The sequence below is a fragment of the Anoplolepis gracilipes genome, chromosome 15 (genome assembly GCF_047496725.1).
Source record: "Anoplolepis gracilipes chromosome 15, ASM4749672v1, whole genome shotgun sequence".
NCBI classification, from domain to species: Eukaryota; Metazoa; Arthropoda; class Insecta; order Hymenoptera; family Formicidae; genus Anoplolepis; species Anoplolepis gracilipes.
Window position 1 is genome coordinate 6751946 of NC_132984.1, and position 280563 is coordinate 7032508.

A 280563-nucleotide genomic window follows, 5' to 3' on the forward strand; every position below is an offset into this window, starting at 1 on the left:
AAATTTGCAGTTAAACCTAAATAGCAAAATACCAATAGCATCGGCAATATGACAGCAGATCCAATTGTGACTTTATAGTAGATTTCACTGCAATTATTATATTTACTTTGTACTCATATAAGTTAACAGTGTCAAAGCAAAAATGTAACAAAAATATAACAAAAAAAGAGCTTTATCACAATGTGGCAACAAATATCAAACAGACTCTGATCTAAAAAAAAAGCAAAAATCAAGCCTGATTTGCTATCATTTTGTAATAATAAAAACGCTACAAAAATACAGCATACAATCTATCATAAACTAAATATTATACCTGTATATAAACTAAATATTATGGCATAAATGTTACCAATAAGTCGCCAATTACTTGTAATTTTTCAGTCATGAATGTAATATGCAACATATATATCGTAATTATATTCTATATAATATAAATGATTGGTACTGTTAAATAATAAAAATAAAAATAATAAAATAATTAAATTTTAATCGTTTTAATATTCTAAATTCTCTGTTGAAATTGCATTAGAAATTAAGTTGATAAAAATAAATACTATAAAAATATAGATTGCATTTCCTTCCTTAATTGCTTTCGACAATCAAACTTTTATGAACAACTTCCAATTTTTTTAGCTTACTGTATACACATACATTTTGGAATGTTTAAGGTTCCTAGTCCCGGAGTCGAGAACTCTGAGTTGACGGTGGCGACATAGCTGCGGCAGGAATAAGAACCCTGTCATTATGCTCTCTTTTTTTCTCTCGCAATGTCTCTTCTTCATGATTCAACAAGCTAAAGGCCACAGCACATACTTTTACATAACGCATAATGCATATACATAAGGAATTCGATTGGTTGAATTCCTTATGCATGTGTTTATAGACCAATCAGTTTCCTTATGTATGTGCATTATGCGTTATGTAAAAGTGTGTGCGGCTGCCTTAACAATAAGTCAGCTCGACGATTTTCAGTTGTCGAATCGATCAGGGGCGTCGATACATCTACGATGACCATGGTACTGACTTCATTGCAATATAAGTATAGAATTCCATACTTCTCTTTTTAAATCTATATATAAAATAAATTTTTCAGTAAAAAAATTAAAAAAAAAATGTTTAACTTGACTTTTACAAAAAGTGACAAATTGGCATTGACAAATGTGGAATTCTTCGTCCCTCTTCTCTGTTACTGACTGATGACCAAGACTCGGGAAAAACGAAATGACGCCCTTGGAATCGATCACACTTTATGATTTGCAATATTTATGTACAATGTTAAATATATATACAGGGTGTTCCATAATTCGCGAACCACCCGTCAGGTGCAGGTAGAATAGGTTAAACTGGGTAAAAAAATTATTTACCATTTTGCAATTTTTGCAATAGTTAATGAGATATTAATTATAAGAGATCAGCCAATCGGCGCCTGGCAAGAGCGCGCGGCACAAAGAAGCCTCCCATTGTTACTTGATACTAGGCGCGCCGACGAAGCGGTGGGAGGAACCCTCTGCATTGACAACCTGAAGTGTCACACACATATCGGCGCGCCTAGTATCAAGTAACAGTGGGAGGCTTCTTCGTGCCGCGCGCTCCTGCCGAGCGCCGATTGGCTGATCTCTTATAATTAATATCTCATTAACTATTGCGAAAATTGCAAAATGATACATAACTTTTTTACCCAGTTTAACCTACTCTACCTGCACCTGACAGGTGGTTCGCGAATTATGGGACACCCTGTATATTTATATAGATGTCTTGAAATATTAAGTAATAAAAATGCATACTATCTTTATTCCATAACATCGTTTTAGAAATATAAATATTTAAAGCTGACCAATATTACAGGCTGTTTAAATACCCAGGTAGCAAGCACATGTCATTTTGACATCGAAAACTGGTCATTTCTGGTTCAATGACCAAATAATGTCTAATTTAAAACGTCTTTTTTGTGACGTCTTAATGATGTTGTAAAAGAACATATAATATCATGATTCTTAAGTCATTATTATAAATTGCCTAAGTATTAGTATATTTTAACTAAAAACTCATTTAATTTTTTATATCTTAAATTATTCAAACAATTTTGTGTATAATTTTGATATTTACAATTCTCTATACTTCAGGGCCCTAACATGAATTTCCTCTATAACTTGGGACTTGATCATGACATTTGATCATGAATCTTTTCCTCTAACATAAACTCATCAAAAAATTAAGTTTTATTAACAAATTCAATATTTGTGAATGAATTTTTCACTTTTCACGAGTTCACGCTAAAGGAAAAGATTCATGATTAAATATGTCATTAAAACATCACTAATAATCTAAAAACTAATAGTCTAAAATGGTCATAAAGTCACATCTTTTTAGCGTCTTGAAATGTCATCGGTCTGTGACATTAGTCCGTCATTTTTCAGTCATTTTTACGTCATTACGTCATATTTGGTTCGAATTGACCATATTTTGACGTCAAAATGTCGTGTGCTTGCTACCTGGGTAATTGTCTGTACCTGAGTCACGTGTGTGCTAGTACTAATAACGTAGATATAATTCACTTACAGGAGACTGTCCAAATGTAGCTTGTGATTGACCAGTTTTAAATTCTTATATCTCAAATATGGTTGCTTGAAATAAAAAAATATCACAACTTTTAGTATTTAATTTTTAACGAACTTTTATGCTGCGATTTTATTATTCTTGAATTTCGGGACAACTTGTATATTATACAGGGTGTCCGGTAATAATCGTCCAACTTTTCATGGGCAGATAGAGCAGGTCAAGCCGAATAGAAAAGTCCTCTACCATTTTGCAATCTTCGTAATAATTACCAAGAAATTAATTAACAAAGATTGACAAATCCAAGCGAGTACAAACGCACGGCGAGATGGCCCATCCTACTGCTACACGATTAGTAGGTGCGCTACTCGTACGCAGCCATTGCCAGTCGTAGACTGCCCCTCTTATCATTCAATGAGCGCCTAGTAACCGCGTAGCAGTAGTATGGTCTTTCTCGCCGCACGCTTGTACTCGCCTGGATTTGTCAATCTTTGTTAATTAATTTCTTGGTAATTATTACAAAGATTGCAAAACAAGAGAGAACTTTTCTATTCGGTTTGACCTGCTCTATCTGCCCATGAAAGGTTGGGCGATTATTACCGGACACCCTGTATGTATGATTATGGCTGCAATCACAACTGCGCTCCGAATACGAAACATCATTTTATCTTTGTTCTATAAAAATAAATATTCTATGAAAATAAAGATAAACTGATGTTTCGAACCATTCGTAACATAGTCTTAACTGCAGCCTGATTATATGGATAATTTTTTAAAAAATCATCTTTATAAAAAAAATAAAAAGTGCCAAGTCTATGCGCTCGTTCAAAAAGTTATTATGTAAAAAAGTGCTGTTTTAAAAATACATATATTTTATTATTTATCTGTAATCTGTTTTATCAAAAATAATATAAAAAAATTGCATCAAATAATAAGCATAAATGTTATATGCAGTATAAAAATTAATTATTTAATTTATATAGGGTATCCCATTTTAAGTGTCCACCCCAAATATCTCTTATTTTTTATTTTAAAGAAAAATGGTTCAGACATGTGTTGTATGGTTTCGAGGGGGTCAAAAGATAGTACCATTGGTTTGACCTTGAAGAGTCATTTGAAGGTCACGTGAAGGTCACCTCAATTTTTTTTAATGGAACACCCTATATATTATTGCATATTCTTGTAGCTTATCTCGAGAGCTTCCCAAAACACTATAATCAAATGTTTTTTCATTAAACACTTTTCGAGTTATAAGGATTCAAAGTTGCAGTATTTTGACTTAAAATACAAGATATCTTGTAAAATATTCATTTTTCGATTATCGTACCTTAATACTTTTATGCACAGAATAATGAGACAAATCAATTGACATAATTCAAACATAATTATGTTAAAGTAAAAATGTGTAACTGCTAGTTGCAAATTCAGATTTTTTCTTAAAGATAATTATGTGTTTTCTTTATACCAATTGATTCGTCTCATTATTCTGTGCATAAAAGTATTAGGGTAAGATAATAAAAAAATGAATATTTTACGAGATATCTTGTATTTTATGTCAAAATATTGCAACTTTGAAGCCTTATAACTCGAAAAGTATTTAATGAAAAAATATTTTATTATAGTGTTTTGGAAAGCTCTTAAGATAAGCTACTAGAATATGTAATTTGTCTAAAACATTTTTTTCTAATACCCCATTCCTTCGAGATATTGTACTATCTCGGTACTTTTTTACACTCTATATATAAACATTCTCGTAACTACCAATTGAGATATTTGCTCAGACATTTATCAGACAAACATCCTACTATGTATATATTTTCTTTGTAGTATTTTTCTCCATAAATTACAATAAAAATATACATATATATAATATATATCAAATAAAATACATATATTAAAATATATATATATTAAAATATATATATTAAATATAAAAAATATATCACAGTTTATTAAAGATAATAATTTTATCACTAAAACATATATATTGTATTTATATACCTAATAAAAATGAAAAATAATTAAATTGAACAAGAATATAAATAGGTCTCACTTAAATAAGAATATTGTCAATGGCTTTAGAGAGGGAGACAAAAACAAAAGCGAATCATATGATAAGGAATCAGAACATATAATTTAGACAATCAGTATATTTTGAACAATAATTATACAAATGAAAAATATATAAAAAATATACAAAAAAATAAGTGACTTGAAAGTTAAAACTGATTAATAATTAAATTAAGAAATTAATTTTTATAATGTGCAAAAATATTACCCTTATTATTTGGCATAATTATTTAATATTATTTTTTTAAGAAAACAAAGTTTAAACAATAAAATAGATATTGAAGCAACTTCTTTGTATAATTTTTTAAACAGGAGCATAAATTTGGCATCATTAAAAAAAAAATCTTATTAAAATAATCGACGCAACAAATTGTTTTCAAAAGACTGAAAGTTAAAAATATATATATTGTACGTGTGTGTGTGTGTGTGTGTGCGCGCGTGTGTGTGCGTGCGTGTGCGCGTGTGTGTGTGTGTGTGTGTGCGTGTGCGTGTGTGTGTGTGTGTGTGTGTGTGTGTGTGTACACAGGGTGTCTCATAACTAACGAGCCAACGCTCATGAACGGATAGAGTACAGTGAACTGAACAAAAAAGTATTAAGTTATTTTGCGATTTTCCCAATAATTATTAAAATATTAATTAACAACGCTTAGCAAACAATACTATACACATGTACAAGATGTCCGGTAATAATCGCTCCACCTCTCTAGGGCTGATAGAGCAGGTCAAACTGAACATAAAAATCCTGTATCATTTTCCGATTTTCGCAATAATTATTAAAATATTAATTAAAAACGCTCAGCGTATGAGCGCGCGCCGCATATAGCGTTCAGCATATCCTGAGCATTTTTAATTAATAGTTTAATAATTATTGTGCTAATCGCAAAATAATACAGGACTTTTATGTTCAATTTGACCTGCTCTATCTGCCCTAGAGAGTTGCAGCAATTATTACCGGACATCTTGTAGATATGTATAATGTTCGCTAAGCGTTTTTAATTAATATTTTAATAATTATTCCGAAAATCAAAATGACTTAATACTTTTTTGTTCAGTTCACTGTCCTCTACCCACTCACGAGCGTTGGCTCATTAGTTATGAGACATCCTGTATATGTAAAAATAGATTTTTCTAGTTGTAACCACAAATTTCTCAAAATTGCATAATCATATATGCAATATATAAAAAACCTGAAACTGCTGAAATTAATTACTTTTTCTTCCTCTTTTTTCGTTTTTTTAAATTTTATGTAATCATTATTCGTGATGCTAATGCATTGAATGTATCAATAATATAATACAGTGGGACCTCTTATCCTACGACATTTTCGGTCCGGCATCTTCCCCTTAAACCTCTGATCCTACGACAAAAATTTGAGAGTGCGGGTATAATTCCCCTTTCGCGGTCATAGCATAAGAGGATTTTTTGTCGTAAGATAAGAGGTTTCGTAGCATAAGAGGGTCGTAGGATAAGAGGTCCGACTGTAGTAATGTCTTTATGTGAAAAATTATTATATCTTTGATAACACAGGTTGCATAACAATACACTGCAAGAGTAGCTGATCTCGCGAAAATTGAAATTTTTTGTCTAAGTAAATTAGGCTGGCTCGAATAAATTTTTTTTCCTATCACTACTACTGTTACTCGTTCATGAATTGCCAAATATAAAATATGTGTCTACTGTAATCTATCATAATTCACATGTGATTGAGTCACATGTTTTTTTCAATGTGATCAATCAAAATGAATATATCGTTCTATAAATCAGTCAATTCTTTTTTTAAATCAGGCAATGATTTATCGCGCGATATGAAAAATCTGATATCGCGTCCCAGATGTGCTAAGAAACCAGCAGCAGACTCGTAATATTTTTCTTGTTAATCATGTAAATGAATTATGATCTGCAAATGAATCTATAAATGAATTAGCATCTCTATCCCTTCTGTCTACTTTTCCCCTACTCCCCTTTTCCTTTGCCCTAACTTTTTCGCAAACCCGTTTTGAACGAACCATCACGGATCACTCGATTATCGGAGCGCACCGGATCGGAACGACCGCATCATACCGCACCGCACCGCACCGCACCGCACCGCACCGCACCGCACCGCACCAACACCGCTCTCTCTTTCTCGCTACTGCAAACTGCTTACAGCCCCCTGCTACTCGGCTTACTGCTTACTCTCAGCTACCCCATCATCGGCTACACCCGCGCCACGCCACTCCTTTCCACCGCCTGTGGCACCATAAAATAACAACTTAGTTATCATGAAATATATACGTCGCATCCGTGTATGAGAGTGGTGGTAGTTTCGTATTTATAGGATTGTAAGGAAACAAGTGAGAATAAACAGGTAGGAATATGAGGGACATATTACAATCAAAATATCGAATCCATAGGTGAAATATATGTAAATTTGATTGTAGTGTAACACACAATTATAAACTAACTTTACTTTCAAGATTCTATGTCTCAAGATCATAGTATGGAATATATCAGCATCATCGCTTGTGTGTATGTACGTGATCTCATTCTATTTAATCTTAATACTATTTTTGACGCAAAAAAGTCCATATAAATTATATTTTTATATTAAATATATAAATTTTCTATATTTTTTATATTTAAAAACGTATTTCAACATAATTGTTAGATGTTTAATATTATCATATATATATATAGTTATTTTATATAAAATTATATACCATAAAATAGTTAATTGTACACACACACACATACACACACACATCTTGACTATGATAGTTATACAAAATACACGCGATTAAGTCTTTCGCGAAATGCTAATTCAATACCTCATAGCAAACCACCCTTGAATCCAAAAATCTATAAGCTTCCTGTTTCCTAGATTTCCAAAAAATTCCAAGACCTAGCCAATCGCTAGCAAATAGGTAAGCAAATAGATATTTTTAACATAATATATATATAAATATATATATATATATATATATATATATATATATAATCTCTACATATATGTATTGTATATACACGCACACACGCTCGCACACGTATACATACATGTGTGTGTATACATTGAGGAAAAGATATCTCTTTGAGTGGCCTTAAAAAAAAAATTATTTTTTGCTTACATCCTGTTCGTACAAAAAATGTAAAATTATTGTACATACTAAATGAAAAGAAAAATATTTTTTATTTATATATCAGCTAAAAAATTTATATAAAAAAATAAATTGTATTATTTTTTTGTTTCAGCTAAACATATTTGGCAATTAACACAAACCTAAAATAAGAACTTTGAACGTTTTAAAAATCTTTCCCATTATTATTTATTAGCTGAATGAATAATAAATATAATTTGAAAATATTTAGGAAAAATTTCTAGTAAAAACTATTTCGTGATACACATTGATTTATATATTATAAATACAAAGTTTTTTTTTTTTTTAATGAATAATAACCTCTAGAATAACCCTTGGAGTAAGAATATGACATTAAAATTCATAAAGGAAAAACAAGAAATACGTAGACAGTTCCGTTTTCTGCAATCCATTGCGCTTTATTACAAATGAATCTATGATATGCAGATTTACATGAACGATTACCTATCAATCAACGCAAAACTTATTTAAAAGAGTGTACCAAGCTTTACCATTATAACTATAATAGAAAATATTTAATATTTAGAAAATAAAATAATTTCACAGTGAAAAAGGTTCTATTTCCATTTTGCAATATTAATCTCCGTCAATGAAAAATATCATGAACGCTACAAATAGTTTTTTTTTTGCGAGTTTCAGAACAAATGCATAAATCTATATTATATTTGTTAAATTACGGAATATGAATCAAAATTAAATTACGCGCGCGTGACCATAATTAATTAATTTATTAATTAATATCAACGTAAATTACGATAGTTGCATGACTCGTAACACGAATAAAAGGAAAGCATGTGAAAAAAATATACATGTTATAAGGCAAAAACTAATCACGTCTCCACAAAATCAAGGAAATAGGCAGTATTAATTGAAATATATATATATGTATATAACATGTATGTATTTAAATGATAGAAGAACATGAAGAAGCGTGCGAGTGTTGCTATAGTAGGTGATGGAATACCTTTTGCAATCTTCAACATAGATTATTCGGCACTCATTGGATGCGCGCACACTCATTGTTATCCTCTTGTACGCTCGAACAAGCACTTCCAGCTCAGTCCCTAGAAATAAAAAAAAAAAATTGATCGATCATAACGAATAAATCCAATACTTTATTGCTGTTCAAAAACTTGAATCATTTTAGCGATAATATTAATCGATTATAGTTGTAAAAAATATTTATAAATTTTTAATTCTCACCTAGATTTGGAACGACTGTCCTTTTGCCTGTCCTGAGACTTGCTGCGTGAGCGTGATTTGCCGCGCGAACTTTTGCTGTCAGAACGAGAGCGGCTGCGACTGCGGCTATAGGAGCGCCTGCGATCTCTATCGCGGCTACGCGATCTACTGCGGGATCGAGATCGAGAACGTCTACGATCTCTACTTCTACTACGTGATCTATATAAGCGCATTCAAATATTAGAATTTGTCCATATATTAATTATATTAATTATATTAACATTAATTATAATAATGTTAATAAAATGGCAAAGCGATTAGAACATTATAAAGCATATTTTAATCTTTATAAATTATTACAATGTATTAAAAAAATTGTGTTTATTTATCCACCTTTTAGCTTGTATATCTTCTTATCCATCAACAATATTAATTTTTTATGCATAAGATAAAAATTTTATAAATTAAGATAATAAATATTATTATATTTTGAAACTAATTATCAGTATTTTCTGTTATCTAGAGAATTATTTAGATGAAATAATTGCTGTATCTTATCTTTATTTAGATAATAATAGTATATGTTTAGATGCTTTAGCTAGATAAACTTTAAATAAATCATCTTATCTGATTGTGAGATTAAATATTATGTATTATCTTGTCTGTATCTAAATAATTTCAATGTTATCTACATGAAACATTGCTGATTATTCAATAAAACAAGATGGTAATTTAATCAATATTAATTTATATATCTAATATAGAATCTTTTTTAACGCAAAAATTGATATGTATGTAATACAGTTTAATTTACCATTTTTTCTAAACTTCAAATCTCTCTTAAAGTTTCGTTTATGAAAAGTTACAGAATGTTATCTAATATGACTATAATTTACCTTCCGCGACGACGACTTCCACGGCTTCGATGAGGCGACGTCGGACGTCCATATCGAGCCATTTGAACACGCAGTTCCCTTCCATCCAACAACCTTCCGTCCATAGCGTCTAATGCATCTTCTGCATCACGCTTATCATAGAATCTATCAAAAGATATATTCAAAGTGTTTAATTTTTATGTTTTTGTAACATTTTTAGAATTTCTTCCTCTAATGTAACTAAAGGAGGAGGGTCAATAAGGCCCGATTTTGGGCCCCTCAGGATTTCGTTGTAACTCACCAGAATTACTTCTTAATACAAAAGAAACTAAATTTAGCTAATTTTAGCCTAAACAGACATGTTCAACGTACCCGTTAGCCTATTTAAACAAAAATTCGTATTTATAGATATTTTGTCTAATATTACACAACTTGCCTGAAAATTTTAAATATTGTATTGGACATGATTAATATCATAATTTAAAATCATTCTTATATGTAAAATTGATGTCAATGAAATACATTAGAGAGTACATACATATCTGGTCGCAAAACCCTGAAAAATGAGTATTTTTCATTGAATCTATGAGGTGTAAAAAAATCTGACTTGGATGATCTAGCAGATTATGTATTATAATTAAATCAGAAAATCATCTGAAAATACATTTTTTATTCAACTACTCTCAAGTGTCCAATTAATGAAAGTTTAGAATCAAAATGGAAAAGAGGAATAAACTAGATGAAGCAAGGCGGGAAGGGAGGCGAAAGAAAGGAAAGAAAGGCTATATTTTTTTTTATTCTTGGAGCCTGATTTAATTATAATACATAATCTGTTAAATTATTAAAGTCACATTTTTTTGCACCTTATAGATTCAATACAATAAAAAATACTTATTTTTCATGGTTTTGCAACCAAGTGTGTATGTGTGCACTATCTGACATATTTCACTGACATCATTAATTTTACATATAAAAATGATTTTAAATTATGATGTCCACTATAATATTTAAGATTTTCAGGCGAGTTGTGTAATATTAGACAAAATATCCATAAATACAAATTTTTGTTTAAACAGGATAACAAGTATGTTAAACATGTCTGTTTAGGCTAAAATTAGCTAAATTTAGTTTCTTATGTATTAAGAAGTAATTTTGATGAGTTACAACAAAATCCTCTTACAACTGACCCTCCTCTTTCATTGATAAAAATAATTTTACAATTTCTCTAAAAAATTAAAATTTTCAACAGTAATTCCTATAAATTTGTGAAAAGTGTAGAAATTTATGAGTTGTAGAAAATATTTATAAATTCTTACTTTTTAATAGTAAACATTTTAATGAGCGATGTAGTAAGATGTATAGAAAAGTTGTAGATAATAACTACACTATATAATATAGTTGTAAAAAATCAGAACTTTTTATATAAATTTATGAAGAACTACAAACATAGCTCAAATTGCATAGTTTGACATAGAAATTATGTAGAAATAATATATCTACATAAAAAGCTGCAATTATATCATAAAAAATTGTAATTTTCGTGTAAAATTATTTTTACCGAAGTTATCTTTAATTTTAGAAAATTTTATATTTTAACCATGTCAATGTAAAGAAAAAAAATTTATATATATATATATATATATATATCGGAGCGATTAAATTCTAAAGTCACACAATATAATGGAACTGGTCAGGCTCTCGTGTCATGACGTCAGCATCATTATCAGTCGCGTCTGCATTTAAGAGCTTGACGGCTGTATAAAATATATACTTTACTTTCGACATACGACATCTCACGCCGCGTCACCAACCGCTATCACATATCTAAACTCACCTGACAAACGCAAAGCCGCGACTTTCGCGCGTGAAACGATCGCGGGGGATATAAATATCGCCGACTTCACCGCAACGCTCAAACACGCGCCTAAGATCCTCCGGCGTTGTCCTGTACGTAAGATTGTCGACTTTCAAGGAGACCATCCCGTCAATACGGGGCGGCGGTCTACCATAACTCATCTTTCCTTCACAAATTTACTCCTCGTAATTTGATAAGCAAGATTTTTGAAAGACGAATCTTTCACGAGTCAACTGTTCTATCTAAGCGACGGGACTAACGAAGACCAGCAATAAGATGGCGAATATCTCCAATCACTCTCTTCGAATGGTGGAAGAGAGAAGAGACTCACTACGTATAGAAATACTAGATTATGAAACTACAGCCACAATACAGTATATACAGTAGCGCAACTCTCCCGATTTTTTATTGGCCAAAATGGAGTGCGCATGCGCGAAATAAGCGAGTAACGCCATCTGATCTTCTCTTTCACTTTAATAACTCAAAATAATATATGTTAATAAATAATATATAGAGAAATAAATTGTTAATAATAATTATTAATAATAATTGTAATATTTTTAAAATAAAATAACATTTAAATTTAAATGTTATTTTACTTTAAAAATATTACAATTTTAAAGTAATTCTTTTTACCTTTAACAGAAACTTTCAGTTTTCACCTTTCTTGTTGCATAAAAGTAAAAGTAAAAATTATAAAAAAGTTCTTTTATTAATAACAAAGATGTAAAAATGTGCATTGCGCATGCGCGAAAAGACAAAGAAAAGCTGTACGCTTCCTGTTATGTCTCACTCCCATTATTCGCAGGCGTCAGCTTCAGTGACGTCACACTCCGTCTATTCATATATGGCCTTGTTTACACCGACATACTTTGATACGCGTACTAAATACTACTGACCAATCATAGCCATTCCATTCTTTAAAAGACTGGCCATGATTGACTAGTATAGTACTGAGTACGCGTATTAAGTGATACCCGTCTGGCCAATCACAGCCACTCCGTTCGTTAGAAACATAACTTTGATTGGCTAGTACAGTACTTAGTACGCATCAAATGCTCGGTGTAAACTAAACTTATATCAAATCGGAATTGCATATTGCATTCCCCAAATATTCTAAAATAATCCGAGAAGTTGATAAGTTATGGAACTTATTTGTTGCATAAAGTGACATTTTTACTAAATACTTAGAAAATTAATTATGGAGAATCAACCCTTAAATGCACACGAAAAGCCGCCGCCGTATTCCATCGCAACGGCTCCGACAGGTATGTCTTAATTTTTTAGGTTAGATTGCTTAGATATTCAAAGATACTTTCCTCTCTATTGCGTTAAAAAAATCACAATTTTTCTAAATAATGTGTAAATAATTATTGATTTTATTTTATTAACATTTTTTTCTTTGAAATATTTTTAGAACTATTAATTGAAAATACTATATAATATAAATAAATAATTGGCTCTAACTATATAAATAGGTCAAAAGTTTATTACAGATATTTACGTTAATTATTTTTGAAATAAAAAAAAAGGTAATATTTATTTAACGGAAAGAAAGGAAAGCGATAGCAAGTTATGTAAAGCATTGTTTATTTCACATTATAAATTCTTATTGTTAGTGAATATACCATGTCAACCGCCTCCTGGATACTATCCTAATACTGATACTGGCCATCAAGGAAACTACGTTCCATCATATGGTTCTGTACATTCTACAGCAATCATTGTTCCAGAAATTATTCTAGTTGGTGGTTGTCCTGCATGTAGAGTATGCATTAGTTTTTTTATGATTTGAATATATTTGTCACATGCTACAAAGCCAAAAAATTTATATTTAATTCACGTATAACAGGTAGGTGTGATGGAAGACGATTATACATGTTTTGGTCTACTGTGTGCGATTCTCTTTTTTCCCATTGGAATTATTTGCTGCATGCTGCTAAAAACAAGGCGCTGCTCGAATTGTGGAGCTTATTTTGGTTGACGGAGAATAAAAAAATGTATATATACTTGTATATAAAGAACAATTCATATCAAACATATCTATATTTAAAGGAGATGTTAAAAAAACAATTATGTGATAAGGATTTACTCGAGGGGTTGGTCATTGAGGTAATTTTTGTACAAGGGCTAGGTAATTCTGCGGCAATCCCAGCAAAATTTTGGATAATCCAAGGTTATTTTTGGTAAATCTAAATAATCTTTAGCGTTAAAATAATTTAAAGTAAAATTTCTTTTTCAAAATTTATTTTTAATTTGAGATACTATTAGGTAATCTTAAGTAATTCGAGGTATAATTTAAGGGTAATCCGTATTAAAGGGTAATTTTTGTACATTATAACTGTTAGTGACCAACCCCTCGGATTTACTGTTATAAGTGAGAATATATTTTTGTAAAGTAATTATAATATATGTATGTGAAAGTTATTTTAAATGAATAGAAAATAATTCAAATTCATAAACATTAATGATTATATAAAATTAGAAAACAGCGATTTTCAAATATTTTTTTGTTATAAATGTAATTTTTATATGACAAAATTTTGAATATATATCTTATTACATACGTTTCTTATTATGTACTCACTGTAATTATTTTTACTAATTATTAATATTTGTTCTATGACAATATACTTTCTTATTAAATTGAAAAAACTGAATTAGCACAATATAGTCATCTGTATGCATGTAGATATATTTTATAAATAGAGTAAGTTTCAATAATGTTAAATAAATAGCTTTATAAAATTAATATTTATATATAATTTTACAAACACATATACATGTTAACTTGTAGTTTTTAATTAATTATTAATTATACTTCCCTTAATAAAAATATTTTATGAAAATCATGATAAAATTATATTGAAATAGTACTGGAATCACATACAGAAATTTTAAACCTTTTTTATTGCAATTTTATTAAAATTTCAATAAAAATTCAGAAAAATTTAATAAAAATTTTATTCAGATTAAAATTGCATTTATTTTATATATTTCGTGAAAATCCATATACACAGCATAAAAAGATTGCAGACACATTGCAGAATAATTTCATTGAATAATTGCAATATCAGTTTGTTTATGACTCATTTGTACATTTGTTTCTCCTGAAATCTATTTATGTGATGTGTGTGACAAGTGCTGAAGTTGACAGCTGGCAGTATAATTTAAGTTTAAGCCTTACTTTTTGTTCAACCGGAGCTATTTATAAAGTGAAGAAACAGAAAAAGAAAAGAAAGGTAAATATATAGAGTATCTTCTTTAAAAGCTAGATAAATCTAAAAAATACCATTTACATATATGTTATTCATTTATTATTAGTGCCTGTTACTGAATCACAACAATAAATAGAACGGGATTGATCGCGAAGAAGGGAAATATAGAATTTCCAAATTTTCTGACTTTTAGATAATAGCAGAGATTAATCTCTCTATAGTATAATATTGGGCGAGTTTCTTAATTCGTCGATTGATCAATCTCAAGAAGTGTAAATACAGTATATATACTGCATTTGCATATCATGCGATTGATCAATTGATAAATTAATTAAAAAACTCGCCTATTCTCTCTCTTTACCATTATATATATATATAGTGCCGGTTTTAGCATGACTGGCGCCCCGAGCAAAAATGATCATGGCGCCCAACTTAAGGGGGGCGCCATGATCACTAAAACCGGCACTTCAATATAATTTTATCATGATTCCACTAGGAATATCAATTAGTAATTTCGAGTAATTATCATGATCGCACATATGAGAATTCGGGGGCACAGGCGACGCCCCTAAAAATTTGGCGCCCCAGGCGATCGCCCGACTGCATTCTATCCAAACGCCGGCACTATATATATATATATATATATATATATATATATATATATAGAGAGAGAGAGAGAGAGAGAATATTATAATATTATAGAGACATTGGGCGTTTTCCAGCAAACGACAGTGTAACACAGTGTCCATTAGTGTAAGTGAGACACAACGAATGTTCTCCCTCACACTAATGGACACTGTGTCGCCTGTATTACTTGCTGAAAAACACCCATTAATCTCTTCTATATCTAAAAGTCAGAAAATTTCGAAATATTGCATTTTTCCTTTTCGCGATCGATTGATCTCATGGTATTTATTATTATATATATATATGTATATATATATGTCACAAGTTTTATATATATACAGAATGTCCTAAAATTCTCGGACACGGAATGCACAACATGATTGTCTATGTCAAAACAAGCAACTTTTTCCTCAGCGAAAATGTCGAGAAAAGTTATAATTTTGCTAGTTTCCAAATTTTGCTATTGTAAGAGTGACGTCTTATGACGCGTATCACGATACGCGCGTATTAAGCGTATCGAACTCTGCAACCAATCACAGAAGTTCCGCTGTTTTCAACACGCTGGAGTTATATACTGTCCCATGGAGCGAATTACGCGGAAGCGGAACCAGCGGATGGCTAATCACAGCACTGTTTTGACATAATTTTTGAAAAAGTTCTATCAGAACGATCCCGTGATTGGCGATCCGTTGATTTTGCTTCCGCATAATCCGCTTCATGGGACAATATAGGATCAAAACTTTGACGTATATTAAACACAAACACGTACTTTTTGAAATGTATTTAAAAAAAAAATGGATTCAGAAACTGTGCTACTAGCCACTTTCTGTTTAATTAAAAAATTAAAACAAAGTAGTATTTTTTGTAAAGAAGAATTGCGACGCAAAATATTCCAAATGTATGCATTATGTACACTTGTAGTAAGCGAAGAAGCTAGAAAGAAAGCGACAATTTTGGGTGTGGCCTATATTTAGTGTACATCAACGATTATTACAAGGAGCAAGTGATAATCTTGTTAAAGAAATGGAAACTGAAGATAAAATAAAATTTGTGAATTATTTTCGAATGAATCCAATTATATTTCAAGAACTACTCAAATTAATTGGTCCATCTATTATTAAACAACATGTGATTTGAGATCCAATTCCTCCTGAAACACGTTTGTATATTACACTTCGTTATTTAGCATCACGAGATAGCATGACATCGCTTTCATAAAGTACACTTACACTTTGGGTACGTTCGGGGCGACACTATTCGTGCAATTTAGTACTATTGACTGTTCACAGAGATAGGTAGTAGTGCTACCAAACGCAATCGTGCCGTCATTAGTGATGGTGTGTGACGTCATAATTCTACGCTACCAATGCTATTCCTTCCAAGGCAGAGTGGCGACAACTGGGTGCCACTTTCTGATTGGTCCGTCATTTTCCAACCATTGCCGCCAGGTTTTCAAACTTATCTAAATTTTGTATTAATAAGTAAACAGTGTTTAAATTAAAAATTAAAATAGGAAATAAATAAATATAAAAAGAAATAAATAAATAGGAAATAAATAAATATATATAAAAAATTATATATCACATGTTATTTTTTCACATTGTTAAAAAATAGATGTTTATATTATATAAAAATAGATAAACTCATTTGAAACAAAAAAATAGATAAACTCAAATCACATTTGAAACTAAAAATACATAAACAAAACTTATTTAAAACTGAAAAAAAGATAAACTAAACTCATTTAAAAGAATAATGCATCGCCATAGATTTACTGTCATAATATTTTCGATTACTTAATATAATTTTACGCTTATTTTTAAATTTTAAACGTACCGTTGCAAATTTGGAAAATAACTTAAAACGCAAATTTATGACAGTCTGGAATGTATTGTGTGGAAACATAATTAAATTTCTCAACTAAAAAATTATGTAAATTTACATTACGCATTTTTTGAAAATAAGGACTGTAATGTCTAAAAATATTTTCTAATTGTAAAAAAACTTGAAATATTGGCTTATTAACAAAATAAAGACTATTTGCATTATAACATTTAATTCTTACAAGTTCAGAAAATTTAAAATTTAATGGCGTTTTAGAACCAACAGATTGCATGCAAACAGAGCATGTAATACATGTTTTTTTAATAGATGCCAAACAATATCCTGCAACATTATATAAGCAATTCATCTCTATATTATTATATTCTTTTATTGCACTATTATCAAACAAAGGAATTTGATCTATGATTGTAGGAGATTGTAAGGATCCATTAGATGTAGGTGAAGGATTAGGTACATTATCTTTTTTGGATTTTAAATATTCTAAAAAACCAGAAAGATGTTCACTATCATCAATTTCATAATTTCCCGTTAATATTGGTTTTGTAAACATACTTATGGCAATAAGTTTTAAATTATTTTTAAATTGTAAAGGATCTAAAATTACATTTTTATGGCGCAAAAGTGAGAACAGATTTTCTATGCAGTCTTGCGTAAGACGACCAGTCAAAACAAATTCAAAATTGCATTCGTTTAAAAGATATTGTACCAAATTAACAATTGATGTTGTAGAAAGTATGATTCCTCTTTGTACAGGTTTAAATATTCCTTTTTCACCTATTTTTATTTTTTTAAAGAGATCAATTATTTCATGAAGAAAAGAGATACTATTATCATATATTTTTTTGTTCTTAATACCTAATGCTGTACAGCATGATCTAGAAGTCATTAATGAGAACCATTTAGATATTTGTTTAACAAACCATGCAGTAGTGCGAAATTCCGGCTTATAATTTTCATTTGATAAAAATTGTAAGGAACTATTGACATGGGTTGAGAAAACATTTTTTGCTTTGTTTACACGCATTTTATTGTAATTATTAGTACAATTAACATTATTATATTGTAATCTAGGTGTAAGGAGAAATTCCAGGTCTTTTTGAGACTCAATTAATTCATTAAAATGTGTAATCTCTACTCTATTAGATGGTAAGTTATATTTTTGAACAAATTCATCTGGCAAGATGAAAAACCCATTGGAAACTAAGGCTTCTTTCAAATTTTTTAGAAGATGTGGTATATCTGCGATAAAATATAAAAATCTATCTAAAGCGTAGGGATGTGACATACAATTTCTAACATCAGAATGCCGTCCCACATTGATTCCACAACATTTCCATATTTTACCATTTCCAAGACCCATGTCAGAAGTTATATAATTTACATGAAGACCAATTTCTTCAGCTTTTTGAATTATCTGAAATATAATATTTTTAACAGTTTCTCCATTAAATGAATCACCTGTATAAAAATAACCTACAACATGCTTCCATCGCTTAGCTATGCCCGTTAGCATAAACGTTAGAGCATGTGTTGCTATACCTTCTTCATGTGGAAGAGTTATATTTCCAAGTAATGTTTTTGTTGAAGAATCATAAACATACTTTGGACTTATACTCATCTCATCAAGAACAAGTTCACATTCTTTATTGATATCTTGAAAAGAATTCACCTTCAATTTTAAAAAATCAAACATTTCGTTTGAAATACCACTCTCAAACTTCAAATTTTCTACTCTTCGTTGTAAGGTGCGCAAACTTGGAAGTGGTATTTTTTGTCAAAGAAGTTCTTCGTAACCACTAGTACCACAAGTTAATCTAAATCTAAGCGCATTTTTAATGGTCTCATTGGACCAATATTTTGTTCTTTGTGTTCTTTTTAATAAAGCATTGATTTGATCATCTTTAAAAATTTCTTTTAAAACTTTTCTATACTTATCATTCTTCATTTGTTCTTCAAGTCTTCTTAATCTTAAACTTATCATCTTATATCTTTTATTTACACGATATAAATTAAATTGTAGTTTCTTAATTATCTCTTCTGAATTATTTTTTTCCTTTACCTTGATTTTATCATGCATTATCTAAAAAAAATATATATATATAATATTTAAATATATACTTTTTTTTATTTTGTGTACATATTCTATCATATTTTACTTTACCTGTTTATCATTTATTATAATTTGATTTTCTTCATTAACAAGTTCTTGCTCAATAATGTCAAGATTAAGCTTCTCAGTAACAGATTCTTGCTCAATAATATCAAGATTAGATTTCTCATTGTTAATATAAAAATGTAGTTTTTCTTTTTGAAAATATTCAAATATAGTTGGCACTGCGTTTGGTTTTAATTTTTTTTTTCCATCGATTCTCCTCTTTTCCCACATTTCAGGTTCAAAATGTACCTATCAATACAATAATTAATTAAACAATATGTTATAACATAAATATTCATTAACAAGTAATTTTACCTCGCATAAATATGAATTTTTGCTTGGTGTCCAGTTTGGGTATTTATTATTAATATTATTAATCCATTGATTTCGGCGTTGTATATTTGTTGGTAACATTTTCATGTTATATCCCTTCTGTGCGGAATTATTACAAAAAGGAATTGTATAGCTAACCATTTTGTAAAAATTTTGTAATTTAGATTTAGACAATCAATATATTATTAACAGAAAATCTTAACCTCACTGACAGATGACAGACAGAGTTACAGACAAAGACTGCATATGTCTCTTTCGCACATTTCTTTCTCTTTTTTGCATATTTCTTTCTCCCTCGCACAATTTCGCTGGAAAATGGCGGACCTCTCCTGATGTCGCCACTCTATAGGCTCTCTAGTCTACAATAGCCGTAGAACGTAAGGTTGCAAGCAAATTGATCAATGACAGTCAAGCATTTTTGAAAATGCTAAATCGTTAGGTGGTCACAAATAAATTCTTTACAACGTTTTGGTGGTCCATAGTTTATCCAAAAAATGAAAAAAATTATGTGCGATAAAATGACGACAATGACTGTAAAATTAGCCGGATCAATACATTATTTATTAAGCAATTTTGTCCAAATTGGTCTTATATGATAGAAAATCGTTTAGTGGTGATTGGTAGTTCAATTAAAACGTTTGGATTTTATTGAAAATTTTTTTAGTAATAGATTTTGGTTCGAAACGAACGAATTTGGCAGAAAAAATCGTCGCTCTGCCACGCGAAGCGAGAATATAAATATTTTATATTCGAATATAATATAAATTTTTTAAGATGATCACTTTTGAGGCTATGAAACACAGACTTCTATACTATAACTAGACCGCTAACTTCCTTATATATATATTAGACCTAAAAAGTGACCCTGAAAAATATGTACAACATTAGTAGGATAGAGAAAAGGAGGGGATAGATATATAATATGGCTACTATAAAAAACTCGTGTGTGAGTGACATTCACAGACTTCTGTATTATATAGAAGTCTGTGGTGACATTGCTTTAAATTTAACCAATCAGCGTGACTGTCATCCTACTAATGATGACGCATGCGCATAAGTTTTGTACATACTTTTCGGTGTTATGTACTTTGCCGGAGTTAGCAGTCTAGTTGTATATAGAAGTCTGTGGTTATGTCTGTTGTCGTGCAGTGCTGTACTAAATAACTAACTCCCTAGGAACCATGTTTAATGATTTTGTTTTCTGCGCATCCAAGCCACATACATAATCGCCATGCGTGAAAAGTTTCACGTAAAATTTGGATAAGTAAAAAATGAAAAAGTAAAAAATTTCACGTGAAATTACATGATCGCTGCCCAGAATAAACCGCTGTTAGTAGCAATCGAACACTAAAGATACATACTGGCTGTGTTCCAAAATTCACTGCCAGTACTGACAGCATGTTATCATCTTTGTCTAGTACTAGTGAACAACAAGGATGACAATATGCTGGCAGTACTGGCAGTAAATTTTGGACAGCCTAACTTTTCGGAGGTTTGCATTTGACGTCACAGCATCGCACATGCGTGCGAATAAATCGGCCTATCTGCCTTCCACAATATTTTCCATGAGATTCGCCATCTTTGTATTACATGATACACGACAATGTGTCTACTGTGCCGCTGACAATGAACCGCAGCGGTGACTGTGATAAGTGATCCGCGTAAACCCATTCTCAGATCGCTCGACGCTCGAGTATACATAGTGGCAGTGGAGAAAGATAGGTAGCACATCGACCGCTGAACTAGAAGGAGCATATCCCTTGATGACTCGCGTTTCACGTGAGCCTCAGGCAAGCCGGAGTAGCTCGCAATTATGTTCGATGTACCGCAGAAGTTCTACGAGCTGTGTCGCCTTTGTTTATCCGCGGACGGTGTTAAATCGTCCATATTCGAGGAGGAGGGCATTCAGCGAAAGATATTAGCGTGCCTGTCAATCACGGTAAGTGTCATAATATTGACAATTGTCTTCAATTTTTATCGGGAAGGGGGAGGGAGAGTCGTCTCGTCGTCATTTGTGATGCGTCTCTCTCTCTCTCTCTCTGCGTCGTTTCCGTCGTGCTCGCTCTCTCTCTCCCCCTCTCTCTCTCTCTTTCTCTTTCTCTCTCTCTCTCTCTCTTCACACATACACTCGCACGTTTCTCCTTTCTATTTCTCTTTAGCTCGCACGTCTTCGCGTTCGCGTCCCACTCACACCTGATCACGTCAATGCGGATATATGTATGTGTATGTATGCATGTGCGTTGTGTGTGTGTGCGTGCGTGTGTATATGTATGTATGTATGTCTGTATGCACGTACATGCGTGCCACGGGAGAAAGTTTGGCAAGAGATGTATTCGCGAGATAAGCCGACGAGCAGAGAGAGCAACGGTATTTAAAATGGCAGTGATAAGCCCTGCGCGCGAACTCGAAGAGTGGAACTCGAGTCGGAGTAGCCGTTGACTGAGAGGGGGAGCAGCGGCTCCTTATTTGGGTGTCCTGTTATCATGTTTCACACACGAATTTCGTTGTCACATTACTGTATGTTGTATGTTATCCGCGCACCACTCGTCTCTAACATTTCTCTAATTTATTATCAATCCACATTCTCTAATTTATTGTCAATTTGAAGCAAATTAATAGAAATAGCTAGCACAAAAGTCTTTTATATTATATATGTTTATGGAAATAATTTTTTTTTAAATTTTATGCAATTATTACTGAATTTTAGCTATCAAACTTTTAGATAAAGATTAATTAAGTTAAGAGGCATTTTTTATGTGAAACTATTATTTTTATATTTTATTTATATATTTTATATATATATATGCACAATATTTTTATATTGTTTATATTTTTATAAAACACCTTTCAAAAAGCCAAAATATTAGAAATAAATATTGCTCTCAATATTTATATATATTATATATTGTATAAATATTTTATGTGTGTGTGTGTTGTGTGTGTGTTTTGTGTATGTATTGTGTGTGTGTATGTTTGTTTTGTGTATGTGTTGTGTATGTGTGTGTTTGTTTTGTGTGTTTGAGTATGTGTGTGTGTGTATGTATGTATGAAAAAGATACAAAATTTCTTATAAATAAAAACTAAAGATCCATTCTGTATTAAAAATATACTTTCTATTCGATATTTTGTTTAATATAATATATTATTCAAAGATTTGTACAGCAATTCAGTTAAATTAGTTTATCATATTTTATAATTGTCATTCAAAAAATTTTGTACATTCATAGATTTTTACTAAAATAAAAAAAAATAATTAAAAATAGTTTTATTGTAAGAAAAATTTCATTTTATTACAGAAATTAATTTGACTGCACGTTACAATTAATACATTTTTTTCAAATATAAAGAAAAATTCGACTTTTTCACATATTGATTAGTTTAATATATATTTCTGTTGATAAGGTAAAAGATGGCGATACCTTACCGTCAATTATCTGCCATCGGTGTGTATATAAATTGGACTTACTGCACAACTTTCGAGAAGTGTCACAAAAGTCTGATATTATACTTAAACAGTACCTGGATTATGCCAAGCAATTGTCATCCCCTGATGAGCAGGTATTTGAAACTAAATAACAAATTATATTTTAATAAACCGAATCTATATTAGAATCTATATATATATATTAGAAAAACATAAAAAGGAAAAGAATAGAAGCTAATGTTCACATCTTATTTTGTTTTGTCCAGAAAGAGACTCTCTCCACTGCCAAAGTAGTAGGCGAAAACCCACTACAATCGTTCCTCGAGTTGAATAGGACATTATTCGATGAAGAGTCTAACTCCGAGCCGGCCAGCATTAATCAAAACATAATACCTCAAACTCTAAAGCATCATCTACAGTTGCAAAACAGTGATATGCCAGAACATGATAATATTAAGTGCGAACCAGAAGATGACACATGTTCTAATAGCTCCGATCCTGAACGGCTAGAAATTGAGGATCGTGACGAGCAGGAAATCGAAAGTGAAGAAAATGGTTACGACATGACTGTTAACAAGAGAATTAAACTTGAAGACAATTATGATGGCTCTGAATCCAACACTGCAAATTGTAGTCCAGTTAATAGAATGGATACCCCAGAGAGCAATTGTTCCGATAGTAACATTGATCATGAAACAACGAAGCTGTGGCAAGCTTTAGCTAGGTAAGTAAATCAAATTTGTTTGTTTAATAAATATTTCCTTGATAACCGTTTGCAGTTACCTGAATTCTACGATTACATGTAACTAGAAATAGAATATTTTTTATCTATACTTTAATCTTTAAAATTTTAATAATAAAATTGTTATGAATTATATTGTTAATATACAGTCAAAGTTCCTTATTATAGGGGTTGTATAGGGGATGCATTAGGTATAGAGTTAAATATAGGGATTGCTTTTTAAGAAAATTAAAAATTAAAAAAATGTTATTAAAAAAGGTGATTTTATTTGAAATTAATAATCAAACATAATACTTAATATTATTATACAATATTTTCTGAGATTTATGTTAATAAATTACAACAAATTATTTAAATATTATTAGATAGTTTATCAGAAATTGATTTTAAAAAAATTGGTAATTTTTTTTGTTTTGCTACACTTTGCAGACTCCTGAACTTTTAAAAATCAGACTTTTCTTCATTGACGTGATTGACGATTCAAAAGAATTTATTTATTAATATAGATATAATAGATATAATTATATATATATATATATATATATATAGGTATAATAGAATTATAATATATGTAATAGAAAATAGCATTCTAATAGAATACAATTGAAATTGACTACAAATTACGGAGTTTTCTAATCACGAACAAAAAGATTACAAATATTCACTCCGCGAATATTGAAAACGCGAATAAAGAGCTTGGACTGTACTGCATTATGTATGTCACAATTTCATATTCTTATATTTTATTATGTGCGAAATAATGAATTAAATTTAAATTTTAAACTAGGGAAATATTTAATTTTAGCAGTTTTTTTATCAAAATAAATTCTTTTGTATGACTACAATTTTTTATGTTAATGAATTTTGCTTTTATTTATTTTAATTTATAGATAATTCTATTTATAGATAATTATAAATTTTTATATTGATCTAATCATTCAGACTTTTAATCTAATTTTTATTTGATTACAAAATTCAAATTTAAAAAGTTATAAAAAATTATTAAATTATAATAATGAGTTATAAAATTATATATATATATATATATATATATATATATATATACATATAAGCATTTGCTCGAGCTTTTGCTATTTTATTAATTTTAATTGGAAATCATAAATCAAGTTAATAAGAGATGTTGTAACTTATGTAATGAGTAAAATTACACAATTATACGTTTATCTATTTGTATTTGTTAACGCAGTAATAGAAGTTTGGAAATTACACGAACAAATGGTGATAAGTTAAACAATGGATTTACCGGCGAAGCCACAAATTTGCTGCGCTCTTTGATTAATAACAGTCAGATTGGCATTACCGCCATTGACTCGGATAAAATATCTCCGCAAATCAAATTCTATAGGGATACCCAGGGGACAACTATCGAACGTACGCTAACCGATTTTCCTGTGCTTGGTAATCGTACGAATATAGCAACTTTAGAAAATAAGGTAAGCGAATGATTTGGTCTTAAAAACTTTTTAAAAAATTTTCTAAGGACAAAACAATAAGGAAGTTCCTTCGCAAATTTCTGGACTCGTTTGTACTTATTTTTTCTTCTGAATGAACAAAACTTTTTTCTTCCGATATATACATACCTCGCGAACATCTGTCCGTCTAGTAAATAGAGAGAAAAAATCCGCAGGTACGAGACGGGTGACCTTAGGCTATTGAGTGGACCATTGATCGATCGAGAATATCTTTTAGGATCTTTTATTCAAAACACATTCACTTCCAGGTAGAATTCCGTGAAGATAATAGATAAACCGGGCATTTCTTTAGGACTCTTTTTTTCTCTACTAAATACAATATATATAGGAAAGATATAACATAAGATAAATATATGTTATATATTTATATTTAAATATTTTATTTGCTTTTAATGTTTTTTCAAATTTTAAAAAAATAATTTTATTGGATATGTATAAAATAACGAGCTTTTTCAAAAATTAAACGTACAAAAAATATTTTTAAATATTATATTGTATATTAGTATTATTAGAAATAAAAATATATAGAAATATAAATATTCTTTATTAATTTATAAATTAAATTGTAATATTAAATTATAAATAAATTTTGATATTTTAACAATATAATTTTGAAATGTTTTGCAAAATATGTTCTTATTTTGAAATGAATCTGCAATGGAAATTATTAACTGTTGTGTACTTTTTTAGTTTATCTCTTTCTTGGTAACAGGTGAAATGTAAACATGAGAACCATATTTGTCTCTTTAAAAAAAAATAACAGTGTTTGAGCAAGGACAATATCCTCAATTCATCATTTACTAAAGTGTTTGCTTTTTTTTAAATGTTTATAAAATTTTAGAAACAGTTATTTTTGGCCTAAATTTTACTAATAATGCCTTAAGACTATTTTAATTGAATATTTCTTGATTTTTACATTTTTGCAGATTTTTATTAATACATTATTCAAGAACTTGAGAAACTTCATTTTTGGTCATTATTATATGTAAAATTTTAAATAATTAATTAAATCAAAATATCAACTCTTTGAAAAAAACATGAAATAATTCCTAACCTGAAATTATAGTGATTTATTTTGTACTTGTTCTCTAAAATTCAGGGAATTCTCATGAAATTCAGGAAACTAAAAAAAATCTTTTTTTAACAATTTTGTTCTTATATTGTTAGCAGTAAGCCAAATGAATTAGGTGTTTAAAATATATATCTATCTCTGTTTATATTCAGTGTCTTAACAAAATATTAGATATGCATTCTTTATTGTAATTTTTAATAATATAAAAATGAAAATATTATACAAGTGAAAAATGTTTGATAACTATTATAAAGATTACTCATCACAATGTTTAAAAAACACATTTTGAAAAAATTTGAAAATAAAAAAAAACATAAATGACATCCAGTCTCTTTTACAGAGTGCCTCGATAGATAGTAATCCATCTAGCCCTGCCAGCATTGGTCGTAAGGAAATAACGACGAAAGGTCGCAGAAAACAAAGCTATCCCAGTAAGGCTCCAGCAAGTCCGGACGTTGTCGCGAATTACCAACATGAATCCAATAATGAAGAGCAAGCTCAGGACTTTACTACATGGTCGAACAAGTTGAAAGGAAAGGTATATATATATATATATTTTCGTGCAGAAAAAAATCTGCTGTTTGTAAAATAACGTAAATAAATTGCGTATGATAAAATGTTGCTGTAATTAAATTTTTTTTTTCTTTTTTTTAGCTGGACGATCAGAAACAATTCGATCAGCAAAGTGGCAACATTGCAAAAAAGGTCGACATGTCTTGCACAAATTGCGGTACTATGACAACAACCATCTGGAGAAGAAATATGAAGGGCGAGATGGTGTGCAATGCTTGCGGACTGTATTACAAACTTCATGGTGTTAATCGCCCGGTTACTATGCGAAGAGATACTATACATACTCGCAGACGTAGACCCAAAGGTGAAAAGCCAACGAGACACAGAAGTAAGAGGCTTAATTATTTATTCTTTTTTCTATTCTATTTATTTTATTTATTACCAAGGTGCCTTCTCGTGATGAGAGTGATAACAAACAATCCTCTATATTTATTGAAATGTGTCTTGTTGCAATAAATTTGAAAATTACACTTGAGCTGGTCAAGTCAATGCCAAGAAATATAAACATTGATTGCAAATAGTTTTATAACGTTTAAATATTCATTCGATATAAAAAAATTAGATCCTAATAATTTCCTCAAAATATATTGATCTCTTTAATTACATTACAATATAGAATGAAAATTTATCCTAGAAAGATTAATAACCTTGTCAGAAAAAGGGGACGCGGTCTTAGCATCTCAATCAACAACGGAACCAATGGATCCCGAGAGCGCGGACATGCTGGCGGCTCTTCGACGACAAATTCAGCCTCACCTGATGATGGCAGCGTTAACGCCCACACGAATAGCTAGTGGCCATCCGCCTCCGCCTAACCCTTACTCAATACCTTTGTCTAGTTACATGATTCACGTAAGCTATCCTTTGTCTCTTATACTGGAGTAGACAAATAAAAGATTTTTTGCATTTATATTTGAAACGCTTTAGAGAGAAAGATTTATTAAAATCAAACTGTAAAACATTTTACTCGAGTTTCAGTTCCATAATTTATCTTTTTTTGCGAATTGTTATCAAATACAATTTACTATAATATTTATTAGTAATATAATTTACTATAATACTATTTACCATAATTGTAGCCACATGCGAAAACCGAGGAGCGTGTACAGCGGCATCTGTCGATGGATACTGAAGAAACGGATGAAGGCGACGAGGAGAACGTTTCCGATGTTCCTTTGAATTTGGTGGCGACTTCACTTTCAGATGAGACGCACTAAGAAAGAGCTTGGGTTATCCATCTAGGTATGCTAACATGTATGAAAACTTTTTACCGCCGTTTCGGTGACCGTACATTCGCTTCGAATGAACGTCCATATCTTGGCAAACTTTTCCCAGTACTTTTCCCTGAAGAATTATTTATACTGGGGACTGTGACAACGTTCCACGAAGGAGAGTCGTCAAACTCACACCGCGACGCATAATGCGTGCATAATGGAACGAGATGATATTAATTACGCAGTATTAATTATTCAAGATGTACATATATATACACACACACACACACACACACACACACATACACAGAGAAAGAAAGAGAGAGAGACATACACAAGTATATAAGCACGGATAACGCTAAAAATACTACACCTCCCTCCTCACACATATATACATACACACACGCACACATACGCACACACACAACAAGAAAATATTTTTATACAAAATTTTATATGCTCATAAACTCGTATATATACATATACACACACACACACACACACACACACACACACACATATATATATATATATATATATATGTATATGTGCTGCGAATTCAACCGTGCCCGTTCGGAAGTGCTCGTCGTTGTCGTCGTCGTCGTCGTCGTTTTGTTTCATATTGTACCTTTTTCGATTGGTGGATTTGTGCAGTGATGCCGACGGCAACGTCGGTATTTTCTCTTACGGCGTACCTGCAACATTGTTATGGCTTTCGACATGTTACTTCAAATTAAAAAAAAAAATTCTTTTGACTTTAAATGTTGTGCGCAATATAATAATGTTGAATCTTTTTTTTAATTTTATTTTAACAGGATTAACAAGTCAAAATACTATTTACGTAGCGTGTATGTTACATACTACGAATAGTACAAGTGTGTTTCTGTATGTTTATGCGTGCATACATTATATATATATGCACACATACACACACACACACACACACACACACACACACACACACACACACACACACACACACACACACACACACACACACACACACACACACACACACACACACACACACACACACACACATACACATCATATAGTTTTCGAGTAATCAATTTAGCAAACACATAATTTTTCATATCATAAGACTCCTGTTTGCCCTCTTCTCCTCCTTCATTGTAATTATATCGAATTGTGAGATTAAAAGTTAAGAATGCACATTTTTTTTACACTAAATGTCGAAATTAATTTTTTTTATATGTCATCACCAGTATTTAAAAAGAGACGAATAAAATTCCACAACTATTTCTTTATTATCTATATCAATAAATGCACATGCATTGATTTTGCATGACAAGTGTAATTAAATCTAATATGTTTTGTATTTTTAGTAAAAATAAAACTTATATAATAGTTAATCAAAATTTATAATTGTACTTTTTAATTTACAAATTGAAAAAGAATTTTTTATATATAGTATTTTACTAATCTGTATTATTGAAAGTGAGTGATGACATGTGAAAAAAATTTATTTATTTTGATGTAAAGTGTAATATATAGAAAAAAATTAAAATGCTTTCCTGCTTTTGATATTACCATTTAGTTTAATTGCAATAAGGAAATAGGGCATATTGAAGAAACATTTATATTTTCTTTAACGCATGTAATTTTTTAATAATAATTAATATTCAAACTTAAGGGGATCTAAAATTACCGACAGAACAACAGAATTATAGATTTTGAAAATCTCTTTTTTGACTACAAGGACTGATAAATCCTTCTCAACAATTAAAGTACTTATAAAACAACACGTGGGGGCTAATAATTTCATATAAAAATGATAAAAAATTAAAAAATAACAGTTAGTCGTAATAATATTTATTTAATTATAAAAAGTTCTACGGTATGTTCGTGCAAGAGATATAGCGTCCGCGTTTGGAGTAACATAACAGAATATTAGTAAACTTTTGGAAATGACTTTAGAAGCCTAGTAAAAAATATTTTCAAAATCTGTAAAAAATTACTCTCGTGCATCTGTGAGTATGAGAGATTGAAACACAAACTCACGTCAGACGCCATTTCTAAAAGTTCACAGATATTTCTTCATGCAATTCCTAGCAGAAATCTATTTTACTTTGTGTGTATAAATTGCAAAATTTTTATATTAAGTAAATATATTGTTATGTTAGGTTAAATTTTGGTCGATAATATAGAATAGCTTTTGGATCCCCTTAATCACATTAATTTCAAAAACATTTTAACGAGAGTCAAAAACAGAATTATCCTTAATTCCGTAGACAAATTTTATTAATTAAAATTGAGATTATTACAATTAATGGACTTTTATTAATGAGTCATATATGCAAATATATATATATATATATATATACACACGTTAGGTGGCTATAAAATAACTGGAAAGCTGTAAAACCAAACAATAAATTAATTTATTTTTAATAAAGAGATTAATAAGTCTCTATGTGAAAACACAAATTTGATTTAATTTAGTTTATTTCAAATATGTCTCTCTTTGTCATCGACAAACTTGTGTAAAAATATTGCGTGTTCGTTTTCAGATGCCTCGATTGCTTATTGTCTTCCACTTCTTTGTAACCAAATCCCCAAATCTTCCAAATCACTTGACGATTATTTTATAGCCGTATTAGAAAAACATTTTTTTGCTAGAAAGAAAAACAGATATATGTGCTCCAGAAAAAATTATAAAGAAAAAAAAGAAAGTATTTTGTGACTCATTGATACACGAGTTTAGTTAATTGTAATAGAACTTATTGATTAGAAAAATCAAAATAAGTTAAGTTTTAATATATGTGCGCGCACCTCATCTTACATGCCGCATTTTCTACATTTCATATATATAAAAATTTGAGTAGCCTGATTTTAGATAACACAATATATATAACAAACAAATGATTAACAAAGTTAATTATTAATTGAATTTTACTTTAATTAGAGATATAAACCGAAATATAAGTTGCATTGGTCACACTGTAACTTTCCTTTCGATACAAATTTTCATGTAATATTTTTATTTTACGACGAGAAATGCGATAGAAGATTAGAAAAAAATCTTTCCGTGAAAGATCTTGCATTTCATACACAATACATATATTTTAACAGGTTCGTCTAATGACGAAAAAATTAAGCCATTGACAATAAAAATGATAAAAATGTTTGACGCAGAGAACACTTCGGGGCCTGAAATGAAAAGAGAAAAATATTGTATTAAAAAAAAAAAAAAAAAAAAAAAACTATGCCACAAAGACGTGCCTCCTCTCATCTCATCGTTGTTGAGAGCATGCACTCGTGAAGCCTTAAATTAGAGACCTGTAGATGCGATCGAATTTTACTGAGACTGCTGGGACTGTGCGAGAGAGGAAATTAATATATTTCTAAATTTCTACTCTCTGTCGAAAAAAGCACCGTTGTACTTAATCTCGGACTGTACTTGCACGTAATTAAAAATCTTAAACTTAAGATTTCCGGAAGCAATAATTCTTCGTCATATTAATTATGGATACTCAGTTACACGCTCTCTCTTCTTCCTTCTTTCTACCTATCTATCTCAATGATAAATGAGAAAACTTAAGAAAGTAATACTTATTTAACGATTACTCAGTTAAAGGAACGAATTTATGATATAATATTTTATAACTCCACTGCTGCTGCGTAGTCAGTTTGGAATCAGAAATGGAAAAGCTTTTTGCTCTACAAATACAGTAAATAGAAACTGTAAGATCTTACATCTACCTCCTGTATACATATTTACAAATCATTTATAAATAAGTATAAATTTATTTTTCGATATTAATAAATAAATGTGGAATAAAATTCGATTTAGTCTTTAATTATCAAAATACGTGAAATAAAAATAATTGCACAATATTGTAGAGGCTATGGTTTAAAGAAAATTAACTTATCGTTATAGATACGTCTCATATTTACATATATTTTCCGTCATGTAGATTTTATTTCTCTTTTGACAATTCGAGTCCGTGCTGCATAGTGAAATATGAATGAAAGCATACTGTGTGTCTCGGCCGGGGTCTCCGCCATTATTACTCCAGAATTGTACAGGATTGTAATGTGTCAAAGAACAGATATTAAGCAAGATCTTACATAGCGCATAATACTATGGCCAGTGAATCTACTTACGGTATATCGTAATATTTAACGTATGTATACCTAAACAACATTGCCAAAAATAGATTTAGTCTACATAGGATATAGTTAAATACGTACACAAAAATTTAGCAATCCTTTTTTTATTCTACTTTTCTTCTCTCTCCCCCTCCCCCATTTTTCTTATTATTCTTTTTCCCCTCCTGTTTATTTGTCTCCGTTCTTCTGTGTTTCTCGATCTTTCTTTTTCGTTTTCCAAAGTTATAGGAACCATATTATATACGTTTATTATTTATTTTCTCTCGATTTTTTCGCTCTCTTATTTTTTGCGGAGACCCTCGGAACGATTATCTCGTAAGTGATTTCGAAAACAGCTCGCAGCAGCCCGCGGAGTACTTTAGCTTAGCATTAGTCCTTATCAACGGAGCCTTAAACAAATATATATTTCTTTTCATTAGTTAATACAACGCCGCTCTTTTTGGCTAGAAACTTTAAATGCGAACTTCTCCATTCTTTTGAATCGATTTTTGTTTAACGAAAATAGTTAATAACTTAAGATTTATGAGCGAGCAAAAAACATTTTATATGCCTGACTCGCAAAAATATTTAATACAAAGATTGCAAAAATATGTTTGGAAATGTTATTAGAAATCTCTATTAAAATATCTAATCTTAAGACTTTTGATCTCTTCCTCTGCAATCATATTGAATAATGATATTAAAGAGCAGAAATTAAGATGAATTTTTGTGCATTGTAAATTGCAAAATAAATTAGGTTTATTACATGTTAATAATATAAGTTAGTAAAATATTGGGGGAAGAGGAATCTCTTTATCAAGTATATTTTTATTACTATAGGTGTGATATATTGAAAGCAAGTAATGGCTTATAAATATTAATTATCAGACATAGCCCCTTCCAATTTCGTCGTATCTAACGTATATTGTAATCCTATTTTCTCATCGTAAGATAATACGATCCAACTCCCAAGTATTTGCAAGAAAATGCATTTAAAAATTTATGTGCTTTATATTTTAAGTTGTCAAAAGAAAGCACAGATAATTATTAAATATTTTCATAAGATTACAGATTCAAATGACTTACTGCTTAATCTTAATATTGATGTTAACCTTTGAGGACAAGATAATTGATTTTTTTATTGTTCATTTACCAATTAAAAAGATACAAAATAATAAAATTTTAAATTTTTGTTGCAATATATTCACTTCTTTGTAGCTTAAATAATTTAAATATTGACAATGAAAAAACTTGTCTTCAATGACCATGACCATGATTATTTGAATATTTTAAAAACATTTATCAAAATATTTTATAAATATCTTTGTAATCTTGAACACATCATAAAGATTTATCATATTCCAGGATATATTTGAGAAATATTTAAAAAATATTACTACCAATGTTTATTTTTTTACTTACCATAAATATAATATAAAATATTTAATTTATATTTTAAGTTCTACATGTATCTATTATTATAATCTTAATACATCTAAATCATAAATATATATATATATATATATATATATATATATATATTTATGATTTAGATGTATTAAGATTATAATAATAGATACATGTAGAACTTAAAATATAAATTAAATATTTTATATTATATGATTTAGATGTATTAAGATTATAATAATAGATATATGTAGAACCTTTTTTTCATTGATCATTATTTGTTATTCTCTTTAAAGAATGATCAATGGTTAAAAATTATTGCATCGTCATCATAATTTGAATAATATATGTTATGGTTAAAGTCATTGAAGTTATTGTCAATATTTATCATTTTGTTTATTAACTCGGCGAAAAAAGAGGCTTATAATTGTACAATTCCAAATATAAATTTTATACAACTTTCCATATAAAGTCCGATTCACGTATAAATGCCTTCTTTGCAGTAAAAGAGAAGAAACCAAGAGCCTTAAGAATAATTTTCATTTAAAAGAACGGCGTTATAATATCGATAATTATCGATAATATCTAAAAATCCTTTAGAGAAAAAAAGCGTGTGTGCACACACATGCACATGTACACACGCACGCACACACACACACACACACATATACATATGTATATATGTATTATGTATATATATATATATATATATATATATATATATATATAATTTAGAGAGAAAAAGAGAGAATATAAAGCTTGAATTTTTTTTCTAATATTTTATGAATAATATAATAAATTCATATTTCACACATCAAATTTGCTTTTGACACATTGAGTGTTTCTGTATATGGAATGCTTCTATAATGTTCACTTATAACATACTCTGAATGTTAGTCATTATATAATGATCACAACTGGCGAAAATATTCACAAAAATGAAAAATTTAAGATAGAGGAGTGTCTACTTAAATCTTGTAAAAAAATTGCCTGAAAATTCCCTAATCTTAGTGCAGGTCTTTTTGTTCAAAATTTTAGGTATAAGAGAATATTTTAAAGATTTTTTTCTGGTACAATTTTTTTAAATAAGTTTTTTTAATTGTACGCGTTTTCTAAATGTTTTCCACTCATACGAAGCAAAAACCATTTAAAATTCCAAATGCTAGATTTACAAATATACTGAAAAGACTAAATAACTTTTATTCAGATAAAATTTTTTAACTTTCATAGCATTTTTATTTTTTATTTCACTAAAAATTAAAATAAAGAATATGTACTGCACATTTATAATTTACAATATAAAAGCAACAATATTAAGAATTTTTTTCAAAAATTTCCTGAATCCCAATAAATAAAATTCCATGAAAATTTTCCAGGTACAAAACAATTTTCTAAGAATTCTAGGTTTTTTCAAAAAATATGCACCTGAATGAATAAAAATCTATATTTTGCAAGTATTTTATTATATGTATGCTTATATTTTACATATATTATTTATTTAAAATAATAAGTAAAAAATTAAAAGGTGTGTTCGAGATTTTTCGTATGAAACTAATTAATAACAAATTTCTAAAATCTTTTTTTTTCTTTTTTGTTGAATTTTCGATTTTATCCAGCTATGCACTATTACTATAAATTTTTGAAGTTATGTAGATAAGAAATCTTAATATTAATATATCAAAATTAATATATATTTTTAAGTATTGCATACACTTTAAATTATTTTTAAAAAATTTTTAAAGTTTACTAATAATCAGATTAAGTCGAAGTCTTACTCGCGAAGTAATGATATTTTCATATACTCAATCTTATTTTTTTAATATTACATTTTTTTTACCTTTTTAACTTAATTTTATTTACACACGAATAATTAATCTATTGAATATTGTAATAATAATGTAATAACAACGTAAAAATTTTTTATAAATAATATTTGTTATTTTTTAATATTTGACACAAGAAATCACACATTTTTGGAAAGTTAAAAACATCACAAATCTTGTTTCTTTAATAAATATTTTTAGAGATAATTCGGATTGTTTTTTAATATAGTAGATGTACGAAAAATTACAGGATGATTAAATATCTCGTAAACAAAGCATTTTTGAAAAAGAATGTTTTTTAAAATGTTGTAAGATATCAAACGTTGAATTCAGTGGTGATATTAGTTTTATCTTGGACGCATGTGACAAGATCATGAGTGAAATAATTATTTTGAATATTTTCAAAAATATTTATCTAAGATAAAAATATTTTAGATAGAAGTTGTTTATTTTTTTTGCTCTTTCCAAAAAGAACTCATTTCTATTTAAACATTTTTTTATTCTTATTCTAATATTATTACATCATTAATTTTTCTTGTACATTAATTGTACATATTTGTTTTTACAGTAATTAGTAATTTTTTATAGTAACATTATTGGAGTATTTCTGAGAATTATATAAAAAATGAACATAAAAAACTGAAAGAAGAAGCTTTATTACTCTATAACTTAAAAGGGAATATTAATTTAACAGCCGAATATAAATTTTTTCCAAATTGAAAAAAGCATTCTTTGAACATTAACTTTAAAAAGATACATAAATATTATTATTAATACTTTTCTACAAAATTACAATATCCCTTAAACCATTGGATTTTTGCATAAACACTCTAATACTTTTTTAGAAAATAAAAAATTGTATGTCAAATAATGTTTCAGAAAAGATGTTTCTGTTTAAGAAAAAAATACAATCTTGCACTTTGCAACTGCATGCATGCACATAATGACAAAACACACTGCAAAAATGCACAATAGTGAAGTGCTAAGTTGGAGTCTCTATAATATTATAAATATTTTCTTATATCTTATTTTTACATTATGGTTTTGCGGAAATACACCCTGTATACGAAATAATCTTGTAAAAATTAACAAAAGTGTATAATGAGTAATTGAAAAAATTATTCTTTAATATTTGCATTTAATATAACAATTTTGAAAAAGATTTTAAAATGTTTTATATTTTATAAATATATATATATATATATATGTATATATATACAGGGTGGACCATTTTAATCCATCCAGTCGAATATCTCGAAAACCAAGCCCGAGAGAGAAAAATGTTTCAGACAAAAGTTGTATGGTTTCGAGGGGGCCATAAGATGGTACCATTGGTTTGACTTTGAAAAGTCATTTGAAGGTCACGTGAAGGTCACTTCAAGTTTTTTAAATGGAACACCCTGTATATTTTTACATATTCTTGTAGCTCATCTCGAGAGCTTTCCAAAACACTTATGACAAAGTATTTTTCATTAAGTATTTTTTGAGTTATAAGGCTTCAAAGTTGCAATATTTTGACATAAAATACAAGATATCTCGTAAAATATTCATTTTTTGATTATCTTACTCTAATACTTTTATGCACAGAATAATGAGACGAATCAATTGGTGTAAAGAAAACACATAATTATGTTAAAGTAAAAATGTATAACTGTTAGTTGCAAATTCAGATTTTTACTTTAACATAATTATGTGTTTTAATTATACCAATTGATTCGTCTCGTTATTCTGTGCATAAAAGTATTAGAGTAAGATAATCAAAAAATGAATATTTTACGAGATATCTTGTATTTTATGTCAAAATATTGCAACTTTGAAGCCTTATAACTCAAAAAATACTTAATGAAAAATACTTTGTCATAAGTGTTTTGGAAAGCTCTCGAGATGAGCTACAAGAATATGTAAAAATATATAGGATGTTCCATTTAAAAAACTTGAAGTGACCTTCACGTGACCTTCAAATGACTTTTCAAAGTCAAACCAATGGTACCATCTTATGGCCCCCTCGAAACCATACAACTTTTGTCTGAAACATTTTTCTCTCTCGGGCTTGGTTTTCGAGATATTCGACTGGATGGATTAAAATGGTCCACCCTGTGTATATATATATATATATATATATATATATATATATAAGATCAAACTTAAAAATATAAATTATCTCAAATAATTTTAAAAAAATTTTTGATAAATTTAATTTAAAAAAAAACAGCATCATAGCAATAAATAAGAAAGCTGAAAATTTTATAAAACAAACTTCAATATGTATATATAGAATAAAATTTTCGAAAACCATCTATGTCATATAATAAATAAATAAATAAATAAATAAATAAATAAATAAATATATGTATATATATATATATATATATATATATATATATATATATATATATATATATATATATTAGTTTATTCTTAAGAACATATTAATACAACAAGGATGATTTTGAAAAGTTTATTCTATGATATTTTATTATATTGTAATGTAAATATGTACTATTATACGTAATGTCTCAGAATGTACATTCATATTTTTTCAATGACCTTATCATAATATCTTTATATACAGAATACAATGAGATAATTTAATTAATGTAAAAATAAAAATATACATAATTATTTTCTTCTTCTTCTTCTTCTACATAATTATATTTTTTTAAAATATGTAACTGCAAGTGCAATACTGTATTTATAAAGATAGGATCATCAATCGATTTTACTCATTATTCTTTGAAAAAAATTTAATAAATACCTATTTTAATGAAAGGATGAGTTTTTTTGTAAAATATATTTCATATTTTATGATACCATATGCTAAAATACATATATTTTGAAATATCTTGTAAGCTGAGTTTTTCAGCTATATTCGTAAATTATTAATTGACTAAAAGAATCTATATATATCCAGTAAGCAAAATGCGCTCAACACATGTCAGCAGATTGGCAACGAATTTATTCAAAAATTACTAGAAAAGACAACACAGTTATATTAATGTTACATAAGTGTGGTAAAACTGAATATGAAATGTGATTAAATTTCAATAAATAATTGATTAATTATAATTTTCTTCTCATAAATTTAACATGTAATGTAACATCGTAGTTACATCTCACAAACGATTGGTTCGACTTAATTAACGAGGCGAAGCCCCGTCCCCCATGCTCTCTCACATAAATAAAAATAACAAATATCTTGAAGGAAAACTTATGGAAACTACCAAAGCTGACAATACTACGTGGAAATTTTAATGTAAATTATATTTCTATTACTATCAGTACAAAAATGTACTGATAGTGACGGAGCGAGAAAATGTAAACAAAAGAAATATAAACATACAAGTAGGATATAACAAAAAGATAACAAAATAAATATGAAAATTATGATATTTTATTTCAAATATATCTCAGGAATCAAGAGAGAGAGCCATAAAATTTAAAGTACATATTACTCATGTACACTCTATCTTTATAGGAAATAAAGACGAAAATGATTCGTGAGATGTAAGTTAATCTAAACATTTATATAAAAATCTATTACCTGGTGATATTTATTTGAGTTTTGGATAACCTTGAAAAATCCGTCAAGGTCAACATAAAAATCTTCAACGAAAATCCTTTTTTTTCATTGCACATTAGCTGAAGTCAAGATGTTTTCAAAACATTATTGACAAACCTTTTTTTCGTTGAAAATTTTTATGTTGACCTTGACAGAGCTTTTCAAGATCATCCAAAACGCAAATGAACATCACCAGCTAATATATTTTTTTATACCCTGCTATTTTTGTTTCAAACATTTTTCCAACAAACTAATACTTTCTGAGATAATTGACCGTTTTCCAGTCCGAGTTTTCTGTATTTGATTGGTTGTAGGTCAATAACTGTCCATGTTATTTAGCTTTATGCCCATTGGCATCTTTCGTTCAGTAAGTCATAAGCTACAACATATAAAAAAACCAGCTGATTTATCGAGATAGATTTCTCATATAATTAGTGCGGGATTTTTTTTATTTCTTTTATCCTGATTAGCCAATCTACTCAACGTTATTCTATTCGAAGGAGTAAATTTTGGAATGCAAGCCCGCTTAGTGGTATTCTTAAGCATTATTAGTAGTGTTAGGTATATATGACGATTTTTCGTGACTAGAAAAATAAAAGATCCTTCAAGATCCTTTATTGAAGAGCAATGTGTTTATGTTAAATTCTGTTTCAAATTGGAAACAATTTTTCCTCTCCGTACACTTGTTGCAACATTTTAAGAATTTCAATAAGTCTTCTCCACAGACTTCTTTGTATCATACCTAAATCGCTAACAAATGTTAGGTTACAAGCAAAGTCAGGCCAGCCATTTACAATTGGGCAGAATATTAATCGATACACTTGTTTATAACGTGATCAATACTTCTATATAAAAATAACTTATATTTTAACTGTAATATATATACAAGCCTGTGGTTTTTTCTAATTTGATACACTTTCTCTTTAAAATTTTTATTAGAAATGAACATAAGTGGGTATATAATTGATGGCGAATTCGCGTTTCTTATTCACCTTTAGTCGCGTTTTTTATCGATTGTCTTTTACGTGAAGTGTCACAATTGTCATAGAAGTTATGTTTCGTTGACCTCATCTTTGACATGCAGTGGTTAACTAGATTAGATTATCTTTTTCACGATGATCTTTCATATTATGTGATCTGTTTATCTCTATTTACATTGCATTTTAACTTAGCGATGCCTGTGTTACTTTTGTCCATGCTACTTGATTCTGTCTGACATCCCTTTTAACTCTTTTCACTTAGATTCTTCACTGCATTTGTTTGTTCGCAGATTTTCCCAGAAAAGTATTTTCACTTCACTCTCAGAGTTTTTACATTTATCTGGTATTTATTCTGTCTTACCAGTTGATTTATATGATATATGATTCTGAAATTCCTACTTTTTCGAAAACTCACCATTATTTTCATCGAGTTTGGTCATTTTTACGAACAAAATACAACATTTTTTTCTCATCCTGGTGGACCTGTCACGTGCCATCACTATAGGGTGTCATTCAAGTCAATTTTTTTATAATTATTTATCACGTAGGCATCAGGAAAAAATATGTAAGCGAGTAGGGAGAGTATGGACGTTGTGTAGTTTAGTTAGCAGCATAGTGTTTGCCTGTTGTGATATAACTCTTAAGACTGAGTCTGTGTAGTGCGCCGATATTTTTCTCTTGCCCTAAGTCTTTTAGAGAAAGACTTCAAAAGTGAAATAAATCAACGTGCCCTATTCTGAGTTGCAGGGTTGTGGGTGAATCGAGAGAAAGGTGTAATAGTTCTAAAAGGGGAACTGAAATGTTGTGACATTCAAGGAATGTTTGTTTTATTGCACTTATATTTTATAATATTAATATAACTGTGTTTACTAGGATCAAATCAAATATTAAAGTTTCTAATCCTGTATTGATGCCGTATTGAATTGTGATGTCAGACACGAGAAATCAAATTAATTTTTCTCTTACGGAATAAATAAATTTTTTTTAATGTTTGTGTCTGATTAGATGAATTAGTAAACCCGAAAATTCTCAATCAAGATATTATATGCACGGTTTGGCATGTGAAATGCATCTTTAAAATTTCACAGGCCATTAAAAATTAAACGCTGGATGGTAGTGCATAGAAATAAAATTTTTCCATGAAATCCATTACTTGTGTACATACGAAAATTTTTTAATTTTTATATCAGATAAATATAAATCTCTATACTTGAGATTTTTAATAAAATTTCGTTTTTAAACACTGCTTCTTGCAAGCAAGCGGTAATTCGACAATTGGGCAAGTTGAAAATTATATATATTTAAAATATGTAGTTCACACTCAGTTTATATACATATTTAATCTTAACAAAATACTGAATATGCAAGATATAATATTCTTTACTAGTAATATTAAGTGATAAATTAATGAAAATGTTATGCAAGTGAAAAATGCTTATCTCATGGAAGTCCTATAGATTGTTTAGCACATTTTCAAATTTAACATATATTAAGTTTAAATTTCTCTTCATTTTTCTTTTATCTGAGTAAAACGTATTAAAAATGCAGTAATAAAAAAATCATGTTTTACAAATTTCATCTAAAAATTTTCTAATTTTATCTGGCAAAAAAAAAATACGTATGTAATCATATGAAAATTTATACGTTCTCATATTATCATAATGTTATTGATTTAATTACTGCCAATTTCCTCAAAATTAGATCTAAACCCTTGAATATATTATTATGAACAAAAACTAGTTGTACAGAAACACTCATCGTTATAATCGAATGAATTAATTTCAAGCTCCGTTATTGCCTTCCTATAAATAAATAAATAAATAAATAAATAAATAAATAAATAGATATATATATATATAATATATATATTTATTTATTTATGTGTGTGTGTGTGTGTGTGTGTGTATGTGTATGTGTATGTGTATGTGTATGTGTATATATATCACATGTGTGCTATGTATAATATACATATGTATATATCCGTATGCAAGTATGAAATGTATATTCTATATTATTATATTATTCAACATCAGTACGACAGTAGTACTATTGAATCGTCGCGTTGCAATGAATTCAGGGCTGACATAGTGAGGCATATAAAATAAGTACGACGATATATAACATCTCTTCTACACCTTGAATGAACATCTTTCCATTTTTATACGTATTATTCAATATCCTTTTTCTTCCTGGAACGAAATGCAACTCGTCGATGCCGCACAGTGAATCAAAATAAGTCGAAAAAATTGTTTGAATTTTATAAAATTGTTTATATATTATATAAATATTACGAAAATCGATACCTTGTAATTAAGCCGGAATATGTCACGTTAGATCATTGAAAATAAAGTGATATATTCTTATTAAAAGTGGCATAATATCCAGTAAATTGAAAAAAAAACAAAGCAAATAGTAGAGCGAAAAAAATATTTTAAAAAATGTTTTAATTAATTTCCTTTATTAATAAATAAAGTACCGAGGTCATTGTGCATTGCAAAGTAAATTCAGTATTTATCAGACATTCGCGAACACGACGCGATTTAGTATATTATGTTTTAGTATTATTTTACCGGAATCTCTTGCTGATCCCAATTTCGTCGAATTTTAAAATTCTGGATGGACAAACGAGTTTATTTCGTTTTAAAGGTGAACATGATGTTAACAAATTAATTCGATTCTTGAACGTGTTAATAGAGATCTACATTGTAGAATATCATTTTGTATAGTAAAATGATAAACTAAGCCATTCGTGAGTAATAAAAACAGTTAGTTTGTTTTTCTCAATCGTAATTGGCATATATTGTAGATTTTTAATTATTCTTACACACATACACACGCATCATACATATAAACATACACGCACATACCTAGATATTATTATTATTATTATTATATTATTATTATTATTATTATTATTATACTATTATACTTTTATTATTAATTAAACAATTACATCATTACTAAAGCATAGATTAGGTTTGAGCTCTCTGTAGGATATTAATTATTAATTAAAGGATATTTTTTTATAATAATGACAATTTAAGTATTGCTATTATTATTATTAAGAATTATTAATTATTATTATTATCAGCGACTCTTCTCTCTTATTTCGTCTTCTGTTTTTATCATAACTTTTTCGTAAGATTTTTTTTTTGCATATAGTTATTTTGCGAGTAAGCGCCATCAGTTTGTTTCTTGACAATGATAAGGCCGAGGCTTTTTATATACATGTTTTTTTTATGTATCAGTATTCTATACGTTTGAATTTTAGTCGATAAGCGGTTGTTTAACCAACGCTACTTAAAACGCTCGATAGGCGAGATTTACACACTACTTAATTAAATTATTAACTTTATTTCCCTTTTTCTCTTGCCCGCTCTCTCTTTCCCCTTATTTTTGTATATCTATCAGTCTTCTTCCTGCATATATTTTCTTTGAAATATTATTTAAACTCTAATTTATTGTATTTTACACACGTACATATTATACGTACATATACACACGCATATATACATATATATTTTACGTTCGAATTTTGGCGACTGGCTTAAATAATTTATTAATATTACAATACGAACTCGAGATATACGTCCACATATAATACGAATACAGACTTTTTTTTCTGTAGGCTTTTGTGCCTATAACCTTTTCTTTCCTACGGTACGATTTACATACTATGTTTGTAAGATCCAACACGATAATTTTAAAAGGAATGAAAAGGTTAAAAAGTTAATTTATAATTATGAGACATCCATTATATATATGGTTTTCATGCTCGTTTGTTCGTATCTATTTGGTTGTATTCGCCCTTGATTCACGAAAAGCACTTGTTGTCAGCGCTTTGGGTGCCTTTGCCCGCCTTTGTGAATACACGCCATGTCGAATGATATTTCGACAAAAGTGTAAACCTCATTGTCGACATTGTATAATACGAAACTTTTGCAAGTGACAATTGTATACGTAGAAAGGAAAAGCTTATGTGAACAAACACACGGGTGGATCGACCCGAATTAAGTGGAAGATAGTTCGATTTATCGATAGATTTTTTATCCCTGATAAAATCAATAAGAATACGGTAGACTGCCTGTAATGTGATGTATTGTAATCTTGTACTCTAAATATCTTGACAAGTATTTTAATTACTTTGATATGATTATAACGAAAATTTAAATTATTGAAACAATCTTTGATCAATTAATTTGATGCCCATTAATGCGTTGAGCGTGAAACTAAAAGAACACACATCGCATTATTTATGATAGTCTTAAGCAATAATTATTTATATAAAAATAGTAGAAAGAGAATAGACTTCTAAAATATAAAAAAAATAATTTAAAATTACACACAAAAATAGACAGTAATTAGTTGTCGATAATTACAATAGTTAATCCGCATAATAGTAACTATCATCCACTCTTCTAACTCGGTTTAGCTTCGATATCTATATTATACTCACGTAACACGTAGCTACTTATCTTCGGGGATATCCACTAAAAGCTTTTCCTTCCCATTAATGACGAGTATGGTTAAAATCCGAATCCATTGACTGAATATTATTTTTTTATTGCGAATATAATACGATAAGACGATATGATAGATGGCAATAAAATTGCAACAAGAATCGCGCGAATGTATATTTTGCGCAAGATGCGGCGACGAATTGTAAGGCTTTGCTAAACCGAAAATTAATAATTCTATTGTAAACTATTCTAATTCTATATCGCGATATTCTTGCGTATCCCTATATTTGTTAAGATGAAACAAATAAATATTGTATGTAACTAAAATACATTGGATAAATTCAAATAATATGCCAGAAGAATGAAAAAAAATTTATATAAATACACTATAAATATACTCCAAAAATTAAGAGATATACATATTTGATTTATTCTTTTAATACATTCCATTGTAAAATCAACTTGATATGTCAAACAAGAATGTAAAACAAATTTTACTTGTATTCTAGTAAAATTGAATTCCTATATTGTTTTGTTGCTATATATTTCGGAATGTTTTTGCTGTAAACTTTGTTCACAAACGTGAAGGCAAATAATTCTACATAAAAAAATAGAACACAAAAATATAAAACAAAATATTTTGAGAAAGAAATTTAATAATTGAAAAATTACAAATATTCTCCTTTTTATTTTAACATACATAACTTTTTAATGATACCATTACATAATTTATTTTGATAGCGGCTTTTTTTCTCTTTTTCCTGCTCTCTTATTCTCTATCTTAATAGAGATGAAGATAGAGAAAGAACCTGCAAAGATGGGAATATATTATATTTAAAAAAAATAAATATTTTTTATACTTTACAAATATATTTCTTTTAGCATCTTAAATATTTTTAATACTTAAACAAATATATAATATCTTGAATCTTTTACTTATATTTTAATAGCATTAAACATTTACATTAATATAAATCAAATAAGCTTTAAATAACAAAAAATTAAATTTTCCGTTTGTTTTCGAAAACAAAATTTCGTAAAAGTTTTATTGTCTTTTTTGACTTACTTTTTCATGTAGAATTATCCTTATCATTTGTTTGCAAATTCCTATAGAGATGTCTGTTTGACATGTGACGTTTAATCCGTATATTTTAGTTACATTATGTTAATAAGAAAAAACATCAATGACATTTTCTGCGGCGATGATCAAAAGAATAACTAAATAAATAGGATACGCGAGAATTTCGCAGCACCGATTAAGAATCAATCAAGAGCGTTTATATAAATGAACGTGTGCGAAACATATAGCAATAGCGAGAAATTACTTTTGTATTTATAATGTATGCATAAGTTAGTTCGGCTAAAAGCCAGCAGCTGTTGAGATTATTCAAGGTTGTGTGTATCATAAGTATTTTGAATTGTTGAATAGTAATAATATAAATGAACATTATAGACGTTGCACGATGCAGCCGAGAAGGACGAAGCTCTTGCGAAAATGTTTTTGTTGCTGTTAGCGCGACTATTTTGTCTCTTGAATCAAATTTGGATCAAATTCCTTTCCCCCATTATGATATTTATCTTCTTGTACAATTGACTCTTATTTTACTTGCTCTCTATTTTAACGAATATGCACTTGCAACGCGAGATATATAGAATATGTCCCATAAAAAATGCGTATCAACAATTAATCGAAAGGGTTTTATATTGGTACACATCTTTTAACACTATTCTGCCAGCATGCTATTATATTATTATAGTTTTATATTATTGTAGTTCAATTTTTTAATTTAATTGAAGAGATATGATCTTAAAAAGACTATTTTCACGCATCCTTTTATCATTTCCTTTTTAAATTTCAAAAACTTATCTTTTTATTATATCTTTCATCAGAATTCTTTTTATATAAAAATATATATTTTGTGTATAAGATATTTTTGTCTCTTTGATGATTTCAGTATAATAAAGAATGATAAAGATTATGTGTGAGAGATATATGTAATTTAAAGAATTATGAAAACATATATAGAGCAAAGATCTGAATTTTCTTTAATAAACTTTCAAGAGTATTTACAGAACTGAAAAGGAAAAAAAGTAGAAGGTATGACCTTACAATAGTCGATGAGATAAATCAAATATGATTTATATATAATTTTTGAAATTGCAAATTTGTATTCCATTTCTTGAATAGTGATAGAAGAATGTAAGTAATATTACGATTTTAAAACAGAATAGAGATACGAAATATATACAAAGATTTAAAAGTTTCATATACCTGAAAGATCTGTAATTTATAGAAATAAGCAGAAAGCTCTAATAATATATATTTATTTAAAAACCAAACTTTCACTTTATTAAAAAATGGAAAAATTTCGTATTTGTACCGTCCATACGATTTGATATAATTCTACATTACACGGAAAAAATTACAATAATGAATAATAAATGATCACTGTTATCTATGCAATTGTAAATAAATGTTTTTATTTATTTGGGCTATATTATTAACAATATCTTTTATATTACATAAAAATAATCTGAGAAATAGATTCTTAAATTAATACATTTACAACTTTCACACTCAAGTTTAAGTTTTAGCTTTATTCTGTACACAGATATATATTTATCAATATATATTGTAGACACTCGTTTTTTTTTTTTTTTTTTTTTTTTTAATTTATGAATATCGATAGCGATCTCTCTTCCATTTGACAAGTGTACCTAATTATTTACTTACGGGTGTAACTTACGGAATCATTAAATCATCATTACTTCTTTCTTTTCTTACTTTTTAAGCTAGCTCAATCTAGAGCGCATAATAAATATTTTTTCCACTTCTGTTTCTTTCTCTTTCTTTCCTTCCTTTTTTTTTCTCCCGAAATTTTGTATATCGTAATGATAAGCGATTAGACATTTTAAGTATATTTATTGGGCTGCTATCTGAATTTGTTGGAAATTATTTTGAGAAAACTTTTTTAATGCGAAGAGCGAAAGTGCCCGGAAGTGCAGCTGCAATGTCGGCGATCTTAGAATAATCCAATGCGATGTGGTACGATTGAGTGCTACGTTTGTTGTGTACGCATTTGTATTTAATTTAACTATATTTTGTGAGATTAGATTTGTACAAGAAGAGTGTGTTTGACAACAAACGGGAGCGATGGGCAAAGGACCAAAATATATAATTTGCATTCGTCAATCTAAACTTTCTTATGATTGGCGTATTCACATCCATTTTTATATGCGCGACGCATTATAAGAGAGTCTCTTTTATCCGCAAAAAAAAAAAAAAAAAAAAAAATGAATGGACTCTCTCGAGGCATTTTGTACTTGCAAGGGCATTGTTTTGATACCACAGATGCAGCTTCATTGAAAATGAATAAAAAAAAATAATACGTTAACCGATATGTATTTTTATTTCTTCTTCATCGCTTCAAGAATGGGAACTAACAATAAGAAGAAAGATTAAGAGTAAGAAAGGTATTATTTGACATGAATACAGATGTTTGATTGTGTTAAAAATAAAACGATTTCCAGTATATGTATGACAGCAAGTAATTATAGTACAGTATGATTCAAAATCTTTGAAAATGGTATTTCGCTAAATTGTGGAAATATAAAATTTTTATATTATCCATTTTATTCTTAATTATTTGTTTTTTTACACTCTTTTACTTTTTATTTTTACATTTTCTTCCTATATACATAGAAACGTCCTTATGTGTATGATTATTCTAAATTTATATTAATAACGCACTCAACCCTGCACATGAAAATGTTTTTATGTATACATAAATAATAATTTATTTTATTTTTATACAAGTGTATGTAACTAATTATAAGTGCTTTAAACAAACATACAGCATAATTTTTGTAAGTAGAAACATTGGATAAAATATTAAGAATAGAGAAGCGTAATTAAAATATAAATATACTTACAATAGAAAAGAAAAGAAATTGTTATAATTTTTTTACATGTTTTATCATTCATTTTACTCTAGCTTCAGTTCGTCAATAACCGTCATATAAAGAATTAATTCTTTTATATCTATAAAAAGAAATAAATCAATTATAATCGATTACCTATATTGTAAAATTCGTGAACATATTTATGAAATTTTCTTTCATTTTTAAACGCTACATTTTGTTTACTACTATTTCTAAAGTTATTTACTACGTTATCTAGTTCCGTTAATGCTGTTTGTACATTGTGAATGTTTAAACTGCTAATCTTTAGAAATCCCCAAGACTTTTTTAAAAATACAAAAATTTTGTTTTAAAAATATAATTAGTATATGTTTAAGGCTCCCGAGTAATCAACGCGGCCATATTGAAATTGTGACGTCATAAGCGAGAAATAGCGAGAAATGATACCCTGATATATGTTGCGACTAACATGTAAATAAAAACATATTTCAACGAAATAATACTACCAATATCTTCAGCACACCTGTAAAAATGTACGGCTGATAATCCTTTCTCCTGACAATTGATAAATAACTGTAAATTGAGTCCGAAATGAACCCTTGCAAATGCGGAAAAACACGCGATTTGACAGCTGTCGAAAGGAGAGGAAAATGTTACTTTACACAGTTTATTCCTTACACAGCTTGGCAGCTGTACATTTTCACAAGATTCATAAATACGTTGCACATCACAACACTAGCAAAAAGCAAATAATTACGACGTAGGTCGCAACATAAATTGGGCTGTCATTTCTCGCTTCTGACATATTTCCCAAAAGAGAGAAAGAGACCGAACTATATGTCGCCACCGTCGACATCGAAGTTTCGCGGCGAAGTTACTCGGGAGCCTTAATATACAACTTGATAAAAAAACACTAACTTAAACTAGAATTTCGCAATTTTGTACAGATATAAATTTTTTAACTAATAATGTCAAAGAGAAAGGTAACATGAGCCAGAGCAGAGTGTAAATAAAACTCAAGTCTTTTTAATAATAAAAAAAAAATATTTAATTGAACGTTTCAAATCATCTGCGAACCATCTTTAGCAATACAATATGTATAATCATATGACACACTAAAGCACTTAAAAGTGCAGACACATAAAATGTAATAAGTTTCTTACTGGCTCCAAATTTTATAAACAAAAGTACCGAATGCATGCTCTAAAGCACTTCTCACCAATCGAACTCAATGAACTTATTATTTAAAATAATCATAACATAAAAAAAAATCAATCTGCTTACCCTTTCCTTCGTCGTAAACTGTAATCTTTGATGATACGCATTTAAACCGATTTACATCGATCTTTTATTTGTACCCTTATATCCTGCGTTGACTCATTTGACTTTCTCTTTGATGTTATTAGTTTTATTTAAGAGCCTTATAAATTATCATTTTTTAATTTTTTAACTTTTGTCAAATTATAAATCAATATATAGATTTTACATTACAATACATTTAGGGTTATCGATTGCGAATCTAAAGCCAAAATCACAGCATTAAAAAATAACATTTTTTAAAGTGGACCTTCGTCTGGTCTATGATATATCACATTGTAATACATATTATATTACGTATGTCATTTACAAGAGTAATGTTTTTTTACAGATAAGATTTTTTTTACAAGTATGATGTTTTTTTACAGAATTCATTATTTATCAGACGAAGGACCAGCTATGTCAGCAGCATCCACAGCACATTGTAAAATATTTTTGTCTTTTTTAGCAGTATATAATTTATCGGACGACATAAGAGACATATGATTTTCATCAATTGTCATATTTATAGCTGTTTCTTTTCTCGTCTCTAATGCTGACTTAAGAACACAAATGGCATTAACAGAAGCCGGCGAAAATTTGTTACGTTTTTTTGTCTTTATATTATTTAAAAGAGAAAACATTCTTTCCGGATCAGTATTTGAATTTGGAAGTGTTCTAATAATATTCAGAACATTTATTAAATTTGGATATTTAACACTATTATCACTGTATCGACGTTGTAAAATTTCTTTCCACATATTATCGAAATTTAATTTAGAGAAATTTTGTTTTTCTTCCATTGTAAAATCTGATGATAATGCAATCCATTCTTGTTTTAAAGCGTCTTCATCAAAATCACCGATAGTTAGTTTAACTATGAGAGATACATCTTTAAATGATGTTTCTCTATCGTTATCGAATAAACTTACATATGGTTGAAAAACTTGTAATTTTGGTAAAAATATATCATTTATAGGTAATCTTTTATGAATTTCCTCTGCCGCAGTCACGTAAAATAATAAACAATTTTTTCGAACAGTTGTAACTATGTTTATGTGACCTTTTATTGTTAATTCATTAAGATATTCTTCGCATTCTGATCCTAAAATTATTTCATTAATAGCTTTTTGATTTTCCTTTAGAGAAAATACAATATTTGTAGATAATAGTTTTAAATATTCTTCTTTTAAAAAGTTTCGACAGATTTGGAAAAGAAAGTGTGTAGATTTTGGTTGTAACAAATGAATCCTCGTTTCTAACGCTTGAAAAAAAACGATAAATGTGTTAAAGAAATTTAATGTATACTTCAAAAAAAGAAAATAAGCTTTTACTTCTGCATTGTCCATCATAGACAATAGATATTCTGTAGTCTTTGTTTTCTCGCTCACAACCACTTCAATGAGAAAATATTTAATTTTATCCCAAAACTCAAGAAGTTTTTCGACACAGAAATAGTGAGAAAGCCAGCGTGTATCACATAACTTTAATATTTTGCGATTTTTTTCTTGAAAACACTCACAAAATTCGTGAAAAATACCCGAACCTTGTGGACTGCTATTAAGATAATTGGCGATCTTTTTTATAAATTCTTCACAAAATTTGGGCAATTTAGTACATGCAGCATGCGCTGCTAAAGCGGCGGAATGACAAGGACATGAAAACGTTAATAAATGTGGACATACATCTTCTAATTGGGTTTTAAATGATAAATGTTTTCCTGTCATGATAGATGTATTGTCACATGATAGAGCAATAATATTTAAAAATGGTATCTCTAATTGCTCCATTTCACATTGAAATACATGAAACAACTTTCCTGCGCTTAACTCTTTGGCATCAATATTAATTAGTTTAACTAATTGTGAGTGAACATCTAATGTTTCTGGATCAACGTATCGGACAAGAAAAATCATCCAGTTATCATTAGTTACAGTAGACGTTTTAATACAAACTGAAAATATTGTGTTCTGAATTTTATTAACAACACGATCCGTCTCAATCGGACACAAAACGTTTGTAATAATGTCTGTACACTTTGTTCGACCCATTCTCATGCTTCTCAACACATTAGGATCTTTTCCTACATCTTGAAAGAAACTAAGCATCTCTTTTGCAGTTTGATGGGGAATATTTTTGTCAGCAATTAATGCGGCATATCTCATTTCCGCTGATTTTCTATGCTTATTAAACAACAAAAGTGATTCATTAATTTGGATATGTGAATCTTCATTCGAACTGTTTACTTCAATACAATTGCTTTCACATTTACTTACATGTGCTTTGGATTCTGCGTGACGAGAGATTTGCGATAAACCGCCAGCTATAGATTTATCGCAAACCGAACAAAAAAATAAACTTGTGTCATGTGGCACTTCGCGTAACCAACCTTTAAATTGATCAATGTATAACCATTTTCGTAGAAATACTTTTTTACGCCATTTTTTTTTTGGTAAATCATTATTAACATCAGATAATGTATTTACTTTCATATTCTTCTTGTGACAAGCAGAATTTACATGTTTTGAAACGTGTGTTGAATTGCACGAAAAATTTTTCTTGCATATACTACAATGATAAAGACTATGATCGGATGGTACTTCGCGTAGCCAAGATTTATATCGATCATCATTAAGCCAACTTTCTGTAAAACTTCGTTTACGTTTTTTCGTCAATTCATCACACACTTCCATGATAATTATAAAATTGAAAAGAAAAGAGAAAAATAAAAAGAAGATGCTAGAATATATATACAAGTATGTGTTTATGTGTATAAATCACAGATAGAGATCAGATTTCCGTGGTTTTTCACTCTTATAGTATTTAATATGACTTTAAATCCTCTCTAACTTCTGTGCGTATATGCATGTATGTACAAATGAAATTGCAACTTACTTGCATAAATCTCAGGAATATTATTCTGCAGGAGTTCAATCACAAGCCGGCAATCACAAGCACATCAACAAGATGACAAGATGTTTCATGAAACGAGAAATGTGTATTATGTATGAAATGAATGTGTCACACAACCACAGGAATGTCTTAATACATTGAATTTATGCACTTATCATAGTATATATATATATATATATATATATATATATATATATATATATATATTTATATATACAGGTTGTCTCGAAAAGACCGGTAAATATTCTAATGGCAGGTTCTTTGGAACATTTTAAAACGAAAAGTTTAATACAAAAATGTCGAGGTTATAATAGTTTTCAAATTAGAAAGATTTAAAGATTACGAATGACAGGACTAGAATTTCGCGCGCTCAGGTATGGCAAAATAACAAGTGATAAAAGTGCTTCTATAAATTTATCTAATTTATCTAATTCTTTTATCACTTGTTATTTTGCCGTATCTGAGCGCGCGAAATTCTAGTCCTGTCATTCGTAATCTTTAAATCTTTCTAATTTGAAAACTATTGTAGCCTCGACATTTTTGTATTAAATTTTTCGCCTTAAAATGTTCTAAAGAACCTGCCATTAAAATATTTACCAGCATTTTCGGGACACCCTGTGTATATATATATCTGTCCAGAAAAAAAGAGACTGATTTTCTATACGTCGTACAATGATGCTATTCATCTGACTACTATGGAATCTTGTAGTATCACCTTTCAGAAACTCGTCTATTCCTTTTTCAATCATTAGTAGCCGGTTTGAAATTGATTAGTATGTAGTTAAGGAGATTCTACAATATGCGTTACCAATGTCCAGTTGCCAGTTGCTAAGAACAGCAACTTTAGTTGTAAAATACTATTTCCGGTTAAAATAAGTAGTTGCAGTTGTTAAAGAAAAGTTGCCCCACTTTTAACTTTTCTTTAGCAACCGCTACTGGTTGTTTCAACCAGAAACAGTATTTTGTAACTAGAGTTTACCATCTTTAGCAACTGGCAGCTAGACAACATTGGCAACGCATTGTAGAACTCCCTTTAAAATTTGCTTTTACTTTTTCTATCATGTCAATGAGACAACGAGCAGTATAAATTAAGTTTCCCGCCAAACTTCTATGGATAAAACCGCGGTACAGAAACATTTATTTAAAATTACGGTGACTCAAGTCGTGTTCAAGTCACACAAAGATATATAAATGATTTCGTGAAGGCCGAGAATCGCTCAGAGGCAAGAAGAGATCAGAGCACTCCGCCACAATATAAATGACGCAAACATCGCGTACGCGAAAAAATTCAGATATTAATATCGTGTACTATCGTTTTACTAATGTAAGTCTCATCTGTAGTCATTTTGCACGAAACGCGACGATTAGTAGGAAAAGGTTTCAACGTTCACATTGTTCAAATTTCTAGCGTCCCGGTCGCTTGTCGTTACCGAGCGACTTTAATCGATTAAACGGTTGAAAAAATAAGCATGCTTCTGAAAGGTGATACTACAAAATATCACAGTAGCCAGACAAATAACGCCATTTGTACTACAGAAAATCAGTCTCCTTTTTTTCAGACAGACAATGTATACAGTGTACAAAACAGTTTTTTTTTAAATTGTTATAATAAAAAAAGTTGTGCAAAATAGTTAACTTAGGCCGGTATTTATAGTCCGTTTTTATATATAAGATCATCTTAAGACATATTTTTAGTCGACTTAAGACTACGTTCAGCCAATCAGATGCCCAAATCGAATTTTAAGACCTTACTTAAGACGAGCTTGAATATAAGAACGGACTATGAATACCGGCCTTAATTTTTTAGTTTCAAAAATGATATAAAAATTGATAACTAAGTAAAAATTTTAATAAAACATTTTAATTAAAAAACTATAATTGTTTTTTTCCTACAAAAATAATAATGTTAAAAATAAAAATTTATCTAAAAATTAAAAACTAAATATTAATACAAAATAAAAGTTTTAAAAATTATAATTAAAATAATTTAGTGTGGCTAAACTAAACAATATGTTAATGAAATTTTAAAGTATTCTTTATGACTATTGGACGTAACTAAATTAAAGAACGACTGCAAAAATCGTCTATTTTTGGTTTCGATTTTGGAATTGATTTGTGTGTAAAATGATACTTTATGATGAGACATCAATCATAAGAAGTTTGTATTATTTGGTACAAAGTTCTACAATCGTGGAATTAAAAATAGACGAAAAACATACTTTTGTAATTGCTCTTTTAGTTCTAAGGATCGATTATGTATTTTTGAAAGAGTGAAAATGCGAAAAGTAATTGATTGGTGTATATTGTTAGATTTAAAAGTATGCACCAATTAGCGATCACACAAGTTGCTCACTTTTCGCATTTTCATTCCTTCAGAAATACACAAACAACTCCCTAAACTATTATTTGTTGGTCTAATATTTTAAAATTATAATATTTTGAAATTTAGTAGTTTTTAGTTAATTAAATTTTTTTATTTTGTATTAATTTTCAATTTTTAATTTTAATTATTATTTTTGTTAAAAAATTATATTATTTTTTATAATATAATTTTTTACAAAAATTTTTTCAATTAAAATGTTTTTATTTAAAATTCCATAAGTTTTTATTATTAGTTCGCGTTTGTTTTTATATAATTATTTTGGTAAAAAATTAAAATATCTATTTTGCACAACTTTTCTCAATGTGACAGTTTTTTAACTAAAATAATATTATATAAATTACAATAAGACTATTTTGTAATACACTTTTTTACAATACATACAACAATAATACAATATGTACATACAATAATTTTTCAGAACTGTATTTTGTACCTTTTATTAAAAAGGTAAAATTTTTAGAGCTGTATCATTCTTTTTTTTAACATCTTTAAGCAAATTATTTTAAATATAAAAAATTTATATGTTATGATTTATAAGTTATATCTTTTTTAAAATGTCAAATATATAAATATTTAACATAAATATATTTTGCAAGAGGCAAGTATGCAGTTTAAAATTATGTTTATAAATGTATGTAGACAATTTAAAATTACTAAGTTAATATAAATATTACTGGAAGTTTACTCAAAAGAAGTAAAGCTATATATTCTGTATTTTTGAATAGCTGAATCAGATAATCACTTTACAATAATTTTTATTAAAATATTATTTTAAATAATCAGTGTATATGCTCTTGTGCAAGATATTTCATGTATGCTCTTACGTGTGTAAGATAACTTTTGTAATAGATGTAATTTCATTAAGCCACTTAATCCATTGAGGAACAGCAACAACTGTATGTAGGATATATATTTGTAAAACATTGTTTAGAAGCTAATTTGGTTAGATCACTCTTTTTATCCTACCTATATCTTTATTTTAAGAAAATTAATCTATTTTATATTATTTCATAAACAAATATATAATTCTTGTCGTTTCTAAACAAAATATTTTATAAATATACATACATATTTTGCTTCTCAATGGACCAAGATATTTCATAAAATTACATATTATATAAGTTGTCTTGCATGTAAAAGCATATGTACTGATGATTTATTTATAATAAATAAATACTATTTAAATATGTATAAAAAGTAATATAAAGTGATTACATGATTGAACTATCTGGAAATACTATCCAAAAGAAGTGTACAACTATATTTTCTACACAATTAAATTAGATAAATAATTTTGAACTCTATCTTAGATACGCTTATTAAAACTGAACATATGTATTCCATAAATATATTATATATATAGTTGTTGCTGTTTTTTTTTATTTAAATTATTTGGCAAAGTTGTATGTATTGTATGAGTTAGCTTGCATATGTAAGAATACATATGCATTTAATGATTTATTTATAATAAATAACTATTATTTAAATGCGATGTGTAAGAAGTAATATAAAATAATTACCTGATTAAACTATCTAAAATGCTATCTAAAATGCTATCCAGAAGAAAAGTGCAACCACACTTTTTTATAAGCAAATTTCCTGCAATATTTAAATTAAATTAAATTAATAATTTTGAACCTATCTGCATACATTTATTAAAATAATACACTGCAAGTACTTATTAAAATATATACTTATATTAAATATTATTTTACGTTTTTAATATAAATAACTTACTTTCCTGAATTTAACCTATATTTGTCAGAAGATACTAATATCGAAAATTTAAACGTGCATGCCGTTATCTGTTTATCGTAAATCGCTGCTAGCGCAATCTTTTGTTGAAAGTAATAGCAGAGAGAAGCCTGAGAGGAACTATGCTAGTAAAGATAGCCAACCAAAGTTAATTTTTTGAACTTTCAGTAATTGTAATAAATTGTTGGTTGTTTGTTGGTTACTGTTAGTCTGATTTTGACGTGTGTTGGTTATTGCTAGCCTGATTTTGACGTTTGTTGTTATTAGTTCAATTGTTATTAACAAAATAAATATTAATGTGAAGTTAGCCCATAGACCTTAGGACCGAGCCATCTATCGGTGAAAGTGATCGAAAAAAAGAGAAAGAAAGCACACAAAAACGGCGAGAGCGTCCGAAATGGCCACGTTCGGATTGGATACCACCAATCATATCAACCAATGCTTAAGGTCACCAGCAACGATTAGCCAATCAGAGAGTCCTATTTTGAATTGGCCAATCAAATACGTGGTCATTTTATACTCATTCAAAAACGGCCACTCTCTATCTCTTTCTATTCAATGCCGTAACACCACAGTTTAACGTGGTAACACTAGGAGAACCAATCACAATCTTAGAAAGAGAGAGAAATATGGCCGTCTTCACGCTTGCTCTCTCTCTTTTTTTCCAACCATTTTTGAAACACATTTAAATGGGGATTGCTCGGTTTAGGTCTCAAGGTCTATGAGTTAGCCTACCTAATAAAAATTTTAATTATTTTTTAATTAATTATATGTCAAATCGATTGTTAATTTCAATTATGCCTCTAAAGCCCGTATCAGACTACGCATTAAAAATTGAGATTAAAGATTAAAGATTGAAATTGGACCAATCAAGACAAAGCAATTTTAATTCCTTTTGTTCTGATTAGTCAAATTCTAATCTTTAATCTTCAATCTTCAATTTTCAATTCGTAGTCTAATACAAGCTTAAGGGTCGACAGAAAGCACTGTGAAGATTCTTATCGGCCGGCTGCGAACTATGCATTTGTTTTTGTCGTATTACAGCTAAAATTTAGAGAAAATTGCAATAAAATTATGATATTTTTAATCAGCAACATTGTCCGCAGGTTCGTAAAGAGCAATTTTTTGGAAAAAAGGTCGAAATAAAATTTCCAAAAATGTGCTGCTGACCGCGGATCAGGTGTAGCTGCTCTTTGAATGCGAATTCAATTTATTATAAATTTTTAAGAGTCAAATTGCAAAATCCGACTCTTTACAAACTTTTTAATTTTTATAAAGAATATATTAAAAAATATTCATAAAAAAATATAACTTTTTCGAAGCTGAAAACGAAAAATTAGAATATGACTATCTGTACTTAAAATACAGCTAACGAATCGATGTTGGTAGCACCGCTTGCTAAGGAGAGACAATGAAAGACAATAACGTCGTCTTTGTCTCTCTTGAAATGTAATGATGTTTGTACGTATACAGATATACACCAATACATTGAATAAGAATTCATTTCTCAATGTTGGTGACAGTGACGCTGGAATTTTCTCGCCGGTCTTGTCAGCTCCGTAAAGTTAGCCAAACCACTTTGATTTTTTTATAATTAAAATTAACTAATCGTTTAGAAATCGTGTGGAGATGATCAGAAGTCTAATTAAAACGTTTTGAGGTTCATCGCTTTTTTTAAATTAAATAATTAAAATTTCGATGTAAAGTTTGCCAAACATTTTTATTTTTCGTCCAATCGAGTTAAACAAGAGTTTATTCGATGCAGAATCGTTAGGTGGTCACGAATAAATTCTTTACAACGTTTGGAGGTCCATAGTTTATCCGAAAAATGAAAAAAATCATGTGCGGTAAAATTCCAAATTCTTTTAAGGCTCATTCACACTTTGGCAGAAAAACAGAAAGCAAACAGCGGCTGGAGTTCCGAAAAGCTCAAACCCCTGATTTTGCTGTCATCACGTATATTTACGTATTTTGATGCGCTGATTACGAAAATAATAATGAAAGTTACCGACAATTTAATTTTCATGGTAAAAACCATAAAAAATCGTTAAAAAATGACGTCTTTTGGTTTTATTTTATCAAATACTGAAAATTAAAAAAAATGTTTTAAACAAAAGTTGTAGATCTTTCCGAAATATGCATTTTAGGTTTTATTCATTTTTACCATACAAGTGATAGTTTTCTAGAAAATCAAACTTAAAAATATATCTCATCACACTACGATCCTCGTTTTGCGTAAAAAATTGAAAACAATTGAACACTGCACGATTGGACACTGCACGATTAGACATTGCATGATTAGAAGCGAGGCTCCGTCCCGCTCCCATAAAAAAAATAACAAAATTTGAGTGCAGGTTAACAGTACTGCGTAGAAGTTTCAATGTAAAATTTTGTAGAAAACCCATGTAGAATCGTACATTATAGTCCTCGTTTTGCGTAAAAAATTAAAAACTCATGTGGAATCGTACAATTTTGAATCAAATGATGTCCAATCGTGTGATGTCCAATAGTTCAGTGTCCAATTATGCTGTGTCCAATCGTGCAGTATCCAATCTGAACGTGTCCAAACGGGATGCACCCCATATTGTAGTGTGATGAGATATATCTTTAAGTTTGATTTTCTAGAAAATTATCACTTGTATGGTAAAAATGAATAGAACATAAAATTGTATTTCGGAGAGATATACAACTTTTGTTTAAAACATTTTTCTAAATTTTCAGTATTTGATAAAATAAAACCAAAAGACGTCATTTTTTAACGATTTTTTATGGTTTTCACCATGAAAATTAAATTGTCGGTAACTTTCATTATTATTTTCGTAATCAGCGCATCAAAATACGTAAATATACGTGATGACAGCAAAATCAGGGGTTTGAGCTTTTCGGAACTCCATTCATCATATTATCATATAAAAATATTAGAAATTCTTTAACAGTCAATTGCCAACGCGAGTTTTGATTGGCTTTTGCTGTCTGCTTTCTGTTTTTCTGCCAAAGTGTGAATGAGCCTTAAAAGAATTTGGAATTTTACCGCACATGATTTTTTTCATTTTTCGAATAAACTATGGACCTCCAAACGTTGTGAAGAATTTCGTGACCACCTAACGATTCTACATCGAATAAACTCTTGTTTAACTCCATTAAACGAAAAATAAAAATGTTCGGCAAACTATACATCGAAATTTTAGTTATTTAATTAAAAAAAGCGATGAACCTCCAAACGTTTTAATTAGACTTCTGATCATCTCCATACGATTTCCAAACGATTAGTTAATTTTAATTATAAAAAAATCAAAGTGATTCGGCTAACTTTACGGAGCTGGTCCTGTCGACCCTTAATAAAATTGTGATATTCGTAATCAGTAGGATATTTCGCAGGTCGCTACAGAGCGATTTTTTGAGAAAAAGATCGAAATAAAATTTTCAAAAATGTGCTGCTGATCGCGAGAGTTACCGCCGGTCGGGAGCGTCCCGTTTCACCACGTTACGATTGACCACAGCCACTTATATCGACCGATGCCTAGGGTCATCAGCAACGATTAACCAATCAGAGAGCCTCGTTTTAAACTGGCCTATTGGCGACGTGGTCAATAGACTCCCACCCACCGCGGTCAGGTGTAGCTGCGCCTTGAATTCGAAATCAATTTATTTTAAATTTTTTAGAGTCAAAAATGCAAAATCTGGCTCTGTAGCGATCTGTGTTATTATATAAAGAATATATAAAAAAAAGTTACGAAGAAATATAACTTCCTTATGAGTTAAATATTGTCGAAGCGGATATCGCTATCTGCACCTAAGGTACAGCTAACGAATCGATGTTGTCAGCACCGCTTGCTAAGGAGAGACAATAAAAGACAATAACGATGTTTTTGTCTCTTTTGAAATGCAATGATGTTTGTACGTATACAGATATACACCAATACATTAAATAAGAATTCATTTCTCAATGTTGGTGACAGTGGCGCTGGAATTTTCTCGCCGGTTCTGAGTTCCGTAAAGTTAGCCGAACTACTTTGATTTTTTTATAATTAAAATTAACTAATCGTTTGGTCATCGTTTGTTCATGATTGGTCATCTAATTAAAACGTTTGGTCATTTATCGTTTTTTTTAAATTAAATAATTAAAATTTTGAACTAAAATTAGCCGAACATTTTTATTTTTCGTCCAATCGAGTTAAACAAGAGCTTATTCGATGCAGAATCGTTAGGTCATCACGAATAAATTCTTTACAACGTTTGGTCATCCATAGTTTATCCGAAAAATGAAAAAAATCATGTGCGGTAAAATGACGACGGGCGACGTATAGTGACATAGACGTGCGCTGCGGTCACGCGCGCATGCGTTTTAGTAACTTATACAAAATTTTAAATAAATCTTTTTTAATTTTAAATAAATCCTTTTTAATAATGTAGCTATGCAAGTTGCAAACCCATGTGGAGTCGTATATGCATTGCAAAGTACATGCTTAGATGGGAATGCATCGGGGGACGGGGCGAGCCCCGTCCCCATAAAAAAATATAACAAAACTTGAGAGCGTAGAAACTACCAAGGCTGACAGTACCGTCTGGAAGTTTCAATGTAAAATTTTAATTCAACCTATGTCCGAACTCTTACACTATATTTATAATTTTTTATTCATAATCTTACAAAATAAATACTGAATGCATGGACGCACGATTCATTGAGCCATTTGCCTAACAGCGCTTCAGTCAAATAGCATTTGCTTAGGAAAATAGCATTGAAACTTCCACACAGTACTGTCAGCCTTGGTAGTTTCTACGCTCTCAAGTTTTGTTATATTTTTTATGGGGACGAGGCTTCGCCCCATCCTATGCATTCCCATCTAAGCATGTACTTTGCAATACATATACGATTCCACATGGGTTTGCAACTTGTATAGCAACATAAAAAGTATTTATTAAAATTAAAAAGGATTTATTTAAAATTTTGTGTAAGTTACTAAAACGCATGCGCGCGTGACCGTAGCGCACGTCCATGTCACTATACGTCGCCCGTCGTCATTTTACCGCACATGATTTTTTTCATTTTTCGGATAAACTATGGATGACCAAACGTTGTAAAGAATTTATTTGTGATGACCTAATGATTCTGCATCGAATAAGCTCTTGTTTAACTCGATTGGACGAAAAATAAAAATGTTCGGCTAACTTTAGTTCGAAATTTTAATTATTTAATTAAAAAAAAACGATAAATGACCAAACGTTTTAATTGGATGACCAATTATGAACAAACGATGACCAAACGATTAGTTAATTTTAATTATAAAAAAATCAAAGTGGTTCGGCTAATTTTACGGAGCTGCCTAACGCTTCGTCTATAAAAGTCTATGATTTGGCTAGCCCCCACCACCGATACATTCCCTCCTGTTTCTTTTTACTCTTTCTAAACAGAGAGAACCCTGAGAGGGATCATGCCGCCGTTTTTCAGGGAATGCTTTTTCTCCGCCGTACAGTGGCGCTAACTGGATCCATTTTACGGCCTGCGGAACTACGTGGCTGGATCCACTTTCCAGTGCCACGGTAAAATGACCGATTGGTTCGAGTCCGTGCTAGATCCACAAATTGTGGTTCGTGTCTGTGCTAGATCCATAATTGTAGATCTCAAAAGTATGAAACATATAATAAATTTATTAATATATTTTATTATATATTATTAGTTGTGTGTGATCTTTTTCCACTTTAACATATATTATGAAGTAATATATACGTATATATAGAATTAAAATGCATATATTTTATTTTACATAAAATTTATTGTTTTAATAATTTCAAGAAAAAAGTATTTTAATAAATATATATGTGTATATTACTTCAATAAATATTACCAAAATGAAAGAGAAGATCATACGCAATAATGTTTTGTACTTTATTAAGTGATGTATATGTGTATCAATAAACTGACATATATATATATATATATATAACATTTTATAATAGGAAATAAAATCAAATAACTCTTTTATTTCATATTTTATTAGTTTAAAAGTAATTATTAGATTAATAAGATATTTTTGCGATTAAAATGACACTCTGATATACATATAAGACATAAGCATAACATAAATCAGATAATTTTGAATTAGATTAACCATACATATTAATTAAATATAATCTGATTTATGTCATGTTTAGTGTCCTTTTAATCGCAAAAATCTCATTAACCCATTAAAATTATTTTCAAGTCAATAAAATGCGAAATGGAAGTTTTAGTTTTTATTTTATTCGATGTTTACATTTTATAGATAAGCGAGCTCTTTAAAAACCTTCGATGCTGGAGATTTGAGAAAGAGAGAGAGAGAGAGAGGGAGAGGGAAAGAGGGAGAGAGAGGGGGAGAGGAAGAGAAAGAGAGATGAGGGAGAGGGAGAGAGAGAGGGGGAAAAGGGAGGGAGAGAGGAAAAGGAAGGGAGAGAGGGATAGGGGGAAAAAGAGGGGGAGAGGGGGGAGGGAGAGGGAGAGGGAGAGAGAGAAAGGGGGAAAGAGGGAGGGAAGGAGGGAAGGAGGGAGAGAGGGAGAGAGGGTGGGAGGGAGGGAGGGAGGGAGGGAGAGAGGGAGGGAAAGAGGGAAGGAGGGAGAGAGGGAGAGAGGGAGGGAGTGAGAGAGGGAGAGAGGGAGAGAGAGGGAGAGAAAGAAAGAGAGGGGGAGAGAGAGAGAGAGAGAGAGAGAGAGGGGGGGGAGAGAGGGAGAAAAAGGAGGCAAGATGGCCCACACGAAAAAGACTTTCGAAGTCTCGTCGCGGATCTCTTTTTATCTCCAATCTTTCGTATTTCATCTTGCTATAGAAAATAAAATTTTTACATTTCGCATTTTATTGGTCCGAAAATAATTGTAATGGATTAATGAGATTTTTGCGATTAAAATGACATCAAACACGACATAAATCGGATAATTTTTAATTACATAAAAAAATCAAAATATATTAATTTTTTATCAATTTATCAATTATAAACCTATTTCTGTTACTTTCAACCTCAATCTCCCTTATGTGATACAAAAAAATGGGAAGCAGGGAGAGAGCAGGTGAAGGATAGGATGAAGAGGGGTAGGGATGGGACCAATTGAAATTGGACGCGACATATGATACTGTACGGACAAGTATCAATATACGTCAGTATCTGTGTAGTGTTACAGCAATTTCAATAAAATTCTTTCATTTTACCATATAACAGATCCAGTTGAAGAGTTTAAAAAAATTTTGTGAAAACTCTTCTCTTACTGTAAATAGATATACCGGCAAAAATAAAAAACTACACCTCATCTATAAGGCTAATTTGCTTTGTCCAAATAAAATAAAATATATTATAGATCTTTTTATAATTAAAATTGAAAATGTATTTATTAATTAGATGTTTTTAATTAAAAAAAGTAATTAATTTTCTATTTAATACAATATTTATTCTCAAAAATCATATATTTAAGAGTGACAAAATAAAAAAGTCATTTAATATACATATTATTTCAATTTAAAGATAACGATATTATTTTAATTAATAAACTATATAACCTCCTTTAGTCTTAATAATTTTTTCAAGTTTTCTTGATATACTATCAATTAAATTTTTCAAATGTTGTAAGTGCAGATTCCTCCATGCAGATTGTAGCGCTTCAAAATAGGAATTCTTATTAGTTATTCCCCATTTGTTTACTTTATTATTCAGAATCGCCCATAAATATTCAATCTTATTTATTTAACGTTGCGTATTGCATAGATTGTCAGCACCGTGAGCAGATTTTGGAACGCAGTCAATCTATCATTTTACGTCATACGCTCATGTTCATCGAACACAGTGTCATTTCATAAAGCTTAATTTGCACTGAGGAGAATCTCAGCGGAGATTGAAACGTACAAATGCGCATTGGAAATTTATATCAATCGGACTTATATCACTTACGTTAAGTTTTTCTTCGCCCATGTACTCAATATTAGTTATTAAGAAATATAGTTATCACATTTTGGTATAATTTACTTTAATAAAACTGTTTTTTTTTTATGCTTCAACCGCCAATTATTCGTGTTATTTATATTTCATACTTTTGTATAATTTCCGTCTTGGTTAGGTTAGGTTATCATTATTAAAGTATGTGTTGTTTATTGTTTACAAGTGCGAGTCCGAAAGTAATAACCGAACGGTTACGTCGCGCGGGTTGCATTATATATCGATCCAGCGGACGTAACAATATTACAAATTATTATAAATTAATCATTAGCAGTTTCAGGGGAGACTGGGACTCGTTGAAACCAGGGGAAAATTGGCGTTGCGTTCCTTTTATATATTTATACAAAAGAAACTTCTATGCAAATTATTTCAAAATAGGGGAACGTGGGGTAGAACGGCCAACGTAAGCATTGAGCAAGTTTTCAACATATTAAAAAAAAATAAATCGATCTTTTTTTTACTAAAAATATTCTTTGGAATATCCACTACAAGAAAAAACACAAGTTTATTATAAAATAATAGTTTAAATAGACGAGATTATTGATTTAGTAAAAGCCTAGATTTTCGTGATATGCTTTTTATGCGGGGTATAATGGACTACCTCCAAAACTTGTTTATTTCATTAACATTGATGTCTAAAACTTAAAAGTTCTATATTATAATATGATATATAGAACATAAGAATATAGATTTGTATTTTTAAATGATAACTATAAATTAATACATAAGAACAATTCTCTTGTTATAATAAATATTTTTCTCTTTAAAACATGGAAAAATATCTTTTAATGTAATAATTTTTGGTATTAATTTTGAAAAACAGCATCTATGTATACTCTCTTTCTTTCTCTAGTATAAAAATAAAAAGTACAACATTTCGTGGGCTAATATTTCATTAAGCCTCAAAACGTATTTATTTACTTTTGATCATATAAAAAATTATAATTAATCAATATTTACATAGATACAGTATGAAATTAATAAGAAAAGATCATTTTAAAACATAAATGTATTTACGGTAATAAAAAATAGAATTTTATCATTGTTTACCTTATGTAAATATATTGAAGAATTACAACTCAGTCGCGGAGAGCACAGCAAGTGCATTAAATAATTTATAACAACTTGCAACTAAAAATATTGCGACTACTAATAACAGCACGCAGAAAGAGACACCTAATAGCAATAATTGCAACATATTTCATGACATGGTAGCATCTCTTTAAAAAGATATCGACTCTGCACCATTATACCCCGCGGTGCTGTTCTATCCCACGTTCCCCTAACTCTTTTATAACATAGGTACTGTTACAAAAATTTTAATTAAATCAATCAAAGGAGAGAAATTGGACCAGTCCCTCCCCGTAGATCACTCCTCTTCCCCCCAGTCATCCAACCGGGGCTGTGAACACGGGGGGTCCTTGGACCTCCCTCTCTCCAACCCGGCCGAAGGATCCACGGCCAATTAAAGGGAGGTGAGAAATTCATTTCAATCGATAATTGAAATAAATGCGTAAAAGAACAATTTAATGATAATTTTATCATATTTTAATTTATAATTTATGTATATATAAAATTACTTAATAAAAAATTAATATTAAAATTAATATAAAAATTTTTTTTTAAATTTTCCATTTCTCTCTCATTGTGAACGTAACCATAAAGTTCCTAGAATATATTCTACTCAGGGTTGGGCATGTATTATACATGAGGTATTAAACATTGTATTATACATGGTATTTTATAGTATAATACATTACTTACAATTAGTTTTATACACTGGGCTCTATAACATATTGGAGCGAGCCTTCCCTGTTTTAAACAAAGAACATGGAACGAGAGCCTTTCGCTAAACTCGAAACGGTACGATAACGGCATAGTATAACTAGTAGGGGCACTCTTTGTCGGTACTTTGATCTTTTTGTCTTTGATCACGTGGTATTTCGCCATGTTTTTGGACGAATATTCAGTGGCGTATCAATCGTTTAAAGAATCTGCGTTACATTTATGCCGTGAAAGGAATGTATAAAAATTTTATAAATTTTAAAAAATTAAGAAAAAGTTACAAAATTATGTAAAAAATAAAAGAAATAAAAATAATTTATAGTTTTATATTCACAAATATATAATATTGTTACCTCTGTGATACACTCTCACAGATTTCGCACTACTACATAACAATAATTGTCTGATTGGTTCCTCCCAAAAACATGGCGGATGCGCAGGACGGATCGACGCAAACCCCGAAAAAGCTCGGAGTGCCCCTACTAGTTATACTATGGTAACGGCGCGGTGGCCTGTACACGTGGTCGGAATCTTTGATTTTCTGTTAATTACGAGCTATTTAGAACGATAATCGCGACAGCTACTTGAACGCAGTAATCGCGACAGAGCAACGCCCGTCCGATTTTATTGTATATTTATATTGTTACGTCCGCGGAACGATATCGATATTATTTCCGAACGCGCGCGATGCAACTATTCGACTTTACTATACACACTCGCAATAAAGCGCACACGCAATAAAGAAGATTTCTTGAAATACACAACGATCTTTATAAAAATAGTAATTATATAGATTATAATTAAAATTCTCATTAATAATCTCTTTTGAACAAAATCCTGAACGAGCCTTTGCTTTTTCTAAATTCTAAAATTCTAAATAATAATCTCCGTGCGATGCCCCTACGAGTGTTTTCGACGACTTCAGACCGATCGATATATTGATTTTCCGGCTCAGCTGAGAGAGTCAATCAGTATTTCTTCAAAAACGGACGACACAGACATCATGGACACAACAATATTTATATATTTTATCAAATATTGTATATTTATACTTGTATTATATTATTATGTTTTTATTATATTTTTACTTTTTTAATTATATCTTTATTATATTTTTTACTATATTTTATTATATTTTTTCTTATTTTTAAATTATATTTTTTTATAATAAGTGGATATTTTATCTGCTCACGACAATGCAAATCATTTTGTTTAAAAGTTTTATACGTCGTCTACAATGGCAGCAAGCAGTACAGAGTACAGAGTAAGTAGTAAGCAGTACGAAATGGGATTCGTTCATTTCATCGGGAGTAACGAAATGAACAAATCCCATTCTTTTTCTTCTGTCCTCTCCATATCTTCTTTTCTCTATTCCCCAGTATCGATCAGACAACATGCCTGCCCTAATACCGTCCCCTCCCCTCACCTCTTCATCCTACCCTTCACCTGCCCTCCCTGGTTCCCATTTTTTTGTATCATATACTTCGAATACTTATATTGCTTAACTTCCTCCACCTCTTTCCTTTGTCATCTCCAATTTACTTTCTTCAACCTCCCTCCTTCCCTATATCTCATTATTTTTTGAATAATGATTTTCAAAATGATACAAAAGAGCAGGAATCTAAAAGTAACAGTTACAATTCAAATATTAAAATAGAATAAAATAAAATAAAACATATATGCATCTGTTCTTTTCTATTATCCGAAGCTAACAGAATCTCTGAGCACACACGTATGCGGTTCGCGCTTGTGTACATCATTCTTTCTATCGTATCCCCTTTATTTGGCATATTGCGTGTCTTGAATCTGGGTTCTCTGCTATCCCCCAGCCCCCAATATCGATCGGGCACCATGACGGTCATGGTCATGGCATGACCTGCCCTAATACCGCCTCCCTCCCCACTTCGTCCTATCTTTCGCCTGCCTTTCCTGCTTCCCATTTTTTTTGTATTACATACTCCGGATACTTATATTCCTTAACTTCCTCCACCTCTTTCCCTTGCCATCACCAATTTACTTTTCTCAACCTCCCCCTCCCTTCCTACATTTCATTATTTTTTAAATCATGATTTTCAAAATGATACAAAAGAGCAGGAATCTAAAAGGTAGCGGTTACAATTCAAATATTAAAATAAAATAAAATAAAACATATATATTACAATATTTGAAATATAGATAAAATTTGTAAGGTAAAAATAAAAAATTAATTAATGCGAACGTGTCGGGTGTTACACAAATTTGAAGGTCATCGGTCAAAAAATGCGGGAGAAATTCTAACATTAAATCTTAGGTTCTGACCGATCATCACAATGTATAATTAATATAGTAACAAGAAATTAAAATAATATCAAAATATAAGCGACTAAATGTAAAAGTGTATATTGATGATGGTCAGAAATGTATTCGCCGCTCGCATGTGTGTTAAATTAAAATTAAGAGTTTGAAATTTATGAGATAACTAAAACATGCATCTGAATAAAAATTAAATATAAAAAAAATATAATATTCACCAAGCCTGAGACACAAAATTTATTTGTTTATTGATAAATTTATAATCGAATTCTAATTATTTTATTATTCCACTACAAAGGAATAGTACCAATGTCGCTAGACAATATGGCGACCTCTTCCTCCCCTAAAATCTTCACTCCCCGCGCCTGAAGGCTCTGCCCAGATATTTATACATCAATGCTCCTAAGAGAGACAGTTTTTTTCGGGCTTTTTTTCCTGTCGCAGTTATGCGTCGTGACGTATCGATCGTCTCATTGTGCGTAGCTACGTCAAGATAAACACTCTCGGCTAGAGTTTTGCGCTTCATTGAGATTTGTTGTAACATGGAATAGTTGATTTCTGATATGTAAACTAAACAGATATTTGAACTAAACAGATAATAACAAGAAAATATTGACAAAATATATAATAATGAAATTAAATTCTAATAAAAATATCAATTGAAAACTATATTATTTTATTGTAAATAAGACATTAATTTTTTGTGGGTACATTTTTATCCGCATTTCTCCAAACATTTGCAATGTACATACGCAGCACGTGGAAACTGCTTTTTTAATTCTGCTTTGCATATCGACAAAGTATAAGCATTTATATTTTTCGTTTTTACTTTAAAAACATTATTAGCATCTTTGAATGTATACGTTTTTGAAAGAATAGCAAATCGAGCTTCATTAACCTGATTTATTTTTTTTAAACCATATAAACGGCAAACAAATGCTTCTATTTTTTTAAAAACGTCTATGAAATTATTATCATGTAAGTTGCTTATATTTATAAAAGCTTCTTGAAATTCGATGGATTTTTTAAGTAAATTGAAAGGCCTATTTTTCCCCTTTCTGAAAAATATAGGATTATAGTTGCAACTTGTTGCATGAAAACCTGGGAGGGAAACACACAAAGAATTTCCTAAGCTTTTATGTAACTCAGTTACATATTAATAATTCATTGGTTATTTCCAACACCGACTTCTATCCAAAATTTTCATATTTTGATATTTCTTACCAGCATTTATAATACCAATATTTATAATAATATATTCACGATTTATATAGCAACATCATATTATTAGAAACTAAGATGTTGGAATAGTCCTATAGAAAATGTTAAATTACTTCGACAAAAAATTTAAAAAAACCTGCCATTGTTTAATTATCTCCGACATTATTTCTCACTTAACTCTGATTCGGGCTTTGCTGGCGATTGTACGCGCAAAACTTTTTTTTCTACAAAAAAAGAGAAGTTAGGGGATTAGCTAATCGACCACACGTGTAGCCAGGAAAACATTCGAGCCTCGTGCGTAACGTAGAAACGAATTTCGCTCTGAATAATGGAGTAATCGATATACGGCGCGGCGGAATCTCAACAAAAATTTTTATACCACAATTTCACATACTTTCAAATAATCATAACTCCACGAAAAATTGTCGTATTTGGAATTTTTTTGTAGCTTAAAGCTTCTACTTTAAAAAGCATTTATCAGATTTTGAATTTTTCCTTCCCTCTTACTACCATATTCTCAAAACTAAGGTGTTTTGTCTCCAAGAAATTGCATAGTTTGACACACTCCACCGAGTGGAATGCAACCTTTTCGTGTTGTACATACATCGCTAATACTGGCAATAATAAAAATGTATAGATAACTTTGATACGTCATAACTCCGAGAAAAAAATCATACAGACCTCAATTTTTTTTTTTAATTTGTAAAGGAAAGTCCAATTTTTACGATGATTATCATATTTGTGAAAAAAATTCATTTAGTCGCTTAATTATCTATATGTTTATAATAATTAAAGTTCAACAAATATCACAGAGTCTTTAAGATTCTAAAAAATGTATCAAATTATAAAAACGAAATATAAAATTGGACGCGATTAAAAGATTTTCTTACAAATTTTTTAAAATTGATATTTTTTTAAAAATAAAATTATCAACAAAATTAAATAAAGATTCCGAATATTACAAATTAAGATAAATATTATAAAACTAGATTAAGAAGAGCTGCGCGCGAGATAAATAGCACAAAAATAAATCTCCTCTTTAAATGATTGTAATATACAAATGATTGTAATATATAAATTTGCCCAATAATCATTAAGAGTTATTACGAGGCAAATTTCTCCCACATCGAGTGGCACGACATTGCGGCACAAGGACATATTACGGGACATAGGGGACATAACTATATAAATTTAATAATGGTTATTAGGCAAATTTATATATTGTTATGTCCCCGTATTCCACAATAATATTTACATAAACAACATTCAAAAAAAAGGGCATAAAGAACGATTTTCTTAATTTATTACCTTATGTTCCATATATCTCAGAGAAATTCAAACCTCTGATAAAAAGAGATGAATTCATAAAGAAATTAATAGACGTGTCATATGTAGGGCAGATAAAACGTACGTTGAAAACACGTGTCGGGCAGCATAAAAGATATGTAAATTTAAACATCACTCAAAAATCAATGATAACGGAACATAGATTTGATAAGAGACATGAATTTGACTAGAATAATATTCAAATCCTTGATAGGGAATCCTGCTATAAAAAAAGATTGACTTCTGAAATGTTGCACATGAAAAGACAGAAGGCAGGTTTGAATTTACAGAGCGACACGGAAAATTTACATTCTTCCTATCTCTCTATAATTGAAACTCTCAAAAAAATTTAAACTTTGTAATTACCGTACTGATGTTCTTTAATTTTTATAAAAACAACACATGATATGAAATAACAAGATCGTCAATCTAGATATATATATATATATATATATATATATATATACAGCGTGTCCCATCTGGAAGTGGTCATCCCCTTTTATCTTTTAAATTAAAAGAGATAAACCATAACAAGTATATACAAAATTAAATGATTTGAACTGAATTTTAATGTGAGTATAGTGATTGATTACAAAATTTATCTGTATTGAAGAACGGTATGCATAATTTTTTTTTATGATAATGTAAATATTTTGGTATAATAAAAGTTGTAGCACTGTTGTATATATATATATATGTATATAAATATATATATATATATATATATACAGGGTGTCCGTCCCGTAACTCTCAATTAATACTTTAGGGGATGAAAGAAGGTGGAATTTTGAGTAAAAAGTTTCTTTTCCGATTTTGGCTCAGACCATTATTTACCGAGTTATTAACAATTAAAGTTGACTAATCAGACGGCGCGCGACCGGAGTACTTAGGAGCGTAATATGCCATGGGACTCTTCGTGCTTACCGTACATTTTCTTCATTAAAATTTTATTGTAAATTTTCTTGTTAAATAATGAATAAATAAATAAATCAATAAATTGTTAGATAAATAAATTAAGTTTTAAAAATTTCTCAAGAAATTGAAGTTTAAGTAAAAACTGAGAGCACCATCGTTTCTATGAAAAAAATTACGTATATGTATATGACGCATGTAAAGACAATTTTTTAAGAAATTGTTTAAACAATTTATTTATTATGATAATGTTTTTTTTGTCAGTAATCTTCCTAAATACTCATGGCGAACGTCCCGTAGTTATTCCCATAACTGCTTGATTAGCCGTGAGAATTTATGCGTTAAATAATTGAATAAATGTATAAATAAATAATACATAATTAAATAAACAAAATAATAAGAAATAATAAATAAAAATAAAAAGCAATCAGAAATTTGTAAACATTTCTAACTGTATTTATTCTTCTTTATTTATTTATTTATTTATTTATTTATCTATCAATTTATTGATTTATTTATTTATTCATTATTTAACAAGAAAATTTACAATAAAATTTTAATGAAGAAAATGTACGGTAAGCACGAAGGGTCCCATGACATGCTACGCTCCTAAGTACTCTGGCCGCGCACCGTCTGATTAGTCAACTTTAATTGTTAATAACTCGGTAAATAATGGTCTGAGCCAAAATCGGAAAAGGAACTTTTTACTCAAAATTCCACCTTCTTTCACCCCCTAAAATATTAATTGAGAGTTACGGGACACCCTGTATATACATATATACATATACAGAAAACTGTCTATTTATATATATATATATATATATATATATATATATATATATTTGTCAAACGTTATATAATGTGAATTCGCAATATAAACACAATATATGTATATATATTGTGTTTATATTGAGAATTCACATTATATAACGTTTGACACAGTCACCGACACATTATGTCAATTCGTTTTTCGAGGGCAAAATAGACAGTTTCAAATAAGTGGTTCATTAACAACATTTACATACGTATTATTACCACAACATGTAACAAAAGAATACAATAAATATGCATAAGTACTACCCCAAAGAAAATTCAAATTTTTTTATTGTAATCAACAAAACTAGTGCAAAGATAGTACGTACAAGTGTTTTTACGAAGGCGCAAGTCTTTTTATAAGTTTTAAATGAAAAAATTACATAAATAAATTTATTCATCATCATTCATAAGATCTTCAAAAAAAGTTGATAGAAAGAAAGAAAAAACATGTATATTAGTTAGTTTCATACATGCATGCGCGCGCGCACGCACACACACACGGGGTGGGTGCAAGGGGGGCCTTCGGCCCCCCTCCCGCATCCGCCCCGTCCACCTTGTTTCACATGTACATTGCAAGCAAAGGCAAAGTTTATATGGGTTTGCAACTTTTTACGCGAAGCGAGGTGCACGGAGTGGATGCGGGAAAGGGGCCGAAGGCCCCCCTTGTACCCCCCCCCCCGTGTATGTGTGTGTGTGTGTGTGTGTGTGTATGTTATGAAAATATTCCCTCGTTTATATTTATATTATTCTATGCAAATAAAAATCAAATTTATTAGTACTTGAAATTCGCATATCTCGAAATTGAATATTAGTATTCTTCATCGTCATAACTTCTTCAGAAAGACTTGCATCTTCATAAAAACACTTGTACATATTATCTTTGCACTAGTTTTGTTGATTACAATAAAAGAAATTTGAGTTTTCTTTAGGGTAGTACTTATGCATATTTACCAAGAATACATATAGAAATTACTGTTAGTCAATAATGTCTATGGGGATGACGGGATGACGGACCACAGGATTCCATAAAAAATCTATGTGGACAAATCAGGTCATCCTTCAAGTTGACTGCTTCACGAAATTCGAATATATATTATTTTATATTATTTTGTTTTACTATTATAATCATAAAAGCAAAAAATTTTTAAAGTTAAAATTTTCTATCTTATATTATTCTTCAAAATAGTTTGCGTTATATAAACTATGGTACATATTATTAGAGAAAAATAGGTTATTATTATTATTATTTTTAAATGTTATATTTGCATATAAATTGAATATTCAAGTAATAAAAAAGAAATAAAGTATTTAAATTTATTATTTCATTATTCAACATTTCACGAGATACTTATTTTATTATAGATTTTTGCGAAATGTAGAATTAAATCTGTAATTATGTACACATTTTCACTTATCACGAAATAATAAATACAAGTTATCCTGTGTATTTTATATGATATAGACTGGGGTCTATATAATCCGCTTACATGCGTTTGCGGGGCTGAAAATCTATATTTAACGTTGCGTGTATTATAGATTGTCAGCACCGTGAGCAGATTTCGGACCGCAGTCAATCTGTCACATTTTACGTCATATGCTCATGTTTATCAAACACTGCGTCATTTATTCGTACAAGTTTAATTTGCACTGAGGAGAATCTCAGCGAAGATTAAAACGTACGAATGCGCACTGGACATTTGTATCAATCGGACGGATATCACTTACGTTAAGTTTTTCTTCGCCCATGTACTCAATATTAGTTATTAAAAATATAGTTATTACATTTCGATATAATTTATTTACTTTAATAAAACTATTTTCTTTATGCTCCAACCGCCAAGTATTCGTGTTATTTATATTTCATACTTTTGTATAATTTCCATGTTGGTAGGTTATCATTATTAAAGTGTGTGTTGTTTATTATTTACGAGTGTGAGTCCGAAAGTAATAGCCGAACGGTTACGTCGCGCGGGTTGCATTATATATCGATCCAGCGGACGCGTAACAATATTACAAATTATTATAAATTAACCATTAGAAGTTTTAGGGGAGACCGGGACTCGTTGAAACCAGGGGCAAATTGGCGTTGCGTTCCTTTTATATATTTATATATTTTATATTTATGCAAAAGAAACTTCCATGAAAATTATTTCAAAATAATTCTTTTATAACATAGGTATTGTTCCAAAAGTTTTAATTAAATCAATCAAAGGAGAGAAATTGGGCAATAGGAGCTACGCTTTGTAATTGTTGAGCAATTATTTATTTGTACATGCTTAAAATTGTACATGATTAAGTTAAATCAATGATTTAATTAAATCAATCAAGTGTGTAACGAGACATCCCCCGTTATTATATCCCGACCAACCATTCGGCGAACACCAGCCGGGCAAAAGCGGAGGCGCGATGCGCCCTTTTTTAATTTTCCAACTATTTGCGGCCGTTCCGACAAACAGATCTCGGCGAGCGAGAGACTAACAAGAGAAGTGTCACAACTGTCCGACATCGATTTAATTCTCTTTAAAATATGTTGTTAAACACAAAAATCTAAGAGACACCTATTTTTTATACGTTTTATAATTCATATTTAGGAGATGAAACACCCCTTTGAAAAAAAGCGGTATTTTCTTTCAAAGTCGAATATCGTCGAAACAATAAGAGATAGAAAAAAAATTGTTAAATGAAAATTTAACGGTTTGAAGAGTACTTTAAAGTTATGAGAAAAAATTTTTTATTTTTATTTTTTTTTTCAAAAAACCCCCACCATCCATATTTTTTCAAAAATTGTTAATTTTTTTTTCACCAAATTAAAGCTTATTTTTTCCGCATTCAATCATATATAATAAAGTTATTTTACGAAATATCATTTTCAAAAATTAATTTAAACACTTCTGTATATATAATATATACGCTATTCGTGATCATCCATGCTATGTGACTAAATGAGTATTGTTGAAACAATGAGACACATAAAAAATGTTTTAAGTAATATTTATATAGTTTTCTGTGTACTTTATAATTATATATATAAGTATAAACTAAAAACAATAAATTATAATAGGCAATAGAGAGCAAAAAATATGTCATAACGTACGGGATAGGTAATAATTAACGAATAATATAATAAATCAATAATAAAGTGTATTATATATAGTAACAAAAAATAAAGCGTACTCATATATGTCGCAACCAGCTTAGATAAAAAATTATTATTATTGGAATTATTTATCGCAAATACATAAAGTTAACGTAAAATCGATGTTATTCCGAAAAAAACGACAATGTTAAGCGAATTAAATATAATTTCAATAAATGCGGACGTTACGACATATTTTTTGCTCTCTATTGCCTATTATAATTTATTGTTTTTAGTTTATATTTAAGAGAGTCCTGATATTATCTATTTATATAAGTATATATACAATATTTTTTTTCATAATAAAAATTATAATTTTTAAAAATTATTTTTAAAAATTAAATTCTCGCAATTATGTCATTATAAATGGTATATTTTATGATATTTATAATTTCTACTATGAATAAAAATTAAAGACAATTTTATTCAAAATTTATTCATTTATAATAAAATTATTTTATTGAATCTTTGAGAAATAAACGAAAAAATCACTATATGTATACATATATGGAATCCACTTACAATAATAATGTCGTTTTCGTTTATTCAAATTTTTACATTAAACATTAAAAATTTTTAAACATTATTTTACATTAATGTAATCAAAATGAAATAATTGTGATAGTGCTATTTATATAAAGAGTGTAATAATTTTGGTAATAATAAATTATTTTAAATAAGACAAACTTTTAAAAAAAAAGTGTGAACAAGCTTTCTTAAACTCTTTTAGATTCTGTAAATGTAAATAAAATAATTTTTTTATTGTTATAGTTTACTTTCAACAGATTTGTAAATATTGTCAAAATCGCTTTCTTCACGTCTCTTCAATTTCTTTTTTATTTTTTAAATTCTAACACAATACAATAATTTTCATAATATCGAATTCTTGACTAATCATTGAATTATCTGTCTACTTAAATGTTTTTTTTACAAAATAGAAAGATACTAGGAAGAGATTCCAGCAGTTTCTATGTGATACTGCATTTCAATACTTTTATCAATCCCTAAGTTCCATTTTACGGATATGTGCAGATGTATCTATATGTATATGTTACATGTACTATATAAAATGCGCGCATATGCATGAAACGAAAAATATCTATGTTTCTTTATTTGAAAATTATATTCGAAAAAAAGTATAATATATTCAAGTATATTTGAAAAAAATCCCAGACAACACAGAAAGGCCAAAAGATCACCTTTAATTTGAAATTATATCATCTTAAAGATATTTAAAAGATAATAAGATGTCTTTAAGTTGTCTTTTAAGCATCTTTTAAAGACATGTGCTGTCTGGAAAGTAACGATAAAAGTAGCTGTTAATTTCGTTACTCGCTATCGAAAAATGTAATAAAGTTACTTTTTTCGTTACAAACAAAATTTGTAACACCGTTACCGTTAGAGTTACTGAAAAAAAGTACCTGTAACGGTAACGATGTTACAAGTAACGTGTTATTTCCCAACTTTGCGTACATCACGGACCAGGACAAGCCCTTTTCTCCGAATGAATTACAAGTATCGATTGCCTCCAGTGCGCTCTTGGCGATGCCGATAGAGCTGGCATGAATTTCTAAAGTTCTATCGTTATATCGACTTCGATGTTCCCACATGCCATAATCCGGGGTACGATAAGCTCTCTCAACATGTATACTAGATTTTGCACAAAGGCTACTTCGTTTTGCGTATATATAATTTGTAGATCGGAAGAAATCATTTGCACCAAGAATATCAAGTAAAGGGATACAATGTCAATCTAAACACACGCATAGAATAGAATATAATATTCAACAAAGTAAAAATCTGAAACAGCAAATACATATTTTTTGATAGATATATATATATATTTTTTTGTATATGTGCGCATGCTTGGCGCCACATATACACGGCTTGCGCTTGTGTGTGCGTTATACAGAGCGTGAGCCGCGTCAGGCATCACTGCGCGCAGTCGAGTTCTAGACGTTCGTAGTTCCACACGTGCTCCAACAACCCTCGTCATCATCGTACGAGCAAGAGAACGTCGAACACCATAAGGACACTTCACATATTGCGAGTGCTATATGGTATGGCGATATTTCCGGTACTAAGCTGCTACAAATTCTACATGCCAGGTATTCTAATATACTGAAAAAAAGTATGCAATCCAAAAAAAAATAACTTGTTTTAAATAAATAATTTAGTTAAATAGTACCAATGACCAATTATTTGGAATTAAATAAAAATATTGTATAGAATGAGAGACTGTCTGCTAAAAAGTAATAAATTATTTATTATATTCAAAATAAATAAAGTAAAATGTAAAAAATATTTATTTATATAACTATTTTATTTACTATTTTTTAATGTTGTGTTACTAAAATTGAATAATTATTAACTAGATTTCAATAAACAATTGTTCAGTTTAAGCAATATACAAATTAAATTTTAATAAACGCTTCTTTAAGTTAATAAAAAATTAACTTAAATTTAATTAAATGTTTCGTGAAAAACTTTTTCATACACTTAAAATGAACTAAATATTTGTTTAAAATTTAGCGTCTGATTGTCAAAATAATAAAGCATTATCTCCTTTCAAATTAATGTAGATTTTGTTTAATTTTAAATATTTAATAATTACACGAAGTGTTATCGCGTTAATAAAATTATTTATTAAGGATCTATAAAAGAATTACAAATGAAAGAGGATAATGTTTCTCACGCACGTCTTTCTCGTTTCGCGTCTACCGTTCGACTTCGACCTTTTTCTCTTCGTTTTCGATTTTTCGATTCGCTTTGTCTTTCGAGTTTGTCCTTATTATTATGTATTAGGAAATCGCGTACATAAACATCGTCATCGAAAACATATGTTCGACGGTCGGAAGTTTTGAATATAACGGTTAATATGACAATACGACATAAAAATACAAAATTAAATATATATTTTTTACAAAATATTTTTTACGCAAAAATATCCCCATATTCGGCCGTCCTGACTGAACAGTCACTTTGAATGTTCATCCGTTTCATCTCTAGAATCGTCTCCGAATGTATCTTCACTGCTGTTTATCCAAGGTTTCATAAAATCTGCGACCGATGAAGTCTGGAAGGGTCCTTCATGCTTTCCAACCCTATGCATCAAATACCGATTATTGTGTAGAACCTTGGTAATCTCATACGGTCCGAAATACTTATTAGACAATTTGAGCCTAAGGCCTTGCTGCGTTCATTTAATTGCGACGAGATCACCTTCTCGATAACAAACTGCTTCCTTTTTTCTCTTATCGTATTGCTTTTTATTTTTGAGTTGAACTTTAATAATATTCTCTTTTGCGTAATTTCGCAATTCGTTTCGGTCATCCTAGAACGATTCAATCTGCTCACTCTGTAAAAGACTTCTTATGTCAGGATCATCACGAAGATGTGGATAGACATCAAATAGAAGGCGAAAAGGCGTCATTCCAATGCTTCTGTGCGGTGTAGTATTCAGACACTGTTGCGCTGTATTCAAATATTTGTATCATTCTCCGGGCTTGATGGCAGACATCGTCGTCAGTAACGGAATCAATGTTCTATTTAATCTTTCGACTTGGCTATTTCCTCGCGGTATTCCTGTTGTAATTAACGAATGTTTGATACTTTCTGCTCGACAGTATTCTCCAAACTCCTTCGAGGTAAATGCGGTGCTTCTATCCGAAACAATTCTTCTAGGATTCCCAAAAATAATAGATTGTTTTTTCAATCGATCTATGATTTCCGTAGTACCCATCGACTTAGTCGCATACAACCAAGTAAACTTGGAAAAAGCATCTATCTACGGCGAAAATATAAGTGTAGCTCTTCTTCGTTGATGGCAATGGACCCAGATGATCGATATGGAAGGTATCTAATAAAACGCTGCCTTTCTCGATCGGGTTAAGCATACCTTCTTGCTTTCCTTGTTTTCGCTCAGCCAGAATGTACGCAACACAGTTGTGTACAACCGCTTCAACCTTAGGTCGTAATTTCGGAATCTAGTAGTCTTTTTTTACTAGCGTTTCCGTCTTGCCGGCCGCAAAGTGACTTCGTTCGTGTGCTCTTCAAATTATTTGCATCTGCATCGACTTAGGAACAACAAGTCGTATGTCATCGTCAATTTCCTTATATAACAGTCCGCCTCGTAAAATGTAATCGCTTAGCTGCCCTTGCTTCAACGCATCTAAAATCTTCTTCACATCATCGTCATGATTTTGTGCTCTTTTCAATCGAGCGGTCAATTCTTCTTCGCATTCATCGATGGTCAAACAAGGTGGAAGTGGGTTTCGACTTAAAGCATCCACATGAAACATACTTCTTCCCGGTCGATGCTCTATAGTATAACAAAACTCTTCTAACAACAACGCCCATCGAGCTACGCGCACGCAGAGATCTTTTTTATTCATCGTGAGTGCAAACGCACGGCAGTCCGTCACGATCTTAAAGGGTATTCCGATCAAATACACGCGGAATCGCTTAAGCGCCTTAATTGCAAGAACCTCTAATTAATAACTCGAATATTTCTCTTTTGCGGGTGTCGTTTTTCCGCTTGCATAATAAACTGGATGTAATAGTCGGTCTTCGCTGTTCCGCTGTAAAAGAATCGCCCCGTAACCGTATGTTGACGCGTCCGTATGTAATTCCATATCGACACCTATACGGTATAAACTTAATATAGGTCTATCGCTTAAAAGAATTTTTAATTGTATGAACGCATCTCTCTCGGCCGCTCCAAAACAGAACTTAACATTAGCCCGCAATAAATCAGATAACGCGATAGTAGCATATTTCAGAATAAATTTCCGGAAGTATCCAGTCAAACCCAGAAATGCTTGTACCTGTCGTATAATTCTAGGTTCAGGAAAATGTTTCACCGCCTCAGTTTTACGCTCAGATGGTCGAACAAGACTGTTGTCTATCGTGTGTCCAAGAAATTCGACTGCTCTCTTTAAAAAACAACACTTATTCCAATTTATCAAACTGGCTTGACTTGCAGTGTTAAATACGCGTTTTAAATTTCTTAAACCGCCCTCACTATCGTCAGAAAGTACAATTAAGCCATATAAACTAACATTATTTCGTCTCGTATTAAATCTTTAAAAATTGCATTAATGTATTTCTGAAAAACGGAAGGTGAGTTATAAAGTCCGAACGGTATTCGTAAGAATTCGTATTGACCATCAAGTACAATAAACGCAGTGTATTTTATACTCGATTCGTCAACTCTAACATGAAGAAAACTATTCTTTAAATCGATCGTACTGAAGACTTTTGTTCCCTGCAACATATCTAACTGATCTTCGATGAGAGGTAAAGGATAACGATCTTTTATTATCTTTTTGTTTAACAATCTGTAATCGACGTGAGCCGTCCCTTTCTTTTTACTAAAACAATCGGACTAGCGTTATCGGAAGTAGAAGGGCGAACAATCCCTTGCTTCTCCCACTCTACAATCTCGCTATTAACAATGGTTTTCTCGTATGGCGATAAGCGCCTCGCTCGCTGATATACAGGTTCGTCATCTTTTAAAACGATAGTCATCCTTATGTTGAGTTTTATTTGCGCATTTTATTTGGCTTATAATTTTCAATCAGCGTCGTAATGGTACGTTTATGCTCGGCATCCTGAATATGAAATATCCGTTTTACCAGCTTCGTGTGCGCCTTCTACATCGATCTGAAATATGTCCCCTACATTATAATCTTCGGTTGCCTCCCTGCAAATCGGACTAATTATTATCGCACCCTGCCTAACATTAACTTCTACTGTGTCTAAGAAGTCAGTGCCAATAATCAATTTCTGTCGAGATATTATATCCGAAACGACTCGTATAAGGGTCGGATAAGAATGTTCATCGACTGTAAGTTTTGCTCGAAATTCTCCTAGCGCGGCTATTTCGTCAGATCCCACGCCCGAGAAACGAATTTCAGTTTTTTGAAATCGAGGTGAACCTAGCTTTATATACTCGTCCGCACGCATCAAAGAAATATCACTATCCGTGTCTACTAGCGCTTCGATTTTTATGCCGTCTACTAGAACATTTTTAGTATATTTTTTACGCGAAGGTTGTGCTACAACGCAAGAATTTTTGAGTGCATCTTTCTTTTTTAAACATTTCGACGCGATATGCCCGAATTCTCCACACTCAAAACATTTAATTCCTAAACTTTTCGACGGACAATTCGCACTAATATGATCGCGCACGTAGTTAAAACACCTTTTGACGTTTGACACCGTTTTTTTCTTCTCGCCGCTGTCGACGTTACTCTTCCCTTCGTTTCGGCCGCTCCCGCCATCTCGCCCGCTCACCGCAGTTCCGCCGCCACGTCCATCCGATCGACTCAATCCTGCACAATAATCTCGCAATGTTACTGCTTCAAACGCTGCCAATAATGATTCCGTTTCTTGGAAGCGTTGTATGCGCATCTGATTACGTAACACATTTTCGGGGATACCGTCTATAATGTAGTCCATCATTTCCGCAGCCTCAATCGGTACACGATTGCCCATAATGATCTTCTTATGTACATATTTGCGGAATGTCTCATCCTTCCTCCAGACACGCGCTTCAAATGTCCTCCTGGTCGTCACTCTGTTTTGCTTATGACGGAACATCAATTTTAATTCGTCAATAACAGCGTCAAAACTCATACTGATAAACTCAGGCTTTGAATGGAACTACTCGAGAGCTTTCTTTTTTTAGTCTCATTCCGACTAAAATTCTTGCCGGGTCGCTCTCTAATTGATACGTCGTCTTTAAAAGTTTTATTTGCCTCTCCCATGTGTCAAAATCATTGGAAGTACCGTCAAAATTCGCCAACAAATCCGTGATCGCTGTCAAATTCAGTCGTGTATTTGAAGATGCTCTTCTTACGTCATTGTCATTACCCACGTCCACCTCCTCTTCTCGCTGTCCACGATTCATAAAATTCATATTCTGACACTCACGCAGTAAAGCAATTTCACGTCTAGCAAGCTCTAGTTCGCGTTTAGCAATATCTTTCTCGCGTCTGTAAACCTCGATCTCTCGCCGATATGATCTTCGTAATGATCACTGCCGCCAGCATCGTCCTCGTCTCGCTCAATCATCCATCCGTCCGAAGGATCCGCTTCCATCAATCGAGAGACAAGTTTGGCCTTTGTTCCCGTCGTAGACAGTTCACGATCCCTCAAAAAGTCTTTAAGCTGAGCTACGTTAAAAGCATTTGGATCTGACATGTCGTCACAAAATATTCGCCGTCAGCACACACTATGTAGTTTTCGTATTCGTTTGTCTTTAACTCGTGATTTGCAGCTTCCCGTCTATTTGCCACACACACACACACGATTTTGTCGTTTTTTCAACACCGCAATCAACGTTCTGTTCAGGTATTCACGCACCTGGTGATTCTTCGTCGTTAACCCACAGCACATACGGCTCGAGAAAATCGTCTCTCATCAATCGTCGTCTTTGTTCTTTTTGAAAAAAAAGAAAAAAAATAAAACAAATCTCCCCTCACTTTGATCCTTGATCCCGGAAAGGCCCCCCAAAAATTTGTAGATTTTGTTTAATTTCAAATATTTAATAATTACACAAGGTGTTATCACGTTAATAAAATTATTTATTAAGGATCTATAAAAGAATTACAAATGAAAGACGATAATGTTTCTCACGCATGTCTTTCTCGTTTCGCGTTTACCGTTCGACTTCAACCTTTTTCTCTTCGTTTTCGATTTTTCGATTCGCTTTGTCTTTCGAGCTTGTCCTTATTATTGTGTATTAGGAAGTCGCGTACAAAACATCGTCATCGAAAACATATGTTCGACGGTCGGAAATTTTGAATATAACGGTTAATATGACAATACGACATAAAAATACAAAATTAAATATATATTCTTTATAAAACATCTTTTACACAAAAATAATTCCCCACATTAATGTTTGTTTTATTAGATATAAAAATAAGATTGTTTTCAGTAAATATTCCATGAATTTATTAGAAATTTATTGTAAGATAACAGATCGTTTATTCAAAATAATTAAAACTAACTTCAAATTTATTTTACATTGATTTCATCTTATATATTAAACTTCAAGTTGAATAAATGTTGTTACACGGAGGAAATTTTATATTAAAAATTACTATAATGTGTAATAGGTGCGGATCATCATAGGGCCATTTTAAAATAAAGTCTTATGTAAAACTGTAAAAATTGCGTAAATTGTCGTAATATTTACAGTTTTACATAGCACTTTAACATGGTCCTGTGATGGTCCGCAATTACTATAGACATCATAATAATTTTTAATTTGAAGTCAATTTTCTGTGCATATAGATAAGTATAATGCAAGTTGTCATTAAGAAACGAAACTTTAATATAAGAAAATCAGTCAGTTATTCAATAATCATTTAGTAAAAAAATTACAGTTTGAAATAAATTATAGCATTTATTTTCTATAATTATTATACTTATTAATATTTTTTAAGTACATATATATTTATACATATAAGGTAACATTTTTATTTTGAATTCAATTTCGAAAGGTATTTGCTTTATTATGGTTATAGCGTAGTAAGCTTACACTACGAAAAAAATGTGCATGGAATATAATTTTTTTCATTAGATGAGAAATGTTTTTTATAAACCTTATAATCTACGAGCATATTTTGCTGTATTATAATCCAATTGTTACTTTGTTTTACTTCAAATGATTGAAAATGATTGCAATAACAAACATTTGAATATGTTTGACATAGAAAATAAATTTCTTTTAAAGAATTTACTAGTATAGCTTAATTTTTGCAAATGAAAAATGAAAGTTATTACTCATATTTATAATATTATTGATTGCGTAAAATGTACCATTGACTTTAACCTATGAAACTGAATCATAATCATAAAATGACTCGGAAGGTAGAATCTGCTTAATATTATCAAAATTTTCAACTAAAAATATTTTTAATTATATCGCTCCTTTAATCACTTGTAATGAAAAACCTTCATCATTAATGAATCTATTACAAAGATATAATTGATGCCTAACACTAAAAGTAAAAGGTAGATTCTTGTATGATGTAACCACTTTACTATATTATTCTTAAACATTTTATGCTTGCCTTCAAAACGAATAGAAGACATATACTTTAATGGATCAAATTTACGAATAAGTTGACCATAATGTAGTAAATTATGATGTTTTAGTCTGAGTTTACTCTCAAAAAGCTTCAAGTAAAACTTCAAGTATTGCGAACAGTGGATGAAAAAAAAATCTATTATTTTATCAGAAATAATATCGAATAAAACAATTTAGTGATTCGACGCAACATGAGATACAGTTTCCATATCGGATTTTCTATAGGGACTAAATCGGCAACAAAAATAACCAAATTATCAACAAGATAATGCATTTCCGAAGCAGAAAGAATAATTTTTGTATTTTTTATAGCTTCATGTTTTAAAACAGGACGTTACGTTTTTATCACAACTTGAACTGATAGTACAAATTCTTTCGTTTAATATTTCTATAGTAAAAAACTTATGTTTATTAATGAGATTGCTCAAAATTTTAGCCATATCATAGCGACAAATGCCTTCAAGTATATCGTGCATGGGATTGACAGACGCGTTACTTATCACGTGATACCCAGGGATATCGTTGACAATGCATTTTTCTATTACACCAAAAGAATGTTCGGAAGCATGTTCTAAATAATTATCAACTGTCCTTAAAATTTTGCAATTTTCTACTGTCATATATTGTATCTGTTTTTTAGTAGCATAACATATTTAACAACAATACGACTGATTAAAACTTTTACTGAACCCAAGAATAGTATTTAAACCTACACCCACAGAAAAGATTTCCTGATTTAATGTTATTACTCTTCAATCTATCATAAACTAGGATCGATATAGCGATAATCATATTTATTATTGAAGAAACAATATTTTAATCTTGAATGGAAAATTCTTAAATCTAGAATAAAATAAGCTTGGTGTTATCCCGTTAATTTTTAGAAGCAATCTCATAATATTTTAGATTTAAGAATATACTAGTCTGAAAGAATTCTTATTCTATTCTTGCGATAAAAGAATATGTAGAATACCAGGAATCTTATGTTATTCTTGATCTAAGATCTTTTTTCGTGATACAATAAAGTAAAGGTTCATATAATGTAATAAATAAATTTATATTATTTGATATAATGTTTTATCATATTAATACATATTTAATAATTATATAATATAATGATATATATTATATGTATAACATAATATATAATACAGATTATTGCTCGCGCGCGCGCGCACACGCACACGCACACGCACACGCACACGCACACGCACACGCACACGCACACGCACACGCACACGCACGCGCGCACGCACGCACACATATTTTTTTTCTTTTTACAATACAAATCAATTACAAAATCATAAAAATTATAAAAAATGCAGTATTTAATAGAAAAATTAATTAAATTAATGAAAAATAAAACAAGACGGAACCAATCTTAGATTATTAGCAGTAACTTGGATGTTGGCTGCTAAATGGATAGTTAAATCTTGAAATTTTAAGTAATACCATTGATCAGTAAAATTAATTTCATTAGCATGGAAGTGAGTATTGAAATTTACTGTAGTAAGTTTTTTAAGTAAAAAATGTACAATATTATTTCCAGATACAGATATTGTATAAATACAACCAAATTGAGGATTTTTATTTCTTTCCCATTTTATAACAATCAACATGCTATTTTCATAATGAGAATTATTAATTTTAATCCATTTAACAACATTCCATTTTGCGAAACAAATATCTTCAGAATATATGAAGAAAACTCTTTAATTACGTTAATAGTCTGAAGGAATGAAAAAGATATTTTCAAGGCTAAACCTGTCCCAGCCAGTATCGACAGCAAAAAAAAGTTATGATAGACTATTAAAAATACTTAACAATTATTCCAACAACATACTAATCTTTTCTGAGTAATTTCGTTTGAATGAAAGAATCGTATATGACTAAGAACAGCATCTGCTGCATTATAGTTTCTATTACAAGCAAAACTTAAACATATTTTTTTTAATTAAGTAATCTAAAGACATATATAATCTGAAAATATTAGTATCTAGTGAAAAAAGTTTGACATAGATACTTGTAATAATTCGTTAAAAAGTTTGACATAGATACATTAATAATTAATTAAATATTTAATTAATATTGATTGAGATGATAATATTGAGTGAAAAAAAGAAAAGATGTAAATAATTAGTAAATAAAAAAAATAATATCCGTGAATAATTCTTTCTTAGGAAGATAGTATGAATTAGAGTGTCATATGATTTAATCGACAAATCAGTGTAGTTACATTTGTAACTGAGCGTTTCATCTAATAAGTAAATGTCATACAAAAAGCTCTCTGAATAAATAACCATAAATGATATGCTTCAACTGGATATTCAGCATCAAGAACGAAAAATGATTTAAAACATACGTCAACAGCTTGTAAAACACTTCCTACTTTTCATAGATTGCTATTGATGCAGACATAAGAAGCAGTGATTGAATCTTCCACATTTCCGACAACAATTATGTAAGGCTGAACAGCAGCACTGATAGATACATAATATTCATTCCGTCGTTTCATAGCATTCAATACATCACCACCAATCTAATAACCAAAAAAAATTATCGATTTTATAATAAAAAATAAGACTAACAAAATAATAGAATTTTAAAATAGAAATTTCAAAAATTGTATAGTATTTACAGGTACTTTCTGAATAAATTCTTCTCTTGTTTTTTCCACTGATGGCTTAAAGACTTTCTTTCCAAGTTTTACTCTGCCTGTTGGCTTACATATAATAGATAAGATATTTAAGATAACGTAATCTTTAATATCTACAAAGAAAATAATAAAAAACAAGATAAATAAAATTTTTATAAAAAGAATAGTTTCTCTATATACTATTTCTTTGCGACCAATTATACCATTTAAAAAATGATTATTTAAGGCTCCTGAGTACTCGCCGCGAAACTTCGATGTCGACGGTGGCGACATATAGTTCTGTCTCTTTCCTTCTTTTGGGAAATATGTTAGAAGCGAGAAATGACAACCCAATTTATGTTGCAACCTACGTCGTAATTATTTGCTTTTTACTAGTGTTGTGATGTGCAACGTATTTATAAAACTTGTGAAAATGTACGGCTGCCAAGCTGTGTAAGGAATAAACTGTGTAAAGTAACATTTTCCTCACCTTTCGGCAGCTCTCAAATCGCGTGTTTTTCCGCATTTCAAGGGTTCATTTCGGACTCAATTTACAGTTATTTATCAATTGTCAGGAGAAAGGATTACCAGCCGTACATTTTTACAGGTGTGCTGAAGAGATTGGTAGTATTATTTCGTTAAAATATGTTTTTATTTACATGTCAGTTGCAATATAAATCAGGGTGTCATTTCTCGCTATTTCTCGCTTGTGACGTCACGATTTCAATATGGCCGCGATGACTACGTAGGAGCCTTAAATTCTCCATTATTACACACACCATTCAATAAATCAGTATTCTGCAAATAAGGTATGAAATCCTTTACATCATTATAATGTATAATATCATCCTGTAATATTACAAGCTGTTCCAATTTCTGTCTGATTGAAGGCCATTTCACCAAAATAATGTTCTGCTTGCCTTCTAGACAAGCATACTTGGTAATGAAAGAATACAAAGAATTAAAGTCATTCAAAATCTGAAAATAATAAAAAATATTATTCGACTACTAATATCATATCTTTTAAACTGAATTATCACTGGTTTATTCAAAAATTTATAAGTAAAACATACTAGTTTATAAGCTTGTGGTTGTTGTAAGATATTTAACCATTGTTCAATATACTGTTGGATTGAAATTTTTTTATTAGCTATAAAATTTTTGAGACGAACTTTTTGACATATTTTCCAATTTCATTTTTGCGCAGCTTTTATTTCATCCGGTAAAATATCCAAAAAGTTCCCGTATTAAAATATGATTTAAAAATTTTAATTACTTAAGAAGCGTAAAATTTACCATTAATAAGAGGAACCAAATCTTCATTTTGTATTTTTTCCTTTTTTCTTGAAGATGAAATCGCTCCTTTTTTTACGCAGCCAGGATTTAGCGTTTTTCACTTTTGTGGGCAATTTACCTTTAGCTAATAATTGCTTTTCTCTTTCTGTTTTTGGAGGTATATAATAAATTGATGTCTAGAAAATAATATAAATTGTCTAGAAAAATATAAATTTTGAAAATTTTGTCAGGAAAGCAATCATAAATAGAATTTTAAATAACATTTAGCAGTATTTGTTATGCAGTATGCTAATTTTTTAAAATTATTACTTTTTCTGTAGGAAATTGCTCACAAATTTTATTAGCAATTATTTCATAATGCCGATGTTGTAGACTAAAAAAATAAAATTTAAACTAATAAATATTAAATTATTAAATTATATTAATTTAGAAATAAGTGAATAAACATACAACTCAGTTATCTGGAGCAGCCATTTGATAACAGTTTCTACTATAATTTTTCGATCATTTTCATTCAGTGTGCCTAATTTTAAGTATCCAGTAAGCATCCATTAGCCTTGGTCAGAGGCGTAGCCAGGGGAGGGGGGGCAGTGAGGCAAAGCCTGCTCTTGTAACTTTTCTGCCTGCTCTTGAAAAATTTAGCTGAGATAATTTTATTTATTTTTTATTAAAGTATTCGCAAATTATTTATATTTTATTTAATTATTTATAAATTTATTATAATACAAATTATGCGCAAATTATTTATAATATTTTATTATTTAGAATAATATTATTTCATAATTATCACTCATTATTATTTTTTTATCATCAGACCGTGACGCGCTTTGTTGAACTGATTGTGAGTGAGTCTTCTGCCTTCATCTATTACCTTTCTTTTCAGTGTTTTGTTCGCTTCAGTCTTTCTTTGTTTTACGTAGCCAGTAGCCAGACGTGACCCACTTTGACGGCTTTTCTATCCCTGCTTATATGTGTCACAGTAACTGTGCCCTCTTAATATGAGATTAGGATTTAAAATATAATTATTTTATTTTTGCGTAAATTAATATATGTGAAGAAGCATTTGTAACACACAGATTCTCCGAAAAACAAGTTCGTATTTTATTTAGAGGTAAGTTATTACTTTATTAAAAATTAAATATGTTTATAAAAGCAATCACGAAATTACAAGAAATTTTTGACCCTATATTTACTAAAAAACAAAATGTTTTTTCCATTGTTATTTTTTTAATGATATGAATTAATATGTTATCTCTTTAAAGCTTTAAAAATATTATATTTTGCACGTATTGTAATAAAATCACTGTCGAATAAACAAGATAATAGATAGGAAAAAATAATGAAAAATTTATGTGTTAAAAAATATTAAAGTTTATAATAAACATTTTTTTGTAGATAAGGGGGTCAGAAAATTCCCGTCATGATTTCAACTAAAATTAGATAAGAATATTTTCCATTTTTAATTATGGATATTCGTAAATTTTTTTCTGAAAAAAAAACTGATCAGAAGATATAGTCCAGATAAGTTCAGAATCATCTACGAGTACATCATTATTAAATGAGTTAGACGAGGTAGACAATATTAATGAAGAAAACATACAAAACTTTTTAATATTCCCAGGAGATTTACCTCAAAAAGGAAAGTCAATAAAGCAAATACGTCTACATAATTATCCCAAACGAAATTCTCGTTCATTTCGAGTTGAACGATTCTCCAAATTTAAGTGAGTATAAAATGGCCACGTATCTGATTGGCCAATTCAAAATAGGACTCTTTGCTTGGCTAATCGTTGCTGGTGACCTTAACATCGGTCGATATGATTGGTGATGTCCAATCCGAACGTGGCCATTTCGGACGCTCCCTTCAAATTTCAATGGTTGTAATACTCACGTGAGAGAGATGCAGCATTTTGCTTAGACCATATAGAAATGGACCGCGCGTTAGTGGTGGGGACTGCTGGCGAGTTGATAGACAAGGACAGCAATATGAGTATATATAATAAAATATATATAATAAAATATACCTCATTCGCGCTAACTTGTGTTGTAACAATAGTCAACACAATATGACAGGTTATGAAGAGTTTTACGCGCGAGGTTATGAATAGAATTTTTTTAATTTCTTCAAAAAATTACTTCTTATTTCGTAAATTATAAAAACTTAAAAATATTTATACTTATTGTATTTAATTAAGTTATATCGTAAAATATAAAAACTTAAAAGTATTAAATAATAAAAATATTGCACTAATAAAAAATATTGTGTAGCTCAAGCAATTATATATTATTGATGTTTGAATAAAGTTTCCTTTAATTTCTGCTTGCGGATGCGTTTGATAGGTTGACTTGCTTCTGTAGTTGCGTGATGTATCCTGACATTAAAATACGTTAATAATATTAATTTTATAAGTTCATATCTGTGATCGGATAATGGTTCTTGCTCCTTTATGTGATCATCTAATATAGCAAATACATTTATATTCAATCGGCGTATTGTTACAATAATTAAATGTTTTATGAGCATTTTCTCTTTGTTGTAGAGAACAGTTGTGCCACGAAAAACTTGCTCTGCTATTTGACAGATGTCAACAATATCTGCCAAGGGCTTACAAAGATTGCCACGGTTTTTGCGTTTCAGCAGCATTGATGTGCTTTCATCAGATATATCCAAAGTTAGAATTTCACTGCATTGCTTGCAATGAATCAATTTTTTTACTTTACGAATCACAAATTCAGTAATATAAGCGACTATATCATTGATTGCAGCATTATCACAATACAACAGTACATTGGAGTAATCATGATTAATGATTTCATTAAATTGGATCTCTTCAGTAGTAATGCCTGATGATTTTGTGATACTTTTAGAGCTATTAACATGTAAAATCCTGGTTGAATCCATCGCTACACAGTTAGCATATTTTGATCCAGTAATTTCATGGTGCACCAAGAGTCTTTTATACGAAGCTTGGAATTGGAAGGCCGATGGATTGTTGTTATATTCACCTTAATTTCTGATTGCACTGAAAAAAGTTTCAATGTGATCCTGCGACAGTTTATAAGTTAATAAGTAATCCATGCCCAATTCTTGTTTCTCCAATTGCTCATATATTCTAAGAATACTACGCAATGACAATATCATGCCTACAAAACCAATGCGTCTTCCACTTGATGTGATTGGTACACGATTGGATCTTAGTTTTTGGATCTTCAATTTTAAGATCACATATATATTCTACATACTTTATAACATTCTGCTTTATTTCATCGATGTTATGTTTTGATATTGGGGCTTTTAAAGGATCTTTGACGAACCGATTTCGACTATTTAGAAGTCGATTTAGTAGTTCAAACAATCATTTTACAAAAAGCAGCAGTTGAAGAGGCTCCTTTAAACTTTGGCTCTTTAATATCAAATTCCAATCAGTTTAAAGCATCAGCTACACTGTTATTAAACATTTGAGCAGCTAAACGTACATTCATTTTTTCGCTGTCCCAATTTAAATGTCGCCGTCGCAATTTGTTTGCAGCATGTAATTTACAATATTCCACTAATAATTCTAAATAATGATAATCGATGATCTCATTATTATAATAGAAGATCTTTAATGTTCCAAAGGCATTTCTCCAAAGCTTAAGCATATGACATGCATCGAGTAATATAAATACAGGCTCATCTGAGACTGGATGAGGAAAATCTGATTTCAATAATGCAACTTCGGATGTTATACATGCACCTAATTGATTAGCCATTACCAGATTTGATGCTGCCCCGTCGAAAGTTAGAGAAACCACTTTTATATTTATTTCATGTAGCATTTGGAGACACTGTGCAACTAAATTGGCACGTTCTGAACCACTCAAACCGGCAATCAAAAAGTAACCAAGTGGAATTTTCCAGTGAGCATTTATTGCATTAAGAAGAAATATCAAAGCTTCTTTTGCTTCTGGAAGAAAGTCACTCGTTTTCATTTCAGTACCAAAGTTAACATAGCCATGTATCATTTTTCATCCCAATGTAAATGCTTGCGTATGGCCATTTCGTCTACCATCAGAGCACATACCGTTTTTTTGTTAATCTTTTTGTTTTCGGACACTGTTACTTTTAAAATTTCAAACGCTTCTTTCGTAAAACCAGGACCATCTATATGCTGATACCATCTTCTCAAAGTGGACGGATGGGGTAGGCCATTATTAAGAGTTTTCCGCACATAATCATAAGTTTTGGATGAATAAAATTGTAATGTTAAGGCAAAATTTCTTAGTTCAGGAGAAAATTTATTTTGGGATTTAGATTGTAAGTTATTTGAAATAATTTTCTTCTGCAGTAAGGACATTGAAATCTATAAATAAAACACCAAAAATTTTTTTATACTATATATTATACACAAAATATTGATGTCTTCCAGTATCTTTATTATATAGTATTGTTGATACATAATAAAACCGATGTTACATTTATACAAAGTCGATGCATTAAACTGATAATATACAACATTTATATCATAAAATAATTTCTAATAGTAATAAAATATTCTAAGGATTATTTTAAAAATTATGAGAGTAAAACTGTTACTAACACATATATGTCTAAAAAGCACGTATAAAAAATATTGGAATTATTTATAAAAAATTTGTATAAAAAACTTGCATAAAAAACTTGTATAAAAACTTGTATAAAAAATTAATAAATAAATATAGAAATATTTCTATAAAATGTTATTGTATAAAAAAAGTTATCAAATCGAATATATTTTTTGCGCATGAACTTTGAATAAAAAAGTATATGTAGACTGTTCCGAAATTTACTACTAGCATTGAAAATCTATAATATACACAAAATATGGTACGTATTCAGAACGCGCTTACAAAGATGTTAGCGCATTGTTATCCAATAAAAGAATCTGTTTTTTTATAATATAGATTCTTCTATTGGATAATAATACGCTAATATCTTTGTAAGCATGTTCTAAATACGGATTAATATAAACTATATAGATTTTCAGTATTAGCAGTGAATTTTGAAATACAGTTAAAATATATTTACCGTTAATGTATCTAGTGCATTTTTTGACAATAATCCCTTCTATATTCTCTAGATGAACCATCATAGATTTAAAGTTTTTAATTCGTTTAACTAATCGTCGATTATGTTCTTGTAAAAGTTTAACTTTTTTTCGAAGCATTGTTATTTCCTGTATTGCTTTCAACCAATATTTAATTCGATTTGAAGATGATGATAAATGCTCAGGTATGACTTGTGTTACATGCTTTGGTTGCCATTTGATTGCCTTTTTTGATTGAGAGTCAATACTTATTCGTTTGGGTAATAATGGCTGTATATTGTGAACATTATCTGGATGCGATTTATTAATATTATCTTCCACATTTTCCAATTGCATAGGTGGTAGAGGAGTGGACTCTGCAGCACTTGCTGTTTGATCTTGAAAGAAATAAAAAAGTTAGTAAAGTAATTTAATTAAAATGATATAGATTATTCAAAAATTATAATAATAATCTATTTAAACATAAACGTAATCGCTAACTTGCTGAATCATTTTGGCCGTTCCTCCAGTATATTTTTAAATTGTGATGGAATAATATCATGTCATTTTAATTTGGCCTTTTTTGTTGTGCGATCAAAATCTGTTGGCCTAAATTGTTTGGAACTGCTGTTTTCCCTGGTTTATCCAAGCGATCTGTCGCTTTAATCCAGAGTTCTCGTTCATAGAAGATTTTAGGAAATCTATAAAAATATTAATCAAAAACCAAATTAACCTTTAAATTTTTTTCAATAATACTATGAAGATACATACAAGTGGAATGATATTGTTTTATTTTTGTCAGTTTTCTTACAATTGGGAGTCCAACAATATTTCATTTTCAGTTTTTACTTTTATTTTTTTTAAATACAAAAATGTTATATTATTAGCTAGATGTGAGCACAACATAACCACCAAAGTTACTTCAGAGTATATTCAAAACGTGGCAACACAGCAATTGGAATAATTGGCAACGTTGACTCCCTTAAGGAATTAGTTTTTCCTTGTCACACACGTTAGTCAAATATCTCTTTCTCTTTCCCCCCAACTCGGCAGCAGCTCAAACAAAGGCATGCGCGGTCCATATATATATGGTCTAAGGCATTTTGTTATGCTTGTATGCAATTTGAGACATCTGGTAATAAGGAGAAAGTATTTACAGTCGGACCTCTTATCCTACGATCCTCTTATGTTACAAAACCTCTTATCCTATAACAAAAAATCCTCTCATGCTACGACCGCGAAAGGGGAATTATACCCCCACTCTCAAATTTTTGTCGTAGGATCAGAAGTTTAAGGGGAAGATTCCGGACCGAAAATGTCGTAGGATAAGAGGTCAGACTGTACTAAATCAGGATTTCGATCATGGAAACATGCCTTAGATGCAAGAGGTTTTCCAAGACATAAATAAAGTTTACACTATTCACAAGCAATGGCATTATGGCAAGAAAAGATGCACAGAACTGACACTTCTCAATCCATTTCAACGCTTATTAGTTTAAATGTCCTTGAAAAAAATTGTTATTATATTAAATCTATTGCAGAAATTATTCAATTTTTAGTGGTAAATGAACTTGCCTTGCAGGGACATTTTAATATTGAAGACTATGAAGAACGAGGCCTTTTCAAAAATTTGTTTGAATATACTTTAAAAAAAGACAAATATCTTTTATAATGTCAATTACAAATTCCAAAAAATGCAACTTATACATCTCCAGCAATACAAACTGAAATTATAACTGTAATTACAGAAATTGTGCGAGAAAATATTGTTCAAGAAATAAACAGCGCTGACGTAAATTGGTTTACTTTATTAGAAGATGGAACGCGCGATAAAAACAACAGAGAAAATATATCAATTGCTATTAGATATGTAAAAAAAGGCAAAGTTAAGGAATCTCTTCTTATCTTAACAACTACTAAAAAATTAGACGTGGAGACATTTACACAAGAAACTTTGAAAGTTTTAAAAGAGAATAACTTAAATACAGACTATCTTCTAAGTCAATGTTATGACGGGGCAAATGTGATAAGTGGTAAAGTAGGAGGAATTTCGACACGTATTCAGAAAGCAGTTAAAAGGATTGTGCCCTATGTACATTGCTTTAACCACAGATTGCATTTAATCATTATAAGAACAATTTCCGAAATCACAATTCTAAGGCATTTTTTCGACCAGTGTGTCACATTGCATGAGTTTTTTCACCATGCTAAGGTAGCCCAATTATATGAAGGGAAAAATATAGTGCGACTTTTAGAGCAGCGATGATCGGGTCACTTGACAGCGACTAAAGTAATTCTTTCTAATTATAATGAAATACTTAAAACACTGAAAGAAATTCCAAAAGAAAAATTCAGTTGTGACGACGTAGCAAAAAGTAGGGCTGCTTAATGTTATGAAAAAACTTGACTTTCGTTTTGCTATGGCTCTAGCAAATAAAATATTATTGATGCTGGAATCAGCCAATGCTTCAAAGCAGAAGTATTTATTACATTAAGCTGTTGAAATAACGAAATCTGCTGCAAATCTGGCTGAAATAAGAACTAACGAAGATTTCATGATTCTCATGAATGCGGCTATAAGTTTATTACCTAACTATGAAGATATAGAAGAAAATAAAAGGCGAAAAAAACCAAAAATTTTTAAAGATTTCATCGAAATGGAGACTTTACCAAGCACTAGTAGGAGTTTTGATGAAGTTGACAGTATTAAAGACAGTTGCAAAATGTTATATTTCGAAACATTAGATATATTGCTATCTGAATTAATGCAAAGATTTGATAATAACGATAAATTGATAGAGGTAAATATCTGGTATAAATAAATTTGATCTAGATAAACTAATATTTGTCCGAATTAGGTAAGTTTTTCGTTTCAAGGCTATGTTCAGATAATATAATTTTCACATATTTTTTTTAAGGAATTAATATGCCTTCAAAAGAAGAATTAATGGTGATAAAGGAGTATTTGCAAAGAAAATCTGGTGAAGACATATTTAAAACGTTATATAATCAAAGAGATGCATTAAAAAAAACTTATGAATTATATGCGACAGTAGCAGTTTTTGGATGTTCGACGCCCGTAAATGAATCATCATTTTCTACTTTAACAAAAATAAATAGGCCACAAAGATATTCAATGTCGCACCAAAGAATGGCAGATTTGATATTTTTAACATTTGAAAAAGAAAAAACCAAAAATATAGATTTAGAAATTTTTCTTAAAAAAGTTTTACCAAAAAAAAAGGAAGCTACAATTGTTTTATTGACAATCATTCTCATGCAATTGTTACGTCCAGGCCCGTAGAAAGGATGGGTCAGAGGAAAGGCGTAACAGGAACTGTTCCGATGTCAAAAGTCTTATCGATGAGTGACTCGGTCGAGCGAGCTGCAGGTTAGCAAACAGGTAAACGACGGGTGTCGTTATTACTCTGTTATACGAACGCTCTCTCGGTGGTCCCTTTTTGGTAAGAGAATCGAATCTCTTTTACGCGGGACGGAACCAAGTGTGATCTTTCGCGTGGAGAGAGTGAGTGAGTTAAATAATCATTTAATATTTAATTTAACATTTATTCAATTAATTCCTAACGTTATACATATAATCTTATTGATATCGGCCTTAAAATTATTTGTATGAGTGTGTGTATGGTTGTGTGTGTGGATCGCGGGTGTTACATAAGTACGGAGGTCATCAACCAGAAAAGAAGGGGAACGAGTGCGATTTTAAAGATTTTATTCTGGTTGGTATTCGTTACAATAGTTTATAATAAAATAAAAATAATAAGGATTTGCGAAAAATGTAATGTGTGTTACGGCGCAATTTCGACGTCCTCGAAGACGCTATCTATAAGGTTGAAGAGAGCGGAATCGGACATAGATGCAAGCTTCAATTCTAAAGAGGGGAGCGTGAAGATGTCAAGATCTGCTGGAGAGTACTCGAAAGAGGAGTCCGGTAATTCTATCGTGTGGTTCGACGAATTATCCGAGAGGATCACGGACGAGGAATCAGAAAAGGTTGGGGGAGACGACGGCGGTGAGTCATCGGATATATCGATGACCGAAGGTGAAAGGGGTACGGGGAATATGATGGGGAAGGACAATCTATTTCAGGGTAACTATGGGTAGATGGGAAAAGCGTCTTCAATGGGGTGGAACAGCGCGGGTACTGTGGGGAAGAAGGGGGAGAATCAAAACTGTTGGTTTCGGTCGTGTCGTCCGATCTATGATCTCGGTTAGCTCGTGAGAACCGGCGGGTCGGCGCGATTTTAGGCACTTTAAATAAAGAACAGGGTTGAATAAAGGGAAAAGAAAAGACGGTAAAAGAGAGAAGAAAAATAGACTTACTACTTAGGCAGATTCGTTGCGTTTAGCTGTTGATCAGGTTGTGGCCCAGTTGTGGCTCTTGCTCGGCTGGTGGTCGTTGTTGGGCACTAACTTTAATAGTTTTCAAGATTTAATCAGAACTCCCGATATGTGAAACGAATTCCTTGGGTCAGCGAACGACCGAAATAAGAATAAGCGAGAGTAACTGTGCCGAACGAATCTAACGTTGTACTATCGACTGATTAAAATTTTTGTTTTTTTGTGTGTCTGTAATGCGCGAGTCTTTTTTTTTATATTAAATCTTGAGGGCGTGTTAACAATTTAGGGCGGGAGTATTTTTTGAGATTTCGATGTGTAAAAAGCTGTCGCTTGATGAGGTCCTTCCCTCCTTATTTTTGATTATTGCTGATTGGTGAGCTCTGTACGCCCTCTTGGGAGATTTGGAGGTTTTTCATTTGTTTATCTCTTGAGATTATGCAGCTGTGTTTGTTGTTTATTCATTTAGGAAATCTCGCTATCGATTTTTTCAGGTATCATGTTTAATGACGGTCCTTTTTATTGCGCGACCCTTCTTTTTATGACTGATCGGACGATTATTGTTTCGTTTTCGTGGGAGGAAAAATGTGAAGTGTAACAGTACTGTATAGAGTAGCTTATCGCTATTTAGAAATTTATTATAAACAGTTGTCACTTTAGATGGTCCGTCAGGCAAGCTCTCTTATCGAATGCTTCTTAAGTTTTTGTCGCTGTTTCGAATTTATGCTTGCAGTTTTAAATAACTGCTTCTAGTTACGGTGAATCTGTTTTATTTAAAATTTTTTTAGAGCAGTTCAAGTGTTTATACTTTATTCGATTTTCTAAGACTTCTTTGGTTGTTTTATTTAGAGTTGGTCTCGCCTTACGGAGGAAAAAATTTTATTGTCCACGTAACGTAAGATTCGTGGAGTGTGACTAAAGTGACAGTTCTCATGGTTTGATATTTTGCCGTAGAGCGTTCTAGGAATCATTATCTCTAAATGTTTATCCATTTCGAAAAGAAAGAATATAGTGAAGTCTACAGGACGTAACACAATTAATGAAATTTAAATTATCTTTTTTGTTTTTTTATTTTTTTCTGATAATTATAATATCTAGTAGGTACTACCTATCTATGAAATGGTTTTTGTATGTTCCTAAATATTGTGATATTTTTATAATTATATTTATTTTAAAGATATTAATTTTATTTTAAAAATATAGTTGATTTAATTAAACCATTTTCTCTCGTTTAATTATTTAATATTGATTTAATATTTATTTAATATTTACTTAAACTAAGAAGTTTTATTTTTTGTTTTGCAAATTATAGAGAGTTTAAAGTTTAAATATTAGAACTACATTTAAAAACGTAAATTTTACACTTATTAAAGTAATCCAATCCACTGCAATCCTATATAATTAAATAAATTTAAGAGTATTTTTAAATCAAAATCTATATTTCAAAATTTGTTGTTATTGTTAATAATATTTATTCAAAAATTTATTATTTAAGAACTTTAAAATAGACACCATTTTTATATATTCAATAAACAAGTATGTATTTAGAATTTGTGTACTTTTTTGTCTTTGTGTATTACTTTTCAGTTGTTTTTAATCCAAAAAATAATTTTAAATTATAAGTTAGACATTAAAGAAGCTAGTATTTAATTATAAACAACGGGTTAATTTTTTTTATTAAGAAATTTAACTCCACGATTAACCTACAAAGAGATACTGAAAATTTAAATAATATTTATGACAAAATTATAAAGGTCGTTTAAACTGTTTTTCTTTTTAACCATTGACAGTTTCGTTTAAAAACTCATGACATGACGTGTCTCGTTGTTTGTGTTCATCTCAAAATTAATAACCATTGTTTTTAACTAAGTGACATATTTAATTATTCCATCATTAAGTTCTACCTTTAAACATGTCCCATTGGATTCTTTCTTCTCTTTCTTAATTTACGTGTGAGTAGACTAGTTTTTTAACGACATTATATTGTATTGTTTGTCTTTAATCCGGTAAAAATTGAATCCATATATTAATGTTTGATCCGTTATTTATTTTCTTTATAGTTACACTTGAAAAGGACCACAACCATATGGTCGAAACGTCGTGTAAATAAATTGAATAATTTTGGCTAGTCAGGTCGTTTTTAATTAACCCGTTGTTTATAAATAATTTTAACTTAAATATTAAATTCCAAAAATTTATATAGCTCTATTAATTCTTTTCCTGCACTGTCAATTTTCTCACCTGCTCTAGCATTTCAATCTGGCTACGCCCCTGGCTTTGGTGTCTAATTTTAATAATTCATGCAGATCTTTGAAAACAAAATATAATATACTTAAAATTTAAAATCATACTCAAAGTTATGTCACAACTAACAGTGAATTTTTATTTAATTACTTACGATTTCTTCTACTTCAACTAAAGCCTTTATATTATTTCGCCGTTTACTTCCTATTTTGGATGCATCAATTAATGGTTTATGAATGTTTTGTTCAAGATTAGATATCGATGGAGATCGAGTTTTATCAATAGAATTTGAAGATGTTTCAGTATTTTGTACTGATAATAAAGACTTTTCTAATTTGTCTTTTATTCTATGTGTAGATGACTGAGATGTATCTGATATATCCAAATATGTGTCTGATACATCTGTATAAAGCTTTAAAAGAAAAAAGTAAACATATATATATGCATTTGTAGTATGTGTATATTCTTCTTTTTATAATCGTAGGTATAGTACTACAAATTAAATGAAATAAATTTTAAGAACAAAACTTAAAAAATAAAAAAAAGAAAAGAGCAAAAACGAGAAAAAAAATAATAATAGAAAAACAAAAGAAAAATAAAAGTAGAAAAGAAAAGAGATATGAACATAAATGTAATTTAATTGACCGAAATGTATGAAATAGAATTAAACCTCATTAATAATAGATGAACTTAGAGAAGCCCTAACAGTGGTCGGTAATGACAAGAATAAAGATGTTAATGATGGTGATTTAGGAAATGATTCTAAAAATGAATTAATATCCTTGTAACTCCCCCCCCCCCGCGTATTAATGTCTGACAGATAGTTCGCCGGGATCAGGGTTCGTGCTGGGGGGAAAGAGACGAGCGAGGGTGATACTGAAATGTAGTGTTGGTTTATTGTTTTACTAACAGACTACATACAATGTGTGTGTGTGTGTGTGTGTGTGTGTGTGTGCGTGTGCGTGTGCGTGTGCGTGTGCGTGTGCGTGTGCGTGTGCGTGTGCGTGTGCGTGTGCGTGTGCGTGCGCGTGCGTGCGTGCGTGTGTGTGTGTGTGTGTGTGTGTGTGTGTGTGTGTGTGTGTGTGTGTGTGTGTGTGTGTGTGTGTGTGTGTGTGTGTGTGTGTGTCGGCGTGTATATGACAGTAGTGATATAATGGGGGTTCAAACTCAGGTGCTCGAGGGGGGTGCGGGGGCGGGGGGACCGCGGGCGCGGGGGTGACGTCACGCAGGTACGCGACGCGGTTTGTAGACGCGGGGTACGCGAGGAGGGGGAGAGGTCCGCGACACAGCCGCAGGCCGCGACATGGTTTGTAGACGCGGGGAGGGGGGTGAGGTCCGCGACACAGCTGTAGGTCCGCGACGCGGTTTGCAGACGAGGGGACAGTGGAGAGAAGAGAAAAGTCCGCGGCGCGGTCGGTAGGCGAGGGGACAGCGGAGAGGAGAGAGAGGTCCACGGTCGGTAAGCGAGGGCACTGCGGAGAGGAGAGAGAGGTTCGCGGCGTAACCGATGGGTCCACGAGTAGGCAGATGGATAGAGAGAGACGGCGCGATAGGCGTTCGCAACGCGGTAGAGAGACGGAGCGATAGGCGTTCGCAACGCGGTAGACGGAGACGCGCGGTATAGGATAAGGAGAGCGCTATGCGCATTGTACATAGCGTAGAACAATGAGAGCATATGTGATGGGAAAAGAAGAAGATTACAATAGGAAGATAGCGTGAGAGAGAAAGAATGAGGATGAGGGGAAAGGATAGCGGGAGCGCGATAAGACGGAGGCTAAGGCGTACGCGAGAACGCAGATTAAAATATTTTATATTATTATATTATTATATTATTATATATATTATATATATTATTATTATTATTACATCTAATTATATATATTAAATATAATCTAATTAATACTAAGTGAAGGAAGAAGGATGGGATAGATAATGAAGGCGCAAAACACAATACATATATTTTATCATTAACAAAATTTTTTAATCATAAAAATGTGTATTTTTATACATATAGTGCGTGCGTGCGTGCGTGTGTGTGTGTGTTCTAAAATTAAAAATATAAAATATTGTATAAAATTATAAATTTGGGAAAAAAGAAGACAATCGCAACGAGTCAGCCGCAGTTGGTGAAACGCAATTTTTAATCCATATTCATTCAAACAACAAAATTAAATTAAATTTAAATTGGTTTGACATAAGATGAGACATACGTTTCGGCCTTCTTTTTAGGCCATCTTCAGCGCAAAATTAATCGAAATACAATCAGTATAATAAATCTAAATACAATCGTATAAAAGACAGATATAAGTATAGAACGGAAAGTTACAATAATAAGAACGCAATTCAGTCACTTACATAAATATTGTAACGTTGACACATTGTTGGAAATAGAATATGGGTCCAAAACGCAAAGTAGCAAACTCTCGACCAAAGTAATTGTCTTATCGTTTGTTAGTGGAGATAAGTTTATAACTATTGTCTAAACATCACTGGTTGGGAGGCTGATAAAGTTAAATGATAAAAATAAAGAATTTTTAATTGAGAAAGAAACCAAAGTAGTTAGTCAAACGAATAAAATTGTTAATAATAATGTTGATAAAGTTATGTAGTAAAAAATGAAAATTTAAATTAAGAAGAAACCAAAGGCAGTTAGTCAAACAAATAAAAATATTTAATAATATAATATAAAATATAAAAATACGAAATATAAAATATAATATAATATGAAATAGAATATAATTTGTGCCTTCCATGTACGGCAATGCTGAGAATTCATTGCGGATAATCTGCAGGAAAAAACAAATCTTATTAGTATATACATTTCATCATTTTTAAAAGATACTTACAATATTAACTTCAAATATCATTCACATTGTCAAAGTCGAAATTACAGACTTCATGTTGACTTCGATATCAGGTGGCGACGACTGCGGTGGTGGTGGTAGTGACAACATATATTTATTTGGATATGTATATTTATCCAAACGTGTACAGTCAAGAGTCTTTCCACAAGTACATAAATATCCAAAACGTATAACAAACGTTCATGTTGATTATCTACAAACAATTTCTTAAATTTATCAGTCTCAATATTATGATAAAAAAAACCATCAAAAATATAAATTCTAAACACTTATTGTTTATACTTGTTGGGATACATATATACACACACGGCAGATATGTACAAGCGCGGATACATTCAGCTACCCAACCATAATTGAATTCTGTACACTGATAACGTCTACTGGTTCCACATCCGTTATCCCTTATTCGCTTTGTATATTTCACCCGTATGATATGCGGTACACTGATCTATCCAACAATCTTCTGAATCCACAAATCGAGTAAATCTGCGTTTATTGGAATAAAGTTCATCGTTAAGATACTCGAGAGGTGATTTATAATTATTACAAAGTTCACGGAAAATTTTTCTTTGTAAATCAACCGGTCATTCTGTATAATCGCAATCATACACAGTCACAGTCAGCAGTTTCAGCTTGGCGGGTGAAATGTTGCACATCTACATTTTGCATGTCTACTTCCCGATCGTGAGTAAATTTTGGTATCGATATTCGTGGAAAAGTCTTCGTTTCACTGTCATCGTCTCGAACAAGAGTGATTACATGTCTCCATTCCTTCACATGTTTTTCGAGTTCTCTTATGAAAGGCCCCATTGTAAGTAATATTGTTCTTCTCTCTTTGACAAAAACAGTCATAAGAAATGTCTATATTAATAATAAGTTCAAATGTTTATCACCATACATGCATAATAATAGTTTCTTTTTCAGACACAGATCTTAGTTTGTGCAACAGTCATCAACGCAAAATTTTCTTTATCAGCTATAACAAGATCGTATTAAGGATGGTCATACACGCTCCTCCATAGATCACCACTAATAGTTTTCTTCCGAAGAAAGTTTATTTTTCATACATTAGTCTTCTTTCGTACAAAACGGGCAAAAATTACATGGCATTATTTGATACAACGAATTTCGACACTCCCTGTAAAATAATCTGAGGATTAGTTCATAAACTATAGTTTTATGTGTGCGTACCGCTCCAATATCATGAAACATGTCCACTATTCTCATGAAACACGATGTACAGTATTTACGACCACTCGCGGTTCTATAATAAAAAATACAACGCACATTCGTTTCATCACATCATATGTATGGAGTTCTGCAGCATCTAACTTACGCTCAACATTTTCTGTACCATCACTAAAATCATTGTCATAAACACTGTCGTGTAAGGATTCTACATCCGATTCAGACGAATCGGACGAATCGGACGAAATGTCCATCAAGTCATCCATGAGCACAAAGTTTTCTTTATCAGATATAACAAGAATGTCACAGAGATGATCGTAAGCTCTCGTTTTCTTCACCAGATACGACAAGATTGTCACAAGGATGATCGCAAACTTTCCTATGATACACGCTCCTCTCAAATATATATTTTAATCTCACATCTCTCATCTTCTTCTAACTCGAGTATCACGTTTCATCTAAATCAGCATTTTTCAACATCTTTAGCAGAATGAATGTAGATCCAACTATACACAGCATATGTTTTATAAAGAATAGGCGAAGAAAGAAATAAAAAAACAATCAGTAATGAAAAAGACAACTGTCGCTCCACACAGCATTCATACAGATAATATAAAACGATTATTGAATCACAACACAATCAAATAAACATCAAACAGATATGTATCGAACATTGATCAACATCAATTGAAACATCGATCCAACCATGTTCAAACCACAATCATACATCAAATAAACATCAAACAAACATCTATCGAACCGCGATGAACATCGATCCAATCATGTTTGAACCACTATCGTACATCAAACGAACGTCGATCAACATTAAACAAACGTCGATTAACATCTATTAAACCATGTTTGAACCACTATCGTACATCAAACGAACGTCGATCAACATTAAACGAACGTCTATTAACATTAAACAAACATCTATCGAACCGCAATGAACATCGATCCAACCATGTTTGAACCACTATCATACAACAAAAGAACGTCGACCAACATAAAATGTATCATGATAAATTACAATAAACAAAAATCAACTATTTGTACCGTTCAAAAGACATTAAATATTTTAATATTGAAATATAATACCAGATGCAACTGCATCACGTACTGAAATATAATACGATATAATACTACAGAGATGGACAAGAAAAAACTCTCATTTTCTTCTAACTCGAGTATCACGTCTCATCTACATCAGTATTTTTCAGCATCTTTAGCAGAATGAATTTAGATCCAACTATACACAGGATACGTTTTATAAAGAATAGGCGAAGAAAGAAATAATAAAAATCAGTAATAAAAAAGACAACTGTCTCCACACAGCATTCATACAGATAATTATAATAAAACGATTATTGAATCACGACACAATCAAATAAACATTAAACAAACATGTAACGAACATTGATCAACATCGATTGAAACATCGATTCAACTATGTTTGAACCACTATCAAACGAACGTCGATCAACATCAAATAAACCTCGATCAACATTAAAAACGAACCATGATCGGTTCGTAATCAGCTGTCATTGATCGACTACTTGTTTAAAGATGTTAAATATTCCACGTCTATTGTCTGCTGAAAATGCAAACTAACAGAAAAATGCATCACGTACTGTAATATATTATTCACCACACAGATATATACAAGGATAAGATATATAATACTTGCTACAAGGAGAGGATAGAAAAAAAGATAATAACGCATATGTATTTTGACAATAGTTTATTATAAATATGGATTGATCAAACCTTTATAATAATGCTTCAACCACCAATTGAATATTTTGAATACATTTTGTAAAGCACAATTTTTATATGTTTATTGCAATGCATAGTAGATTCGATTTTATTTTCAATCGCGTCCAATTTAAATAATATTCTATTTAACTTTCCTAAGATTAGTTCCTTAAATTCTGAAATAAATTAATATTATTTAGTTTATAGAATATGAATATAATTCCTGTGTTTTCTATATTATACATTATGCAACAAATATATTTTTGCATACTTCTTTATTTATAAAAAATATATAAAAGTATTAGTATTTTTTAAACTTACCATGAGAACATAGATTTTCATTTTCTATACGTAAAGCAGAATTTTTTTTATAAAAGGTGTACTATCTGTAACAATTTTGTTGTTATTATTAATATCTGAAAAGAAACTAAGTATTAGTATTTTTTTACAAATATCATATAACGTTAATAAATTGTAGCTAATGCTCATCGTTTTTGCTTATTACATTAAGCAATATGTTTTCGTCTAATATATTTCTTCCAATATGTTTAGATGTACTCTGTAGCTCTTTGTCATACGACACAAAATTTTGTTTCTGTGGAAGAGCGGGCAGAATTTTTCCTTGCGTAACACTATTTTTCTTTAAAGAAATCTACATCTTTTTTCAGAAAGATAAATATTTTTTTTGGTTCTTATACGTCTTCTTTTTTTCTCGTTCTTGTAATTCATTTGAAGATAGACCTGTATCATTATTTGATGTATCTTCTACCAAAATTAATTTTTGTATACCTTCTTCGTTAGTATCTGAATAATTTTAAATAAAAGTGTAAAAGAAGTTATAAAAATTATTAATAATATATGCAATATTACATGTAACTAATAATACATACAAATTTATGTTTGATATTATTCACTTACTTGCAATACCAAAAATTTTTACTGGTAACTCCTTCCAATCTGACTTTTCTCATAATATCTCTCTTGCAGTTATAGCTTTATTAATACGAAGCATTGTTTGTTGTAAAGTGACTAGGCCAAATACATATAAACGTATCTGCGGTGTACCATGTAGCAGGTATTAGCTACAGACCATCATTAAATTCCGCAATGATATATTTTTCGTCATCCATTTCTGTGTTGCGCAAAATGAACGAAGATCATGTAGAAATTATGTATACATGTTTTATTATAAAAATATGTATATTATGTTACGCACAAAATTATATTTCATGACATGGTGATTTATATAAATCTTTTACATATTTCAATTTTGTACCAATAATACAAATTTCTTTATTTTTTTGTGTAACATTTATAATCAGAATATATTTACCGTTTCATAATAAGCAGCAATTATTAGAAGAATTTTTACAATTAATAGTAAATTTTCCATTTGATATTCTGAGATACTACGATTCAACATTATCAAGTATTGGACCATTCTTGTGTAAATTTGTACATGAATATATCTTATTATTATTATTATTATTATTATTATCATGTTCTACAAATAAGAAATTACAATTTTCAATTTCATTATACCTTTTAATCAACTGTTGTAACTTTTCATTTTTCCGTAACCGTCTTTTTATAAATGTCTTAAAATTTTCGAAACTGAAAGCACTAAAATTATCGAGTGGACCATACAGTCTTACATCAAATCATATACGTAAAAGATTATGCACATTATGCGATATGTACTGTTTACCGTATAATATTTCAAATGACTCAATAAAATAATGAAGCAAAGCTTCAGCAAAATTTTTAATTCTTCTTGACATAAATTTCGACGTGTAAGAATTATTACGGCTACATGTAATGTGAGAAAATGATATATATATTTTTTTTCTTGTAATATATTTCTCAATACAACAGGACTGATTATAATAGAAAATTTCTAAATTCTGCTGCTTTCCACTGCTTAACGTCTCTTATTGATCTGGGTCTTCTAACAAAATCAACCGGTGTAGTATTTCTAAGTAAAATCAGTAAATGTGATTTTTATTAATAGCTCATGCATTTAAACGTACAGAAGTTGGACCTTTCATCCAAAGTAGTATCATTTTGTCATAACTCCTAAACAGATCAAATGCATATAATCTAACGGAGTGTTAGTTATAGGTAAAAAATTGAGAACATTATGTAAAATAGAAACACTAATTTGAAAATCTTTATAGGCATTAATCGCAAATAATTTATCTATTCTTAAAGTATTGTTTTCTTTTCATATGGAAAGCAGATTCTACCTATTTACACATTTGCCCTTGATTAAACAATTATTAAACCCGGTATGACCTTTTATAGATAATGTAAAAGATTTGACAGGTGCATCGCATTATTAAAGCAAATAATAAGACTTTAATAATGTCTTTGTTATAAATATAACCATTAATAATTAAATCGATTAAGTCGTTAACTAAAGGTGCGAAAAAAAAGAAAAAAAACATTAGCATTATTAGGTTTCTGATATCCAAAGTATGCACCAACAAGATATATATCACATACAGTACATTACAGTACATCTTGTTATTTGAATATAAAATTGGCCATAAGGATGCTTGTGATAATTTAGCTAGTGGCAGACTATTAATATTTATTATTAAGTTATCGAGAATTTATCTAAGAAAATAAATAAATTATTGTATAAATAAATATATAAAAAAAAGAGAAAACGAGCGAAAGAAAAAGAAAGAGAGAGAGAGAGAGAGAGAGAGAGAGAGAGAGAAAGAGAGAAATCCATATAAATATAAATAAAATAATATTTATAATTAAGAAAATAACATACTGAAAAGAATCGACGAGACAATTATTGAGACGATCGCACGCAAACAGAGCCGTATACATGTCATTAATATGAAGTTATTGAAAAATTAAAAATTTAAAACTTAGCGCTGCTAAGTTAAACTGATTTTTACTAGTACTAATTTTTAATTTTTCAATCTCTGGTAGCTCTGGTCTCTGGTAGCGCTCGTGATCGCTGCGAGAGTCGGATCGGGCATGCTCTCTTTCGGTCGGATCGCTGGCTTTTTATCTGGGTGGATTTGCCCCTTCTTCCACAACAATTAGTTTATCGGATCGGTGGATTTAAATGTTTGTCTCGGGCGTTTTTGAGCCCGGTCGGCGGCGTTCGTTGTCTCGACGAGATTCGAGACCGTGTCGCACGCTCGGGTGATTTCGGAACCGGTCGGGTCGGTCCCCGAGCGGGACTTGTCTCTCGCTCGCCGAGACTTGCCGGTCGTAATAACGCGCACTGTTGTGGAAGAATTAAGAAGGGCGCACGGCGCCTCCACTTTTGCCCGGTGTTCGCCGGGCAGCAGACTTTCGACGGTTATCTGGTCGGGTACTGGTAACGGGGGGCGCATCGTTACATCCTGTAAAATTAATAAATTTACATTAAATTGTCACTTATATATAGTAATTAAGCGTTTTAATCATAGACTTTTACATTATATGTATATACAGGCTGTCCCACATTTTAATTCCTCCAGTGAAATATCTCGAAAAATATGGAAAATTCGAAAAAATGTTTCAGACAAAAGTTGTATGGTTTCTAGGGGGACATAAGATGGTGCCATTAGTTTGACCTTGAAGAGTCACATGAAGGTCACGTGAAGGTTATTTTGAATTTCTTAAATGGAACACCCTATATATTTTTGCATATTCTTGTAGCTTATCTTGAGAGTTTTCCAAAACACTATGATAAAATGTTTTTTCATTAAACACTTTTCGAGTTATAAGGCTTCAAAGTTGCAATATTTTGACATAAAGTACAAGATATCTTGTAAAATATTCATTTTTCGATTATCTTACCCTAATACTTTTATGCACAGAATAACGAGACAAATTAATTGGCGTAATTAAAACAAATAATTATGTTAAAGTAAAAATGTGTAACTGCTAGTTGCAAATTCAGATTTTTTCTTAAAGATAACTATGTTTTCTTTACACCAATTGATTTGTTTCATTATTCTGTTCATAAAAGTATTAGGATAAAATAATCGAGAAATGGATATTTTACGAGATATCTTGTATTTTATGTCAAAATATTGCAATTTTGAAGCCTTATAACGATATATATACGTTTTCTTTTCTAGGCGTTTACATCTCCATATCCTTCAGTATTTCTTGTAGCGTTATGTACTTTGTATTCATTATTAAGTTCAATACGAAACACACATATATTAACACGAATACATACGAACAAAACACTCCCAATTTTCGATATAATTTAATATATATTAGTAGTTTTAGCCGCATTATTTGACCGAAAGCACGCATTAACATGTAAAAACAAGACAAAGACGTTACGTCGACAAAGGCGGTAGGCTGTAACATATATTGATATCGTTCGGTAGCGCCACAATAGTTGGCGCTAACATCAAGCAAGTTATTCTATATGTAAGAATATATAAACTTAGATTTGTATATGTTACTCTTGTCTCAAAATAGTAAGGCAATCTTATTTAATTCTAGAGAGAAGAATAGGAATAATTGATTTAATTTTAAAATTGTTTTATTTTTATACTGCATGAGATTATGACGATGACTAAACACAGCAAGAATATTTTTTCTCGTAATCAGAAATCCTTTCGGAGAGTGTAAGTTATCCCCTACTATATAACATAATTTGAAAAAAATTTTTTTCTCTTGATTATTTTTATTTATAACAATTCCATGATTTACAAGCTCTCAAATTTCATTAATAATATTAATAAAAATTTTTTTATTGCTCAACAATTTGTTTACGTAACTGAACTAAAAATATGTTTTCTAATTTACTCGCATATTCTGGTGGCAAACATGGAATACAACAGTACACTGCTTCAAGTTTATTTTTACATTTTCGAGAACCTAAGGGATTGTTGATTTCAAAATCATCAAAATAAATTATTAAAGGAAGAAAATATTCACTTATTTCGTTTAATATAAATTCCAAAATTGTCCTTGAAAAACTGATTGTAAGTCTTTACTTACTCTGCATTTTATAACAAATAAATCTATAGTATCGAATACATTGGGGAGTTCTAGAAAACGTTTTAAAACAAGTTTCATAGGAATGAAGCTTAATTTACTATAATAAACTTTGTTTTGGGAAACTTTTCTGACTTTTCCAAAATTCAAATATGTCCGAACAACTATACTTTTACGCAAAAAAGATAATTTATTTGCTCTAAATACTTGAAGGTCTTTGTTTCTGATTTCAGGAATGCAAAACCATTTTTTTCATGTTTAACAAAATATTCAAATTATTGTTATTTTTACAACATTGCTGTAAAGCTTCTATACACGTTGTTAAGTAAATTTTACTAACAGTTTCAATAATTTTAAATATTGCTTCTCTACTTAATGTTAAGTCAGCATACATTTTCACTACAGTAGAAAGAGCTGATTTAAAAACAGTTGATTAATAAACATCAATGTCAAATTTTTCATTATTTACAGAATTATTTGTTTCAATCATCTTATAAGTCTTTTCTTGACTTTCATTAAAATTGTTCGAATCAGAATTAGAAGTTGCAGTTGCATCAGAAAAGTCAGAAGCGTTTGTGTTAAGAACTGTATCATTTATTTGCTTAGAAGTTGTACTTGAAGCTAATTTTGTTACTGATATGTAATGTCTGTTAAGAACGTGTTTTCGTAAAGAATAAACATTAGTAAATTGATCATTAGAATTGTCAAATTTATACGTAACGGTAGAATTTAACATAAACTTATGTTTTAACTTTATATGTTACATGACAAGGTCCATGGTTATAAATTTCTTTTCACAAAAAAAAAAAAAAAAAAACAATTTATTTTGACAGAAAAAAATAAAAATCTACTTTTAAAGTACTTAAAAATTAAGTATTAACTAAAATTTAAAGTAAAAGAATCTACTTTTGAAGTACTTAGAAATTAAGTATTAACTAAAATTTAAAGTAAAAGAACTTTATATACAAGAAATTCAATATTAATCTGATAATTCATAGGCATCAGAAGTATATGTGTTCTTTTCATCGAACTTAAGAACTTTGCTCAATACATTTTGTACATGAGGAATTTCTGTATCATATTGAGTTGTCGGAAAAGTCATGACGCATTTTTGTAACAGGTGTCGCTAATTCATTTTTGCAAGTACTAGAGTCATTCGCATCTATGTTATTACTATATTATTTGATAATTACTAATTTAAATATTTTGAGAACTAGTTGATGCATTGAAATTACGTTGCCAATATTCAACAAAATAGCTCTATCGCCTATTATTGGAATCAATTCATTTATCATAGGTACAGTTAAATTTTTTAAAGCTTTTACATTAATTTGTTCTTCTATAAAAATAAAATTTTATATTTATATAAAGAAGTTTATATAATAGTGAATTTGGATGGTGCTCTAGTGCGCACTGGTGCACATTAAACAAGTTATTATATACAAATTTACAGTATAAATATAAGTAGTTAGGATGTTAAGATAATTATAATAATATAAATTATTAATTTTATCATTATTTGCATTGAACAGTAATATTTTAGTATTATTTTACTTTTTATTTTACGTTTTAGTTATTTATATAATTACTTATCATAATGTAAATTTTGTGCACGATAATCTTTGCGTACACCAATGTGCATTAGTGTAGTCAACTGAATTTGCTATTAGTACGAGTCTATAAATTGAAGAAACTAATTACTTACTTGTAAATGTATCAATAAGATTTTCCAAGTTCAAATCCTGTAATATTTTCATAACTTTATTATCAGCCATGGCGACCGGCGTGTTTACTCTTTTATAGATAGAAGACACTCGAACAATAAAAAATACACATGTGTCGAATCTGCTGGATCTTTAGTAATAAACACGCATTTTAAGTATTTTATGTGCACAATATAAATTTTATGTAATTAATCCTATCCAGAAAACAACAATAGAAAAGCAACAGAGAAAAATCTACTTACTTTGCTCATAAAAGATCCCGGTTTGCGGCTCGTCTCTTACCGTTGCTAGTAGTATACAGGGTGCCCGGTAATAATCGCCCAACCTTTCATGGGCAGATAGAACAAGTCAAACCGAATAGAAAAGTCCTTTATCATTTTGCGATCTTCATAATAATTACCGAGAAATTAATTAACAAAGATTGACAAATCCGCGCGAGTACAAGCGCGCGGCGAGAAGGCCCATCCTACTGCTACGCGGTTACTAGGCGCGCTACTCATACGCAGTCATTGCTAGTCGTAGACCGCTCCTCCTATCATTCAATGAGCGCCTAGTAACCGCGTAGCAGTAGGATGGGCCTTCTCGTCGCGCGTTTGTACTCGCCTGGATTTGTCAATCTTTATTAATTAAATTCTCGGTAATTGATACGAAGATTGCAAAATGGTAGAGGACTTTTCTATTCGGTTTGACCTGCTGTATCTGCCCATGAAAGGTTGGGCGATTATTACGAGACACCCTGTATATTATTGTAATATTTGTCTCAATTGCTCGCGCTTTCAGTTTCCGTCGCACACGTATACGCAGATAGCACCCGTGTATTTCCACGTTTAAGAAAAAATACAGCGTCAAAATATGTTCACTCACTTTAACACAATGCCCGATAACTCGATCGTACTGATCGTTTACTGGCTCGTGCTGGTGTGACTCGTCGCGATGTTCTTTTATCTAACACATGCTTAAGCTCGCGTCGCGATGTTTTTTTATTTAACAAGTGAGAGTGCCGTCACATGCAGCGTAACTTACGCTAAACCGTGTCAGCCAATCAAATCGTCTCAGCTATCATACGCAAATCCGCCTAGTTATTTACGCTATTAATAATACGCCATATCCAATTTTTCACATAAATTTGTGATGCGTATGTTTAGTGTATATCTAAATAAAATATAATAAGATTATCCAACAATCAATATTAATCAATTTTAATCAATATTTAAAAAATGGTTCAAATTCGAGTAAGGTACAAATTCTTTTAACAAAATTCTATATAAAGTTTCCGAAAAGAATCTTTTTGGGGACATAATTTGGTACGTCGCTGGCAGTATGACAAAATAATTTGAGTCTTTGTGCTGACGTGGAGGTGTAATGTAGCATGAAAGTGTTTTAACTTCTTGAATTATGTCGTGAAAGACTTAAAAGGACCTAAACCAAAGGTCGTCGAATGTTAAGCCTATTAAACACTCAATAAAGCTTATTTTAACCAGTTTGGTCGATCAACAATAACATCCAAAATAATTTTAGTTTTCCAAATTTATTTACATTCTAATAAAGATTAAAAATGTAATCTTATTAAATTTTAATAATATTATAATAATATTAATAAGATAAATAATATAAATATTCATATATTTTTTATATTTTATTAAATATTAATTGATATATATGTACATAATGTCAATGAATAAATGCCATTACCTTATTTAGAAGCAAAACTGAGTAAATAAATGTATATTATTAGAAGAGAAGAAACGAAAAAATTTGAGCAAAAGTCTGATTTATTTATTGTACATCATGCATATGGCTACATACATTTTTATGTACAAAGTATCTAATCTCCTTGACACGTATTTAGCAATACGTCTAAATATCCACAACCAATCAAGAATTTACTTAATATTTCTGTTCTATTGTATAACAGAAGGCCTGATCTGTTATTGGGTAGTTTTATAGAGTTACTAGTTACGCTTTATGTGAATTTAACAAAATACGCGCCATGTGAATGAGGACTTTCAGAATGGCGTAACTTCTGTTAAATTACTACAATACGCAAGTTACGCTTACGCAAGTTACGCTGTATGTGACGGCACCCTGAGAAGTGACGCAGCTAAAGAATACGCGAACTCGCGACCAGGTGCGACATAATCAAATTAAAGAAAGATTTTACTCAACGTAGAGCAATTTTAAAATAAATAATAAAAAATTTTTAAGACAATCTTTACTCAAATATTAAATAATTTATTCTTTAAAATTAAGAAATCTGATATTATTAAATTTAAAAAATAACTTTAAATAAATGTGTTAAACAGTAGGATCTCGTGGAGGCGAACACAAGGACGAATACAAGTTTACAGAGCCTTTAATTTAAGATTGTAAAATACAATGGTATAGTAGCAAGGTGCACTTAAACAAAGCGAGAATCGAATAAGAAGAAAAAAGGGGTTAAGGCAGATACACATAGTCCGTCTAGGGGAATCGACAGTCGCGCCACAAGTCATATATCCATGAGTCGTTTAAAGATAAGAATGTTTCAATACCTCCCCCCGAATCATGGATACGTTAAATCCTTGTTGAGCTTTCTGATGCCTAATAGTTTCATACACTTTGGTACTTTGGTTTGGGTAATCTTTTAGTAAAAATGTCAGCAACCATATCCTTAGAAGGGGTGTATACGATCTCCATCTCTCAAAATTTCTTGCACGAAGTGATGACGTATGGCGATATGCTTACTCCGATTGTGGAATACCGGATTTTCTGCAAGCTTTCGGGCACAGTTATTATCGCAGAAGATTCTGACCTGTGCAAATTTTTCAAGACCCAATTCGTTGAGAAAGCGCCGAAAATAAGTAGCTTCGGATAACGCCATATACTCGGCCTCTGTCGAAGAGAGAGCCACTGTTTTTTGCTTTCTGGCCTCTCATGAGATAGGACATCCATCAAGTATGAATGAGTAGCTTGTATAAGATTTTCTATCTTCAGGACAATTTGCCCAATCAGCATCAACAAATCCAGTCAATGGTCATCCAGTTTTGTGAAATTTCAAACCGACCTTTCTCGTGCCTTGAAGGTACCGCAAGACTCGCTTCGCAGTGACCCAATGGATTGGTTATAGCAGCAGTTAAATTGACTCAAGAAACTCACAGCATATGCGATATCGGGGCGAGAACATACGCTAGGTAGATGAGTGCTCCAACCAATTCGCGATAAGGGAGTGATCTCACGGTAGAGTTCGATTCCTCTGTGGATACTTCAAGTATCATGCCTGGGTCCAAGGGTGTAGAGATACTTTTCGAATCGGCCATCCCAAAACGTTCGAGTATATCGTTGATGTATCCATTTTGACAAATCGTAATCTCATTTTTTCTTTGAGAGAATTCCATTCCTAGACAATAATTAATAGGTCCAAGATCCGTCACATCGAAAATATTTGATCAATATCGTTCAAATTTTTTAATCTTTTCTACTTTTTGTGAGGCGACAATAATGTCGTCAACATAGACAACTATTAAGAGCTGGTCTATTCCAGAGTCCTTAACATATACGCATGGAATCGCAGCTGATTTCTTCGCTCCAAATTTGAGAAGTTCTTCATCAATCTTAGTGTTCCAGTATCGTCTGGCCTGGCGCAGGTCATACAATATCTTATTTAAGAGACACACTTTATCCCCTTTCTTAATTTCTTTCAGCATTTCCCGGGATCTTCTCCGAATGTCAGCATCTACGTTCTCCGATGTGGTAATCTCCAACAAAATGTTGAGTGTTTCGGGATTTCAATAAATATTTTTTCTTTAAGTTTTCCATTTAGATAAGTTGTGGTGATATCAAAATGTTTTAGATTCATTCCATTCTCAGCAGCAATTGCGACAATAGTTCTCACAGAATTGAGACGTGTAACGGGGACAAACGTCTCTCTGAAATCGACTCTAGGACGTTGAGCGTATCCTTTTGCCACTACACGAGCTTTTCTTCGTTCTAGAGTTCCATCGTGTTTGTACTTGTTTCGAAGTACTATACGACTACCGATCACCTTTTGATCATTTGGCCTGTTAGTGATGGCCCAAGTATCGTTTTTAATAATTGAGATCATCTTTGAAGTCATTGTCTGAAACCACTCTTCGGCGTGGAAACCATGAAGAGCTTGGTCTAATGGTATTTCGGCAATATACGCGTAGTCTTCAGTTTCCTCGACACAATTCGCGGTGTGGTATTGCTTCCTAGGTCTTCTCTTGTCTGCTGTTCCCAATATCTTTGGTCTACCACGACCTCTTCGTGGAGCGTCACTATGCAAGTCATCTCTGTCATCTTTGTCGACTTTATTTCCGTCTTTTTTGTTCTCTTCATTACATTCCAATCCGTTATTGGTTAGATTATCATTGAGTCGATTATTGTCCTCTTTTGGTAGGTCGTATACCTGAGATTGATTTGGTTGAAAAATTATCTCACCATACGGGGTAAAAAATAACAACAGTACATTTTTATTATTTTAATTATTTATTATTCTCGTAAACATTTGTTTATATTATCAACTGGTACAATAAACCAGTTTCATCACTTTAACATATATATAATATATATATATATATATATATATATATATATATTATATATATATATATATATATATATATATATTATATATATGTTAAAATATATATTATATATATATATATATATATTATATATATGTTAAAATATATATTATATATATGTAAAATATATATATATATATATATATATTTACTTTAACATAAAATAAATACATAGGAACATAAAATATTCTCAAAACTTAAAACAAACTTTAACTTTTCTCATCAAAAGACTAACAATCAAATCAACAAAATTTAAATTAATTATAAAAATGTTTGTTTTGACAATATTATTTGGTAAAAGTTAAATTAAAAATATGAAATTAGTTAAACATTAATCTGAATCGTTATCGGAATTACAATTCAAACAGATATAATATGAAATGTCTCCTTTAACGAACTTTACATGAGACCATTTTTTTTAAGCTTATACATTGTACCCATTCTTCACCGCCGTTGGCTTTGCTTATATGATCCACAGCAAATCAAGCAAAATATTCTTGATCTTCATCTTCTTCCAGATTATGTATAAGTTTTTTCTTGATGAGCTTCTTTCCTTTACCTTTGTTAGGTCTTTTATTTTTACTCTTCTCTTTCTGTTCTTCCTATAATGCTTGTTTCTCCGGTATATTTGTCAAAATAGCTGTTTTTCGTATCTTACGTGAAGTTTTTTTTGTTCTTGTAGCTGCTTTTGAATACGGTCTCTAATTATTTCCGGAGAGAATTCAAGTGGGTTAAGATTTAAATTAACGCCAATACCATTAGGACCTGCAACTGGATTGTCATAAGTGGATTTTTCATGTGTTGATGAGGAATTGCCTAAATCAGAAGTGTTTTGATTTTCTGGGCAATCGATGCCAACATCTAAAATATTGACTTGAAGGTTTTGTTCATTTTCTTGTTCTATTATTGGTCTGTCAGTAACAAAAGCAGAAAGAAAATCAACTTCTTGATAAACATCTTTGTTAAATGGAAAAATATCAGTTTTATGAAACCCATTGATAATATTAGTCGGATTTAGTGCCAGAGGAAGAGCTTCTTTTACTATAAATGGAATATCATGCACAATCATTGTCTTTCCTGGATTGTTTCTCAACCAACTTTTAGATTAGCACAGTAATTCTTAAAAGGCCCGTAGACACTCACATCCAGAGGTTGTAATTTATGTGAGCAATGTGGTGGAAATGATAACATTATTACATTGTTATTCTTTGCTTTTTCGATCTTCGTTGTCCAAATGTGAATTATGATTGTCAAGCATTAAAAGCACTGGGTCAGAAGAAGATGACTTTACGTGATTAATAAAATGATCCATAAATATCCTGAACTCTATACTAGTCATCCAATCAGACGAATTTCCAGCACCTATGCATCCTGGCGGACCATTGCGTACAAAATAGTCCCTGTATTTAATCCGTGGAAACACAAACATGCAGGGAATTGAATTTCCATAAGCATTTACTGCTACACAAACGGTGACAAGAGTGCCCCTTTCAGCAGATGTTATTGATCCTACTTGTTTTGATCCTTTTGGGGCCAAAACTTTTCTTGGTTTTTGGACAGTTGTTATTCCTGTCTCATCTATATTCCATATACGAAAAGGAGGAAACTTGTATTTATCCATCACGGAAGCCAACTTGGAGAAAAAATGATTTATATTTGTTTTATTAAAAGAAGTTGCTCTGCTCAAACTAGTTGCTTCAGGAGTTCTTATCGATATTTTATTGCCATTTCGTTTTAAAAAACCCGTAAGCCAGTCTACGCCTGCTTCTTTATTATCATGCCATGATTTTGGCATGGAAATATTGTATTTGAGTGCACAATCATAAGCCAGCTTCCTAACATCTTTTGACATTAGTCCATAGTAAATTTGACAACATTTAATAACATAATTCACTAAAATTGTCTTTTACTCTTCATTAAAGACTTGCCTGTTCTTCTTGTATCCAACTGTAAAAGATTCTACAGGTTCTTTTCTACTTAAAGCTTCTTTTTTTTCTTTAAATATCTAGTCAACGTCATATGACATAATCCGAAATCTTTTGCCACTCCGCGAATTTTTTTGGTACTATCTTCATCCAGAATAACTGCAGCTCTTTCGTAAAGGTCTCTTGATTTTGTACCACGCTCAGTTTTTCGTTTGTAAGTCCGCATTCTAAAAAATAAAAAATAAACATCAGCATTCTCAGTTTGATATTCAATTTAGAGTAGAGATGTGCGAACTACCTATTTGAAAATTTCGAATCAAAACGATTTTAATGCAAATCGCGTATGTTAATAATTTTTTAAATTTATATTTTGCTAATAAATAAAGCAGCGTTAATGTGACTGTACCTACGTGTAAACAATTTTACAGAAGAGGGAAAAATGTTCTCGCACACGTCTCGACTCTTTCGTGTCTTTTCTTCGACTCTTCAACTATCCTCTAATCACTCTAATCGTCTTTTCGTTTATTATTTATTCTATATCGTGTTTATGTTATTCGGATCGAGAATCAAAACATACAAAAATATCGTTGGGGAAAAACATAATCGACATCTCTATAATATGGGGTTGGTTGTGACACATCTAACCTCGACTATTTGTAACTTTTAACCCCAACACCAATTTCAAACATTCGAAATGTAATAAAAAAAATTTACTGAATCCTTGGCATATTTATTTTGTTTTAGCAAATCAGAATCCTTAAGATTCATATATAACACTAATATATTACTATAACACTAATGATAACGGGAGACACACACACGCGCGCGCGTGATGTGCAAAATCCGACCGGCAACCTCCACGTGGTTCACATTGGATAATGCTAATGCCGGCGGAAAATGTCATTTTTCAATAAAATTTAAGGTTGACTTTAAAGTCATGTAACTCGGCAAAAAAAAAAACGTTGAAATATTTTTTAAAAAGCATTTTGTAGGTAAAGTGTTATATTTTATGGAAATTGACTTGAATTTTTCGAGAAAAATTTGTTTATAAAACTGCAGAATCTCAAAAATAAGTAATTTTATGAAAAAAACAGTGTTTTTTTTCTTAAGGTACACTGAAAAGATAAAAAAATTTTCTAAAACTATCGATAGCATGTTAAAGCTGAAACTTCAAGCTTCAAAATGCTTTTTTTTTAATTTTTGTACAATGATTTTTCGCTGAGTATCATCAATTTTTCTGAAAAACGCAAGTTTAGCTTCAAAGTCATGTAACTCGGCCAAAAAAAATTGTAAAAAAATAAAAAAAAAACATTTTGTAGGTAAAACATTGTATTTTATGGAAATTGACTTGAGATTGTCGAGAGAATTTTTCTTATCTAGCTGCAGAGCGTCAAAAATACGTAATTTAAGAAAAAAAAACTGTGCGCGCTTTTTTAAGGGATAGCACTGAGAAGATAAATTTTTTTTTTAAATTATCGATTGCATGTTAAAGTTGAAACTTCAAGCTTCAAAATGCTTTTTTTAAATTTGCGTATGATGATTTTTCACTGAGTTACAATAGTTTGAAAATAGCCTATTTTTTGACGTATGAAAAGTGTTCCCTATTTTCGTTTGAGTAATGTATATAATAATCCAGTTAATAATTTGATAAAATCTAATTAATAATTTAATTTAAAAAAAAACACTAAACTGAATTTAATAATTTGAAAATGGCGCGTCAAATTCCAACATTCCCCCTAACATGGCGCCGCTCAATTGGGTACATGTTCTTGACTCGAAAACAAAGGGCATCAGTAATCCATATAATATATAGATCAGTGGCTTGGACGTCTGCTCGATTTCTTATTCGCGAACATCGCATTGAGTGTGTATTTACGTGTGTCATTTTTCTGAGCATCATTCCTCGATTATCTTTATGCGAAAAAGGTGCGATTTCATACAGCTGACAAAAGCTAGCTTTTTATCCCCACTTTACTGCAATCCAAAGCAGCGTTTAAAAGCTATAGGTGAACCCCTGCTAGGTTTTCAGCGTTTTTTCGCTAGCTTTTTAGCGGTGTTTTGCTAAAAAAAATGTAGCTAAGTGTACTAAATGTAGCTATTTGGAGCGAAAGTGTCATAATTAATAAGTATCCTATATAAAAATGGATGAAGAGATTAAACGTATAGTGACAATTACAGTTGCTGCAGTAATTAAAAGACGTCGTATAGCTGTTGCAACTGCTATAATACTTTTATCAAAGAAAAAAAGAAAATATAAGAAAAAAGTATTAGATAGCACCCATTTTTTTAAATCGGAATGAACATAGTTTTTTCTTTGCGTCGATGCCGAAATTAATATTAGAAGACTTACGATTCCACAATTATTTTCAGATGATTGCAATATACATACATATAAAATATAAATTAATACCATAAATGCCTAACATAACTTAATAGTTTGTAATATATAATATGTATTATGATCTATACGAACTTCCTTTTCCACAAAATTATCCAACATTCCAGTTATCTTCCTTTTAATGTTTAAAAAAATATTTAACTGGAAAATAAAAAAATTTGTTAACTTATTTTGCTTCCTCCGACTTTCAGCGTTTTTTCGCTGATAGTTCAACAAATCGAACTTTGAGCGTGCCTCCGCTAAATAGTCACTTTGGCGAAAATTGATAGAGTGGGGGTAAAAAGCTAGCTTTTGTCAGCTGTATGAAATCGCACCTTTAAGGTGCTAAAAATATAATATAATAATTTACGAAAAATAATCCTTTTGGTGTCACCCGACAACCTCTGAAAGTTTGTCAGTTTAATTTCTGAATACCCTGTATAAATCATATATACCGGAACACCCTTAACAACGCTCGTGAGCAGGTAGGGCACAGTAAACTGAGCAAAAAAGTCTTATACCATTTTGCGATTTTCGCAATAATTATTAAAATATTAATTAAAAACGCTTAGCGAACAATATTATACATATCTACAAGATGTCCGGTAATAATCTACCTGCTCACGAGCGTTGTTAAGGGTGTTCCGGAACACCCTGTATAGTTCCTAATATGAGATACTAGAATGTTCCTAATATGAGATACCTCCTATTAGGACTTTTTTCCCACAAGTAAGATAATGAATTATCAAAAATGTAAATTTATATTTTTTCTATTTTTTTTTGTTGGTTTTTTATTTTGAAATATTTAAAACATTAATTATAATACTTTTTTGTGTGCTCTTTGTTGGGATGATAAATTTTTATTTAATCTAATTTATTAAATATTAATTATTAAATTTATTTAATAATTAATTATTAAATCTCTAAGATATGTTATTCTAATTTTATAGACGCATGATATAAAAAATATTTGAAAGATATAATTTTTTATACCAAAAGTAAGATTTATTTTTTGTTGTTCTTTTGAAATATTAAAAACGTTAATATTGCAATATATCTTTGTTGGAAATTAAATGTACCCTATGCACGATTCAAATTTCGCGAAAAGAATTAATTTTCTAAAAAAGTCACTTATTAACATCCGCGTATGGCTCTCATTGCCAATTCGTTAGTTACGTGTTTGTAAATATTGGAGCCTTATTTATTGGAATTATTAAAATTACGCTGAGCGGGACTGTCATCTTTAAGTGACAGAGTCCGTATTGGAGAAATTTTTATGAAACAAGTCGGTGGGTGCTGGGATTGTCACCTTTAAATAGCAAAGTCCGCACCGGCGATGTTTTTATGAAACAAGCTGGTGGATGTTGGGACTGTCATCTTTAAGTGACAGAGTCTATATCGGAGAAATTCTTATGAAACTAGTCGGTGGTCGGTGAGCGCTGGGACTGTCTCTCTTAGATGACAAAGTTCGCACTGGCGATGTTTTTATGAAACAAGTCGGTGGGTGTTGGGACTGTCTCCCTTAGATGACAAAGTCCGCACTGGCGATGTTTTTATAAAACTAGTCGGTGGGCGCTGGGACTATCTCCTTTAGATGACAAAGTCCGCACCGAAGATGTTTTTATGAAACAAGCTGGTGAGTGCTGGGATTGTCACCTTTGGATAGCAGAGTCCGCACCTGCGATGTTTTTATAAAACAAGCAGATGGGTGTTGAGATTATCACCCTTGAGTAACAAAGTCCGCACCGGCGATATTTTTATAAAACAAATAGGTAGGTGTTGTAATTATCATCTTTGAGTGGTAGAGTCTGCACCAATGTTTTTATAAAATAAACTTTATATATATGGGTTATTAAAAACCTTGGGTTTTAAATCCCTAGCTTATCGTCAAAGAGACTTTTGTCCAACCTTTATTTTTCATTTTTTCTTATACATTTTCCTATTACATTATCTTATACCTATATATACTTAAAACCTAATTCGTCTGGGTGGACTCGAATCTGCGTTTACGCGTACTCTTCGCCTTAGGCGAGTTTCAGCGCCGCAGCGTGCACGACCACCGTCCAACTCATATATATGGGTTATTAATGAATTTAAAAACTTTATGATCTGTGTCACTGCCTCTTTTGTACTTGTCAACATATTTTTTATATACTATATACTATTGACTATTTTTTTAAATTTTATAATTTTATTAAAATATTTATTCTTTAGTTGCGAGATTTCAAAATATATCGTCAATTAGCATTTTGTAAACATGTTTCTAATTCTCTAGGTGCATTATCCATTTCAATACAAAAATTTTGTGCTTTGATATCAGCATATTCATCATTTACTGGTACTTCGAAATATTCAGACTCTCGCATATTTGTCATATTGTGCAGCACACAGCAAGCATATATCGCTTGTACCATTCTTACAATGTCTCTTACTTTAAATTGATACAATTGTCGAAATCGTTGTTTTAGGCATCCAAAAGCGTTTTCAATGATTACTCGACAGGAATTTAATTTGTGATTAAAAACTCTTTAGGCATGTGTCAAGTGCCCATTGTCTCTGTACGGTACTATTAGCTTCTGTAGACAAGGGTATGCACTATTACCCCAAAAAAAATAATCATCTGTAAAAGTATTTTTTTAAATGAAATATTAATTATTGTTATTAAGACTCATGTACTTATAGTAGCCTTTATTTATGATCTCAAAAGCTTCTTCAATAAGTATCCAGGAGTTTTAATTACATTTATCATATTTTATTGTATTTATATATTTCTTATCTCCACAAAGTTCATGTAGATTGTTATCTGTATATTGGTGAATTTTTAAACATTCTTGCATCATGCACGGAATCAGGATATCTTATTAAATTATTTATAAATTTCATGTTATGATCTACAGTTCCTTGAACATGCAATGAAAAATAGTTTTCTGTTTATATATGAATCAGGATCTTCTAATGGCTTATCAATCCTGATATGAGAGCCATCAATAGCCTCTAGAGATAAAATAATGTCATATAAGTAACGTATTGTTATGTAATAAAAAAATGTTTAAGGTTTTATAAATATAAATGTGTTATCAATTATAGCAGGAAATCGTTTTGTTTCTTCATAAAAAGTATTTGTTTCTCTTTTCTCAGCTTCAGTGGGATATTTGATAATGTTAGGTGCAATAGAAACACAAGAAACTTTGTAACTCTATTAATAACATGGTATAAAGTGCTAATTGTTATCCCAAATCTGTCTGCTATACCTCTATATGATGAGGTTTGATAGCCTACGAACCACAGAAAACATAATATGTTTCTCGGCCGTTATTTTTAAACGTCCTGTAAGATCTGAAATATAATACACATTAAATCTCTACATCTTTGTACAAATAAAAATAAAAAATAATATAAATTTTTGTACTACATACTTTCCATGGAAGTAAATATATTGAATATGCTGAATTAATCTATCAAACTATATGCTACTTGTCTTGATAAATGGAAATACATTATAAAATCAACATTGTTATAATTAATAACAATATTTTCTATATAATTGTTTACTTTAACATGTTGTAATCTCTACATTATTCCTAGAATCAGATGTAATACTGGTAGCAGATTTTCATCTACAAGCAAACAATACAGAGGTAGGTTAGATTTTCTCTTAAGATTTATATAATATAAATTAATAATAATAAATTTGCTATATTTAGTTGTATATTACAATTATCATGTTCCTCTTGAATTGGTAGTAACGCCGGTGACATTACAATTAAGTCTTCTTCATCCGATGAAGAATCGAATAATATTGCAGCGTGATGCGCCATATTGATTTGCACTGACAAAAATTTTGACATTTTTTTGACGATTAAGGGGATCCTATATTGTTCTTTACCGACTGAATCAATTTTTTATTTATTCGTAAAATGCTTTCTATTGGTTAAATGGAATAGAAAATACTTCTCTATGATTAAAGTATATAAAGTAACACACCTGGCGCTTGTGAATTTAATGCAAAAAACAAAAAAGATTTAATAAATACAATTGTTTTATCGGCTTTTAGCATCCAGCTCATAACTATGTTTGCTTAATATAAAAATTTTACAGTTCGCACATATAAAATGACATAAGCGCCAGATAGGGAATCCATAAAGAAATATTAGTAAACTTTTAGAAATAAATTTGGAAGCTTAGTAAAAAAATATTTTCCAAAAAATTATTGCAGAGTCACGATGCAGATGAAATCGAGGTATAAGGATAGTACAGAGCAATAAATTAGTTCACTAATATTGCGGTAGAGCGAGGTACTGCTAATTTGACAAGAGCAGAGAGAGAGAGAAAGAGAGAGAGGGGAGGAGAGGGAGAGAGAGAGAGAGGGAGAGAGGGGGAAGGGGAAAGGGGAAAGAGATAGAAAGGGAGAAAAAGGGGAGAGGGGAGAGGGAGGGTGAGGGAAGAGGGAGGGTGAGGGGAGAGGGAGGGTGAGGGGAGAGGGGGAGAGAGGGGAAAGAGAGGTGGGAGAGATGGGGAGGGGAGGGAAAGAGAGAGAGAGAGTAAACATGCGAAAGAAACATGAAATTGACAATGAGCTAATAGCGAATAATTAGAAAAAGACAGATGGAACATATAATCTAGAAAAAAGTACGGGAGACTACATTTGTGTGCGTGTGTTCCGTTTTCAATTATCGACAATAAGGCAATTGTTTTCACCTATGGCATTTACCATTTTATGTAACCATTATCACGACACTACCGTGAAACGAAACAAAATCGCGCGCATGACTTTGTTTACATATCGTATGTAAATACAATATACAGTGGCGTACCAAAGTTTCCGGCCGGTGACATTTCGTACTTTACTTTATTAAAAAAAACTTATGATTTTTAATCATTATAAGATGTGAGTATGAGATATAGGAAACAAAATAATATAGTAAAAGAATATTATTTATGTTCGTGAATATATTTGTTATTATAATTGTTATATTTACACGTGCAAAAGTTTCCGGCCACATAATATATTTGACGCAGTAGGACTTCAAAAACGTATTTACTATATAGTATCGCGTTGAATGTTTACATTTAGTTCATAGGAGGTCGTGGAAGCATAAACATGGCTCGGCATACGCAAATTCAAATTTGTGAGAGGGTAATAAAATTTTCAAAAGAAGGAAAGTCTTCTCGTCAGATTGCTTCACTATTATCGATAGGTAAAGCAACCGTGAATGATATTATTGTAAAATATCGTTGTGGATATGGTTTAAAAGATCGTGCTCGTAGTGGAAGACCAAGAAAAACATCTAAAAATGTAGATCGTATCATTAAACGTAAATCAGTTGCGGATGTCAGGAAAACTGCTGCCGAAATTGCACGTGAGCTAAAGGAAACATAGCTAATGTTAGTCGTAGTACTGTGACACGAAGACTACATGTCGTGGGACTTTTTGGCCGTATAGGTGTTAAAAAACCATTAATCAGTAAAAAGAATAAGAAGGCCCGATTACAATTTGCCAAAGATCACCTAAATTGGACAGTCAAAGATTGGAAAAAGTAGCTTTCTCAGACGAATCTAAATTTAATCTTTTTGGAAGCGATGGTAGACAACATGTACGACGTCCTATTGGTACGAGAAATGACGTTCGGTACCAAATTCCTACTGTAAAACACGGTGGAGAAAGTGTGATGGTTTGGGGAATTTTCTCTGCACAAGGAGTCGGTCCATTGGTCGAGATCAATGGAAATATGAACGCTGCTAATTACAAGGACATTTTAGAAAAAAATTTATTAACATATGCTGAAGAAACAATGCCGCAGAATTGGATATTTCAGCAGGATAATGATCCTAAACACACATCCAAGTTGTTAAAACAGTGGTTTTTCTGCTTCAAATGTGAGAGTTTTAAGTTGGCCATCTCAATCACCGGACTTGAATCCAATAGAACACTTATGGGAAACGCTAGATCGTCAAGTTCGAAAGCATGCATATTCAAATAAAGCCGCATGTAAATATAACAATTATAATAATAAATATATTCACGAACACAAATAATATTCTTTTACTATATCATTTTGTTTCCTATATCTCATACTCACATCTCATAATGATTAAAAATTATTAGTCTTTTTTTTAAATAAATTAGAGAACGAAATGTCACTGGCCGGAAACTTTTGCACGCCACTGTATATATATATGCACACACGTACATATGTATATATATAGATATACATATACACGTACTTACTGTCGCCGATGTAATGTGCACATTTCTCCTCTTTCGCGTTAATGTGTGTGCGACAACGAATGCATGCGCTCGCGCACTACAGTTGTGCTGGATGTCATCGTCGTGAGAACAGTTTTTTGACAGAGGTGAAAGAAAACGCGGCAAATTGCGGACGACCCGACGTTTCGATTAACTGTCCACGATTGTGTCGATGGACAAGAACATTTTCCATCGGTATTTGATCTTGGTAGGTTGTTTATGGTTCTTTGCGTACTCTTTTTCTTTCTATTGCGCGTCTATATTTTCTCTCCCCCTCCTATCGTTCCGATATAATGATGTAACTTCTGCGCACCAAACAAACTTTACAGTACACGCGCGCGTGTGTAATGCGTCGTCTACAATGGCAGCAAGCAGTACAGAGTTCAGAGTAGCAGTAAGCAGTACGAAATGGGATTCGTTTATTTCGTCGGGAGGAACGACGAAGCATTTTCGAAAATGCTTGACTGTCATTGGTCAATTTGCTTGCGACCTTACATTCTACGGCTATTGTAGACGAGGCCTAAAGGCCTTTGCACGTAAAAATTTTTTAGTCGTAATCGTAAGACTGTAAGCAAATCGACCAATCACAGTGTATTAGTAACGATTTCGCTCGCCTTACTACGCACTATGATTGGTCGATTTGCTTACAGCCTTACAGTTACGACTAAAAATTTTTTACATACAAAGGCCTTAAGTGATGGCATCCATGCATTTTGTTTTAGGCGAACGTACGAGTACTTTCAGCTCGCCGGATGACAACTTGAATGATCGGCAATTGCTACTAAATTGCGGCGTTTGTGATCAGCAATTTGCTTCCAAAAAATAAATACGTACTCACATTTCCACCCATCTGAGGAAGCCTTGCATTGTCCTCAAGAGAATGGCTAATCTAAAAGTGATAAAGGTAAAGAAGCAAAGCGAAGACACATATTGGGTAGATCCTGAGAAAAAGGGTCTGCTGAAGCTTACTTTGAAGAGGAATACAGTCGAGTCTCTGAAACTTACGTCGAAGAAGACATCTTCAAAGTCGGAAGATTTTACTGTTGTGAATAGTAACATTAACCCATTTATCAAAAACCATCAACAAGGAGACGTGGCAGGTTAGGTGCAGCGAGTTTGACAATTGATTATGAGGAGTTCTGTAACTAAGAAGTCAATATCTCTTGATCGAAGCGTTTGCGAGCATACTTCCAGAAATTTTTTTTTTGTTTTAAGGTCCTAAATTCATAAAATTCCTAATTCTAAAGAGAATGATCAAAGAAATAACAAGACAGCGAAAGGTTCAGTTTATGAACCTTTTGAAAACGTGATGGTGGATCAACAAGTGAGTTATTTTGTTAGTGCTAAAATTGAAATTTGATTTCTTTTCTATAACAATTTTGTTTACAGGATGATTACGACAACATTAAATTTGGTGCGGAAGATCATATATCATAATCCGTTGGAAGAGAATGGGTGCATTCAGAAGCACAACCGCTCACTGAGCGCTTACAGGTAGCCGCTCAGTGAGTGCTTTTTATCTACTGCATATATGCATCGAGATCATAGGGATAAATGCAGAAGTGAACGGAGTTAGCGGAGTGAGCACGAAGTGAGCGATAGAAAATTACGATCACGAAAATGGCGACCGCTCACTGTGAGCAGCTTAGGGAGCATTTGCATCCAATACACAGATACAGTCTAGCGAATTCTCTGAGCGCTTAGTAAGCGGTCAGTGAGCGGTTGTGCTTCTGAATGCACCCAATGAAAGACCATCCATAAATGTTAATGAGGGTGATTCTGTAGGAAGTGATATGACAAATCCATCCATTGAGAAAGAAGATCAAAATGTTGCTGATATACAAAGTAGCTATGACAATTCTGAGAAATGGTTGTCAGAACTTGAAAATTCCGAGTCGGATGCTTTGAAAGCAACTTGTAGAGAAACTATTGAAAATTTGAAAAAACTCGGAGAACAGTCAAAGTAAGTTGATTATAATATTAGATAGATTATATAATTGAATAATGCAGATGGCAAACATTTAAGATGAGAACGTCAGTATAGAATTCAGGAAGAATTTTAGTGCTTCAGTTGATTGTAAAATTTTCTTTTTGATAAATTTCCAACTTATCAATGTATAAATTCAATATACAGGGTGTTCCCGGGTTAAATGGCCAAATTTGAAATATGAATTTAGGACCTTAAAACAAAAAAAAATTTCTGGAAATATGCTCGCAAACGCTTCGATCAAGAGATATTGACTTCTTAGTTACAGAACTCCTCATAATCAATTGTCAAACTCGCTGCACGTCAATCAGAATTCATCATACTTGAGTCAAACGTCGCACTTGCCTCATACCGTACCTGTAGATACATCATCAACGAACAGCTCGCAACAGCAACAGCTCAGTAGAAACTCGCCGTTAACATCGCCGCATCAAACTAATTCGCCGATCTTTAATGCGGCTGCGGCTACAACGGCTGATCCTCAAATGCAAATACCGCCGATAAACTCTGAGCAACTCTCACTACCTGTGCAGCAACTGGCACAAGTACAGCGTATGCCTCTTCCACAGGTACAAATGCCTCCTAGTCTACCTCCGGGCGCAAACACAATGATACCTGGACCGAATTATTTTGTACAGCCACCGGGTCGACCGCCCTTGTACAGAGTACCCGGTCCGCAAAGTATACATTATCCTCCACACGTGGCGCATTTATATCAGTATGGACCAGGTTCATATCCTTCGATAGTTGCCCTTCCTCCGCAGATGCAACCACAATTATCCCAACAAATTCCACGTGGACGGCATCCACCAACGACAGCTGTTGTCCAAAATAGCAGGTAAATACAGAAACACATATTACATGTATTTAACATATACATTATTACATTTAAAGATCTTCACTTAATAATAAAAAAAGTTCTTATATATTATTAACACAACTTGCGCGGGTGTTTTCCCGTACAAAACGACTTTAGTCGCTTCCCGCGCAAGATGTGTTAAGATCTACAAAGTAATATAAAAGTTATTTAAGAAAAATGATTCTCAAATGTAAACTTTAGAAACAAGTATCTTGGTAGAAATAGTTTATAGAAAAAAATTTTATAGGAACTTATGGAGTGATTTTTACCTGCTCTATATGCCCACCTTTAGAAGGCAGAGATTGCCTACCTTTACCAGGACACCCTGTATATTCGAATTGTTTAGTGTATATATTGTTTTTGATTGTTAGAACGCCAAGGTTACCACAAACTAGTTCAGTTCCTCGTCAACGCATGAAGAGGCCCATGCAGCAATCTATGCAAGTTCAATCGCAAAATAACACTGTGAAGCAAAGGCGTATGAATGGTCTATTGCGTGATAGAAACGAAGACGCGAATTATCAGGTCATAGCGCAACAGAAAAGAAACGATGAATTACCCGTTATTCAAAATGTTCAGGGAGCTACTACCCAGCAAACCAGTAGAAATGATTCTACGATAAATCTCACAGATTCGATCAATCTAAGTGTTCGACAATCTGGTAATTTTAAATTTACTAATCATAGAATTTGTTATTAACAAAAAATCTTTTTTTTATAACTGTTTCCACAGCTATATACAAATCCCTTTTATTTACGGACGGCATATTACCACGAGCTTATGATTTACCAAAAGTCCACAAACCTAACATATCATACAGAATGATAGTATCATCCATAAACAGCCCCCTTTATTTTTTAGCTCTATTCTTACATAAACTCATGGTTAAAAATTTTCTTATTCCTCCTAGTCACATAAAAAACAGCTACGACATTGTCAAAAACTTATCAAATACTCATATAGATGACGACATTAAATTGATATCGTTGGATGTGACCTCATTATTTACTAATATTTCTCTAAATTTAGCTCTTGACAGTATTTCTAATAGATGGGAGTTTTTAAACAATAATTGTGAATTTTCTGAATCTGAATTTTTAAACGGAATAAAGTTGATTTTAAACTTTACATTTTTCACGTTTAATAAAGTCATATATCGACAAACCTTCGACACTCCCATGGGTTCGTCTCTGTCCCCAATTATTGCTGACATCGTTTTGCAAGATTTAGAGAAGAAAGCTCTAAACACATTATATTTTACCCCTCCATTTTACTACAGATACGTGGACGATATCATAATGGTGGTTCCATCCGTTTCTATTGACTTGACTCTTTTTACTTTTAATTCTCAACATGATAGATTACAGTTTACTCTCGAAGTAGAGGAGGATCACAAAATTACTTTCCTTGACGTAACACTTATGACTGAAAATAATTCTATAATTTTTGACTGGTTCCATAAACTTACCTTTTCTGGTAGATACCTTAACTTATTTCTCACAACATCCTCTTCACCAAAAACGAAGCACCATTATCGGACTTGTGGACAGAGCTTTCTTTCTTTCATATCCTAGATACCAAAACAAAAATTTAGATCCACTATTAACAAATCAGGAGCGAATAATCCGGTCTATTTCACGATCCCTTATTTACCGTTTGTAACGGAGAAATTCAATAATATAACAAAAAACACGAATGTGAAACTTTCGCACGTTAGTCTCAATAAAATGAATAAATTCATCAAAGCCCATAAAGATATTATTCCGAACGATTCAAAAAGTAACGTAGTATACAAAATTAACTGCAATAATTGCGACGCCTCATATGTTGGTTAAATTCATCTCGAATGTTAAAAATTACAGTTCCTGAACATAAACGACATATCAATAGAAATATCAGTAATAACTCTGTAATCACGAATCATAGACTAGAATATAATCATGACTGTGATTGGACAGATGTCAAAATACTTGATGAAATTTCGTTTTATAACCAAAGGCTTATCTCAGAAATGCTTTTTATAAAAAGACAAAAGAACGGTTTGAATTTGCGGACACTGAAAATTTACCGAACGTGTATCATGACGTCATTAACACGCTCCCAAAAATATAGTAAGTAGAGACACGGTATATAAACACGTATCTCATTATTTGGTTTGACAGTAGCCGATCGACCTCTAAATTACACACTTGCTCTAGTCAAGATTTTTTGAACGCCTGTATAGAATACTGTGACATCGTAAGTAACCATTTGACAATTACCACCGTAAGGATTAGTGATTCTGATTATTTTAAATTAATCTATACGAACACCTATAATGTTTCCAGGATTCAACTGGGACTGAAATCGAGTCACTATTCTCAAAATATAAACTATATCTATAAATATCATCTTGGCTTAACATCTTGCAAATATTCTTTGAAGACTGTCAAACCCTGCTATTGCTCTGTTTATTTATGTTTCAATTATAGTCTTAGCGAATTTATATTACGATCAATATTTTACTTATTAGTTATATTTATTAATATACGCTGAAGAAGATTCAAAATGAGCTCGAAACGTTCGATTTTATGTTTTTGAAATCATACTAATTCACTACACATGCGTAGATTTCGTTTATTGTTAATATACTAATTTTGTCACTACATAAAATATTCTATTATATCTACAGTTGTAATTATTCTCAATTACCACCTAACTCCGTTTATACGTTATATATTTTGCTCTCTACTGCCTTTATTGTTTTTTAATTTTATTTTATTTACACAGAGAACCTTGCTAATTATTTATAACTGTAATTGTCATTTTCTTTAAGTTCTGGTACTGCTTTATATCTCTCCCTTTCCCCTCACCTTTTTTATGTCACTTTTATGTAAAGTGTCTCTTTCTTTGAAATTTAGTTTTTATGATTTTATTCAATAATATTTTGAGTTATGCTTTTACAAAATCTAAGTTTGTATTACATTTGCAACTTTTCAATTTTTAAATATTTGTTTTGCTAAATTTGTCTATTAATTTTACCGCATGTAGATATGTTTTATTGTTTAAATAAATATAGATTTTTTAACAAAACTATACACGTTATATTCACAAAAGGGGTGCATTGTAATAATGTTACAGCTCTCAATCTAGATTCTGCTATCATACCAACTAATTCACAAAGAAAGCAACAGGAGCAAGGACAGTTTGCTGTTCCGCAAAACAAGCAGAACAAATCGTCGATTAATGAACAAGTTGAACGACCGCCGCGACCACCGACTGTGGACCTTACGCAGGACAGTCCACCACAAATGCCAGTCGTTAGACATGATTGTCCACCTAGGTAAGATCTGTCCATTGTTTTTTGTCGTTATCTAATGACAAAGAGTTATTAATTAATAATTACATGTATATACTTTATGACCATATTATATTTGTATTTTCCAGATCATTATTAACATGTCAGGTATGTGCTAACTTTCAAAATCAAGACATGTTGACACAACACATGGCAACTTATCGAACGATTAGTAAATTGCATCATAGGTGAATTAAATTATACCTTTTTATACTTTCCTCTTTGAATAGTGATAACAGACCTAATTAATATATACAATATACACAATTTTTTTTCTCTTTTTTAAGGTGCAACCTCTGTCCTGCTCAGTATCCTACAATTCAAGCGTTGACAACGCACAAACAAACTTGTCACAAAAAAGTTGACACTGTGGCACAAAATAGAGGCGCGGAATTGGCTCTACCGGTCGTGGATTTAAAATCGCCACATGTTTTAAACCGTTGGTCAAATCTGAACATTCAGAGCTGCATACCATTGTCGCAACTGAGTGCTCAAATCGGCGGTTACTTCGGTCTGCCGATCATTACGATAGACAGTGCAAGAAACTCAAGTACCTGGAATCTAGGTGCTCTTGGTGCTACCTCTATATTAAGACTCGGTCCTCTTAAGCATTTATCAAACAGGTAACTGTGGACGAATTTGGCCTATTTCAACGTGTGCAATCGCATTCGTAATTATTATTATCTTTACATTCAAATCTATTACTGTATTGCCACTGACCATGACATGTATTAATATTCGAAATGACTGTGATATAGAATTAAAGTAAAATATAAACGCGGGATCTTTTATATAAAAATATACGAAAGTATGCTTGTGTAAATATATTTGAATATGTGTATGTAAATATACAAGTATATTTTATATTCAGTAGTGTTATAGGGGGGATTCTAAGCCATGGGGCGCTGAGGGGGGTGCGGGGGACGGGGGTATTTGAGAGGGGCGAGGGGTCTGTTAGGGAAAGGGGGGGGGGAAGGGTCCTACACACGTTCGAAAGTAGATGTTAGGGGGGGGGGGTATTTTAGAAGTCATAAAACTGTTTTTTTTTTCCTAATTTTTTATGATTATTTTATGACCATTAGAATATTATGAAAAAAGAGATTTTAAGCGCCGACGTTCGGCAGCTTTGTACCCTCGCGGAAAATCTCCCATAAAAAAAAAAACTGGAGCAAAAAAAATATCTTCCATAATTTTTAGGGAAAGAACTGCAACTTTTTTTTTTCTCTTTTTTTTTCCCTAATTTTTTATGATTATTTTATGACCATTAGAATATTATGAAAAAAGAGATTTTAAGCGCCGACGTTCGGCAGCTTTGTACCCTCGCGGAAAATCTCCCATAAAAAAAAAAACTGGAGCAAAAAAAATATCTTCCATAATTTTTAGGGAAAGAACTGCAACTTTTTTTTTTCTCTTTTTTTTTCCCTAATTTTTTATGATTATTTTATGACCATTAGAATATTATGAAAAAAGAGATTTTAAGCGCCGACGTTCGGCAGCTTTGTACCCTCGCGGAAAATCTCCCATAAAAAAAAAACTGGAGCAAAAAAAATATCTTCCATAATTTTTAGGGAAAGAACTGCAACTTTTTTTTTTCTCTTTTTTTTTCCCTAATTTTTTATGATTATTTTATGACCATTAGAATATTATGAAAAAAGAGATTTTAAGCGCCGACGTTCGGCAGCTTTGTACCCTCGCGGAAAATCTCCCATAAAAAAAAAACTGGAGCAAAAAAAATATCTTCCATAATTTTTAGGGAAAGAACTGCAACTTTTTTTTTTCTCTTTTTTTTTTCCTAATTTTTTATGATTATTTTATGACCATTAGAATATTATGGAAAAAGAGATTTTAAGCGCCGACGTTCGGCAGCTTTGTACCCTCGCGGAAAATCTCCCATAAAAAAAAAAAACTGGAGCAAAAAAAATATCTTCCATAATTTTTAGGGAAAGAACTGCAACTTTTTTTTTTTCTCTTTTTTTTTTCCTAATTTTTTATGATTATTTTATGACCATTAGAATATTATGGAAAAAGAGATTTTAAGTGCCGACGTTCGGCAGCTTTGTATCCTCGCGGAAAATCTCCCATAAAACTGGAGCGGATTTTAATCGCCGGGGGACATTTTAGAAGCCATAAAAGTCGTGGGAAAACAATAGAAATTTTGGCCGACGCTGCGACGAACATGTCGGAACGTTTTTATAGATGCAAAGCGTTGACGTTCGGTAGGATGTGTTAAGACAGCATTAGGCGAAATATAAGAAGAATGAGAGCCCCGTCAAACCATAGTACGATTTGAACGGGCATAGAGGAAGCTGTGAAAAAAAAATTTGAGTGGTTACTGTCAGGCATTAGAATTGTTAGTGACAGTGAATAGTGAATAAATGGAAAATATTAATTTCGAAGCGATAATAGACGAGTCGTCAGACGAAGAGCATGCGTTGTCGGACGATAGTAATTATATTAGTGATTGCAGTAATACCGATTTTGACGACAACGTAGTAGAAAATGAACAACTCCGTGCGCAAAATCAACGTAAGATTTGCGCCATACACTTTTATTATTCAACGGGTGGTGCTCTAGCTCTCTGTGCTTCGTGTATGAACACCTTTCGAGATGACATCGGATTAATATACGAAATACGGAGACATAAAGTTACATCGCTCGATGAGGTGGATATGCGATGGTGCAGTAGCTGTCAAATTTTATTACATATAATAATGTCGCGTAATATGTGTTATGTTTGCACACAAAAATGAGAGAGAGAAAAAAAAAAAAAAAAAAAAATGGAAAACATGCAGCAGAAAGAACGCGACTTGTTGGAGCGTTCCCACCAAGTCACCACATTGGGTGAATATTTTGGATGGCTGCAGCATTGCGAGGAGTTTATCGAAGAGCTTGAAGAACGCAGCCGTGTCAAGTGTCCGCGACTCTCAATCGAAAATAGACAATCTTTGGTGACAAGAATTGCGCGACTCGAGGGTGCAAAAACTCGATTGCAGAGACAGTTTATACCTAGTGGTGGTGATTATAGTAGTGAAAATAACAAAATGGAAAACGTGCAGCAGAAAGAACGCGACTTGTTGGAGCGTTCCCACCAAGTCACCACATTGGGTGAATATTTTGGATGGGTGCAGCATTGCGAGGAGTTTATCGAAGAGCTTGAAGAACGCAGCCGTGTCAAGCGTCCGCGACTCTCAATCGGAAATAGACAATCTTTGGTGACAAGAATTGCGCGACTCGAGGGTGCAAAAACTCGATTGCAGAGACAGTTTATACCTAGTGGTGGTGATTATAGTAGTGAAAATAACTCGGAGAGACTCATATGGCGAGAGATTGATACGGCGTTTGAGAGCCGCATCTTGACTGGTGCGGTTATAAATTATAATCACATCGAACCTCGTCAATTTTTGGAAGATGCGAGTGACATTGTGCTCGAGCACGTGCGAGACGTTATGCAAAAACATAACAGTGTGAAAGTGAATACAGTGTTTAACGGCGAGTTTGTGGCGGGCGATAAGCATGCCAATAAATCAATCAATACGAGAAACTGTGAACTCTTACATACATCCGATTTACGCGAGTGGTATGAGCGGCGAGTCGTCGAGCCAATCCTTGCATCGCTCGAAGAATTTCAGGAACGCGATAGCGGATGGGCATTATCGCGTATACTAAATTTGATTGTAAATATAAATAAATATAATCCTATGCGCGCCGGATGTTACGTGCAATTATCGCGAAAGATAATAGTGAAACGAGCAGTGGTTAACGTGCAATCTAAAGACAATGCATGTTTTGCGTGGGCGGTAGTGGCTGCTCTGTATCCAGCTGAAAGATACACACACCGACAATCATCGTACCCGCATTATACAACAGTACTAAATTTCCAAGATATTGAGTTCCCAGTCACTCTTAATCAAATTAAAAAATTTGAAATTTATAATTACATTTCAATCAACGTGTACAGTTTTGAAAACGAAAACATTGTCCCTATTCACCTTACGGAGCAAAAGAGAGACAAGCACGTCAACTTGCTCTACGTGCAAGATGCGCAAAATATCGGACATTTTGCATGGATCAAGAATCTATCTAGACTTGTTAGTATGCAACTCAGCAAACACAAGACTAAAAAATATATCTGCGATCGGTATGTATATTTAATAAAACTGTCTAAAAATATTTAAAACAAGGATATAAAAATTTTAACTTTTATTTTACAGATGCATGCACTATTTTCACTCGGTCGAGAAATTACAATCACATACAGTAGACTGTGGAAAGATGAACGACTGCGCTATCCGATTACCGAGCGATAAGGATAAGTGGCTCGCATTCACCAACTACAACAGGAAGGAGCGACTACCTTTCGTCGTGTACGCCGACCTGGAGTGCGTTTTGGTGAAAAAAGAAGAAGAAAATTTTTATCAACATCATCAAGTATTTAGTATGGCTTATTATGTACATTGCTCGTACGATAATTCGTTATCCGCGTATCATTCTCGTCGCGAAGCCAATTGCGTTGCATGGTTCACCGACGAACTTAAAAATTTGGCGCAACGTGTAGAAAATATTTTAACAACCAATGTCCCCATGGTAAATTTAACGCAAAATGAATGGAAAGAATTTCGAAGTGCGACTCAGTGTCATATATGTGAGAAACCATTCGTAGAAGATGATACGCGCGTACGCGATCATTGTCATTTGACCGGGCGGTACAGAGGTCCCGCGCATTCAAATTGCAATCTAAATTACAAAGAATCTTTTTGCATTCCAATAGTATTTCACAATTTATCTGGTTATGATTCTCACTTTATAATCGAGGAAATAGCCACAGCGTTCGAAGGGGGAATCGATTTACTTCCGATAACAAAAGAAAAATATATTTCATTTACAAAACATGTTAAAGGTACGAAAAACAAACCGGGAAATCACATTAAATTACGTTTCATAGATTCATATAAATTTCTCACAACAAGTCTCGACAAATTGGCGTCTTTTCTGAGCAAGGATAAACTCAAAATTTTACAATCGGAATATAAAAATTTATCCGCCGAAGATTTCAATTTATTAACAAGAAAAGGTGTCTTCCCGTACGAGTACATTGACTGCGTAGATAAATTGCAAGATGTGTGTTTACCATCACGAAAATCATTTTACAGTTCCTTGACAGGTAACACAGTATCTGAGAGCGATTACGCGCACGCTGAGATTGTGTGGAAGCGATTCTCCATTCGAACGCTAGGCGAATATAGCGATCTGTATTTAAAAATCGATGTTTTGTTATTAGCAGACATTTTTGAAAATTTCCGAGAGAGTTGTATCAAGAGTTATGGGCTCGACCCCGCGTATTACTATACTCTTCCCGGTTACACGTGGGACGCCATGTTAAAGTATACGAAAATTATATTTGAATTACTCACAAACATTGACATGGTTATGTTTATCGAACGAGGTATACGCGGTGGTCTGAGTCAATGTTCCAATAGGTACGCGCGTGCTAATAACAAGTACATGCAGTCGTATGACTTATCAAAACCATCAACGTACTTGATGTATTTCGATGTTAATAATTTATACGGATGGGCAATGTGTCAACCATTGCCCTACGCCGATTTTCAGTGGGTCGATAATGTTTCCAATTTTGATGTATCATCGATCGCGCTCGATTCGTCTACAGGCTACATCCTCGAAGTCGATCTCGAGTATCCGCAGCATCTTCACGATTCGCACACTGACCTACCGTTTTGTCCGACACACGACAAACCACCCGGCAAGCGCGAGGGCAAGCTTCTCGCAACCGTATACGATAAGAAGCGTTACGTGATACACTACCGCAACCTGCAGCAATGTTCACGTCACGGTCTTCGTGTTACAAAAATTCATCGTATATTACAATTCACTCAATCTCCGTGGCTCCGTACTTATATAGAACTCAACACAAAATTTAGAACACTGGCAAAAAATGATTTTGAAAAAAATTTGTACAAACTAATGAATAATGCAGTGTTTGGCAAAACGATGGAAAATGTGCGCAATCGCGTAGATGTTAAACTTTTAACAAAATGGGACGGAAGGTACGGCGCAGAGGCATTGATTGCAAAACCAAATTTTCATAGCAGAAGCATTTTTTCGGAAAATCTAATCGCTGTAGAATTACGTAAACTCGAGGTGAAATTCTACAAACCAATTTACGTAGGTATGTGTATTCTCGATATATCCAAGACATGTTTGTACGAATTTCACCACGATTATATGGTACCAATGTATCGGGAGAGATGCAAAGTCATGTACACTGATACGGATAGTCTTATATATCACATTGAGTGCGACGATGTGTACGAGAATATGAAACGCGACATCAGCAGATTTGATACGAGCGACTATGCGACAGACAATGCGTACGGTATACCGCTCGTGAATAAAAAGGTACCGGGTCTAATGAAGGATGAAAACAACGGTACCATAATGACTGAATTTGTCGGGCTTAGAGCAAAAATGTATGCGTTGCGCGTAAATGGTAAGAAGGATACGAAAAAGGTAAAAGGCGTCAAGAGTAACGTTGTTGCGAGAACGATAACGTTTGACGATTACACGCGGTGTTTGAACGAAGAGATTGAAATAACGCGTAGTCAATCGTGTATAAGATCAAAATTACACAAGGTATACACCATTCGCGAAACAAAAATTGCTCTAAGTCCGTACGACGACAAGCGGTATATCGTACCTACAACTATTGATACGTTACCGTGGGGACATTATAAGATATCTTTATAAAATATAAATGTGTGCGTGATTTTTTTTTTCTTGTATGTATATTTCATATTTTATATATTGTAATGACTATTGGAAAGGATGTATTAATAAAGATTTTGTATATTTCAAATATTTCATATATTTTTATATTGAATACATTGTATTTCTTATAAAATTAAATTACATGATCCTTATGTACCCAAGAATTGTGCGAGCTATCAAATCCCAGCCATTTCACGTAAACCTCGTCACCCCTCCTGCGCAGTACTTTCTCCACGAGATACACATCTGGATAATTCGCGCGATGCAACTCGTGCTCGTAAAATGCTCCAGCGATAGCTTTTCTGCGATAATCCTCGAGTAGATATGTTACGGGATTAGTATGTTGCACTTTAACAATCTTAAACACCTCGGTTGTCCAATTTGGTGTGTAACCCTTTTCGAAAAGTTTTTTGTATTTGCTAACGCGTACCAGGTCACCTACTTTAAACTTTGCAGGAGCAGCAATTTTTATACTGTTGTATACTGTATTTAAAAGTCTATCAGCGATCGTGGGAGTAACATCGATAGGTCTCATATTGATAGTGCGATGTTTTCGCGCGTTATATTCTGCAACGAGTCGGGATAGCGCGTCGATCCACTTGTAAGTTCCGTTCAGCGTAAACATCTTCCACATGTCGTTCTTCAGCGTGCGATTGAATCGCTCGACGACAGACGCCTTCAATACCGAATATGTGGAATAGTGATTAATGTTATGTTTCCGTATAAGCCGTTGCACATCGGTATTGTAAAATTCCTTCCCGTTATCAGTTTGTATGTTTTTCGGGCATCTCTTGCTATCTCGAATTATTTTGGCGATTGCATCAGCCGTCTCCCTTCCACCTTTACTCTTGAGTGGTGCAGCCCATGCATACTTGCTCAACACATCGATGACGGTGAGTATGTAGTGGTAACCTTTGTTGAAACGAGAATACGGACGCATCTCGACGATGTCGGCTTGCCACAGATCATCGTATCCCCGCACTATGACGTGTCTTCGGGGAAAATTTTTTCTCGCTGGCGCATGCAGTTCGTTCACCAACTGTCGTCTCTCCAAACTATGTTGATTCTTTGCTTTGTCAGTTTTTCTCGATGTCCGTTTGTTGTTCGCATTTTTTTCACTCATTTTCGTTTATCGCTTTTAATAGCCGTTCTTGACCTGTTCTGACCTGTTCTTGACCTGTTCTGACCTGTTCTTGACCTGTTCTTGACCTGTTCTGACCTGTTCATGACCTGTTCTTGACCTGTTCTGACCTGTTCTGACCTGTTCTTGACCTGTTCTGACCTGTTCTTGGCCTGTTCTTGACCTGTTCTGACCTGTTCTTGACCTGCTCTTGACCTGTTCTGACCTGTTCTGACCTGTTCTGACCTGTTCTTGACCTGTTCTGACCTGTTCTTGGCCTGTTCTTGACCTGTTCTGATCTGTTCTTGACCTGTTCTTGACCTGTTCTGACCTGTTCTTGGCCTGTTCTTGACCTGTTCTGACCTGTTCTTGACCTGTTCACCGCCGTCCTTCACCCATTCGAAAATCGTTCTTGACCCGTTCGCAGCCTTTTTCACAGTCGTTTTTGACTCGTTCGTAGCCCTGCTTGAGATGCTGATAGTCTCGTTCGAAGCTGTTGCAGCTGCTGCTGGGTCGTTCACTGCCACTGCCACTGCCACTCATTGTAGTTTAGATAGCAGTTCGATAATTCTTCGTAGCTGTTCAATAACTGTTTGATAGCCGCTCCTAACCCGTTTACTGATGCTCATTTAGGTTGATAGCTGTTTCTGAGTTAGCGTTAGCCGGGCGTTGAAATTCGTTTAGCACAATCTGTATTGCTCGCACGTCCTTCTCAAGCGAAATCAGCTTCTCGTCTGATTCTTTCTGTTGATTCATTAATCTTTTAACGCAGGACTCCACGTACAGTTTGTTGACGGCATCGGTGTCAGCCTCTGGTTGCGCTACACGGCAAATCTTACGTGACCTTGCATCGAAGTCTGTAACGACGCGACACAAAGCGTTTTCGTGCACATAACTTTTTACCAATCTATCCCAAGAACCGTTTGTGCCGGTTGCATCATTTCTTGGATCGAATAATCCAAATTTGTTGATAGGCATTTTTTCTGATGCTTCGTAAAGTGTCACGCAACGCTGATCGACTGATTAGTTTTGTCGAGACACCATTTAATTTATAATAATTCCTGCTTCACGAAGTTCCTCGATGATCGACTGGATCTCGTTGTCGTGAGCGTTGTGACCAGCTTGGCGCGAAGCGTTGAGCAATCGTAGCCGATCCACTAGTTCGTTGGGATTGTCCCAGTACACGTAATCAATCATATTGTTGGTTAGCGTCATAGCGCGAGGCATAGATATCTCCCCTCCAGATTTTGTATTTTTCGATTCGAGCGACATCAACGGTGCAATTATATGTTTGTACTTGTACCCCCTGTTACCCTTCAAATGGCCCTGCGCATCATAATCGCGTCTATGCGCGTTCGTCACCAATAATATGCTCTTGTATTTTTCCAAATCGTCCCCCCTCGTGTAAAGTTCGTCATCGGGAATTCTCTTGAAGATCAGCTCGTACAATCCTGGCGTTCCAATGTACCGCACGTCGTCTATGATAATAGAGTCATCTTTGTTGATGTTGAATTGTTTGTTGCCGAGTCGCAGTTTATTCATTCTGTCAAAATAGACTCCATACACATGATCAATCTCGTGATTTTTGTCGCCACTAAACAAAGCGCCTAAGTACTTTTGCCCAAGTGGCCCAAAGTACTCCCGCAACGTTTCTTGAACTTCCGGCGTTTGTAACTTTCGAAGAAACGATGATTCGAGCATGTTGCCCGAGGTTTCGAAAACATCTTCGTTTACGCTTGTTGGTGCGGTTAACGGCGTAGAGGCTATCGACGGTTCATACAGTAAAACGTCCGATCGTTTCCTTTTTTTCGGTGTCGCATCTTCCTCTTTCTCTTTTCTCTTTCTCTACCTCCTCATCTTTAGCCTCTTCCTTCTCATCCTCCTTGTATCGCTTGATTTTAATCTTTGCGCTACTCTCCGACTTATTTTTCACCGCGAACGAGTTGTCGACAATCTTTTGCAGCGGCTCGATAATAGGTTTAAAATGGGTCTTGACCGCGATATCGTCATCGATGTTACCGGTCTTCAAAGCGCGATGTTTCTTGCGGATCGATTCGCTCGTTTTCGCAATCTCCTTCGCCATCTTTTCACGCTCGCGAATATTATCGCTCCCAGCCATATCGATAGAGAGTGTTGAACGCTCGCGTTTCACCCCTCACGACAGAATGTAGGCAACGACTAATCATTTTGTGGTATCGCAAACACGTTAAATCCGTTTCTGTATCGCCCGTTTGTAAGCAAGCTATCCTTGTCTATCACGAGAAATCCATACTTTTGCTGCCAACAAGTACGACATAACTCACTGAAATCCTCGTATGACATGTCGGTATTCACGTGATCGTTGTACACGTGTTTCAAGTTGGTGCCATCCTGTTTAAACAAGATTAGCAGGTTCGCATTGTCGCGTAAAAGATGTTTCGGTATTCTCGCGTATGTCTGGCAGAGATAGAAGCAGTCGACGTTCGAGTGGCGTCCCATTGAGAAATATTCTCTTATCGTATTTTGTTTGTCGCACGCCACGTCATCGAAAACGAAAATCGAGTTTGGACGTGCTTCGCTCGGTGGAATGACGTCACTGTTATTGGAGAATGTAAAATAGCCGATTTCATCGATCGACGTTAACAAATTCTCCAAATATTGATATTTTGGCTGTTGCAGTGACTTTGAATACACGTACACATTTTCAAAGCGGACGCCGTGCGGGCTTTCTATCAAACTAATCAACACGTTAGTTTTACCGCAATTCGAGGGGCCGCAAACGATTGCGCGTATAGTATTCGGCAGCATCGTACCGTGTCTACGCATCTCCGCATTGTCACCCATCGAGCGTAATCTGACGTCGTAATTTGTCACGCGTATCGCGAAAGGTTGTCGCACGAATTTCATTTTCCCACTTCCGATTCGGATCGCACGCCTGTCTATTTATAGCTGCGCGGAACTACAAAGTGTTCAGTAACGAAAAAATGTTTGTCCTGCTATCAAGTCCTTACGATATTCTCGATTTGAGTGCCGAACAGCTACAGTTTGTATCTAAAGCAGTTTTATTGCGAATGTGTGGCAATCACGTCCACTACGTGTGGGACAAACTTCCGGAATACATAAAGGCGGATTCGGAGGTTCAGACCTATCGTCGCTGTTTCGAACATTACAATCAACCGTGGCAACAAACGCACATTGACGGTCCAGCGCCAATGATAAAAGATTGTCGTGAATGTCAACGCAAATAAGTAAAGGTCTATTAAATCGTGCGATAAATTTGTCGTGAATGTCACCGCAAATAGGCAGAGGTTTATTAAATCGTGCAATAAACGCGCTTCCTATCGAATTACATATTCCTGGATACCAGTTTTGCGGTCCGGGCACGCGGCTAGAAGAACGATTGGCTAGAGGTGATCGAGGTATCAACCCATTGGACGCAGCGTGTCGTGAACACGATATAGCGTACTTTCGGAGTAACGATCTTGCCGAAAGACACGCGGCGGATAGGATACTCGCCAAAAAGGCGCAAACTCGCATCACTGCGAAAGATTCGTCTCTCGGTGAGAGAGCCGCAGCCACAGCTGTCTGGACAGCGATGAAAACCAAAACGAAGTTCGGTATGGGTCTAAAGACGAAAACGAAGAAAAAGATGGTGAAAAAACGAATACTTCCGGTAGCTAAACGCGGGGGTGTATTACCGATTCTACCATTGTTGGGCGCTCTCGGATCTCTGATTGGTGGAGCGGCTGGTGTAGCAAAGATGGTGAACGATGGAAAAGCTACACAACGTCAGTTTCAAGAAATGCTACGTCACAATCATGCCATGGAAAGTCACGGATTGTATCTCGCACCATACAAATACGGCCGAGGAGTCTCAATGAAAAAGAAGAAAAAAAAAAACGTCAAAGAGACGCTAAAAATGCCAGAGGGCGTAACTACCAACGTACAATTGCTGCAACTAGCAAAACGTATGCACATTCCATATTTTAGAGGTGTTTTTATGCGTAACTCATTACCGATCGGTGGTATATATCGAAACGAGAGCGGGATCATAAATTTGGATAACGCTAAAGGCTCGGGTACTCACTGGGTAGCGTATGCAAAGAGGGGGAATTGTGCTATATATTTTGACAGTTTCGGCAATCTTCGACCGCCGAATGAATTGGTGCGATATTTAAATGTGACAAAAATAGAATATAATCACACATCCTATCAAACTTATAATCAAAGCATCTGTGGACAATTGTGCTTGCAGTTTCTCCGAACGGTCGATGCACGCGAATTTAAAGACATACATTGCGCTATTTAACTTAGTATTCGTTAAACAGTTTGGCCAACATGTCTATGACATTCACGCTGACTGGAAAGAGCAGCGTTCTCGCGGCAAACTACTTTCCCAACGTAGATTTAAGCGACGGTGAATACGAGCTTGGTCTAGCGGATTTTGAAAGTTATCACACGATATCGAACGTGAATTCCTCGAATAATAAATTTTACTTTGGCAAAGACGATGCGGAAATTACGATTCCCGAGGGATCGTACGAGCTGCAAGCGATACAGGAATTTTTGAAACATACAATTTTACAAAAACGTTCGCAACACACAGTTCGTGATGGTGATAAAAAACACACTGACGACGACGATAACTTTGAGCCTGGAGAATGGCCTATAGTGCTCCGCGCTAATTACAATACGATGAGGAGCGAGATCAAATGCGCCTACAGATTAAATTTTAGCAAGCCTAACAATATTGGATCGCTGCTAGGATTCTCGAACCGTATACTGCAGCCGCGAAAATGGTACGAGTCAGACGTGCCGATTAACATTATCAACGTGAACATTATCCGCGTCGAATGTAATGTGACCGCGGGTGCGTACAACAACGGCAAACTCGTTCATACGATACACGAATTTTCACCGAGGGTACCACCAGGATATAAGATATCGGAAACACCGGCGCACATCATTTACCTACCGATCATCGTGCGGTGCATTACGGATTTAACGTTACGCGTTGTCGACCAGGAAGGACGATTACTCGATTTTCGAGGAGAAGAGATCACCATTAGATTGCATGTACGGCGGCGGCGGTAAAATTAGCGTGTGATGCTCGTGTTGAACGGATCGAAAGACGTGAGAGACAATACAATCTTTACGACGTCAGCGACAACAACATCGACATTTGCTAATATCCAATCATCCGGCACTAAGAAAAAGAAATTGAACGCATCAAACGTTGCGTTTTTACAATCTTTGGGATTCGTGGTGCGAAACATTTAAACGATGACTGACATTCTCGACATCGCGGATGAGCCAATCTTTGACGATCGCATCGTCAAGATTGAGACTCACTCCTATAACCCATTCGCCAACACAACGTTCGGATACAGTGATGAGATAAGAATACCCATACAACAACAGGATCTGTATACATTGCCGTACGAGAGTTTCTTATACATCGAGGGAGAATTAAAGATAAAGAAGCCAGCTGGAGGATTCAATGTGGTACTGCAAAATAATTGCGTTGCATTCATGTTTGACGAGATTCGATATGAACTCGATGGTGTGGAGATTGATCGAAATAGAAACGTGGGAATAACAAGTATGCTCAAAAACTATGTAACAATATCATCCGATAGAAGCGTGATTATGAGAAATGCTGGCTGGAGTGAGCCAACTATTGTGGATGGACACTTTAATTTTTGCGTACCGCTCTACATGTTATTGGGATTTTGCGAGGATTACAGACGCATAGTAATTAACGCTCGTCACGAATTGATCTTAATACGATCGCGCAATGACAACAATTGTCTGCTTGGAGCTTCGACGCTGGAGCCTGTGATCAACATATTCAAGATACAATGGCGAATGCCACATGTGTTGTTGAGTGAAATTAAAAAGCTGTCTATGCTGCGCGCTCTGGAAAGCGGACGCTACCTCAGCATGGGTTTTCGCTCGTGGGATCTGTACGAGTTTCCGCTGTTGCAGCGTACAACCAAACATTCGTGGGCCATTAAGACCGCGACTCAGCTGGAGAAACCACGATACGTTATCTTTGCTCTGCAGACAGGCCGGAAGAATGTTATGTCCGAAGATGCGAGTAAATTCGACGACTGTAAATTAACAAACGTGAAACTCTATCTGAATTCGGAATGTTATCCGTACGATGACATGAATCTGGATTTCGATAAAAACAGATGGTCAATTCTGTACGACACGTACGCGCGTTTCTGCAAAAACTATTACGGATACGAGTACCTCGAACCGAGTCTCACTGTCTCACTGTTTCTACAGTACGGTCCGTTTGTGATCATCGATTGTTCTCGACAAAACGAATCGGTCAAGAGTGCAACCGTGGATGTGCGATTGGAATTTGAGTGTAAGGAGAATGTGGCTAATAATACGACTGCGTACTGTCTCATCATACACGATCGCGTAATCCAGTATAACCCGTTGACCAACGTTGTGCGCAAAATTACCTAAGTGTTTGCGACAATAATTTAGAGAGAGGAAAAGCTGGATATAAATCCGAGTGTTACGAGATGGTTGTCATTCTTCTTAACTGACGAAAAGAGATCTCATCATGTCTGTACCAACGTTTGTCGATCTGCAAGGATTTGTCGTTTCGAATAAATTCATCGCAAAGGAGGTGGCGGTGCTGAGAAGAGGAACTGTTCTCGCACACTACATTTTTCGGAGTCCTATACCATGGCATCTCCTTACAAAATCCGAAAAGGGTCAAGCTTCATGGTTGATGGTGAATCATCATGGACTACAATGGGAGGATGGAATCGTTGCGTACAGCATGGCGAAACGATTGATTACAACAGCTGTAGTTGAAGAAGAAGATGATAAAATGCAGTGTATCGTATACGTTAAAGGATGCCAGAAACGAGAATGGCTTGCTAATATGCTCGGCGACGATGCGAGAGAAAATTTAATCATTGAGACCTTGGATGCTGATTACGACGATATCGAATCTCTAAATAATCTAGATGTTAAAAATACTATACGATGTGAAAAACATGTTAAGAATTGCGCATTACAAAATGTATTCAAAATATTTAACTGGTGGTCGCAACGCCAGAAAGAATTGCAAGATTTGGAAAAATAAAATATTTAAACACTAATATGTTTTATTTCTTATTCCCCCTCCTCATTCCCCCTCCTCATTCCTTCCCTCCCTCCCTCACGAGTCATTTAAGAATTCTTTTTATCCGAGTATCGTCCCTCTCTCCCTTCTAAAAATTTCAGAGCACTAAAGTATTCTAGAATCTCCCACCACATTTACCACTAATCTCCCACTACTTTGAAAAACGGGATGTCACGTATATTTGATTCTTCATACGGTCAGTGTTGCGTTAACCGTTCGTGAAAGTGGTCCACTTTTGAAATCTGGAAATATGTACTACGTCGAAAGAAGCAGTGGCGGCCCCAGCAGAAGCGTGAATAATTACGTACCGAATCGTTATGAAACTCCATCGTTTAAGAACAAATGTGACAAGTAAGTTTTTGTTTAACTTCTTTCTATTTTTTCACAAATTGTTTTTAAACTAATTTTTTTTTTATTTTATTTTTCTACAGCATTTCGTTGAAGCGTCGTGCGATTCGTATACTAAGTAGACGATACGCATTGACAACCACGGAATTCAAATTCCTTGAAATTGGTATCAACGTGGGTACACCGAGTTACGTGGAAATTGTCATAGGAGATCATCAAGGAAAGGAACTGGTATTATCTCTCGAAACGTGGAAGGGACTCTACGAGCAACGTCGCAATATTCACGATTTACTGCGAAAGGACTCTAAAGATACCTATAATTTTATAAGCGTTGGACCGTTAACAGTGCGAGTTCATACGATTAACGATACTAAACTTATAAGTCTCGAATCTTTAAACGTACGCATGATGATGATTGAACCGACGTTACACCGTATGTTTGATCTCGATCAATGCATCGATGTAACCTTTGATCGATTGGTTAGAATCACCGAGACCGTCGATACTAAGTTTACACAATTCTCCAATATCGCGTCCACTATAACGGATAATAAAAAAGTGTCAAATGTAATATGCGCCAGCGACGCCTTCAATAAACATCAACTTGTCGATTGCGAACTGGTAGCTTTAGTTTTTAGTCACAATATGTAATAAAAAAAAAAAAAAAAAAAAAATATATATATAAAAGAGAAGAATAAAGTTTTTTTAAATTTAAATCATGATATAATTTACTCGCACGCATTTCCCATCCGTGCTTCCTCCCACCCGTAAACAGTCCCAGTTCTCATATGTAGTTCGTTGCGGGGAATGACGTCATGCTGGGACCGCGAGAGAGTAAGTGCTAGGAAAGAAAGAGATAGCGCGAGGTGAAGTAGAGCGAGAGAGTAAGTGCTAGGAAAAGAAAGAGATAGCGCGAGGGTACAAAGCTGCCGAACGTCGGCACTTAAAATCTCTTTTTCCATAATATTCTAATGGTCATAAAATAATCATAAAAAATTAGGGAAAAAAAAAGAGAAAAAAAAAAAGTTGCAGTTCTTTCCCTAAAAATTATGGAAGATATTTTTTTTGCTCCAGTTTTTTTTTTATGGGAGATTTTCCGCGAGGGTACAAAGCTGCCGAACGTCGGCGCTTAAAATCTCTTTTTTCATAATATTCTAATGGTCATAAAATAATCATAAAAAATTAGGGAAAAAAAAAGAGAAAAAAAAAAGTTGCAGTTCTTTCCCTAAAAATTATGGAAGATATTTTTTTTGCTCCAGTTTTTTTTTTTATGGGAGATTTTCCGCGAGGGTACAAAGCTGCCGAACGTCGGCGCTTAAAATCTCTTTTTTCATAATATTCTAATGGTCATAAAATAATCATAAAAAATTAGGAAAAAAAAAACAGTTTTATGACTTCTAAAATACCCCCCCCCCCCTAACATCTACTTTCGAACGTGTGTAGGACCCTTCCCCCCCCCCTTTCCCTAACAGACCCCTCGCCCCTCTCAAATACCCCCGTCCCCCGCACCCCCCTCAGCGCCCCATGGCTTAGAATCCCCCCTATAACACTACTATATTCTTTATATAAAAAAATATAGAGAGAAGATATATTTGACATTTTTTTTCCTTGTTGCAAAAAATACGTGATAAAAACTTTCAAAATCAAGACATGTTGACACAATACTGAACGATTAGTAAATTGCATCATAAGTGAATTAAATTATATCTTTTTGTACTTTCCTCTTTAAATAGTGATAACAGACCTAATTAATATATACAATATACACAATATTTTTTCTCTTTTTTAAGGTGCAATCTCTGTCCTGCTCAGTATCCCACAGTTCAAGCGTTGACAATGCACAAACAAACTTATCACGAAGAAGTTGACACCGTGGCACAAAATGGAGGCGCGGAAGTGGCTGTACCGGTCGTGGATTTAAAATCGCCACATGTTTTAAACCGTTTGTCAAATCGGGGCATTCAGAGCTACATACCATTATCGCAACTGAGTGCTCAAACCGACGGTTACTTCGGTCTGCCGATCATCCCGCTAGACGGTGCAAGAAACTCGAGTATCTGTAATCTAGGTGCGCTTGATGCTACCTCAATATTAAGTCTCGGTCCTCTTAAGCATTTATCAAACAGGTAACTGTGGACGAATTTGGCCTATTTCAACGTGTGCAATCGCATTCGTAATTATTATTATTATTTTTACATTCAAATCTATTACTGTACTGTCACTGACCATGATATGTATTGTCTTAATCTTCGAAATGACTGTGATATAGAATTTAAGTAAAATATAAACGCGCGATCTTTTATATAAAGGAATATACGAAAGTATGCTTGTGTGAATATATTTGAATATGTGTATATAAATATACAAGTGTATTTTATATTCTTTATATAAAAAAATATAGAGAGAAAATTTATTTGACATTTTTTTTACCTTGTTGCAAAAAATTGGTTGACGACTGATTAAAATTTGTTAATTTATTTATAGATTTAGAGCAATACAGTATTTTTTCATATAACTTCTCTATAATATATATTAAGTTATATTATTTTGATAAAATAAGACCCTAATTTAGAATATTAAAAAATTTAAAGTTTGTAATGTAATATTATAAACAAAGTCTTAAATAATCAATTATTTTGTGTATATTTTTTTTAATAAAAATGTATTATAAATAGAAAATTTTCTGTGCTAAATTTATGTCTTATATGTAAATTATTCAAGAATCTGGATCTGTTATTGTTATTTTAATTTGAGATATATATAAGAAAATCTAAACACGGATTAACGGTATCAAATATTAAATAATATTATTTCGTATGTAAAAAGTAGTATTTCGATTAGTTTTATATGTAAAATATTTAATTATATTAAAAATATTTTTGATAACGCTCGCAATCAAGTTTTAACAAAAACAAAACAATGGTTAGGCCAATTAACGAGCAAATATGAAGGGGTGTTATTTAACAATATTTATTATTCTTTTGCATTTAATCTGAATAAACTAAATATAAACGTTTCGGCTGTACGCAGCCTTCCTCAGTATTAAAAAAAGAAACATAAAACAATATAAACGCATTGAAGCTTAACAATTTGATATTCTTAATATTATGTTGCATAGCAACCGCTAAGTTGAACTGAACTTTCTCAAAGGATCCATCGCAATATCTAACTAACTTCTAAACACGGGACCGCGTCAATTGACTATTAATCAATGTTCCAAAAAAATATATAGGCATTATGATCATCATAATGTAACTGCGATGCTCTTCAACAATTATTGTTACTTGAAATTGCACGGTGACCGATTAATCAATTCAACGGTTGAAGGCGAGAATTTTCGACCACCGACCTGCAATCCGAGTACTCGATTCCATACTTTTCCAGTCAAATTTGTGCATTGAGATAGTGTGTTCTGTCAACAAATATTAGGTTTTCACTAAAACATCGTTATATCGGCAACTATCAATGCACATTCACATTACCTTATTATTTAACATTGTACCAACTGTCACATGATTGATATGAAATTCGCAACTAACTAGAGCGGTAGTCTGTTTCCAATAGTAACTCAACAGGAACTATTATTGTATTTTCAAAAACATGTTATGTTATATACAAAAATGAGAGAGCAAATTTTCGTATGTATCCGACAAGCTTCGTAAACATCTATGTGTGTTGTCATGTAAATAAGATTACCATAATTTATCTGTTTATCAATTCGCGTAAAATATCAAAATAAGCATCACTCAACAATTCCGTGTCCTTATTTAAATTCAATCCATTTTTTTGTTCTTTAATATGTAGCATTTCTGAAATCAATCTTTTGTGATAGTTCCTTTCAACGTCAAGAATTTTAACCTCCTCTCAATCTATTGTATGTTTCTCTTTTTTAACGTGTTCCGAAATTACCGAGTGTTTTTCAGAATTTTGTTTTATATTGTTCATATGCTCTTTCAATCTTGTTCCTATTTGTCTTTTCGTCTGTCCCACGTATGTCGCATCACAGTCATTACAGTTTATCTTATAAACAACGCTGGAATTAATCATAAATGGTTTTTTATCCTTCTGTGCTCTGATGATTCTGTCCAATTTATTCAAACAACGATATCCTATCATTAAATCCGATTTTTTAATTGTAGAAGCTATCTTATCAGACATGTTGTTGACATACAGTGAAACAAAAGTCCCTATTAGTTTCCTATTATTATCACGATCGGAGAATTGTGTTAAATCTATTCGTTTTTTTGTGTTAGATTTGCTGGAAACAAGCTTCTCTATTCTTCTGTTTATCAATCTAAATATCCAATTTAGAGGATAACCGTTGTCCAATAAAATATTGATTATAAGTTCAATGTTCTTTTTGTGGAATTGCGAATGTGATAATCTTAACGCTCTATCAAGCAAATTGTAAACAATACCGATTTTGTGGCAATATGGATGGCACGAAAAAAACGACAGAACTCTGCCTGAGAACGTTTTCTTGTAGAACCAATTAGCATAGATAATGTCGTTTCTTATCATGATCGTTAAGTCTAAGAAATTTATGCAACGGTTTTCCTCATATTCTACAGTAAATTTTAATTGTTCATGGTAATCATTAAACGCCGCGAGAATCGTGGGTACCATACTTGATGGCACCGCCATTACAATGTCATCTACGTATCTGTAATATAGCGAAGCATGCAAATTTATGGAATCAAGCACCATTGTTTCTAGATCTTGCATGACTATGTCCGCTATCACAGGCGACAAAGGCGATCCCATAGGGCAACCATACGTTTGTTTATATATTTTATTGTTAAATGTAAAGTAGGTTGACGTTAAAATGCCCAGATAGCCAAATGTTCCAATTTTGCAACCATGTTGCTGATAACCGTTGCAGTAACTAATTTTGAAAAACTAGGGACAAGGTGCGACAGCATTATGCTTGTCGGGTTGAGCTCACGTGATTTCTAATTCTCAGAACAGCAAGCTGATAGCAATATGGTAACATCAATTGCTGTGATAATTTTTCATGGGATCAATCATGTATTTTTTGTTTTAGTAAGACAGAAACAAAAAAGTTAAAAATTCTTATTAATCATTCAAAGATAAGAAATTTTAACTTTTTGTTTCTACCCAGACAACATTATGTCGTCTTAAAGACGTCTAAAAGACATTCTAAAATTGCTAAGACATCTTAAAAGATTATCAGAAAGACGTATTTATGACGTCTTTAAGGCAAATAATCTACTTATTCGGACAATCTACCCGAAATGTTACAATTTTATTTATTTGGATAGAAACTATCCGAAATGAAATTGATCGAAATGGTTATTACAATAATCTTATTAGTCGTGCTTTTATATACTTTTGGTAACTCAATTTTAAATACGAGATAGATACCTCATGCAGCGCTGCATAGCGGTAAAAAAATGAACTTTTTTTTGTCCGAAAAGACATCTTTTAGTCATCTTTTTGCTTTGTCGGAAAAACAACTATAAAAAGATGATGAAAAGATATCTTTTTTAGTAAGTTGTCTTTTCAATAAAGCAAAAAAATATATTATAACAATCTTTCAGATGTATTACAGACATCTTTCAGATGGTGTCTTAAATTAAATGTTTTTTAGACATCTTTAAGACATCTTAAAAATGATGTCTTAAATTACAATGTCTTTAAGACGTCAGAAAGACGTCTTTTGGTCAAGTCTTAAAGGCGTCATAAAAAAAACGTTTTTAATACATCTTTAAGACATGCATGTTGTCTGGGAATATTATACATGTATTGTTGCTATTATAATGCTGTAGTCAGCTGTAGACGAAATGGCAAATTATCAGATGTTACCATATTGCTGACAATATAACGTTTCAGTATCTCAGATCGTTTGCTTTAAAAATTTCGTAAATTAATTGTTTGTAATATGCTCTCATGTTGCTTAATTCAGTAGCGCGTTTTAATTCGATGTCAGCAAACGTACAACAAACATATAATAACTCATGCATTGCATTAGTTTGTTTTTAATGATCAATCACGCTTGGCTATCTGGGTGAATTCAACCGCGCATATAAATTCAACCTGCGGCAACGTTGTGTTTGCTCCTATGTGATCCCATCTCCTATTGATACTGTCTATCGCCAGATTCAACGGTGCATTGGTGAATAATGAAACTACATCCAAAGATATCATAATGTCTTCCTATCCAGAATCTTGCCCAAGATTTCACTGTATAAATCGAAACTATTATTTACATGCTATTGGGCAACGGTAAACTATTAAGTAATATTTTGTGTATGAATGTGGCTAAAGAATGCAAAGCGGTGTTGACCGATGAGACTATGATCCTGAACGGAATATTCTCTTTATGTATTTTGGGTAGACCATAAGCTTTAGGGAATAAAGAATCACTAGAATGCAACCTATAGTATTCTTTTTTTGAAATTAAATCTTTTTTTAACCATTTTTTTAACAAGTTATTCAATCCTCTCTCTATTTTTGCGCAAGGGTTGTTTTTTATCATCATATGGCTATTTTTGTCATCTAGTACGTTCTCTACTTTTTTGATGTAATCTGAAACGTCTAATGCAACTGTAGCGTTACCTTTGTCCGCCCGCGTAAAAATAATGTTAGGATTATCACGACAAAATTGTTTTGTTACTTTGTACATCTGGATCAATTTTCGTTCTAATGATTCATTATTTCGATTTTTTTGTAAATATTTACCGAACTGGACAGTGGTCGCATTGCGAATTGTTAAGAAATTCAAAATGTTGTTTCTTTTGCCTCCACTTTCTATGTCTTTAATCGATTCGTGAATAGCTAATTTTTTATTTATATTTGGAAGGCAAAAATTATTGCCCATTTGTAAGAGGTTGGAGACCGTTGGAGGAATTTCTACATTCGACAAATTTATGAACCATTTTTTATTAGTGTACTCTAACGGATGTTTTGTGTTCTTGGAAAAGTTTTTTGCCTCAATATGAATACCTAACGTTGATCTATTACTAATAGTTAATTGATTTTGTGAACGAATTTTTATACACATTTCCTTGTTGTCTATAGCTACACAATAATTTATCGGCTTTATTTTTTCTATATCAATAGATGATTTTTTCCTAATTAACCAATGCAACTTATTTCTATGAGCTGTACGTGATCTGTCAACATATTTTTTGATCGAGTCTATGTGAAAATGATAGATCTCATTCCATATGTAACCCGGCAGGGACCAAGATAGCGTTTTTGTCAACTTATTAATCTTCCTATTGTGTGCTTCGATTTCCCTGTTTAAATTAAAAATTTTTATGTTTAACGCCTGCCTTTTAAACTTATATATTAATCTATTAATTTTTTTAAAGGATTTATAGTGGTGTAAGTTAAATTTGATCCTACAAAAGTCCAACAAGTGTGAAGGAAAGACATTATGACCTCTACACGTCTTCAAAAACATTAGCTTCTCTATTGCTCTAACCCTAATTTGTGTCTATCTGAAGTTTTAAGCAATTGACCAATCCCATGCCGAAATATAATGTCGTATATAATTAAAATTAAACCGTTGGGTTTTAAACTTCGCCATATTACTCAAAGTGTAACGCATTATGAGGCCTGCGTATAATTAAATTAAAAATATTTTTGATAACGCTCGCAATCAAATTTTAACAAAAACAAAACAATGGTTAGGCCAACTAACGAGCAAATATGAAGGGGTGTTATTTAACAATATTTATTATTCTTTTGCATTTAATTTGAACAAACTAAATATAAACGTTTCGGCTGTACGCAGCCTTCCTCAGTATTAAAAAAAGAAACGTAAAACAATATAAACGCATTGAAGCTTAACAATTTGATATTCTTAATATTATTATGTTGCATAGCAACTGCTAAGTTGAACTGAACTTTCTCAAAGAATCCATCGCAATATCTAACTAACTTCTAAACACGGGACCGCGTCAATTGACTTATTAATCAATGTTCCAAAAAAATATATAGGCATTATGATCATCATAATGTAACTACGATGCTCTTCAACAATTATTGTTACATGAAATTGCATTTAATTATATTAATTGATATTAGTAAAAAAAATTTATTTAAGAGTTTTGTTAATTTATATCAAACATTGATTTTTTAATATTTTCTTGTGCAATATATGTGATGAAATATGCTTGTTGGAAATACGAAAACTTGCACGACAAATTGTATGCTATTTCGCAAAATTCCATTTCCTTCAAATTAAATTTGTCGTTATATGATTTTTAATTGCTAGAGTGTCCTTCAAGCCAGCAAGAAAGTTCTCGATCATAAAAGTCAAACAAGTCGCACAAACAAGTTTCAAAATCAAAGAAACAAACAACTTTTTTCTGGAGCCAATGACACTCTAGCAATCTCCGCAAACATAAACAATTACAGCCGGTACGTAACCGCTTCAATTTTCATCAAGCATGCGCGACTTCGTAACATAATCGGGAACAGCTACTGGCAAACGCCGAGTCGGCTCTCGCGCAGGGCAAATTCGTATAGCACGCGTCACAACCCTTCGGCAGCCAATAAAAACCAACACTCTGGCATTGTCTCGATACTTTTAAAATAATTGGCCAGCACACCAAGTGTCAAATCTATAAAGCGGCGCTGACTAAAAATTCGAGAGCTTTTTGCTAAACCGCTTTTCCCTCATCTCTTGCAACATCGCTGATTTGTTCAAAGTACGCGCACTATCGCCGTGTCAAACGCATCGCTTTGCGATCAACCGCTGTTTCACGCATCACTAACATCATCGCTTCCGACACGCTGCACTCTCGCGATTACTCACTTGTAAAACTTGTTCATTATTTGTTTATTTGTTTATTTGTCAGTGAGTTGTTGAGTTTTATAAATTTAATAAAGGAATACAAAAAAAGGACAATTTTGTGGCGTAATAACGTAGCGTTGACTCTCGCCCATTGCTTCGCCGTGACAATCGAAAACGATGCTAATGTACTTAATTAAGCAGAATTATTCTGCCGGATAATAAACAATGCTTAAAAAGATTATATTAGTACAGTTATATGTATAACACCTAATATTGTTATATTTACAAGATGTTTCAGGGTTAAATATCCTAATTTAAAATATGAATTTAGGACTTTAAAACAAGAAAAAAAATTTTTTTAGTGATATCTCTGTAAATGCTTTATTTCAAAGATATTGAAATCTAAAGTTATAGGTAAGAATGATAAAGTTAATATACGATTACTAATACGAACTTGTTTTTGTAACTGTCAATAAATTATTCATGCACGGAAAAAAATTAAGGTTGCCACAACAGAATAGTAATGTTAATTTTCGCTCATCCATATAAAAAAGTTATGGGAACAATGATACTCTGGAAGTAATCTTATACATATACGGGGTGTCCCGAAAATGCCGGTAAATATTTTAATGGCAGGTTCTTTAGAACATTTTAAGACGAAAAGTTTAATACAAAAATGTCGAGGCTACAATAGTTTTCAAACTGGAAGCAATTATATTTCACGAATGATAAGACTGAAATTTCGCGCTCTCAGGTGCGGCAAAATAACAAGTGATAAAAGTATGTAAAGGATATAAATGCTATAAATAGCGCTCTTTTCGATATTATGAATATTATGTTATCACTTGTTATTTTACCGTATTTACCTGAAAGCGCGAAATCTCAGCCCTATCATTTGTGAAATATAATTGCTTCCAGTTTGAAAACTATTGTAGCCTCGACATTTTTGTATTAAATTTTTCGTCTTAAAATGTTCTAAAGAACCTACCATTAAAATATTTACCGGTATTTTCGGGACACCCTGTATATATGTGTATATATATATATATATATATATATATATATATATATGTATATATATATATATATATATGTATATATATATATATGTATATACATATATACACATATATATGTATATACATATGTATATACATATATATATGTTTTAAAACTAAAATACAATTATTAAATATTAAAAGTACATTACATTTTAACTGAAAGTGAACACTATTAAACATCTTAACTTAAATATATTTAACTAAAATATAGTTTAAACATTAAAATAAAAAAAACTTGAAATTTTAATAAAAATATGTTAAATTTTTAAAAATATGTTAAATTTTTAAAAAAAGGTGCTTTTTTTAATTTTAATACTTAAATTTATATTTTAATTATATTTTAATTGAAATATTTTAAACAAAATTAATCAGTCTTCTGAAAATTTACAACCAAACATAAAATGCATCTAAATTTCAAACATAATTAAATATATTATTTATAATAAGAAAATAAATACTGGTAAGACAACATTAATTAAACATTTGAACGTTAGTTTAACAATTAATAATATATTATTTATCACTTTCTAAACTTCTTCATATTTTTTCAAGATAGGAAGTAGTTCAATCAAACATGTTAATCGAGAAATAGAAGGTGTTCTTCCTAGAGAACCTTTTAAAATTTGAAGAAATCCTTCGATTTCTGGGTTCAACATTTCTGCTGGTCCACTGTGAGATTCTTGATTCATGCGTAGTTTTGGACTGGTGCTAGCAGAAGTGCTAGTCAATGTTGCGGTCATAGTTCGTATGGTATCAGCCATATCTTTGAGCACATTCATATCTTCATCATTCTTTATTTTCTTCTTTTTAAAAAAATGATCAGAAGGAGGAGTTTGAATTTTTATTTTTTTTTTGGAAGTAATTCTTCTGATTTTGTAACTGTAGACATTAGAAAACCTGCATCTGATATATCTACGAAATAAACAGATATATATAAATAAATTTTTATTGATTTAAATTTGTTGATTTTCCTGCAACCAATACAGACAATAAATACGTCATTCTATTTCAAACTCTAGTGAACAAAAGATAAAATAAGTGCATCGCCTGTATTGTTTGCTGAAAAATTCATATTCTAACACATATATTGTATAATATATTAATAAGAAACACTTACCTATCTGAGAATCATGGAATGAATGATCAAAAATAACAGATTCAGAAGAGGAATCATCAGCTAATGTTGATTTATTTATATTAGCAGATGATTTATCCAATTGTGTACTTGATGATAACTTCATAAAATTAGATTTTGTTCTACAAAAAATGAAAAACAAAGAGACAATCATGTGCATAATCAAATCATTTTCATACATTAAAATTTACTTTCAAGAAAAATCTTACAAGCTTACGAGCTTGATTACATCTTTTAGAAATAATAATTTGTTGTATAACGGCCAAGTAAGCACATATATACATTCATCGCCAGAAGATCCTGATTTGGGCTGACTTTTTAAAACTTTTTTATGTAGACGACCAAATGTGGATCACCAGTTGGCAAATTTTTTCTACACTTCAGGTCCTAGAAATGACAATGATTAGATCATTAACCTCAATAATTTTGAAACAAAAATTTACGCTTAAATAACTTACCTGACAAAGGAATGGTTAAGTTTTTTCCTATTAAAACCCAAGTTAAATTCTTATCTTCAACTTTAGAATATATTTTTAAACCATTATTTCACAAACCAGTAAAGTTTTATCATTTCGATTAATTCTATATTGTCATAACTAACATCGCTAACATCTCTCACTTTATTTAATTCTTGGTCTTGTTCTAATTCTTCCATATTTATTTTTTTTTTCAAACAGTCACGTTACGAAAAATTTACTATCACGAGCTTACACACATGCACCAGCATAATTCCGGTCACCGGTCAAATAATCAGCCCATATTTATAAAAAGAGGATGTAGCCAATGAACGCACAGTCGTAGTGCCGCAGGATCGTAAAAGTTTGGATTTCTACGACAGCCTGCAACTACCAGTTACGACAAATCGCACGACGCTTTACAATGCTTGCGACGCTACGATACGACCAATGTAGACTTAACTTTAAACCTCTGATCTTACGATAAAAATTTGAGAGTGGGGGTATAATTCCCCTTTCGCGGTCGTAGCATGAGAGGATTTTTTGTAGGATAAGAGGTTTCGTAGCATAAGAAGGTTGTAGGATAAGAGATCCGACTGTAATTCTAAAAAAAAATAGTGAAATAAAATTATGGTGCATTGTCAGACCTGTGGCATAACAACAACAGCGCAAAATTATGAGATAACATTTCATCGGTTAATAATTATTATCAATATAATAACAAGAATTTAATGTTTTATTTAGATATACTATTTAGATATACTATTTAAAGGACAGTAAACAATGTGTTAAAATTTCAATATTATTAATATATATTATTTTATTTGTTGCATATTAAAATTATATATTTCAATTTGATTTTATTGAGTTGATTTTATTAAAAATATTAAGTATATTCCATATTTATATTTAAAACTTTGTTCTTCCAGCATCTCCGAAAAGCCATTCAATTTTGGCGCCCATAAGCAGCCATTTTGAGTGTCCACTTTTATACTGGTATATATAGGCATTTCCGTCCGTTTAGCTCGAGCCATATGCTCCTTCCTGTTTCTTTTTACTCTTTGGACAGTAGCGTCGACACTTTTGATGTTGTGGTTTATGAATCACATGACCCATCGCCATATTCTTGGTTGGAAAATACGCCAAATTTAAATGTAAAATTAAAAGTAAAATATTTTTATTTAAAAACTATTTATTTAAAAAATATTTTTATTTAAAACATACTAAAAATTTAAAAAAATAATATTTTGAAGATTTATTTATAAATACTTTCTTACATATAAAATATATAATAAGTAAGATAATAAAAAAAAAACATACTAAAAAGTAAATTATATTTATTTTATATACGTAGAGGATAATGCAAATGAATAAGATTTATATATACATTTTATAAAGGAATATATAATTATAAAATAATTTATTTTGTTCTTAAAAGTATGAATAAAAATACACATAAATAAAAAAGTATAAATAATTTCTAAATTCTTTTTTTATTTTTTAATTTATCAAAAAAGTTACAAATAGTTGAAGTTGAAAAACCGCTCCGCTATTGCTCGAGATATCGCTGCCAGAATTAATATAGATCGCGAATCGAATAATTAGGATGATGGAAAAATATTGCACTCGAATTTAAAATAAAATAAAAGAAAAAAAGCTTTATTGAAACTACTGAACTCGGAAAAACTCTCAGGCTAAACTATCTATCTTCGCCCTTCTCGAAAGAGAGTCGACGCTCTCGATCGATCCTCTCTATATCCTTGCTTTTTCCTCTTCTTAAAGACTACCCGGTATATTTCAAACCAAGGCATGCGCTCTTGGTTTGAGTTGCGCGCGCCGTTCTACGTCATATGACGCGTATGACGTCGCCATTTGGTGCCTTACATCTCGGCCCTCCTGGCCTATAACTTCGTCCCGAAGTTTGTGCGGAATTTTTAAATGGCGCGTCGTGTGGTCAATTTACCGGTTTCTCGCTGTATCGATGGTGATTGCTGTAAACAGGTACATGAGGTTATTGCGCATTCTTATCTATCATGCTTATTCTACTAATTTTTACAATCTTACATGCTAATTTACACTTAAACTTATGACTATTTTATATCTAATTTAAAAGCTTTATCCAATACTTGATTTTATCGGACGACAATAACGTGTTCATTGGTTTCGCGCCCTGATTATGACCCGGTATATCACGGCCAACGTATCGGTTTCCTAGGCTTTTAGCTATTAGGTAAGGCCCTTTATAATTTGGTTTCAATTTCGTATTGACGCCTGGTTTAATTATTCTATTCCTTATTAATACGTAATCTCCTTCTTTATATTTCGTCGGACTTTTACTATGCTTGTCTTTATATTGCTTATTATAATTACGCAATAAATTGATCGCACACTCCGCTGAGTCTTTATTCGTTTTTCTTTCCTTTTTTAGAATTTTGTCCACATTGGTCAAGGATTGTGTGAACCTCGCAAATAAAGAATCTGTATGAGCTCGCTGCTCATATCCTAACAGCAATTTTGACGGTGTACAATTTATCGCTGAATGGTGTGTATTATTAATTATGTACTGTAATTGTCCTAAATATTCTTTCCATTCTGAAGGAGAATCTATTGCCTTAATTAACGAACTTTTTAGGAATCTATTGGCCCTTTCCGCGATACCATTAGCCCAAGGTGCCGCGACTGCCACTTATCTATAGTGAATTCCATTACGGTTAATGAATTCTTCAAACTCTTTGGAAGTGAAAGCTGTTCCCTTATCGGACAATATATTTAAGAGTTTTCCAAAGGTATTAATTAATGATTTTAAATGTTCTATCACCTCTTTCGATCCCGTCGACTTCGTCAGAAATAACCACGTAAACCGAGTATATGCGTCTACAATTATTAATATATGTTTATATTTGTCCTCAGATTCTTGAAGCGGTCCGAAATGGTCGATGTGCATAATTTCTAAAGGTGTTTTCGGCAACGGATACAAATGTGTTTCGCTTTCTAACTGATTCGGTGAACTATTTGACATTAGGCAAGTAAAACAATTTTCGGTATATTCATAAATTCTCCTTCTCATATGTGGAAACCAATAATTCTGACTTATTCCTTTCAGAGTTTTTCCTACCCCGCAATGGGCCATTTCATCGTGGTGCGCACGCAGTAAAGTTACAACCATTGAATCAGGTACAACAAATTTTACATCACCGTCAATTTTCTTATAGACTAAACCTTCTATTAGTTGAAATTTATCGCTGTCCGCAAACTCTAATTCTTTACTTATTTCCAGTATTCTGGGGTCCGCTAACTGTCTGAATTCGAGCTCTCTTTCTAACGGGAGAGCATTTACGAACGCCACGCTTCGACTCAGTGCATCTACTTGGCACATCTGTTTCCCTGCTCGGTGCGCAATACTAAAATTATAATTCTGCAGGGTGAGTGTCCACCTCGCTATTCTCGAGTTTAAGTTCGCACGATTTACAGTATGTACTAATGCATTACAATCCGTGACAACTTTGAATTGTATTCCATATAAATATAAGTGGAAACGCTCTATCGCTCTTACAATTGCTAACATTTCTAACTCAAACGAGTGATATTTTGTTTCAGCCTCATTTGTGACTTGATTAAAGTACGTCACTGGAGCCCACTTATTGTCTTTTTGCTTTTGCAACAGTATCGCTCCGAGGCTTAGACTACACGCATCGGTATGCAGTTCCGTTTCCGCCGCAGGATTATATAATTTAAGCACTGGCGCAGTGGTAAGTTCTTTCTTCAATAATTTAAACGCTTCTAAACAATTTTTATCAAATCGGATTTCCACTGTCTTCTTTAATAAATTCAGCAACGGTCTGGCTTTCAGCGCGTAATCCTTGATAAATTTTCTAAAGTAATTCGTCAATCTTAAAAATCGTTGAATTTCTAGTACGTTTCTCGGTTGAATAAAATTTTTGATCGCCTCTGTGTGTCTTTGACTTAATGTTATCCCGTTTTCAGAAATCGTATATCCTAAAAATTCTACTGTATTTCTCAAGAATTGACATTTGTGGTAATTTAATTTGAATTTGTATTGTTTCAGAATAGAGAGCACTTCTCTCAAGACTTCAAAATTTTGCTCGACCGTTTCCGTTGGGATTAAAACATCATCCATATAAACCACTATTTTTATCCTGCCGAATTAACGGGTTGAGAATTTGCTTCAGTCTTTTTTGAAATTCGGCTGGTGCTTCCGAATAGCCAAAGGGTAAGTATTTATACTCATACTGCCCATCGGGCGTCGCAAATGAAAAATATTTAGTTGAATCACTATGTACTTTGATTTGATGGAAACTATCTTTTAAATCGAGTAACGTAAATACTTTTTTATTACCTAATTGCAATAGACAATCTTCAATTAACGGGAAAGGATATTTTTGCTAGTCAATTCTACTGTTTAACGGTCGCAAATCCACACAGAGCCTAATTTGACCGTTTTTCTTTTTTATATAGACTACCCTCGCGCAATAAGGAGAAATGCTTGGCTGAATTATTCCCTGCTGTAATAATTCATCAACGATTTTTCTGATCTCGACGCGCTCGGTGTATGCAAAACATAGTGGTGCATACGGATATATGGAAGGGTCTCGAAGGTGAACTTGTACCGTATAGTCATCTTCCACTAGTAAGATATTTATATTTTCTATCTCAAATAATAAATCTTTAAGTTGTTTTTCGACCTTGTTATTGTAATCTATTTTAACCGTTTCTATTATCTGTTCTAGGTTGTTTGTTGGATTATCTTCTATACAATACGTCAAACACGTAAACAAGTTGACCTTCTCACCTTCACCCGCCGGTTTATACACTAAAGTAAGCTTTTCTTTGTTTAAAAAATCACGACCTAGTATCAGGTCACTTTCAAAATTATTTTCTTTTAATACATGCAAATTAACGGAAAATTTCGAATTTTCCACGCAACTCAACGCGACTTCGACTAATACAATGCCTATAATATTTAGCGAATTATTACTCAAATTTTTTAGCTTCCTTTCGGCCGGTACTAATTTACAATTATACAGCTTCAGGAACTCTCTACACACTAAATTTAATGAATGAAACTGGGCTCCCTGTATCAATCAACGCAATTAACTCGCCTTTTCTATCATCTAACTTATCTATTTTGACGAACGGATTTGCAATTTCTATTCTAGATTCTACCTCGTTAACGGTCGCCACTGCGCTCGAGGACGACGACTCTACGGAGACGCTTGCTGCTGCCGTCGTGGATGCCGCCGAAGGAGATGTCCTCTGTGACGAGCCTTTCTTCTTGAGGATGGGGCAGTCGTACCGGCGATGTCCTTTCTTCTTGCAATAGAAGCAGGACGTCTCTCCTCTGCATTCCTGGTGCGTGTGCCCCTTTTTGCCGCAATTCCTGCACGTGTCCTTCGCCATTCCCGCGCTCGCACCATTTGCGCCGGGACGCCTCTTCTCCGTATCCGAGACTCCTTCCGTCACTCACCTCATGGACTCCAGAAACCCCTCTAGAGTGTCGGTCTTTATGGAGAGCACCACCGCCTTCAAGGAGCTCTGAGTGATCCCGCCGATCACCAGATTAATGGTGTCCTTGGCCGATAAATCGAGGCGATGCATCAACGCCACTTTCTCTATGGCGTACTGGTCGAACGTTTCTTTTCCTTGGATCCACCTCCTGGCCTCAACTTTCTGCATGGCCTTGTAGAAGGGAACCTTCCTCTCGAACATTTTCGTCAGCTCCTAGCGAAGTCCTATCCAGGACTCCACTGCTGCTCCGGTCTGAACCTCGTACCACCGTCGAGCCGATTTCACCAATCGACTGGAAGCTGCCAGAAGTGTCACCCTGTCGGTGGCCCCATGGATCAACGACACCTTCTCTACCCTTCTGATCCAGGTAACGATATTTTCGTCCTCTGTTCCTCCGAATTCCGGGATTTGAGTCGATAGCCAGTTAATCATATTTCCAGGTAGAAGCCCATCCTGCCTGGATTGACCTTGAGAAGATCCGGTCGGGGAAGAATTTACTTCTATTCGGTCCGTCGTCTGTCCAGCATTTCCTGCCGCTGGAACGGGAACCTCCTCCGCCCTGACTACCGGAACTTCGTTTCGTCTCGCACCCAGCACCTGGATTAACTGCGCGAATTGATCCTGCTTCTGCTGAAGGAACTGCTGGTGTTGCCTGGACAGCTCCTTCTGCTGCCTTCTCAGAAATTGTTGCTGCTGTTCCTGCAGCTCCAAATAATGCCGATTCAGGTCAGCGGTCACCGAAGTAAGTGCTTGTCGGACCCTCAGCATGGTCACCGGACGATCCTCGTCGTCTTCCGCTGAAACCGATCCTTGCGTCTCAACGTCGTCCTGCTCCGGAACCAAGTCTGTCCAGTAAGTCTGCCACTGGACCGTGTTGTTCCAGATGCAAAATTATTACGTCGAGTAATTTTTCTCGATCCCATCTAACTCTTCGGTCTAAATTTATTCGGAATCGAAGAGCTTCTTGCTTCAACTCCCTCAAAGATAATATGTCTAAACGTGCCCTATGTTCTTCCATTTTTCCAGATATAGCGGCAGAATTTGAAAGTCGTACCAAAATAATCACAGAGGTCACGAGCCGCCCAAGGAACACGAATCTAATCCCACTTCTGAAGTTGAAAGACCGCTTCGCTATTGCTTGAGATATCGCTGCCAGGATTAATATAGATCGCGAATCGAATAATTAGGATGATGGAAGAATATTGCACTCGAATTTAAAATAAAATAAAAGAAAAAAAGCTTTATTGAAACTACTGAACTCGAAAAACTCTAAAAAGGCTAAACTATTTATCTTCGCCCTTCTAGAAAGAGAGTCGACGCTCTCGATCGATCCTCTCTCTTTATACCCTTGCTTTTTCCCCTTCTTAAAGACTACCCGGTATATTTCAAACCGAGGCATGCGCTCTTGGTTTGAGTTGCGCGCGCCGCTTACGTCATATGACGCGTATGACGTCGCCATTTGGTGCCTTACAAAGTGTTAAGGCACAAATAATTATGTTCATATCCTGATGTTTTGCATTCAGCAGAAAACTAAAAAAAACAAAAATAATGAAAATAAAAAATAATAAAATAATTTAAACTAAAAATAAATAATAAAATTATAAAATAACAATAAAATAATAAATTAACAATAAATTAAAATTAAAATTTTACCTTTTAGGATCTTTCGGAAATCAAAAAAAACTAATTCCTTTTATACCCGTAACATTTTTACAATTTGTTACTGCACAAATATATCTGCTCATTTATATTTTATATGAATAGGCCTAACCTGTTCTCCATTCACTCTGACATGAACCAACAACGCTGCTATATTGTTAGTTGGATTTTTCACGCGTGCGCACTGCAACTCAGGACCCTGATTTTCGTCTACTGTCGTAACTGGTTAAACTGTGCTTAAATATAAGATCGTCTTAAGATCCTGTTCAACCAATGAAGTAGCCGCATAACATCATTTTATTAATTGAATGAGATCTTAAAACGACCTTAAATATGAAATCGGACTATGAATACCGGCTTATGTCTATTTCTTTTGCTAATCTATGTTTTATGTCGATATTTCTGATTGGTTAATCAAATGCTACTGCATTCTAAAGAATACATTTTAGAACGCAAAGACCATTAGAATAGAGTTTTGGAACTTCGAATAACACGTGATCATCTGTGGTGTGGCTCATCAGCTGATGTGTGACAGAACTCTCTGTATATGATCATCAATTGACTACAAAATTGTTTCGCTTAAAAACTATTTCTAAAATTTAATCTACTTTTAAAAAAGTATAATGGCACTCCATTCTGCAGGGAAAGGGAAACTTCTAGCAGTGATTGGCGATGAGGTAGGAGTGTAATTTTTTCATTTAACTTGATTCATAATAATAATGGTTGAAATAAAAGAATCTTTCTTTTTAAGAACTTCTTTTTTAAAAACTTGCATTCACATTTATGTATCGATCAATTTCGTGATGACAGATAAGATATTTTGTAAAATAACTCAAAGATGTGACCTGATATTATAATTTATTTGACTTTTATATTGAAATGACTTTGCTGCTGCTTTTGACGAATCATCTTTAAATTAATAAAATATTAACTGAGGTACTTTGATACTTAGCTACTTTGATCAAACTTCAATTGATTTAAATAGCAATTAAAACAGTAGCATTATCTATAACAAAATTTGTAACTGTAATAATAATAATAATAATAATATAATTTGTCACTTTTCTCTAATCTAATTTTTCTTTTTATATGTTCAATAATGAAAAATTATAATTCTATATTCATATTAAAATAATATTAACAAAATGCTGGTATTACAATATATATATATATATATATATATATATATATATATATATATATATAATCATTGATAAAATTGATTGTAGTTTGCTTCTGAAGTGTTAATTACATAAATTAAATTTATAAAGAATCAATATGCAGTTATATATTTCTATTTTATTGATTTTTTTAGACATGTAAATGTTTTTTTTTGACATGTAAATGTGTTTTGAGATATAGAAACTGATCCATTTGAAAAAAATCAGATCAGTTATAGTTTATCTGCTTATAACTTGTATTTTTCTTTATTTGTTTTTCTATTATAATATATATGTTATAATATGTTATTGCATTTGATTATTAATATTTAACTTTATACAAATATAAAATATAAAATTTTAATATTTGTAAATATTGCTATATTATATGTAGCATAATTTTTGTACTGTAGCTTTAATATGTATATTTTTAATATTTAACATTTATCAAAGTGTTTTAATATTTATATATTTATATTGTTATATTTATTATTACTTATACTTTTTAATTTACTTTTTATAATGTGCTACTTGTTTTTTTACAAACACTCATAAAACAATACAAATTTGTATTGCACAATAACAATGTAGATATACAATTTAATTTTTCAAGTTTTTAATATTTATATATATATATATATATATTTTATTACAAAAATATCAATCAATAATAGCTTTTGTATATAAATTTAATTAATAAATATTATTTTAGGATACTTGTGTGGGCTTTTTGTTGGGTGGAGTTGGAGAAATTAACAAACACCGCCAGCCTAATTTTATGGTTGTTGATAAAAGTATGTATAATATTAAAAATCTCCATGTGTTCTATATGCATAAACTAATAAAACCTAGATAGAACAAAAAGTTGTCACAATAATACGTTAAAATATGTCAAAATGACAAAAAAATGATTGAAAAGTGAGTTTTTGTAATCATATTGTCGTCGTTTTAACATTATTTGACATATTTTGACATTATCATGACTTTTTGTTCTACTTGGGAATATACTTAATTAACATATAAAATATACTCTTAACTGAAATTGAATTTTCTGATTATCCTGTTTCAAAACTTTTGTGCACAGAATAATGAGAGGAATTTATGTAAAGAAAACATATAGTTTTAAAGAAAAAAAATGTGTAACTGCTTGTTAAACGTAAAAAAGTGTATTTCTCTTATTAAACTTTCTTGTAATTTGAATGAGTTAAGAGATATTTGCTCAGATATTTATGGACAGATACTGTATAATTAAATATACATGTATATTATATATATATATTTTAAACAAAAATATTTAAAAAAAATATAGTGTTAAAGTAAAATTTTGTTATTTACTTACATTTTCTATTTTAATTACTGATAATTTAAACTATACATATGCAAATATAGTTTCATTAAAAAAAATTATATTAATTTTCAGAAATATACAATTACTTCTTGCAAAGTATCTTTTATATTATAATGTAAATTATAAGATTACAATGGGGCATAAATTAATGTTAAATAATGATTCTTGTAGACACAGCGATAAGTGAGATAGAGGACACGTTCAAGCGCTTTATTAAGCGTGATGATATCGATATCATTCTTATTAATCAGAATGTAAGTAGTCAAAAGACATAATAATTATTTTTATATTTTTTCTGCTAATTTTTATTTTATTGATACCTGTCAATATTTAAATCAATAAATACTTCTTTGTAAAATTTGATATCCAATTCTCGTAAAATTTCTTTAAAAAAATTAATTTAAAACTGTAATACATTTTTATATGGAAGCAAATTTTTATTTTATTGCTTAATCAAATATCCAACTAATGCTTAATTGCATTACTAATTTTATGCTCGATATTCAATTTTAGGTAGCTGAAATGATTCGTCATGTAATTGACAGTCACACTCAACCAATACCCTCTGTACTAGAAATTCCGAGTAAGGATCATCCATATGATGCCAGCAAAGATTCCATCTTAAGACGTGCTAAGGTATGATTTTTTTCGTATGCATTCAATAAAAATTTAACAGACATAGTAAACCTTTGTTTAATGTAACTTACAATTAGACATTATATTCTACAAGAAACTTATTTATTGCAATTATTGTTTACAGGGAATGTTCAACCCAGAAGACATTCATTAATATAAATGATATTATATACTGAAATGGCATTATATACTGAAATTATATGTTACATGTGTACAGTAAAATAGAATTATTTGATTGATTATTGCATTTACGTATCTATCTCAGTTTTATGTTATTCAATAAATATAATGTAAAATTGCTGTAACACACACATATATGTGTTATATATATATATATATATATATATATATATATATATATATATATATTATATATTATATATACAGCACTTTTATAAAAATAAAAAATAGTTGAAAGTGAAATTTTTTGTCGCATTATCGTGTGTATACATATGTAAATATATATGTATAGTTATAATATTAATAAAAATAAATGACAAATATTTTCCTAATTGTAAGATTAGAAAATATATTGTAATATCATACTGTATATTATACTTAATTTTTAATTTAAATCCCAAAATTACAAAAAAAATTATTACATACCAAATTTTCTATTGTTACAAATTTCTATTACGCATTAATTAATTCGAAGTTGAACACTGAAAATCAAAACAATATTACGAAGGTAAATCCGAAAACAAAGATCAGTTACGAATAACGATTTATTCAAAATAAATAAAGTAACTATACATCAAAACAGCTATTTTTTTAACTCCCATATGATTAAAGTATTTACAGTGGAAATTGCTCTCTACAAAAAATCTGAATTTTATGATTTCTTGTTATAATTGATCTATTTTTTAATTTTAAAGTTAATTTCTTTTAATGAAGTTTAATGAGTTTTTATTCTCCCAGGAGCTCTTCAATTCCATCATCCTTATCAGAACTATCCTGCCGTTCCACTGTCATTTTATATCCCAATAGCTCAAGAAGATTTACGTTAAAATAATAACTCAAATTAATTCCTGGTACCAAGCGTTTCAATTCTTCGATGGTAACCCAAGCTTTCTCGGTGTCTCCTATATTAGCATAATGCTGTGTAATTGTCGCGAATAAATCACCGCGACGCACCGATTGTTCCAGATTGGACCCCTGGGAATCCAGTAAATATCGGACCTGTTGCATTGCCGTCTCTGTCTCGCCTCTTTCGAATAATCTGCATAACAAGAAATAAAGAGATATCCGAATGTGTACAAAAAATACTTTTATATCTTATAATTAAAACGCCATTTACAGAAATAATTTGAGAAAAACTTTCATTATTTAAAAAATAATTCCACTTTTTATTTTATATTTTCATTATATTTTTTTATTATTTAATTTCTCATAAACTTTAACATCATATTTAAATGAATTTACGCAGATTTTACCTTTTAATATCCAAATAGCGTTTAATCGTTGATATTCTATTGTTGACTAATTCCACCGCTCGTTTGTGAACATCCGGATCACGCGGTGTTACTACTTTAATTAAACATCTGCTAGCTTGATTCAATGCGTCCAGCGCTTTCTCATAATTCTGAAATTCATCTATTTCCACCTGTGCACATGCCACATAAAAATTTGCTAACAAATCCATCGCTTTCCCCTTAGAATAGAAACTGATAATGTTTTTCAGAATCTCCGGTTGATTCTGCCAGTCTAAGGATTGCAGATAATTGCCTGCCATAATGTAGATCTCGCTATTTCTCGAGACTTGCGCGAAGAAACAGATCTTTTCGGTATCGCCTGACTTGAGCAATGCCTTCATAGCGCGCAGCTTGTTCCCAGCTTGTGTGAATTTCTTGGTCGCGAGATGATAGTTTCCTTGGTCGAAACTGATCTCTGCAATTTTCTCAAGCGTAGAAATTCTCAAACGTTCATGCTCCACATCGTCGTCGCTCTTCTTTTCAACTGTCAACTTTTCCGCGAGTTCTTCGCTCAACACGATGTTATGTTGCTGGATCAGCTCTAAAGCTGCTATGTAGTCTTTACCAATTGCAAGCAGGTCTACCGCTTTGTCGATCTGATCGTTTTGCATGAAATAATCGGCGCACTTGCGAATCAACGCTGGATCAGAATCTGCATTTACATCCATAATAATTAGCTGTAGCGCGCTATATTGTCGCGTCTTAAACGCAACATCCAAAGCTTTGTGCAAGAGATTAGCCTTATGGTACAGCAGCACTGCACGATCTGATTGATCGTTATCTTCGTAGAACTTGGCAACGTCTATCTGTGAATGCCGTGGCGCTAATATAGCGAGTGGCCAAAGTTCTTCCAGCATATCATGTTCCTGTAAGATAAGATAAAAATCAAAATAAATTCCAGTAAAATAAATTCTAGTAGTATTAAACATTTCACCTTGCACAGCCGGATCGCATTGGTGTAAGCTTTAGCGACTGTATAAAAGTGGACCGCTTGTGTCACGTTATTTTTCGATTCGTAATGCGCAGCAAGATGATATGCCGATGCGGCATGACCTGTTTTAGTTACTAGTTCGCATGCCTCGTCCTCTCTTTTGAAGTAACAAAGCAGTCTTGTCATTGATAAAGTATCCTTTGCCTGCTCGTAAAGATATAAAGCGGTCTCCATATCGCCAGTTGACTCGATGTATTGGGCATACCAATTTTTAATGTCCCTAAACATGACAGTATTAAAGTATAACTCAATTATGGATAATTTTTTTCTAATTAATGTCAATCACATCACTTACAATTCTTCGGAATTATTGAGATATGCGAGCAGCTCCCGAGGTCTCATTAAAAGCATCCTAGGCACTTCGAATCGATGGCAATCGGCTTTCGTGTACATATCGATAGCTTCTGCCACTTTATTTTGCTGCTCCAGTGTACGAGCGTAATTATAGTAGCTTGTCTTTTCGCGAATCTTATTCTCATTGCTGGCTAATTCAATTGCTTCTTTGAACTTGTTCCGTGCTTCGAACAGTTGTCCCAGCAGATCCAGGCGTTTTGCTTCTCGAAACAGATGTTCGGCATCAGTCTGCGATTTGGAGAGATCATAAGTATTTGCAAATATTAATTAAAAACATATTTAAATGTACATTTAAAGGCCTTACATAAAGACCAAGTTCAACAGCCAGTATTCCTACTTGCGCTTCTAAATTCAGAGTATCATTTTGCATCGCTTCACGTAAAGCCCGTGCGGCATTCGCTTGCTTCATGTGACCCAAACACAGAAGAGCCATGTTCAATTGTTTTGTTTTCACACACATTTTGGCTAAGCTCTTCCAAACAGCTTCGTTTCTTATGGATTTAATGGCTTTAAAAGCCTCCTCCATATTTGCCACGCTAATGTGATAACTAAAGTCCATCACTGCCTTCCTCGTGGCAGAATCGCAATCTCCCAATTCTTCGAAGTCTCTCATTAATAATTGCACAATCTTACTGTTTCTATCCAAGCTCTTTTCAGAGTTTAGGATAACGATATATGGCGAATGCACACCTAACAATCGGCAGTTCTCGTCAGCTATCGGTTTTACGTCTTGCACGACAATACCATGATCTGATGTCGCGAATAACGATACCAACACTACGGGAGCTTGTGTAATCTAAATAAAAAGAATTATGAACTAATAACAGTAATCATTGTAAATTAAAGATTATAATTACTTATATACTAATCTTCTTTTTAGCTTTATGAATTTATAAGTTATTCAGGGTGTCTACTCAAATCTTTGTAAAAACGTTCTCTAAAAATTCAATAATATTCCAAGTATTTTTACTAAAAATTTCAGTTGAAAAGAATATTTTTAAGGCCCTTTTTATGTACTTTTCCTTTTAAATGAATATTACCTTATCATCACCCTTATAAAAGCTCTTAGAATCACGGCTTTCCAATCTTTGAGCTCGACATACCAATAATCTGGGATCTTCCATATCCCAGCAATGTGCTGTAACCAATCTCCCTCTGCATTGTGCAACTCTAAAAAAAGAAGATAAATTTTTTCACGCTAAATTTTTGTGTCTTTATATATTAACATGTGTGTATAATATTGTATTACTGAAATATACAATTAATTCTACATAAATAATTGCATCTATGTTACACATTGTAAATAACATATATGTTTAATTTTAAAAGTTATATCTAGATAACTCCAAAAAATAAATCTTATAAAAAAATTATTCAAACAAAAATTGAATAGTTTTGAAAGTATGTAAAATGATAAGCAAAATATATACAGGGTGAGGAAAAAGTATAGAAACCCTAAAAAATCTTGAAAAATATAAGTTTTATAGAAAAATGTTTCAGACAAAAATTATATAGTTTCAAGAGAGACATAAGATGGTGTCATTGATTTCACCTTGAATAGTCGCTTGAAGGTCACGTTAAGATCACTTAATTTCCTAAATGGAACACCCTATTTTTAATTGCATATTCTTATAGTTTACCGTTTACCTCAAGAGCTTTCCAAAACACTATAATAAAACTTATTTTGGTTAAGAATTTTCTGAGATATTTTAAAGTTTGTCATGACACTTTTTAATATAAAATATGAAATAAATGAGAAAAATAAATAGATCTTGTTTTAGTTGGTTGGATCCTTCCTCGATCATGCTTTAGTCTCTGTAAAACTGATATTTTTCGAGATTTTTCAGAGTTTCCATACTTTTTCCTCACATTATATACAGGGTGTCCCCGAATTGGCGGATCAACTCTCGTGGGTAGATAGAGCGTGTTAAACTGAAAAAAAATCTTATATCATTTTGCTAAATTCGCAATAATTAATGAGATATAAATTAATAAAGATCGGCCAATCCGTGCCAATATAAGCGCGCGGCGCGAAGAAACCTCCCAGTTGTTACTTGATACTAGGCACGCGGCAAGACATAAACGCAGAGAGCACTGTACGTGTCTCTTTCAGTACGCCCTTTGTAGAGCGCTCCGTCTACTGTCTCATCGCACGCCTAGTATCAAGTAACAAGTAGGAGGCTTCTTCACGCCGCGCGCTTATCCTAACACATATTGGCCGATCTTTATTAATTTATATCTCATTAATTATTGCGAATTTAGCAAAATGATATAAGATTTTTCTCTTCAGTTCAACACGCTCTATCTACCCACGAGAGTTGATCCGCCAATTCGGGGACACCCTGTATATGTATATATATATATACAGTCGAACCTCTTATCCTACGACCCTCTTATGCTACGAAACCTCTTATCCTACGACAAAAAAATCCTCTCATGCTACGACCGCGAAAGGGGAATTATACCTCCACTCTCAATTTTTATCGTAGGATCAGAGGTTTAAGGGGAAGATTCCGGACCGAAAATGTCGTAGGATAAGAGGTCCGACTGTATATATACAGGGTTGGGTAGTAACTAGTTAAATAGTTAAAAGTTAAGTTAAAAAGTTAATAACTTTTAACTTAACTTAGTTAATTTTAAATGCCATAAACTTTAAACTTTACACTAGTTAATTTTAACTTAACTTATTAACTTTTTTTATATCAGTTAATAAATAATTTATTAATATCAAAGTCATATGAAAATTGATGATCGTAATGTATAAAATATATATAGGGTGTTCGATAGCTCGCGCAACACCCTTTAAGGGAAAATAGAGAGTGTTATTCTGAACAGAAAAGTCCTGTATCATTTTGCGATTTCCGCAATAATTATTAATCTATTAATTAAAAACGCTCAGCGAACGATATTATACATATATATATATATATATATATATATATATATATATATATATATACAAAGTGTCCGGTAATAATCGCCCCACCTCTAGGACTAATAGAGCAGGTCAAACTGAACATAAAAGTCCTCTACCATTTTGCGATTTGCGCAATAATTATTATAATATTAATTAAAAACGCTCAGCATATGAGTGCGCGCTGTATATAGCACTCAGCATATGCTGAGCGTTTTTAATTAATATTTTAATAATTATTGCGTAAATCGCAAAATGATAGAGGACTTTTATGTTCAGTTTGACCTGCTCTATTAATCTTAGAGAGATGGGGCGATTATTACCGGACACTTTGTAAGTATATATAATATCATTCGCTGAGCGTTTTTAATTAATAGTTTAATAATTATTGCGCAAATCGCAAAATGATACAGGACTTTTCTGTTCAGAATAACACTCTCTACCTTCCCTTAAAGGGTGTTGCGTGAACTATTGGACACCCTATATATATATATATATATATATATATATATATATATTTAATATTTTATTTGTTTATATGTCGATTTGTTATTAAATAAAGAATTATTAGAGTGCTTGGGAAAGAAATAAATTAGGGACTTTAGAAGAACTCTATTTAAAATTAACCAATAATTTATAAATATTTATAATTAATATTAAATTTTAATGAAAATATTTATTTAATAAAAATATTCTGCCTTTTTCTTGTATTTTATATCTTTTTTTTTGTATTTTATACATATTTTAATAATGTTAATTAATAATGTAATTTACCAATTAATAATATATAAAGAAAAATAAAAAATAATAAAAAGATAGTCTTTTATAATTTATAAGAAAGAAAAATATATTTTCTACTTTTTTATATATCTTTTTATTGTAGCCTAAATTAAAATATCAATTAAAAGAATAATTATACAAAAAATGTAGTTTTATATAATTAACGTTAACTTTTAACTTTAATTTTTAACTTTTTAACTTAACTTTTAACTAAGTTAGTTTTTGTTTCTAACTTTAAATGTTAACTTATTTAATTTATTACCAATTAACTTTTAACTTAACTTAGTTAAAAAAAAAATTAACTTCCCAACCCTGTATATACGGGGTGTCAGGTAATAACCGCCTCACCTCTCATATACAGGTAGAGCAGGTCAAACTGAGTAGAAAAGTCCTCTACCATTTTTCGATTTTCGAAATAATTATCGAGAAATTAATTAACAAAGATTGACAAATCTGGGTGAGTACAAGCGCGCGGCGAGAAGGCCCATCCTACTGCTACGCGGTTACTAGGCGCTCATTGAATGATAGGAGGAGCGGTCTACGGCTGGAAATGGATGCGTATGAGTAGCGCGCCTAGTAACCGCATAGTGGTGGAACGGCCTTCTCGCCGCGCGCGCTTTACTCGCGTGGATTTGCCGATCTTTTTTAATTAATTTTTCGATAATTATTTCGAAAATCGAAAAATGATAGAGGACTTTTCTACTCAGTTTGACCTGCTCTACCTGTATATGAGCGGTGAGGCGGTTATTACCGGACACCCTGTATATATATATGTGTGTGTATATATATATAAATACAATATTTTTTATATTGAAAATATTTGTAATAAATTTTGTATATACTTATCATACAGTTTCCTGTTTTTTTTACTCACAATGTGGAATCGTCATCAATAATGTCGTTTGATTCTCCGAAATCGAACTCGTGAACCTGATCACTTTCAATGTCCCAAACATATAAAATCGAACTAGGCATAAGATTTGCCATTGCGACGGTGATCGACACACAACGGCAATCCGAATTACATCTGGCCTCAATGATTTCGGCAAAGTCACTGATCGCCTCATATGTTGCCATAGCTCGAGTATGAAGTTTAGCCTCATGCTTACCTAGGTCCCAGATCTTCAGGATGCCATTCAATGACGCAACGGTTAAATATTGTCCTATAAATAATTATAAAAATAACATTTATAATATAATTAAAATATACACAAATACTTGTGTGTGTGTGTGTGTGTGTGTGCGTGCGTGCGTGCGTGCGTGCGTGCGTGCGTGCGTGCGTGCGTGCGTGCGTGCGTGCGTGCGTGCGTGCGTGCGTGCGTGCGTGCGTGCGTGCGTGCGTGCGTGCGTGCGTGCGTGCGTGCGTGCGTGCGTGCGTGTGTGTGTGTGTGTGTGTGCGTGTGTATAATATAAGGTGTCCCACTTTAATCTATGCTGCTAGTTGCAAATTTATACATTTTTTGAAAACAACTAACAATAAGTGTTTTTTGACACGAATTAATATATTATTTTGTGCATAAAAATTGAAGTAAGATAATAAAATCAATCTAATTTTTTAAGTAGAACTACTTTAATTGTTTTATATAAATCGATTCCTTGTAATATTCGACATATAAAGTTATAAAGATAAGATGGCCAAAAATTGAATATTTTATACTTTAAGACAAGATACCGAAGTTTTCTAATACCCACGTGGTGTATAAGATTAAATACAATGACTGTAACGCATCGTATGTGGGACAGACCTGTAGGAAACTTAATACTAGAATTAAACAACACAGACAACACATCAATAGAAATACGAATACTAAATCCGTGTAACTGACCATAAGATTAATTTAAATCATGACTTTAAATGGAACGAGACCGAAATTTTAGACATAGAGCCCCATTACAACAAACGACTGGTTTCTGAGATGCTGCACATTAAAAAACAACAGCCTCAATTTGCAGACAGATACACAATACTTACCGACATATATATATAATACCATTTTGAAGAAACTCTCTGCCCCGCCACACCGCTACTAATAGGTATAAATATTGTGTGTACAGTTAAACAACGACATTCGTTTGCCGTTTCTTAACTTTGTTGTACTATCGAGAAAACTATCACCCATTCCTTATATAAGGCATTCAGTATGTAAGTTTAATTTACTTTTAAATTAGCAATCAAGTTCATTTTATTACATAACCATATTCTAAGGCTCCAAATTTATTATACTCTATTTTTATTTATTCAATTTTAATATTAATAATATTTATGAATTCCGACTTTTAACCTGTAAACAACAGTTGCGGTCCTACCTAACATATTTTTACATTACATATATAAATGTGCGTTTATTCTCACGGAATACAAATCTTTTCAGACTTGTACATCTATTAATTAATGTAGTGCGTCTATTCCTTTACCAATAAGTACAAGATGCTGACTACTCATAGTCAAACTATTGTACACGGCACGTACCGTCGGAATAAGACAAATAATCTTGACACACGTTTTTACCTTTATACAAAAAACTTTTTTTTATATCTTTGACTAACTTGCGTTATTAAAAAAATTTAACTATGTACTTTGATTATTATTGCGTCTTTTGTCCACGTATACTTTGCGCTGAAGAGGGCCTGAAAAATCAAGCCGAAACGTTTGCGTACTCATTTTTACTTATTACTATTGTTTAAAGATTTCTGTTGCGCTCGCTTATTGTATCATTTTACTGATTTTATATTTTGCTTATTGATGTAAAAATAAAGTGTGTATTTATGCCGTTTTTAAGATTTCATTGTTATATTCGGCTCGTTCACGCCTACATTACTAAGTTATTATTTTTTTATACTTTGACATAATATTTTACATAAACTGTAAAATAAAAAATGAATATTTTATAATTAAAGTGGTTCTACTTAAAAAATTCGATTGATCTGTACATGATCTTAGAGCCTATACCCAAAGTCAAACTTAATATCCTTATCTTTCTTCCTTTTCAAATCAAATTTTTATTCGAACATATTTTTGACTCGATTTTATCTTAAAAGATAAAAGAAATGATAGATTAAAATGGGACTTCCTGTATACGTATACAAAGTTTTAGTTGTTAAAAAAAATTATATATTGTTCTAAAAATTTTTACCTGTTAACTCCATCGTGATTGGTTCACCCTCTTCTGGTAAAGTGGGAAGTGTCTGAATGACAGAACCTTCTACAGATCGCAGTTGAATGATTATTGGCGTCAACACAATCAATGTATGCTCATAGATGAGCATCTTTTCGGTATCACAACTAAAGGTCGCCAATACAGTAGTGTTGAAATTAGGGCTTTTGTTAATGCGACTGACAATAATTTGTCGCCCGGAAGAAACAGCGACGTACTCTCTTGTGACGGCAATCGCCTGCACTTGGATCTCGGTTTTTAGCGTATAATTCTGCTCGTCCATCTCGAGCAGGATCTGTGTAGGTGTGAGCTGACTCGTACAAATGCCATTATTGTATACAGCACACATCGGCTGTTGACGCAAGATAAACACATTAGTGATGCAGTTAACGGCCAGAAGGGAATTCCGTGATAAACTGATGCCCCACGTCAATTGTTTCACTGTTCCATGAATCGAACAAGACTCTGGCACGCTCGGCCAAGCGTTTTCATCATTCTCGGGGGAGGATTTCCGCTTCCACAAATAGATTGTTCCCAGATTGGTACCAGCAGCCAAAGTATCTGAGAAATGTGAGATATAATTCAGCTAATTGTTTTTAAATTCGCTTTAATAAAATAATAATAATACGAAGCGATAGTAATTGTGCAACAGTATATAACTGGTTATGAGTGTTGCTAAGCATTCTTATATAAAACAATCGATTCGAATAGATCTGATAAAAAAATTTCGAAAACACACGTTGTTTAACTTTACCATTGTTTTTGCAAAATGCTAAACTGGTACACATTTCCTGAGGAGTGGCAATGTTTCCGTTAGATGAATCTGGAGGCGACAGAACGTATGTGTCACCTGTATGAAGATCCCAACATCGTATAGCGAGTTCTCCTGTGAGCACAGCCAAGGTGTTCCCACTAATCCAACATAGAGTGGTACTAGTAGTACGTGATATATCATTTCTGGCATTTAATTTTACCTAGAATAATATACAGCATAACATTGATGTATATAGTCTCAAGAAAGACATGATAATCTTGCACTAATGTACAATAAGTCATACATAGCAATAGCAGATCATACATAAATCGACCAGTAAAATACCTTATTAGATTATATGTTATATATATTAGAAAAATATACATATTCAATTTTTCTCCATCATGATTATAACTTTTTACGTAGAATATTGTAAAGAATTTTTATACATATATATGTATATATATATATATATATATATATATATATATATATATATATTTAATTTTTCGCCATCATATTCATGATTATAATTTTTTACATTATATATATATATATACATAATGTAAAAAATTATAATCATGAATATGATGGCGAAAAATTAAATATGTATATTAATAATTACGAGTATGATGGCCAAAAATTAAATGTATATATTTTACATTTTTCTAATAGATGTCAAACGATTACTAAATAAAAAATTTATATTTTTGATAAAATTTAATAGTGTAAATCAGTACCTTTGTCAACTCAGTGAGCTCTCCGCTGATTGAACCTGATTGAAAGTGCCCAATATTTAGTCCCTCTGTCATGATGATAATAGAGTCCCTGGTTTGATGATATAATAAACAGTATAATGCTGCACCGTCAGTACTGAGAACTTCTTTACATTGTCCCTGAGAATCAACAAAATATATGATACCATTTGCAGTACCAATATAGAATGCATGATTGTCCCGTTGAGTTGAAACCACTGTTGGTGCAGCAGTTCTTGGACGCCACGAACTGAATAAATCTAAGGCTCTTTCATCACCAGCCACTGCTGCCTTGGCTAAACCACTACAAACATAAATTGTTCTAAATAAAAAAATATAATCTAAAAAAAATTAAATTAATAAAGAGGATTAATTTATTTATAAACTATATGATGTTTTTATTTAAAAACTTTTTTTTAAGCTCAATACTTTTATCAAGAATATTAATTTTGAATAATATTTATAATAAAATAATTTTTACATTAGAAAAATATAATTTATACTATATGTATATGTATATATACATATATAGTGTAAGGAAAAAGTATGGAGACCCTGAAAAATATCTCAAAAAATATAAGTTTTATAGAAAAATGTTTCAGACAGAAGTTGTATGGTTTCAAGAGGGACATAAAATAGTTTTATTTATTTAACCTTGAATAGTCGCTTGAAGGTCACTTTCAATTTCTTAAATGGAACACCCTATTTTTAATTGCATATTCTTGTAACTTACCTCAAGAGCTTTCCAAAACACTGTAATAAAACGTCTTTAATAAATGAAAAAAATGAATAGATCTTGTTTTAGTTGGCTAGATCCTTCCTCGATCATGCCTTAGACTCTGTAAAACTTATATTTTTCGAGATTTTTCAGGGTTTCCATACTTTATCCTCACACTATATATATATATATATATATATATATATATATATACACTCAACTGTTTTTTAATTTGCCTTATTTAAAAATATATGTTAATAATGTGTGTATTATACCTAATGTCAATAGATGGTTTTGGAGGATTAGTTCTAAATGCAATTTGTGTAAAAGACTCTTTTAGTTCGTGGTGGAAAGTCATGAAAAGTTGTCCTCTGGAATCTATTTTCCAGCCAACTATAGATCCACCAGCATCTGCGGACACTAAGCGGCCACCATACTGACTCCATTGAAGAATGGTGATAGACTCTCGATGAGGAGTTACTATTACACTAAATTCTTGAGTTCCAGTATCTCCTGGCCATACCTATAACAACTATGATTTAACATTCTTCCTTATTTTATAATAAGTCAAAAAAACAATTCATTGAAATAATAATCTTGGACTAGATAAAAAAAAGAAAAAAAAAATCTTTGCTTTCTATAGTTTATACTACTTGTAATACTAACTCGTAACTCTCCACTCTCCCATCCTGCTGCCAACCATGTCCTTTCAGGATGCCATCCGAGTGCAGAAACTTGCGCTACAATATGTCCTGGTGACTCAATGTCCTGCACAGGTTCACCTTGATCATCGTAAATAGTTACAAAGCCACCCTTGTCTTGAGAATATGCAGAAACAGCTAACAAAGGATAGTTATTGTGCCAAGTTGCAAATGTATTTATTGAAGCAGTTTCAGGATTTTGCACTCGTATATCAAAATATAAGGTCATTGTTTTTTATAATATGAAATTATATCTATATATTAGATTAAAAATTATAATTTTTCAATATCCCCATAACTGGATATAAATAAAATCAGACAATTTATTACTACATTGCTTTCGAACTGTCATTAATATTTTAATAAATAAATTCTCTCTTGACAGTGTAATTTTTACACGTATATACATATATATGTTGATATATTGCCATGGATACGCATTGAACTACAGACGGCATCATTGGCTGCGTTTAGCAGAGAAAGCAAATTAATGCGCGCTTAGTGATTCTTTATTGTAATTGGTTTCTGCACTTAGATCCAATGAAGATCTAAATGCAAGAACCAATCACAATAAAGAATCACTAAGCGCTCACTGATTTGCTCACAGCTTCTATACTATAACTAGACCGCTAACTTCCTTATATATTAGACCTAAAAAGTGACCCTGAAAAATATGTACAACATTAGTAGGATAGAGAAAAGGAGGGGATAGATATGTAATATGGCTGCTATAGAAAACTCGTTTGTGACATTGCTTTAAATTCAACCAATCAGCGTGACTGTCATCCACAGACTTCTATACTATAACTAGACCGCTAACTTCCTTATATATTAGACCTAAAAAGTGACCCTGAAAAATATGTACAACATTAGTAGGATAGAGAAAAGGAGGGGATAGATATATAATATGGCTATTATAGAAAACTCGTGTGTGAGTGACATTGCTTTAAATTCAACCAATCAGCGTGACTGTCATCCTACTAATGATGACGCATGCGCATAAGTTTTGTACATACTTTTCGGTGTTATGTATTTTGCCGGAGTTAGCAGTCTAGTTATATATAGAAGTCTGTGGATTTGTTTTCTCTGCTGAATGCAGCCATTGATACGTCATAATAAAGTCACTAGATATTTAGTAACTACGTCCATAGACTTCTATATATAACTAGACTGCTAACTCCGGCAAAATACATAACACCGAAAAGTATGTACAAAACTTATGTGTATGCGTCATCATTAGGATGACAGTCACGCTGATTGGTTGAATTTAAAGCAATGTCACTCACAGACGAGTTTTCTATAGTAGCCATATTATATATCTATCCCCTCCTTTTCTCTATCCTACTAATGTTGTACATACATATTTTTCGGGGTCACTTTTTAGGTCTAATATATAAGGAAGTTAGCGGTCTAGTTATAGTATAGAAGTCTGTGACTACGTCATAAATTATAAGCAAAGAGAAACGCTGTGAAGATAGCCAACTAAAGTTAATTTTTCAAACTTTCAATACTCTTTTTTCACCTACAAGTACACATGTCAGCTTTTTGCTCAATAAAGATACGCAACTATTCTCATTCAATTACAGTCGGACCTCTTATCCTATGACATTTTCGGTCCGGAATCTTCCCTTTAAACCTCTGATCCTATGACAAAAATTTGAGAGTGGGGGTATAATTCCTCTTTCGCAGTCGTAGCATGAGAGGATTTTTTGTCGTAGGATAAGAGGTTTCGTAGCATAAGAGGGTCGTAGGATAAGAGGTCCGACTGTATTTTTAATAAAATGTTAAGGTGCCTTTTTATGCTGACGCTCAACGCTCATTTTTGGCGTCAAAACAGATCACGTGATCAAAATTGACGAATTGGTATTTTTATTTTTGGTCACGTGATGTATTTTGACGCTGAAAATGAGCGTCGAGCGTCAACATGAAAAGGCACCTTTAACGATAGACTTATTTTTTCTTCGTAAAGCCTTGTGGCCACGATACTAGAACTCGGTCCGAGTTGTCGATCCGAGAAATATTTAGCCAATCAACTTGCAGTTTTTATAGAAAAGCGATAATCTTATTGGCTACTCGTTTCTTGGATCGAGAACTCAAACCACCCAAGTAGCACATGTTTGTTTTATAAACGTTTTCTAAACGTATCTTTTCGTATTAGATACGTTTAGAAAACGTTTATAAAACGAACAGTGCTACCTGGCAAGTTCTAGGGTGCGTTCCATATGAACGCTCACGTAATCGCTCACGCTTATAAGCGCTATTTTCAATCGTTCCGTTTGCTGCTTAAACGCTTAAAATTGCAAACGGAAAGTTGTTCCTTTTGGGTGCATGAGCATCGTGAGCATGTCAAAGTGGCGGGAAAACAGATTGTTTTGTGTTCGCTAATTGGGATGGGAGTCTATTGACCACGTCGCCAATTGGCCAGTTTAAAATGAGGCTCTCTGATTGGTTAATCGTTGCTGATGACCTTAGGCATCGGTCGATATAAGTAGCTGTGGTCAATCGTGACGTGATCAAACGGGACGCTCCCGCTAATTGTAATAATGTTCGAAATATTGTTTGATGACGATGGAAATTCTTTAAAACTTAATACAGAAGTAGAAAACATTCTTTTAATTCTTAATAAGTATCACGAGAAAACTGCAATATTACGCCTAAAGAATTACGTAGAAAAGATTTTACCATCATATACCGATGTACAATTTAAATCACATTTCAGTTATTAATCATATATTAATCATATATTAATCACATTACAATTTAAATCCATTTTTCTATTCACCATGTGATATTAGGGGTACATTCCATATGAACACTCACGCGTTGTAAGCGCTCACGCTTTTGCTGCCCTACCTCGATGAAATAAGCATTTGTGAGCGCGAGTTATGACGTAACAGTGACGTCATTAATGCGTTTATAAGCGCTTATAACTCCAAATGGAACAGCGTAAGCAATACTTATAAGCGCTTTAAGCGTGTAAGCGTCCAAAAGGAACGCACCCCTAGTATTGTGACCACAAGAGTTAAGACCGGGTCTACAATAGATGTAGTAAGCTTTAAGCTGTAAGAAATTAACCAATTATAATTGACTTTAGAGAAGAATAATGAATATGATTGGTTTATTTCTTACGACTTAATGTTTACTACAGCTATTGTAGACCCGGCCTAACACCTTTAAACTTGGCTCAAAGTCTAAGGTTGCATACAGCGTACTGGCGTACGGAGTAAAAGAGCTTGACCAATCACAAGCTTTATGCTCGTTTTTGTTATGCCAGCACAAACATCGGATGTCCCATGGAACGTATTTATACTGGCGTAATGATCAATAAGTCAATCACAGTGTCTTTTACAAAGTTTATTTTCAAAATATTTAAGGAGTCTTGTGATTGGCTTGTTGATCATTACGCCAGTGTAAATACGCTCTATGGGACAGTCGATAAAAAGTTTTTAGCACAACTTTTAAATATATATTCATATATAAAAACAGTTAAAATTTAAATATGCATAACATCGTTAAAGTGTCAAGCTCTGAGTTTGCGTTAATTAATTTATTAAAATAGTTTAAAATTTATAAATGTCCGAAAAATACAATGAAAGATACTATGCAAAGAAACTATTCGACAAAAATTAGTTCAAATATATATCCAACAACAATAATAATAGCTTTTACTAAATAATTATGTTACTTTTATATAATTGCTTTTGTGTTATTGTAAAATTGTGTGCGATAAACCTTTATATGTATGCATTCCGTGCGCACTAGTGCATCCAATCGAATTCGCTATAATTGAATATATATATGTATAATAGCGGATAAGGCATATTTATAAGTGCCTACCTAAAATATCTTGGAAAACATACACATTATTCGACAAATATATCTGATAAAAGTTAATTGTTTCATTTTAAGTGAATATATATATTAGGCATTTAAAATGAGTCACCAGATATAAAAGAAAAATGATCAGCTTAATAAAGATTCTAAAAATAAAAGTTGACAAAAAATAAAATATATTAAAATAAAATGTATTTTATTTTTTAATATAGATATAAAATAAAGTTGACAAATAAATAAATAAGTAAATAAAATAAGTATATACAGGGTGTCCCAGAACAATCTTCCGTCCGTAAAATGACGAACTCCTGACACAATTCTAAGACAATTTTTCCTTTACCAAAATTTGATTTAAAGCGTAATTTTTGAGTTATAAGCGAAAATAGTTAGCAAATCACTCGTCGAGTACAGAAGGCAGGCAGGAGCGGCGCGGCGAACCGCGAGCGCGGGCGCAGCTGACCGTCCGACGAGTGATTACCGCCGCATGAGTCAAAATCGCTAACTATTTTATCTTATAACACAAAATTATACTTTAAATAAAATTTTGGTAAAGAAGAAAATGTTGTATAATTACGTCAGGAATAAGTGTTCCTTAAAATAACGTCGAACGCTGCGATCAGCTGATTGCTACACGCGATGTGTTTGTCAGCTGAGCTGGAAAATCAATATATCGATCGGTCTGAAGTCGACGACAATGTCGATGACAATCGAAGGAGTGTCGCCGTCGCGGAGACGGTTATTTCTCTCTCCCTCTCTCTCTCCCTCTCTTTCTCTCTCTCTCTCTCTCACTCACTCACTCACTCTGTCCTTTTCTTTTACACACACACTCAGCCATACACACATCGCGTGTAGCAATCAGCTGATCGCAGCGTCCGACGTTATTTTAAAGAACACTTATTCCTGACGTAATTATGACATTTTCTTCTTTACCAAAATTTTATTTAAAGCATAATTTTGTGTTATAAGATAAAATAGTTAGCGATTTTGACTTATGCGGCGGTAATCACTCGTCGGACGGTCAGCTGCGCCGCGCCGCTCCTGTCTGCCTTCTGTATTCGACAAGTGATCTGCTAACTATTTTCGCTTATAACTCAAAAACTACTTTAAATCAAATTTTGGTAAAGGAAAAATTGTCTTAGAATTGTGTCAGGAGTACGTCATTTTACGGACGGAAGGTTGTTCTGGAACACCCTATATATATATATATATATATATATGTGTGTGTGTGTGTGTGTGTGTGTGTGTGTGTGTGTGTGTGTGTGTGTGTGTGTGTGTGTGTGTGTGTATATATGACAATTAGAAATATCCTCAGGTAATCCTCAGGTAAATTTAGTTTCAATTACAGTACATATTTAAGATAATTCCGATCAAATAAGGATATTCTACGGAGATCTTATGCTATATGAGATTAGATATCCGCAAAATGTCCAATACTGGACATTCTATGGATATCTAAATATTGTCCAGTGATGGATGTCTCAAATTGGATATACTATGGATGTTCATTTTATGTCCATGGACATATGGATGTAAAATGGATATAAAATGAACATCCACAGGACATTCTGTGCTATGTGGGTTGCAACGTATACGCGAAGCAAGGTGGACGGGGTGGGTGTGGGAGGCGGGCCGAAGGCTCCCCTGTGTGTATGTGTGTGTATATTATATTGTATATTGTATAATTTTATTTAATTTATTTCATTTATTCATTTATATTTTCACTTTGAGGGTACTTCATAGCCATTACTTCGAGAAAAGTATCTAATCGTTTTTCAAAATCAAATTTCTTTTTAAATGTAAACTCTGCTAAATAATGATTAAAATGTTCCTTTTTACGACCATACTCTCAGTGAATAACATAATACGAAAGGATACAGTCTATACACATACATACACACACATATATATACATATATATATATATATTGTTGCGTTTGCCGGCAATCTCACAAACACACTCTCACTCGCGTGCGGAATAGAGGACTCACATAAATTGAAAAGGTCTTTAATGAGCAAACCAATATATTACAGCGATAGAATGTTATAATAATAATTACGTGGAAATTATCAATGTTCAGAGACACGTCCGAACGTTGACGGCTCCAGACCAGAAATTCCAAAGTCTCCGAAAAACAACAACAGGACGGTACACAATAAACAACTTCTTAACGACGAAGCTCGATCCGTCATAACTCGAATCCAAACTCGACATTCGATGATCAATTCAGGGACGAATCAACGGACGGACGCAACACGGACGTAACAATATATATATATATATATATATATATATATATATATATATATACATATATATATATAATCTTTTAGTTAAAAAAAATTGATATTATGTCCAGAGTGTTTACTGAAATCTTGTACAAATATTCCTCAAAATTCCGAATTTTAAGGTATTTTTTAATTTAAAATTTCACATAAAATTAGATTTCTTTTAAATAAATATAAGCAACAAACTATATATTGTAATTTAATAGAAGACATAACCAACAAACTATATAGTCTAAATTAATAGAGGATATCAGGGATTCTATGAAACTATATCTATTCTTTTCTACAATTGGAATAGCGAAAAATTTATAAAATAGTATAGAGAGGCTGACTACAATATAGTATTAGTATCAGTAATTTATATATATATATAATATTCTTTTATGCTTTTGTGGTTTACGCTTTTGTGTATATTATCTTCTGCTGTGTGTTTGTATTATCACTCTGACTTTTATTTTAAAAATTCATAAAACGTACGAAAATGTATACAAATGTGTATGCCATACTTATACTGAGTCGGCATTTTGCAGTATTAAGAAAAAATGATCAAAAAAACTGTTTTCAGAAAGAGACAATTAAAATTTAAAAGTAAAATTCCAAATATTTTTCTAAATACCGATAAAATTCCATGAAAATCCTTGATATCCTTAAAATTAAAGAAAAAAAGAAAATTTTGAAAATTCCAGGTTTCCTAGTTTTTCTCTAAATAGTAAACACTATAGTTATTTACATACATAGATAAATTACATACCTGAATTAGTGCTCGTCAATAATTTATTAATCGGTCGGCTCGGTGAATTAGATTGATATCCGCTTTCTATTGGTGGAATATAATTCGAGGGGATTAAAATTTTCTTTTTTTTTTTATTCATTTTTCCGATTTTTCCGATTTTTCTATCCTCGATATGAGAGCACTTCCAACGTGCGTGCGAGACATTCACATACATAGAAGTATATATAATATAGATGCGCGTATTATCGCATCGGTAATACGATCGATAAATCGATCGTTATATAGTCACGCGCGTTACATAGGCTACGGACTTATGATGGCGTGTGTCTTACACCGCGCAATATTTAAATATTGTCAACACGCCCCCTCAAGATGCACGCCACTAATAATCATATAAAGTCTAATCCATGCCCCTCGACGCATCTTCAGTGTGGGTCTTTTGACAATGCCTTAGTGAGTATATCCACTACCATTTCGTGGGTAGAAATATGCTCTAAGACGATCAATCCTTTCTCAATGACTTCACGTACAAAATGATGGCGAATATCGATGTGCTTCGTTCTTGAGTGATATACTAACAATGAGTTTGATGCTAACTGTTGCGCTCCACGATTGTCGACATAGAGCTTTATGTGTGAAAAGCTTATGTGTGAAAAATCTCTTCAAGCCCAATTTCACACAATAGACTCTGTAAATACAATGCTTCTTTTATGGCTTCTGACAAGCTAACATATTCCGTTTCAGTCGAAGATAATGCAATAGTCTGTTGCTTTTGCGATTTCCAAGATATCGATACTCTTCTTAGAACGAAAGCATAACCGGTAAATGAGCGTCGATCCGTTGCACAACCTCCCCAGTCCGCCTAAATAGGCGATTAATGCCTCATCAGTTCTGATGTACATCAAGCCAAGATTTTTGGTTCCTGCTAAATACCTCAAGACTCTCTTTAATGCTGCCCAATGTTGATTACTAGGTTCATTAACAAATTGCGCAAGCCTTAACCTTTATTTACAATGTCTGGCCTGGTACCTACGGCAACATACATTAACGCTCTAATCAGCTCTCTGTAAGGCCAGTTTCCGTTCTTGACTTCTCCTAGCTGACTTACTTCCTTGGCTTGCAACTCCGCAGGCGTCATTACCGCATTGCACTCACTCATCCCATATCTTTCAAGTATGTCCTGGATGTATCTCGTTTGGGTTACACGAATTCCGTCATCTCGTTGGTCAATTTCCAATCCCAAACAACTTTTCGCTTTACCGAGATCCTTGATCTCAAATTCCTGCAATAGCCGCGACTTAATTTTGTTAATTCAATTTCGATCCATTGATGCTATCAAAATATCATCTACATATATGATCAACAATAGCAGTTCTCCATTCTGCCTAGCGTGATACATGCAAGGCTCTCCCTTCGTAGGGTTGAGTCCAATACTCAATAACTTCTTCGAAATGCGATCATGCGACTGTCGACCAGCTTGACGTAGTCCATAAATGGCTTTTGCAATCGACATGCATTTCCGGATGGGAGTCTATTGACCACGTCGCCAATTGGCCAGTTTCAAATGAGGCTCTCTGATTGGTTAATCGTTGCTGATGACTCTAGGCATCGGTCGATATAAGTGGCTGTGGTCAATCGTGACGTTGTCAAACAGGACGCTCCCGCATTTCCTCCTTGCTGTAATTGTCTAAACATCTTTGCAGTTGTACTTCTTGATCAACTTTCCTGTCATGGCTTAGTCTTTCAAGCATTTTTGGTAACATTTCGGGTACTTCCATGAATATTTTCTCTTCAAGAATCCCGTTTAGATAAGCTGTAACAACGTCAAATTGTTGAACTTCCATTTTAAATTCTGCAGCAAGAGCCAACATGAGACGAATCGAATTCTTGCAACGGGAGCAAAAGTTTGTTTATAATCTATACCAAACTTTTGTATCCTTTAGCTACTATCCTTACTTTACTTGGTTCAAGTGATCTATCCGGTTTGTACTTGTTTGTCAACACAATACGTGGCACTTCCCGTGGCATCTTGACCCTCTGGTTTTCGTACAATTTCCCATGTACTATTTTTCAACAGGCTTTCAACTTCTAATTGAATAGCTCCTTTCCATTCATCATTTTCAGAAGATTTCATGGCTTCGTCGACAGTTACTTCCACAACGCCGGCAAAAACATCGTTTTCAACATCATCAATTTGGATGACTTATGACTCTTCGTAACTACTACTACGTGCTGACGCAAACAGCTTCCTGGGTCGTCCTCTACCACCTGTACGAATAATCCTCGGTCTCCCTCGTCTTCTTCTCTCTTCTTCCAGTAGTATCAAGCATGGCGTCTCTGAGGTAGAGGATTGTCGTTTCGATGTAGATTCCTGTCTTAGTATAGCCTGTCCTCTAGATGTAAATGTGTGGTGGTTGTTCATAATCTCAACCTCCATTTCATTTTCAGGTCTTTCAATGTCGTCATCTAGAGATATTTTTTCTTGATTTGTTGATACCCTTGTGTATTCCTCTTGAAATTTTATGTCCCTAGAAACAATGAACTTTCTTGCTTCGGGTAGCCACACCCTGTAACCCTTGGTCCCTCGTGGATAATCTACAAATATGCCTCTCATCGATCTATCAGCAAATTTTCCTTTCGCTGGATTTTTATATAAAACGTACACAATAGATCCAAATGTCCTCATGTAATTTCACGTAGCTCTCTTGCCTGTCTATTTCTCATATGGTATGCCTCCAGATAGACTACTTGACGGATATCGATTTCTAATATGACTTGCGGTGGCAATTGCTTCTGCCCAAAACATTTGTGGTAATCCAGACTGAATCAACAGACAACGCGCCATGTTTAAAAGTGTCCGGTTCATACGTTCAGCAACTCAATTTTGTTCCGGGGTTCTCACGACGGACGGGATCCGATAGCGCACGAGCCCGATAACGCACGAATGTTACTAATTAGTCAGTTAGAACACTAGGACCTTCTGATTGATCAACTGTGCTGGTTACCTTAAGGCCGATATGTGTGGTTGTGCGCTATCGGGCTCGTGGGCTAACGGGACCCTCTTCTCACGACTGTCAATCGACGTTCAATACCCTGACAACTCAAGAGTGAATCAAGTTCATCATTACAATATTCCTTACCGTTATCGGATTGGATGCATTTTATTCTCTTTCCAGTCTGCCTTTCAACATGAGCTTGATATAACTTGAACGCCTCCAACACTCCATCTTTTTGCTTTAAGAAAAATACTTCGCACCACCTGGATTGATCGTCAACAAATATGACGAAGTACTTAGCTCCGTTTGACGCTCGTGTCCTGAATGGTCCCACATCAGTATGAATTATTTGCAGCACCTCATCGCTTTGTCGTTCGCTCGTAGGAAATGGCATCGCGGTCATTTTTCCTCGCAGACATACATCACACCGCGACAGACAACTCATGTTCTTTTCACTCAGTTTCTGATTGCTAGCTCGCTCCATGATCTTCAGGAGATCTCTTGAATTGAGATGTCCTAGGCGACTGTGCCATTTTCTTACTTCAAATTGATCCTTCGTTTCTACCATGCCTGTTATATCGCTCTCTTCATTAATATAGTACAGATCACCTCGACGTTCAGCTGTCAATTTGCCCTTTCTGATCAAAAACAATAGCTGACTCGCGTCTAAATAATACGTCATGATCCTTATTAGTAATTTTTGTAACTGACATCAAATTTGATCTTAGTTCTGGTACAAATAGAGTATCAAGAAAGTCCACCCACCAGAGATCCTTTCCATTTGCTACGGACAAGTCTACTGTGCCCACTCTTCTAATTTCACTGGACGCTTGACTCGCTAGGTTAATTTTTCCACATGTAGACGCCTTAATATACTTGAAGGACTGCTCATCTCCACACAAATGTGCCGTGCAACCGCTGTCCAAGATCCACGATTTAGGAGATTTCTTATATAACATTCTACTATTAGCGTGATACGCAGCAACGGTATCATCTGTCTTCGAGCTTGGTTTCTTCTTGGAATTTGTCTCCTTCTTCTCGTTTGTTGGACAATCAGGCGACTTGTGACCGTACTTACCGCAATTATAGCATCTCCCTGAAAATGTGTTCACAGGCGTTCTTTTCTTATGGCTTTTGAAACCTCGTCTTGGACGTCGAGTACCTCCAGTGCTTCCAATACTCCTTGCTGCAAGAGCTCCGGCGATCTCAACATCGCCCATCTGTTTTCTTGCATTACTCTTCTCTAAAACCTTCAGAGTATCTGCAGACGGAAGATCATCCCTGGACTCAATTGCACATCTGAAGTTCTCGTAACTGGCGGGAAAACTATATAGTAACAATATCGACAAAACATCCTTATGTACTTCCACATCCATTGCGGCCAAACGATCAACATCGAAGAACTTACTTATATGCTCTCTGACATTTCCACTCTCAGTCAATTTTTGAAGCATCATCTGCTTAAGTAACATTATCTTCCTCGCAGGCCCTTTTGATGCATAAATCGACTCGAGTTTTAACCAAACTTCGCGAAATGTTACACAGCCACGCACATGCTGTAATTCCGATGGGTGTATTGACAATATTAAATCGGATCTAGCCTTCTTATCCGCTTTAATCCATTCTGCTCTCGCTCGCGCATTCATCGAAGCCGCAGCAGCATCAGTTGTTTCAATTCCTTCTTCCGATAATGGTTTTTCTCCACTGACATATTCCCAGAGATCATTCTTGATCAACAGTGCTTCCACATGCATCTTCCAAGTTTCATAATTATCCTTGGACAGAGGCTCATTTCTTGTGGAAATCGATGCACTTGTCGTCATCCTTTTTAGTTCTGGAATATTCTCAACACGTGGCAGTTTAACCTCATACATGACAAGAGTTCTTTATTCAATGATACAAGCACTTTGGGCCTATAACCTGTTAGGGTTATTCAACACAAAAAAAATTATGTCTATTGTAAATTTGCTTTATCTAATTATTTTCTGAATTACACTGGTACAAATCGATTTTTCTATCCTCGATATGAGAGAACAACGTGCATGCGAGACACTCACATACATAGAAGTATATATAATATAGATGCGCGTAATATCGCGTCGGTAAAACGATCGTTACATAGTCACGCGCGTTACATACGCTACGGACTTATGATGGCGTGTATCTTGTAGCGCGCAATATTTAAATATCGTCAACACATGTACATGAGGATGTCATACGATATGATAATTTAAAGGAATTTTCAGCTTTTCCGTTTGAGATTATATGATACAATTAAAAATATAATCAGAAAAAAAAGAAAAACCACTTGTACAAATAATATGTCGTGTTTCCAAATATAATAATATTCCAGGATTAGAAAATCACTTTAAAAATAATATTGTTGCCAAAGAACATTATAACGCCTTTTATTACCAAATTGTTTAAGTCAATATAAAGAATTAAAATTAAAATTTTGTACTTTTAAATTAACTGCTGATTGTTATGTACAAATCAGGGATCCGGACCGAACCGAAATTGAAACCGAAAACTGTTCCGTAACCCTTTTTTTAAATGAACCGATATTGAAACCGAAACCAAATTTTACAAAATTTATAACACCGAAATCATAACCGAACCAATAATATTATTTACGGTTAACAGTTTTTTTCGGTTCTTTTTTCCGGTTCTTAATCTATATATGTATAGATCTGTTTTTTATAGTTGAATCAATATGACGACTTAATGCTCGATTGAAAATGCTTAATTTTTTAATAATAAGTTTTTAGAAATATTAGTTTGGAGTAAAATAACATTATGCTTTTTTAAATTTTTTAACTGTTCTAAATTTTTTATTATTATTGTTAATTATCATCTCTACGTCGTTTATATTTTAATTCTTCTATCTGAATCCACTAAATTAATCACATTTTAGTTTATCTTTTACACATGTATATGCATAAAATAAAACATTGTATTAAATACTATAATTTTTTATTTTTATTTCTCGTCATCTGCAAATGTACAATTTAATAAAATAAATATTAGAAAAAGTTATTTTATTAAATTTATCATTACACTTCAAACTCTTTCCGTACAAGTAATTATAACCGAAAAAAAGTTTTAAAAACCCATAATTTTTTCGGTTTCGGTTTTGTTCACTGGTTAAGAAACCGAAATTGAAACTGAAACACTTATTCGATGTTTTATTAAACCGTAACCGGAACCGAACTGAAAAAAAGCTTTCGGTCCGGGTCCTTGGTACAAATGTTGAGTAATGACATTGAGATATTCAGATATGCAACATAACTTATTGTAATATTATTTTTACAAAATATTGATTGTCATAAAAAAATAGAATCTTCAAAAATTCTCTTTACAAAAATTTAATTGCTATCAAATAAATATACAAACTGTTCTTTATAAAAAACATATATATAAAATTTAATTGTCATCAAATATAACTTTACAAAAAATGTATTGCCAGCCAATGCAAAATAAAAATGTCTTCAAAACTGCTGTTTATAAAAATTTAATCCTCATAAAAAATAATGTCTCCAAAACTGTTCTTTATAAAAAAAATTAATTGTCATCAAATACAAAATAAAAGTACATATAAGCTTTATAAAAATATGTGAAATCCGTTTGAAAATATATAATCAAAATATAATCAAAAATATAAAGTAAAAAGAGTCGAAGATTCTAGTCTAAAAGTATTCTTCACAAAAAATTTATCGTCATCAAGAATAGTATTTTCAAAAATATTTTTTCAAAAATTATGTAAACCTTTACACAATATAAAATTTTTGAGAAATGTATTTAAAAGATATATAAATTAATAATATGAAAAAGTACTAAAATAAAGAGTCATCAAATATATTTTCTAATGTCTTCTTCAAAACTCAAATATTATATTTAAAACATAAAATTGGAAACATTCAAAGCGAAATAAATTCTTTACAAAAATTGCATTAAAAATATACATATGTTAATGACATGGGCAATATGTTGATGAAATTACAAAAGACTTTACAAATGTGTTATACAAAAATTTAAACACTTTTGAATAATAGAAATGACATTAGAAAATATTAAAATAACAGTCTCACTAATGAAATTTGAAAAACGTAGGACAAGAAGAAAATATTTATTATTTAAATGTTATTTCTTTTTAATTTTACTAGTGAGTACAAACCTTATAAAAAGGTAAAATTCGGACATGACCGAAATGTCCAAAATCGACACACTTAACGTGCCTGTTTGCTGGATATAAGATTACAATTATAAGAAAAATATTTTTATGTATGTTGGATATGTCTAGCGTGCTTAGAGTGCGTTCCATATGAACGCTCACACGCTGTAAGCGCTCACGCTTATAAGCGTTATTTTCAATCGTTCCGTTTGCTGCTTAAACGCTTAAAATTGCAAACGGAAAGTTGTTCCTTTTGGGTGCATGAGCATCGTGAGCATGTCAAAATGGTGGAAAAACAGACTGTTCTTTTGTGTTCGCTAATTGTAATAATGTTCGAAATATTGTTTGATGACGATGGAGATTCTTTAAAATTTAATACAGAAGTAAAAAACATTCTTTTAATTTTTAATAAGTATCGCGAGAAAACTGCAATATTACGCCTAAAGAATTACGTAGAAAAGATTTTACCATCATATACCGATGTACAATTTAAATCACATTTCAATTATTAATCATATATTAATCATATATTAATCATATATTAATCACATTACAATTTAAATCCATTTTTCTATTCATCATGCGATACCACAGATGCGTTCCATATGAACGCTCACGCGCTGTAAGTGCTTACGCTTTTGCTGCCCTACCTCGATGAAATAAGCATTTGTGAGCACGAGTTATGACGTTACAGTGACGTCATTAATGCGTTTATAAGCGGTTATAACTCCAAATGGAACAGCGCATAAGCAATGCTTATAAGCGCTTTAAGCGTGTAAGCATCCAAAAGGAACGCACCCTTAGTATCAGTATGAGTATGAGTTCGAATGCGCATGCGTGACGCTTGTAATTCGCAAGTGGTAACGGCACAGACTTCTATATAATACTAGACTGCTAACTCCTTATGTATAAGGCAGCTCTAATTTTATGTACAAACAAGTATGTATAACATCCCTTTCTGCGCATGCGCTATGAAGGCGCGTGTTGCACGCATGTATATACATACTAAGTATGATAAACAAGCTTATATAAAAGATATAAAATAACTGCACATTTGTATCCCATAATTTAATATTTATATTTCTTACTTTTTTTAAATAAAAATTAATAAAAACAATGCTCTCTTAAATATAAAATAAGAAATAAATTATAAACGGCAATAGAGAGCAAAAATTGAGTCGTGTTAAACGAGTTAGGTAATAATTAAAACAATTCTTATAATAATTAAACAAATTAAGGTGTATTATAGTTAATATCAGAAATGTGATTTAATCTTACATATGTCGCAATATTTTTAAATATTAAATTACTAATAACGGTATTATATATCGCATTTTTGCAACGTTAATCAATCAAAGATACTAAAACGACAAATGTTAAAAAAATTATATATCACATTTTCGCAACGTTACTCAATCAAAGATATTAAAACGACAAATGTTAAGGGAAATTAAAAACCAATTATATGCATATTTGAATGCGTACGTTTTGAGCTCAATTTTTGAGTCTTCATCAGCGCAATAAATAAAAATACAATTGCAAAATTTAGTAAAACGAGAATATTTAATAATGAGTTATAAATATAAATATAATAAGCTATTGTCTTAGTTGTTTGGACCAACTCCGATAGATGTTTTTTATTATGATGTGACAGACGGCAGAGTCAACAATAAAAAGAAATCACTGACCTGATAATATTGTATGTGAATAACAATGATCGTTGATATCTGTAAAAATGATGATGTTTAAAAGAAAGTAAATTATGACTTATTAATCATTGTTCATTAACTATTAGGCGCTCACTCACTCTTTAACAATATTAGTGACGGCTGGTAACAAATTGTTGACTCGTGTACTATGGAGTTCGCTTGGAAAATGTCAAGGCACAATACGAGTTTCGTGTTTATATAATGTGTTTTCACCACTAAATTTTAGGAAGAGTATTGACAATATCATGATAGACAACTGGTAAATTTTCCGTGTCAATTTGTAAATTTAGACCTTTCTTTTGTCTTTTGATAAATAGCATCTCAGAGATAAGCCTTTTAGTGTAAAATGGAGCTTCATCAAGTATTTTGACATTATCCCGGTCAAAATCCCGCCTATAATTAGTAATTACAGAGTTTGTGTTAGTATTATGGTGTATATGTCTTTTATGCTCTGTGATTCTAGTTTTTAACTTGCGGGATGTTTGACCAACATATGAGGCCTCACACTGGTTACAATTTATTTTATATACGACGTTAGTTTTTAATTCAGTTGGAATGGTGTCTTTGTGAGTTCTAATTATTTTATTTAATTTGTTTAGACTATACTGTGCAAGTTTCACTCTCGAATTTTTAGTTATGCCAGTGAATTTTTCTGTTAATCCCTGTATGTATGGAATCGTGAAATAAACCGGTTTCACAGCATTTGGTGTGTCACTAGTAAGGATTTTATTGTTAATAATAGATTTTAAACGTGACCGGATGACATTAAAAATTAGTTTTAATGGGTAATTGTTGTTTAACAGAATTCTGATGATCAAATCGAAATTTTTGCTGTGATATCTGGGATTTGAGAGAAAAATTGCTCTGTCCACTAAACCAATGTTTGACCGATTGTACCCCGTTTTTGGTGGAGTGGGTGGTGTGAGAAGTAGTTTAGGTATCTCCCTGAAAAGGTGGGTTTGTGATACCAGTCAAATATTAAAATATTATTTTCCGTCATGAATGTTAAGTCAAGGAAATTAATTCTATGATCCTTCTCTACTTCAATAGTGAATTGTAGTCTGTCATGTTGTGAATTAATTCACGTTGTGAATTAAAAATAGTAAGTGTGTAATCTATAGAGTCAGAGAGTACAGCCATGATTATATCATCCACGAATCTAAAATAAAACGGGGGATTAAAATATAAAGTGTTCAAAGCTTTTATCTCTAAGTCTTGCATAACTATGTCCGCTATAATGGGTGATAATGGCGAGTCCATGGGAGTCCCAAATGTTTGTCTGTATATAACTTTATTAAATGTAAAATACGTACAGTTTAAAATCATCCTGATCCCATTTAAAAACTCTGCTTCGGTAAAGTCACAATTATTGCTTAAATATTGCCATCTATTTGAAATGCTGTCAAGTACCAAATTTAAAGGAATGTTTGTGAAAAGTGAGGTCACATCTAACGAAATAAATTTCATATCATCAACTATGCGGGTGTTATTCAACTTGTTAACAATGTCATAACTATTCTTCACATAACTAAGAGGCCTCGGAAAATTATTAACCATGAGCTTATGTAAAAAATGGCTAAAGAGTGAAGTGGGCTGTTTATGGAAGATACTATTAGTCTATATGGTGTGTTTGATTTATGTATTTTTAGCAACCCATAAGCACGTGGTAATGTGCCATCTGTGAATAATACGGATTTGTATGTGGCATTGGAGATGTATCCGCGGTTCTTCCATCTGACTAATAGGTCCTTAAGATCAGAGATTATTTTATTTGTCGGATCTTTCTTAACTATTGTGTATGTCGTTTCATCTGTAAGTAAATTTTCTACTTTTTTGATATAATCATTTTTGTCGAGGGCTACTGTTACGTTTCCCTTATCAGCTCTGGTAAGAATTACGTTTTTATTGTTTTGCAGGAATTATAATGTAGCAGAATGTGAACTAATTAACCAATCATCTGATTCATTTTTTGGATAAGTGTGAGAAGGAATAGTTTTTATGATGTCTCTAGAAAAACCCCTCATGTGTAATCTCTCCTCTGTAGGAAGTTTATTTATGCTATTCTCTACATTTTTTATAAACTCAATCGTTAATGACGTTTTGTTAGAGAAAGGAAGACTGAAATTACCTCCTAGCTGTAGAAAACATTGAATATAGGTGTTCCTGAGAGATTGATAAACCACCTATCTCTGATCTTATTTAAACTAGGGTGTATGTTTTCATAGTTTGCGGATTCAATGTGAACTTTCGTAGTCTTGTTTGTCAGAGTATTGTTATGAGTCTCATTATGCGAAGAAAGGATATACCCGGTTCGAGTTTTGTGGCAAACATTGGTGACATTGTGGTTGTAAAAATAATAATAATGTATAGGTTTAATGATGTCATTTGTCAAATCATTGAATATTGAGAAATTCATTTTAAATGTTTATTTAAAATATTTTGAAAAAAATACGTTTTTCGAAAAAATATTTCAAACAAAAATTGTTAGTTTTGAGGAAGCAATAAAATAGTAATAATCTTGAGTAACGTTGAAGACTCCAATATTATTATTTTTTTTTAAACCCTGGGTTTTAAGGAGATGCCGTACCGTCCTACCTTACCGATAAAACGCTAATATTTTTTAAACTCACCGATATCTTTGTTAATTAAAATGATTGATAAATCCTTTTCTACGATTGAAGTATTTTTAATAACAATGCATGACAGCTATATTTCAATAATAAAAAATCAAACATTTACAATTTTGTTATGACTTTCTTGCGTCAGGTTACAAGAATATTTATCTAATATAAAAGTTCTGCAGCTTGTTCATACTGCAAATGTAGCTGGTTCATTCGGGATAACATAAGAGAGTATTAGTAAGCTTTTAGAAATGAGTTCGGAAGTCTAACAAAAAAGATAAATGTACCTGAAATTTTCGTGTATTATGTGTGCATGAGCTAAAGGCAAGAGAGAGAGAGACAGAGCGATAGATTAATTCGCTGAAATTACAACAAATGGAGCTTAGGGATATCAGTCGCTAGGGACCCTCTAGTAAGGGATAGACAAAGCCGCTAAAAGTCGCCATTAGTGGGATCCCAGAAATCGACGGGTTAGTATGAGCGCGTTTTTCAAATTAATTCATATTGTTTCTTTAGATACATTTAGTCCTCAGTTTGAGACAGATATAAAAAATCACTCAAACTATAAAATTTAAATATCTGAATGCATGCCGTAGATAAAATAGATTTATGTTTCTGTATCAGTATCTATATCCAGTACGATTAACATTATCCAACCATTTTTTCCTAATGGAGATCTGAGGAAGTGGCACATTTTATATACATCTTTGCTTGAATTACTACAATTTTTTACTTCGCAATATCGCATTCTTACTAAATAAATCTAAAAATTGCAAACGTTTACTATAACTAAAAATTGCACAAGTTATTGGTTAGATTAGCTTAATGATGGCAAGTTTACCCACGCCTAACCCAAGCTTACCCACTTCCCACTCTTACAAGCGGAAGTATCCCACGAATGGCGGCCGACCAATCCGCAGCTTGCGGTCCGTTGTCCTATCCCTTACTAGAGGATCCCTATCAGTCGCACCGCTGACAGCAGTGACAGCACGCAGCACACGGCAGCGTGGGAAAATATACACACACTAAACTATATGCACATGAACACGGACTATGTGCACATAGCTTAGTGTGTGTATCCTCTCCACAGACTTCTATATAATACTAGACTGCTAACTCCCTAGATTTTGCTTATATAAAGTGTCCTCGAATTTTATGTACTAAGAGCGCGTTCGGGGAGATACTATTAGCGCTAAGGTGATCCTTTCTGCGCATGCGCTGACATGTGCCGACGCCATTATGATTAGTACATGTATGTACTTCTAACCTGCTTTTGGTCTCTAATTCTTGTCAGAACACATGTCGTGTTAGTAAAAAAAGTAAAAAATATAAATATTAAATTATGGGATACAAATATGCAGTTATTTTATATCTTTTATATAATCTTGTTTATCATACTTAATAGTATACTATGTACATATATGCGTGCAACACGCGCCTTCACAGCGCATGCGCAGAAAGGAATGTCATATATACTTGTTTGTACATAAAGGGGGTTGTCCAGCAAAGACACAGACGACACAGTGTAACACAGTGTCCATTAGTGTAAGTGAGACACAACGAATGTTCTCACACTAATAGACACTGTGTCGTCTGTGTCGCTTGCTGAAAAACGCCCAAAATTAGAGCTGCCTTATACATAAGGAGTTAGCAGTCTAGTATTATATAGAAGTCTGTGATCCCCTCACGCTATGCGCTGGTCGCGGAGTGATCTTGATCTGACATCCCTGATGGAAGTGTTTATTTGCCAACTTTTGACAAGGTTAGATTGACATAACAAGGTTAGAATGACATAACAAATAATTTCCTTTGAATCAAAAAGGAAAGTAATAGTGCAGACTCTGCCTGAAGATTGAATTAATTATATATATGCATATGTATAATGAATTATATTTTTGCATATGAATAGTGAATTATTAGAAAACTTACATATAATATGGTACGAAAAAGATTACGGAAGCCTATATAAAATTGTTGACAATTTTGTTGTGACATATACAAATAATTTTATGTATGACTCAAGGAGGAAAATAATAGCACAGACTCTGCCTGAAGATTGAACTGGAAAAAAGCGACCTTATAGTTTTTCATTCTTTCGTTATTCGAGAGCGTTCGCGAAATTTCTAGGTCAAATTTTATTATTATTGACGTGTTTAGTCAAAGTCGTTTATTGTTCGAGATCGCTTTTTTTTGTTGGTTTTATCTCCTTCGAACGGCCGTTTTATCTAATCATGATTTTGACGCCGAGTAAGTTGTCGATCCGCAATTTGTTGATCGGCGTCATAGCTCGCTCTGATTCGTTAGCGCAGAAGCGGCGCGCTCCGACGTTATGAAGCGGAGCGTACAAGGGTCTCGGAGCGCTTAATTTAAGTTCATTTTATTTTCAGATAAAGTACAAGTATACTAACAATATTATCTTAGTAATCGTATTACTTGTAAGATTATCTGCAGCAATGTATCAAGCCGAATATTTGAACGCATTTATGCGCTTGGGCAATTGATTGGTTTCGCAGCGGGGAGACATCCCCGTTCGCGAATATTTATGGCAAAACAAATTGACATACACAATTTGCATTCATACGCAAAAATATAACATCGCTTTTTCCCAGTTCAATATTTAGACAATCTGCACTATTATTTTCCTCTTTGAGTCATAAACAAAATTGTTTTTCTGAAATATGTCACTCTCATAAAATGGATACAGATTGTGTATGTCAATTTGTCTTGCCTGTTACTACAAAATATATCAGTGAAATATGTTAAAATAAAGCAGCAACAAAACTGTCAACAATTTTATACAGACCTCCGTAATCCTTTTCGCACCATATTATATGTTACTTTTTACCTATCTAGAAAGAATAAAATCTGAAAATTAAAAAAATAGTTTATAAAAAAATATTTCTTTTATATATAATACAATTATAGAGTAATAGTTATAATAATAATAATAGTAATAGTAGTAGTAGTAGTAGCAGTAGTAGTAGTTTCATCATAACAGTAGTTAGTGCCAGAGGCGATCTATTCGTGTGCTGGTTGTAGAAACAAAATCCAGAGGCGATCTATTCGCGTGCTGGTAGTAGAAACAAAATCCAGAGGCAATCTATTAGCGTGCTGGTTGTAAAAACAAAGTCCAGAGGCGATCTATTCGTGTGTTGGTTGTAAAAAAATCCAGAGGCGATCTATTCGTGTGCTGATTGTAGAAACAAAATCCAGAGGCAATCTATTCGTGTGCTAGTTGTAAAAAAAATCCAGAGGCGATCTATTCGCGTGCTGGTTGTAAAAACAAAATCCATAGGCGATCTATTTGTGTGCTGGTTTTAGAAAACATGCCAGAGACGATTACTTTGTGTGCAGGTTTTAGAAAACATGCCAGAGGCGATTACTTCGTGTGCTGGTTTTAGAAAATATATACGATAAAAATGTCGATCTTTATAAAGATAACAATGATTTCGTTATCGAAAATGGCCTGGATATGAATCGTATCCAGGGAAGCATACCTAAAGGCCGTTACATTGTCGACATTGTTACTCAGAGTATCAATAACAAATCCATTAGAAAATCAGTGGTATCACTGTCTGAAATGATGAATTCGAAGATTGATACCAGAGTAACGGAAAATCAACCAAATAAAGGAGAAAATATCGATCTTTGCGAAGATAACAATGATTTTGTTATCGAAAATAGTCCTCTAAATACAAACCGTATTCAGGAAAACATGCCTGAAGGTTATCGCATTGTTGATATTTTTTTTATGTAGAATGAAATTCACAGGACCTTTGATAATCACGCGCAAGGAATAGAGTGCCAATTTAATTAGATTGGAAACTCATAAATTTTCGTCGCATTGGATTAATGACACAATTGTTCTTCAAGTACTAAATGTGCTATTATGAAGCTAACATCTGGTCAGAACCCCAAAAACCGAAAATATTGGATATATAGCTGTTGTAGCAGGAACTATCACAACGGGAATTGGTTTTACCCAGTTTAAAGAGCTATGTGCAGCCATAAATGTTCGTTGTATGTCCGATAAAACCTATATTAAATATAGGGAAAGGTTAGTTAATACTTTTCAAGAAACAGCCATGGAAAATATAAAAATGGCTGGCGAAATTGAAAAGCAACTAGCTCTAGAGAAAAATGAAGTTATAAACGGTATTCCGTATATAACTTCATTTTTATATAACAGTCGTAGCGGATGTTTAGCAAGATGATGATTGTATCATAATTAGTTATTCAACTCACAATTGTGATATAACTGGAGATGATATAGCAAGACATGAAAAAATTTTTTATGCGATTGCTCCTCTTCCTGTTATTATGAATAACATCTTGCCTATCGATAACAAAATAACCGATGAATCATCAGATCGTTTTTTGCGTATCGTAAGAAAAACTTCAGATTATGAAACGCAAAGTGTGCAATACCTGGAGTTCCCTCATATGATTACAGTCAGCCAAAGTAAGAAAAGCTTACAAATCATTGGAAGGAATTGTAGTGATTACTGGCGATGTATTTTCTTTAATGGCACCAAACTTCGCGTATATGATAGCCTACCTGGCTGTACATATAATAAGTTGGTACCTAAGGAAAAAGACTATATTCGTTTACGTTATCCTACAATAAATAAAAATAATATTTTTTTTGAAAACGTTAAAAAACAACCTGATGGCACTAGTTGTGGCATTTATGCTGCAGCTTTCACCACAACTATAGCCTTAGGAGGTAATCCTTGTGAGGAAAATTATTCAAACAATGTTAAATGTATGCGAGAGCATCTTTTTAAAATTGTAGAAGACAACAAATTATTGCCTTTTCCTAGATAATATATCATTATCTTGATAATAGAAAAAAAAGATGTCTCTGTATTCAATGTCTCATACTGTATTCAATTTCGTAAATTGAAATCGGAAAGACGTAAAAAATGAATAAAATATTTTGGTTGCATTCTCACGGAAATGGGCGATGGAGGGGCATATTCTACACTTTCAATATTCAAAATATTTCATATTTTTACTGCTCTATCATCTTGTACACGTTCTAAACGTATGTATCTCAGAGTATAGATAACAGTAAAATAGAAGTATATCTGTCTTTATAGCATTTATTTGTCTTTATTTGATATACAATTCCGTAAAATTGCTTACAATAGTTACCCAGATAGCAATGCGTGATGATCAGATTTCATCACGTCATGATCTTATGATATTGATCGAAATATGATGTATATATTGTAATCATATCATGATGATACATATCATGAACACAAGTTACGCACACATGAGTACACAATAGTAGTACGAACATTATTTATGTATTCATTATGTCGTTCTTTTGTGAACTTTTATAGATATCATAACATGTCTGCATTCTGAGCAGCATGTGAGCCCGCATCTGTGTCTATGTTTGTCATCATGTTTGTCAAAATATGAGGACCACATAAACTCAGAATGCATATATTTCGCTATCTGGGTATATTGTAAGCAATGCAAAGCATATATATGCTTTTCAAAGAAGAATAAAATTCGACTATATGTGTATATATAGAGGATGTGCCAAAAGTGTGGATACACCCAAATATCTAATAAACGATACGTTTTAGAAAAAAACGTTTCACACAAAAGTTATTGGGTTCAGAGGGGGACATTCAACGGTACAATTGGTTTGACTTTGTCATTTGAAGGTCATGTGAAGGTCATCTTCAATTTTTATAAATAGAAAACAATAATTTTCATTGCATTTTCTTATAGCTTACTTCCGGGGCTTTCTAAAACACTATGATAAAGTATTTATTCATTAAAAACTTTTTGAGTTATAAAGTTTGAAAGTTACAAAATTTTGACACAAGGTATAAAATATCTCGCAAAATAATCATTTTTCGATTATCATACCTTAATAATTTTTTGCATAGAATAACAAGATGAATCGATTGGTGTAAAGAAAACACAGTTATCTTTTCAAAAAAATTAGTAACTGCATGTTGCAAATTACATATTTTGTTTATAAGCAACTATCTGTTTTCTTTACACTAATCGATTAATCTTATTATTCTGTGCAAAAAAAGGTATGATAATCGAAAAATGAATATTTTACGATATTTTGTACTTTATGTTAAAAGTTTGTAACTTTCAAACTTTATAACTCGAAAAGTTTTTAATAATAAAATACTTTATCATAGTGTTTTGGAAAGCTCTCGAGCTAAGCTACAAGAATATACAACGAAAAATAGTGTTCCATTTAAAAAATTGAAAGTGACATTTATGTAACCTTCAAACGACTATTCAAACCAATGACATTTTATGTCTCCCTCGTAACCATACAGTTTTTGTCTAAAATATTTTTTGTTATAATGTGTATTTTCAGAGATAATAGCTTGTAACAGGTTATCTGACCTACCCAAAAAAATGTATTATATAATACATTTTCAATTTTTAAAATAAATATATTATAAAAATATTATATTACTGACTATTTACTTACATTGTAATATATTGCAGCACTCTCAAAATGTTATTTCCTATTTATTAACAAGAAAAAACAATAATTAAATAATATATAATAGTAATCCATAATACATTTTCAATTTTTAAAATAAATATATTATAAAAATATATTACTGGCTATTTACTTACATTGTAGTATATTGCAGCACTCTCAGAATGTTATTTCCTATTTATTAACAAGAAAAAACAATAATTAAATAATATATAATAAAAATAAATCACATTTATTTACAAAATGTATATATTTTCAATATTTTACTTAATATTTTGTGAAAATGCAACTTGTTAGAATCTAACCTTGTAAATAGTTTATCGAATTTCGTTTCAGTGGTTGGCATCACTACATAACTACTAGTTAAACTAACTGGCCACTGTCGAACTGGGCCTAAGTCCCCAGCTTCGCGCTGAAAAGACTATTCCAATCTTTATTTATCTTTTTTCCTAATACATTGTTTTATCTTAACCTATATCTAATCTTAATCCTAGTTCGTCTAGGTGGGTTCGAGTCTGCGTTCCGCCATACTGGTTGTCTCAGACAAGCTCGAGCGATGCAGCGTGCAAGACTGCGATACAACCCTGACTTCAATATTATTATAAAATTCTCAAATCGTCGTGATGCTCACATGCGACCTAGCACGAAAACAAGTATCGTGTGTCATTGACTTATTAATACACAAAATAGAGAAAATATTAGGAATAAATAATATTTGATTCTAATAAACGGATTGAAATTATTATAAATGTATATGTATGTGTGCGCGTGCACACGAAATTAAAATTGGGAAATTAAATTCAAATTAGACAAAAAATGGCTTACATATATATATATATATATATATATTTTTTTTTTAATGTAAAATATCTTTTGTTTAATTTGAACAGATATATATATTAGAAATATCCTTAGGAAATCCTACGGATAACTTTTTATCATATCTGTTTTATTTATTTTTTATCAAATTAGAATGTCCTATGGATGTCTTATATAAGATCTTCGTAGGACATGCTACATAGGATATCCTCAAGTAATCATACGGATAATTTTTTAGTCTGGATCAAAATGGGATCATTTCGATCAAATCAGGATATCCTGTGGAGATCTTATGCTATGTGGGACTATTCTTAATGGCGATTAATTTTTTGTAAAGAACACTTTTAGACTAGAATATTCGACTCTTTTTACTTCACATATTTGATTATACTTTGATTATATATTTTCAAACGGATTTCACATATTTTTGTAAAGCTTATACTTTTATTTTGCATTTGCTGACAATAAATTTTTTGTAAAGTTATATTTGATGACAATTAATTTTTTTATAAAGAACAGTTTTGGAGACATTATTTTTTATGAGGATTAAATTTTTATAAACAGCAGTTTTGAAGACATTTTTATTTTGCATTTGCTGGCAATACATTTTTTGTAAAGTTATATTTGATGACGATTAAATTTTATATATATGTTTTTTGTAAAGAACAGTTTTGTATATTTTTTTTATAGCAATTAAATTTTTGTAAAGAGAATTTTTGAAGATTCTATTTTTTTATGACAATCAATATTTTGTAAAAAACACTTTTAGAAAAAGATACACTTAACGCTTTCTTTTACATCTTTAATGTCTTTTTTAGATAAGATTTCACATATTTTTGTAAACTTATTTTATTGAACTCGATGACGATGAGTTATTTATTTATAAAGTACATTTTCAATGATACTATTTTTGATGATATTAATTATAATTATTTTATATATAAAATAAACATATTGCATGCGCATATATCGCACGTATAAATTGAATATATTAGCAAATATGAAATTGGGGACAGTGTGGCTACATTCGCTGCGTCGTCGGTTGCGAACAATCGCAACGTGGGTACAAGCCCACTAAAAGCCCATATGTCTCATTGAAGTTTTTTATAGGTATAAGAATGTATTGTAAATAGGAAAATGCAAAAACAACGAGTGTGTAGCCAATATTAAATAGCATATATATTGCACAAAATTCAGAAAAAATATAATAAATACTGAACAACGAAATTATTACATAAAACAGTACATTTATATCAAATTTTCACATAACATCAAATAATTAATTTTATTTTAAAACTATAAGTCTCTACTTTGAAATGCATTTTTCAGATCGTGAATTTATCCTTTCCTCCTCCACCGTCTCTTCAAAAATAACGTATTATTAAGTATTATTTTAAAAAATTGTATAGCTTAATGCACGAAATAAATTAATCTTTTTCGCAAATAATGATCGTAAAATTAAGACTTTATGTTAAAAAGAGCTATTCACACACACATACATATGCACGAATGCAAACACGCGCGCGCACACACGCGTATACACACACACACACACACGCACACGCACACACACAAATAGACACACACACACATTTCCTCAATCACTTACCCACACTGTGCGCGCGCACACTCACACACAAAAATATAAAACTTAGGCTATCAGTTGACGTCTAAGAGGACTAATTTACCATATACTAAAAATGTTCAGGAATTACTCTTTAAAGGTGAAATCTTATAACTCGAAAATACCGTACTGCAAAAATATGGGAGCACAGCAGTCAGCAATTTTAAGGGGGCTAATATAGTAGAAATTTTTAGAAACCATTCTTTGAAAGTAAAATTTAATATTTTTAAAATTCTATAATACAAAAGTATCTGTCCTGAGCTATTGTTCAATGCTTCTAAGGAGATTAATATGAGTCCGAAGCTATTGGTCAACGTTTCTAGGGGGGATTAATTTACAATTATATTTTAAAACTCAGTTCTAAGAGATAGTTTTCGAAAATTCTTATTATTTGATAAATTATCTGCTAAAAAACGTTAACTAACCATCTAAGTTATTTGCTATCTTTGCGGTATTTTTGAGTTATTAGATTTCACCCCTAAAAATTGATTTCTGAAAATTTTTACTATGTAATAAATTAGATCCCTTAGAAACGTTAACTAACGGCCCGGTTTCATATTTTTGCGATGCGGCATTTTTAAGTAATTAGATTTCACCCTCATGGGGTTGTTTGTTACAATTTTTACTATGTGGTAAATTAGCTCCCTTAGAAACGTTAACTAACGGCCCAGGTTTCATATTTTTGTGATACGGCATTTTTAAATAATTAGATTTCACTCTCAAAGGGTGGTTTGCTACAATTTTTATTATGTGGTAAACTAGCCCCCTTAGAAAAGTTAACTAACGGCTTAGGTTTCGTATTTTTATGATACGGCATTTTTGAGTAATTAAATTTCACCCTTAAAGGGTAGTTTGTTACAGTTTTTACTATGTGGTAAATTAGCTCCCTTAGAAACGTTAACTAACGGCCCATGTTTCATTGTATTTTTGCGGTACAGTATATTTAAGTAGTTAGATTTCACCCCCAAATGGTGATCTCTGAAAATTTTAACTATGTGGTAAATTAGGCCCCTTAGCGACACTAACTAATCATCTAAGTCCCATGTTATTGTGGTACACATTTTTTTAGTTATTGAAATTTACCTCAAAGAGATGGTTTTTTACAATTTTTATATTGTAAATTGGCTCCTTTAAAAACGCCCTTAACTATTGACGTAAGTCTCATATATTTGCGGTACGGTATTTTTTAGTTGTTAGATTTTATCTTAAGGAGTGGTTTTTTAAGATTTTTACTATATGGTAAATAAATTCGTCCCCTTAGAAATATTAATTAACTGCCAGGTTTCATATTTTTGCAATATGCCATTGTCCAAATTCGAAAGTTGCGCACGGCATTGCCGTTTTCGCGCGCGACAGTGCCGTTAGCACCACTTTCCAGCCTAGCAGCATTCAAGTGAATCTGAAAAATATAAACCCATTCTTTGACTATATAAGTATGGACTGCTAATACTCCCACTTTTCCCATTAGAGCACGTAAGAGGTCTTTCAGCCAACATTCATTGACAGGTCAAATACCAAAACCCCGGGAGATTCAAATCATAAAGTAATATTAATTGTAAAAACAGTAATAATACTTTAAATTTTATTAGATATAATATGAAAAAATTATTAGATATGATATTTATTATATTTTTTCTTTTATTTTTTACATTTTATAAAATTTTTATATACTTATCCTATTAACCAGAAAAGATAACAGTTTTCGCGTTTTAGCGTGTGCCTCACGAATATTTTGTACTGATTTAACGTACTTTCTTTGCCAAAATAACTTAATTTAACTTTAAAAAAAATGCTTAATATTAACTTAATTATGAAATATTTATGATTTTCCATAAGATTCATATCTTTTACATGATAATCAAAAATAATAAATATTTTGGACATATTAATGTATCTTAAGGTAAGTATAATCACTTTTGCATAACGTTCTTAATTTTTAATTCATTTTTTAATCTAAAAAAATTGAATATTTTTTCCGCAACTGTTAAAATTGTTAGTGTATCCACTTTCGGATATCCCAAAAAGCCGAAACTCTTTCTTTTTATAAATGAGGATGGTACTTCGTCACATTCATTTAATAATTGACAACAAGTATTACATTTAATCTTTTTTAATATTTGTTTTTCAATGAAACCTGCAATATATTCGGCTGCGCAGATACAGAATTTATTATATGCAAGGGTATGTCATCTATATCGTACCCTGTATTTATTTCATTTAATTTTTCAATATTTATTTTTTAGATAGCAACAAACATGACGTCACATTTTAGTTCGTTTTATCGTTGGTATTTTATAGCGCTGTAAGCACTTTACTGTTGACATCCAACCTAAAGTTTGCGTCAGCAGTCCATACTTATATAGTCAAAGAACCCATTGAAATATATACCATACTGGAATGAGCACTGCCATACCGCCACCACGGTTACCACGGCCACTAAGAGATAGCTGAATTAAGACGTTTCTATCATGCCTGAAAATATATGTATACTTCAATGATCTACACTATAAAAAAATTCTAAAAAAATTCTGTAAAAAATTTTTTTTAAATTTGAAGAAAAATTTATTTTAAATTATATATGGAAACGTTATACTTATATACAAATAAACTTAAATAAATAATCATTAAGAAAAACGGCCAATAATCGAGCAAAATTTAAATATGTTGGAAAAATTATATAAAATTTATTGTTTTAAATTTTGAAACATATTAAAAGTAAACGTTTCGGCTGTACGCAGCCTTTTTCAATATCATTTTTACGTGTATATAGTGAGACACAAAAAACTAAAGCTAGATAGCATGTCCACTGGGTCACATTAATATAAAAATTTAACGTCAATGTACAAATAAAGATGAACCAACATTACAGATTCAACGCAAAACAAAGTCCACGCGAAACGCAGGTCTCACACAATAATTGTTTAGACAACACGCGACGATCATTTTTTTCTTCGTAGGACAATCATTCCTTCTTCGGTAGAGAGCGAGAAACAATAACCGTCCACTGCTGACGAATCATGTGTTTTTTCAAAAAAGCGCGAGGCCGTGATTTCTATGAAAAAGAAAAAAGCAAAAAGGAAGAGTCTCACTATAATGATCGCTCAAAATAATGTCGTGTTACAAATGTGAAGCTGAAATAAAGATTTCGAGCTTACTTTCTTTGTCCATAATGACTTTAAAAAAAAACTTATCTTCTCACAAAATGCTCTTACAAAAGATAGAGAAACAACTCATCTCTCCAACAAATTCGCAACTAAACTATTAATGCTAATCTAAAGGTCAAGGAACAACCTTTCTGATATTCAGACAAACATCCTGCTTTTCGAAATTATCATCGTCTAACAAACAAGTTTATTATGTGTTTTTTAGTTCCTGTAATATGTCAAAATACGATTCATTTAACAATTCTGTATCTTTATTTGAATTTAATCCGTTATTCTGATTCCTAATATGTAACATTTCCAAAATAAGTCTCTTGTGATAGTTAGATTCATAATCCAAAATTTCCACATCGTCCCAATTAAATGTTTTTCTTTTAATATGTGTTCCGAGTAGTAATGAGGCAGGTATGGCCCATCAAAACAAACCCCCACCACTGCGCCCTCGGGCACCGCGGGCGGTGTCTGGTGTTTTCCCCCACCACCACCAGGACTGACAGGAAAAAAAAAGTGGTGGTTGGAGGGGGAAGGGTTCGCGCTCAGGTAAGAAAAATTTATTTTTTGGAAAAATTTTCTGGTTTTCTCGGGACTTGAACCTGGGTCCTTCGTATTGCTGATCCTGGTTTTGGTATGCTGAGCTAAATAAGAACTTACTAAAGTAAAGGTTAGATAAGGTATTTATGTTACGTAGTGGGGCAGGTATGGCTCTTGGGCCGATATCGGTTACGGTGCTGGTAAAGGGAGGAAAAAGCGCTTTGACGTTCTGCAAGCGGGGCAGGTATGGCTCTTGGGGCGATATCGGTTACGGTGATGGTGGTGGGACGGAAAAGCGCTTTGGCGTTCTGCACGTGGGGCAGGTATGGCCCGTCAAAACAAATGACGTCACATGGTAGTTGAGTATAACGTCATGCCTGTGAAAATGAAAAAAAAGATAATAACACAGGAACGTGCAAGTTCTGTCAAACGCGATGGTATGACGCAACGAAAGAAATAGTATTATCGGTGTCTTATATTACGATGAGCGCCTATTGTTGAAAGAGGTTGCGGAACATCCTCTTTCAACAATAAAAGTAACGGAACTACTTATATGTAAAATGGGAAAGAGGAGTGGGTGAAAGAAATCGACAATAGATTTAAATGTACAAATATGTAACGTTTATATTTAAAATTTTTCACAAAATCAAAATTATTCAAGAAGTTTTTACAAATTAAATAATTGAAGAAAATATTCCTGGGATAATGATTATAATTTTCGTTTTGTTACTATCATATGTACAATTTGATTGAGGTAAAGCGAGCTTATTTCTAAAAATGTTATTTCAAAGTATATATTGAGAAATAATAAATCTTTTAGCTGAATGCGAACGTTACGTTCTATTTCCTTGCTATTACTATTGATCAGAAGTTTTATAATACTGCTATTAATGTTACTATTGATAGGAAGATTTATCTCTATTTCGTTTATTAGATATCGCGCACATTCGTTGACACTGTTGGAAATTAAATTTAGTTGATTCAAACGAGCGTTTACACATCCAACTATATTTTCCAGTCCCAGAAAGGTTGCTTTCTGCATTACCGCAACGCTGTAAGTTTTCCGTTTCTTCGCTGTAGGTCCGTTTGCGTTCGTATCCTCGATGTTTTCAGAAGGAAGATCTTCTTGCACGTTTTCGCGATACACTACTAGCACAGCTCTAGCACCATATGCGGTAGTAAAATTTATAATTATTTTGTCGATGATAATCGTACTCTGTTTAATTTTATCACCGTTTAAGTACAAAGACATCTGTTCCATGTTTTCTTGAAATTTCTGCCACGATTCCATATCGAAGCAAATTCCTTCAGCGCTATGAGATGATAATTTAACAATCGGTAGAAAATCCAGTTCCTCTCCATCCGACGCCATAAGGCCCACATGAATTTTCTTCGTATAGGATGAATTCAGGCCATATGTTGTAGATAACAACATACGTTGTAGTTCGATTTTTCCCACGAAATTACATTCTGACTAAGAAGCGCTGACTGAATACAAGGATTTCTTGAAATTTGAAATTTCCTTACGATTGTCCATGATAGTTGCTTCTGCGTAGAAAATCGAAGTTCGAATAATCACGCTCAGAATACAAACAAAAACAACGAACTTTTACAGTTGAACTTGCTAGTTCGGATGGCAGGAAACGACTGAACTTAATTTTCCCGAATACTTAAATTAGAAAGATGAAATAGAAAAGTGGTGAGGAAAATGCGCGCGCAGAATAATAAAAAATTATATGTGTATGGAATTTTAAATCAATTTAAAAAATAGATTATAAAAATGTACGTTACCCTCCATAGTTTGCCTGTGTCGCACCTAAAGTTCAGAGAATAATATTTGTATAACGTAGTTTTACAAAAATCATGAAAAATATAATAAAAGAAAATTTTTCATATATATATATATATATATAAATAAAATTGTATTCAATATAAATTTAGACAAAGAATTTCTAAAAAGTGCCAAAAAAAAAACAAAACTTTGCGTCACATATAAAAGTTATAAAAAAAAGATATTTATTTATTACTTGTTGGCTTTTCCAAAATTTTTTCACGACATATTTCTTATAGCTAGCCGCCGGGAAAATAAAGAAAATAATAAAGATTACTTCGCGTAACAAAAAAAAAAATAGGAATAAGTGTTTATTGTTTGTTGGGTTTCCCGAAATTTTTTTCACAACATATTTCTTATAACGTGCCGCCGGGAAAATAAAGAAAATAATAAAGATTACTTCGCGTAACAAAAAAAAAAAAGGAATAAGCGTTTATTGCTTGTTGGTTTTTCCGAAATTTTTTTCACGACATATTTCTTATAAATAGTCGGCGAGAAAATAAAGAAAATAATAAAGATTACCGAAATTTTTTCACGACATATTTCTTATAACGAGCCGCCGCGGAAATAAAGAAAATAATAAAGATTACTTCACGTAACAAAAAAGGAATATTCGTTTATTACCGTACGTAACAAGAAAAGAAATGTAAACGTGGAAAATAGATTATTTCCAAAACTTTCTTTGAACTTACCGTTAATCCATCATAAAAGAAGAAAATATAATAATAAAACATTCTTTCGAAAGTTTTGCATTGTATTGTCCTATCGCATTTTGTTTAACAATCCGACCAATGCAAAATCAAAGAATTTTCCCCTCTTCCTAAAGAGGCGTTTTCTTTAAAATGTATAAATATGGTTCTCCGTATTGGAAAAAGTACATTTCAAGTTCCGAATTTGAATTTTATCCATCACGCGAGTTACAGTGCAAATAATTAATTATCATGTCGAATCTTAAAAACGTTGTAGAAATTTGCCTTTCACTGGTACAAAGTTTATGCGGCCAGAAATTTGACAAATTGTTATCGGGATTAACAAGCGACGACGAAAAAAATTATAGCGTCTTCAGAAAGTTCGCTGGCGAGTGTCCTAGCGTGGTGCTCGCAGTATTATTCCGCCTAGGGCATTTTTGCAATTTTCGCGAACTTTTGAATATCGCCGGAGAAGTTATCGAATCGCGGATCTGTTTTGATGAGGAAGAGAGCGATGCTGGTGGGCACATAGAATTTCTTCGGCTGCATTTTCATCGATTTCTCCAGAATTCGAATGGTAAGTTTTTATTTTTACTTTTATCGGGTTTAAAATTATAAAAATATGTTATTTAAATCAAACAATTTTTAGACTCAACGCGCCCGATCGCGATCGCGAGAGTCGAAGGAAATCGTCACCCTCGAATAAACGAAGATCGAACCGGTAGATTAAGTTTACGCAGGAGACATCAAGCAGACACGTCGCCAGAGGCGGGACCTTTACGTAAGTTTTAACACATATTTTATAGCGTTGGTGAAAAACAAAATATTATTTTTCAAATTTTAAAATACCGTACATTTCAGGACGGGCTCGCATAGTGTTAACTCCAGAACCTCCTGTTATCGATTTAACGGAGGGGGAAGAGAATGACACAGAGGAACCGCTTTCTGGAGAAGTTAGCTCGATTGATGAAGTGGTCATATTCTCCCAGATTGCAAGTAAGTAAAAAATATTACATCGAATAAAAAAAAATAGCGCGAAAAATTTTTTAAACAAGAGAAATAATACAATATTTTTTAGATTACATCGCAACAAATGAAGAAGTACGGAATGAAGAGGCAGAAATAGAATCGGATGAAATGACTGAGGAAGAAGAAGAAGAAGAAGAAAAAGAAGAAGAAGAAGAAGAAGAAAAAGAAGAAGAAGAAGAAGAAAAAGAGGAAGAGGAAGAGGAAGAAGAAGAGGAGGAAGAGGAGGAAGAGGAAGAGGAGGAGGAGAAAGAGCAAGAGGAGGAAGAGGAAGAGGAAGAAGAGGAGGAAGAGGAAGAGGAGAAAGAGGAGGAGAAAAGAGGAGAAAGAGGAAAGAGGAAGAGGAGGAGGAGGAAGAGGAGGAAGAGGAGGAAGAAGAAAAGGAGGAAGAGTAAGAGGAGGAAGAGGAAGAGGAGGAAGAAGAAGAAGAGAAAGAGAAAGAGGAAAAAGAGGAAGAAGAAGAAGAAGAAGAAGAAGAAAATGATATAAATGACGTGTCGATGATAGAAGGTAATAACTTAACATATTCTTTAGTTCTTCTCTTACGTTTAAATTTTATTTTAATTTAAAAAATTTTACTATGAAACTTTTACTCAACAACTATCGTCTCCGACATTTCATACACGCCGATGTACGATCCCTAAAGATATACCGGCGTAACAGAAGGTTGAAGAGAGAATATTAAGACGAGTAAGTTAGCTTAACATAAATAATAACATAAATAATAACGTAACAATTTTACATTATTAAAAAAATTTAAACGTAAGAGAGAAATATTTTACGAAATATTTCATCAAAATAATTTAATTATTCTTATTTTTCACAATACAGATCGGGGGTGGAAGAAGCGGCGAAATACAACGTCAACAAGATCAACATCAACAAGTACGCGTAGGAGAAGAAGAAAATCACTCGCATGCAGATGAGGAAACACTTGACGCTGTGGAAAACGAGCCTGATAGAAGAGAAGAGGAGGGTGTATATACTGGCGATCAGGTAGAAAATAATTTTAGAAGTATTGTATTATTATCGGAAAACGTGCGCCAATTTAGAAATTTCGGTATAGAGGGACGCGAAATTAGTTTTCGTATTCGACCCGTACCCGAGGGAGCTAATGTATATAACTGGCTAGAGAACGCGTTTCGGGAACTTCACACGTACGTAACGCGTTCATGCGTACCAGGTGATTACGTCGGGATGACTTTTGATTCCGGAAATTTTACGTGTGGACCCACAAGTATATCGTTCCGACCATTTCGCGACTTGACTTACGAGAATATTTGGAATCTTGTAAGTTCGTTAGCGCAAAGTTGCGACGGTCATGATATAGCTCTAGCGTTTAATATCCGCGTTTCTAAAGTTACTCCTCCTCAGGGACGCGGACGTAACGCACTTACGCGGGATATTATTGTTAAGCGTTCGATTTTAACGATTTCCAATTCGGACAATTTATGTCTCCCTCGTGCGCTTGTATCCGCTCAAATTTTTAACGAGCGTGGAAATTTGCGCACGGGAGAGTTACATGAAAAATGGAACGCAGTGAGACGACAAAACTCTGTGCTACAACGCGACTTAGCATTGTGAGGAATGCAGGTGTCACGATTCCTGAGGAAGGAAGCGGAATTCCCGAATCAAACGCTTTCAACAATATCTCGCCGGGGATAATATTGCTATAGTGATATATAATATCGTTACTTTTGGTCGGGGCGGTAAATCGTTGTACAACGGGGTTGAATTTTTAGCCTCTCTACAGAGAGAGACAAGTACGTGCTTAAATATATTATTTCATCTGGACATAAAGCATTTCGACGTAATTTTTAATTTAAGGGCTGCCGCGGGTGGGCGAAGAAGGTTACTACGTTCCGTATAATTTAAGTTATCGCTCCAATAAGGGGGAGCATCGATGCTCTAACAAATGTCCGCGATGTAACGCGATGCCGCCGTGCGAGCAAACAGATACGCCACATATTAGGTGCGATAATTGTGGACGGGGATTTTTTAATCGTGAGTGCTTGGAGCGTTACCGTGCGCGGAAATCATACGATGGAAAATCGCAAAAAAGCGTTTGCGAAATTATACGATTTTGTAATGATTGCGGCCGGTTAATTTAAAGAAATAAACAACACGAATGCGACATGGTTTATTGTGCCGTGTGTCATTCTTTACAATCGCTGAACCACCTTTGTTATATGTTACCTATTCGGCGCGGCGATAATTCCAATCCTTATTGTGCGGAATTTATCGAAGAGAATGGGGAGCAACAACAACGGAGGAACGGCGGCGAAAATAATTGTATACCCGCACGTAAAAAAAGCCGCGTAGCATTCGTGTTTTACGACTTTGAGACGAGGCAAGACGAAACGCTCCAAGGTACCACGAATGTAAAAATTCACGTGCCTACGCTCTGCGTCGCTCATCAAATTTGCGAGTCATGCGCGGAAATAAATGAAACTTCGGTGCGATGTCGTTGGTGCGGGATTCGGGAATATATATTTCATCGTAATCCCGTGCAGGAATTTGTAGATTTTGTAACGCGTCCGACAAAATATTTTAAACAAATAATTTGTATCGCACATAACGCTAAATCGTTTGATGCTCAATTTATTTTACATCATATCGTGGAAAACCGTATCTCGTTAGAGGCGCAAGTAATTTTAAACAGAACGAAAATAGTTGTATTAACAGTGGGACGTACAAAATTTATCGATAGTGTTAATTATATGCCGATGCGTTTATCCGAATTACCCAAGGCTTTCGGTCTGATGGATATTTCAAATAAAGGTATTTTTCCTCACTTATTTAATACTATCAATAATCAATCTTATGTCGGTCCACTGCCCGATGTACAATATTATTCACCTGATTCCATGTAGGTGAAAGAACGCGAAAAATTTGCAATACTGTACAATCGCTTGATTGTACGATTATTTAATAAAATTTTCTTTCACGAGAAACGTATTAAACATACCGACATGTAATGTTTAAACATGTAAACCTTTGTGTAATAAAATATAAAAAAATACATTGTACTATTACTTAATAAAAATTAATTATTACCTTAATTATATGTAATAAGAATATTGATTTTTGTAATAGAAATCTGCATCAATAAATGTGAGCAATTTTATTTTTAGTCATCTATTTCTTTCACCCACTCCTCTTTCCCATTTTATATATAAGTAGTTCCGTTACTTTTATTGTTGAAAGAGGATGTTCCGCAACCTCTTTCAACAATAGGCGCTCATCGTAATATAAGACACCGATAATACTATTTCTTTCGTTGCGTCATACCATCGCGTTTGACAGAACCTGCACGTTCCTGTGTTATTATCTTTTTTTTCATTTTCACAGGCATGACGTTATACATGGTCAACTACCATGTGACGTCATTTGTTTTGACGGGCCATACCTGCCCCACGTGCAGAACGCCAAAGCGCTTTTCCGTCCCACCACCGTCACCGTAACCGATATCGCCCCAAGAGCCATACCTGCCCCGCTTGCAGAACGTCAAAGCGCTTTTTCCTCCCTTCACCAGCACCGTAACTGATATCGGCCCAAGAGCCATACCTGCCCCACTACGTAACATAAATACCTTATCTAACCTTTACTTTAGTAAGTTCTTATTTAGCTCAGCATACCAAAACCAGGATCAGCAATACGAAGGACCCAGGTTCAAGTCCCGAGAAAACCAGAAAATTTTTCCAAAAAATAAATTTTTCTTACCTGAGCGCGAACCCTTCCCCCTCCAACCACCACTTTTTTTTCCTGTCAGTCCTGGTGGTGGTGGGGGAAAACACCAGACACCCTCCGCGGTGCCCGAGGGCGCGGTGGTGGGGGTTTGTTTTGACGGGCCATACCTGCCCCATTACTACTGTTCCGAAATAACCGAATGTCTGTCTGAACTTAGTTTTATGTTATTAATATGTTCTTTTATGCGTGTCTATAATTGTCTCTTAGTTTGTCCCACATATGACGCATTACAACCATTACAATTTATTTTATATATGACATTTGAATTCGTCATGAAAAGATTCTTGTCTTTTTGTACTTTTATAAATTTATCCAATTTATTCCAGTATCGATATCCTATTAGAAATTCTGCTTTTTCAATCTTTGAAACTATATATATAAAATTTAAATAATTTTAAATAATTTTTATATTAACTTTTAATTTCTTTACTCATGTTTTTGAAAATATATTATTTAATTAAAAATAAAATTTAACAAATTAAACTAGATTATGTTACAGATGATATCTTTCTTAATCTTTCTTAAATCAATGTTTTTAGAATGAGTAGTACATATAGTCACGTGGTTGCCTTAGTTAGTCAGATAAAGACAACAACGTCCTAATTCAACTATCGCAATCGCACAATCTTGGCCGCCAATCAGAAACGCAGTGCTCATTCCAGTATGGTATATATTTCAATGTATGAACCTGATTCGCCAACCTAGCGGCGTACCAGTGAAACTGGAAAACATGGCGGACATCCGTATGAATGACACATTTTCAGCAGAAAAATAAAATGAAAATCAAAATCTCTGCATCAGATGCATGTATCAATGTCATTTTGGTACCGTTATGTTCGGAAAAATTCATATTTTCGATTGATATGTTCAGCTTTCGAAAATATGGTCCGATTTACGAAATATTTTAATTCATTTTCTGAAAGTGTCCTCGTTCCGATATATGATACACAGTAGAGTTCGCCTTTTCAGTAAAAACGAAAGATTTAAAAAGATACACTTAACGCGAGACGCTACCGCATCTCTTGATTTGTATTATTGGGCAAACATTTCTCGAGAAAAAATCATTTTTTATGAAACCTTGTGATTCTGCAATTCTAGATATTTATACTGTAAATCTTGAACAAACTTAGTAGTTTAAAAATATATTTATTATTAGAAATTAAATGCAAAACAATGTTATTGCCATATAAAGATAATAATATGCAGTAATTTTTCCTTTGTTACACATGTAAATAAAATTTTAATATTTTTCAAACTATTTTGTAATAAACTCTCTCGCAGTGCAAAAACATTATTGTATTTAAATAATTAATTATTGAAATTTTGTATCAATTATTTCATTAAAGTTCTATTTATTTCTGATTAGTGCTAAATAATGGTGTGATAGTAACGATTTACTATTACGTATAGTTATCAGAATGTTGCTAAAATATTAGCATTTTAAAGTGTTAAATAATGTTTTATTATTAATTTGTTTGCAAATCTAAAACGAGATTTTGATTTATTATCTATCTATTTTTAAATATTCAATTTCAATTGATTCTGCTGTCGCAGTCTTTATTTAAATAACTGACAGTTTATATACATATATATATGTATATATATTAGAGATGGGCATTATTCGAATGCATTTTTATTTAGTTTGTTATTTAAATAAAATTTTATTTATTATTTGTATTATTCATTATTTATATTATTCATTATATACATTATTCGTTATTGCTTCATTCGTTATTTGCTATTCGTCATTTGCATTATATTATTTTACTTTCCGTTTATGTTATCTATTATATATTATGTAGTTTTTACAGAATAGTAATTAATAAAATTATAATATTAACATTATTGTTATTATAATATAGCAATATTATTTAAATTTCCTAAATATAAAAATAATTAAGAGAGAGAGAGAGAGAGAGAGAGAGAGAGAGATAGAGGGAGGGAGGGAGGGAGAGGGAGAGAGAACAGCAAGCATTATGTGTACTTTGATTTTCTTCCATTTTTTGATAAATTTATTTTAATAAATTTATTTCGGTTTTTATTTCTTTTGTCAGTTTTATAGTAATTTTTTTGTAATATTTTTTGAAAATAAAACGTTCTTAATAAAAAATATGCAAACAGCTTTATTATCATAATTATATAAATAATTGTTATTTTCATATTAAATGATTATTATTATATGTATTTAATATGATGCAATATAATTATTTAATTGTTTGTATTATTTATGTGAATAAAAAATAACACGAACATATTAGTTAAATAATTATTTAGATAAAAATTTATTTAAATACTTATTTAATTGAATATATTTTTATTTGAATAAAAATGTATTCGTCATTTATAAATAAATTATGTTTTGCTTCTATTATTCGTTATTTATTATACGAATAAAATTTTGCCCACTTCTGATATATATATATATTTTGCTTTTTTCAATTCAATGTTCAATAATTTTATAAAATAAAATAATAAAATATTAAATAATTTTTTGGACTTCCGGTTGGATCGTGAAGAAGCACGCAAGCGAGTTACGGATAGAGTGTGAAAAAACGATGAAAAGTAGAGACGAAAGATTATAGGCGAGAGAAAAAAGAAGGGATAAGAGAGAGGTAGCGATAGGGAAGCCGGGGAAAAGAAGGAAAGGTGGAGGAGGAAGTAGAAAAAACGATAGAGGAAAAAATAGATAAGGTAATTGCAGGAGAGGTTAAGTGAGTGTAATAACTATATATGTAATACTACTATATTGTTAACGGAAGTCGAGAAACTGTAGCCAACATTACGGTGCGGACGATACTTCGTGTCTCGCTCTAGCAAGGAATATTGTGCGATGTGCGCATGTGCTGATATATATATGTATATATATATATATATATATATACAGGGTGTCTCATAACTAATTTCTATTCCATTTAACCCGCTCTACCCACTAACGAGCCAACGCTCGTGAGTGGGTAGAGCGGGTTAAATGGAATAGAAAAGTCCTGTACCATTTTGCGATTTTCAAAATAATTATTGAGAAATTAATTTACAAAGATCGGCAAATCCGGCGCGAGTATCAGCCTGCCGCAAAAAAGATGGCGAGAAGGACGGCCCTAAGGACGATCGCTAAGCGCGCGCGGCGAAAATAGGCGCCATTGCCTCGCGGTTACCAGGGGCATAGACGAAAAGCGTTGATAAGAACAATAGATTAGCGATTATTATTTAGCGACCGGCCTAGCGGTGAGCTGTCCTTCTCGCCATCTTTTTTGCGGCGGGCTGATACTCGCGCCGGATTTGCCAATCTTTGTAAATTAATTTCTCAATAATTATTCTGAAAATCGTAAAATGGTACAGGACTTATCTATTCCATTTAACCCGCTCTACCCGCTCACGAGCGTTGGCTCGTTAGTTATGAGACATCCTGTATATATATGTCCTTATTCATATCTCTCGAACAAGCCGCGTATAATAAGCCACGCCTCTATAGACGTCATCACGCATGCGCAGCACGGCAGAAATTCCTGCTATACTTGTCTCTTTTCAGCGTATCTTTTTTTTCTTTTCCTCTTATGAGTGTTAGCAATATAGTATAGTATTATATATATGGTAATAACGAGCGAGGGACAAGGGAGAGAGTAGTTGCAAGAGACACACACAGAGGGCGGAAGATAGTAGTTAGAAGGGACGGGATCCGATAGCGCACAATGCTAATTGGCCAATGAACAATTGAACCTTCTTATTGGTTAATTGTGCTGGTTACCCTAGACATCGGTCAATATGTGTAGTTGTGTGCTAACGGGACCCTCCCGTTAGAAGAGGCACGCACAGAGGGCGAGCTCCGTACAGTTAGCCGAACCAATTTTTTTATAATTAAAATTAACTAATCGTTTGGTCATTGTTTGGTGATGATTGGTCATCCAATTAAAACGTTTGGTCATTCATCGTTTTTTTTTAATTAAATAATTAAAATTTCGAAGTAAAGTTAGCCGAACATTTTTATTTTTCGTCCAATCGAGTTAAACAAGAGCTTATTCGATGCAGAATCGTTAAGTCGTCACGAATAAATCCTTTACAACGTTTGGTGATCCATAGTTTATCCGAAAAATGAAAAAAGTCATGTGCGGTAAAATGATGACGGGCGACATATAGTGACATGGACGTGCGCTGCGGTCACGCGCGCATGCGTTTTAGTAACTTATACAAAATTTTAAATAAATCTTTTTTAATTTTAAATAAATCCTTTTTAATAATGTAGCTATGCAAGTTGCAAACTCATGTGGAATCGTATATGCATTACAAAGTACATGCTTAGGTGGGAGTGCATAGGGGGACGGGGCGAAGCCCCATAGAAACTACCAAGGCTGACAGTACTGTATGGAAGTTTCAATGTAAAATCTTAATTCAACCTATGTCTGAACTCTTACACTACATTTATAATTTTTTATTCATAATCTTATAAAATAAATACCGAATGCATCGATGCACGATTCATTGAGCCATTTGCTTAGCTTCAGTCAAATAGCATTTGCTTAGGAAAATAGCATTGAAACTTCCACACAGTACTGTCAGCCTTGGTAGTTTCTACGCGCTCAAGTTTTGTTATATTTTTTTATGGAGTCGGGGCTTCGCCCCGTCTCCCTATGCACTCCCATCTAAGCATGTACTTTGCAATGCATATACAATTCCACATGGGTTTGCAACTTGCATAGCTACATTATTAAACAGGATTTATTTAAAATTAAAAAAGATTTATTTAAAATTTTGTATAAGTTACTAAACGCATGCGCGCGTGACCGCAGCGCACGTCCATGTCACTATACGTCGCCTGTCGTCATTTTACCGCACATGATTTTTTTCATTTTTCGGATAAACTATGGATCACCAAAAGTTGTAAAGCCTTTATTCGTGACGACCTAACGATTCTGTATCGAATAAGCTCTTGTTTAACTCGATTGGACGAAAAATAAAAATGTTCAGCTAACTTTACTTCAAAATTTTAATTATTTAATTTAAAAAAAACGATGAATGACCAAACGTTTTAATTGACCAATCATCACCAAACGATGACCAAACGATTAGTTAATTTTAATTATAAAAGAATCAATGTGGTTTGGCTAACTGTACAGAGCTCAGAGGGCGGCAGTAGAAGGTAAAGAAGAAAGTTACTAGATATTATCTAGGGACTTTAGTAAAGAAGTTGATAAGGTGAAAGAAAGTAGTAAACATAGAGGGCGGCAATGGCAGGAAGACCAGCGGGAAGCAAGAACAAACAGAAGGGAAACGAAATAGAAAAATATATAGAAGGAAGTGAACAGGTATGGAAGAGAGGAATAGAAAAAATTATGATGGAAATAGAGGAGCTGAGGAATGAGATAAAGGAGAAAATGGAAAGAATAAATGAACAAATACTGGAAGAGAGAAAAGCGAGGGAAGAGGTAAAAGAAAAGAAAAAGAAGAGTGATTAAGAGAGAGAAGAATGCTAGAGGAGAGAATTGAAAAACTAGAATGGATTAATGAGAAAAAGGAAAGAGAAGATAGTTATAGAACAAAATAGTTATAAGAAGAGTGAAATGGAGAAAAGAAAATTTGGAATAGGAAATAGTAAATTTTGTAAAAGAGGTGATGAATGTACATATAAATCTAAAAAGAACAAATATGATAACACTGAGGGAAAATAAGAACATAGTGATAGCAAAACTAGAGAGTTGGGAACAAAAAAGAAATGTAATGAGCAAGAAGAAAAAACTGGAAAAAGGCATAATAATAGAAGATGACTTAACAAGAAAAGAGAGAGAGATACAACAAAAATTGAGAGAAATAGCAAGATGAGAGAGAGAGGTGTTAGAAATATAAAAGAGGGATACAAGAAAATAAGAATAGAAGAAAAGTGACTCAAATGGAACGAGAAAGAGGAAAAATTGGTTGAAGAAAGAAGAAGAGAATGATGGTTCAAGAAACAAGAGGGGAAGGAAGAAGAGGACAAAGAGAGCGGAATAAGAGTGTGCTTCTGGAACATAGCGGGAGTAACAAACAAATGCGCAGAAACATGGGAATATCTGAAAGGATTCGAAATAATAGGATTGACGGAGACATGGATAGAAGAGGAAGTATGGAAGAGAATGAATAACAAGTTATTAAGTAAATATGAATGGCACTGTATAGAGGCAAAGAAAGAAAACAAGAAGGGAAGAGCGAAAGGAGGAATAATAATGGCAATAAGTAAGAAGATAAAGAAGGTAAATGTAAAAGAAATAAATAAAAGAGCGATGCAAGTTAGCTTTGTGTATAATAAGAAGAAGTGGAGAATAATCACGCTATACAGCCAGAGCATTAAGGATACATTGGAAGCCATAATGGAAGAAATAAAAGAAGAGGAGGAAGACTATTTAATTATAGGAGGAAACTTCAACGCAAGAACCGGAAATAAAGGAGGACCGATAGGAAGAGAGAAAGAAGAGGAAGGAAGAAGATCAAAAGATAAAGTAATAAACAAAGAAGGGAGAATGATGATAGACAAGATAGGAGAAAGACGATGGATAATATTAAATGGAAGTTATGAGAAAGAGGATGAATGGACATACATTGGAGAAATGGGAATGTCAGTCATAGACTACGTGGTGGCAAATGAAAAAGCGTCAGAGGAGGTGAAAGCAGTAAAAGAAGGGAATAGAAGTCAGATCATGTACCAAAAGAGGTGGAACTGGAAAACAGAAAGAAAGAGAAAAGGAAGAAGAGTGACATAATAAAAAAAGTAAGAAGTGTATGGACAGAAGAGGGGGTGAACCACTATCATGGTAACTGTGAAGGATGAACCTGCACGAAAGAAGAAAATGGAGAAATGTGGAAAGAGTTAGAAAAGAAGGTGAAGTCAATTATGAAGGTCAAAAAGAAAATAATTCCGTGGAAACTAGATAGAAGAGAATGGCATAGTAAGGAGTGGAGTAGGAAAAAAAGAGAACTAAGGAAAGAAATAAGAAGAATGAAGAAAGGAAAAATCAACAGGGAAGAGTATGTAAGGAAGAGGAAAAAGTTTAGAGCATGGTATGAGAAGGAAAAAGAGGAATATGAAAAGGAGGAAGAGGCAAAGATAAAAGCGATAAGAACGGAAGAAAAGGCTTGGAGATACATAAACAAATTCAGGAAGAAAAGAGAAAGAATAGATGAAAACATAAACATGGAAAGTTGGAACAAGCACTTTATGGAGCTGCTAGGAGGAACCAGAAAAAGGTGGTTAATGGAAAAAAAGGAAGAAGAAAAGAGGAAGGAGAAAAAAGAGAAAAACGAAGAAAGAAGGGAAGAAGTAATGGAAATGGAAATAATTGAAGATGAGTTAATAGAACAATTGAAGAAACTGAAGAAAAAAAAAGCACCGGGAGAAAATGAAATAAAAAATGAAGCATGGAGATTAATGCCAGTGGAGATAGGAGAAGCACTTTGGAAGCTAGTAAGCAAAATATGGAAAGAAGGAGAGATACCAAAGGAGTGGAATAGAGGAGTGATAAGTCCGATATACAAAAAAGGGGAGAAGAATAACGTAAAAAATTATAGAGGAGTGACATAAATAGACACGGCGTATAAAATATATGCAAATATGTTAAATGAGAGATTGAAGAATGAAGCAGAGAAGAAAATGGAAGAGGAACAGTTCGGATTCAGAAAAGGCAGAGGTACAATAGATGCAATTTATACTCTTAACTATATAGTAAACAGAGAAATAACAAAGAAGAAAAGAAAAGTATATGTGTTTTTTGCGGATTTGAAAACGGCATTTTTTATGGTAAATAGAGTGAAACTAGGAAAAATGTTAATAAAGGCAGGAATAGAAGAACAGCTGAGAAAAAAAATAATGGAAACTTATAAGGAAACGAGGAACATCATAAGAATAGAAGACAAAAAAACGGAGGAGTTCTGGACTAAATCGGAAGTGAGGCAAGGCTGTCCAATGAGCCCTACACTTTTCAACATTTACATTATGGATCTGGAAGAGGAAATGAGAAAAGAACAGACAGGAGGGATGGTAATAGGCAAAGAAAAGATATGGACAATATCATACGTAGATGATATTGTATTACTGGCTAAAAGCGAGACAGAATTATAAGGAATGATGAAAAGATTGGAAAAGTACATAGAAAGGAAAAAACTGAATCTGAGTTCAGAGAAGTCAAAGGTGATGGTTTTCGAGAAAGGAAGAGGTAATGTAAGAAAAAGAGAATGGAAATGGAAAGAAGAAAACGTGGAGGAAGTCAAGGAAATGAAGTATTTAGGATACATAATGAAAAAGAATAGAGGTGCGGAGAAACACATAGAAGAAAGAATAAGAAGAGCGACGATAGCAATGAAACAAACGTGGAGCATTGGAGAGAGGATATTTGGGGACGACTATAGGAGAAGGATAAAAATGTTCGATGCACTAGTAGGCAGTGTAGCGTTGTACGGAGTGGAAATCTGGGGATGGAGAAAGGAAGAAAGAATAGATAGAATAAAAAGGAAGTACATGAAATGGATACTGGGGCTGGACAGAGGAACACCGAAATACATCTTAATGGAAAAAACAAAAATGGAGGAATTAGAAATGGAAGCAGTAAAAAGAGCTATTAAATACGAGGAGAAAACAAGACGAACGGTAAAGAAGATAGTACTAGAATGTATAAAAGAAATAGATAAGAAGAATGAACGAAGAGAGTAAATAGGAAAAGAAGAGAAGAGAGATGTTAATAGGCAGAAAGGTCAGAGGGGAAAGGGGAAGAACTAGAGAAAATGAGGAAGGAGAGGGAAGTAGAGGAAATAGTAAAAGAAATAATGGGGAAAATAAGAAAAAAAGAAGAGGAAGAAAGAAAGAAAAAGATAGAGACTTCGAAGTATAACAGTAGCTATAAAGAAACAATGACAGAAGAAATACCGGGATACTTACAAGGAAAGAAGAAGAGGAAGGAAAGGATATTGATAGCAAGATTCAGATGTGGAAACGAATTGAAAGGAGGACAATATTGGAGAGAAGAAAATGATAGAAGGTGTAGAATATGCGGAGAAGAGCAAGAAAGCTTAATGCACGTGATAGGAAGGTGTGAGGCAACGAAAGATGAAACAGTAACAGCAGAGGAGTTTATAAGTGAAGAAGGAAGAGGATGGAAACTAATGAAAAGAATAAGCAAAATAAGAGAAGAGGGGAGAAAAGAGGAGGAGAAAAAGAAGGAAGAGGAACTGTACCAAAGGGATGAAACTAGTCTAGTCTAGATTCGATTTTAATTTGTTATTGGTGGCGTTGTAATATAGACGATATGGAGGTGTTATGTTATTTTATTTTATTTGATTGCATCTCATCTTATTTTTGTTTTATTTTGTTTAATTCAGATTATTTATTATTTATAGAGATTTATTGAGCTTTAGTTTTAGTTTAAGGTTAGTTACAGTTGTAATCTTAATTTTAAATTTTAAATTTTAATGTTGATTTTGGTGATTTTGATTTTGATTTTGATTTTAATTTTAACATTAATTTTAATTTTAATTTTGATTCTGATTCTGATTTGGATCTAATTTTCAATTTTGAATTTTGATTTAATTTAGATTTAATTTTAATTTTAATTTTAAGTTTGATTCTGACTGTGAATATGAGTTAATCTAATTTAAATTAGGTTTAAGTTTGAGTTTAAGTTAATCTAATTTAATGTAACTGAAATTCATCCAATTTATGTAACCGGAAGTCATCCTAAGCCGTAAGGCAAGGATTAAATAAATAAATAAATAAAAAATAAAATAAATAATTTTTTATGAAATAAAATACATTCAATGAAAATGCATCCCGTGCATGTTTAAATTTCCCTACTCGCCGTATCATCTTTTTGATTTCAACGAAATACCGACATTGAGTTGATTAAGTGTGTATCATTGTGTCCAGCTTTTGATATGCAATATTGCAACTAGACCTATCTTACTGTAATGGTGCGAGAATACGATACGAGCAAAAAATCTATACGCAACTAAACTTCATATTGTATCTAAATAAACTATTTGTATTTTTCAGAAATATGGAATGATGCGTTTGCCATTTTCAAATAGATGACTCCGTAGAAATTGTCCCAAATAATTGGATAATTAGTGAAAATCAATGTGTATGGCCATTAACAACAAAAGCATCAAAATTATTTGAGCTCATTAAAAAAAAGAGATTCCAAAAGATGATTGGAAAACAATGAATGTCAGAATTTTAGGACGACATAGTAAATATTATACGTTATAATGTATTTAAATACTTTAATATATTTAAATTGCAGTTTCTTATGCTTATTTTTAAAAATTTGTATACAATTTTTTATAATTTAAATGGAAGTACGTAAAACAGAATAAATGTAATAATAAAGTTGAAACAATTGCAACAGTTTAGATCTTATATAATTTGTTATAGAAAAAGATCTTTTAAAATATATAATTAATAGATAAATTTGTTTTGTCTATATTTTTTATAATTTGGTTTTTAATTTATTTATTAAAAATTTTTCAATTAATTAAATAGCAGAACTTTATATAAATAAGATTTTTTAAATAAAAAATTTTTTTCAAGTAACTATAATTTAATTACAATATTTTTTTCTAGACGATTATAAAACTGCTCAAAGAAAATATAAAACAGCATTGAATAGAGATAATCTCTCATCTTTATCTGAATTTGCTGAATATGGAAAAGGATGTCGTGTACCGAAACGTAAAAGACAATACAGTGATTTAGACACCGATACAGAAAGCGATGAGTGTAGCGAAGAAGTCCATTAATTTTCCGACATATAAGGCAGCTAAGACTGTAATTCCATCAAATTCGGCACATAAAGGTACAGTTAATTAAGTAAAAATAATTATGAAAAATTTTGACGTTATTTTTCTAAGAAGTTTGTTCTTTCCAGATTCAGTTAATAAAGCACATATTAATAAATCGAATAATGTTTGCCAATTCAGTGAAAGCAATAAGAAGCAAAATTCAGACAATATTTTAGTTGAGATTCATACTAATAAATCGAATAATAATAATGTTTATCAAATCAATGGAAACAAGAAGCAAAATTCTGATAATATCTTAGCTGAGATCCATACTAATTTTCAAAGATACGCAATTCAAATAAAAGGTAATATGGAGAAAATATATTCTATGAATGGAAAAAATGTCTTAGCACATATTGCTATGCATACTTTCTAATTCATTTGCAATTCGTAAAATAAGTTAAGGCTGTTTCGTGTTCATTATATATGTATTTTGAATTTTTCAGAATTTCAACGCCAAGTTCTACGACACTTACATAGCATTAATGGCCGCATGGGAGAATTAAATGAGCACGTAGAATCATTAAAACAATCTAATTTTCTTGTTGATCAAGAAAATGCTAATCAAAATATTATAAATGAAGTCTCATTAGAATGCATAGAAAGTTTGCCAGTAAAATAAAAAATGGAACTTCAAGAAATTGAGAAAACTTTACAAGATAAACAAATATTCCATGATGTGGTAAAATGATTGTTATGTTACTAAAATTATACCATATAAATATACTAAATAATAATAATAGTGTAAGATAGCTTTTAATTAAAGCCAATCTGTTTATAAAGTCGTCAGGTTGTTTCCACGGGAGAAAGATATTATCGATAATGTTCCGTGAAATATATTTTGAACTTGTATAAAAATAACACCCACTATTATTTAGAATGTTAAACACAAGTATTTATTTATATATAAAAGAAAGTAAAAGTTAACACAACTTTCTTAAAATAATTATAGGACTTTAATCGATTAAAACACGGAAAGGATTTTAGACACAACCGATCACTCGCGCAGATATCAATAAAAAACGAATCTGCAGCGTGAAATGACGTGACGAACCCTCTTGTTATTTTGTTGTTAAGCAACGTACTTAGAATATATAAATACTATTTAATTTTACCGTGTATACAGACGCATATTAGAGTAGCCAATAGGAGAATAGTAAGTAAATGCGAATAGATATACAACATCATAGATGATATCTTACAGTTCGGCCATTCTGAACCGACGTTCGACTCGAAAGTTTTAAAATATATGTATATACTGTGCTGTGATAATAAAATGTTATCAACATTGAGATTTGAAAGTTAAAGTGACTTGAGGTTACAATTTTGATAGTAAATAATTATTTGAAAATGATTTCACAAAAATAAAGGTAAGTAAACTTATAACTAAACTCATAAATACATTAACCTTATTTTATATACATACATAAGTGAATAGATTTATCATGTATCATAATTTTCGACAGGTTTAACCCAAGGTTTCAGTCTATCAGGAGGTAAAATCGTATTATAAGGCTTTGACGAAAGGTTGAATCCAGGAATGTCAGATATTACGTATCTGTTCTTTCTCAAAACCTTCGCCACAAGGTACGGACCTTTGTACTTTAGCCTAAGTTTCTTACATATGCCAGGTTTTATGGTGTCTCTTATGAGGACATAATCTCCCGCTTTGTAAACTGTGGGTTTAATGTGCCGTTTGTCATAATAAATTTTATTATAATTTTTGATCTTATTAATTGTATCTAAAGCAATTTGTCGGCAAGTTTCTCTCTCATTTTTACAACATAAAATTTCTTTTTCAGCAATTTTCTTTAAACTATTTACTAAAATTACATCCTCATGATTACGTTGATCGTAACCCAAAAGAAGTTTAGATGGCGAAGATTTTAAAGAAGAATAAAATGTGTTATTCAAGACGTATTGAACTGTATTTAAATTATTATACCAGTCGTGAAGTTCATCGGTCAATTTACAAAGAGAAGATTTTAAAAACCGATTCACTCTTTCGAGCTAGCCATTGGCCCAAGGAGCAGCTACAGCTATTAAGATATGAATAATTTTCTTTTCTTCAAGAAATTTTTTAAATTCTTGCGATGTGAAAGCCGTTCCTCTGTCCGTAATAACTTTCTTAAGATTGCCTAACATAGAGAAAAGAAAAGATAAATGTTTTATAACTTTTTTTGAACTTAAATGTTTAACAGGAAACAACCAAGTAAATCTTGAAAAAGAATCTATTATAACAAAGATATATTTAAAACCTTGTTCGGTTTCTGTAATTGGACCAAAATGATCCATATGAACAATTGAAAATGGAGAGGATGGACTTTCTGTTATTTGCATTTCACCTTCGCGAGAATTTGTACATGAATTTGCTAATAAACAGGTAATACAATTTTCTATACAGGGTGTCCCAGAACAACCTTCCGTCCGTAAAATGACGTACTTCTGACACAATTCTAAGACAATTTTTCCTTTACCAAAATTTGATTTAAAGCATAGTTTTTGAGTTATAAGCGAAAATAGTTAGCAAATCACGCGTCGAGTATAGAAGGCAGCCAGGAGCGGCGCGGCGCACCGCGAGCGCGGACGCAGCTGACCGTCCGACGAGTGATTACCGCCGCATGAGTCAAAATCGCTAACTATTTTATCTCATAACACAAAATTATGCTTTAAATAAAATTTTGGTAAAGAAGAAAATGTCGTATAATTACGTCAGGAATAAGTGTTCCTTAAAATAACGTCGGACGCTGCGATCAGCTGATTGCTACACGCGATGTGTCTGTCAGCTGAGCTGGAAAATCAATATATCGATCGGTCTGAAGTTGTCGACGACAATGTCGATGACAATCGAAGGAGCGTCGCGAAGACGGTTATTTCTCTCTCTCTCTCTCTCTCTCACTCTCACTCTCTCTCTCTCTCTCACTCACTCACTCATTCACTCACTCACTCTGTCCCTTTCTTTTACACGCACACTCAGCCATACACACATCGGACGGTCAGCTGCGCCCGCGCTCGCGGTGCGCCGCGCCGCTCCTGGCTGCCTTCTATACTCGACGCGTGATTTGCTAACTATTTTCGCTTATAACTCAAAAACTACGCTTTAAATCAAATTTTGGTAAAGGAAAAATTGTCTTAGAATTGTGTCAGGAGTACGTCATTTTACGGACGGAAGGTTGTTCTGGGACACTCTGTATACATATTTACGTATTTACGTAAAGAAGGAAACCAATAATTTTCGAGAATGCCTTGAATAGTTTTTTCCGTACCACAATGTGCCATGGCATCATGATAAATTCTAATTATATTATTTATCATTTGAACAAGAACATAAAAACGAGATTTGTCTGGTCCCTTCCTAAATACTAATCCATCAATAATCTCAAATTTTTCGTTTGATTAGTATTTTCTGATGATTCGAGATTTAATGCAATATCTTTAATAATGGGATCTTTTAATTGTCTAAATTCCAATTCTCGTTCAAGAAGTAAAGATGTTACTAAAGATACGATTTTGCTAAATGCATCTACATGTGACATCTTGGTTCCAGGACGATGAGAAATTAAAAAAGAATATGGTTGTAGTCTTAGAGTCCATCGGGCTATTCGCGGATTGAGGTGAGCTTTATTGATTACGTATACGAGAGCGTGACAGTCAGTAAATACAGAAAATTGAATTCCATACAAATAAATATGGAACCTCTCTATAGATTTTACAACTGCCAACATCTCAAGCTCAAAACTATGATACCGAGTTTCCGCGTCATTAGTAGATTGACTATAATAAGCCACCGGAGCCCAAAATCCTGAACTTTCTTTCTGTAAGAGAATACCGGCTAATGCTAAAGCACTTACATCCGTATGTAATTGAGTTTCAAAAGACGGATTGTAAAGACGTAAAACTGGATAAGATGTTAAAGTGTTTTTTAAAGAATCAATAGCTTGAAGACAATCTTCATTTAAAACAAAATCTATATTTTTCTTTAATAAATTATGTAAGGGTTTTGCTAACAATGCATAATTTTTAATGAACTTTCTAAAATAATTTATTAGTCCTAAAAATTGTTGTAATTCTACTTTTTTAGATAGTAATGGGAAGTTCTTAATGGCTTAAGTATGGCGTGAACTCAAAGTAATTCCGGATGAAGAAAGAATATATCCAAGATATTCTATTTGTTTACGCAAGAATAAACATTTAGTTAAGTTGAGTTGAAAACAATATTTCTTTAATAAGATCATTACTTCATGTAAAGTTTCTAAGTTTTCCTCGACCGAAAAAGAAGGAATAAGAATGTTATCAATGTAGACAATAACTTTGTCTTGACGTATAAGAGGCTGTAAAACTTGAACGATTCTACATTGGAATTCAGCCGGAGCTTCACAAAATCCAAAAAGTAAGCGTTTATACTCGAATTGTCCATCTGGAGTGGCAAAAGAAAAATATTTAAAATGATCTGGATGTATTTTAATATGATGAAAGCCATCTTTCAAGTCTAATAATGTGAATACATTTTTTTCAGAAAGTCGAGCCAGACAATCCTCCAATAAGTGGAAAAGGATATTTCTGTTTGACGACGCGATCATTAAGAGGACGTAAATCAACGCAAAGACGTAAGGTTCCATTCTTCTCACGTACTGGTACTACGCGTGCACAGTAAGGAGATGTACTCGGTTTTATGATATCAGGAGCTAACAAATCGTCAGTGATTTCGCGAATTTGTATTCGTTCTGTCCAAGCAAAACGACGAGGTGCATAGGCGTAAGTTGATTCGTCTTTTAAAGTTACTTTTACATAATAGTCATCATCTATAATATCAATTTTTAAGTTTTCGATTTCTTTTAACATATTTACAATTTTTTAATCAAAATCTAATCCGAAATCAGTTTTAATATCTGAGTACAATGAAGAATCATTAGTTTGTGTATGCTCTGGGATTACTGCAAAAGCCATTTCGTTGAATAATTTTATCTTTTCGTCTATTTTCTTATTCGATAGATGATAAACCATCATAATATTGTTATAGAAATAAAGTCTTGACCAAGAATGTCCTATCTCTTTTTGTAAAACATTTAATGTTATATTTCCATTTAAATGAGGTAAAGATTCTAAGTTAATTTTAGTTTTAAAAGAGCCTAAAATGTCAATCTTATCTCCTGAAATGGAATGATAGGAAATAAAAGATTTGTTTAAATGATTAGGTCGATTGTTAATTTTATTGTAAATCGATAAGTTAATAAAAGAAACAGGACTTCCTGTGTCAAGCAATGCTAATAAATCACATGGATTATTATTCAAAGAAATAACTTTGAGAATCGAATTTTTTACATCTAACCTTCTGCTTGTTTGTATTTCTGATACAACAGCTACTGATGAAGAGGCTTCTACGTTGGTGTTATTGTCTGACGATGTTGAAGTAATCGGGTCAACAGCGGTAACCGGTGAAGATAAAGACGAAGAAGTCTGTTGTAGTTTTTCCTTTTTCATTAGTTTAAAACAGTTTGACCGATTATGACCTCGAATGCGGCAATAAAAGCAATAATTCTCTTTTTGATCCTTCTGGTCTTTATCCGTTTTGTCGTTTTTTGGAGAAGAGATACCTGAGAGATTACGGACCTTATCTGACCTGGATTGAGAGGAGAATTCTTTTTAAAACAAACTTCCAAAAGAAAGTGTGACCTTGTGCATTTCTTCAAGAAAGTTGTCTAGTGAATTTGCTCGTATAACAGCAGCAGCACTACGAATTGCTGGATTATTAATACCATCAATTAGAAAATGTATTAAATCGTCATCGGTAAGTTTAAGATTTTGCATTAATAATAATTTTTCTAAAGCATAATCATTAAAGGATTCTTGCAAAAAGTTCCATTTTCTGGCCTCAACTTTCTTCATTATAATTTGATAAGAAATTCTTCTTTTGAATTGCTTCAAAAGAGCATTTTTAAACTTATCCATGTGTCGTTTATAGTTCCAGTGCTTAATTCGAACCATTTTCGAGCAGATTTTACCAGTTTTCCGGATGCAGCTAACAACATCATCTCTTGAGAAGCGCCATGAATACATCCCACTTGTTCAACTTTTTAGATCCAAATTTCCACATCGTCATCCTCCTTACCGGTAAATTCAGGTAATTGTGAAGCCAACAAATTTACCGTGTTCACGGATATTTTTGTTGAGGCTAAATGATCTGATCCATCGGAATTCAAACGATGAGATTCTAAAGGAGGAAAAGGAATTTGAGATTGATCCTGTTGAGTAAAACGAGTTGTGGCAAAAAAGGATAAAAGTTGCATCATTTGCTGGTGTTGCTTCATTTGCTCTGAGACAAGTGAACACAATAAAGAGATTGAATCAGTTTGAGAAGATTTAGAGGCATCATTGGAAGAAGGGAAAACTTGAGAAGTAGTAGGACAAGGAGAATCTTCAGATCGATTAATAGGATGATCCGAAAAATTCATGTTAGTAATAGGAAAAGATGTTACCTGGTTGCTCGATGTAAAATATGAAAACTCTTGAGGATTCGTAAAATTTATATTAGTCTCGGTAGATGGTGTTACCTGGATACTTACAGATGGAACTTGAGTGGATTCATAATGATTCATTAATAAATCGATGTATCTATCTCGAGTATTAGTTGGCTTGAGACCAATTTTTCGTACTTCCATCTGTAGTTCTCTGATTGTAAGTTTAGCGAGTTCCATTCTTCTTTCCATCGTAGATCAAATTTTGAGCAAAACAATATAGTAGACTTGTTCTTGTTAACGTCGATAAATAGTTCTTAGCAACCGTTGTAAACAAAGGACCAAAATAAATTTATATATATTTATGTATATTTTAATACACAATCTTGAATGTATTGAATGAGACAAGCAATAAAGCTTGATTTATGAATGAAATAAGCAATTAAGCTTAAATTCCAATCAGCAATTTTTCAGATGAAAAAGGAGTTCTTCGCACGATTTATTAACACAAAAATACGCACGTATCCCACTTCTAAATATTTTTAGCTGTAAGATAGCTTTTAATTAAAGCCAATCCGTTTATAAAGTCGTCAGGATGTTTCCACGAGAGAAAAATATTATTGATAATGTTCCGTGAAATATATTTTGAACTTGTATAAAAATAACACTCACTATTATTTAGAGTGTTAAACACAAGTATTTATTTATATATAAAAGAAAGTAAAAGTTAACACAACTTTCTTAAAATAATTATAGGACTTTAATCGATTAAAACACAGAAAGGATCTTAGACACAACCGATCACTCGCGCAGATATCGATAAAAGACGAATCTGCAGCGTGAAATGACGTGACGAACCCTCTTGTTATTTTGTTGTTAAACAACGTACTTAGAATATATAAATCCTATTTAATTTTACCGTGTATACAGACGCATATTAGAGTAGCCAATAGGAGAATAGTAAGTAAATGCGAACATAGATATACAACATCATAGATGATATCTTACAATAGTATATGTATAAATGAATATAAATACATATAATCATATATGTCTATAAACAAATATAATAAATATAATAAATATAATAAGAATATAATAATAGTATATAAATATAAATAAATATATCTTATATGATAATTTTTTAGATTACAGAATTGTCGAAAATGGCCGGTAGTAATTTACGAATCATTGTCAAGAAATTGATGTGCTGAATTTTAACATCGGAAATTGGAAGAGAATACAGCTGGGAGGGACACAAGGAAAACCTACTTTTTAAGAATTTAATTCTAGCAAAATTAGTTTTTAGTAAGTAATACAAAGGCTATAGCCGGATAAGATGGTGAAAATGCCCTATGCTTCAAATGATGGGAAATTATGATAATCTCTCTGAAAAAACATTTTTCACAAGATTTTTACCCTTCCTGCCCTCATCCTTCTATCTGCAGAATAAAAAATTTGTTTTTTTGAATTTTACTTTATTTCTCAGCAAGTTGTTATAGCACTTAAATGTAGCTTTGGGAAATTTTAGAGACAAATAAGGTTATTTGATACAATTTTTGTTTTAATTTATTGACGCCAAATTCAAGCTGAAAAAAATTCTTTAATATTTCAAAAAAATTTTTCCCTATTTTCTAATAAAGGTAACATCTTGAAAAAATTTTCAATTGTAGAGATAGAAATGCTGAATATTTCAGAACTTTTTCAGATTTTTTTGAGTGATGCGCCATATTAAAAAAATTAAAAACCTTATTTTTTAGTTATTTTTTACATATAAAAGCATGTAAACCTTTATTTATATGTACAAATTCGTTTAAATATATATCTTTTAATTTTTGTATTTTTAATTCATTATTTAAACTAGAATTTTTACATTAGTTATAATTATTACACTGCTTTAATTATATAATAGTTAATTTTGATCACCAAATATAAGTTATTCGTGATTATACAAGGTGATTTAAAACAAACCGTTTGTCCTTGAAATGTCGTATTCCTGAATAAATTCTGAGACGATTTTTCCTTTGGCAAAATTTTATCCGAAGCTTAGTTTTCAAATTATAAAAGAAAATCATTTAATATTATTTGACTTTTTTTTGGTACATCATTCTCGTCGACCATGATTTAATTATCTAAAATAAAAAGTTATAAATAATAAAGTTGATATTTCTATTTATATATTAATATCATTTTTTTTTATTTAAAGTATCTGTATACTTTTGTTTTATGTTAAGATTATGTTATATAATATTATATTTGCAGAATGAAAAAGACAACAAGTTGATACAGAAAAATATATTTTTATATCAACTTATCTTTTTCATTCTATTGCGAGCAGAACATATCCTCAACACAAAACAAAAGTAATCATAACGAGTTTTTCTTTACAAGAAACTTGAATTATAGAATCCTAACGTTCTATTATTTAATGCTTAGTGTTAACAGTGATAAAACACACATACACACACTGTCAGTTCTACTATAACACTTTCTGTTTACTTTTAGTTACTTCCGTTTACTAAAAGATTCCTGTTTACTTTTTAAACTGTACCACTACTGTCCTAAGTAGTAATGAACCAAAATCAAATCATAAAAAAGTATATATATATATACCTATATATATATATATATATATATATATATATATATATATATGTATGTATGTGACAGTAGTGGTAACAGTTTAAAAAGTCAACAGGAATCTTTTAGTAAACAGAAGTAACTAAAAGTAAACAGAAAGTGTTATAGTATAGTGAGTATATATATATATATATATAACTTATATTTGGTGATCAAAATTAACTATTATATAATTAAAATAGTGTAATAATTATAACCAATGTAAAAATTCTAGTTTAAACAATGATTTAAAAACACAAAAATTAAAAGCTATATATTTAAATGAATTTGTACATATAAATGAAGGTTTACATTCTGTTATAGCCCGATAGGCTACAACCAATATATAAAGTAATAATTAAATAAGTAGATAGGAAGCGATTACGGAATAAGGCGAGCGAATTCACATACCGCGATTAGAGCGATGACCGCGCGTGCCGCTGACTTAGCGATCCGCGCACGGAACCCGATACGGAAAGACGGAACACCGCGGCGAGAATTGCGAAAGGGTGCAAGCGAGGAATTCCGACCCTTGGACCCGCTGCGCTTACACTCGTTGCGAGTTGAATAACCCGACCAAATTTTAGCGCAGTCACACAACGATATAAAAAACCCACCCGCGCTCGGTCGCGCGGGCAGTCGTGAAATCGAATTCAGAATAATAGTAACTGCATTGGGCAGTCGACAATCAGAATTTTCATCAACCTAATCATCAGTGGAGATATCAACCGCACAGAACGAGAGACCGCGAGCTCAGACATAGGAAGAATTGTTGTAAAGAAGAACGTGTATTTTGCGATAAAGGAAAATATATTCGCTATTCAACTACATAAGCGTCTACAATCATCACACAAATATCCCAAGTCTCTGGTCCACTCCCGCAGCGGATATCCCGAATCCAGTGTCGCACAGCGACACAATACTTTTATATGTAAAAAATAGCTAAAAAATAAGGTTTTTAATTTTTTTCAATATGGCGCACTACTCAAAAAAATTCTGAAATATTCAGCATTTCTATCTCTACAATTGAGAATTTTTTCAAAACGTCACCTTTATTAGAAAATAGAGAAAAATTTTTTTGAAATATTAAAGAATTTTTTTTAGCTTGAATTTGGCGTCAATAAATTAAAACAAAAATTGTGTCAAATAACCTTATTTGTCTCTAAAATTTCCCAAAGCTACACTTAAGTGCAATAACAACTTGCTGAGAAATAAAATAAAATTCAAAAAAACAGATTTTTTATTCTGCAGATAGAAGAATGGGGACAGGAAGGGTAAAAATCTTGTGAAAAATGTTTTTTCAAAGAGATTATCATCATTTTTATACTTTCCCACTTTGAAGCGAGGGGCATTTTTACTATCTTATCCGGCTATAGCCTTTTATCTTAATTTCTTTATGATATGTTTAGGAAAGTTATATTTTATTTTTTGTTTTAAATTAATTAATTAGAAATTAATTAATTAATTACATTAGAAATATTTAAATCACATTCAAGATTTTACTAAAATTTATTTGTTTAGAAATGTTTAAATTGCAGTAAAAAATAAAAGAAGTTTCAAAGAAATTTGCTAGAATATCTATTTAAAAAAAAAATCAAAATAATATTCTTTATCATTTCAGAATCCGTAAGTAAGACTTACTACAAAGAAAAGTGTAAATATAACAGATGATGAAATTATAAACATCATTAAAACATGGTTGGTAAAAGCCAAATAAAAACAAAACCAACACAGCAAAATGAAGTCAATCGTTCATGTAATAGCGAACATGAAAAATGTTAAAAGTTCCTTGAAGTACTCTAAAATACAAATTTAATAACTGTGATAGTTTTTGTGAAGGTCTGGATAAAATTAAATATATTATACTGGATTTGTGATACTTACTATAAGTACTTTAATTTAAGTAAAATATCAAAAATGCAAAATCAAAGCAAATTTATTTCATGTTTTTAAATATAATGTATTTCAATAAGATTTTATCAACAATTATTATAATTTATTTTATTTTAAAATTAGTATGTTAAAAATAATACAAATATTTTAAATTTTATTCAAAAAGTACTTATGGTAAAATTAAGTAATATTGACATGTAGAGACGAATCGAAGATATATGTATTTTTCTTATTAATTTTATTTTCTTCTAATTTAAAAGGAAAATAATTCACATTATCCTCTTAAATCGATGATAATAATGATAGTTTTTATTGAAGATAAAAAATTAAAAAAATGTTTTTTATGTATAAAATTAATTTTGACATGTTTGAGAGAAAGATTATTTTACTAGTGAAAATTATTAAATAATGTAAAACAGTACATATCAATATTATTTCGTTTTACTTAAATGTGTATATATATATATATATATATATATATATATATATATATATATATGTATATATATGGGGCATTCCATACGAAATCGACCACTTTTTTCCGCGAACATTTTTTATTTGCTTCATTTTTTTATGTTTTTGCACTTATTGAAAGTAGTTTCCACGATTTTTTTTAGATTTTTATCTCCATCCATACTCGAGTTATAAATTAAGAAAAAAAATTAATAAAAAGAAATTCAAATAGTTATTACTTTAAGAAGAATAAAGATATTGGCATTTATCAGATGGTCATTTTTTTTTGGTTTTGAATGTAGTTTTCGAAAAAAAACATTGAAAAAATTTTTAAAAATAATTTGACATCGTTTTAATCAATTTTAATCGAAATTATTTTTTTTTTTCTTAATGAAACCCCTTCGATTTTTTTAAAAAAAATTGATGACATTTTAGACTTAAATACAAAATTTTTGAGCCATGAGCGAAGAGGGGATTCAAATAACTTTGATTTTTTAAGACCATTTTGTGCAATTTTTTTTTCGAAAATTACATTTTTTAGTTTTTTACATTACTCTGACAAGAAAAAGAGTTTACAGACATAATAAATATTCATTCTAAAATATTAATAATAGAGAAAAAAATTTTAATATTTTTTAAAACTATTTTTTCGCTGTTTTTCTCAAAAATAATGTTTATTAATTTCTTAGACGACTCCTATCGAAAAAGAAGCTTTGTAAATAAAAGATTAATTAAATAACATTAATTAAATAAAACATATTTTATTAGAAAATATAACACAATAACATTTATTTTTTAATAATTTAAATAATTTATTAAAATAATTAATTTATTTTTTTTCCTTTTTCTTTGTTTTCCTGTGTTTTTAAATATTAGTATTTTAAATATTTTAGAATGAGTATTTATTATGTCTGTAAACTCTTTTTCTTATCAGAGTAATGTAAAAAACTAAAAAATGTAATTTTCGAAAAAAAAAATTGCACAAAATGGTCTTAAAAAATCAAAGTTATTTGAATCCCCTCTTCGCTCATGGCTCAAAAATTTTGTATTTAAGTCTAAAATGTCATCAATTTTTTTAAAAAAAATCGAAGGGGTCTCATTAAGGAAAAAAAAAATAATTTCGATTAAAATTGACTAAAACGATGTCAAATTATTTTTAAAAATTTTTTCAATATTTTTTTTCGAAAACTACATTCAAAACCAAAAAAAATGACCATCTGATAAATGCCAATATCATTATTTTTCTTAAAGTAATAACTATTTGAATTTTTTTTTATTAATTTTTTTTCTTAATTTATAACTCAAGTATGGATGGAGATAAAAATCTAAAAAAAATCGTGGAAACTACTTTCAATAAGTGCAAAAACATAAAAAAAATGAAGCAAATAAAAAATGTTCGCGGAAAAAAGTGGTCAATTTCGCATGGAATGCCCCATATACATTTAAGTATAACGAAATAATATTGATATATACTGTTTTACATTATTTAAAAATTTTCACTGGTAATAATTTTTCTCTCAAACATGTCAGAATTATTATCAATTGAAAAAATATATATATTTTATGTACATAGTACATATATCGAAGATTCAACATTTATTAAAACAAATACAATTTGATGTAATATATGTATTAATAAAAATAGAATTATATAGTTCTAAATAAATTTATGAATTATAATCTTAAAACTTCAGTTATTAAATTTCACGTACCTTTTCAGTACTTTAATAATATTATTTATAAAAAATATTTATAGGTTATTCTATGCTGTATTTGTAAATATTATTTATAAATTAATAATATATATAAATACAGCATAGAATATCCTATAAATATTTTTTAGAATATTCATGAATAATCTGTAATTATTCTTAGAATGTACATAAAACGTTTAATGTCTCGCTTTGAATGTTCTATAAATATTCTCGAATAATTTATAAATGTCCTGTGAATATTCCCGAATATATTAATAAAAATATCTATATTCTCAAAATGTTTTAAAAATATTCGCGAATATTCTATAAACGTTCTATAAATGTATATAGAATGTACTGTTCCGTTTTGAATGTTTCTACAAATATCTATAAATGTTGTATGAATATTTCCAAATATTTAAAAAAAATATGGAATATTCGAAAATATTTATAAAATATTTGTAAGATTATTCAAGAATAATTATAGAAATTTCTAGAAACATTCAAAGCGAGACATTCTTTGCACATTCATAGAACATTCACAGAATATTCACGAATATTCATAGAACATTCATGAAATATTCCATGCTGTATGGGACGTGTACCAGAAACATAGAAAAAACGTTATGTAATAGGTGTATCAAATTAAAGGCCCGGGCACATAAAAAAACTTAACCAGTAAGATTTAAGACGTAAGCGAATTAACTATAATCACGGTCGAGATCTTAAGCAGCCATTTTGAAACGTAAGCAGATCTGAAAATTCCGTATAATTGAAATTGTTACGTCTTAAGTCTTACGGCTTAAGTTTTTTATGTGCCCGGGCCTTAAGTTAAAACTTAAGTATTAATTCCTGAAAATATCAGCAACCATTATTACAATAACATTACATCATTTACAAGTCTCCTCCAATCTAGATATCATAATCATAACAATATCTGAAACTGACAAAAATCTGTATAATACTATCAGGAATAAAATTGATAGTTAAAAAAACTAATAGCATCAAAGATTGAGGAAATTTGATGTCTAATATTTGGGGCTATCATAAAAGTGATAAAAAATTAAATATACAATGAATTATAATAAACAAATATTTGTTTTTCTATGTTTTATTTTATTCCAATTTACTTAAATATATAGTCATAAATATTCACGACAATGTTGATCATAGCTCACCTAATTTAGCGTTCCCGGTGAAGAAAAACGTGTGAAAAAAAAATTGTGCATGGGCCACGGAGGGGTTGGATGTAGAAAAGATCAAAGTGCGAAATTCCAAAGTTCACTAACAATGCGTCAACAATAATGTGCTTCAGTGTGTGCGCCTTGGTGTTTTGTTGCTGTTTTATGCTTCATAAAACAGTGGAATTACGCTTTCATGCCGTGCGCGGAAACCCAAATGACAGATAACAATGCGATAAAACGAATGCCTGGCTGTTCACGCGCGTGATCTGGGTTAGAATATTACAAAATGGAAATATATATACATATATATATGTCGTAGCCAGATTACAAAATCCGTCTTTTTATAAAATGCCTAGACGTTTTATAAAGTGCCATATTCTTAAATCATGGTTAGATTTGAAATATTTTACAATCTGGCTATGAATTTTAGTCTTTTTATAAAATGCTAACATGCGATCCGCCATTATCAAATACAATGATTTTATATATCGTTTTAGATTCTAACTGGTTCATTTCAGTCGTTTTATGCAAACGTTGTCTTTGTTATAAATAAAAAATGAAATTCAACAGCCGTTGTCATGCTGCCGGTTCTTGTTCAAATAAGTAAACATTTTACTTCTTATAAAATTTAATAATATTATTAATAAGAATGTTTATAAATTTTATTTATGTTACTTTTTATAAAATTTAATAATATTATTAATAAGAGTGTTTATTAAAGAGTGTTTATAAATTTTATTTATGTTACTTTTTATAAAATTTAATAATATTTTTAATAAATATATTCATTTAAGTTTAACAATTTTCTTATTTAGCAAAATGCACGAAACCTATCACTTTTCTATAAATAAAAGTGGCTATCCTATAGACAGTTCATAAAACGACTGAAATGAACCAGTCAGAATCTAAAACGATATCCAGAGAAACGTGAAGTCAGATATATGTACATTAGACGTCTATTCGACACATCTAAGATAGATCGACTTTCTCATCTAAATAGATGTCTTCGTGGTCTTTTAGACGCATCTTATAGACGTCTTACAGATGTGTGTATATATATATATATATATATATATTGTGTATATGTATATATATATATATATATATATATATATATATATATATATACACACATACCTGAAACATTTTTCTCTTCCAGGCTTGGTTTTCAAGATATTCGACTGGAGGAATTAAAATGGGACACTCTGTATATATTGTATATATATACAATATATACAAAGTGTCCCATTTTAATTCCTCCAGTCAAATATCTCGAAAACCAAGCCTGGAAGAGAAAAATGTTTCAGGCAAAAGTTGCATGGTTTCGAAGGAGCCATAAAATGGTACCATTGGTCTGACCTTGAAGAGTCATTTGAAGGTCACCTCAATTTTTTTAAATGGCACCCCCTATTTTTTGTTACATATTCTTGTAGCTGATTTCGAGAGCTTTCCAAAACACTATGATAAAATGTTTTTTCATTAAACACTTTTCTAGTTATAAGGCTTCAAAGTTGCAATATTTTGACATAAAATACAAGATATCTCGTAAAATATTCATTTTTCGATTATCTTACCCTAATACTTTTATGCACAGAATAATGAGACAAATCAATTGGTGTAAAGAAAACACATAGTTATCTTTAAGAAAAAATCTGAATTTGCAACTAGCAGTTACACATTTTTACTTTAACATAATTATGTATTTTAATTACGCCAATTGATTTATCTCGTTATTCTGTGCATAAAAGTATTAGGGTAAGATAATCGAAAAATGAATATTTTACGAGATATCTTGTATTTTATGTCAAAATATTGCAACTTCGATGCCTTATAACTCGAAAAGTGTTTAATGAAAAAACATTTTATCATAGTGTTTTGGAAAGGTCTCCAGATAAGCTACAAGAAAATGCAATAATATATAGGGTGTTTTATTTAAGAAATTCAAAACGACCTTCACGTGATCTTCATATGACTCTTCAAGCTCAAACTAATGGCACTATCTTATGTCCCCCTAGAAACCATACAACTTTTGCCTGAAACATTTTTTTCGAATTTTCCATATTTTTCGAGATATTTCACTAGAGGAATTAAAATGGGACACCCTGTATATAAAGTTAAACTATAACTATAACTTAAACTATAAGTTAAACTGTAACTAACTTATTCTGACAGACTGGACTGTGATGCATGCACGCCTTTACATCACAGTCCACCGCACACACACGCCTCGCAATTGGCCTTCCGTTTCCTTTTATCTCTCATTTACATTATTCTCCGCCCTTCGCCTTCCTTCGTTTCTACACTCACCCGTCCTTCCGCACTGCCCCTCTGCCCCTCCCTCTCTCTCTCTCTCCCTCTCCCTCCCTTTCTCTCTCCCTCTTCCCCTCTCTCCCTCTCCCTCTCTCCCACCCTCCCTCTCTCTTCCTCCCTCCCTCCCTCTCTCTCTCCCTCCATCCCTCTCTCTTTCTCCCTCCCTCTCTCCCTCTTCCTCTCTCTCTCTCTCTCTTGTATACGTGTATTATTTTTTACGTTATACTTACGATAAAAATTATTATATCGTCGGGGTCGTTGTACCAGAGGATTAGGTGCCTCCGGTACAACCACCTGTGGACTTATCCACCCCGGTGCTGGGATCAGAATTGCTGAAAAAAACGTTACATTGCGTGCGTGCGTGCGTGCGTGCGTGCGTGCTGCGTGCATGTTATGAAAATATTGAAAATATATATTAGTAGATAGGATAAGAGAGTTCTAATCCAGGGATCTGAGGGGGGTGAGGTAAGCGGGGAGGGGGGACGAGGCGAGGTACCTCGCCCCCCATACTGACCGGGGGGGGACCAAATGTCCCCCCTAAACTGAGGGGAAAGGGGAAGGTACCAAATGTCTCCCCCCAGATTAAGGGGGGAAAGGTGGTACCAAACATTCCCCCTGATTGAGAGGGGGGGAGGGGGAGGGAGGCATACATATGGTTCCGCACGTGGAGGGAGTGTCCTCTCTGACTGACTGCGGAGGTTTGATGGTGAGAGAGGAATGTCAACTGTTATAGATAAAATAATCACCCCACTCTGTTTATTCATAATGTATATTTGCAATAAATAATTACGTTCGCAACGCGGTAGAGGCAGAAAGTGCTATAGGCGTTCGCAACGCGTTAGAGGGAGACGGTGCGATAGACGTTCGCAACGCGGTAGAGGGAGACGGTGCGATAGGCGTTCGCAACGCGTTAGAGGGAAACGGTGCTATAGGCATTCTATATAGCGTAGGACAAGGAGAGTATGATGTGGTGTGAGAAGGAAAGCGCTGTATGTGTATGACAAGGGAGTGCATGATGATAGGAAAAGGAGGGCATGATGGTAAGAAAAGGAAAGCATGATGGTAGGAAAAGGAGATATGAGTGCGAGAGAAAAGAATAGAGAGGAAGAAGGATAGCGAGAAAGAGAGCGTGTTATGGGGTGCGAGAGAAAGAATAGAGAGGAAGGAGGATAGCGGAGGCGCGATAAGACGGAGGCTAAGGCGTACGCGAGAAAAAAGATAATTTTTGCATGTTAAGTTTTTTATAATGTTAAATGTTATCTTATTATCTAATTATATCTAATACAGAGGAAGAAGGATGGGATAGATGATGAAGGTGGATAAGTAATAAATATATATAAGTTTAACATAAATTTTATTTAAAAAGTGTGTATGTGTATACATATAAAGTGTGTGTGTGTGTGTGTGTGTGTGTGTGTGTATTTTAAAATTAAAAAAGAATAGAAATTGTAATAGAAAATTTAAAAAATTAAAATAGTTATATGTTTAAATATAAAAATATAAAAAAGAATTAAAATTATAGTAGAAAATTTAAAAAATTAAAAATCTGTAGGGGCGATGCGCCATGGGAACTCGTCATAGCTGCGTCTGTAACAGGAAAAAAAAACATTTTTATTAGTACTTTAAAAATATTTTCTAAAATGATAAAAATTATACTCACAATCTATTCGGAGTCTCTCTCATCTGACGACCTGAAGTCCTCCTGCAGAGTTTCGGGGAGCCACGGTTCCTCTGTCTCCCACACCTCATACGGAAGCTCACCAAAGAGTTTCCGCAAACAAAGACGATAGATAAAAGATCCTTTGAGCCTTTTTCAGTTTTTTTTCAACACATGTGTGTGTGTGTGTGTGTGTGTATTAAATGAGTTATGTACAAGTCGCTTTCTTCTTTCTTCTAAAAAGTCTATCCTTCTTTCTTTTTTTATCTGTAGCAGCCTCTCTTTTCGAAGATACTTTATTTCCGCAACAACAGGATCTTCAAATTGCATAAGTTCTATATCGGTATTTTCATCGATCACATCACATAAAAAATCTATATCATCACGGATCTCGAAAAACAGTTCTAACGATCTTGCATAAGTCTTTGGTAAACCAATTTCACGATTTTGTAAAAATTGCACTACAGAATTCATGGCACTACCGAAGGCGTTGTAGTTTATGCGATACTAAACTATTAAAAAGTTATAGCACCGTGTGTGCGGCTGTCGTATGATGAAATCGAATCAAATGTATACGACGATTGAAATATTCGGTTACAAATGTATACGACAAAGCGTAAGATAAAATTTTTGGCTAAATGATAACATAAACAGACCGTCGACAGTACGGATGTTTGCGCTAAAGAATAACGCGCCGACAGTACGAATGTTTGCGCTAAAGAATAACGTTTCGCATAGTGGGTGGGCATTATCATGTATATTTGACTATAAATATAAATAATAAATATAATTAGGCGTTCTATAGTACGATGTGGTGTATGTGTAGGACAAGGAATGCATGACGAAGAAAAGGAAAGCATGATGGTAGGAAAAGGAGATATGGGTGCGAGAGAAAGAATAGAGAGGAAGAACAGCGCGCATGGTGAGAAAAGGACAGCGCTATAGACGTAGGACAAGGAGAGTATGATGGTAAGGAAAGAAGGTGACAGTAAAAGAAATATAAATGTATAAAAATTCCAAATTTATTTAAAATTAAAAAAATTTAATTACAGAATATAGAAAATAATACTTGAACTATAGTTTTTAATGTAAATATGGGTTGATTGAACCTTCATGATGATGATTCGACCACCAATTGAATATTTTAAATACATTTCGTAAAGCGCAATTTCTTACATGTTTATCGCAGTGCAGAGTAACATTTAATTTATCTAAAGGAGGAACGTCTTCATAGTCGTTATCCAATGTCTCGATAATAAGACCGATTTTCACATCGTCTTCCAGTAAATTTGCCAACCATTCTCGTTTTTCATGTCCTTTGACATACACTCGAGAAGATGCATCTTTCAACGCCACAGCCTCAGTGATTAAACGTTTAGCCATGTAGTATGGAACGTTTCCATCTTCCCATTGCAGATTGTGATGTTTTCCAACCAACCATGCAACCTGAGATCTCTCAGACCTCGTGAGCCAACGGAATGGTGTAAGACTCGTAAAAATATAATGAGACAGTACAGATCCTTGAGTCAGAATCGCAATTTCTTTCACGATAAATTTTTTATCGATAATAAATCCTTGAAGATCCACAAACGTTGGCACAACCATAATGAAAAGATATTGATGAGAACTACAACGAACGACTGATGTTAATCATCGAGTATCGCAAGTTTTATGTTTTAACATTGGAGGGGATAATTAGTGATCTATCGTGGAAAATTCTATAAATCTAATAATTCGTTACTCACTCAACTTTCTAATAAAGTACAACTTATTTTTTCTATCTTCAATTTTTACTCCTGAGGGCTGTCCTTAGTTGTCAAGTAGATCTGAGAGAGTATAAGATACTTGAATAATATAATGAATACAGCGAAATTAGTAATGAAGTCAGTGTTAATTAAATTACGGCGAGAATAAGACTGATCTCTTTTGCTGCTGCGATAGTTTCGATAGTCCTTTCTTTACCTAATGAGGTGGGGAATTTTGACCTATGGAATGCTGTTGCTGTCTCTCTCACTCGTGTAGTACCGATTGTTCCGGTGATCCGGTATGCGATTCTCCAATTTCGTTTACAGAAGATTCGACCGTTGGTTGATAAGACGAGCGTTCCTACTCAGTTTAAGAGCGCCTTATAACTTCATATAATATTCGGCGTACAATTTTGGTTGTAGGATAGATTTTTCTTGTATCGCAAGTTTTAACATTGGAGAGGATAATTGCTGATTCATGTAATTTTACGTATGCGAGAAGGAAGAGTCGTAGAATAAAATAGTGTGAAGAGAAACATTAATGTTAATAATAATTTTTTATTTTTTACAAGTATCATAAAATATATCATTTATAGCACACGTCAACAATTCGCAATCTACGAGTGATCCGCTATCGAACGCGTCACTATCGCGTATCGCTTTCACAGCAACATTTACGTTAGTAATATTGTTACGTTGCAAAACGTTACAAAATTGTTTAAACTTTTCATTAACGAGATGTGTATTTTGACACAACCATGAATGCATATGATCGATACATTTTTCAAAATCGAATAAATGTAACAATGTTTGAGGTTGCATATACAAAGACTTATTAGATAATGTTAATTTAACAATCCTCGATCCGTTTAATACAATCATTTGGATAGATAGATCGCAGATCCATAATGGCTGACTTTCAGTCGAATGTACATGTCGTTCAATGTTTGTACGTTTCTGCATCAATGAGTGCCAGAGTACGATAGGCAATCCTACTCGATTGCCTCGGTTGTCACCAAGTATCAATTCTACATACGACATAGCTCCAACGCTTATTCCAATCTCCAAATATTTGTAAGATGTCGGGGTTAAGGTATATCTCCTCCCAAGTATGCAAACCGCACGACGAGATGAAACGCTATATAAAATATTAAAATATATTAAAAAATAATATTTAGAAAATAATATTTAGAAAATAATTGAAATTTACATTTTCTTTGATTGAATTTCACCGTTCTTAATCGGAATGTAAAAATTGTATACGACAAAGCGTGAGATATAAATTTTTGCTAAATGAAAACATATACAGAACGCCGACAGTACGGATGTTTGCGCTAAAGAATAACGTTTCGCATAGTGGGTGGGCATTATCATGTATATTTAATTTGATTATAAATATAATCAGGCGTTCTATAGTATGATGTGGTGTAAGAAGGAAGGCGCTGTATGTGTAGGACAAGGAGTGCATGATGATAAGAAAAGGAAAGCATGATGGTAGGAAAAGGAGATATGGGTGCGAGAGAAAGAATAGAGAGGAAGGAGGATAGCGGGAAGGAGAGCGCGTATGGTGAGAAAAGGACAGCGCTATAGGCGTAGGACAAGGAGAGTATGATGTGTAAGGAAAAGAGAGAGCAAAGGAGAAGGCGGCAGTAAAAGAAATATAAATGTATAAAAATTCCAAATTTATTTAAAAATAAAAAAAATTTAATTACAGAATATAGAAAATAATACTTGAACTATAGTTTTTAATGTAAATATGGGTTGATTGAACCTTCATGATGATGATTCGACCACCAATTGAATATTTTAAATACATTTTGTAAAGCGCAATTTCATACATGTTTATCGCAGTGCAGAGTAACATTTAATTTATCTAAAGGAGGAACGTCTTCATAGTCGTTATCCAATGTCTCGATAATAAGGCCGATTCTCGTATCATCTGCCAGTAAATTTGCCAACCATTCTCGTTTTTCATGCCCCTTAACATACACTCGAGAAGCTGCATCTTTCAACGTCACAGTCTCAGTGATTAAACGTTTAGCCATGTAGTATGGAATGTTTCCATCTTCCCATTGCAGATTTTGATGTTTTTCAATCGACCATGCAACTTTAGATCTCTCAGACCTCGTGAGCAAACGGAATGGTGTAAGACTCGTAAAAATATAATGAGACAGTACAGATCCTTGAGTCAGAATCGCAATTTCTTTCACGATAATAAATTTTTTATCGATAATAAATCCTTGAAGATCCACAAACGTTGGCACAACCATAATGAAAAGATATTGGCGAGAAGCACGACGAACGACTGATGTTAATCATCGAGTATCGCAAGTTTTATGTTTTAACATTGGAGGGGATAATTATTTACAGAAGATTTGACCATTGGTTGATAAAACGAGCGTTCCTGCTCGGTTTAAGAGCGCCTTATAACTTCATATAATATTCGGCGTACAATTTTGGTTGTAGGATAGATTTTTCTTGTATCGCAAGTTTTAACATTGAAGGGGATAATTGCTGATTCATGTAATTTTACGTACTACGTTCGTTAGAGGATTGTCACATTAAAGAATAGGCGAAGAAAGAAATAATAAAAATCAGTAATGAAAAAGACAACTGCCTCTCCACACAGCATTCATACAGATAATTATAATAAAACGATTATTGAATCACGACACAATCAAATAAACATTAAACAAACATGTAACGAACATTGATCAACATCGATTGAAACATCGATTCAACTATGTTTGAACCACTATCATACATCAAATGAACGTCGATCAACATCAAGTAAACCTCGATCAACATTAAAAACGAACCATGATCGGTTCGTAATCAGCTGTCATTGATCGACTACTTGTTTAAAGATGTTAAATATTCCACGTCTATTGTCTGCTGAAAATGCAAACTAACAGAAAAATGCATCACGTACTGTAATATATTATTCACCACACAGATATATACAAGGATAAGATATATAATACTTGCCCCGATATTTTTTCTCGTCTACATCTCTTTAGGGGGGTATAGAGGGGTTTTTTAGAGGTCTCAAAAATGAGAATCTAAATATATTGTGCTCTGTGCACTAATTAAAAATTCTTTCATGAAAAGAATTTAATTTCTTTACGCAGTTTCTTCACGCAGATTCTTTACGCAGTTTCTTTACGCATCAACATCCGCGCATGGCTCTCATTGCCGAGTATATCTTATCATGTTTGTAAATATTGGAGCCTTATATATTTTCAAATTATTAAAAACATTTAATTCTAAAAAAGATTATTACGTAATTACATTTAAAGAATTAATTTATCAAAATTAAACTTTTTTTATTAACAATATTACTTAACGCATAATATATTTTTGTGAGACAAAACAACGAAAAGTGTTTTGAAAAGCCATTGCAACAGTTGATTAAAAGGTATAATGAAATTAAAAATTGTATTTTCTTATTTGTAGAACATGATAATAATAATAATAATAATAATAATAATAATAAGATATATTCATGTACAAATTTACACAAGAATGGTCCAATACTTGATAATGTTGAATCCTAGTATCTCAGAATATCAAATGGAAAATTTACTATTAATTGTAAAAATTCTTCTAATAATTGCTGCTTATTATGAAACGGTAAATATATTCTGATTATAAATGTTACACAAAAAAATAAAGAAATTTGTGTTATTGGTACAAAATTAAAATATGTAAAAGATTTATATAAATCACCATGTCATGAAATATAATTTTGTGCGTAACATAATATACATATTTTTATAATAAAATATGTATACATAATTTCTACATGATCTTCGTTCATTTTGCGCAACACAGAAATGGATGACGAAAAATATATCATTGCGGAATTTAATGATGGTCTGCAGCTAATACCTGCTACATGGTACACCGCAGATACGTTTATATGTATTTGGCCCAGTCACTTTACAACAAACAATGCTTCGTATTAATAAAGCTATAACTGTAAGAGAGATATTATGAGAAAAGTCAGATTGGAAGGAGTTACCAGTAAAAATTTTTGGTATTGCAAGTAAGTGAATAATATCAAACATAAATTTGTATGTATTATTAGTTACATGTAATATTGCATATATTATTAATAATTTTTATAACTTCTTTTACACTTTTATTTAAAATTATTCAGATACTTACGAAGAAGGTATACAAAAATTAATTTTGGTAGAAGATACATCAAATAATGATACAGGTCTATCTTCAAATGAATTAAAAGAACGAGAAAAAAAGAAGACGTATAAGAACCAAAAAAAATATTTATCTTTCTGAAAAAAGATGTAGATTTCTTTAAAGAAAAATAGTGTTACGCAAGGAAAAATTCTGCCCGCTCTTCCACAGAAACAAAATTTTGTGTCGTATGACAAAGAGCTACAGAGTAACATCTAAACATATTGAAAGAAATATATTAGACGAAAACATATTGTTTAATGTAATAAGCAAAAACGGTGAGCATTAGCTACAATTTATTAACGTTATATGATATTTGTAAAAAAATACTAATATTTAGTTTCTTTTCAGATATTAATAATAACAACAAAATTGTTACAGATAGTACATCTTTTATAAAAAAAATTCTGCTTTACGTATAGAAAATGAAAATCTATGTTCTCATGGTAAGTTTAAAAAATACTAATACTTTTATATATTTTCTATAAATAAAGAAGTATGCAAAAATATATTTGTTGCATAATGTATAATATAGAAAACACAGGAATTATATTCATATTCTATAAACTAAATAATATTAATTTATTTCAGAATTTAAGGAACTAATCTTAGGAAAGTTAAATAGAATATTATTTAAATTGGACGCGATTGAAAATAAAATCGAATCTACTATGCATTGCAATAAACATATAAAAATTGTGCTTTACAAAATGTATTCAAAATATTCAATTGGTGATCGAAGCATTATTATAAAGGTTTGATCAATCCATATTTATAATAAACTATTGTCAAAATACATATGCGTTATTATCTTTTTTTCTATCCTCTCCTTGTAGCAAGTATTATATATCTTATCCTTGTATATATCTGTGTGGTGAATAATATATTACAGTACGTGATGCATTTTTCTGTTAGTTTGCATTTTCAGCAGACAATAGACGTGGAATATTTAACATCTTTAAACAAGTAGTCGATCAATGACAGCTGATTACGAACCGATCATGGTTCGTTTTTAATGTTGATCGAGGTTTACTTGATGTTGATCGACGTTCATTTGATGTATGATAGTGGTTCAAACATAGTTGAATCGATGTTTCAATCGATGTTGATCAATGTTCGTTACATGTTTGTTTAATGTTTATTTGATTGTGTCGTGATTCAATAATCGTTTTATTATAATTATCTGTATGAATGCTGTGTGGAGAGGCAGTTGTCTTTTTCATTACTGATTTTTATTATTTCTTTCTTCGCCTATTCTTTAATGTGACAATCCTCTAACGAACGTAGTACGTAAAATTACATGAATCAGCAATTATCCCCTTCAATGTTAAAACTTGCGATACAAGAAAAATCTATCCTACAACCAAAATTGTACGCCGAATATTATATGAAGTTATAAGGCGCTCTTAAACCGAGCAGGAACGCTCGTTTTATCAACCAATGGTCAAATCTTCTGTAAATAATTATCCCCTCCAATGTTAAAACATAAAACTTGCGATACTCGATGATTAACATCAGTCGTTCGTCGTGCTTCTCGCCAATATCTTTTCATTATGGTTGTGCCAACGTTTGTGGATCTTCAAGGATTTATTATCGATAAAAAATTTATTATCGTGAAAGAAATTGCGATTCTGACTCAAGGATCTGTACTGTCTCATTATATTTTTACGAGTCTTACACCATTCCGTTTGCTCACGAGGTCTGAGAGATCTAAAGTTGCATGGTCGATTGAAAAACATCAAAATCTGCAATGGGAAGATGGAAACATTCCATACTACATGGCTAAACGTTTAATCACTGAGACTGTGACGTTGAAAGATGCAGCTTCTCGAGTGTATGTTAAGGGGCATGAAAAACGAGAATGGTTGGCAAATTTACTGGCAGATGATACGAGAATCGGCCTTATTATCGAGACATTGGATAACGACTATGAAGACGTTCCTCCTTTAGATAAATTAAATGTTACTCTGCACTGCGATAAACATGTATGAAATTGCGCTTTACAAAATGTATTTAAAATATTCAATTGGTGGTCGAATCATCATCATGAAGGTTCAATCAACCCATATTTACATTAAAAACTATAGTTCAAGTATTATTTTCTATATTCTGTAATTAAATTTTTTTTATTTTTAAATAAATTTGGAATTTTTATACATTTATATTTCTTTTACTGCCGCCTTCTCCTTTGCTCTCTCTTTTCCTTACACATCATACTCTCCTTGTCCTACGCCTATAGCGCTGTCCTTTTCTCACCATACGCGCTCTCCTTCCCGCTATCCTCCTTCCTCTCTATTCTTTCTCTCGCACCCATATCTCCTTTTCCTACCATCATGCTTTCCTTTTCTTATCATCATGCACTCCTTGTCCTACACATACAGCGCCTTCCTTCTTACACCACATCATACTATAGAACGCCTGATTATATTTATAATCAAATTAAATATACATGATAATGCCCACCCACTATGCGAAACGTTATTCTTTAGCGCAAACATCCGTACTGTCGGCGTTCTGTATATGTTTTCATTTAGCAAAAATTTATATCTCACGCTTTGTCGTATACAATTTTTACATTCCGATTAAGAACGGTGAAATTCAATCAAAGAAAATGTAAATTTCAATTATTTTCTAAATATTATTTTCTAAATATTATTTTTTAATATATTTTAATATTTTATATAGCGTTTCATCTCGTCGTGCGGTTTGCATACTTGGGAGGAGATATACCTTAACCCCGACATCTTACAAATATTTGGAGATTGGAATAAGCGTTGGAGCTATGTCGTATGTAGAATTGATACTTGGTGACAACCGAGGCAATCGAGTAGGATTGCCTATCGTACTCTGGCACTCATTGATGCAGAAACGTACAAACATTGAACGACATGTACATTCGACTGAAAGTCAGCCATTATGGATCTGCGATCTATCTATCCAAATGATTGTATTAAACGGATCGAGGATTGTTAAATTAACATTATCTAATAAGTCTTTGTATATGCAACCTCAAACATTGTTACATTTATTCGATTTTGAAAAATGTATCGATCATATGCATTCATGGTTGTGTCAAAATACACATCTCGTTAATGAAAAGTTTAAACAATTTTGTAACGTTTTGCAACGTAACAATATTACTAACGTAAATGTTGCTGTGAAAGCGATACGCGATAGTGACGCGTTCGATAGCGGATCACTCGTAGATTGCGAATTGTTGACGTGTGCTATAAATGATATATTTTATGATACTTGTAAAAAATAAAAAATTATTATTAACATTAATGTTTCTCTTCACACTATTTTATTCTACGACTCTTCCTTCTCGCATACGTAAAATTACATGAATCAGCAATTATCCTCTCCAATGTTAAAACTTGCGATACAAGAAAAATCTATCCTACAACCAAAATTGTACGCCGAATATTATATGAAGTTATAAGGCGCTCTTAAACTGAGTAGGAACGCTCGTCTTATCAACCAACGGTCGAATCTTCTGTAAACGAAATTGGAGAATCGCATACCGGATCACCGGAACAATCGGTACTACACGAGTGAGAGAGACAGCAACAGCATTCCATAGGTCAAAATTCCCCACCTCATTAGGTAAAGAAAGGACTATCGAAACTATCGCAGCAGCAAAAGAGATCAGTCTTATTCTCGCCGTAATTTAATTAACACTGACTTCATTACTAATTTCGCTGTATTCATTATATTATTCAAGTATCTTATACTCTCTCAGATCTACTTGACAACTAAGGACAGCCCTCAGGAGTAAAAATTGAAGATAGAAAAAATAAGTTGTACTTTATTAGAAAGTTGAGTGAGTAACGAATTATTAGATTTATAGAATTTTCCACGATAGATCACTAATTATCCCCTCCAATGTTAAAACATAAAACTTGCGATACTCGATGATTAACATCAGTCGTTCGTTGTAGTTCTCATCAATATCTTTTCATTATGGTTGTGCCAACGTTTGTGGATCTTCAAGGATTTATTATCGATAAAAAATTTATCGTGAAAGAAATTGCGATTCTGACTCAAGGATCTGTACTGTCTCATTATATTTTTACGAGTCTTACACCATTCCGTTGGCTCACGAGGTCTGAGAGATCTCAGGTTGCATGGTTGGTTGGAAAACATCACAATCTGCAATGGGAAGATGGAAACGTTCCATACTACATGGCTAAACGTTTAATCACTGAGGCTGTGGCGTTGAAAGATGCATCTTCTCGAGTGTATGTCAAAGGACATGAAAAACGAGAATGGTTGGCAAATTTACTGGAAGACGATGTGAAAATCGGTCTTATTATCGAGACATTGGATAACGACTATGAAGACGTTCCTCCTTTAGATAAATTAAATGTTACTCTGCACTGCGATAAACATGTAAGAAATTGCGCTTTACGAAATGTATTTAAAATATTCAATTGGTGGTCGAATCATCATCATGAAGGTTCAATCAACCCATATTTACATTAAAAACTATAGTTCAAGTATTATTTTCTATATTCTGTAATTAAATTTTTTTTATTTTAAATAAATTTGGAATTTTTATACATTTATATTTCTTTTACTGTCACCTTCTTTCCTTACCATCATACTCTCCTTGTCCTACGTCTATAGCGCTGTCCTTTTCTCACCATGCGCGCTGTTCTTCCTCTCTATTCTTTCTCTCGCACCCATATCTCCTTTTCCTACCATCATGCTTTCCTTTTCTTCGTCATGCATTCCTTGTCCTACACATACACCACATCGTACTATAGAACGCCTGATTATATTTATTATTTATATTTATAGTCAAATATACATGATAATGCCCACCCACTATGCGAAACGTTATTCTTTAGCGCAAACATTCGTACTGTCGGCGCGTTATTCTTTAGCGCAAACATCCGTACTGTCGACGGTCTGTTTATGTTATCATTTAGCCAAAAATTTTATCTTACGCTTTGTCGTATACATTTGTAACCGAATATTTCAATCGTCGTATACATTTGATTCGATTTCGAGGTACCTCGCCTCGTCCTCCTCCGCTTACCTCATCCCCCCTCAGATCCCTGGATTAGAACTCTCTTATATTATCTATTGTTTTATAATAAAAACAATCAGAATTTCTCTTTTAAGAGTCTCTGATGCGTAACACATATAAATATATTTTCTCCTGTTTTTTGTCACCCTGCATTCACCGGGTTTACTAGGATCCAGGAGTTAGTGATCTATTGTGGTAATTTCTATAAATCTAATAATTCATTACTCACCCACCTTTCTTCAATCTTACTCCTGAGGGCCATCCTTAGTTGTCGAGTGCATCTGAGATACAGCCCTCAAAGTCCTCTGGGATAGTCAAAGAAATTATATGCGTATGTCGTATGTATATATATATATATTAGTCATAAGAATTTTAATATTAATAACAAATAATGTAAGGAATAAGCGAATTTTATTTCAAATAATTACGACTTACACCGACCGGCAACCGACTCACTAATAATTTTGTTCATTAAACTCTAAGAAAAGAAAAATCTATCTGACTACCAAAATTGTACGCTGAATATTATATGAAGCTATAAGGCGCTCTTAAACCGAGCAGAAACGCTCGTCTTATCAACTAACGGCCGAATCTTCTATAAACAAAATTGGAGAATCGCATACCGGACCACTGGAACAATCGGTATTACATGAACGAGAGAGAGAGAGAGAGAGAGAGAGAGAGAGAGAGAGAGAGAGAGAGAGAGAGAGAGAGAGAGAGAGAGAGAAAGGAAGAGGGAGAGGGAAAGGGAGCAGGAGAGGGAGAGGGAGAGGGAGAGGGAGAGGGAGAGGGGAGAGAGAGAGAGAGAGAGAGAGAGAGAGAGAGAGAGAGAGAGAGAGCAACAGCATTCGATAGGCCAAAATCCCCACCTCGTTAGGCAAAGAAAGGGCTATCGAAACTATCGCAACAGAAAAAGCAGTAGTCTTATTCTCGCCGTCATCTAATTAACACCGACTTATTACTAATTTCGCTGTATTCACTACATTACTCAAGTATCTTATACTCGTTAGTTTAGCGCGTGTCTCTTTTAGAAGTATATTCGTGTATCTTTATAATAAATACACGAGCATTTAACATACTGTAATAAAGGAGAAGATTATTATTCCATCAAGATACCTATACCCTATATATATACAGGGTATCCCGTAACTCTCAATTAATATTTTAAGGGGTGAAAGAAGATTGAATTTTGAATGAAAAGTTCCTTTTCTGATTTTGGCTCAGACCATTATTTACCGAGTTATTAAGAATTAAAGTTGACTAATCAGACGGCGCGCGGCCGAAGTACTTAGGAGCGTAGCATGCCATGGGGACCCTTCGTGCTTACCGTACATTTTCTCCATTAAAATTTTATTTTAAATTTTCTTGTTAAATAACGAATAAATAAATAAATCAATAAATTGATAAATAAATAAATAAATAAATGAATAAATAAATAAAGAAGAATAAATATAGTTAGAAATGTATACAAATTTCTGATTGCTTTTTATTCTTATTTATTATTTCTTATTATTTTGTTTATTTAATTATGTATTATTTATTTATACATTTATTCAATTATTTAACCCATAAATTCTCACGGCTAATCAAGCAGTGATGGGAATAACTACGGGATGTTCGCCATGAATATTTAGGAAGATTACTGTCAAAAAAGAACATTATCATAATAAATAAATTGTTTAAACAATTTCTTAAAAAATTGTCTTTACATGCGTCATATACATATAATACTTACGTAATTTTTTTCACGAAAACGACGATGCTCTTAGTTTTTACTTAAATTTCAACTTTTTGAGAAATTTTTAAAACAATTTGTTTATAAACAATTTAATTTAACAATTTCGTCATTTTGGCGTATCATACATGATTCTTCATAAAAATCCATCGGATTGTATGAAAAAAAATATTTTTTCCGTCACAATTCGATGAATTTTTATGTATTACAATTTCGATAGTGTTATTATTTTAATCCGAAATTTAATTAATCAGTACGTAAGTATTTCATCATTAATCATCGCTAATTCTTCAAATAATTTTTTTATCTTTTAGTTATTTAGAAGAATTTTTCTTTTATAGTGAGAAACGTGAGAGGCAATAAGTTTGAAATAATAAAATAATAGGGGTAATAAGTTGAAATAATAAAATAATTTAAAAGTAATTTATTGTTAGCAAATCGGTTTATTTCAAGTTAAGTTTTGTGGCCCTAAAAAGGGCCGATTTTTTTTATATTTCCGGCTCAAAATGCCCTCCGTTTACTGCCAAACATGCGTGTGCTCTCCGGATGGCTTCGTTTCTTACGCGGAGAAATATCTCCGCATCTACCGTTTTTTCAAGTAATCGAAAGCTTATCGTCGGGTCGTTCGTCTTTTGTCACGGAAAATCAGTTGTTATTAATAAACGTTTATTTCTTGTTCGAACACCACCGCATAATACCCGGCGTGTGAGTAATTATCTCAACGCCCAATTTCCTAGACGTTGGTTCGGTGTTGGCACCCCGTTCCGCTGGCCTCCACGGTAAGATCATTTGAACTTCAACAAAAAACTGTCTGCATAAATAAATTTCAATATGATTTTTATTTGCAGTTTGCCTGATCTTTCACCCCTGGATTTTTTCTTTTGGGGTTATTTGAAGGAAAAAATTTACGCAAAAGAGCCAAAAAATGTAGAGGAATTGGTTGTCCGTCTACACGCTGCTGTGGCAACGGTAGATGCGGAGATATTTCTCCGCGTAAGAAACGGAGCCATCCGGAGAGCACACGCATGTTTGGCAGTAAACGGAGGGCATTTTGAGCCGGAAATATAAAAAAAATCGGCCCTTTTTAGGGCCACAAAACTTAACTTGAAATAAACCGATTTGCTAACAATAAATTGCTTTTAAATTATTTTATTATTTCAACTTATTACCCCTATTATTTTATTATTTCAAACTTATTGCCTTTCACGTTTCTCACTATAAAAGAAAAATTCTTCTAAATAACTAAAAGATAAAAAAATTATTTGAAGAATTAGCGATGATTAATGATGAAATACTTATTACGTACTGATTAATTAAATTTTGGATTAAAATAATAACATTATCGAAATTGTAATACATAAAAATTCATCGAATTGTGACGGAAAAAATATTTTTTTTCATACAATCCGATGGATTTTTATGAAGAATCATGTACGATACGCCAAAATGACGAAATTGTTAAATTAAATTGTTTATAAACAAATTGTTTTAAAAATTTCTCAAAAAGTTGAAATTTAAGTAAAAACTAAGAGCATCGTCGTTTTCGTGAAAAAAATTACGTAAGTATTATATGTATATGACGCATGTAAAGACAATTTTTTAAGAAATTGTTTAAACAATTTATTTATTATGATAATGTTCTTTTTTGACAGTAATCTTCCTAAATATTCATGGCGAACATCCCGTAGTTATTCCCATCACTGCTTGATTAGCCGTGAGAATTTATGGGTTAAATAATTGAATAAATGTATAAATAAATAATACGTAATTAAATAAACAAAATAATAAGAAATAATAAATAAGAATAAAAAGCAATCAGAAATTTGTATACATTTCTAACTATATTTATTCTTCTTTATTTATTTATTCATTTATTTATTTATTTATTTATCAATTTATTGATTTATTTATTTATTCGTTATTTAACAAGAAAATTTAAAATAAAATTTTAATGGAGAAAATGTACGGTAAGCACGAAGGGTCCCAGGGCATGCTACGCTCCTAAGTACTTCGGCCGCGCGCCGTCTGATTAGTCAACTTTAATTCTTAATAACTCGGTAAATAATGGTCTGAGCCAAAATCAGAAAAGGAACTTTTTATTCAAAATTCAATCTTCTTTCACCCCTTAAAATATTAATTGAGAGTTACGGGACACCTTGTATATATACAGGGTGGACCATTTTAATCCATCCAGTCGAATATCTCGAAAACCAAGCCCGGGAGAGAAAAATGTTTCAGACAAAAGTTATATGGTTTCGAGGGGGCCATAAGATGGTACCATTGGTTTGACCTTGAAAAGTCATTTGAAGGTCACGTGAAAGTCACTTCAAGTTTTTTAAATGGAACACCCTATATATTTTTACATATTCTTGTAGCTCATCTCGAGAGCTTTCCAAAACACTTATGACAAAGTGTTTTTCATTAAGTATTTTTTGAGTTATAAGGCTTCAAAGTTGCAGTATTTTGACATAAAATACAAGATATCTCGTAAAATATTCATTTTTTGATTATCTTACTCTAATACTTTTATGCACAGAATAATAAGACGAATCAATTGGTGTAAAGAAAACACAGTCTTATGTTAAAGTAAAAATGTGTAACTGTTAGTTGCAAATTCAGATTTTTACTTTAACATGATTATGTGTTTTAATTATGCCAATTGATTCGTCTCATTATTCTGTGCATAAAAGTATTAGAGTAAGATAATTAAAAAATGAATATTTTATAAGATATCTTGTATTTTATGTCAAAATACTGCAAGTTAGTTGTCGAAAATTAAGGATAGTAATTGTCATGTTGTATCCGTCGGGAAGCGAGTTCGTATACCTCGTGCCGCGTGCGACTTTGATATCCCGTGCCGCATATCGACTCGCGGATCCGGGAACCATTTATATAATCGTAATCAACCAGGGTGTTTAATTGCCTGTATAGATTATATCGAATTATTGAGTCTTGCGTATGAAGAGATTTTCGCATGCTTTATACGGCGTACAGAAAAACCTGTAGCGATCGATATCAAAGGTCGATGCGTGCCGACCGCGTATGTTTACGCGCATTCCAGGGAGTTTTCTCGTGAATCGAATAGCGCGAGTGACGGACGTTTCGTGGCCGAGAACTGCGGTGTGTTATTGAGATATTTCTTTGTATTATCGCCACGGCATTAACAAGCCGTGAACGACTTCCGACGTGTTAAGAATTATCCAAAATCGAGTGTAACTTGATATCTCTCGTTCGGCCGCGACGCCGCGCCGTGCACAGCGAGTGCACAGCGAGTGCGCCCCTTACGTCTAGTTGTCGCAAATAATTCTGAGTCTCTACTGTACATTTACTCTTCGTATTCGATTATCTACGATTAAATATATCTTTTATTCATATTCAACATCATTGTCTCTTTTATCACAAAATTCCACGTTTAAAACTATCGATTCTCGATCCCGTACAGCTCCTTACGAATCTCCCCCCCCCCTCTACCGCTGGTAAAACGGACTAGTCGTTTTAGCTACTGTCGCGATTGTAATTATTTTGAGTTTTTCGTGTAATGTAAGAGTATCCTATCGATTTAGAGCGCCGCGGATTTTCGCGCCTGGCGCCCAATATTACCGCTATTTTGGGACAAAAATTCAATTAAGAAAAGCGATCGCGCCGAAGGTGTGCCGTAGGCTAGTTCACCAGCCAAGAATTATTTAAAGGAGCGTTCAGATTAATCAACGAAGAATTATACGGTCACAATATATATGTTAAATATATATATATATATATATATATATATATTGTTACGTCCGTGGGTCGATTATTAAATATCGCGCGACGCAACCAACATTTGCGAAATAAATAACACGATTTTATAAAACGAAACACAAGAATATTTTTATGGAACAAAATAATACAAAGCGTAATAATTTCAAATAACACGCAGCTGATCAAGAAACGACCGCACAGCTTGACAGCTATTTTCAATCTAATCTGTCACTGTTTTTCAAACGTTCTCTTAATGACGAAACTCTTGACAACGAGACATATCGAGACATTTCAAACGTTCGATTTTATAGCCTAACTTCACAAATCGCAGGGATGTAACACTGCCCCCTCCTTTCCAAATGAGTTGTCGTCCCGACAACTGGTAAAGGGGGGTTAAACATAATTGTCTTCAAAGACCTTTCTATATCCAATGTGTCTTCTTGTCTTCTCTGAGCTACAGATTACCGAACTGCACATTTTCTGGATTCTTCCGATTTCAGGTTTTGAAAAATTTCTTCTTTTTATCCCTTAACAAATATCTTCAGACAAGAGGGGGGGAGAGTTACTCTTCGCGGGCCCTTTGTTCTCTGAAAAGAACACCTCAAGTCTCTGCCTTGGCATTTGCCCTTCGCCTCACGGAAAACCACAGTTCAAAAACCGTGAGTAAGGCAGTCTTCTTTCAGGCGTAATAATTTTTTCAGAATTCAAATCTCCTTGTCTCTTGCCTTTTCTCACTTCAGGTCCAATTTTCAAATTCTCAATGTCGTTTCTCGAGAACGTTTCCTGAAAATAAATCAATATACGAAAGTATACGAACAAAAAAAAAGAAGCTTAAAATTATGAAATAAATAACTAGGTTTTGATCATGTCTTCAATTAAGATGTTCTACTATAAAATGAGGCTAGTCTGTCGGCATGCACAATTTTATTACGATGTTTAATAGATTTTTGAATACCAAAAACTACATCACTAAGTTTTTTTTTAACTATCCTATATGGACCCTCCCAATAACTTTGTAACTTAGGGGTCAACCCTTTAACTCTTCGAGGATTACAAAACCAAATATTTTGACCGACAATAAAAGAAGTCTTTCTAGCCTTGCGATCATAATAATCTTTAGTTCTAAGCGTTCTTAAATGCAAGCGTTGCCTAACACTATTATAAATATCTGATAATTTTCTTCTCATTTTTTGAATATAATTATGAACTGAATTTTTTATTTCCTCATTTTGTGAGTTTGGAGGAATACCTCGAAGTAAATCAATTCGTAATCTTAAATCTCGAACAAAATATAGTTCAGCAGGAGTAACACCAGTAACTTCATGTTTCGAAGATCGATAAGCTAAGAGATACATGGGAATCCAATTATCCCAATCTTTCTGATTCTCTGAAATGAATTTAGCTAAATAATTTAGAATTGTTTGATGTTGTCGTTCCACTTGACCATCTGACTGTGGATGTAAAGCAGTTGTTCTGGTTTTTTTAATTCCTAATAAATGTGTCATCTCTTGAAAGATTTTTGACTCGAAATTCTTCCCTTGATCCGTATGGATTTCCAGTGGTTTTCCATGACGAGAAACTACCTAACTAACAAAAACTTCAGCTACAGTATTAGCCCTAATATTTTTTAATGGAAATGCTTTAACCCATTTCATAAAACAATCGACTACCGAGCCAACAATTGACCAACAAATATCGATTCCCAGCATTAGTTATCAGAAGAGGGCCGAGTATGTCCATCTGTACTCTTTCGAATGGAGTTCCCACATTATAAACTTGTAACAGGGATTTTCCTTTTTCTAAAGGACCCCTCTTTGCTATACAGATCTTACAAAGACCAATGTTCCACATCGCTTTTACATGTAGCCCAATAAAAACGTTTACGAATCTTTTCTAGTGTCTTATTTATTCCGAAATGTCCACCAGATACAGAATCATGGGCCTCTTCTAATATCTGATTGATGTATTTCTCTGCAACAATTATTTGTAAAATACTATATTTTAAATTTGTAGATTCCCATCTTTTAAAAAGAACACCATTCTGTAAGATTAATGCATCCCAATAGGACCAATAAATTTTTGCTGAAATATCTAATTCAGCAATTTCCTCTCGAAGAGGGCGTTTTCCTGACTCTTTTCCCTGAATAAAAATTGAAATGATGGGATCCTCCATTTGTCTATTTCGCCATTCTTCCAAATTCTGTTCTTCTAAAACAATTCGAGCTACTAAGTTCTCTTTTAATTCCACTTTTTTGCAATAATTACATTCAAATCTTTCACAAGGACATCTGGATAATTCGTCAGCATTTTGATGTATCCGTCCCTTCCGATAAACAACCTCAAATTGGTATTGTTGTAGTCTTTCAATCCATCGTGCTAGTTGGCCCTCAAGATTCTTAAATGACATTAACCATTTAAGAGAAATATGATCTGAACGAATTAAAAATTTCCTTCCATACAAATAATGATGAAATGATTTTAATGCTTCTACAATAGCCAACAATTCCCGTCTAGTCACACAATAATTTCTTTCCGTTTTACTAAATACTCGACTAAAATAGGCAATTACTTTCTCGGTTCCCTCCTGAACTTGTGAAAGAACTGCTCCTAGCCTGTGATGAGGCGTCAGTATGTGTATGCTGAGTGTGTAAAAGAAAGGGACAGAGTGAGTGAGAAAAAGAGAGAGAGAAATAACCGTCTCCGCCGCGACGGCAACGCTCCTTCGATTGTCATCGACATTGTCGTCAACGGCTTCAGACCAATCGATATATTGATTTTCCGGCTCAGCTGAGAGACACATCGTGTGTAACAATCAGCTGATTGCAGTGTCCGACGGCCGACGATCCGGAACAACTTTTCGTCATTAAAGTAACGTTATTTTAAGGAACACTTATTCCTAACGTAATTATAAAACATTTTCTTCTTTATCAAAATTTTATTTAAAGCATAATTTTATGTTATAAGATAAAATAGGTAACGACTCATGCAGCGGTAATCACCTGTCGGACAGTCAGCTGCGCCCGCGTTCGCGGCGCGTCGCGCCGCTCCTGCCTGCCTTCTATACTCGACGCGTGATTTGCTAACTATTTTTGCTTATAACTCAAAAAATACGCTTCAAATCAAATTTTGGTAGAGGAAAAATTGTTTTAGAATTCGCTCAAGAATATGTCATTTTAAGGACATCAGGTTGTTTTGAATCACCCTGTATAGAGAGAGAGAGAGAGAGAGAGAGCGAGAGAGCGAGAGAGCGAGAGAGCGAGAGCGCGAGAGCGAGAGAGAGCGAGAGAGCGAGAGCGAGAGCAAGAGAGAGAGAGAGAGAGAGAGAGAGTTTGCTCTTTGCTTTTTTTTTACATTAAAATTTGTATATATATAACTTTAACTTATATATTGTGTAAAATGAAATGTTATTTTTTATAAATGTGTATATACTTATACATATATTAAAGTTAATTTATAGTAAATACATTAATATAGATAATTTTTGTTTTGACTTTAAAATATGTTTTTCTTGTGGAAAAACTTTTTTATACTTTATTTATACGGTATTAATATTTCAAAGATGAAGTTATATTTTTCTTTTTCAGGATATGCAAGACTTTAATAATATTATATTATATTATATTGTAAGTATATTTTTTTGTTTACAGTACATTTTCAAAGTATCAAATACACACACACACACATGTATAATGTAACAAATATATATATAAGCATATACAAATTTATGAAAAATAACATTTTATATATGTATATATATACAGGATGTCCCGAAAATGCCGGTAAATATTTTAATGGCAGGTTCTTTAGAACATTAATAAGACGAAAAGTTTAATACAAAAATGTCGAGGCTACAATAGTTTTCAAACTGGAAGCAATTATATCTCACGAATGATAGGACTGAAATTTCGCGCTCTCAGGTGCGGCAAAATAACAAGTGATAAAAGTATGTAAAGGATATAAGTGCTATAAATAGCGCTCTTTTCACGATATTATGAATATTATATTATCACTTGTTATTTTACCGTACCTGAAAGCGCGAAATCTCAGCCCTATCATTCGTGAAATATAATTGCTTCCAGTTTGAAAACTATTGTAGCCTCGACATTTTTGTATTAAATTTTTCTTCTTAAAATGTTCTAAAGAACCTGCCATTAAAATATTTACCGGCATTTTCGGGACACTGTATATATATCGATCCAAAAATTGCAATTCCCCTCTATGTTAAACATATAAATATTAATTAAACATATTAATATGTTCCATATTATGACTTTGAAATTTTCTTTGATTTTTAAAAACTCTTGGCCAATCGTAAAATTATTTAATATAAAAAGATATTTATGTCTTTTCTTCTGAAATTAATAAAAATCTAAATATCTATTGTATTTTTTTAAATATTGTTGCTTTTTCTTGTGTATTAATAATTTTTGATATATTTATTCTTCTATAGAACTTTAGGATCCTCATCTTTATTCAAAAGAACTTTTTTTGCTCTAATTGTTCAGGGGTGAGTAAGGCAGAAGGCAGAAGAGATTAAGTCACTTTTAGATAATAAACAAAAATTTTTACTTTTTTTGCATTTTTATTATTCATACATACTAAATAAAAAGAAATATTTATCTTAAGGTGTCCATTTTGCCTCACTCTTTCTGTAGCTATATATGTCATAATAGTTTTTTATTTTAAGCAAATGTTATTCTTTACCATATTCTACCGTACAGTCTATATTTTTTCTGCATATTTTAATAGCAATTCTTCAATATTTTTCATGCTAATTATATTTCATTTTCTTTCGAATAGATTTAACAAATTATTCTTTCGTTGATTGAATATGAATCTTCTATGCATTTTCTCATTGATTTATTGGTTTTTTTCATTAATAATATATTGGTTTTTGACACTCATGGATAAAAAGTGCTTCTTTATTTAAATTTATTTCTATTAATTTTGATCACGATTTATTTCATTAAAGATAAATTCAGAACAACCGTTTTGCCAACTGTTTGCCGTGATAATTTTACAGCAAACAAGTGTATTTGTTTAATTGTATGTATTTTCAATCATTGTATACATTGTACAACACTATTTTATTTTTAATTCACAGGTCAGATTGCTAAGATAATTACAACGGACGAAGTTTGTATAATTTGTTACAAGTATTTTATTAATCTTATTTTTTATTTATTATATGAAATTATTTCATATATGTAATTATTTTCCGCTAGACTTGATATGCTAGACATTATTTTCTTCAATCACTTGCAAGCATATTAATCCATAATAAATTATTTAATTCTTATTTCTTATTTCTTTCAAGATTTTATTATATATTATTGAGTTTTAAGTAGACTAAAAAACTTGTTTATTTTTTATTTAAACTTTTTTATTTCAAACTTTATTTATTCTTCTTTGAATTACTTTTTTATTTTGTTCATTTCTATCGTTTATATTTTACTTTATATATATACTTAATATGTTACGTTTGGCGAACAGGCGTAGTCGCAAGCCTTATCATTTACTATCTGCAGTTCATCATTGTCGTTTGGAAAAAATAGAAAAAGCTGCACATAATGAATACGAATCCTTACAACAGCAGAATTTAGATATTGATAATTCTAGAACCGATTCAAATTTTGTTAACGAAGGTCAAATTCTTCCGGAATGTAGTCAGACTGAAGATGAAATTTTTGTATCTTCTGATGTATCAGCTGGTGATGTGCAATTTGCTTATAATGAAGTTGAGGCATTAAGTTCGTCAGACGTTGCTGAATCCATTTCAGATTATGATGATACGGCTTCAGATATTGAACCTCAAAATACTATTGATAGTTTTCAAGAACTCCTTGCTGAAGCCTTCGTACGTCATAATATGTCCCATACGCAAATAAATGCTGTTTTATAAGTTATTCGAACACATCCTTGTTTACCCACATGCCAAAGGATTGTAAAACGCTTTTAAAAACTCCACGAATCGCGCATCCCACATTTAACATTGCAGGAGGTGAATATCTTCATTTAAGATTTGAAGCAGGAATTTTTTCCATTCTTCAACGAACTTCTCCGAAATTGATTCCACTTGACACTTTGATGGTAGACTTTAGCACAGATGGTGCCACACTAGATGGGCAGGGCAATATTCAAATGTGGCCGATACAAATTAGGATTGCAAATATTCCTCAAAGTAAACCCGAAATCGTAGGCGTTTGGCGAGGTTCATCGAAACCAACTAATGCGCAGGAATTATTTCAATATTTTGTGGATGAAGTTCAGGATGTATTAAATCGTGGGGGAGTTGTTTTCCATGATCAACTAAAAATGATTAAATTGAGGTGTTTCATAGCTGATTCTCCTGCACGGGCTTTTGTATTGGGTCACAAAGGCCACGGTAGTATATTTCCGTGTTCGAAATGTTGGGTTCGGGGAAATTGGCTTCGTCGTAGAGTAGTAGCTTATCGTGGTATTAATCATAGACCTCGTACAGACGAAGAATACAGACATCATATTGATGGAAAACATTATGCAGATTTTGACTCCGCTCTGTTTCCTTTAGAGATGGGATTAGTAACTCAAACAGTCTTTGACTATATGCACACCGTTTGTCTTGGTGTTATTCCCAAAATAAATAGCGCTTTTGTTGATGGAAAATTTAATTCAAGTCTAAAACTTTCAGCCAGATCACTTGAAATTATGACTACACGTCTACAGCAAGTTAAGAATTACTGTCCTAAGGAATTTTCACGAAAATCGCAATTAATGAAAAAGTATGGAGGATTTAAAGCTACGGAAAATCGCCAACTTCTTTTACATACTGCTCCAGTTGTTTATTATGGACTTATAAATCCTGCTGTGTACAAACATTTTCTGCTGTTACATTCTGCTATTCGAGTTCTAGTCAGTTCTTTCTTATCGGAAGACCGTCTTAATTTTGCACATACAGCATTAAGCATTTTTGTGAATAGAGCAGAGAACATATATGGTCCAGAATTTCTTTTTTACATTACTCATTGTCTTTTACATCTCGTAGATGACGTAAGACGCTTTGACTCATTAAATGAATTATCTATGTTTCCATATGAAAATAATATGATGTATTTCCCCAATGCTTGTCGTAAGCCTTATCAACATTTGCAGCAAATCGTAAATAGACGATATGAAAAGTTCCAAATTACACAAAATATTGTAAATATTGAAGAAGTGATGCGTTCTAGTAGACCGTGGGTTAGTCCTGTAGAATTTGATGCTCCGCTAGATAGTTGCCAGTTTCAGATTTTAGACATAGGAAAATTTCGTATATCGGTAAAAGATCAGGATAATACGATAATATTAAATAATTCGAAGATTTGTCTCGTTCAGAGCATTATTCTCTTTCGTGATCATTATCAATTAGCAGTTAAAGAGTTTTGCAAAGTTGAAGATTTTTTCAATATTGGTTTGTCATTGTCATCATCAGTAGGTGTTTTCCAATGTTCTTTATTATCTGATAAAGTTATCATAATAGATTTCAATGAAGTGCAAAATAAATGTTTTCGCATGCCTTATTGGTACACTGAAGGACATAAAGATCCTATTAGTGATATCTGGATAGTTGCAATCATTCTACATACCATAAATTAAAAATATCATGATTTTTATTAGGTAGATTAGGAATTTCATAGGTTTTTTTAGATCTATTCACTATAAGACTTTCTGCACAAACTCTTTCATAATGAGTTACGTTATAAGTACTGGTCGTAAACCTAAATTCGTACATAAACTCTAACTTCAACTCATAAACAGAAACGTAACGTAATAAAAACGTTATAATTTCTCTTGTTGATTAAAGTTTAAGTTTATGTATGGGTTTTAGAGATTTACAATTAATAAGTTTACGTAATGAATTATGAAAGCGTTTGTGGAGGGTGTAATTTTTTTTAAGATGAGTCAATTGGGACGAGGAAGAGGAAAAAATGCAGACATTGAATGCAAAAAAGCATTAGAATTATTAAATAAAGATCTTGAAAGATATAAAACAAAACAAGAAATCACACCTCACAAAACTATACAAAAACAGACAGTATCCAAATATCAACATTATTCACAATCTTCAGCATCATTGCATGTTTCATCATCATCATTCTCATCCAAACAATCACATAAACACATGCCTCCTCCATCAGTACCATTACAAAATAAATCCATCTTATTACATTCAACTTTACTAGCTAATCAATCATGCGCACAAAACATTCCTTCACCACTACAACGCAAACAAACATTATCACGCTCGCCTTCACCATCCATACAATCATTCACGCAAAATATCCATCCATCATATAAATCACCATCACAACAAACAAACAATAAACAAACATTATCACGCTCATCTTCACTACCTATACAAACATTTACGCGAAACAACCATCCATCATTCAAATCACCATCACAACAAACAAACAGTAAACAAACAATATCAGAATCTGTACAACGCAACCACGTCTATCACTAGCCAGACAAGAAGAATTTATGAAAGAGGAGGAAATATCCTATGATATAAAGCAGTCTCTACAGTAATAAAAATGATTATAATAAAGGTAAATAGTCATCTATGTGTATGAATAAAGACATCAAATTTTATTTTAGAATGATCATGGCGCAACTACGTCGAATGGAAAATAAACAAATTTCTATTGAAAAGAAAACCGAGTAAGTATTAATGATTTTATTAAGGAATAGCAAGTAACTTATTATAAATAAATTTTTAATCCCATAATTTTATTTTTTTCTTGCAGTGAAAATGTGAAAAATATTAAAAGACTATTAAAAGAGTCTACATTTAAAAAACCAACAAAACCTCAGGAAATATTATTTAAAACCATGGACGATTTCTTGGTCTTCGAAAAAGTTGATGAAGAAATTTATAATGATTTGGTAAGAATTTTTCTTTAATATAATGTTTTCTAAATATACAGTTATTCAGTTTATTACAAAAATTTTGTATTAGGTGGGGTACTTCATTTATCTGGGACGGACTAATCCAGTGGATTGCGCTGCGGAATATTTTCGCAGCGTATTTCCAGAAGATGAGGAGGTATCACCACAACTCACTTTAAATGGAAAAAGTGGACCAGGGGGTTGCAAATTGTGAGACAGTCGCTTTACTCAGGCATGTCAAGGTTCGTAAAAAATTCTCAGTATTTATGTTCTACATATTAATTACGTTTACACGTCAAACTTAGTCGGATTTAATAATTCCATTCTGAGATTGTCTAATCACAGTCACTCTTCTAAAAAATGGAACGACTGTCATTGATCAGTCTTAGAACGGATGTTATTAAATCTGATTAAGGGTAAACGTAGGCAATGGGTCGTATGAATAAAAAGGAGCATGACTTTATACTTCAACTTTTTAGAGCAAATCATTAAAGATATATGATTAAAATAATCACATAACTTTAAGGATTTGCTTCAAAAAAATTGAAGTATAAAGTCATGCTCATTTTTATTGGTACAGCCTATTAAATACATAACTAAAGTGTTTCTCGTCAATTTTTTTCAGATGCCATGAACTCAAATAAATATTTCGCCAACCCTAACAACGTCAAATTTTATGACGCCCTGGAAAAGACTTTGAAAAGCCTTAAAACGTGAAAATGGCGTTATAATAAAAAATGACGCCAAGAAAATAAGGAGGAAGTCCCACCGAATCGATGCCGGCGAATAGACGACGAATATGAGGTCTGTGTTCCTTTTTTACTACTTTTTACTAGTTGTACACTGTCTGTCATTAATTTGTTTCATTTTCCTAGCGATATATCCTATATAAATTAAGTAAGAAAATGGAACGAATTAATGACAGACACTGTACTATTCTTCCAATGTGGAAAAAAAGATAAACTCTAAATTAATGCAGCCTATTTTTTAAAAAGAATAAATTTATGATTACAGGAAAATGCAGGATTCCAGGACATTCCGGAAGAAACCGAAGACGGCGACAATTTAAGAAAGATCCAGCACATGGAGGAAATTGAGGAGACAGATGAAATCGGAGAACCGGAGAACATGGTAAAAAACAATTTTCATAATTTATTTTCCATAATTAAATTTATAAAGAATTTTGTACTATCTTTGAGAGCATTTTATTTGTACAGATATATAAATTAACATGAATATATTATTTTATCTTTATTTTCCATTTAAATAGCGAACAAAGATAGATGAGATGTGTCGATTTACGTTAACACGTCATTATTCAATGGAAATTAAAAATAGAATGACTTTTGCGTTCTTTGTATCGCTAAATGAAATGCATTCAAAGATAGAGCAGAAGATTGCTCAGATTATGAAAATATTTCAGATATTTTCAGATATGCTAATCTGATAAAATTTTTATGAGAAAGTCTAAGAATTCTTATTTGTCACCAGAGAGGATAACATCATCATTGAAGACACTCTGGAAAATCACGCCAATGAAATTGAAGATGACACCAACGAAACAGAAAATAACATGGACGATAGCAAGATCCTGTAGAACACAGGACAAGAAAACGACATGGAAACACTGGAACAGCAGGAAGAGCTAGAAGACAGATTATTTATGATAAGGTAAAAGTATTTATGGCAATATTTTTTACTTTGGACAAGCAGAATTAAATTCGGATGTGCTTCACAGAGAACGGCGGGGAGGGGCCGTTATCACCCCTAATTCATTTCTTTTCTTTTTCAGATGTAAAGTATGGAGGGGCAAATTGTTTGATTGTGCCTCACAGAAAAGGGCGGGGATGGGGCCCTTTCCCTTTCATCTCAGCAAACACAAAATAACAGTATTCATATATTGTAGCTTTGTGTTTGCTGGATAATTTTTTTATAATTTATAATAAATATTTTAAATTTAATTTATAATTTATATAAATAGAATTTAACTCAATTTATAATTTAATTCATATTTAATCTATAATTTAATTAAAGTAATTTTATTAAAATTTGTTAATTATAGATATAATTTTATATTATAAATTTTATATATATTGTACATTATATATATATATATATATATATATATATATATATATATATAACACATATATTTATTATAGTATTATATATATTATACATATACATATTATATATATATATATATACACATCTATATGTACATACGCATATATACGTTATAAATAATATATATGTAAAACTTTTTGTAAAAAATTATATGTATATATAATATTATAAATAAACAAATAAATGTTTTTTAATTATAAAGTTAAAATAAATATAATATTGTTTTTTAATATATATAACCATGTTATATCTTTATTTATAATAAAAATAATATAAAAGAGAGGTGAAAAGGGGAGGAAAGCTGGTATTCTCACAATACGAGTACAGTACCAGTACGATACTAGTACAATATATATAGATTATTTAATTTTCATACTTTTTTTGTGTTAGTATTGCACTGGTATCGTACTAGTACTGTTCTAGTATTGTGAGAGTACACCGTACGATTATAATTATATATCATTGCACAGTGGCGCTACGATAGCCGTACCACGTATCAATTAGTGTACTGGTAACGTACGCTTACGGTACGCACGTACGTGGTAGGTACAATATTGATACACAAAGAGCGCGTTCGGGGAGACGCTATTAGCGCTAACAGCATCGTTCTATCTTTGTTCAACTTTTAATGAATAACAAAGACAGAACGACACTGTTAGCGCTAATAGTATCTCCCCGAACCCGCCCAAAGTACGACGTACGCTCACCGTACCAATACTGTGGAAGTATCTGGGTTACTTTCAGAGATTTTACCAATTACCTTCAAATATTTCTATTTTTCACCTCTAGAGGGCAGCATATATCGTTGATTACTAAAGTCACTAAATTATAAAGTACAGTCGGACCTCTTATTCTACGACCCTCTTATGCTATGAAACCTCTTATCCTACGACAAAAAATCCTCTCATGTTACGACTACGAAAGGGAAATTATATCCCCACTCTCAAATTTTTAAGGTTTAAGGGGTTTTTCAAAGGTTTAAGGGGAAGATTCCGAACCGAAAATATCGTAGGATAAGGGTGCAGTCCCATTAAGCACGAATCGGAATGACGGATCGGATTCTGCTATGGAATTGTAGTAAATTCTCTCCCAACT

At 32.1% G+C, this 280563-nt stretch overlaps 11 protein-coding genes, 9 long non-coding RNA genes and 3 pseudogenes across 45 annotated transcripts; 10 read left to right on the top strand and 13 right to left on the bottom strand.

Moving 5' to 3' along the window:
* Positions 1-6117: 6117 nt before the first annotated feature.
* Positions 6118-12021, bottom strand: LOC140673910 (serine/arginine-rich splicing factor 2-like). 2 transcript variants are annotated; one of them, XR_012048125.1, is made up of 5 exons: positions 11652-12021; positions 9839-9982; positions 8964-9161; positions 8725-8824; positions 6118-6855 (listed from the first exon to the last, which is right to left on the bottom strand). XR_012048125.1 is itself a non-coding variant. In XM_072907158.1 (4 exons), exons 1-4 carry the CDS (start codon positions 11831-11833, stop codon positions 8818-8820), a joined length of 531 nt encoding a protein of 176 aa, XP_072763259.1. In that variant the 5' UTR covers positions 11834-12020; the 3' UTR covers positions 8133-8817. The 2 variants fall into 2 exon arrangements, 1 of the variants encoding a protein (XP_072763259.1); XM_072907158.1 differs by lacking the exon at positions 6118-6855 and having other exon boundaries at positions 8133-8824; positions 11652-12020.
* Positions 12022-12723: 702 nt separating this feature from the next.
* LOC140673830 (membrane protein BRI3-like) lies at positions 12724-14187 on the top strand. Its single transcript, XM_072907031.1, has 3 exons — positions 12724-12940; positions 13292-13440; positions 13525-14187. Exons 1-3 carry the CDS (start codon positions 12874-12876, stop codon positions 13654-13656), a joined length of 348 nt encoding a protein of 115 aa, XP_072763132.1. The 5' UTR covers positions 12724-12873; the 3' UTR covers positions 13657-14187.
* Positions 14188-18348: 4161 nt separating this feature from the next.
* On the bottom strand, positions 18349-20637 carry LOC140673796 (uncharacterized). The gene is made up of 4 exons (XR_012048106.1): positions 19833-20637; positions 19524-19766; positions 19032-19442; positions 18349-18776 (listed from the first exon to the last, which is right to left on the bottom strand). It is a non-coding gene; the product is annotated as an uncharacterized lncRNA (long non-coding RNA).
* A 782-nt stretch (positions 20638-21419) lies between these two features.
* Positions 21420-31220, top strand: LOC140673794 (uncharacterized). 10 transcript variants are annotated; one of them, XM_072906965.1, is made up of 9 exons: positions 22091-22217; positions 23253-23408; positions 23541-23998; positions 25224-25470; positions 26910-27119; positions 27236-27482; positions 27789-28006; positions 28234-28396; positions 28490-31220. In XM_072906965.1, the coding sequence occupies exons 1-8, from the start codon at positions 22125-22127 to the stop codon at positions 28369-28371; spliced, it is 1767 nt and encodes a 588-aa protein (XP_072763066.1). In that variant the 5' UTR covers positions 22091-22124; the 3' UTR covers positions 28372-28396; positions 28490-31220. The 10 variants fall into 10 exon arrangements, with proteins under 10 accessions (XP_072763068.1, XP_072763072.1, XP_072763073.1 ...); XM_072906967.1 differs by lacking the exon at positions 22091-22217 and adding an exon at positions 21420-21789 and having other exon boundaries at positions 28234-31220; XM_072906971.1 differs by lacking the exon at positions 22091-22217 and adding an exon at positions 21421-21789 and having other exon boundaries at positions 27810-28006; positions 28234-31220.
* Positions 31221-48069: 16849 nt separating this feature from the next.
* Positions 48070-57190, bottom strand: LOC140673784 (uncharacterized). 3 transcript variants are annotated; one of them, XR_012048105.1, is made up of 5 exons: positions 56961-57190; positions 56744-56822; positions 52204-52847; positions 48644-48752; positions 48070-48467 (listed from the first exon to the last, which is right to left on the bottom strand). It is a non-coding gene; the product is annotated as an uncharacterized lncRNA (long non-coding RNA). The 3 variants fall into 3 exon arrangements; XR_012048104.1 differs by having other exon boundaries at positions 48070-48752; positions 56961-57188; XR_012048103.1 differs by lacking the exons at positions 48070-48467; positions 48644-48752 and having other exon boundaries at positions 51529-52847; positions 56961-57188.
* Positions 57191-67960: 10770 nt separating this feature from the next.
* Positions 67961-135696, top strand: LOC140673757 (uncharacterized). 13 transcript variants are annotated; one of them, XM_072906895.1, is made up of 10 exons: positions 129750-129835; positions 129951-130059; positions 130125-130149; positions 130521-130698; positions 130985-131291; positions 131361-131560; positions 131953-132242; positions 134702-134903; positions 135008-135106; positions 135206-135696. In XM_072906895.1, exons 2-10 carry the CDS (start codon positions 130045-130047, stop codon positions 135543-135545), a joined length of 1656 nt encoding a protein of 551 aa, XP_072762996.1. In that variant the 5' UTR covers positions 129750-129835; positions 129951-130044; the 3' UTR covers positions 135546-135696. The 13 variants fall into 13 exon arrangements, with proteins under 13 accessions (XP_072763005.1, XP_072762998.1, XP_072763001.1 ...); XM_072906891.1 differs by having other exon boundaries at positions 130985-131560; XM_072906893.1 differs by having other exon boundaries at positions 130991-131560.
* LOC140673759 (uncharacterized) lies at positions 94037-95428 on the bottom strand. Its single transcript, XR_012048095.1, has 3 exons — positions 95273-95428; positions 95003-95202; positions 94037-94899 (listed from the first exon to the last, which is right to left on the bottom strand). It is a non-coding gene; the product is annotated as an uncharacterized lncRNA (long non-coding RNA).
* LOC140673846 (uncharacterized) lies at positions 107027-107587 on the bottom strand. The gene is made up of 3 exons (XR_012048113.1): positions 107414-107587; positions 107230-107324; positions 107027-107084 (listed from the first exon to the last, which is right to left on the bottom strand). It is a non-coding gene; the product is annotated as an uncharacterized lncRNA (long non-coding RNA).
* Positions 107647-110617, bottom strand: LOC140673845 (uncharacterized). Its single transcript, XR_012048112.1, has 4 exons — positions 110354-110617; positions 109694-110279; positions 107827-108040; positions 107647-107712 (listed from the first exon to the last, which is right to left on the bottom strand). It is a non-coding gene; the product is annotated as an uncharacterized lncRNA (long non-coding RNA).
* LOC140673760 (uncharacterized) lies at positions 125303-128806 on the bottom strand. Of its 2 annotated transcripts, XR_012048097.1 has the most exons (4): positions 128718-128806; positions 125905-126105; positions 125740-125824; positions 125303-125482 (listed from the first exon to the last, which is right to left on the bottom strand). It is a non-coding gene; the product is annotated as an uncharacterized lncRNA (long non-coding RNA). The 2 variants fall into 2 exon arrangements; XR_012048096.1 differs by lacking the exon at positions 125303-125482 and having other exon boundaries at positions 125573-125824.
* A 2033-nt stretch (positions 135697-137729) lies between the features above and the next one.
* LOC140674190 (uncharacterized) lies at positions 137730-141904 on the top strand. Its single transcript, XM_072907563.1, has 3 exons — positions 137730-139056; positions 139130-140079; positions 141867-141904. The coding sequence occupies exons 1-3, from the start codon at positions 137960-137962 to the stop codon at positions 141902-141904; spliced, it is 2085 nt and encodes a 694-aa protein (XP_072763664.1). The 5' UTR covers positions 137730-137959.
* A 7663-nt stretch (positions 141905-149567) lies between these two features.
* Positions 149568-151314, top strand: LOC140673813 (uncharacterized). The gene is made up of 2 exons (XM_072907002.1): positions 149568-150307; positions 150388-151314. The coding sequence occupies exons 1-2, from the start codon at positions 150207-150209 to the stop codon at positions 150953-150955; spliced, it is 669 nt and encodes a 222-aa protein (XP_072763103.1). The 5' UTR covers positions 149568-150206; the 3' UTR covers positions 150956-151314.
* Positions 151315-153258: 1944 nt separating this feature from the next.
* LOC140673939 (uncharacterized) lies at positions 153259-160124 on the bottom strand. Its single transcript, XR_012048131.1, has 2 exons — positions 153787-160124; positions 153259-153716 (listed from the first exon to the last, which is right to left on the bottom strand). It is a non-coding gene; the product is annotated as an uncharacterized lncRNA (long non-coding RNA).
* A 471-nt stretch (positions 160125-160595) lies between these two features.
* Positions 160596-162181, bottom strand: LOC140673858 (uncharacterized). The gene is made up of 4 exons (XR_012048114.1): positions 161726-162181; positions 161477-161654; positions 161250-161389; positions 160596-161044 (listed from the first exon to the last, which is right to left on the bottom strand). It is a non-coding gene; the product is annotated as an uncharacterized lncRNA (long non-coding RNA).
* A 1015-nt stretch (positions 162182-163196) lies between these two features.
* LOC140673880 (uncharacterized) lies at positions 163197-168016 on the bottom strand. The gene is made up of 2 exons (XM_072907117.1): positions 166907-168016; positions 163197-163713 (listed from the first exon to the last, which is right to left on the bottom strand). Exon 1 carries the CDS (start codon positions 168014-168016, stop codon positions 167462-167464), a length of 555 nt encoding a protein of 184 aa, XP_072763218.1. The 3' UTR covers positions 163197-163713; positions 166907-167461.
* Positions 165882-168404, top strand: LOC140673881 (uncharacterized). Its single transcript, XR_012048119.1, has 6 exons — positions 165882-165953; positions 166199-166370; positions 166471-166558; positions 166900-167615; positions 167689-168100; positions 168275-168404. It is a non-coding gene; the product is annotated as an uncharacterized lncRNA (long non-coding RNA).
* A 999-nt stretch (positions 168405-169403) lies between these two features.
* Positions 169404-172334, top strand: LOC140673860 (V-type proton ATPase subunit F). Its single transcript, XM_072907091.1, has 5 exons — positions 169404-169584; positions 170780-170861; positions 171587-171669; positions 171929-172051; positions 172176-172334. Exons 1-5 carry the CDS (start codon positions 169531-169533, stop codon positions 172203-172205), a joined length of 372 nt encoding a protein of 123 aa, XP_072763192.1. The 5' UTR covers positions 169404-169530; the 3' UTR covers positions 172206-172334.
* A 373-nt stretch (positions 172335-172707) lies between these two features.
* On the bottom strand, positions 172708-184896 carry LOC140673819 (intraflagellar transport protein 140 homolog). Its single transcript, XM_072907011.1, has 12 exons — positions 184611-184896; positions 184220-184467; positions 183212-183530; positions 182472-182691; positions 181697-182278; positions 179437-179725; positions 175909-176038; positions 175173-175664; positions 174810-175096; positions 174458-174734; positions 173485-174389; positions 172708-173270 (listed from the first exon to the last, which is right to left on the bottom strand). The coding sequence occupies exons 1-12, from the start codon at positions 184872-184874 to the stop codon at positions 172958-172960; spliced, it is 4326 nt and encodes a 1441-aa protein (XP_072763112.1). The 5' UTR covers positions 184875-184896; the 3' UTR covers positions 172708-172957.
* A 30727-nt stretch (positions 184897-215623) lies between these two features.
* On the bottom strand, positions 215624-222029 carry LOC140674066 (uncharacterized). Its single transcript, XM_072907407.1, has one exon. It carries the CDS (start codon positions 217059-217061, stop codon positions 216336-216338), a length of 726 nt encoding a protein of 241 aa, XP_072763508.1. The 5' UTR covers positions 217062-222029; the 3' UTR covers positions 215624-216335.
* A 6112-nt stretch (positions 222030-228141) lies between these two features.
* On the top strand, positions 228142-231002 carry LOC140674213 (uncharacterized; annotated as a pseudogene).
* A 1927-nt stretch (positions 231003-232929) lies between these two features.
* Positions 232930-233879, top strand: LOC140674214 (uncharacterized; annotated as a pseudogene).
* A 327-nt stretch (positions 233880-234206) lies between these two features.
* Positions 234207-244569, top strand: LOC140674215 (uncharacterized; annotated as a pseudogene).
* A 24495-nt stretch (positions 244570-269064) lies between these two features.
* On the bottom strand, positions 269065-271231 carry LOC140674216 (uncharacterized). The gene is made up of 5 exons (XM_072907609.1): positions 271127-271231; positions 270469-270826; positions 270264-270402; positions 269640-269904; positions 269065-269214 (listed from the first exon to the last, which is right to left on the bottom strand). The coding sequence occupies exons 1-5, from the start codon at positions 271229-271231 to the stop codon at positions 269065-269067; spliced, it is 1017 nt and encodes a 338-aa protein (XP_072763710.1).
* Positions 271232-280563: the final 9332 nt, after the last annotated feature.

Coding starts and splice junctions, on each gene's coding strand:
- LOC140673910 (XM_072907158.1), bottom strand. CDS start 11,833: ATGAGTTATGGTAGACCGCCGCCCCGTATTGACGGGATGGTCTCCTTG. Junction 9,983..11,651: donor CGCGGCTTTGCGTTTGTCAG/GTGAGTTTAGAT, acceptor ATCTTTTGATAG/ATTCTATGATAAGCGTGATG. Junction 9,162..9,838: donor GGAAGTCGTCGTCGCGGAAG/GTAAATTATAGT, acceptor GCGCTTATATAG/ATCACGTAGTAGAAGTAGAG.
- LOC140673830 (XM_072907031.1), top strand. CDS start 12,874: ATGGAGAATCAACCCTTAAATGCACACGAAAAGCCGCCGCCGTATTCC. Junction 12,941..13,291: donor CATCGCAACGGCTCCGACAG/GTATGTCTTAAT, acceptor TCTTATTGTTAG/TGAATATACCATGTCAACCG. Junction 13,441..13,524: donor GTGGTTGTCCTGCATGTAGA/GTATGCATTAGT, acceptor CACGTATAACAG/GTAGGTGTGATGGAAGACGA.
- LOC140673794 (XM_072906967.1), top strand. CDS start 21,664: ATGTTCGATGTACCGCAGAAGTTCTACGAGCTGTGTCGCCTTTGTTTA. Junction 25,471..26,909: donor TAGCAACTTTAGAAAATAAG/GTAAGCGAATGA, acceptor AATGACATCCAG/TCTCTTTTACAGAGTGCCTC. Junction 27,483..27,788: donor AAAGCCAACGAGACACAGAA/GTAAGAGGCTTA, acceptor AATTTATCCTAG/AAAGATTAATAACCTTGTCA.
- LOC140673757 (XM_072906891.1), top strand. Junction 130,150..130,520: donor TTACGACAACATTAAATTTG/GTGCGGAAGATC, acceptor GTGATTCTGTAG/GAAGTGATATGACAAATCCA. Junction 135,107..135,205: donor ATTAGTAAATTGCATCATAG/GTGAATTAAATT, acceptor CTCTTTTTTAAG/GTGCAACCTCTGTCCTGCTC.
- LOC140674190 (XM_072907563.1), top strand. CDS start 137,960: ATGGAAAACGTGCAGCAGAAAGAACGCGACTTGTTGGAGCGTTCCCAC. Junction 139,057..139,129: donor AAAAAATATATCTGCGATCG/GTATGTATATTT, acceptor TTTATTTTACAG/ATGCATGCACTATTTTCACT. Junction 140,080..141,866: donor ATTTTACAGTTCCTTGACAG/GTAACACAGTAT, acceptor TATGTACCCAAG/AATTGTGCGAGCTATCAAAT.
- LOC140673813 (XM_072907002.1), top strand. CDS start 150,207: ATGTACTACGTCGAAAGAAGCAGTGGCGGCCCCAGCAGAAGCGTGAAT. Junction 150,308..150,387: donor TTTAAGAACAAATGTGACAA/GTAAGTTTTTGT, acceptor ATTTTTCTACAG/CATTTCGTTGAAGCGTCGTG.
- LOC140673880 (XM_072907117.1), bottom strand. CDS start 168,016: ATGCTGAGGGTCCGACAAGCACTTACTTCGGTGACCGCTGACCTGAAT.
- LOC140673860 (XM_072907091.1), top strand. CDS start 169,531: ATGGCACTCCATTCTGCAGGGAAAGGGAAACTTCTAGCAGTGATTGGC. Junction 170,862..171,586: donor TTTTATGGTTGTTGATAAAA/GTATGTATAATA, acceptor TGATTCTTGTAG/ACACAGCGATAAGTGAGATA. Junction 171,670..171,928: donor TCATTCTTATTAATCAGAAT/GTAAGTAGTCAA, acceptor ATTCAATTTTAG/GTAGCTGAAATGATTCGTCA.
- LOC140673819 (XM_072907011.1), bottom strand. CDS start 184,874: ATGACCTTATATTTTGATATACGAGTGCAAAATCCTGAAACTGCTTCA. Junction 184,468..184,610: donor GGGAGAGTGGAGAGTTACGA/GTTAGTATTACA, acceptor TAGTTGTTATAG/GTATGGCCAGGAGATACTGG. Junction 174,390..174,457: donor ATGCGATCCGGCTGTGCAAG/GTGAAATGTTTA, acceptor CTTATCTTACAG/GAACATGATATGCTGGAAGA.
- LOC140674066 (XM_072907407.1), bottom strand. CDS start 217,061: ATGTTGTTATCTACAACATATGGCCTGAATTCATCCTATACGAAGAAA.
- LOC140674216 (XM_072907609.1), bottom strand. CDS start 271,231: ATGTGTCTCTCAGCTGAGCCGGAAAATCAATATATCGATTGGTCTGAA. Junction 270,403..270,468: donor TGCATTAATCTTACAGAATG/GTGTTCTTTTTA, acceptor TAATTGTTGCAG/AGAAATACATCAATCAGATA. Junction 269,215..269,639: donor ATGAGGAAATAAAAAATTCA/GTTCATAATTAT, acceptor ATTTATTTTCAG/GAAACGTTCTCGAGAAACGA.